Source organism: Zophobas morio, unplaced genomic scaffold (genome assembly GCF_036711695.1).
Source record: "Zophobas morio isolate AGI-343-1 ecotype UQ-CSIRO unplaced genomic scaffold, CSIRO_AGI_Zmor_V1 ptg000009l, whole genome shotgun sequence".
Classification (NCBI taxonomy): Eukaryota; Metazoa; Arthropoda; class Insecta; order Coleoptera; family Tenebrionidae; genus Zophobas; species Zophobas morio.
Window position 1 is genome coordinate 7,085,623 of NW_026972114.1, and position 288,358 is coordinate 7,373,980.

Below are 288,358 nucleotides of genomic sequence, written 5' to 3' on the forward strand. Positions count from 1 at the left end.
TTTTTGATCAAAATGTATTTGCTCATTCCCCCTGAAAATCTGATGACGCCGCCCCAAAATTTTGCTAAAAAAATTCTTTCGAACATGTGCAAAATAAATATGATCAGACTATATTTGTAACCTACCATTGCATTCATATTTTTTAGATTTGCTTATACAGGGTGACAAAAAAATTAATGAATAAACAATCAATTTATTAAAGAACGTGAAACCAGAAGCGAGGGAAGTTCTGTCGAAATAACTTTCGACCAATTTTTCTTATTTTGAATTGTTTCAAATCATTCACAAACCGTCACTTAAACTCCGAATGAATTACAGTATTTTATTTTCAAACGATTAAAATTTAAAACGATTATTTTGTCTCCTCGCTTAATTAAAAAAATGGCCTTAAGTTACCAGGGTCATTATAGTCACTTATATTCCGCTCAAATACGTGGTCACAGAAATGAAACTGAAACACCGGTAACAACGTCCTATAAGTGTCAGTTATACGACATTTGAAAATAAATAATATTTTATTAATAAAAAACTAACCTGTAGTACAAATTCTTACAGAGTATAGGCATTTTTGGTACTAAATTGTCGTCTCCAAAAAATTTCGGGCAAGATAAGTAAATCAATAAACTTTCATGTTAATGTCATTTGCCCGAAATTTTTTGGAAACGACGGTATAACGCCAAAAAATATAACAGAAATAACAATTTCATATAAACTAAATTCAAATTCAACAAAAACCTGTCAAAACCATACAAATATTACAAGATTTGATAAGCTTTAATATTACATTTTTCTTTTTTATTAGCAACAGAAAGTAATGGAAGAAATTCATATGTATAGTGCATACAATGTATAAAAGGGCTTGGTAGCACTTATCTTCAATAAGATTAGTGAATTATAAGATGTCCAAAAACTTCTCAGTCTTGTCAAATTTAATTATTTTAACGCTGTCGATTGACGTGGCTTTTTAGATTTGAGTTATATTTACTTTTGCATGGATACATTTTGCATTCATACCATCTGATATAATATCCAGTTCTTTCAGACTATGCAGATTTATATGTTTTTTTAAAGTAAAACCACTTTTAGTTTTGTATAAATATTTTTTATGTTCATGGCACGCATCTTCATCTAAATGGTGTGTATTGCAGTGAACTTTTAAATATGATCTATATTTAGTTTTATATGGACACTTTTTACATTGATGCCACTTAACATTCTGTTTATTCAAATGTTGTAAATTCTCCTTCAAATGCACAATTATGTGTCTTTTTAAATCAGCATTTTGCTTGCTTTTATGTGGGCAATTTTCACATTTATACCATTTAATATCCTGTTCTTCTAAATGCTGGAGCCTTGTGTGTCTTTTTAAAAGAAAACCATTTTTACTTTTGTGTGGACATTTTTCACATTCATGCCACTTAATGTCGTCTCCATCTAAACGGTGTGTATTCCAGTGAACTTTTAAATGCGATTTATATTTAGTTTTATAAGGACACTTTTCACATTCATGCCATTTAACATTCTGTTTGTTCAAATGTTGTGAATATATATGAAATTTTAAAGAAGATGGATATTTAGTTTTGAATGCACATACTGTGCATTCATGCCACTTGATTTCTTGTTCCTTCAAATGCACAATTATGTGTTTTTTTAAATCAGCATTTTGCTTGCTTTTATGTGGACAATTTTCGCATTTATACCATTTAATATCCTGTTCTTCTAAATGCTGGCGACTTGTGTGTCTTTTTAAAAGAAAACCACTTTTACTTTTGTATGAACACTTTTGACATTCATGCCACTTAATGTCGTCTTCATTTAAATGGTGTGTACTCCAGTGAACTTTTAAATGTGACTTATATTTTGTTTTATATGGACACTTATTACACTCATGCCATTTAACATTCTGTTTATCCAAATGTTGTGAATTTATATGAACTTTTAAAGAAGATGGATGTTTCGATCTGAATGGACATACTTTGCATTCATGCCACTTGATTTCCTGTTCCTTCAAATGCAGAATTATGTGTCTCTTTAAATCAGCATTTTGCTTGCTTTTATGTGGACAATTTTCGCATTTATACCATTTAATATCCTGTTCTTCTAAATGCTGGCGATTTGTGTGTCTTTTTAAAAGATAACCACTTTTACATTTGAATGAACACTTTTGACATTCATGCCATTTAATGTCATTTTCATCTAAATGGTGTGTATTCCAGTGAACTTTTAAATGTGACTTGTATTTCGTTTTATATGGGCACATTTTACATTCATGCCAGTTAACATTCTGTTCATCCAAATGTTGCGAATTTATATGAATTTTTAAAGAAGATGGATATTTAGTTTTAAATGAACACATTATGCACTGGTGCCATTTAAAATCTTGTCCATTCTTATGGTGGATAATTATGTGCTTTTTAAAATATGCTGATTTTGTAACTTTGTAGGGACACTTGCTGCATTGGTACAGCTGTATTTTATCAAAGTGTTTCGAAATTTTATGTCGGTTTAACGACCTTTTGTATTTATACATGCAGTCACACTCATGACATTTGTAAATTTGAAGATTTTTTTTCTTTCCTATACATTGTGAAGAATGTTGTCGATACTTCATCAAAAAATTTGTTTCAAAGCTACACTTTTCACAAATATATGTTTGGATAGCATGTTTCCCAATTAACAAATCTCTGTGGTTCGTTTTATCGCTATGATACTCTACTAGGTGCTGTTTAAAAAGGAGTATCAGTTCCGTTTGGAAATTGCAATAATTACAATAATAGTTTTCAATATAAGCGCTCCCACAGTCAAAAGGGAAGCTCAATGAAGGGTATCGTTTAAAATGATTCACAATACGTAGCAATAATTGATTCTTCGAGGGAACTATCGCATGTGAAAACGCTTCAGAATCTTCCAAGATCGACATTTCCGTTTACCTACAATGACTTTATTACCGTTTTACTGTAACACTTTACAATTAGATGAAGCTTTTTTACCTACTATTCTATTTAAAAACTATTAAACACAAAAATCACAAAATGTCCAATAAAATTTTTCTTTTGAGGTTAGTTTACCCAGAGAGGTTTTATGTATAGAGGGACTACAATGCTCATTGTTTTGTATCACACATGTACAAACCCTCTTCTCTGTTCGTATCGGATTCGTATACATTCGTGAATGAAGGAATAAGTGGTTGAGCGAGTCAGTGGCGTAACTAGATTTCACTAGCTTAAAGACGAGCTTAAAACAATAAGAGAAGAATTAAAGCAACCAAGAGATCAACTACAGGAGCAAAATCAAGAAATTAGGGATAAGTATGAAGAATGGAAGCCAGCTAAAGAAGAAATGGGAAAGAGAGTAGGTGAAGCAGAAAATCAACTAAATCGAATAGAGAGAGAAAAGAGAAGAAACAAAGTAGTGATGATGGGATTGGAAATAGGAACAGGAGAGCAGAAGCAGATAATTGAAAAGGTGATAAGATTTTTAGAAGAGAAAGCCAAAGTAGAGAGTAAAGTTAAAAGCGCGTACAAAATTGCAGAGAAAATTTGTGTAGTGGAATTCAAAAATAGAGAAGAAAAAATAAATCTAATGAAAAGCAAGAACTTAAAAGGGTCGTCAATCTACATAAATAATGATCTGACGAAAACGGAAAGAAAAATTTAAATCAAAATAAAAGAAGAGGCAATAAAAGAGAGAAATAAAGGAAATATGGTTAGAATGGGATATAAAAAGTTAACTTAGATGGCAGAAATTTTGAATGGAATGAAGAAGAGGGCAGACTCAAGAAAGTAGAAAATTTTTAGTAAAGAGCCAAAAGAAAAGGAAGAAAAGGAGGAAACATGGAAGGAAACAAGGAAAAGGAATGAAGGATGCAGATAGGGAAATCGGAAAAAGGGAAGCTGGTACAAAATTAGGAGAAAAAGGGGTGAAAGTACTGCTTTGGAATGTCCAAGGGTTGTGAAAAAAGGAAAAGGAGTTCTGGGACTACGTGGGAAAATTTAATGTGGTGGGAATAGTAGGGACATAGGTACAAAGAGAAAACTGGGAGAAATTTGAAGAGACACTACCATAAGAATATGAGTGTCTAGGGGCGACAAAGGAAAAGAAAAAGTGGAGAGCAAGCGGGGGAATAGTAATGGGAATTCGAAAAGAAATGCTAAAATTGCAACAGGGAAGTAATAGTAAAAACGGACTAATGAAGAAAGTAATACAGCTGGATAACAATCGATGGGAAATAATAACCGTTTATAGCAAGAAAATGGAGGAAACCAAGATAAACATAGAAAAGGAAACAAAAGAAAAAGAAGATAAAAAATACTGATAGGAGGGGATTTTAACGCAAGATTGGGCGACAAGTGGACAAGAATAATAGTTAAAGAAAAGGGAGAGAAAAGAAGATCAAAAGACAAAGCAAATAACAAAGAAGGGAAAATATTGTGGAACGTAATAGAAGAAATGGGGTGGGAAATTTTGAATGGAAACAAGGAAGGAGATGAAGAAGGAGAATGGACGTACGTAGGGGCTAGGGGAGAATCAATTATAGACTATGGGATTGTCAACGAAGAGGCGTGGGAAAAATAGAGAGTTTCAAAATGAGGGAAAGGGTAGAATCAGACCACATACCACTCGAACTAAAAATCAAAGAAAAAAAGCAAAAGTACGAAAAACAAGAGAGAAGAAACGAAAGAAAAGAAACAGAAAAAAGAATATGGGATGAAGAGGGAATTCAAAGATACAGAAGTATACTAGAAAAAAAGAAATTCAAAGTAAAAGAAGATATAGAAGCTATGATAGCAGAACTCATCAACTTAATTGTAGAAGCTACGGAAAAAAGAAAGATATACATATGGCAAAGGAGGAATAACGGATGGAACGGAGAATGTAGTGACTTGAAGAGAAAAGCAAGGGAAAAATTAAGAAAATGGAAGAATAACAGGGGAAGGAAAGAAGATTACTTAAAAGCAAGAGAGAATGATAGGAGAAAATGTGAAGAAAGAAAAAGAGAAAAACGAGAAGAAGAAGAAGAGAAGAAAATAAAGTTCCTGAAAACAGAAGAAGAAGTATGGAGATATATAAACACGGAACGGAGAAGGAAGACTAAAGTCAGTAGAAAAATCAAAATACAGGAATGGAAAAGACACTTTATGGAGTTATTGGGAGGTTGTGAGGAAATATTGCTGCAAAATAAATAAAGGAATCACAACGACGGAAGACATGTGGAGAAGTTCGGAAATAACAGAAGACGAAATAGGAAGACAGATTGAAAGACTGAAAAGAGGAAAGGCACCAGGAGGGGATGGAATCCAAAACGAAGCGTGGATATTCGGGACAGAAGGAGTGAAAGAAAGGATATAGGAAGTGGGAGATGGAGTTTGGAAGGGAAAAGGGTTTCCTCGGCACGGGAGAGAAGGTATAATAATCCCATTATTTAAAAAGGGGCAAAAAAGTGATGTGAAGAACTACAGAGGGATCGCCTTGCTCAATACGGCGTACAAGATATACGCAATAATACTAGATGAGAGGTTATGAAAGGAGATGGAAGTAAAGGGTATGTTATCAGACAGCCAGGCAGGGTTTAGGAAAGAGAAATAAGGAAAGAGGGTGGACGAATGTACGCATTGTTCATAGATTTCAAAGCAACGTTTGATAGCGTGAATAGAGAGAAAATGTGGGAGTATTTGAGAAGAAAGAGAGAAGATGCGTACCTGGTAACGAAAATGCAAGAATTATGTATATGAAGAAACAGTAAGTAAGGTGAGAGTGAATGGAATAGAGACCGAGAGTTTTTATACAAATAGAGGAGTGAGACAGGGATGCTCACTCAGTCATGAATTACATTGGGTACACGTTGGAATCAGTATAAGGAAGTTTTTTTTTCTCTTTTTTCTTCTAAAATAAATATTAATTACTTACTCCTGTCAAAAATAATGAATAAAATAAGTTCTCTTCACTGGATTCTATTCTTTCTTAATTTTTAAATTCAACACAAAAATTAAATTAATGTAAACTGTATTAGAGAAGCTGATTACGGCAATTATATAATAAATGGGCCTAATAAATTAATATTTGATGTGACAAGTTTAATAAAACAAATATACAGTTCTGAAAATCATGACAACGATAATATAATATCACTTACCTACAATGTTCCCTATAATCTAATGTGGTGCCCGAATTTGAATTAAAAATTTCGCGCTGAAAAAAAATTCAAGAAAATCGTTAAACATAGGCAACCATGTGCACGTTTAGTTCTTTCTGGTAGCTGGTAGTTCTGCTAGGGAATTTTAGTGAGAGGGTTGGTAGAAGTTGGCTGGTCTGGTAGATGAGTCATTCTGTTCGGTGGCGTAACTTTTCGATTTGTTTGTTGTAAGTGTAACCGCGTGGTGAGTTAGCTAGGTTAAGTTTAGTTGGTTTGGTAGTTAATAAAACGGAGAAAGCCTTTGTTTAGTGATAATTAATCGTAACGACGACGCCACAGTTTCCCCAACACGCGTACCTAATTCTTGTGGTTTTTCTAAGCGGAAAAATGCGGATTTTCGACGCTACCATGTGGTGTGAATTTGTTTTATTGTTTGTAAATTCATGTTAGGATTTTAATCGTTAACTGGTTCTAATACAATTTGACACTCATGAGTTTGTTCAGATAAAAGTACTTGATAGGAGATTCCATGAAATTCACTACTGAAGTTCATTTTCTGTTAATTATATTTGCATGTTAAACTTCACTACAATTTATTGTTATACCAAATTATTCTAAATCTCTTTTGTAAATAATCATTTGCAAATTAAATATGCATATACTTGAAGTGTTCCCTTTGTCCAGTCACTAGAATGTGTTACCATCATCACGAACCAACCTACGAACAAATAAATAATATTTTCACTACGTCAAGCAAAAGGTCCACAACAAGAGTTCTATAGTTTTATATCTAATAAATTAACAAAAGTTAATTTTGAAAATCTCCGTTACAACCTACTTGATGTCAACAAATATTTCTTTTACCAACTTAGCCGACTGTCTCTTTAAAGCTCTTTGTTGTCGTGGTTTGTCTTTGATATTCAAGGATTTTCCTTCCGGAAGGAATAATGAGGGAACTGCTCCTGGTTTTGATTTTAGTCCTTGTTTGGGAAAGATAAGTAGTTTAAAAGTTTCGTAGGTAATCTTCCGCGGTGAAATGTTAGCATACTCTCGCATTTAACTCGTTAAAAGAATCCGACCGGTAGCAAGATACATATCACCTATAATTGTCTGGTCACATTGTCTTTGGGTAAATTAAAAAATCTAATGTCTTTCTGAAAATCCTTCACTTGATTGTCATTATTACATACAAAAATAGGACAACCCATTGTAAAATGACAAGAAATTGCTGACAAATTAGTAGAAACCGTAGATCATATATTAAATAGATACCAACTGACATATTAAACTAGAATTTAGCGCGCATATTGTCTGTCAAAAAGTATTTGAGGTTTGACAATAGTACGATAACCGCGCGGGAAATCGCTGCGAACAGTGAAGTGTCATAAGATTTAAAAGAGTGCCAGTTCATCTCAATAGTTCAGTGCAGTGTATTGCTTGACTTTTAGTGTAGTGTGTATTGTTACGTTAAGCGGACGAATAAAATTGGCGTGGGTAAAACTCAACAATTTATTTCTTAATAACTCGATTTACACGACAAAACTATTACAGCGATTATGTACAAATTAACTTCGTGGTGCAACTTAAATGAATTCGTTCACTCGCTGGACACGACTTCTTCTCCATCTGGTTCCCGACGGTGGTCTTTATTTAAATCCCTGCATTTCTCTAGATGAATCACGAACGCCGCATCTAGGTTTTTTTTTCTAGACCCCGCAATCGAGACTTCCGGTAGCCTATTGGCGTCGTAAGGATGTATTTCGTAACAGTATTATTTTTGATTCGTTACTCTGTTTTAATGTCCACTTAAATTACACGGCAAAAGAGCAAGAAAGTCACCTGTCAAAACTAACATCAATTCGGAGAATGGATTATTCCATTAGCTAATCTTCCTAGAACAAGGAATTACACTACCCACCTGGTTTGCAAAAAACTTGGCATCCGATGAAATTTTTCAACAAAATTTTAATAAGAAAATTGATTTGAATTGATTTATCATTTTGAAACCAACAAATCGATTTAATCTTTCCATTTTCAAAACAGGACATTCAATGGGCGAATCATAAAATATAAGATTCCACTTAATATGCAACGATGCAAGATTAGTAAAAACAACTGATTTTACAAACATAGTGGTTCAACCGTGCAGGAAACAACACAATTATTTCAAATTTCCACATTATAATAGCATTTTTGCTTCACACAGAAATAGATTGAGATGCTTGGAAGAGAACGAAGATTGCAACGTCCTTGATTCACCCATATTTTCTATTTAGATATGTAGGCCACACAATACGCAAAAAATCGAATTTGTAGAACCAACTTTTATAATTTATCCAAAAACTGGGGTTGCTTGATTGTGTTTCAAAGGATAGGAAAGTTTGTATATTTATTGTTTATTAACAGAAACATAGTAGAACAAGTAACAGATTAATAATAAAACACCAAATAGATGCATTAATAAAGGCGCTTTATCACGTATTAATAGTGGCTATTTATTCAAATTCCACGGCATCTGTTTGGCGATTTTGCTATATCTCTGTAAGGTTCCTCAGTCTTATCACATTAAAAGTTTTAACGCTATTTTATGTGGCACCATCACCATGCTGCAAAAGTATGTGCAGTTTTAAAGAATCTGGACGTCTAGTTTCGAATGGACACTTTTCACATCTAATATTCTTTGTATATAAATGCTGTGAAATTACGTGATTTTTTAAAGAATTCTTGCTTTTAAAAGTTAGGAATGGGCACTTTTCGCATTGATGCAAATTACTGACTTCTTGATTGTCGTTTTGACTTAAATGGGCTCGATTTGTGTGAATGGTTAAACATGGTTCGTATTTAGTTTTGAAAGGACACTTTTCACATTTATACCATTCAATATTTTCTTCCGCAACATGCTGCAAATTTATGTGCAACTTTAAAGAAGTCGGGTATTTAGCTTTTTTTCTAAATGCTGTTTGAAAAAGAGTATCAGTTCTGTTTGGAAACTGCAATAATTACAGCAATAATTTTCAATATGGGGTGTCCCACAATCAAAAGGGTAGCTCAATGAACTACGTCGTTCAAAATGGTTAATAATACGTAAAAATAATCGATTTTTTAAGGGAAATGTCACACGTGGAAACGCTGTGGTGCCTTCTATAGCTGACATTTCAGTTCCCCTACAATTATTTTATTATTATTTTACTAGAACACTAAAATTATGTGAAGTTCTTCTCACTTACTATTTTATTCAAAACCGTTAAAGCACAAAAATGTCATTATACCTAGCAACAAGTTATTTTTCAAGGAAAACATCTCATGTGATAACGCTTCGGATTCCTGGATCAACAATTCAATTTACCTAAAATTACTTTATTATTAGTTTTTTACTAAAATTATTTACAGTTTTCTCTTACCTAATATTCCAGTTAAAAACACCAAAATGTTGAACAAAATTTCATGTTTGTGTTAACCTACAAAATGCTCACATGGATAAGTAAGAATTCCCATAATGCCATTTAACCGTGTAAACAACGGCAACAAGTTGACAACCTGATATAGATGTGTTCTTTTTGCACTTAGATGAGAATAATATTACATGTTTAAATTTAATTATTAAACAATTTATCATAGATCGTAACTGTCAAGATAATAAACCCATTTCAATTACCTTGAGTTTTGTAGGCCAGATGGCGCCCTCACCACGACGGGTCAAGAACTAAAAAAGCATTACAACCATTTACAACTTACAAGACAATCATATGACATTGAAAAGCCGTTATGGGCTCACCATTACCACACGGAGAATTTTCTCATTAATATTGTGATAACCCAAACTTCCCGCCTTTAAATTGACCGTGAAAAAGTTTGAAAGGCCCGCGAAAAATTCAAAAATTCATAATTTGGCCTTGGCTGTGATCGTCTAACAACCTACGTTGTTTTTTTTTTTGAAAATTGGCGGGAAGACGTTCTTTCATACAAGTGCATACACTGCGTGTGAGCCGAGAGCGCCAGAAATAATAGACAAAAATTAGGGAGGGGCCGAAATGGCACTTTAACTGTCGTAAATGAACTATTAGTAATCTTATGTGAAGAATTTAGAAGTGTTATAATGTAACACTTACGTATATGCATCCAGGAACCTATTCGTAATTAAACAACAAAGGTGTTTTCCTGACTAAGTGAATTTCATGAAATCTTCTAGCAAGTGGTTTATTTAGATAATCCTGATTGTTAAATTGTGTTTGGACTAGCTGACTATTTAGAAAAACTAACTTGATTGGTGAATTTACAAACAATGAAACAAATTTACAGCACGTGTTTCGCGTTGAAAGATCACATGTTTTTTTTTTATTAAAATCCGCAAGAATTAGCCGCGCGGGCTGGGGACACCTGAGTGACGTTGGCTACGATTGATCGTCGTTAAACAAAGGCTTCCTCCCATTTTATTAACTACCAAACCAACTAATTTAAACCTAGCTCTTACCACGTGGTTACACTCACACAAGCACATTCAGACTGACGCTACGCCATGCCGCCCTTTGTCTAACCACTAACCCTCCAACTAAAAACCCCTAGCGCTAAATCGTCCGACTACCAAGCAAGCGTTTCCGTGCACCAGGTTGCCTATGTTTTAACGATTTTTTTTGATGATTTTTTTTTCAAATTCAAATTATTCAAATGTGATTTCGCGCCGGTGTTAACTAATTTCAGCGCGAAAACTTTGATTTGAATTCGGTCACCGCAACAGTGATTCTGGAACAATTTGTTATTGCGTTTTCTAAGAAGAACACTTTCATCCCGTATACCAACTATGCGGCTCTGCTACAGATAATAGTTATTTATATATCAAGGGAGCGAAGTGAAACATTTCCTCCCGTGGATTCAGCTACGCGTCGGGTCTTAAAAATCCGAGGGAGGAAATGACACGTTGCTCAAGTGATATATATGTCGAAGTTTGTATAAATGAATAAAGACCAGCGAACAGTAAGATAAATGTATATTGATAGTGACAAGTGTTAGATAAATAAGAATGATGAGAATAGAATAGTATATGACCGTGCGGTCGAGATAGTTGACTGTTAGTTACGAATTGAGAATTGAGAATTGAATGTGTATGAATGAGTTAAGAATTAAGAATGAATGCTACCCTGTGTTCCAAGGTGGGGGTGGCTCTGGCTCCCACCCTTACGGGTGGGGAGGGGTGAAACAGGTCCCCGCCAGAGGCTCTAACATACCCCCCGCCTTGAAACAATTACATTGTTTTAAGACCAAATAAACTATATGGAATATTAGAATGATAATATGATGTAGTAATGATAAATAATACAGATGAAAATACATGAATTGGATGGACATTGTTACAGAAGCAATGAACATGAAGAAACGCATTAACTAAAAAAGATATCTAAAACAAATTGCATGTGTACAATATCAGTGAATACACAATATTTACAATAGACCTAAAAGTAAATTTACAATAATTATAATGTACCAAATCAATGAATAATACGATGAGTGAATAATATGGCGAATGAATATAACAATGGTACAAATATGAATACATAGAACATAGTAAAATAAATCAACAATGAGATGTATATAACAAATTGACAATGAGATGTATATAACAAATTGACAAGATGTATGCAATATGGTATAGAATGATAATGCATGCGATTGTGAAATTATCTTTTGCACTTCACCGACACTACACACACCACCACTTCCTTTCCAAAATGATGTTGGAGGGCCGCGTCCTAATCGCCACTGTAGACGCCGAAATTTCTCCTCCTTCACGAGGACCCATCTTGCCATTCCTGGAACGTTGGAAGATGGCCTTTGCCACCCTAACCTGCCTTTCAGTGTGGTCAAATATTCGAGGTACCACGACTTCCAGAAGTGTTGATGGTAAGCGTGGATGAGGTGCCAAGGGATGGCCTGTTGATGGGAACGACGGCGTGGTTTTTTCCTGAGGGACCAGTTGATGGCTGGCCGAAAGAGGCATTGGCCAGGTATAAATGCGACCAAATTATTGCGATCGCTGGACAGAGGCTTCGAAAGGCGCGAATTCAGGACGGCTTTAACTCTGACAATGGGCGCATACACGCCCTCGCCCTCAAGATGGTTTTTATCAGTAATTTCGTTATACTTCCGGCTATTCATATTTAAACTCTTTGAACTATGATTTAAACGGCCAACAACTACGCAGAGTTTAGTGGCAGAAATGTGAAGATTTAAAACACAATTGTGTTGCAGGTAAATGAAATTATTTAACGAATTTTCGTTAAGTACCTTCAGGTGCACAAGGTCTAGGTACTTCCTTTGAGAGACAATAAAACCCTCGTTACGTTTATGATCACGTCCCTCTGCTAACAATAACAGTTGGAGAGCCAGTTCTCGGGAATTTCCTAATTTAGGTAAATTTTCGAAATAAGGGACTGTGGAACGCCGCAACTTCCTCTCGACTGATAATAGCCAGTTTGGGTGCATTTGTGCAAAATTCTCTAACCGCGGCTGATTTTCCGAAAAGGGGTGTTTGACCAGGAAATAGCCATCGGGTGAACGGCCTGTGGTAGTATACTGAAAAGGTGTTGCACAAAGATCGCTTTTAAACCCTTTGCTTAATGACTTGCTTCCGGTTTTGACGGTTTCAGCTTCCAAGAACCGAGAAATAATTTGGGCTGAACTAATTTTGTGATGATGGGAAGTATTATTTTTTAAATATGCAAAACTGCCGCTAAGAATCAACCCCAGCGCGGTATTTTGAAGCACCGGTGGGTTTTTACTAAAATGACTTATTATTTTTGGTATGGCATTTTCGGAATGTTTTTTCTTGTCGAGTATTGCTACGTTTGACGTATTGTCTTTAATATTCGAGTCTACGGATTTACATAAATATTGCGATCTACATTTAAATTGGTTACAGACTAACAATGAGTCACAGTTTTTCGAATTAACTGGAGGACTTTTTACTTTGTCTAGTGCAGTAGATGACTCTGCATTAGATGTTCTATCTAAAGTAATCTGAGATACGCCTTCGGAGTTGTAACAGTCATTAACAGGATTATTTTTCTTTTCATTGGGTGTTGAATTTGGAAATTTGGGACAATTCGATATTATAATAGGAGTTTTTGAATCAATGGAATCCGGAGGGGATTTTTTACTAATAGTGAACCGCAATTTACCTAGAGCACTGAAATGGGTTTTGTGAATTTTGATGGGTTCTCCATTTCGTAATTTGTGTACCTTTAGAGGCTTTAAGTTTTGACAAGCTTTTTCCAGATCCGTGGTTGGCACGTTAGTGTTTATCTTACATGAATTCGAGAAAGTACACAATGGATTAGTTTTCTCAATGAGAGCTTTATATAATTCGGATATTTTTTGAATATAATTTAGCACGTCTCTGATATTATAAATTATAGGTTTGATCGTTTCCGTGTTACTCGTGTCATTCGGGACTACCATTGTTTCGGATTTTTGCTGAACTACAAGCATTTGTAATTCTGAATAAATTCGCTGTACGTCTTCATATCGACGCTTTAAGTGGCCTCTTTTTTGATGATTTGCAACATTTGATATAAAATTAGAATGTGAATCTATTTCGCTGAGAAGAATTGAAAATTTAACAAAAGTATTGTCTTGGATTACCACCATCTTGAGTACGAGAATAAATGTATTACACCAACCAAACAGAATTAAAGCTTACCTGGAATCCTGGATTTCTGGATAGAATTATCTTGGCTGACGCTGAATGATACTTGAGGATTTTGCACAGCACTCGCGGTCGTCACCGATAGTTGAACACTGCGCGGATGATTTCTGGGTGATGTTTTGATAACTACTTTGCTGAATTCCAGCCGATGAATGATATGTTGAGAATTACACTTATCACTACCACTGTTATTCTGTCGCTAATCCGGCTCGAAGGACCATGTCGAAGTTTGTATAAATGAATAAAGACCAGCGAACAGTAAGATAAATATATTGCTAGTGACAAGTGATAAATAAGAATGATAAGAATAGAATAGTATATGACCGTGCGGTCGAGATAGTTGACTGTTAGTTACGAATTGAGAATTGAGAATTGAATGTGTATGAATGAGTTAAGAATTAAGAATGAATGCTACCCTGTGTTCCAAGGTGGGGGTGGCTCTGGCTCCCACCCTTACGGGTGGGGAGGGGTGAAACAGGTCCCCGCCAGAGGCTCTAACAATATATATATATATATATAATTTTTTTTTTCGAACGAACGTTTAGAATCAATTTTATAAAAGTTTAAATGAAAAAACTATTACCTACCGCAATAAACTCAAGTCATCTAGAGAGTTTCTATGACAATTTTCAAACAAATAAAAAATTAATCGCATTTGAACAAAGCGTCTCGTGAATTGCAGTTTTGTGTTCCTTAAAACGCATTAATTTTGGAAAAAATGGAGAATTTGGATGAAAGTAGTGCTTCAGACAATAATTGTACCCGTCCAGACGTTTTAGAAGTGGCAAGTTTATAAATTTACAAACGTCATTTTTGACAAAAATGGACTTTAGCTTCCGGCGGGAGCCAAAATAGTTTACCTCCCGCCGGGAAGTAAAGTGACACTTTGTGCCCTTAAATGAGGGAAGAAAATCACATTTTCTATATAGTGAGTGGCAAAAATATATTTACAGCACATTATCAAGGCGGGAAGTTTGGGTTATTACAGTGTAGTGTTTAAAATGTTGATCTTTATACAACAAATAATAATTCTTATGTGAGATTAAAATTGGACATCACGATGGAAACACTCATCAACAAAATATTTACATAACAAAAAACTAGCAAAGATTTATATAAACAAAAGATCCGGTGTGAAATAAACTTGTGCAAATAAAATATTACGTGAGGTTAAAACTGCATGGAAATTTACGTTCGATTTAAATTATACAACAAAGAAAATTACTGTGGTTAAAATCGCGAGATAGAGAAATATTGTATGAGCTGAAAAAAGCTTACAAATTTACATGAGATTAAATATTTGCCACACTTTATCAACGATTCAAACAAAGAATTTACATTATATTAAATTATGTCTTGATCCAAGTGATTCGTTACTTAAAACAATTAGCTTTGAGGGTTTATAATATCGTGAACCCCAAACAAAACACATAGGAGTAATAAATAAACACAAAAATAACCAGTTAGCATTGCAAGGAATAAGCTTCTCGGTGATGTAATTTTTAGCGTTGCGAGGAAATGCCTCGGTGATGTAATCAATCTTCAACGTTGCGAGGAAAAATGTTAATTTAACTGCCATTAAAGAACTATATTCTGTGAGAAATTAAGAAGTGTTATAATGTAACACTTGCATATGCATCCAGAAACCTTATACATAAGTAGACAAACAAAATCAAACGAGTCCTGACTCAGTGAATTTCATGAAATCTCCTAGCAAATGTCTGTCTAAACAAATCTAATGTCTGTTAAATTGTGTTAGAACCAGTTAACGATTAAAATCCTAACCTGATCGGTGAATTTACAATTTTTGTTAAACAAAGTCTTCCTCCCTTTTATTAACTACCAAACCAACTAATTTAACCTAGCTAACTTTCAGCGTCCATGCTCCCACACACAGAACCAAAACAATAATGACGCCATAATGACGCTTTCAATATGCTTTGCTCACCCCTCTAACTAAAATCTCAAGCATACTATACACTATTCAAATTCAATATATCCAAATGTGATTTCGCCCCGCTGTTAATTAACTTCAGCACGAAAATTTGATTCAAATTCGGTCACAACTCTAAAAAAAATTAACTTTTATAAAAATGAGACATTTCATAATAGAGCCACACGTCAAAATCGGAAAAAAAAGAGTGGGAATGAATTTTTTACGGTATTTCATTTTAAGGGATCTGCTTAAGTTATCATCTATAGGGAGTTTTAGAGTAGCTTTCAACACGAAAGGGTACAGGTGGTGGGAGTGCGCAGAACATTGTTTTGGTTTGGCCTTACAAATATCGTGCAAGCAGTGGCAGCGGCGATGAATATTTCGATTTTGAAATATTAAAATATTATTGCGGTTAATAAAAATATCACTTTTCTATTTTATTAGCGTTGACATTATTGAAAAAGAATTTAAACAATTGTTAGTGCTGTATTTGATGTATGAGTTGAATAAAAAAGTAAGTAAAAGAAGTAAAAAGGTAATTTTAAGTGAGCAATAATAACTGTTAAATTACAGTACAGTCGAAGCTCTAGTTATAAACGACTATTATGCTAGAATATGAACTGTGATTATTACATACTTCGACGTTAAAGACAGAAAACGTTAAACCTTATTATAATCCGACTTTACGGTATCGATAAATTGTGCCAGAAATTTAAAAACCATATAATTATAGTCATAGGTTGCTTATTCTCAGAGTTTTAACCCCGCTTTTATCTAAAGAATTAAGTGTTGATTTAAGACTAGTCGACTATAAAATAATATATGATACTGGTTTATAATGAGGGGTTCGTGAAATTTTTTACTCATGCTATAATCCCTCACACTATAAACTCGTTTAATAATTAAAAATACCATATTTTGTGTGATAGATTATCATAATTTATTGTTACGTAAGTCTATTTTTTTAACAAACAAATTAATTTATTTTTATTAAATGGTTGTATTCTTTTGTAGAAATTGCTCTTTTTTTAATTGTTTTTGAAAGAAGTATAACTCAGCCGAGCCTCCCTTCTCAATGCATCGATGTTACGCCACTGATGGCCCGGCTACAAGTCGCGCAACTTAAGCCCCGCCCCTGTACCCTTTCGTGGTGAAATTACTTCTACCTTACATAGCCCCACAACATGAAAAATCAAATTTGCGGAACCAACTTTTATAATTTATCTAAAAACTTGGCTTGCTTGATTTTGTTTCAGAGGATAGGAAAGTTCTGTTCAAACAGCTTTGGGCAATTTTTTCCTTTTATTAACAAAAAAAATATATAGTACAGGTAATAGATTAATAACAATAAAATACAAAATCCATCTATAAATAGGAAGTTACACCAAATGGGTGCTTTAACAAAGGAGCGTTATCAACAAACAGCTAATCTAATTTAAACGAAATCACAGCATCTGTTCGGCGATTTTCGTATATCATATTTATAAGATTCGTCATTTTAATAATATTAAAAGTTTTAACGGTAGTAAATTAAAAAAATTACAATAAAATGTGGAATATCAAAATCAAATTTTGTGTATCAGATGTCAAATTACTGTTTATAAAATAACACTTCTAAATTCCCCTGTTATCCTAATCCAGTCTGCTGACGAAGTCTTTGAAACTAAAATTACTTTGACTTTCGTGTGGAGATATTTTGCATTAGCTCAAATTCGTTGCCTTTATTTGAATTATTTGCATTCACACCTTTTAATATCCTGTCCTTCCCAATAAAGTGTATTCTTTTAATGAGTTTTGACGAATGAGTTTGAATTCGTATGTATATTTATGACATTAACGACGCTTAATGTCTCGTTTATCTAAATGGGGTTCATTTCTGTGACGGATGAAACATTCATATCATTCATCACTATGCTGCAAAATTATGTGCAACTGTAAAGAATTTGGACGTCTAGTTTCGAATGGGCACTTTTCACATCTAATAATGTTTTTATGTATATGACCTCTTAAAGAGTTATTGCTAAAAGTTGTTTGAATATTTTGAATTTTGTTATTTAAATGGGCTCGCTTTGTGTGAATGGTTAAGCATGGTTTGTAGTGAGTTTTGAAAGGGCACTTTTCACATTTATACCGTTCAACATTTGTTTCGTCAACATGCTGCAAATTCATGTGCAATTTTAAAGAAATCGGGTATTTAGCTTTGAATGGACACTTTTCACATTCATTCCATTTAACATCTTGTTCTTCTACATAATGTCTTTCCATGTGAATTTTTAAAGATGATTTGTATTTAGCTTGATATGGACATTCTTTACATTTATACCATGTAACATCTTGTTCATCTAAATCTAAATGATGCCTTTTCGTGTGAACTTTTACGTTATATTTTATTTTAGTTTTATATGAACATGTTTTACATCCATACCATTTAATATCCTGCTCATTTAAATGATGCATTTTCAAGTGAAAATTTAAATATGATTTGAATTTAGCTTTATATGGACACTCTTCACATTTATGCCACTTAATATTCTTTTCATCCAAATGCTGTGAAACGATGTGATTTTTTAAAGAATTCTGATATTTACTCTTGAATGGGCACTTTTCGCAGTTATACCATTTACATTCTAATTTTTTTTTATTCAAATGGCAGCTGATGTGTTGTTTTAAATTTGATGCATGTTTAGTTTTGTATGTACATATCTTGCATTCATTCCATTTGATATCTCTTTCGTTTTGATGGAGCGACTTTATGTGTTTTTTAAATAGCTTTTTGTATTTAGCTTTGTATGAGCAGTTGGCGCAGTAGTACCATTGTACTTCGTCATCATTAAGGTGTTTTATAATTTTATGATTTTCTAAGGAACTTTTGGATTTGTACATGCAGTCACACTCATCACATTTGTAAATTCGAGTTTTTTTTGTCTTTCCTATACATTGTGTAGTATGTTGACGCCATTTCATCAAAAAATTTGATTCAAACTTACACTTTTTGCAAATGTATGTTTTGATGGCATGTTGTCCAATTACCACATCAATGTGGTTCCTTTTATCGCTATGATACTCTTCTAAATGCTGTTTGAAAAGAAGTATCAGTCCTGTTTCAAAATTGCAGTAATTACAGTAATAATTTTCAATATGAGATGTCTCACAGTCAAAGGGGTAGCTCAATGTACAACGTCGTTCAAAATGGTTAATAATACGTAGAAATAATCGATTTTTTAAGGGAAACGCTGTGGTGTCTTCTACAGCTGACATTTCAGTTCACCTACAATTATTTTATTATTATTTTACTAGAACACTAAAATTATCTGAAGTTCTTCTCACTTACTATTTTATTCAAAACTGTTAAGCACAAAAATGTCACTATACGTAGCAACAAGTTATTTTTCAAGGAAAACGTCTCATGTGATAACACTTCAAAGTCCTGGATCAACAATTCAGTTTATCTAAAATTACTTTATTATTATTTTTTTACTGAAATTATTTACAGTTTTCTCTTACCTAATATTCCAGTTAAAAACACCAAAATGTTGAACAAAATTTCATGTTTGTGTTAACCTTCAAAATGCTCACATGGATAAGTAAGAATTCCCATAATGCCATTTAACCGTGTAAACAACGGCAACAAGTTGACAACCTGACCACAGTACAGCAGTAACGAAACTTCGGCAATATTTGCGGAACGGGTGTGACCATGGAGGAAGGAATATAATGGAGGGAGTGAGAGTTCAAATAAGTGATCCCGCGCCAAAATGCGTGAAAGCAATAAAAGGTGCTTCAATATGGCTGCCGCTTCAGTGGCGTATCTTAATAGTATTCATAAGGGGTCCCACTACTCAAAATTATATTCAATGCAAATATTTTTTTTAGAATATCTAAAATTTGAATTTTACTCATAGAAATTTATTTTGTATAATTATAATCAACAAAAAACCCAAATTCACATCAAAGTTTTAATTTTTGCTGCATAATTGTTGCGAGATCTTTGGAATAACATTTAAGGAGATAATATTATAAAGAAAAAACATTAGTCAAGAATAATAAAATCATTATATAAAATTATAAATGACTGGTAGTTACGCTAAGGTTTTGGGGATAGGGTGAGGTTAAAGAATAACAGACGAATTTGTATATGTTGTAATTCTAGAAGCTCGATTTTTTTTTATTAATCCAATCAATGCATATCATTACTTGGTCTTAGTACCAGTAATCATAGAAATGTTGCCTCAATGCCAGTCATTTTCGGGTTAGCGGTGGGTCTTAAAATAATTTTATTAAAAGGCAGTAAGAGAACTGTACTTTATAATTTGTATAATAATTAATATTAATTTACAAATATGTACTAGATAATAATAACATAAATAACATATATGTTTTTATAGGGTATTAAAAGAATACAATATTACAAAATAAAGATAAATTCACTTAAAGGAAATACATACAATTTAAATAAAAAGAATACAGGATTACTACAAAGATGAGTTCGTTTCAACTAAAGGTTTGATACTTTTCTGAAAAATAGTATAAGAATAAAAAATATATATATAAGAAGAAACAAAGTAAAACGTCAACTGTTTTAGTAAACCTAATTTTTGCTCACTATTTAAAGAATGGCTTAAAAAATAACCCACGGGGATTTTCCAAGAGCCATTTATAGCAACCAGCATGAAAACTAAAGCTTCTTTGGCCTCTTCATTTTCATTTACTTCGATTATACTACCCATATCAGCATATCCATAATATTGTTGCCCATCATATTCAATGCAACGTTTAATAACAACTTCATCGAACACTAAAGAACACACAATTTTACGTTCTTCAGCCTTTGCTTTTAACACATCGAATGCCTCACTTGTGAAACCTGGTGCACCATTCACTGAAGAATACCATACAGACAAAGTTTTTGGGTGTGGAAGACAGTCCATGAATTGTTTTCTTATAAAAGAAAAAGCCTTTGGGGAGTAGAAATGTGTTGTAACGGCAAATTTTCTTATTTCTGGCCCATATTGATTTGGCAATGGTTTGTTGTTAATTTTAGCCCACATTCTGCTCAACAGTTCTGTATTTTCCTGAAATTTATTAACATCCAAACTGTTGTTTTCATAATAGTTGATTTTCTTCCTTAAACTTGAAACAACATCTTTCAGATTACAAATTTTGCGTTGCTGTTTTGAGGTTCTGCGTTTTAACGTTTTAATAGTGCATTGTTGTTGTGACACTAATGTCTTCAGGTTGTTAATTTGTTGTTTCAGTAAAACGTTTGCACATGTTTTTGTTGTTAAATTTTCAAGTTTCTTTGTAATTTCAAAAACTTTATTAGACAATTCATCTTCTATATTCTGTTGAGGCTCTACCGTAGGTGCGTCACAAACTTCTGTGTGATGCGTTTCATTGCCTCTAAAGGTCACTACATTGGTAATCTAAAATAAATATATGTATTAATTGTTATATCATGCAGCATGTGAGTTTATTTAATACCCTTTCTTCATAAGGAGGACCCGGGTGGGTTAGGTAGCTTCGTGTTTGCCTGCTACACCTTGGGTCGTGGGTTCGATTCCCGCCTGGCTCTGGGTGTTGTGTATGTCCCCCGTTCCCCTGTAATTGGGCCACCGGCCTGTAGGGGAACGTTAAAAAAAAAATTAAAAAAAAAAAAAAAGTATAAGAAATAGTTGGTACTGAATGTGGTCTTAAAACTACTTTCTGGGCTGATGTTCTATCAAAACACTTTTCTTCAAAATGAAATGAACACAGGAAAAAGTTGTTCACAGACACAGAATTTCCTAGGTGAAGATAAAGGAAGTCTGTCCACAGTTTCTTTAATTCAGGTTTCTGGGGACACCTAAAAGCAATTCAAAAATATTCATTAGTCCCTCTTAAGCAAATATTAAACGAAAAAATACGACACACCTGTGAAACGTTATTTTTTCTCTACCAATTGTTGACCTGGAGCCACTCGTAACTTTACACAATTTGCAACTAACCATTTTAAGTTTTTAAATAAACATGAAACGCTTATCGCAAATTCAAAACAAAACGTTCACACTAAACACGAGGTTAAAAGCGAAAATGACAAAAACAGAATCGTACGACACTGGTCAGTGCTGGCTGATGAAATTATTAAAGTAAGCATGCGCGGTGAAGGGCGCGCTAATTGAAAAGAGTAATAAAAGGTGCTTGCACTGGTGCCAAGAATTTACATTGCCGAGATACGGCGCACTCCCTCCATTATATTCCTTCCTCCATGGGTGTGACTTTGGGAGCCCATTCCCGGGAAACACGAAGATTCAAATATTTTGTAGCATTCGTAGAATACTAATAATTGTACACAAAAATATAAATGGCTGGTATGTACTAGTGACATTGGCGATTTTTTTCTTTTTTGTAAATTATTAATATATTCAAGCAAAACGTTTTTATTCAATTTTGACGTTTTAAACTGCGTTTATTAAATCCTTAACAAGTCTGACAAATAAGTTGTTATCCACAAGTGAATTGCAAAATTTTTAATTCACTCTTAATATTTTTAAATCACACGAAAAAATAAAAAACAACTTCAGGAACATAAACATTTTGCTTATTATTTTTAACAGTTTTCAGTTTTCACAGAATACAATTTGTTTACAATTTTCACTAAAAGGTTGCTGCAACTAAATCAGTATTGTTTGACATATTTGCTGGGCTCTGTGAGGCGTCAATTTGGAAACTGTATAAATCCCACACCAATACAATTCCAAAGAGCGTTTCGGAAACTATTTACTACAGATTATTTCGATACAAGTGCAAGAACCAACTGTCAAACACTATCTATACTTATATAATAAAGCTGAAGCTTTTGTTTATTTGAACACGCATATCTCAGAAACTACTGGTTCAAATTCAAAAAATCTTTTTGTGTTAGATAGTCCATGTATCATATCTACATATAGGCTATATAACATCACGCTACGATCATTAGGAGCGAAGTAGCAATGAAAAATTCGGAAAAACGGGAAAATTATTCCTCCTTTGACAGCTTCCGTTGCTTACGCTGCTTAAACGGTTAAAGTTACATAAAAATCATGTATGACGAAATTGTTCCCCTCTAAAAGTTCTAAAGAAAAGTCCCCGACAGCATATGTCTATCTTTTAAGGTCGAGTCAGTATAACCTTTTTTATGGTAATGAAATTTGTTCTAAAATAATAATGCATTATGTATACAATTCTAGCGTCACAGTGTTTGTAACCGAACTTCTCCGAAATGGGTTGACCAATTTGTATGAAATTTTTTATGTATATTTGGCAGGTCTGACAATAAGTTGTAAACTATTTTATAAACCCCTAAGTGATAAGGGTGGCCCACCCTAGAAAATGTTTGTCTATTTTTTGGACAAAATTTTTTATTTTTATTTTTTTAAGATTTGGCATCAAAAAATATTCTTAACAATTTACCATGCTTACAATAACTTTAAAACGTCTGCAAGATCTCAAAGTATTCATTTTTGCAACTCTTGAGTTATTCACTAAAATAAATTGACTGATCCATATATTTTTTTTAGTCACTGTAAAAGCAAATCTAAAAAATATGAATGCAATGATAAATTACGAAAATATACTGATGATGTTTTCCACATTTTAGATAGGATTTATTCGGCAAAATCTTGAGATGACGTCTTCAAGTTTTTGGGCTTGATAAACAGATATATTTTGATTGAAAACCTACCATGTCAAACAGTAACTTCAAAACGTCTGCAATATTTCAAAATTCAGTTTTGCAATTCTTGATTCAATCAATAAAATAAATTGACTCAGTGATTAATTTTTTTGAGACACCCCCTATAAGCAAAAACTAAAAAATATGAATGGAATGATAAATAACAAGTATAGTCTCATCCTATTTTGAACATTTTAGATAGGATTCATTTGGCAAAATTTTGGGCTGACGTCATCAATTTTTTGGAGGGGATAAGTAAATATATTTTGAATAAAAATTTATTATGCTTATCATATGTTTAAAACATCTGCAAGATTTCAAAGCATTCGATTTTGCAGATTCAAAATTAAATTGTAGGTGAAACGAAGTTCACGGGGTCAGCTAGTTTTATAATAAAATTTGCTAAGGTGTTCTTTTAAACAAATTTCCACAACACATCTTCCCTGTATTCTGGCCTTTTCAACAATCATTAAGTGATGTGAGTTACCGGAAACTCACCTTGAAAGAACACAACTGTTTATGGTATGTTTGTGGATACTCATTAATATGAAACTTCTTACACCACCACTTCTGCGAAGTTTGTGTGAACTTTGCACATTCTTACGAAGTAGTACATCCTGTTTTAATTGTGTGACATTTTAAAGTCTTCAATGAAGATGCGATTTTTGGCGATTTAATGATGCCACCTGAACATTTTGCAGTTTATACTCCGGTAATGGGTAATACATTTTGTGAGTTTTTCCCAATTTATGCACTGTAGTCATTAACTGGTTTGCGGCTAAAAAACGAACCATAAAAAATACCACTCCACCACCCCTGCAAAGACTCTTGATTACCTCGTTTCACTTTTTTTTAGAGTTAGAATTTTTTACACACTAAAATTTAAAAATAAATCTTGGACCGCTCAAACACGCACGCATCGAAAATTAAACTATTTCGTTTAACCTGCAATTTGTTGACCCCTAGCCTGCAATTTTCTAGTAGTTTTTACATGTATCGTAAGTATCTATTACTTTGTTAAAATAAATTTTACGTTTGTTTTTAACCTCATAACCCAACATTAATTAATTAAATTAAAAGCTGCTACAACGTCTGGCCCTGACTTAATACCCGCCTTTACCATAAGGGACTGTGCGCACATATTTGTAATTCCATTAACAATCTTATTTAATCTAATTTTAAAAACATCTACGTTTCCTCAAAAATGGAAACTCTCACGTATATGTCCAGTCTTTAAAAAAGGTGATAAATCAGATTTAGAAAACTATAGACCGATCTCTATAATTAATAACTTTTCCAAAATTTTTGAACATCTTTTATATGCAAATATTTACGATAATGTCGCTACTGTTCTATCGTCAACCCAACATGGATTTGTAAGAAAACGTTCAACCGAAACGAATCTCGTAACTTTGACACAGTTTATATCCGAGGCCTTAGATAACCAACAACAAGTCGACGTCATTTACACAGACTTTTCTAAAGCGTTCGACAAGATCAGTCATCGTCTTTTACTGTGGAAATTAAATAACAACTTTGGTTTTTCGAATGGTCTGATAAAATTAGTGGAATCATACTTAAATGACAGGTTACTTTATATCAATGTAAAAGGATTTAAATCGAAAGCATTTAAACAAGTCAGTGGCGTACCCCAAGGCTCTGTTCTTGGGCCATTGTTTTTCAATATCTTCATCAATGACATAGTAGATGTTATTGATGTACCCTCCCTAATGTTTGCTGATGATCAAAAACTATATTCTGTTATAAAATCATATGATGACTGTGAACGTCTACAGCAAAACTTAAATAAAATATACCAATGGTGCCTAAATAACTATCTTATTTTAAATACCGGAAAATGTCTAGTAATGTCATTCACACATAAACTAACGCCGTTCACTTATGTTTATGAAATTAACGGCATTCAGCTTGCGAGACCCAATGTTATGCGTGATCTTGGAGTTATCTATGATCCAAAACTCAGTTTTAAATATCATATCGATTCGATTGTTAGCTCTGCTTTTAAATCTTTAGGGTTCATACTACGAAATGGTCGCCTTTTTAATGATGTCGATACTTTGAAATTATTGTATACTGCATATGTCAGATCACATCTTAAGTATGCATCGCTGGTGTGGTCACCTTTGTATAACATTTACATATCAGAATTAGAGAGGGTCCAGCGCAGGTTTCTTAAAACAGCTTCGTATTTATCGGAAGGGGTTTACCCCCCACAAGGCTATCCGCAAGAATTGCTACTGAGAAAATTTAGTTTGAATTCTCTAGTTACAAGAAGAATTGAACACTCCATCCTATTTCTTTTTAATCTCATACACGGGCGACATGAATGTGTTTGTATACTAAATCAGTTGGATTTCAAGATTCCTGTACGCGACACTAGAAGTAACGACACTTTCTACATCAAGACTTCTAGGACCAACATTATGTCCAATTCACCTCTCATTTTCATGCTCGCCAACCACACCTGTATCCAAGATAATATCGACATTTTTAATTCAACCTCAAATGATATAAAAAAACAATTTCGACCTGAACATCCGTAAGTCACCTATCTGCACATGTTATTATTACTGTATTTTTGTTTTGTAATTGTGTAATAAGTATTGTATTTTTATGTATGTATGATTACCTTGTCCTGTTATTGGGCCTTAAGCCCGTTGGGCACTGTATTGAAATAAATAAATAAATAAATAAATAAATAAACATCCCATATGATTAAAATGACATTTCTTGTTGACAAAACCAGACAAAACGATCACCGAAAATCTTAAAATGAAAAAGAAACTATGTTCTTCAAGGTCGGAGCACCTTTAGAGACGCTAGTGACCTCTTTATGTCGTTCCGTAAGCTCCCCATGTATTTCTTATGAGAACAGCTGAAGCTTTCATAGCCCTGACCTCACATAGGTGTGTTCTACTTGCACTGAGATGAGAATAATATTATCTATTTAAATTTAATTATTAAATAATTTATCTTAGATCGTAACTGCTGTTGTAATAACCCAAACTTCCCGCCTTTAAATTGACCTTGAAAAAGTTTGAAAGGCCCGCGAAAAATTAAAAAATTCAAAGTTTGGCCTTGGCTGTGATCGTCTAACAGATAGGAACCTACTTTGTAATTTTTTATTTTTTTGAAAATTGGCGGGAAGACGTTCTTTCATACAAATGCATAAACTGCGTGTGAGTTGAGAGCGCAAGAAATTATAGACAAAATTAGGGAGCTCGAAATCCTTCCTTAGGAGGAAAAAGAAACGAAGAACGACAGTGACTCAGCGTGCCCTTCTGGCGACTCCGCAGGGCCAAGGCGTCATCGGTCTTGATTCCCCAAAACCCCCTGGGGTTTTTATTCAACGAAATATTACATTTCAAACACCTTAAGATAATGAAAGAAAAACACTCGGGAATTGACAGACATACACATATGAAAGCCTACACATATGTAAATTGAATGACAGCACCCGAATTATTATTAGAATGTGGCGATCAAACAAACAGAACAAAATATATCAATTATATTTACGAGCACAGCAAAATACCCAGAGGGGGCGTCGTAGCGTGAGCGAAGTTTGGGGCTCCCGGTTTGGGCTGGTTTCCCCCGCGACGATGATTCTATCTATCACCAAGCCTGCCGCACAGCACACCTCTATGACGAACATGTTGTCCTAGCAGGCCGTTTCGGCCGAAAAACTAGAGGTGAAGTCCGGTCTACAACTACCTCGTCGTCCAGACCGTTCCCACTGAAATCTTATTAAAAGCCTGCACACCTTGTGCAGATAGCGCGATACATTGCGCTACCTCGACTAGGAACCGCGCCCATCGCCGACACTACGTGTTATTGTGTTATTTACCTTCAATTTTATTTAAATGTTCAAACTCTATGACTCTAATATTAAATGACAACCGAACAAGTGTTAAAGTTTCAACAAAGAGCAATACACAACATTTAAATTCGCCATCACTCTTACGGAAATTCAACAACAAATAATTCTTAATTGAAATTAAATTTGGACATCAGATAATTTATATGACAGCAACATTCATCAACAAAATATTTATATGATCAAAACTTAGCAAAGATTTATAAAACAAAGATCTGGTGTGAAATAAACTTGTGCAAATAAAATATTACGTGAGGTTAGAACTGCAGATCATGGAAATTTACGTTCAATTAAAATTATACAACAAGGAAAATTACTGAGGCTAAAATTGTGAGACAAAGAAAAGATTAATAATAATAATTCGTGTCCAGTCAAGTTATTAATTAAAACTTAACTTGTATTCCTTAACTCAGTTCACAGCTACATTATGCCAACCACGGACAGTAATAATCTTGCGGTTCGGGTCCACAAAACTTACAATAGCCAGTTTGACTTATAAGGCTGCTTTGGCTTAAGCCGCTTAAGTCATAAAAGTTTTAACAGGTGTATGTCAAATGAGGTTTGTGTACAAGCACATGACATCGGAAAGCCATTATGGGCCCGCCATTACCACACGGAGAATTTTCTCATTGATATCTTTCTTTTTTACATGAAATGGGTCTATTTAACAAACTAATCTTGGTCTGTATTATTAAGTAGTAATTTTAATTTTTGACTCGATTCTGATAAGAAAGAATCGACTAAAACTGTTAAAAAAAAAATGATTATTTAGAAATAATTATTCCTACCACAGCACAAATCGATACAAAATCGACATCCCTGTTCATCATTTCGCATTGATTCACTGTCAACAAAATTTTGTAACAAGAAAGGTGCTTACTACTTTTGAAATAGTTATCCACCCACATTATAAAACCATATTGATTGAATATCACTAAAATTAAATGTTGTCGTTGTGACTTACTACCCCTTCTTTGATTTAGGCTGTTTTGTTTTACAATACAGTGATTGTGTTTTATATTTTCCGAGTTAAGTGATTCGTGAATAATGTTAAGAAAGGAAAAGATAATCCTGACCAGTTTTGTTACATTTTTGGTGAACTTATTTTTAACTCAAGGGAGAAGTTTTACACAATTAGTAAAAATATAGAAGAATATTGTGATAACCCAAACTTCCCGCCTTTAAATTGACCTTGAAAAAGTTTGTAAGGCCCGCGAAAAATTCAAAAATTCAAAATTTGGCCTTGGCTGTGATCGTCTAACAATTGGGAACCTACGTTGTGTGGTTTTTTTTTTTTTTTGAAAAGTGGCGGGAAGACGTTCTTTCATACAAGTGAGCGTGCACTGCGTGTGAGTCGAGAGCGCAAGAAATAATAGACACATTTTTTTGGAGGAGCTAAAATCAACCCCCCCTAGCAGTTGTGGTTGCCCCCCCCTGGAAGACTTACACATTATAAATTTCAAATTAGTAATAAAATTTTAATATAAAGCCGATTGCCGAAGCATATTTACTAGCCCCACCCGCCCACCCTTTATTTTCTTACAGGGTATGTTATTTGGCAATATCATCCTAACGTTGATGTTGACCGCATAAAAAAATGAACCGTCATGTCACATTTTATTCCATAGCCTACTACTAAACATTCAAAAAAATAAACTCAAACAAATTGGTTGTTGGCCACTGTACGAATTTTTGGATGCAGTACAGCTGTTTGTGAATCTACATTCTCTGTTTTAACGCCTTCAATGACGCGTCAAAGATTGGCAAACTTGGTTTTTCTGGCTTTTTAAAAGCACCGTATCAAATCTTTGGACTTCGACAGGTTTTTACGAAAATTTAATAGTGTAAAAGATCGATGTTTACAATTATTTTAATGCTCTTTCAAATGTAAAAACTGAGAAAAAATAAGGTAGTTATCTGAGTGTATTATTAAAATATATATTCATATTTACATGAAGCCCCCTCCGTCGACAAATTTGCCCCCTGAATAAGTTTTCTAGCTACGGGGCTGGCTAAAATGGCACCCCTCTCAGGAGGAAAGAAGCTACGAAGATTCACTCCTCAGCCCCAAAAACCCCCTATCGTATATTCACAGACATATTACATTTCAAATGAAACACCTTAAAAATATGAAAGGAAGAACACTCGCGAATTGACAGACATACACATATGACAAACGAACAAACGCAAAATCCTATATTCTGTTTGGAATCAATGCAAATATTTGAATATCATAAATTTAATAAAAACAAAGCAAAATCTGAATTAAGTACTTGGATGCAAATACACAAGTTATTCCGGGCGTGTGGCGTCAGATTTTAAAGTTACGGCAGTTAACAGGAGCACAACAAAAGTACCCCTGGGACGTTCTAGCACAAGCGGAGCTTGGGGCTACCGGTCGGAGCTGTTCTCCCCCCTCGACGGTGATTCTATCTATCGCAAAGTCTACACAAACAGCACATTACACGTCTCTAGGACGAACATGCCGTTCGAAACTATGCCGTTACGGTACCCGTAGGTGGATCTAGGCTAGCACGAAGCCGAGAACGTTACAACATCGGCGGCCGCCCCTGAATGCAAAGTTAACAAAATTTACATGAGATTAATATTTGCCACACTTTATCAACGATTCAAACAAAGAATTTACATTATGTCAAATTATATCATGATCTAAGTGACTGGTTAGTTAAAAAAATAATAATAATAATTTACTTTGAGAGTTTAGCATACCGCGAACTAGTTACCCCAACAAAACACATAATAAACAGACACAAAAATATCCAATCATCGTTGCGAGGAAAAAGCGTATCGGTGATGTAATTTGATTGTTGCGAGGGAACATCTCGATGATGTATATTTTTTTAGCGTTGCGAGGTATAAGCCTCGTTGATGTTATCAATCTCTAGCGTTGCGAGGACATGCCTCGTTGATGTTATCAATTTCTAGCGTTGCGAGGACATGCCTCGATGAAGTAATCAATCTGTAGCGTTGTGAGGACAAGCCTCGATGATGTAATCAATCTTTAGCGTTGCGAGAACAAGTCTCGACGATGTCATCAATCTTTAACGTGGTGCCCCAGTGATGTGATCATGATAATGATGATAACCGCCTAAGGGAAGAAATTATTTTAACCCCCCGCCAGTTCGCGGTATAATGAATTTTGTTTAACTTCCGTAAATGAACTATTAGCGATCTTGTGTGAAGAATTAAGAAGTGTTATAATGTAACACTTACGTATATGCATCCAGGAACCTATTCGTAATTAAACAACAAAGGTGTTTTCCTGACTAAGTGAATTTCATGAAATCTTATAAAAAGTGGTTTATTTAAATAATCCTGATTGTTAAATTGTGTTTGCAATAGCTGACGATTAAGAAAAACTAACTTGCTTGGTGAATTTACAAACAATAGAAATTACGATTGATTGTCGTTAAAAGGCTTCCTCCCTTTTACAAACCAATTCATTTAAACTAGCTCTTACCACGTGTTTACATTCACAAAAACACATTCAGACTGACGCGCCGCCATGCCCTCCTCTGTCTCAATCAACCACCCTCTAAATAAAACATACGGAACTAATCCCTACGTGCATTAACCCCAACGTGCATATTATTCAAATGTGAATTCGCGCCGCTGTTAATTAATTTCAGCGCGAAAATTTTGATTTAAATTCGGTCACCACAACATTATCAACGGGAATAATAATGGTATCTGAGCAATATGTGCAGTGTTTAAAATGTTGATGTTTATACATCGGAAGAATGTCACGTAAACATTTGTTTGATTTGAATGAGTTTATCGCCTCACAACAGATAACTAAAATTATTAATAAACCTCAATTGAACAAAATATTCTGAATGTTATTATTGTAATTCTTACCTTATCATTATTTTATAGTTATAAAGATGAGCGTATTCTCAAATTTTCGAGAAAATGGGTGACAAGTTCTTAATTTGATCAATAATAAATTGACTGATTCATTAATTTTTTTGAGTCACCCTGAATAAGCAAATCTAAAAAATATGAATGATAAATTACAAGTATAGTGTGATCATATTTTGTACATTTTCGAAAGGATTTATTCGGCAAAATCTTGAGTTACCATGCTTACAATAACTTCAAAACGTCTGCAAAATTTCGAAGTACATATTCAGTTTTGCAATTCTAGATTTACTCAATAAATAATGACAAAACATTACCTTATATTTCATCGCGTTTCAAAATGGTTCTGTTCTAGCCAAAAACGCCGGAAAAGAAAAAAATGGATTGCCCAAAGAAAAAATTCCTTCTGCGTCGAGCGACCTCTTCCGACTGGCAGATGTATCAATGGAAAAAAAGAAGAAGAAAAGGAGATAAAAGAAAACTAAAAACTAGAACGAAAGAGGTTGCACGAAGAAAAGCAACAACAAAAAAGACAAATACTTCCAACAAACGACCCTACCAAGTGAATGATTTTGTCATTATCAAATATGAAGAGATGTATCTACTACCCGGTACAAATTTTAAACATAGTTGACCAAACAGTCAATGTTATACGTAAAAGTGGTGCCAACACGGGGGCCAAAAAATTTAAATGGCCGGATCCCGTAGATGTACAACAAAGAAGACCATCAAAGCTAAATAATCGAGTATTTAATTTTTTGTCTATATATTTTTTAATTTTATTAAAAGTATATTTTTGTTTAATCAAGTTGATATGTTTTAACCGCAATATTGTTAAAAAAGTTTAGGTAGTTCATAGGTTTCGGTCATCATCTACTAGTACAATTCATCATTTTAACTTTGATTTAACGTTTCTCATTCAAATGATCATATACTCTAAAAAAAATTGGTCTAAAGAGTTTAGACAGTACTTCTCTCGCTGTCGGAAACTTGACGACTGCATGCCTATTGTGTTTTTTTTCTCATTACATTTTTGTAGTGGGAATTTAAAAAAAATTGCGATGACGTCATCAACATTTTTGCAAGGACACGTATATCAGTTGGGATAGATGTAGTGTAATACTAAGAATAAAATTATTATATTCTCAAATTTTCGGGAAAATGAATTGGGTCGTTTTGAATATTGATTTGTAATAATCAATAAAATAACGAAACAATTTACTCACGTATACCTACGTATCAGAGGCAACTGAAAATCGTGTATGTATAAACATTCTTAATTTAAGATGACAGGCGTAACAGCATACGTGAGAGTCAAACAGGGAAACTGTAAACAAAACGACCATCGGTTTTATTGCTTCGACTTCCGCTTATTATATAAAACATTGGGTTTTATTTTAATTCTTGACGGTGAAATTCACAATTGGTTGATTATAAACATGTCTATTTCACATTCGCGGAACCAAGTGCAGGTCTGTAATGTTAAAGTCGATGTAAATAAGCGTGCTATCCTTATGTTTCAACCGAGTTTTTCCTTTAACAAATTTTGTGTCTACCAAATTGGGTTGGTTGGGGTGTAATACTAATAATAAGTGTTGCCTTTAATTTAATCAATAAAATAAATTGACTTCATTAATTTTTTTGAACCACCTCTTAAGAAAATCTAAAAAATATGAATGGAATGATAAATCACAAGTACAAACTCATCATATTTTTTGCATTTTAGATAGGATTTATTCAGCAAAATTTAAGGGTGACGTCATCAATTTTTTTAGGAGGGATGAACAAATACATTTTGAACAAAAGTTTACCATGTTTATAATAACTTTAAAATATTCCCAAGATTTCAAAGCATTCGGTTTTGTAATTCCTGATTAAATCGATAAAATAAATTCACGCTTTCATTAATTTTTTTGAGTCACCCTGCATATGCAAATCCAAAAATATGAATGGAATGATAAATCACAAGTACAGACTCATCATATTTTGTACATTTTAGATACGATTTATTCGGCAAACTTTTGAGCTGACGTCATCAGTTTTTTGTAGAAGATAACCAAATATATTTTGACTAAAAATTTATTATGCTCTTTATAACCTCAAAACATCTGCAAGATTTCAAAGCATTCGGTTTTGTAGTTCCTGATTAAATCAATAAAATAAATTTACGCATTCATTAATTTTTTTGAGTCACCCTGTATATGCAAATCCAAAAAATATGAATGGAGTGATAGATCACAAGTACAGACTCATCATATTTTGTACATTTTAGATATGATTTATTCCACAAACTTTTGAGCTGACGTCATCAAGTTTGTGGAGGGGATAAGCAAATATTTTTTGACTAAAGATTTATGATGCTCTTTATAGCCTTAAAACATCTGCAACATTTCAAAGCATTCTGGTTAGCAGATTAAAAATTAAATTTCAAAATGTTGTTTTATAATTTTGATTTTTTTTCCAAAAATCTGCACGTTTCGGGTGAAAAGTCGATTCAGAGTTGTAAACTACATGTGTAGGACTATGTTATTTTATACAATTGAAAACCCATTTACAATGTACAATTTTGAAGTGACGTCATCGCATTAGTGGTGGGGATGATTAGACAAATTTTGGTTAGCGTTTTACCATCTACATGATATTCTTAATATAAGTACAAAATTTCACAACAATTGGTCGAGTACTTTCGGAGATTATCTGTCTAATAAAATCCGGGACAACAGACGGACAGACGGACGGACAGACAGACGGAAATGGGAGACCTATTTCTTCGTCTTCTAGGGGTCATGAAAGATCGAGAAAACGTAAAAGTAGAGAGTCGGCCGACGGACTCGATTACAAGTGGAAAAATTGGGCGCAAGGATTTGAGGCAACTACTTGAGAAGGAATTAAAATAAATGTTTATTTAAAAAAAAAAAAAAAAAAAAAAATACTTCCTTTGCTTACGCTCGGGAAGTAAAAAACAACTTTTATAAAAATGAGACATTAAATTTTTATAATTTATCTGAAAACTTAGCTTGCTTGATTTTGTTTTAGGGGATAGGAAAGTTCTGTTCAAACAGCTTTGGACAATTTTTTCGTTTTATTAACAAAAAAAAAATAGTACAGGTAATAGATTAATAACAATAAAATACAAAATCTATCTATAAATAGGAAGTTACACCAAATGGGTGCTTTAACAAAGGAGCGTTATCAACAAACAGCAAACATATGTATCTAATTTCTCCGAGATCACAGGATCTGTTCGGCGATTTTCGTACATCATATTTATAAGATTCCTCATTTTAAACATATTAAAAGTTTTAACGATAGTAAATTAAAAAATTTACAATAAAATGTAGATCATCAAAACCAAATTTTGTGTGTCAGATGACAAATTACTGTTTATAAAAATAGTAACACTTCTAAATTCCACTCTTAACCTAATCCAGTCTGCTGACGAAGTCTTTTAAACTAAAGTTACTTTGACTTTCGTGCGGAGACATTTTGCATTAGCCCAAATTCGTTGCTTGTATTTGAATTATTTGCATTCACACCTTTTAATATCCTGTCCTTCCCAATAAAGTGTAGTCTTTTAATGAGTTTTGATGAATGAGTTTGAATTTGTATGTATATTCATGACATTAACGCCGCTTAGTGTCTGGTTTATCTAAATGGGGTTCATTTGTGTGACGTATGAAACATTCGTATCATTCATCATAAGTCATCACTATGCTGCAAAATTATGTGCAACTGTAAAGAATTTGGACGTCTAGTTTCGAATGGGCACTTTTCACATCTAATAATCTTTTTATGCATATGTTGCGAATTGATATGACTTTTTAAAGAGCTTCTGTTGTTAAAAGTTAACAATGGACACTTTTCACATCTATGCAAATTTCTGACTTTTTGAATATTTTGAGTTTTGTTATTTAAATGGGCTCGCTTTGTGTGAATGGTTAAGCATGGTTTGTAGTGAGTTTTAAAAGGGCACTTATCACATTGATACCGTTCAACATTTTCCTCGTCAACATGCTGCAAATTCATGTGCAATTTTAAAGAAGTTGGGAATTTGGCTTTAAATGGACACTTTTCACATTCATACCATTTAACATTCTGTTCATTTACGTCATGCTTTTTCATGTGATCTGATAAATACTTTTTGCGTTTAGATTTATATGAACATTCTTTACATTCATACCATGTAATATCCTGCTTATCGGAATTATGCATTGCTATGTGAATATTTAAATTTTGTAAACTTTCAACTTTGTATGCACATTTCTTGCATTCATACCATTTAATAACTCTCTGATGGCGTAACTTTATGTGTTCTCTTAATAAGTTTTTGGATTTACCTTGGTATGAGCAGCTGTTACAGTGGTACCATTGTATTTCATCATCATTATGGTGATTTGTAATTTTATGATGCTTTAAAGACTCAGACTCATCACATTTGTACATTTGACGATTTTTTTCCTTTTCTTCACACTGTGTAGTATGTTGACACCACTTTATCACAAAATTTGTTTCAAAGCTACATTTTTCACAAATATATGTTTGAATAGAATGTTTTCCAATTAATAAATCACTGCTATTTATTTTATCAATATGACACTCTTCTACATGCTGCTTGAAAAGTAGTTTCAATTCTGTTTGGAAATTGCAATAAATACAGTAATAATTTTCAATATGGGCTGTCTCACAGTCAAAAGGGTAGCTCAATGAAATACGTCGTTCAAAATGGTTAACAATACGTAGAAATAATCGATTTCTCAACGAAAAAGTCACAATTGGAAACGCTTTTGGATCTTTCATAGTAATCATTCTAATTTACCTACAATCATTTTATCTCCAATTCATTAGAACTCTAAAATTAGGTGAAGTTTTACTCACTTATTAATATTCTATTAAAAACGGTTAAAGCACAAAAATGCCATACGTAAAAATAATCTATGTTCCAAGGAAAATTTTTCATGTGAAAACGTTTCGGAGTCCTTGAGCAACAGTTCAGTTTGCCTAAAATCACTTTATTACTATTTTTTACTGGAACACTAACATTGTGTGAAATTTTCTCTTACCTACTAATATTCTAATTAATAACTATTTAACATAAAAACACCAAAATGTTTAAGAGAAGTTCATTTTTTGATAATTTTTTGTGCTAACCTACAAATACCGAAATACCCTCGTGCTATGCCATATTAAATCCACAGGAACATGGATAGGCAACTACAAATACAGGTTAAGGGTAAAAGACTTGTGAAGACAATAAAGTATCAGGTGCTTTATCAAACTATAAAATAAAAAATATCTTCTATATAGTTACATAAATTCTATATGTCTATATCTTCCCTCCTCTCATTCTATCACCATGCATTAATTTTTAGGCTTTTTAAAACATTCACATTTCTAAATGCGGAGCGTTATATTTATTTTCGAAATTAAGAAGTTAATAGTTTTCCACCGTTTTAAAACATGATACATTTTATTAAACAGGGTGATTCACGAAAAGCGTTCCATTTAATAATTGTGATTATGCAACCCTAAGTACATTCTCTTTTCATTTGAATGATTTTGATAATTACTGTGGAATTACGGGTAATTTCGTTTGTGTTCGACGTCAATAGTGACTTTTTGTTTTCTGTTTTGTTATATCTTGTATTCACGATGTCGTATATTCATCTATCTCAATCCTACTGCTGTGAAAAAGCGGATTTGTTTGGTGCCTGATCAACGATCATACATCAACAGATAGAGACTACTTTAACGATTTTTTTGTTTGATTTTTTTTCTCAAATTCAAATTACTCAAATGTGATTTCGCGCCGCTGTTAATTAATTTTAGCGCGAAAATTTGATTCAAACTGGGTCACCACAACGGTATTTTGTGAATTATGAATGCAGCTGAATGTCGCGATTTGATGGATATTTTTAACATAAATTAAAAGAAAAATCGGGCATTTTTGGAAAAATGTCCTTCGTGTTCACAGGACCGACGCAAAACATTTTCAGTTATATTTATTAACAATAAATTAAAAATTTGCTAGAACGCGTTACTTTTACGCCAAAACGACACGCCGATGTTGTCGCTATCAAATCGAAATCAAAACTTAACCCAAAGGGCCAACACGATGAGATTGCAAAAATTATTTTTGATATTTTAGCCGGAAAATTGCACATTTTCGGAGTTAATTTAATCATGTTTAAACAAATTGAATTGTTTTTAATAACTTCATGGTTCTAGGAAAACGGCTTTCGGTTTAATTATGACATATTGATACTTATTAGATTTAAACAGTAAATAATGTTAATTATGTTTAAATATTGTTTACTGTATCATGATAATTTATATTTTTTTTATTTGTCAAATATACGAATCACGGAACTCCGTTTTCGCGCAATTTTGGAAAAATATCCACTTTCTATCGTGTTAACCGCACTAATGCAAAAGATTTTTAATAAGTCAACCACAGTAAATACTTAACTTTCACAGCACTAACGAAAGAAGTATCATTTACTCTACAGCAACAATGTCCAATGTAATCATGCCAATTTTGTTAAATCAAAAGCTGTTGCTTGTTTCAAGGTATACTTTTTAATATCACCTCATTATCAAATAATATAAGCTTTTAATGTGAGGCAATGCCTCAGCAATGAATTTGCGCCCTATTATTATTTTTATTATTTCTGACCGATACATTTCTGGCTAACAAAAAGTTTTTTTTCTAATATTTTAACAATAAACGTGAAAAATTATTATTCTTATCTTGGTAGATGGATATTAACTGTTTTGAAGAATTCAGAAGAATCTAGAAAAAACAAGAAGAATCTGAAAAAGCCTACAGGGATTTGAAATGATCTGGAAAATTTTGAAAGACTCTGAAACAATAATATGAAAGGTGGAAAATTCTGAGAGTATCGAAAAAATCTGAAGAATCTGAGAGAATTTAAGATTTTTTCAAATTCTTTGGATCCTTTCTGATTCTCTTTTTCAAATTTTTCGGATTTTTTCGAATTGTTTCAGATTCCTTCGAACTGCTCAGATTCTTTTAAATACATCATCAGAAATCCTCAAGATTCTTTAAAATTTTTCAGTTCTGTTCAGATTGTTTTAGATCCTTACAAATCCTTTCAGATTCTTGCAGACTCTTCCAGATTTTTCTAGATTCTTTTAGATTTTGCTAGATTCTTCGAGATTCATTCCTTGCTAGGAATCCAAAGGAATCTCTAAAAATCTAGAAGAATCTAAAAAAAACTCGAAGAATCTGGAAGAATTTGGAAAAATCTGCAGGGATCGGAAATGCCCTCAAACGATCTGTATACAACTGAAAAATTGGTCTAAAGAGTTTAGACAGTACTTCCCTCGCTGTCGGAAACCTGACGACTGCATGTCTATTATGTTTTTTTCGCAGTAGGTTTCATTATTTTTTTTGAGTCACCCGGTATATGCAAATTCAAAAAATATGAATGGAATGATAAATTACAAGTACAGACTCATCATATTTTGTATATTCTAGATAGGATTTATTCGGCAAACTTTTGAGCTGACGTCATCAGTTTTTTGTAGAAGATAACCAAATATATTTTGACTAAAAATTTATTATGCTCTTTATAACCTTAAAACATTTGCAAGATTTCAAAACATTCGGTTCTGGAGTTCCTGATTAAACCAATAAAATACATTTACAAATTCATTAATTTTTTTGGGTCACCCTGTATATGCAAATCCAAAAACTATGAATAGAATGATTAATCACAAGAAAAGACTCATCATATTTTGTACATTTTAGATAGGATTTATTTAGCAAAATTTTGTGGTGACGTCATAAATTTTTTAGGGGGGATGAGCAAATACATTTTGATCAAAAACTTACCATGCTTATGATAACTTTAAAACACCTTCAAGATTTCAAAGCATTCAGTTTTGTAGTTCCTGAGTAAATCAATAAAATAAATTTACGTATTCATTAATTTTTTTGAGTCACCTGTATACGCAAATCCAAAAAATATGAATATAGTGATAAATTACAAGTACAGACTCATCATATTTTGCACAGTTTAGATAGGATTTATTCGGCAAACTTTCGACCTGACGTCATCAATTTTTTGGAGGGGATAAGCAAATATATTTTGACTAAACATTTATTATGCTCTTTATAGCCTTAAAACATCTGCAAGATTTCAAAACATTCGGATTAGCAGATTCAAAAATGAATTGCAAAATGTTGTTTTATAATTTTAATTTTTTTCCAAAAATCTGGACGTTTCGGGTAAAAACTCAATCCGGAGTCGTAAACTACATGCAGAGATAACACTACATGTTTAGGACTATATTATTTTATACAATTTAAAACCCATTGACTATGTACAATTTTGAAGTGACGTCATCACATTAGTGGTGGAGATGATTAGACAAATTTTACATGATATTCCTAATACTTATAACTACAAAATTTCACAACAATCGGTCCAGTAGACATTATCTGTCTAATAAAAATCCGGGACGGCAGACAGACGGACAGACGGATGGACAGACGGACAGACGGACAGACAGACGAAAATGGGAGAGCTATTTCTTCGTCTTTTAGGGGTCATGAAAGATCGAGAAAACGTAAAAGTAGAGAGTCGGCCGACGGACTCGATTACAATACTTCCTTTGCTTACGCTCGGGAAGTAAAAATTTGAAAGAATCTTGAGGATTCCTGACGGTGACTTTGAAAGAATCTGAAAAAATTCGAAGAGAGATTCAGAAAGAAAAGGAAAGAATCTGGAGAAATTTGAAGAAATCTGAGAGAAATTGGGAGATTCTAAAAGAATTTGTGAGAACCTGAGAGGATCTCGAAGAATCTAGAAAAATCTAGAAGAACTTAAAAGAGTCTGCAGGGATCTGAAAGTATTTGTAAGGTTCTAAAACGATCTGAATAGAACTGGAAAAAATTCGAAAGAATGTGTAACAATCCGACAGCATCCGGAATAATTCGAAAGATCCAAAAGAATCCGAAAGGAAGACTCTATAAAAAAAGGAAAGAATCTGAAAACAGCACAAGAATCTGAAGGAATCCAAAAAAATCTGAGGGAATATGAAACTAAGAATCGCAAAGAGTTAGAAAGAATCAGAAGGGAACGGAAAGAATCTCAAGGAATCTAGACGAATCTAGGTAAACTTGAAAGAATCAGGAACAGTCTGCAGGGATCTGAAAGGATCCAAAGCGATCTTGAAAAATTTGAGAGGACATGAAACGATTTGTAAAGATCTGAAAAATTCGGAAGAAAACTGAGAGAATTGAGAAAATTTGAAAGAATAGAAAAAAATCTCCAAGAAAGTGTATTTTTTTTTTTAAATGTCCGCATTAATTTGTCAACGTATTCTCAGAGCCAGGAATTTGCTGCAAACTACTTTAGGTAAATCACACACAGTGGCCATTTTTAACAAAATTTATGGAAAACTTGGTATCGATTATTTTACAGAAATTAAGACACATTTTTTTCCGAAATTCTTGAAAATAAAATTAATCAAATACGAAATAGATTTTCTGGGATAGAAAAATTACACATTTTTGGCGTGCTTAATTAATGTTTCTAAAATTTCATTTTTTTCGAAAAAATTTCCATTTACAAATTACAATATTATACGACCCTTCTCATTATACAATTATGTATCATATTTATAGATTTTTATAGTTTGAATACAACTCCCAGGGGTTGAAAGTAATTCAATTTCTTTTCAAGTAATGAGTAATTGTAATGCATTACTTTTCAAAAAATGTAATGAGAAAAGAGATTTTGCAATTACTTTTAACCCAAATACTTAAAAATATTGTTTTTTTTCTCTACGAATCGTTTAACTGACCTGGGGGGATTATTACAAAGGAGTTAAAATCTAAAACGGGTTTAGCACAGAATTTGTTAAGAAACCAGGTAACCATAATATTTATACACAAGCTCTTCATCATTTTAAGGGTGAGCTAAAGTATATTCCAGCATAGGAAAATACATATAAAATTTGCCCAAGTTTTTGCCAAAGTATACGTCCGATTGTAATAAACTTCACACCATTGAAATGAACGTAAAAAATCCTATCTAGACTGCGTTTGTTTTTTTAATTTTGTTGTCAAAAAAAACTACAACGGGTTAAAATTGTGATGAGTATGAGGATTATCTGGTTTTCGTTATTTATGGATCAATTTTAAATATAAATGACACGTTAGATCTATTAGGGCCATTGAAATAATTAATGGTCAAAATTCTCAGGAACTTGAAGTCATTATTTTATACTTTGTAAAGGCAACCAAACAAACTAGGGTTGCATATTTTATAAAATTTAATCACCACAATGTTCCTTATATTGCCACCTGTTATATACCTACTATTGCCAGTGGTAATATTTGGAAGAATCATGATAATAGTAGGAATAATGAAAAAAAAGACAACATAAAACAACAAGAGACAAATAAAAATTTCTTTATTATTATTATTATTATTTTATCATTCAATAAAAAGTAAAAATTGCTTACAACTAAATAAAAATACAGAATTTTATTTTATACAGCAAATTAGCATACGACAATATTTGGAGCACCATGTTCCAAATAATGTCATCTACATAAATTTATAAAAATGTTCAAAAATCATCACTGTTGATATTTTTTCCAATTTAGTTTTTTTTTTTTTATAGAAAGAACACTTACTAGTTAATCTATTAACGAAAGTTTAGCTTTTAGATTCTAAAACATAATTCTGCCAGAACTCCATTTGTCTTATAAAAAAACTATTTGTATTCAAACCATTAATTTATTGTCTTTCCAAATATAGTGTATTTTTTACTTTTAATAAAAACGAAGTTTAAATTTATACTAACTAATATTAATGGGGTTTATTTATGTAACGTATGTTGCGTATCATTTAACAGTCTCTTCATCACCATGCTGCAAAATTATGTGATTTTTGAAAGAATAGTGGGTTTTAAAAGTAATGAGCGGGCACTTTTTGCAGTGATACAATTACTGACTTATTTATTTAAATGGGCTTTATTTGTGTGAGTTGTTAAACATGCTTTGTATTTAGTTTTGTAAGGACACTTTTCACATTTATAAGATTCAAGTTTCTCTTCGCCACCATGTTCCGAATTTATGTGCAATCTTAAAGAAGTCGGATTTTTAGCTTTGAATGGACACTTTTCACATTCATACTGTTTACCCTCCCGTTGATCTAAATGCTGCCTTTTTATATGAGTTGCTAAATATGATTTGCATTTACCTTTATATGAACATTGATGACATTCATACTTTTTAACATTCTGTTCATCTGAATCATGCACTTTCACGTGAAGTTTTAAATTTGATTTGGATTTAGTTGTATATGAACATTCATCACATTCAAACAGTTTTACTAATTGTTCATTTGAACGATGGGTTTTCATATGAATTTCTAAATGTGATTCGCTTTTAGCTTTGTATGAACATTCCTTGCATTCATACCATTTAACATTCTGTTCATCTAAATTATGCCATTTCATGTGAATTATTAAAGATGATTTGAATTCAGCTTTATATGAACATTGTGTACATTCATACGAACTAACATTCTGCTCATCTAAATTATGCATTTTCATGTGAAGTTTTAAATATGATTCGCACTTAGCTTTATATGAACAATCTTTACATTCATACCACTTAACATTCCGTTCACTTAAATGACATCTTTTCATGTGAGATTTTAAATATGGTTTGCATTTAGCTTGATATAAACATTCTTTACATTCATACAATTTAACATTCTGTTCATCTGAATGACACCTTTCCATGTGATTTTTTAAATATGCTTTGAATTTACCTTTATATGAACATTTTTCACATTCATACCATGTAACATCCTGTTCAGCTGAATGACGTACTCTCATGTGAGCTCTTAAATATGCTTTCAATTTAGCTTTATATGAACATTCTTCACATTCATACCATTTGACATCCTGCTGTTTTGAATGATGCATTTTCATGTGAAACCTTAAATATGAGTGGCATTTAGCTTTATATGAACATTCTTTACATTCATACCATTTAATATCCTGTTCACCTAAATGACATCTATTTGTATGAGATTTTAAATATGATTTGAATTTAGCTTTATATGGACATTCTTTACATTCATACCATGTAACATCCTGTTCACCTAAATGGTGCTTCTTCACATGAACTTTTAAATGTGATTCCAATCTAGTTTTATATGAACATTCTTTACACTCATACCATTTAATATTCTGTTTATCTAAATGATGAATTATCATGTGAACGTTTAAATTTGTTATATATTTAGTTTTATATAGACATTTTTCACATTTATACCACTTAATATTCTTTTCATCTGAATGCTGTAAAAGTATGTGAGTTTTTAATGACTGTTTATGTTTACTTTTGAACTGGCACTTTTTGCATTCATACCATTTAACATCTTGTTCATTCAAATGGGTGGCATTTATGTGTCGTTTCAAATCTGATAACTTCTTAAATTTGTACGTACATTCCTTGCATTCATACCATTTAATATCACTTTCCTTCTGATGGCGTGTCTTCATGTGTCTTTTTAGTGGGTTTTTGTGTTTAGCTTTGAATGGGCAGTTGGCGCAGTGGTACCATTGTGTTTCATCATCATTAAGGTGTTTCAAAATTTTATGTTCCTTTAAAAAGTGTTTCTGTTTATACATGTTTCCACACTCATCACATCTGTACATTTGAATACTTTTTTCCTCTCCTACGCATTGTCTAGTATGTTGACGCCACTTTATCAAAAAATTTGTTTCAAAGCTACATTTTTCACAAACATATGTTCGAATATGGTGTTTTCCAATTATCACATCTTTGTGGCTCCTTTTAACGCTATGATACTCTTCTAGGTGCTGTTTGAAAACAAGTACCAGTTCTGTTTCAAAATTGCAATAATTGCAGTAATAATTTTCAATATTAGCCGTCTCACAGTCAAAAGGGAAGCTCAGTGAACGAAGTCGTTCAAAATGATTAACAACATGTAGAAATAATCGATTTTTCAAGGAAAATGTCACACGTGGAAACGCGTTGGATTTTTCTACAGTTGACATTTTTATTCACCTACAATTATTTTATCATCAATTTACTTGAACACCAAATTTAAGTTTTTCTTACTTACTTTTTTGTTAAAAACCATCAAAATGCCACTATACGTAAGAACAATGCATTTTCCAAGGAAAGCGTCTCACGTAAAAACGCTTCAGAGTCCTCCTGGGTTAACAACTCAATTTGCCTAAAATTACTTCATTACTATTTTTTTTACTAGAAAACAAATTCTTACCTTATATTCTAATTAAACACTATTCAACACATAACACCAAATTGTTGAACAAAATTTAATTTTTTGGGTTAACCTAAACTTGTCGCTTGTCACTGCTTTCTTAACTTATTTGGAAACAGCTGCACACCACCTGGACACACAAACTTGCGCAGATGTCAAAACTGTGTAGGAGATAGTCCACTTTTAAATTCAAGGGATGTACGTTACTCATCGGCGTACGTCAGACATTTGTTATTTATGCTCAGCATTGAATAATTTCCAAAGTTTTGAGTGAATTTATCTTCATCGGGGTCAACTGACCCCCGCGGGTCTACTTAAGGGTTGAATGTTTACTAAACTTCATTACTTAAGCTTGGTTTTGTAATTAATATTTCAATTCTGATGGTAGCCCTATTTGAGGCATCTGCGGTACGCCATTGGAGAAATGTAACTTGTCAGGACCGGATGAGCAACTGTGCTCTGGAAGAATCGAAATTTATGAGACAACTTTTCAAGATATTTATGTGCAGACTGCAGATGAACAAGTAAAAATAAATTTGAACTAAAAAACTAAATGTACTAAACAGAGTTGAGAATTGGAATTTTACGCAACTTATTATACATTTTACTATCTTTCACAGTATACCTAAGTAAATGCAGAATCGTTAGGACAAATGAACAAGTGTACAATATAAAATTAGTACCTGCTAAAATATTAAATAAATCGTCTGACATCTGAAAGACTTGTTGATTTGAAGCTATAATATAAAAATAATAAAAAAAGAGGATATTTTGTTCGAAAGTTACACACCATAGTCTATGGTATCGAAAAAAAAGAATGTCACATTCTTTATTTTTATTTAAGTTACTAACGTTTTTCACAAATTGAAACAATTTCTTCAACAATTATCGGCAAAAAATGTTAATAACTAGCCCTGAGCATAAATAGTGTCTATGATAAAAACACCTTACTTAACATCAGTGTCGACCTAAAATTCAAAACCTAAATTTTAAATATACACAATGTCGATTTGATCTCATGTGATCGTTCGGTTATTTGACTGTGCTTTTTGTGTCGAAAAGTTTTATTTTTACTTGTCGAGCGTAGGTAAGCTAAGGAAGTATAGCAATCGAATCCATCGGTGTCATGACCTATAGAGTACGAAAACAGTCTCCCGTTCCCGTCTGTCCATCTGTCTGTAATCTCCGAAACTACTTGACCGATTGTTGTGCTATTTTGTACGTATACCAGGAATATCATGTAGGTGGTTAAATGCTAACTAAAATTTGGCTAATCATCCCCACTATCAATATGATGACGTCAAATTCAAAATTTATAATATATTTTTTTTTATTTTATAAAATAAGATACACCTGCACTTGTAGAGTGTGAATCTGTGTCGCATTTTCACCCTAGACACCCAGAATTTTTGGAAAAAAATCAAAACTGAATAGCAATATTTTGCAATATAATTTTGAAACTGCAACATTTTTCTTCGCTTACTTACAATTTGATGAAGACACTGCGGTGACCCAATTTGAATTAAAATTTCGCGCTGAAATAATTTGAATTGGAAACAATAATTCAGTCAAAAAAATCATTAAACATAGCCTGCAATTTGATTAATTGTTTGTAAATTCACAGTTCATGTTAGGGTTTTAATCGTTAACTGGTGCTAACACAATTTAACGGACATTAGATTTATTTAGATAAATACTTGCTAAGAGATTTCATGAAATTAACTGTGTCAGGACTCGTTTGATTTTGTTTGTCTAATTGCGAACAACGTTTCTGGATGCTAATACTTAAGTGTTACATTATAACACTTCTTAATTGTTCACACAAGATTGCTAATAGTTCATTTACGGCAGTTAAGTTAACCTAACGTTGGAAAAAGACCGCAGAAAAGTACACTAAAATTCATAATGTCGTGGACTGAGGGACGATGGGATTAAAGATTTCTTTTTTTCCTCGCAACGCCTGATGCATTTTGTGTTTATTTATTATGTGTTTTGTTTGGAATAAGCAGTTCACGATATAAACCCTTCAAACAAATTGTTTAAGTAACCAATCACTTGGATCATGGCATAATGTAACCTCATATATACTGATTTCCATAAAAATTCAAACACCTCGAAGGAGTTAAGACATTTTGTTTATAGACATTATCGGATCCGATATGGGGACAGTCATGGAAGAAATGATTAAAATTTCAACAAAAACTATTGTAATGGGTTGGTATGGGATTGATAACTAGACGTTACACTAACTGTAGTTTATTTATCACTTTTGGTCGTTTATAATAACACGGTGAGAATGACTATGTCATTACAATGTACTTATTCTTATTGTTATTTTTACATTTTTGTAGTTCCTTTTTACACTTTTTGAAAATGCGTTTTTAATGGTAAAAGTATATACGTCACTGAACAGAAGGTGACAGAAGGTTATATTAATTGACTTTCACACTAAGTGGATCTTAATAGCTACTTACAAAATAATGAACAAAAATAATAAAACATAGATAATGAGGAGATAGGTACATTACACTATTAACGTTATCTTACCCTTTTTACCTTTTGAAAACAACGTTTCGTCTAGCAGAATTTTGCTTTGCTAGTTGATTTACATTAGTTGTCTAGAAAATTTTAGGGCTATTGCGTAGAAAAGAAAGTGAAAAATGTCCAAACGTCGTGAGCCGGTTCATTTTCATCAATAATTGAGTGAGTTTGAAAAAGGCCGCATTGTCGGTATGACAGAAGTTGGTTTTTCAATACGGCAAATTGAGTAATATTTTATCTTCACAAGTTTTATTTCACACCAGGTCTTTTGTTTCTATAAATCTTTGCTAGTTTTTGTTTTGTAAATATTTTGTGGATGAATGTTTCCATCATATAAATTATCTGATGTCCAATTTCAATCTCAAATAAGAACTATTCGTAGTTTTAAATTTCACAAGATTGTAGGTACGCCGAATTTAAATGTTGTTTATTACCCTTTTTGAGACTTTGACATTTGTACAGTTGTTCAGTTGTAGTTTAATATCAGAATTATAAGAATTGAACATTTAAATAGAATTGAGATTAAATAACACAGAAACACGTGGTGGAAGCGGAGTGCGCAGTTCCTAGTCGAGCTGGCAGGATTTATTGCGCCATCTGCACAAAAATGCTGTCGACTTGACCCAATAGTCGAGACTCAACTGCCAGTTTTCTGTCCCCGTTTACTTAATTATTTATTAAGGTATTTTATTTCGTAAAGCGCAATGGATTTTTTAATACAATTTCTACTAATGTACCTTTTTGAAAATTTAAAATTGATCCATAAATAACGAAACCAGATAATCTCATATTCATCACAATTTTAACGCGTTGTAGTTTTTTTTTTGACAACAAAATTTAAAAAAACGGAAAATCAGTCTGGTTAGGGTTTTTTACACTCATTTCAACGTTTTGAAGTTTATTACAGTCGGACGTATACTTTTGCCAAAAACTTGTGCACAAGTTAATATGTAGTTCGCTATGCTGGAATATGCTTTAGTTCACCCTTCAAATGATGAAGACCTCAGGTAAATTATGGTTACCTGGTTTCTTGACAAATTCTGTGCTAAACTCGTTTTAGATTTTAACTCCCGACTGGGTTAATTTTCTTTTTGTGGGGACGAACCAGATATAATAATCCCAGTTGGACAGATAAAGGATTCGTAGAGAAAAACAAAACAATATTTTTGAGTGTTTGGTGTGATAACCCAAACATCCCGCCTTAAATTGACATGTGAAAAAAAATTGAAAAGTTAGCGAAAAATTCAAAATTTCAAAAATTTTTAGTCTTGGCTGTGATTGTATGACAAAATGGAACCTAGGTTGTGTGCGTGTGTGTTTTTTCTGTGACGGTATGCGTTCATTAATAACACAAATACAATCAGTGGGTCCACTTATTCCCGGTTTCCCCGGTACGTAGGTAAAATGCGTTGCCTCTACAAGCGTTTATTGTAAAATTGATTGAATCGTGAATGGTAAGATGGTATTTAAAATACCATCTTACCATTGCTTAGTATTAACGGACCTCAGATTTATTACTCTTCAGGATTAGGTATCTTTAAATATGGATAATACTGAAGGCTACAACATAAAAATGATTGTATTTAAAATATCAAAGTTTCGGTAAACATATGATTAAAAGGCTTACTATTAGTCACATAATACTATTAATAGACTTCTTACCTGTATTCTTGCGTATGGAACCACCATCACCAACATGAAATGCCAAAATTACTCTTACAATAACTAAACTACCAACTACTAAAAAACGTAAAATAAAAAAGATGTATCTGTATCTGCGACATTCATTTTTTATCTAGATGCAAATATTTTGTGGTTAAAATTGATTTTATCTATATACAGATAATAGATAACCAATTATCTAGATAATACCCAACACTAGTCTCGGCTATTGGGACACATCATCTCGATCGTCCCTGATTTCTATTCTAGGCCTGCATGCTTTCTGCAGATGGCGCGCTCGACAAGGAACCGCACACTCCGCTTCCGCCAAGTGTTGTATTATTTACCTCAATTCCATTTAAATGTTCAATTTCCATAACTCTGATATCAACTGCAATCGAACTAGTACTAAAGTTTCAAAAATAGCAATAAACAACATTTAAATTCGCCATACAGTCTCGCGAACTTTTAAACAGCAAAGAATTTTTATCTGAGATCACACAATTTATATGATGGAAGCATTAATCAACAAAATATTTACGTGGTCAAAAAAAACTACCAAAAATTTATAAAACAAAAAAGATATGGTGTGAAATAAAACTTGTGCAGACGAAAAATTACGTGAGGTTAGGAACTGCAGAGCATAAAAATTTATGTTCAATTTAAATTATCCTCAAAGACAATTACTACGGCTAAGATTGAGAGAAAAATTGCATCAGGTGAAAAATTGCAAAGTTTATAAACTTACATGAGTTTAATCTTTGCCACACTTTATCAATGATTCAACAAAGAATTTACCTAATGTTAAATTATGCCACATTTTATCAACGATTCAACAAAGAATTTACATGATGCTAAATTATGCCATTATCCAAGTGATTGGGTACTTAAAACAATTAGCTTTGAGAGTTTATATCGTGGACTGAGATTTAGTTTACAGAAGAATAATTTGCAATAAATTGTAGTGTAGTTTAAACAAGAAAATATAATTAACAGAATTGAACTTCAGTATTTAATCATTACGATAAATTCAAGAAAACGTTGTAACAGTGAAACCAAATCTTTGAAAGTATAAAAAAAGCATTAAAAGATATAAAACAAAAATATAACACAACTCAAAAACGTAATAAGTATAACTCAAAAATTGGTAAGGAACATTACAGTAGGTGCGTGGTCAACGTCCATCAAACAACATAAGTGTTTAACCAATAATTTCAATGCAAATTAATCTTTAAAAATATAAAACTCAAAACGTTATCCATTCGAGAATACAAAGGGCGACTTATCATCAAAATTAAACTGAACTTAAAAATATTAACAAAATACAAAAATTTAAACATTTTATGAAATCATGCACATTTTTGAAGATATCAACACTTACCCCTTGTGTAAGAACACAAACACACACTATCTGGCAACTGGTTAGAGGGCTTTGGCCTTTTATAAGTGATAAAGGAGTTGTTTACTAGTTACCTGTCTATTTGGGGTGTCGTAAAAGTATTTGTTTCCACTAAATTAGGCTTGATTAACTTTAATATGAAGATTTTAGTTGACTAAATGTGCTTTTTGATAATGTTAACAAATTTAAACCATGAAACTATAAAACTGGACAAAGACATTGTCCAGTAAAACGGTGCCAATATTTAACGGTGAAATTATAAACTTCTGATTCATATTGACATCTCCAAAAATAAGTAATTTATCGCCCGTTACACAGTTAACGATTAAACTCCTAACATGAACTGTGAATTTACAAACAATAAAACAAATTTACACCACTTGTTAGCGCCGGTAGAAAATTCGCATATTTCCGCTTGGAAAAACGGCAAGAATTAGCTACGCGTGTTGGGGAAACTGTATCGGTACGATTAATTTTCGTTAAACAGAGGCTCTCCCTTTTTTATTAACTACCAAACCAACTGGACTTAACCTAGCTTAACCACATAGTTTCACTCACACAAAATAAACCAAAAAAGACGTGTAACGACCCTCTAGCCACCAAATCAACTTTTACCAACCCTCTCAATAGAAAGTCCCTAGGAGAGTTACCAATTACCAGAAAAGTACGTGCACACGCTTGCCTATGTTTAACGATTTTCTCGATTGATTTTTTTTCAAATTCAGATTATTTAAATGCGATTTCGCACCACTGTTTTTTTTTTCAGCGCGAAATTTTAATCCAAATTCGGTCACCACAATATAAACTTCTGCTAAAATATGTTGCATTTGTATTTTTTGACAAAATGATGATTGGGTTAATTAAACTAAATATCCATGTATTGTCAATTGTTTTTTATTATAAAATATACGTTTTTATTAAGACCCACCACTGACCCGGAAATGACCGGCATTCAGGCAAGACTTCTATCATTACGGGTACTAAGACCAAGTAATGATATGCATTGATTTATTTATTTATCATATAGAAATATCACAATTAATTATTATAATATTGTATAAAAAAAAATTAAAGTACAATGTGTAATTTACTAACTAAAGTAAAAAGCAAACTATGTTGTAAAAAGGAGGTTAAGACATAATATGCTTTCTATGATTACATTCACACCAGTTTATCTATTTTCTCTCTCTTTCTATAGCGAGGTGTCACATGGTGTCGGTACGGAAAAACGTTAGCTCGTAGCTCGCACTCAACATCCTATTCCGGCGCGCATCGTATACGTGTTCTATAATACGAAAAGAAAAGAGTTAAAACTCCAATAATATTTAAGAAATTGGTAAAATGATTAAATTAATGTTTATTAAAATGTTTATGTTATACCTGTAAAAGTTGGTGATCTTCCAATTTTTTCTGCGCCCTTACTTTTCTCATATGCAACGCCGCTGCAGAATGTTCTTTATGTTGAAATGTTACTTTGTTCACTTTTCTCTTACGTAATGCATCTGCAGATGGTTCAATCGGAAATGGTAGCAGCTCGGTGGTGTTATAAATGTCGAGTAAATGAGACCGCATTTTTGGATGATCGTAGTTTTCTTTTGATGGGTCCCGGTTATGGAGTAACGATGTAGCAAACGCAATAGCGTAAACTGCGCAGTCTGTATTATTGGGTTGCTGTCTAACTTTATGAAATTTGTGTTGTGGTTTGTGCGGAAACAACTGATTCAAAAAAATTTCCATTTCTGGATACAAACTCTCCATATTTAAACTATCATATATATTGATAACATTTCCATCATAGTAAGTGCAAATCCAGTGGGTTATTTGACACAGTTGTCTAGAAACACCACTTATTATTTGGATATGCTTATGTAAATGACATATTGGTCGAATAAATTGTGGCAAGGCATTTAGACGAACATCGAGTGGTCTGAAATTTAAGAATCGATTTGCAATTATATCTTGAAAGTTATTAATATGTTCTCCACACAATTCACTACCGCTAATAATATCTTCCTTAAAATTTGCGGTGTTTTCTTGGCGTAATTTAATGTGTCTAATTGACGCTGCAGACGGCTGTACCGGTACAAAAGATGACTCATTTAGTTGAATAAGCATGGATTCCGGTTGGCTCACTGACAGCATTTGAGAATTATTATTCGTCGCCGATAACAATTTCTGCATTCGTTGTGTTTTTTTCTGTTCTCTGTATCTTCTACTTTTCTCAGCATTTTGCTCTTTCTTCAATGTAATTTCTGATGGCTCTTCTTGTTCATTATTCAATGCCGAAAACTGTAGTGCCTCTGCTTTCTTCCGTTCTCTATATTTTTTACATCTTTCAGCATTTTTCTTTTTCTTCAATGTAATTTCTGACGGCTTTTCTTGTTCATTATTCAATGCCGAAAACTGAAGTGCCTTTGTTTTATTCCGTTCTCTATATCTTTTACAATTTTCAGCATTTTTACTTTTTTTCAGTGTTATTTCAGGCAGCTCTTGTTCATTATCGAGTTCCCCTGCATCATACTTCTTTCTGTTTTTATTAACAAAAAAAGAAAAGCATAATTACAAATTTATGTAAAAATGTAAGTTTTTTTTTACAAACATATGCATATACATATATAATGTTGTAGGTAAGCGAAGAAAAATGTTGCTTCTCCGGTGGGAATCGAAGTCCACGTTTACCGCTTGCCGGGCGGGTGCCCTTACCACTAGACTACGGAGGAGCTTATCTTTCCTCGCTTACTACTACGTATTATTGTGCCGCCACAATGTAATGGAAAAGAGTTATTTCTTAAAATGGGTTTGTCAAGCTTTATGGTAGTAGGATACTATTATTTTTATTAATATTCATGCTTACTTGTTACGATTTCATAAAAATATTTTAATTTTGGAATGTTGACGAGCAACTTGATGCTCGATGATGAAATTAATGACTACTTTTCTACTATAAATTGTATAGTTTGTTTTCAACTAAGAACGGCTATTGAAATCTTTATCCCTAAATCTGTTGTTGCTAATAATAAATTTCCAAATTGGTTCTCCAAAGGCACTAAATTACTTATAAAGAAAAAAAAAATAGACTAAGCCATGATATAGGATACTTTAATAAATTCAAGGAAATCAGAAATTCTGTTAAAAGTTTAATTCATGAAGACTACAAGAAATTTATATCTTACACCAAAAACAATATCAATACCAACCCTAAATATTTTTGGACCTATGTCAATTCATTACGAAAAAACTTTGGAATGCCAAACTGGATGGTACACAATCAAGAAAATTCGAACAACCCTCAAATTATTTGTAATATGTTTGCTGATTTTTTTCAGAGTATATATACAAACCATCAAAACTAAAATATAGACGTCCCTAATTTAGATGTATTCCACAGTAATAATACTCTTGGCTCAATTAAAATTTCAAACGACATTGTATTTCACAAATTATCCAATTTGAAAAATAACTTAAATCCCGGTCCAGATGGTATTCCTGCCTTCTTTATAAAATATTGCAGTCCAACTCTTACTTGGCCAATTACCCTTCTTTTTCAACTTTCTCTCGATTCTGGCACATGCTCTGAACAGTGGAAATCCTCATTTATTATCCCATTGCATAAATCTGGCTCCAAAAATGAAGTTAAAAATTACAGACCTATTGCTTCTTTGTGCTCTTTATCTAAAGTTCTGGATTCTATTGTTTCTGACCACTTAATCTCAACATTTAAAAATAATATTTCCATCCACCAACATGGCTTTTTACCTAATCGTAGTACAGTAACTAACCTATTTGAGTATACTAATTATATCAACAACTCAATGGAACGAGGATATCAAGTCGATGCCATTTATACTGACTTCTCCAAGGCTTTTGACCGTGTTGATTTACAACTTATTTTCAATAAATTAAAATACTATGGCGTGATTGGAAGTATTTTATCTTGGATCAGATCTTATTTAACGCACAGAACGCAGGTAGTCAATTAAAGTTATTAATGTAACCTCAAGAGTACCGCAAGGCAGTCATCTCGGTCCAGTGCTTTTCCTTTTGTTTGTTAACGACATCACAAAGTGCTTTTCTCATTGCAAATACCTTCTTTTCGCTGATGATTTAAAATTATTTATGAAAGTTACTGATGTTAACGATACTCTAAAAATTCAGCACGATATAGATTCTTTTTGGGAATGGTGTAAAAATTCCATGAGCCCTAATATAGATAAGTGTAAAACCATTTCATTTACAAAAAGCAGTGTACCAATTGATACTTCATATCATATCAATAATAACGTATTGTCGAAAACCGACACAGTTTTAGACCTTGGTGTTACACTAGATTCTAAATTAAATTTCAGCGTCCACATTGACAATATTTTAAGTAAGAGTTTTCGCTTATGTGGTTTTGTTAAGAGGCACTGCAAAAATTTTAACAATATAATAGTAATTATTAAATTATTTTCTACGTTGGTGAGGCCAGTTCTCGAGTATTGTAGCATAATTTGGAATCCCTTCTATAAAATACATATTGATAGGATCGAAAAAGTTCAGAAGAAAATAGTAAACTTTATTTTATTTAAATTGAAGATTAGCAAAAATAATTATACGTACTGCGAGAGACTGAAGTTAATTGGTCTTCAATCACTCGAAACACGTCGTCAGTATCAAGTTATAACTTTTGGACACAAAGCTTTACATAGCAAAATTGACTGCCCCAAAATTGTAAATATGTTTACCTTGAGAGTTCCTTCCTACAATACTCGAATACATGAAATTGTAGCCATCGGTGTTCATCGTACACACTACGGTTATAATTCTCCATTTGTCCGTATTGCTAGGTATATCAACGCTATATCCGAAGATTTAGACCTGTTTCACTGTAGTTCCAAAACCCTTAGACGGTATTTGCTTTCATTGTAGAATGATGTATCCTAAATTATTTTTGCGAAATTTTGTTACGGTATTTTTTTTTCTTTTTGTTATATCTGTCTTTCTAAATTAGTTCTGTCTTTTCTAAATTAATTTTTATTTTTGTTCGCATGTATATTAGAAATTGCCTGTTATATACTATGTATTTTGGCAATAAAGGTTATATTATTATTATTATTATTAACTTTCCAACATGGAAATTAACAAATAAATGTAAATATTAATAAAATTGATATATTTCTACTACAAAGAATTTATACGAACACATTTTATTAAATAGTTTATTTTTAGGTACTCCTATAAAGGATATTATTTGTTAATTTCTATATTAGAAAAACTTTATTATCAAATTCTCTAAGGCTCGGTTTTACAATGTATAGTTAACTATCAAGTTCGAGTTAACTTCAAGTTAAATTTTTGACTGAGTTTTACAAAGCTTGGTTATGAAGTTAACTACTAGTTCCCTTGACCACCACTTCGACCGTGCCGGGCATTTAATTCTTTTTGTTTGTAAAATCGAATTGTTAGTTATTTAAGTTGTTTAGCCGTAAGTTTTATTATCTTAGACCGTGTAGCTGGTGGCAGGGAATAAACCCTATTTTTGTTATAAAATATCCTTACCGTTTTATTAATTACTCTCGAGTTTTCGCGGCAGCTCACCACCTGAATTCCGTGTCTCCGGTTTTAGAGCACCCCGGCGCTCCCTTCCCCGGAGAGGGAGCTGGCGCCCGAGCGACCGCCGCTCCTGACCGAAGGCGCCACTCCCGGCGGCGTGAAGGTAGCCGCATAAGCTTGGTCGACCAGACGTGTTTCTGACATCAGCGATACTAGTCGATCCAAAGCTTGGCACCCAAGTACGCCGCCACCCCATACGTTATCGGCGAGATTCCGGACCGTCACCGGACCTCCGGAATTTCGTCGCAACAGTCATAACCTTTTAAACTGTTCTGTGCTTTTAAATTCTGTGTGCAATTTGTCTTGGAGTATCTTCTTTACTTTTATACTTGTAATGGATTACCTTATGGATTTTGACATTAATGCATATAGTAGTGACGAAGAACAATTTCCCAGACGGCCAAAAATAATACGGAATCAACCAAATCATTTTGAAGAATGCGATGAAACAGACTTCATTGCAAGATTCCGATTATAGAAAAGAACGACGGAAAATTTGATAGAGGAAATAGAGGAATTAATTACACATCCTACTGAAAGGTAATTTTGTAAACATTAATTTTTAACAAGTCAAAATATTAATATCCTTTTTGTTTAATAGGAATGACTGTTTATCAGCCGAAAACCAGGTACTTCTGACCCTAAGGTTTTTAGCAACCGTTTTTAAGTGTAGCTGGTGGCTTTTGTGGTGTACACAAGTCGACAGCAAGTAGGACCGTAATAGTATTTAACAGTCGAGCCAGTCACCTTCTGGAGCCAGTAAAAACCCGTTACCTTGCGTGTATTGTTCAATATTTTATTTGTTTCTCGCTTGTGAATAACTATTATAAATTATTAAAACCTCTAGAAGGTCCAATATTTGAAGAAACATCGTATGAGCTTTAGACGTATTGCCTTGGAAGCGCACGACAGCATGGTACTTGTCATAGCATTTACTGTGTTGTCTAGTCCTGTCGTTTAGATTTTTCGATTTATCGTTTTCGATGTATTGAAATGAGTGTGGCGCAAGCTATATTACTGAGGAAGCAGCAATTGTAAGTGAAAATTTACCTGAATCAATTTTGGCTTTCATTTCAACTTATAATAGTTTAAAATGTTTAAAATACATGGCGGTATGAACACAACCAGGGCTGTAATAGTATATTATTAACTAAGGTTGTGAAGACAGACATTCTAGACCGAGCGCAAATTAGAACCTGAGACGCGCAGCGTCGAGGGCTCTAAAGCGCGAGGTCTAGAATTGGCTTCACAAACGTGGTTAATATACTATTTTTTCCACTAGTAGCCCATTTGAGGTTTGCGAATTTTCAAAATGTTTTTTCTGAAGTGCATCAATAAAAACGTGTACTCACGTCATTTTAGTAAGCTTTGGAATTTTATTATTTTTTGACAATCCAGAAATGGTCCAGAACTTTTGTTTTAATTTCCTCCATATTTCCCGTTTTTAATAAATTTTTGTGTGAAAAATGTTGTAAAGTGAACCATCATGTACCCCTCCTCATTCCGTCGTACTTACGCGACCGCGACAAATTTGGCTGAAAAAGGTATGGACCTTTTATCGTTAAAGCGACACGGGGAATGGAAATCCTCCAGCATAGCAGAAGGATACAACGACGGCTCGATCTTCAATAAAAAAAAATCGCCGAAATCGTCCAAAGCTCATCTACGGCAAATCAAGTCAAACCAAATCGGAATCATGATTCAGTTTCAGTCCCGTAAACTTCATTTTCATTCCCATCAACTTCATCAACTTAGTTTCACCAATTTATCCTCAATTTATAATCAATTCAGGGTTTGGAAATCATTCCAGGGCATAATTTAAAAGCAAATTTTCCAAAATGATCGTTTTCAGGTTATGTCTCAGTTTTTCTGACAGTTGTGGACAGTTGTCACATTAGGTGGCCAACTTCACGTTTACATTATTGACCAAGGTTCACAATTTTCCAAATTACAGACCTCTAGACAAGTCGACAATTAGCCATTGTAATGCTACTAGTGGAAAAATATTTTTGTACGACCATCGCTTTTTAGATCATTTACCGTATAGGTTTCCATAGCAGTAAGTTCAGTTTACGGGTTGCTACGACTAACAACTAAGAAGCGAACGGTAAGTAATCATACATTCAAGATTTTTTTTATTTTAAATTCTATGCGTGTTCGACTTCGACATTTTCGCTTTCAGAATCATTCATGATTGATATTTTAATCAAATAAATCACTCACCAATAGTCGCGGAAAGAAAATTAACTCGAAATCAACCCAGATCAAATCTAAATCGACAGCTGTCAAAATGGAAACTGATTTTTAAAATTGTTGTTTATATTAATCGAAACCATAGTAACAAATTTTAAATTAGTTAAAAAACGACCTTGTTGATGTTTGATATAAATTCTTTGAATTTATGAATTTGATAAAAAGACGCAAATCTTTTGATGGTCGTACAAAAAATAGTATAAGCATCACGAACGTTAAGGGGGTTTACTGGTCTCAGACAAATTGGAGACGTCGCTTCGCTCCGTCTCCAAACTTTTGCCTTCGACCAGTAAACACCCCTTACCGTTCTTAATACTTAATATACTATATGGGTAGCTCTTACTCAGATAAAATTGATTTTGGCAGACGCTGTACCCTCTGAGGAACTAGAGGGCGGGTGGGCGGGGCTAGTACTTGCAAAGATAAGACTGATTTTGGCAGACGCCATACCCTTTGAGAAAATAGAGGGCGGATGCGCGGGGCTAAGTTAAAACGTACTTTGTCAAATGACAAATATGAAATATATTTTGCCCTTTTTCTTAATATAGGTAGTCGTCTATTCTTGTTTAATCCTTGTTTTTTTTTTAGTATAGTTTTATTTCAATAACAGTATGATAGTTAATATGTTTTCAGTTTCTTGTTGGAAAAAAACTTTGTATATTAAGAAAAAATGGACAAAATATAAGCCCCACCCACCCACCCTTTCTCAATTCTGATGAATTTTTTATTCATCGTGGGCTCATTTTTAGAAATTACGATATGAAATATATTTTAAAAAAGTAGAATTTTCTAGAAAAATTTTGATTTTACAATTAAACTTCGCCCCTCGGTCTCATTAGGAATGAAAAAATCATCAGAAGTGACAAAGGGTGGGTGGGCGGGCCTTATATTTTATAATAACAGGATGATAGTTGACATGATTTCAGTTTCTTGTTGGGAAAAAAAACTTCGTATATTTAGAAAAAATGGGCAAAATATAAGCCCCACCCACCCACCCCTTCTCGATTGTGATGAATTTCCTATTCATCGTGGGCTCATTTCTGGAAATTACGATATGAAATATGTTGTTAAAAAGGTAGAATTTTCTAGAAAAATTTTGATGTTGCAATTAAACTTCGCCCCTCGGTCTGATTAGGAATGAAAAAATCATCAGAATAGAGATAGAGTGGGTGGGCGGGCCTTATATTTTGCCCTTTTTCGTAATATTGATAGTCGTCTTTTCTTGTTTAATCTTTGTTTCTTTTAATATAGAATTTTATGCATTTCAATAACAGTAGTTAACATATTTTCAGTTTCATGTTGGGAAAAAAAAACTTCGGATATTAAGAAAAAATGGGCAAAATATAAGCACCACCCACCCACCCCTTCTCAATTGTGATGAATTTCTTATTCATCGTGGGCTCATTTCTAGAAATTACGATATGAAATATGTTTTTAAAAGAGTAGAATTTTCTAGTAAACAATGTTGATGAAGAATTATTAGCTGCACAGGCGGTTGGTTTAAATTACAATTTAAACAACCAATCTCGTTTGAATTTAATAAATAACTATTTTGCACGTTCATAAAATGTTAATATGTAGTATTAATTTACATTTGCACTGTATATAACTTTTTAATTGTTTTTATTTTAATGTTTCACATGATTTGCTTAACGTTTTTTTAATTGTTTAGTGTTGTACTTGATGTTCATAATAAAACTACTCTAGTGATTGAATTTTTGTTTTATTGCTTAAAATTACGCAATTGTCTTTGCTTCAATCTCAACTCCATTTTCAATATCGCCATTTTTAACTGATGTTCGTCCAACAACTTTTGTTTTTGCAGCTTGATGAACTCAAGTTTCGCCTCAATGACAGAAATAGAATAACCTTTTTTTCCTTGGTCAACTCCAACTGAAAAATTAACAGAACTCATTTTGTGGACTTTAAAAACAATGCAACTTACATCTACTTTTCCCTCTTAATTTTTTGGAAGTTTGTTGAGAGAGTTTTTTTGGACAATATGCAGTCCAGTCCGTCTCTATTTCCTCCACGCCTTCTTGTCGATTACTTCCCGAAGGTCCTGGGACAATCTGTTCATATTCTGCCATCACATATTCCTCAATACTAGGGGGGTTATGAACTAAAAAGTGAAGATAAAAAATATTATTTCACGACTAATTATATATATTTATATATATATATACCTATTTTATTATCACAGTCATAACTACTGGGAAGCCCTTCAACTTGAACACCCATTAACTTTTTAACTTTTGCTTCTACTGGATTCAGCTCTTTTTCTTCGCTATCTCCTCCACCAGTTTTTCTAAAGCTCAAAATAATTTTTGAATGTTTTTCTTTAGTTTTTTTCTTTAAATTGTTATATTTGTTCCTCAATGTTTTTGTAGATCTAGCTCCACTAGTACTATTGGCATTGTACAAATCGGTCACTTTTTCCCATGCCTTTTCTTTATCTTTCCAGTGCTGAGCCCCAGATTGCTTATTCTCTATGACGTCTTTATTTTCTGCTATTATATCGATAAGTAAACTTTCGTCTTCTTTCGAAAAATTTGCGCTTCGCTTACTTCTGTCTTTTTTATCCATTCTACAATTATTATATAGGTAATCAAATACTTTGTACATTATAAAATATTGTTAAAACAATTAATATAGTGCTATTTGATTGTTACATACCTTTGTAGACAGTATACTCAATAACTTTATGAAAAGAAAATGTTATTGCAATTTTCAATCACAATATAAAAAAAACCAAGGAACTAATATAATGCGTGTATTCAAAACGTCAACAAAATGTGACAACACAGATTGACAATGCGAGCGAACAGCTGACTGGCCGCGCATGCTTACAAGTACAGTGTTTAGTACCAACGAAAGGAAATTTAATATTAACTTCTAGTTCCCCAACCAACAGTTGGAACGGGATTGAGGGCCGGTTTATCAATGCTCAGTTAAAAGTGTCTGTTAAGTAACTGTCATGTAAGGGTAACTAGCAGTTAACGGAGGTAAAATGTTTATCAATGCACGATGTTTCTTCCAGTTCCGTAGCTCGAAGTTTAGCTGTTACTCTCTTAAGTTGGTAACGCTCACCCCACTGGAAATGAGTTGTGATTGGTCAGTTCAAAACTACCCCGACCTTGAAAGTTCCATCAGATTCGATCCGCATTCGGTATTCAACGATTGTATATCGCGTTTCACGTGATCAACAATGAAAAAGCAAAATTTAGCATTAGAAAAAAAGTATTGGATATTAAAAATTAAACAAGTAGGTACACCTATAAATAAATACAGAGATCGAAAAAGAAATGGGATAAATTTTAGACAAAATTGGAAAACGGTGATTTTAATTCATTCTTATGTGTTTTAAAAGTAGGCGTCATAATTCTAATTTTAAACTGTACAATTTGACATTTAATAAAAAAAATAAATTACCCTACCACCGTGATTACGATAAACGGCTTGTCGTGCATGGCCTACTTCGATTAATTTCTTTTTCGATCTCGCGGTATTATTAGATAGGTTTTTAATTTTTGGTACCTACATTAGACCTGGAAAATAATCAGCTAATAACGAGTGTTTTTCTCATCTTTTCTCTGTCAATTTGTTCCACAACATAATCCTCATCAAAATATTGTTAAATTCGTAACAGATTTATTTGGATTTGTTAGGTTATGTTGCCACTAACTGGTGGATAACGCCTTAACTGACAGTTTGAACCACGGCCATATATAACAGGTCTGCGAACTCCGAGTTTAAAATGGTCTTTTTTCGAAGAGATCCCAGAAGGCCACGGGAGCTTAAAGTTCCTAGCGCCGTCTACTGGATACTATGATGAAACTGTCCACAATAATGAATGAAATTTGCGTAAAAATGTCCTTCAATGCAAGTTGTCACAAATGTCAGCTTTATAGGTTAGGTTTTGTGACATCTTTTTGAAAAATGAGGGGAAATATACGTCAAATGTCATGTCAAACGTCAGTCGATAGTGTAAATAGTACAATTAACTACCACATGGTGGCGGTCATCTTAAGCTCCCACAACCTACTACGATACCAGTTTTTAAGCGCCCGTTTTATGAAAATTTATGAATGGAGTTGAAACACCTTACTTATACCACCGTGGTTTGAACTGTCAGTTAATTTATCAGGCACTTTGACCACCAGTTTTGAGCTAGCGGGTAATGATAAACAGGTTAACTCACACACAAGCTTTAACTGCCAGTTACTTTAACTTAACTGCGCATTGATAAACCGGCCCTGAAAGACGCATTACTGATTTAACTATTAGTTAACTGTAACTACTAGTTGGCTGACCAGCACTTTTGACCAGCGATTGTACAACCAGGCCTAATCAAAGTTGCAAATATCTACAAAAAATCAACATTACTTACTCAAGTTTGTTGTGACTTTTCTCAGTTTCTGGTGGCTCACTTTCACTACTATCCATTGTCACAATAATGGGTTTAGCTTTGTATGGGCAGTTGGCGCAGTTGTACCATTGTATTTCATCATCATTAAGGTGTTTCAAAATTGTATGTTCCTTTAAAGACGGTTTCTGTTTATACATGCTTCCACACTCATCACATCTGTACATTTGAAGACTTTTTTCCTTTTCTATACATTGTTTAGTATGTTGACGCCACTTCATCAAAAAGTTTGTTTCAAAGCTACATTTTTCACAAACATATGTTCGGATACGGTGTTTTCCAATTAACACATCTCTGTGGCTCTTTTTAACGCTATGATGCTCCTCTAGGTGCTGTTTGAAAACAAGTACCAGTTCGGTTTCAAAATTGCAATAATTGCAGTAATAATTTTCAATATTAGCCGTCTCACAGTCAAAAGGGTAGCTCAGTGAACGACGTCGTTCAAAATGATTAATAATATGTAGAAGTAATCGATTTTTCAAGGAAAATGTCACACGTGGAAACGCGTTGGAGTCCCCTACAGTAGACATTTTTGTTAACCTACAATTATTTTATTATCAGTTTACTTGAACACTAAATTTACGTTTTTCTGACTTACTGTCTTATTAAAAACCATAAAAATCCCACTATACGTAAGAACAATGTGAACACAGTTTGGAGTCCTTCTGAGTTGACAATTCAATTTGCCTAAAATTACGTCGTTACTATTTTTTACTACAAAACAAATACAAATGATTACCTTACATTAGAATTCTAACCTAAACTTGTCTCTTGTCACAACTTTCTTAAACAACAAACATGCGCAGCACTCAATATGCGCAGATGACAAAATTGCGAAGATGCGAAGGAGACAGTCCACTTTTAAATTCAAGGGATGTACGTTATTCATTGGCGTACGTTAGAGTCAGACATCTGTTATTAATTTGTAATTAATATTGTAACTCCGATAGTAGCAGTTTTCAACATATTCATGTGCAAGTGAACAACTAAAAAATAAATTTGAACTAAAGAACTAAACATACTGCACTGTTTTAAAAACTAGGAATGTTATGCAATACATTATACACCATACTATCATTCACAGTACAGTAAATGCTGAATAGTTAGGAAAAATGAACAATCATACAAGCATTAAGTACCTGCTATTTTGACCTGACTGTTCAACCTGAAATATTTTAAAGAGGTAGCAATAAAAATGCAAACATTTCGTTTAAAAATACAAAGAAGAACAACAGAAGAATCATTTATGTTTTGAATTCATCTTCCTCGATTACCTATTATTACCAATGTTTCAAATGTTCAAAATACAACTATTAACTTAAATGTTACGTTTTAATGTTAAAAATAAACAAATCAAAAATTGAAATTTTGACAGCTTTTCTTTACATGACTAGTCCGGAAAGTTCAATTTTCCACCTCCAAAATGTTTGAGTAATTGATCAAAATCAGACGATTTCAGAAAAGATAAATTAATCTATTCACGTTCAGTATAAAAAATGTTAATGAAATGATAAATCACAAGTATAAACTCATCGTATTGGCAAAATTTAAGAAATTGAGATGACGTCATCTATTTTTTGGGGGGATAAAGAGATATATTTTAATTAAAACTTTACCATGCCGGCAATAACGTCAAAACATAGATTAATATAGTTGCGACATACAGGCTGATTTTGAAAAACCACCCTTATTGACATTAGAGTCCTCAACCGCCAAATTTAAATAGTCGATGCCAATAAAAAAACTTGTTTCACTACAACTCGTCGCCTGAGAACTTGTTTGATCTACAGACCAGAGCTCGCTCAGGTCAATGTCGACTCTAAGCGTTCAGAAGCGATTTGGTTGGTTTGGACTATAATTTCTGCGGGAAATGGTTTGGTCGGTTTTATAACGACTAAGTGAATATTTTTGGTACATATTTACATGATTTTACATATTTTGTTTAACTAAGAATTAATTCTTTAATTATTTGTGTTTTATACTAGCAAAACGTCATAAACTAAGAATATTGTTGAAATCGTAATAACCCAATGGATTTTTTTCGGGAAAATGTTTTGGAAACACAATGTTCTATTTTGTATGAATTTTTACACTGTATGATATTAACAGTCAGAAAAAAAATGAAAAATTAAAATAATTGAAAACTCGAGAAATCTGATAATCGAAAAATCGAAACCTTAAAAAATCGTAAAACTGAAACATTGAAAAATCGAAATATCGAAGAACTGAAAATCGAAAAAATGTAAAATTCAAAAATCTAAAATTTAAAAACCGAATAACGAAAAATCGAGAAATCGAAAGATCAAGAAATCGTGGAGTCGAAAAGTCGAAATAGGTCAAAATCGAAAAACCGAAAAGTTAAAAATTGAACAATTTATAAATTGAGAAATTGACAATCAAAATATCTAAAAATCCAAATCCCGATAAATCGAGAAATCAAAAAACTTAAAAATTCGAAAAATTGAAAGATTGAAAGCTCAAAAGGACGGGAAATCGAAAAGTGATGAAGTCGAAAAATCGAAAAATAGAGAAATCGACAAACAAAAAGTTAAAAGTTGAAAAATTGTAAAAGCGGAGAAATCAAAAAACGAAAAAATGGAAAACTGAAAAAACTGAGAAACCGAAATAGGCCAAAATAAAAAATTAATAAACTGATAAATCGAAAATTTGAACAATCAAATCTCGAAAAATCGGGTATGAAAAATTAACAAATCGAAAAACAGAACATCTAAAACTAGGAAGTCGAAAAATCGAAAGATTAAGAAATATGGAAAAATTAAAATATCAAAAGATTGAAAAATCTAAAATTTAAAAATCCAAAAATTGAAAAATCGAAAAAGTAAAAAGGTAGAAATATTGATAAATCCTAAAACTGAAATATCGAAAAACTGAAAAATCGAAAAATCAAAAAAGTGAAGTCGAAAAATAGAAACCTTAAAAAATCAAACACCTGAAAAATCAAAAAATTAAAGAATTAAAGAACAGGAAAATCGAAACACTCGAAGGTTAAGAAATGGGAAAATCAAAACATCGATTAATTGAAAAATCGAAAAATTGAGACTTTATGAAAGTCAAATTTGAAAAATTAAAAAATAGAAAAATTGACAAAATGACAATTGAAAAACAGAAAATGTAAAACCGGTTGAAAAATCAAAAGCTTAAGAAATCGGAACATTTGAAAATTTCGAAAACTTGAAAAATTCAAATATCGAAGAACTGAACTGAAAAATTGAGAAATCTAAAAATCTAAAATTTTAAAAATTTGAAAATATAAAATTTAAAAATCGAAAAATTGAAAAATCGAAAAAGTAAAATAATCGACACACCGAAAAATCCAGGAGTCAAAAATCGAAAAGTCGAAGAATCGAAATATTGAAAAATCGAAAAATCCAAAAAGTGAAGTCGAAAAATCCAAACCTTAAAAAAACTAAAAAATGAAAAATCGAAAAATTAAAGAATTGAAGAACAGGAAACCCTCGAAAAGTCAAAAATTGGGAAAATCAAAACATCGATTAATTGTAAAATCGAAAAATTGACAGTTTATAAATGGCTAATTTGAAAAATTGAAAAATCGAAAATTTGAAAAAACGACAGTTTTATTGAAAAACAGAAAATCTAAAACTGGGAAGTCGAAAAATCGATAGATTAAGAAATCAAAATATTTGAAAAATTCGAAAACATGAAAAACGGAAATATCGAAGAACTGAAATGAAAAATCGAGAAATCTAAAATTTTAAATATTAAAAAATTAAAATATCAAAAAAACTGAAAAATCTAAATTTTAAAAATCGAAAAACAGAAAATCCAAAACCGGGAAGTCAAAAAATCGAAACATTTGAAAAATTGAAACATGGAAGAGCTGAAATGAAAAATCGAAAAATCTTAAATTTTAAATATTGAAAAATTAAAATACCCAAAAATTGTGAAATCTAAAATTTAAAAATCGAAAACGTAAAAAGTCAACACATTGAAAAATCCAGAAGTCAAAAATGGAAAAGTCGAAGAACAGAAATATTGAAAAATCTTAAAACTGAAAAATGAAAGAAAAACTAAAAAAATCCCAAAACTGAAATATTCAAAAACTGAGAAATTAAAAAATTGAGTGCTGCTTACGCTCGTGAAGCAAAAAGGAAAAAAGTCAAGAAATTTGACGAAAATCCTGACATATTTTTATGAAAAGGTAAGGTATTTGATATTAGTAGGTAATCATGTTTTTTAGGGGACGACGACATTTTTTTATCTTTTATTAGTAACAAAAAGTAGTACAGATAATATATCAATAATAATAGTAGTAATAATGAAACAAAATGTCATATATAAAATAATTTGGTACTTATCTAAAATCAGAATAAACTATATTCAAAAAAATGTTCAGTCTTATCATATTAATTTTTTTAATGATAATTTAATGTGTACCATCAACACATAGATGCATTAGATGGAGAGTTAAAGGTTTGGAAACAACACGTTTAAAATTCCGTCTCCACTCTAATGCCGGCCAGTGACGTGCCTCTTTAGACACGATTTCCATTTACTTTTGAATGAACACATTTTACACACATACCATTTGATCTCTTGTTCACTCAAATGTTGCGCAATTATATGATCTTTTAAATCAGAATTTAGTTTGCCTTTATATGGGCATTTTTTACATTCATACCATTTAATATCCTGTCCATCCAAGTGGTGTGTTTGTACGTGCCTACTTAAAGATCTATAATGCTTAGTTTCGAATGCGCACAATTTACATTTGTACCATTTTATATCATGTTCTTCCAAATGATGAAGATTTATGTGTTCTTTTAAACGAGTGCTTCTTTTAGCTTTGTATGAACATTTTTCACATTCATACCATTTAATGTCTTGTTCATTCAAATGGTGCTGAATTATGTGACGTTTTACACATGATTTGTGTTTAGCTTTATATGGGCACTTTTCACATTTATACCATTTGATATTCTCATCATCTAAATGCTGCGAGTTTATATGAACTTTTAAAGAATATTGGTGTTTAGTTTTGAATGGACACTTTTTACATTGGAGCCACTTAATGTCATGTTCATCTAAATTACGTTTATTCAAATGTGAATTGTAATTATTTTTATTCGGCCACTTTTTACATTCCCACCATTTATTATTCTCTTGATCCAAATGGTGTGAATTTATATGAAATGTTAATGAAGATTGATGTTTAGTTTTATATGGACACTTTACACAATGATGCCATTCAATATCTTGTTTATTTGAATGGTGGACAATTGTGTGCTGCTTTAATTGGGTTGATTGTTTAGCTTTGTATGCACATTTTTTGCATTCGTACCATTTAATATCTCTTTCATTCAAATGGCGTGCGTTTATGTGTTTTTTTAAATGTCGTTTGTGTTTAGCTTTGTATGGGCACTGGTTGCACTGGTACCACAGTATTTCATCATCATTAAGATGTTTGGAAATTTTATGTTCTTTCAGAGACCATTTTTTTTTATATATGCACTCACATTTATCACATTTGTAAATCTGAGGAATTTCTTTCATTGCTAAACATTGTGTACCATGCTGACGCCACTTCATAAAAAAATGTGTTTTGAAGTTACACTTTTCACAAGTGTATGTTTTGATGCCATATTCTCCAATTAATAAATCTCTGTGATTAGTTTTATCGCTGTGACATTCATCTAGGTGCTGTTTGAAAAGAATTGTCAGTTCCGTGTGGAAGTTGCAATATTTACAGTAGTAATTTTCAATAGTGGCCATTTCACAGTTAAAAGTCGTACGTGAGAACCCTTTGGAGTCTTCCACAGGTGACATTTCAGTTCGCCTACAATTAATTATTTCGTCACCATCTTACTATTAAAAATTATCTGAATTTTTTCTTACTTACTGCTCTATTAAAAACTGTTAACACAAATATGCCAAAATATGGATAGAGGTTACGGTTTTTTAGGTTAACTACAGTGAAAGTGACAGTTGATGCCAACTTATACAACACATCATACAATGAATCAAGGTTATTTTTTATAGTGACGATTTAGTCATAACACTTATAAAAAAATATATCAAAACAAGCTAGTGTACACGAAGTGATTCAGAAAAAATAACACTATTTGAGCACTAGTATACACACCTACTATGCCGGAAATTAATGAATTACTATTACCTAACTAAATGTACAGAAACCCCCATGGATAACCAAAAAATGTCCACGGTAGCGGAAATCTGGAATTACGGATAAACCTTCACGCATAGTCGACCCCACATCCCGTGTGCGCCCCACGCATTTATTTTGGTTAAATTTAAAATTTCCAGAATTTGGCGTTATCAAATGGAAACACATAATTTATGTCACTCTGTCAACAATTCAAACAAAGAATTTACATGATATTAAATTATGCCACACTTTATCAACGATTCAAACAAAGAATCTAGATGATGTTAAATTATGCCTTGATCAAAGTGACTGCTTACTTAAAACAATTAGCTTTGAGAGTTTCTACCATGGACTGTCCCCAGCGCATCCCAAACAAACACATGATAAATAAACACAAAATGCATCCCGCGTTGCGAGAATTTGCGTCTCGATGGTGTAATTTCCCGCGTCGCAAGAATACAGATGATTGCTGCTTAAGGGGAGAAAAATATTAGTGCCCCCGTCCCTCAGTTCACGATATCATGAATTCTACCGCACTTTCAGGGTTTTTTTCCAGAGTGGGACAACGTTAGGTTAATTTAACTGTCGTAAATGAACTATTAGCATTCTTGTGTGAGGAATTAAGAAGTGTTATAATGTAACAATTATTTATAACTTGATAAACAAAAGATGAGTCCTAGCTAAATGAATCTCATAAAATCTCCTAGCAAGTGCTTTATCTGAACAATCTCATCAGTGTTAAATTGTGTTAGAACCAGTAACGATTAAAATCCGAACATGAACTGTGAATTTACAAACAATAATAAATCAAATTTACACCACGTGTTGGCGTCGGTCGAAAATTCCATATTTCAGCTTGGAAAAACCGCAAGAATTAGCCACCCGTGTTGAGGAAGCTGTAGCGGCGTCGTCGTCGTTACGATTAATTGTCGTTAAACAAAGGCTCCCCCCTTTTTATTTATTTTATTTATTTATTAATCATGTTACGGATTACTCCAATTTACACAGTATCTAGCAAACTCACCACGTGGTTTCACGCATAACAAACAAACCAAAAGTGACGCCTCTCTCCCCTCTAGCCACTAAATCCACTTCTACCAATACTCTCAACAAAAAAATCTCTAGAAGAGCTACCAGCTACCAGAAAGAACTAAACGTGCACATGGTTGCCTATGTTTAACGATTGCCTTGATTGAATTTTTTTTTAATTCAAATTATTCAAATGCGATTTCGCGCCGTTGTTTTTTCTCCAGCGCGAAATTTTAATTCAAATCTGGTCACTACAATTTGTTATTTTAATCTTAATATACTTAAACAATGACGATGCATTAAATACAAATGTAAAATATTGGATTTACACATGCTATATTTGGACGGTGCCAACTCTGGGCACGGTCTCATCTAAAGTAAGTACCAATTTCAACATACCATAAGACATTGAACAAAATGTAAAAAGCAAAAACAATAAATCAGTTTATTATCATTTGATTTAGTACTAGTTTAGTAGTATAACTGATAAGTTGTTGAACTTTTTTGGGAATATTCCGTAATAAAGTAATATTATTATTATTACTATTAATTAAGCAACCTACTTTTTCGTAGTCTAGTGTCAAAAAATTACTGCAACAATTTCCTACCATACTTACAATGGAGATTTTAAAAATCAAAGACATAATGTATTCAACAATTTAACAACATTAAAATACAAACTTATGCTTTGGGCTGACCGAATTTGAATCAAATTTTCGCTGAAATTATTTAACAGAGGCGCGAAATCACATTTGAATAATTTGAATTTGAGAAAAAAAATTCAATTAAAAAAATCGTTAAACATAGGCAACCATGGCACGCTGGCGCCTTTGAATAGTATGTAGACTGCTTGAGATTTTAGGGTGGTTATGAAAGGACGGTAGTAGTAAACAAGAGAGCGGCATGGTGAAAAAGACGCTGTAAGGTAGCTAGGTTAAATTAGTTGGTAGTTATTAGTTAATAAAAGGGAGAAAGCCTTTGTGTAACGAAAATTAATCGTAACGATGACGTCACAGTTTTCCCCAAGACGCGCAACTAATTTTTGCGGCTTTTTTAATCGGAAAAATTGCTAATTTTCGTCCGACGCTACACGTGCTGTAACTTTGTTTTATTGTTTGTTAATTCACCGATCAGGATAGGATATTAATCGTTAACTGGTTCAAACACAAGGTAACAGACATTTACTAGGAGATTTCATAAAATTCACTTAGTCAGAATAACACCCTTTGTTTACAAGTTACGAATGAAGTTTCTGTATGCTAATACGTAAGTGTTCTTAATTCTTCACACAAGATTGGTAATCACCGAGGTATTTCCTCGCAACGTTAAAGATTGATTACATCATCGAGGCATTTCCTCGCAACGCTAAAATTTACATCCCCCAGGCATTTCCTTGCAAAGCTAAAATTTACATCACCGAGACGCTTTTTCCTCGCAACGATGACTGGATATTTTTGTGTTTATTTATTATGTGTTTTGTTGGGGTAACCACTTCACGATAACATCTCAAAGTTAATTATTTTAAGTAACCAATCACTTGGATCAAGACATAATTTAACATAATATATAAACTCTTTATTTGAAATCGTTGATAAAGTGTGACAAATATTAATCTCATGTAAATTTTGTTAGCTTTGCAATTTTTCACCTCATACAATATTTGTCTAGCTCGCAATTTTAACCTTAGTCATTTCCTTTGTTGTATAATTTTAATTTAACGTAAATTTTCATGCTCTGCAGTTTTAACCTCACGTAATATTTTTAATTGCCCGAGTTTATTTCACACCAGATCTTTTGTTTTCATAAATATTTGCTAAGTTTTGTTTTGTAATATTTTGTTGATGAATGTTTCCATCTTAAAAATTATTTTATGTCCAATTTTAATCTCACATAATAATTATTTGCTGTTCAGAATTTCACAAGATTGCATGGCGAATTTAAATGTTGTTTATTTCTGTTTTTGAAATTTTAACACTTGTCCAGTTGTCGTTAATATCAGAGTCATAGAAATTGAATATTTAAAATGGAATTGAGGTTAAATAACACCGAAACACGTAGCAGAAGCGGAGGGCGCGGATCCTAGTCGAGCCAGCAAGGATGCAGGCTTTGTATTGAGTCAGGGGAACGGTCTGAGGGCAAGTCGCGAGTCACCCTCGCACGCAATTTTTTTTGTCAGTGGAGAAATAAAGAATTTTGTGTCCTCCATAAATGTTGTGTTTTATTTAGCGGTACTTTTCCCAACTTGGGGTCCACCACTTGCATCTGAACGCATTCCGCTATTTTTCAAATTTGTTAGACGATCACAGCCAAGCCCAAATTTTGAATTTTTAAATTTTTTGCGGGCTCTCATTTTTTTTTCACACGTCAATTTAAGGCGGGATGTTTGGGTTATCACAGCTTTAACAACTAAACAAATGTTTCTTCTTTTTTTTATTAGCAACAAAAGCAATGTAGGTAATAGATCAATAATGATGATAGTAATAATGTAACAAAATGTACCTTAAATATATAGGAATAGGAATATAATGGTGGTGAGGATAAACATAGATACTAGTTGTTAGAATTTAGCGGCTAAGCAATTTATATAAACAAAAGTGAGCGCTAGTTTACCAGAACTTCTTACATTACTTTCTTCTTGCTTGCTGGTGGTGCAGTGGTCAGAAAGCGGTTGTGTTGTTGGAGAAATAGAGTAGTGTTGGAATAGAAGAATTTACCGATTTGTCCGCTCTTATACTGGGATACCCCTACATAATTTTTGTATACTAACTCCAAAAGTTTCGCACTTTCATATTATTTTTCTTTTGCACAAGTAATACACAGCTTTGTATATTAAATGTGGAGTTGCTAGTTTTGAAACAACACATTTAAAATTCCATCGTCGTCCGAATGCCGGCTATTGATGTGCTTCCTTAGGTAAGTTTTCTGTTTACATTTGTATGGACACATTTTGCATTCGTACCATTTAATATCCTGTTCACTCAAATGTTTTGAAATTATATGTCGTTTTAAATCATTCTTTTGTTTGAATTTGTATGGGCATTCTTTGCAGTCGTACCATTTAATTTCCTTTTCCTTTTCATCTAAATTGTGTATTTTCATGTGTCTACGTAAATGCTGACGGTGCTTAGTTTTAAATGTACACGTTTCACAATCGTACCATTTAATATCCTGTTCATCTATATGATGTTGTTTTATGTGTCTACGTAAATATTGACGGCTCTTAGTTTCATATGTACACATTTTGCATTCGTACCATTTAATATCCTGTTCTTCCGAATGACGAACATTTATGTGTTCTTTTAAACGAGAACTGGTTTTAGATTTGTATGGACATTTTTGACATTCATACCATTTAATGTCTTGTTCATTTAAATGTTTATTAATTGTGTGACGTTGTATACTTGATTTGTATTTAGCTTTATAAGGACACTTTTCACATTTATACCATTTAATATTCTCCTCATCTAAGTGCTGTGTACTTATATGAATATTTAAAGAATATTGATGTTTAGTTGTGAATGAACATTTTTTGCATTGATGCCATTTAATGTTACGTGCATCTGCTTTATGTGTACTTGAGTGACTTTTTAAATATGAACTGTATTTTGTTTTATATGGACACTTTCCACATTGATGCCATTCAATATCTTGTTTAACCAAGTGTTGGGTAATTGTGTGTTGTTCTAAACAATCTGATCGTTTAGACCTGTATCTACATTTTTTGCATTGATACCATTTAATAGCCCTTCTTTTGTTCTCATGGCGTGTATCTATGTGGTATTTTAAAAGTATTTTGTGTTTAGCTTTATATGGGCACTGGGCGCAGAGGTACCAATGTATTTCATCATCGCTAAGATGTTTTGAAATTTTATGTGTTCTTAAAGCCCCCCTGCTTTTGTATGTGTACTCACATTCATTGCATTTGTAAATCCGACTATTTGTTTCCATTTCTTTCTTTCCTACACATTGTGTACGATGTTCACCCCACCTCATGAAAAAATTTGTTTCGAAGTTACACTTTTCACAAGTGTATGTTTTGAAGCCATGTTCTGCAATTAACAGTAAATCTCTGTGGCTCCTTTTATCGCTGTGAGACTCTTCTAAGTGCTGTTTGATAAGAATTATCATTGCCGTATGGAAGTTGCAATATTTGCAGTAGTAATTTTCAATAGTGGCCCTTTCACAATTAAAAGTCGCGCGTGAAAACGCTCTGGAGTCGTTCACAGTAGACATTTTAGTTTGCCTACAATTAAATAGTCGTTACAATTTTATTCGTCCACTAAATTTATGTGAAATTTTTCTCACTTACTGTTGTATTAGAAGTTATTCTAAAAACTATTAATACAAAAATGTCAAGTTCACTTTTTAGGTTAACCAAAATGAAAAAAGTGCCAACATGTCAAACTTATACAACACATCATACAACGACTCAAAATGGAGTAATGTTTCGGAAAAATTTAAACGATCAGTGTTTTTCATTTAGTTATTTAAACCACAGTTTTAAACAGAACTTCCATCGCTTCTGAAATACAATCAAGCAAATTCAGCTTTCTTAATTATGGCACAGAAAACATTTTAAGTGCCTATTTACTGTGCTTGTTCATTTTATCTGTTCACGCCTGACAATTTTTGCATACGCAACCCATTATACATCCCAGAGACGACGTCCTCCAATTTAATTACACTAGTTTACAAATTTAAACTTTTTTTCATATCCAAAAATAAAAAAAAATATTTTTTGCTTCCAAATTACTTACTGACAACAAATCCAAAAAAGGATAATCTGTATCACGTCAGGTTTTTTCATAAATCCAAAATAATGAACTTTGCTTTTACCTTCACGTTAGTGTTAGACTGATTTATGTTAATGCACCATTGTCGCATAAAAAATGTTTTCGAGATCGTGCAAAGTAAGTGCAAATCAGTTTTGTTACGTTTGTAGTAAAATTATAGTACCTAAAGCCGGAAGACCTGTTCAAATATGCTTAAAAAGAAGGTATCAAGGTTTTTGGGACGAAAATGTGTTACTGTTGGTCTATTATAACGGAAATTGACAGTACTGTGAATAAAACAAACGCTAGTGTTAATCATTTGTAATTTTCAGTCATAATGTTTATAATATATACTGGGTGTTACTTTTATTTGATACAACCCCTGTAACTTCTTTATTCTTAAAGATAAACCTGTATTTCTTTGAGCAAATTTGTATCATTGTAAAAGATCTTTGTGAAGCCAACCTCACATTTTTATTATCACATCCCGTAGAAAAATCAAAAGCAACCAATTATTCTAAAAACAGTACTTGAAAAATTTTAAATAAAATATTGATGACAATCTAGTAGCTTGAAAAATTGACACTCATGTTACTTATTTACGTAAATGATCTTTTAAAATGATACAAATTTGCTCCAAGAACTATATGTTCATATATATTTAAAAATAAAAAAGTTACAAGAGTTGTATAAAAGAAAAGAAATACGGGGTATGTTTATATAAATATCTCAAAAACCTGACGTGATGGATTTTTTCTGCTTTCAGATTTGAATTTCTCGAACCCAAATCCTTTAGATTCAACTATTTTTCTCTTTGGATATAAAACCTTGTAAACTAGTGTTATTTTTTAATAAGCAATCATAGCAATCACAGAAAAAAATGACACACTGTCAATGCCAAATAATCACAAAATTGAAAAAATTAATCCTCAATTTATTAATGGATCAGATTACAACAAAAACGAATTTATAACAAATGTTCAAAATGCCTGCCTCCACTAACTTCACAAAGTCCTATCTTACGTTCAAAATTTCTACGAACCCTATCTAACAGATCGGCATGACACTATTATCCTTTCACGTAAGTGGTTTTCATTTTCGATTGTGTGATAACCCAAACTTCCCGCCTTTAATTGAACCTGAAAAAGTTTGAAAGGCCTGCGAAAAATTAAAAATTCAAAATTTGGCCTTGGCTGTGATCGTTTAACAAATGGGAACCTAGGTTGTATGTGTTTGTTTTTTTTTTAAGTGATGGGAAGACGTTCTTTCATACAAGTGCATACACTGCGTGTGAGTCGAGAGCGCAAGGAATAATAGACAAAAAGAGGAAAAGAAGCGAAAAGCGAGAGTGACTCGGCCGTGCCCTTCTGGCCGTTCAGCAGGGACCAATCGCCATCGTTCTTCATCTCCAAAACCCCCTAGGGCTATATTCACAGATATATTACATTTCAAACACCTTAAGATATATGAAAAAGAAAAACACTCGCGAATTGACAGACATATACATATGAAAACGAACAAACACAAAATCCTATACATCTGTTTGGAATCATTGCAAATATTTGAATATCACAAATTTAATAAAAACAAAACAAAATCTGAATTAAGTAACTGGATGCAAATACACAAGTTATTACGGGCGTGTGGCGGCAGATTTTAAAGTTACGGCAGTTAACAGGAGCACAAGAAAAGTACCCCTGGGGCGTTCTAGCATAAGCGGAGTTTGGGGCTACCGGTCTGGGGCTGTTCTCCCCCCACGACGGTGATTCTATCTATCGCAAAGCCTACCCGCACGCACCTCCATTACGATCATGCTGTGCGAAACTAGGGCATTACGGTCGCCAGACCCGTAGGTGGATCTAGGCTAGCACGAAGCCTAGAACGTTACAACATCAACATTATCACATTCCATTTCACAGCATCAACATGGGTTCATCCAAGGTCGGTCTACGACTACAAATCTTTTTGATATCACAGGTTTTATTGCAAATTCCATTGACAACGAGTTACAAACTGATGTTATATATCTTGATTTCAGTCGGGCTTTTGATAGGCTGGACCATGGTGTTTTGATTAAAAAGTTATATTCGCGTGGTTTTACACCTAATTTGATTCACTTGTTTGCCTCGTATCTGTAAAATAGGAAACAATATGTTCATTGTTTTGGACATAATTCTGGCTGTATAAATGTTACATCAGGTGTGCCGCAGGGTTCTGTTCTGGGCCCTCTTCTTTTCTTACTGTTTATTGATGACGTAACTGCTGGCTTGAATGTAAGCTATTCTCTTTATGCAGACGATGTTAAAATATTTAACAAAATTGCTACAGTAGAAGACTGCATTAAACTCCAGTTAAATCTGAATAAAATTACAACATGGTGTGATTTGAATAAGCTAGTTTTAAATAAAGACAAGTGTCGTGCGATGTCATATTCTTTGAAAAAGAAGATAATTTTTTTTAACTATGCGTTAGATGCAATTATATTGAGCAGACCGGAAACAATTTCTGACCTTGGTGTTATTTTTGATCCCAAATTGTCATTTGCAAGCCACATTAATAAACTTATCTCTGATTGCATGAAAACGATGGGTTTTATAATAAGAAATGCTAGAGATTTTCAAAATGCTCACACCATCATACGACTTTTTAAATCCTTTTTGGAAAGCAAATTATATTATGCATGTTTAATCTGGTGCCCCCATCATAACATTTATGTCACTAATTTGGAACGTATCATCCGCAAATTTTTGAAGTATTTGTCTTATCGGGAAGACGGAGTGTATCCTCCAATTGGTATACCTCAGCAGGATTTATTAAATAGATATAATTTTACCAGCTTTTTGAATACGTGTAAAAGATTTTACATGGTTTTTCTATTTAAACTTCTTCATAATGGTGTAGATTGTCCCATTATCACAAATTACATTTAATGTGAGTTCGCGCAGTGTCCTGTCCCGTTATTATGATCTGTTTTATTTGCCAGTCCCAAGAACGGATATTGCTAAGTTTTCACCGATGTTTACCATGTGCAGAATCGGTAATGTGTTCCATCGTGAAGTAGATCTCTTTTCATCATCGCTTAGAGAAGTACGTGGTTTTGATTACAGTAAACTTTAGGATACTTTGGTTAGACTATAAAATATTCTATAATTGGGGTCTCACCCTGTAGAATATTCACTTAATAATAATATTAATAATAATAATAATAATAATAATAACATCGGCGGCCGCCTCTGAATCTATCCAAACCTATGGACTTGCACAGGTGACACGATAAATCTCGCCAGCTCGACTAAGAACCGAACCTCGCTTCTGCCACGTTTTCTGTGTTATTTGACCTGAGTTCCATTTTAAATGTTCAATTTCTTATAAAATCAATGATTATGGGAAGAAGGCAGTTTGTCGAGTATGGTGGATTTAAGTCTTTTGAGTTTATTGTAAATAGTGGGATTGTTCAAGGCTCTAACTTGGGTCCTTTGCTGTTTGTAATTTTCTTCAATGATGTTGTAAAACATCTTAACTGCAAATGTTTCATATACGCAGAAGACTTAAAGATGGTTAACATCATAAGATCTAATAATGGTTGCTTAAAGCTGCAGGGCAATTTAGATAATTTTATTACTTTGAGTTGTATAAACTAGAAATTAATAAAGACAAATGCAAAATCATGAGTTGTACGAGAAACATAGATAAAATTAACTTTTATTATAATATCAATGGTGTACTGTTACAAAAGTGTAATGCATACAGAGATTTAGGAGTCATAATTGATTCTATTTTGTCTTTCGTCCCACATATCAAACAAATGGTTAAGAGCTCTCTAAGAACGGTAGGGTTTATTATAAGAAATGGAACATTGTGTGACAATCAATCGTAGCCAACGTCACTCAGGTGTCCCTAGCCCCCGGGCTTAATCCTTGCATCCTTTTAATCGAAAATTTGCGGACTTCCGTTCAACGCGAAACACGTGCTGTAAATTTGTTTCTTTGTTTGTAAATTCACCGAATTGAATATTTAAAAATGGAATTGAGCTTAAATAACACAGAAAACGTGGCAGAAGCGAAGTGCGGTTCCTAGTCGGGCTGGCGAGATTTATCATGTCACCTGTACAAGTCCACAGGTTTGTATAGAGTCAGGGGGCGATCGCCGGTGTTGTAACGCTGTCGGCTTCGTGCTAGCCAAGACCCAACTACGGATCTGCGATCGTAGAGGCCTAGTTTCGCAGGGCACGTTCGTAATGGAGATATGCGTTCGGGTAGGCGTTGTGATAGATAGAATCACCGTCGTGGGGGGAGAACAGCCCTAGACCGGTAGCCCCAAACTCCGCTTATGCTAGAATGCCCAGGGGTACTCTTGTTGTGCTCCTGTTAACTGCCGTATCTTTAAATATCTGCCGCCACACGCCCGTAATAACTTGTGTATTTGCATCCGGTTACTTAAGTCGGATTTTGCTTTGTTTTTATTAAATTTTTGATATTCAAATATTTCCATTGATTCCAAACAGATGTATAGGATGTTGCGTTTGTTCGTTTTTCATATGTGTATGTCTGTCAATTCGCGAGTGTCCTTTTTTCATATATCTTAAGATGTTTGAAATGTAATATGTCCGTGAATAATAACAAGAGGGTTTTTGCGCTGAGGAGTAAATCTTCGTAGCTTCTTTCCTCCTGCGAGGGGGTGCCGTGCTCCCCCTCCAATACAATTTTGTTTATTATTTCTTGCGCTCTCGAATCACATGCAGTGTATGCATTTGTATGAAAGAACGTCTTCCCGCCACTTTAAAAAAAAAAACACAACGTAGGTTCCCAAGTGTTAGACGATCACAGCCAACGACAAATTTTGAATTTTGAATTTTTCGCGGACCTTTCAAACTTTTTCAAGGTCAATTAAAGGCGGGAAGTTTGGGTTATCACAAAATAAAATATTATGTGAGGTTAAAACTGCAGAGTATGAAATTTACGTTCAATTAAAATTATACAACAAAGAAAATAACTGAAGTTAAAATTGTGAGATTAGAGAAATATTGTATGAGGTGAAAAATTGCAAAGTTAACAAAATTTACAGGAGATTGATATTTGCCACACTTTATCAACGATTCAAACAAAGAGTTTACATTATGTCAAATTATATCATGATCGAAGTGATTGGTTACTTCAAAAACAATTTACTTTGAGAGTTTAAAATACCGCGAACTGGTTACCCCAACAAAACATATAATAAACAAACACAAAAATATCGAATTATCGCTCCGAGGCAAAAAGCGTCTCGGTGATGTAAATTTTAAATCGTTGCGAGGAAAAAGCGTCTCGGTGATGTAATCATGATAACGATGACAGCCGCCTAAGGGAAGAGATTACTTAACCCCCCCCCCGCGTCAGTTTGCTGTATAATGAACTTGTTTTACTGCCGTAAATGAACTATTAGCAATCTTGTGTTAAGAATTAAGAAGTGTTATGATGTAACACTTACGTATATGCATCCAGAAACCTATTCGTAATTAAACAACAAGGTGTTTTCCTGACTAAGTGAATTTCATGAATTCTTCTAGCACGTGGTTTATTTAAATAATTCTGATTGTTAAACTGTGTTTGCACTAGCTGACGATTAAGAAAAACTATCTTGATTGATGAATTTTCAAACAATAAAACAAATTTACAGCACGTGTTTCGCGGTGAAGTCCGCCTTTTTTCCGCTTAAAAGGCCGCAACTGTGTCATTATGAAAGTTACGATTGATTGTCGTTAAACAAAGCCTTCCTCCCATTTTATTAACTACCAAACCAACTAATTTAAACTAGCTCTTGCCACGTGGTTACACTCACACAAGCACATTCAGACTGACGCTACGCCATGCTGCCCTTTTATCTAACCACCAACCCTCCAACTAAAAACCCCTAGCGCTAAATCGTCCGACTATCAAGCAAGCGTTTCCGTGCACCAGGTTGCCTATGTTTAACGATTTCCTTTTTGGTGATTGATTTTTTTTTCTCTTTCAAATTCAAATTATTCAAATGTGATTGCGCGCCGCTGTTAATTAATTCCAGCGCGAAAACTTTGATTTAAATTCGGTCACCACAAACAATATAATTATTTTTAATCAGATTTATTCCATCACGTTTTTCAATAAATTACAAATTAATACAGCACTAAGATAACCTTCTCCAGCAAAAAGTAGTCATCAGGTGCTTCCAGAAGAAATCTGATGACTTGCTCATTTATTAGGATTGTTGCCTTTTTTGGTTTATAAAATTCAGATTTGCGTTTCAGGAACATAAAAAGTTTTCCATATCTGTAACAAACGTAACTTTTGAGTAATCAAACGTAACTAAAAATGACAAATACTAGCCCAGAAATGTCGATACTTTCATGTAATTTCAAGTAAGTCTTTAACATGAAAATTTTTATCCATAAGTTGTTTGGAGAAAAATTTTTGCTCAATTGCGTCGCGTAGCAGAGCAAAATATCGTCGCTAATCCCCTCAACGTCTGTCTTTTTACGCCATATTGTGAATTCCTGTTATTCCTTTTCATACCTGACACTTGTCTTCAGAGGCAATAAATCTTAACTTGCAGCAGCAGTTACTATGGATAAAAAGTTAAGACTACCTGATTAGTTTTTTGAATTAGTATTTTTTATGAGTATTTTTTTAACTAACTAGTTTTAGGTATGACGAAAAACAGTCTCGGATAATATTTATACGCCTCGCCTTAATATCGGCCTATAATAACGTTAAACACTATAAAATGAATTTTGTCTTAACGTTTTTTCTAAACATTTAAAGATTTGGTCGGATGGATGTCGCCTATCGGGATATCTTCTGCAACAGCATTTTTTCCGCATTCTCTAAAAATCAAGATTATGGCAACCTTTTCATCATTCGTGTATTTAACCCTCATCTTATCGCGAAGACTAAAAACTCATCGGAGCTCAAAATTGACAAATAGAATTATTGTGAAAGTCAAAATTGACTACTAGGCTGGACTACTAAGTAACTATGTTTGTACATTTTAGAAAAATAAAACATAAAAAGAGTTACATATTAGATATGTTTATATCTTATGTGTTGCATTGAAATTTGGTCACGGGTCCCGTTATTATAATACTGACCCTATATTTACACTCACAACAAAACAAGAAGTGACCAAGAGAGCCTTCTTAAAACCGTCTATTTTTGATCTACATTTCAGCCCGGTCACAGATTACGGATACCAGATGGTTCACTTGTGGGCGTAACTGTCCGCAAATTTTCCGTGCGCATGACACTAAAATTGGTTCAGCACTTTTAAATCTCTTTGAAACTGGTTCGACAGATGAACACGCAAAATAATATTTACAATGTAGCAGATATAAGAATAAAAGTTTAGCTAATAATTCAGGGAATAAATAACATTACAAGGATTAATTTCTACGTTTTTTGGTTACGAAGGAATTTTTTAAAAGTTTTAAAATAATCAGAAAATTAGTTAAATAAATACCTACCTGCATTAAACTGTATTATAGTATCGTTTAGTAAATATACCTTGTCTATAATGCCTGATTTTGTAAATGAATAAGAGAATAAAACATTTTCCCTTCTTTTCCTTTAAACTCGTTTCAGTCTTAAATAACCACCAAAAATCGAAGATCACTATAAAGACGAGTAGATTAGAAAACTGTAACAACAAAGTTTAGAAAGGCAAGCGCAGCAAATTTCATTAACTATTCCCTCCAATTCTTCTAACTTTCGGTAACCCTTTAAGCCGTATAGTTAAAGAGGTTACGTTTATTCACCATGCAAAAATTTTAACACCACTTTCTTGTTAGCACTATATTCGAGAGTACGTGTTTTTTATGCTCTAAAATTTTTTAATGCCGATGCATGTGTCCGCAATTCTTTTCAGAGGAAATTGTGAAATGTTAAGCATTTGTAATAAACATAAATCATTTTGTGTAAGGCAAATAAGTATTTTGTTCGTTTTTTCTTCACTTAGAACCTCATCCCTTGCATCATCGCTGTAATTTTTCTCTGACCGCCGCGTTTTTAAATTCAAAGCTTGCGAACCAATTTTGGTAGAGCGTGCGTAGTAGCGTGAATACCGCTTGAAATCTCGGGACACCGACTTCAAAGTGCCGACAGCTGAGTGAACTATCTGGTATCCGTAATCTGTGGCCCGGTAGTTCACCGACATTATACTTCCCTACACGCTCCAGAACATAGGTGATTGCCTGTTACTAACTTATATTTTCCAAATTCAAATTATTTCACGATATTTTTTTTCTCAGCACAAAATTTTAATTCAAACTGGATGTACCGAGACACTACGAACCTATGCCTTAAAGCCTTAACATTAAACACATTTCCGGGGACATTTTTTATTCCTTTATTAGCAATAATAAGAAGTAATACAGGTAATACATCAATAATAATGATGGTAACCAAATGTCAAGTGTAAAAGGATTGGTACCGTGAGAGACATGGAATTCTGGGCAGTCTGTTCTTGTCATTTCAAAAAATGTCAATGTAAATGCACCTTTAGTGTCAATGTGATTGATATTTTTGAAAAAACTGTCAAATTAACTTTGAAATATATCAATTGGTTCTACATGCCAGCTGTATCAATTTTTAACAAATCTCGAGCAGTAGCTGCATGTTAATATAATTGAAACAAATTTAATAAAACTTCGACTTTGTCAGTGTCAAAATGAGAAATACGCCAAACATTAAAAGCGTGGTTATGAACAGCAAAGGCCTGGTTTAGAAATTTTGACAATTGTGTGACACCTCTGCCCAGTTTTCCGTGTTCCCGATGGTACTTATCTTCATCTTCAATAACAATACTGAAGTCTTGTATACTAAATCTGAAAGGTTTTGTAGTGTTATCATACGCGTTTAAAATTCCATCTCTATTCTAATGCCGGTTATTGATGTGGTTCCTTAGGCAGTGGTTCCATTTACTTTTGTATTGACACAATGGGCATGCATACCATTTTATCTCCTCTTCAGTCAAATGATGGACAAGTGTATGTCGTTTTATATCCGACTTTCGTTTGCCTTTGTAAGGACATTCTTTACACTCATGCCATTTAATATCCTGTGCATCTGAATGTTGTGTACTTTTATGCTTACGTAAATTTCCAGGATACTTAGTTTTAAATGTACACATTTTGCATTCATACCATTTAATTTCCTGTTGTTCCAAATGCTGCACCTTTATGTGTTCTTTTAAACGAGTACTTGTTATTCCTTTGTATGAACATTTTTGACATTTATACCATTTAATCTCTTGCTCACTTAAATGGTGATTAATGGTGTGAAGTTTTACACATGATTTGCCTTTAGCTTTATATGGGCACTTCTCACACTTATACCACTGATCACTCTTATCTAAATGTTGTCTCTTCGACTGACCTTTTAAATGTGTATTGAGACGGTGTCCATTCATGTGTCTTTTTAAGAGTAGTTTTTGTTTAGCTCGAAATGGACACAGGGAGCAGGGATACCCATGTGTTTCATCAGAGTTAAGATGTTTGGAAATTTTATGTGCTTTTAAAGACTCTTGGTACCTAAAAACTATTCCACACTCTTTGCATTTGTTTTTTCCTACACATTTTGTAGCATGTTCAGACCATTTCATTAAAAACTTTGTTTTGAAGTTACACTTTTCACAAGTGTATCTTTTGCCATGTTCCCCATTTAACAATAAGTCTCTATATATCCTTTTATCACAATGGAACTGTAGTTGGTGCTGTTTGAAAGGAATTGTCAGTCCTGTTTGGAAGTTGCAATGTTTACAGAAGTAATTTTCAACAATAGCCCTTTCACAGTTAAAAGTCGGATATTTAATCGCTTTGGAGCCTTGCCCCGGTGACATTTTAGTTCGCCTAAAATTAATTACTTCGTTACCATTTTATTATTCCACTAAAATGATGAGAATATTTTCTCACTTACCTACGAACTATTAATTAACATAAAAATGCCAAAATTACCAAAATGTGGATCACGTAAGTAATTCACTTTTTAGGTTAACCAAAGTGCATATTAGATTGTAAACATGATTAGGCAACACACAATACCCATTCGGAGCAAAAATATAACGCTGAGCCTCAGTAGCACTCCATCTATTTTGTAAATATCTTAGGACACAAAATATATAACTAAAAAGCGTAAATAAATGTATTTAACTGTATCATCATTAAGATTTAATTACTATTGTCTGGAATTTGTTAGTTTTCCTGCTGATGCAAGTTTGAAGCAAAAGTGGATAATAGAATCAAACGAGAAAAATTCTACCCCTCCAAATATTTCGTTTTATGCAACAGTGATTTTATCATTCTTGAAGACAAAAGGAGACTAAAAATAGATGCCGTGCTTTCCAGTATATTTTGTGAATTAAACGATCCTATCTTGAATCAGGATCCATTAAATAATCACCATATTCAACTATATTAGGTACCTTATTTTAAAAATTTATTTCACAATTTCGATTCATTATCGAAATAAGCAACGAAATGAATTTGATAACAGGATTAGACATAAGTATTCCAAGTTGATATTGTTTAAAAATCAGTAACGAGCTTAGATCATATAATTAAAATGCTATATGATCTTAAGTTCACGAGTAATAAAGAGCCTGAATAAATTTGAAACGCAACCCAAAATACATTTTCACCACTATCTTGTACGCCCCTATACAGCGTGTGTATGTGTGCTAAAAGTAAAAAAAAGTTCACGTAAAAGTGTTCTCCTTTTAGAGATAAAAATTATTAAAATTTATGTCCAAATTCGTTGTACGCCTCAGACAAAAAGATCATCTTTCGTTTCTATAGCAATATTTAGTCTTGACAAAAGTTTTATTGTTACAGTTGCTAGGATTTACTAAAATAAATTAATTTTAGAGTAGCTTTCAACACGAAAGGGTACAGGTGGTGGGAGTGCGCAGAACATTGTTTTGGTTTGGCCTTACAAATATCGTGCAAGCAGTGGCAGCGGCGATGAATATTTCGATTTTGAAATATTAAAATATTATTGCGGTTAATACAAATATCACTTTTCTATTTTATTAGCGTTGACATTATAGAAAAAGAATTTAAACAATTGTTAGTGCTGTATTTGATGTATGAGCAATAATAACTGTTAAATTACGGTACAGTCGAAGCTCTAGTTATAAACGACAATTATGCTAGAATATGAACTGTGATTATTACTTCGACGTTAAAGACAGAAAACGTTAAGCCTTATAATAATCAGACTTTACGGTATCGGTAAATTGTGCCAGAAAATTAAAAACCATATAATTATAGTCATAGGTTGCTTATTCTCAGAATTTTAACCCTGTTTTTATCTAAAGATTTAACTGTTGATTTAAGACTAGTCGACTATAAAATAGTATGTGATACTGGTTTATAATGAGGGGTTCGTGAAATTTTTTACTCATGCTATAATCCCTCACATTATAAACTCGTTTAATAATTAAAAATACCAAATTTTGTGTGAAAGATTATCATAATTTATTGTTACGTAAGTCTATTTTTTTTTAACAAACAAATTAATATATTTTTATGAAATGGTTGTCTGTATTCTTTTGTAGAAATTGCTCTTTTTTTAATTGTTTTTGAAAGAAGTATAACTCAGCCGAGCCTCCCTTCTCAATGCATCGATGTTACGCCACTGATGGCCCGGCTACAAGTCGCGCAACTTAAGCCCCGCCCCTGTACCCTTTCATAGTGAAATTACTTCTACTTATTTATCCTTCAGTAACGTCTAAAAAGGTTGGATAAGGGTTAATTTTCCTTTTATAATTTTGATAACACAAAATAAGTTTTTCAGACTTCTTAGATTTCGCGAATAACTATCAGTTTTGTTGTACGTACCTTTCAAGAACACCTGTATTATTATAATTACAATTGGAGCATTAAACATAGTAATCTTAATACTTGTCAAAAGTTTTGACAAAAACTTCAGATTGAAAGATAAAAACACGTTTTATTTTTTCCTAATACAATAAATGTTCAAAGTGTTGACCCATGTTTCTTTCACATGTGTATTCCAGAAGGATGTCTTAACACGCATTAATGTCTCGGGCGTAATGGATCTTATTGCTCCTGTAATTTTTTCTTCTAAATGGTCGACAGTATTTATTGGAATATTGTAGACCATTACTTCCACTGTGCACCACAAAAAGAAATCTAGGGGTGTCATATCACAGCTTAGGAGGGGCCAAGGATTAATCGAACCTCTCCCAATCCATTTATGGGGAGGGGCGTCGCGCCGTCCGCTAAGGACCGAGTGCAGGCGTATATTTTAAATTTTAAGAATGATATTGTGATAACCTAAACATCCCGCCTTAAATTGACATGTGAAAAAAAATTGAAAGTCTGCGAAAAATTCAAAAATTTGGCCTTGGTTGTGACCGTTTAACATAATGGAACCCACGTTATGCGTTTTTTTTTGTGGCGGAATGCGTTCAGATACAACTGGTAGACTCCAAGGTTGGCTTGACTAAGTTGTACCGGTTGAAGACACTTCTTAATGCTCAGCTACAAAAAAAAGTTGCCTAACTTTAAATGAAATCAAATTAAACGTTCTGAATCAATGCACATATTTGAATATCACAAATTGAATAAAAACAAAGAAAAATCTGAATTAAAGTAACTGGCAATCGAACTATGTATATCAATTTCATTCTAGGACACAGCAGAATTACCCACAGGGGGGCGTTGAAGCACGAGCGGAGTTTGGGGCTCCTGGTTGTGGTTGTTTTCCCACCACGACGGTGATTCTCCTATTCAAGGCCTGCATTTTTCGCGACTGCCAGATTAACGAGGAACGGCGCACTCCGCTTCCGCCACGTGTTTCCGTGTTAATTACCTCAATTCCATTTAAATGTTCAATTTCTATAACTCTGACATTAAACAACAAACCGAACAAGTGTTAAAGTTTCTTAAGAGCAATAAACAACTTTTAAATTCGCCATACACTCTCGTAAAATTTTAAACAGCAAAGAATTCTCATCTGAGAATAAGATTGGACATCAGACAATTTATATGGTGGAAACATTAATCAACAAGATATTTATGTGGTAGATATAACTAGCAAAGATTTATAAAAACATAAAGATCTGGTGTGAACTAAAACTTGTACAAATAAAAAATTACGTGAAATTAGGAAATGCAGAGCATGAAAATTTACATTCAATTTAAATTATACAACAAAGAAAATTACTGAGGCTAAAATTGTGAGATGGAGAAAAATTGCATGCGGTGAAAAAATTACAAAGGTAACAAAATTGCATTAATATTTGCCATACTTTATCAACGATTTAAACAAAGAATTTACATGGATGTTAAATTACGCCGGACTTTATCCAAGAGACTGGTTACTTAAAATAATTAGCTTTGAGAGTTTATATCGTGGGCTGTCCCCAGCTTATCCCAAACAAACACGTGATAAATAAACACAAAATGCATCCAGCGTTGAGAGAAATACGTCTCGATGATGTAATGATGATAACGATGATAACTGCCTAAGAGGAAAAATTTTAATCCCCTCAGTGCATGCTATTATGAAGTCTACCGCACTTTCACGGTCCTTTTCCCAGACTGGGACGTTAGGTTAATTTAACTGCCGTAAATGAACTATTAATAATCTTGTGTGAAGAATTAAGAAGTGTTATAATATAACACTTAAGTATAAGCATCCAGAAACCTTATTCATAACTCGATAAACAACGGACGAGTCCTGACTAAGTGAATCTCATAAAATCTTCTAGCAAGTGCTTTAGCTAAACAATCTTATGAGGGTTAAATTGTGTTTGAACCAGTTAACGATTAAAATCCTAACATGAACTGTGATTTCACAAACAATGAAACAAATTTACGCAACGTGTTGACGTCGGTTGAAAATTCGCATATTTCCGCTTAGAAAACACCAATCATTAGTTACGCTGGTTGGGGAAACTGTGGCGTCGCAATCGTTACGATTAATTTTCGCTAAACAAAGACTCTTTTCTCTAACTACCAAACCAACTAAAGGCGATGTGACGTCACGTGGCTGGTGTGCAAAGCAGACGTAAATTCATCCACTGGCTTAGTATACCATGTCTTCTTGTAGCATGAATAAAAATTTTAAATAGTTCGTTTATGGCATTTAAATCAGTCTTAATCTTAAACGTTGATCTAATTTAGAGAAAAAACCCTGAAAATTAGCATCACTTAAATTAATATCATCGTGGGGTCGAAATGGAGTGGTACTTTATGCTTATATTTTGTTTTATATTTATATGTAATTTTCAGATAGCCTAACCACTTTCCTACAGCCTAATTGTTTTTTTATAGTCTAAATTTGAACATTTGTTATTTTTATTTATTTTAATTTTGACCAATGTGCCTGTTGTGTTTATTTAGTATGTACATGTTTTGTTTTATGGATGTAATTTTGATGAACTCATTGTGGTGTCCGGAATTTCAAAAAATTTTGCAAAAAAACTTTTGAAAAATTAAAAAAACAAAAAATACTACAGGCCACATTCTTATTTATTTTTCAAATTCAAATTATTCCAATTCCAATGCGGCTTCGCAGCGTTGTTTTTTTTTTCTCTTCGCGCGAAATTTTAATTCAAACCAGGAGAACCCGGACACTACAAATTTAAGCCTTAAATACTAAATACATTTTTAGTCATTTTTTCTTCATTTATTAGCACCAAGAAATGATAATACAGATAATAGACCATTAATAATAATATTAATATTGTAACGAAATGTGATATCTAAAAAGACTGGTACTTATCTACCATAAGAATAGTAAATTCTTGTATAGTAAAAGTGAAAGCTTTTGTAGTCTTAACATATTAATACATAGCTTTGAAAATTAAAAGGTGAGTTACTGGTTTGAAACAACTCATTTAAAATTCCATCTCCGTTCTAATGCTGGGTCTTGACGTGCTTCCTTAAGGCGCATTCCCATTTACTTTTGAACGGACATAATTTGCATTCATACCATTTGATCTCCCGCTGTTCACTCGAATGATGCAACTTTGTATGCCGTTTTAAATCCCAATTTCGTTTACCTTTGTAAGGACATTCTTTACATTCATACCATTTAATATCTTGTCTATCTACATGACGTATACTCATGTGCTTACGTAAACTTCGAGGATGCTTAGTTTCAAATGTACACATTTTGCATTCATACCATTTAATATCCTTTTCTTCCAAATGTCGAATATTTATGTGTTCTTTTAAACGAAACTTTGTTTTAGCTTTGTATGAACATTTTTGACATTTATGCCATTTAATGTCTTGTTCATTTAAATGGTGATTAATTATGTGACGGTTTAAATATGATTTGTTTTTAGCTTTATATGAGCACTTGTCACATTCATACCACTTAATACTCTCCTCATCTGTATGCTTCGCATTTGTATGAAGTTTTAAAGAATATTTGTGTTTAGTTTTGAATGGACATTTTTTACATTGGAACCGTTTAATGTTATGTTCATCTAAATGGTGTTTACTTGAGTGACTTTTTAAATGTGTTTTGTTTTGAGCTTCATTTGGACACTTTTGACTTTCACACCGTTCACTGCTCTGTTGATCTGTATGTTCCAAATTTATATGAAGTTTTAACGAAGACTCATGTTCAGTTTTATATGGACACTTTATGCATTGATGCCATTGAATATCTTGTTCATTCAAATGTTGGGTAATTGTGTGTTGTTCTAAACGTTCCTGGCGTTTAGATTTGAATGTACATTTTGTGCATTCATACCATTTAATATCTGCTGCACTGAGATGGATTGCAGCCATGTGTCTTTTCAAAAGTACTTTATTTTTAGTTTGATATGGACACAGGGAGCAGGGGAGCCAATCTAATTCATCAGTGCTATGATGTTTGGAAATTCTATGTGCTTTTAAAGACCGTTCCTCCCTAAAAACTACTCCACATTCATCACATTTGTTTTTTCCTACACATTGTGCAGCATGTTCACACCATATCATAAAAAACTTTGTTTTGAAGTTACACTTTTCACAAGTGTATTTTTTGCCATGTTCTCCATTTAACAATAAATCTCTGTAGATCTTTTTATCACAATGAAACTGTACTTGGTGCTGTTTGAAAGGAATTGTCAGTTCTGTTTGGAAGTTGCAATATTTACAGCTGTAATTTTCAATAGTGGCCCTTTCACAGTTAAAAGTCGGATATGAAATAGCTTTGGAGCCTTGCCCAGATGACATTTTAGTTCGCCTAAAATTAATTACCCCGTTACCGTTTTTATTCCACCAAAATGATGAGAAAATTTTCTCACGTACCTAGTAACCAGCACTATTAACACAAAAATGCAAAAATCACCAAAATGTGGATGACGCAAGAAATTCACTTTTTAGGTTAACCAAAGTGACCCCAAAAGACCCCAGGGACGCATTGAACCAGTTTCTGTGCCCGCACTGCCCGCTATCTGCCGGTCTAAAGTGTTGTGATTCATAATGAACATGTTTAGACAACACACAATACCCATTCGGAGCAAAAATATCACTGGTGTAAATATCTTAGGACACAAAATGTACAACGAGAAAGCTTAAATAAATGTATTTAAGTGTATCATGGTTTAATTTAAGATTTAATTAATATTGTCTGGAATTTGTTAGTTTTCCTGCTGATGCAAGTTTGAAACAAAAGTGGATAATAGAACGAAACGAGAAAAATTCTACCCGTCCAAATATTCCGTTTTATGCAGCAATGATTTTATCATTCTTGAGGACAAAAGGAGATTAAAAATAGATGCCGTGCTTTCCAGTATGCATATTTTGTGAATTAAACGATCATATTGTTACGATGAACGGGTGATTAAAATCGGCGTGGGTTAAGCTCTACAATTTATTTCTTAATAACTCGAATTTACACGACTACCGCAGCGGTTATGTATAAAATAATTCCGGCGCAACTTCACTGGACTCTCTTGACTCAACTGGCTGAATAATGATCCTCGTTCCCGAAGGTGGCATTTATTAAACCCATACTTCTGCGATCGAGGTCTTTTGCGAATATCCATCCAGACTTCCATTGGCGTCGTACCGGGTATGGGTGTATTTCGTAACAATATCTTGAATTAGGGTCCATTACATAATCACCATATTCAATTTTATTTTAAAAATTTATTTCTCAATTTGGATTCATCATCGAAATAAGCAACGAAATGAATCTGATAACAGGATTAGACACAGATATTCAAAGTATTGTTTAAAAATCGGTAAGGATATTGTGATAACCCAAATTTCCCGCCTTAAATTGACACTTGAAAAGTTTGAAAGGCCCGTGAAAAAATTCAAAAATTTAAAATTTGGCCTTGGCTGTGATCGTCTAAGAAAATGGAACCTACGTTGTGTGTGTGTGTGTGTTTTTTTTTGAAAAAAGGCGGGAAGGCGTTCTTTCATACAAGTGAGCATACACTGCGTGTGAGTCGAGAGCGCAAGAAACAATAGACCAAATTTTTGGGAGGGGGCTAAAAATCGCACCCCTCTCTAGGAGGAAAATAAGCTACGACCGAGGGTGACTCGTGACTTGCCATCAGGCTGCCCGAAGGGGGCCGAATCGCATTCACTTCTCAGCTCCAAAAATCCACTATGGTTTATATATTACATCCCAAATGAATCACATTAAAATATGAAAGAAAGAGGCAACCGCGAGTTGACAGACATACACATATGGGAAAGCGAACAAGTGCAAAAACCCTACGTATATGTTTTTGAATCAATGCAAATATCTGAGTATCACAAATTTAATAGAAACAAAGGAAAATCTGAATTAAAGTAACTGGAGGCAAATACACAAGTTATTACAGGCGTGTGACGGCAAATTTAAAATTATGACAGTCAACAAGAACACAATGAAAATACCCATAAGGGTGCTGTGGCATGAGCGGAGTTTGGGACTCCGGTCGTGGCTGTTCTCCCCGGCGACGATGATTCTATCTATCACAAGTCTACCACACACCACCTCTCCATGACGAACATGCCGTGCTATCCAGGCCACTACGGTCGAAAACTCGTGGTTGGACGTCACGGCTATAAATAGCTGACAGCGTCACGTGGTCCAGACTGTTCCCCTGACTCTATATAAAGCCTGCATCCATTGTGCAGATGGCGCGATAAATCCCGGTTGCTCGACAAGGAACCGCGCCCTCCGCTTCTGCTACATGTTTCGGTGTTATTTAACCTCAATTCCATTTTAAATGTTCAATTTCAATGACTCTGATATTAACGACAATTGAACAAGTGTTAAGAGTTTTAAAAAAAGCAATAAACAACATGTAAATTCGCCATACAATCCTGTGGAATGTTAAACAACAAATAATTCTTATCTCAGATTAAAATTGGACATCAGATAATTTATACGATGGAAACATTCATCAAGAAGATATTTACAGAACAGAACTAGCAAAGATTTATAAAAGCAAAATATCTGGTGTGAAATAAACTTGGTCAAATAAAAATATTATGTGAGGTTAAAACTGCAGAGCATGAAATTTAGGTTCAATTAAAATTATACAACAAAAAAAATTACTAAGGTTGAGATTGTGAGATAGAGAAATATTGTATGAGGTGAAAAATTGCACAGTTAACAAAATTTACGAGATTAATACTTGCCACACTTTACCAACGATTCAAACAAAGAATTTACGTTATTTTAAATTATGTCCTTGATCCAAATGATCGGTTACTTGAAACAATTAGCTATAGCCCCTAGAAAACACGTAGTATCGTCACCGTGGAGCAAACCTGGCGGAAACTTAACAAAAACAAAAATTATAAACACCATTTGACAGACCGTGAAATTTAAAATGGTTTTATGTTGGATTTAAAGTTGTAGTTTATATACAAAATATGGAGTTTTAATTTGAATAAAATATAAAATTTAATCAATAAAATCTTATTTAATAATTATTAGTTATATTAATTGACAATTAAATGACTTTAAACAAAAAGAGCACGCCAAGACCACGTGACAACAACGGTTTACGCACTGTCAACTCTCTGCTGACACAATTTGGTTCCAAACCAGTGATGTAAATTTTAGCGTTGCGAGGAAATGCCTCGGTGATGTAATCAATCTCTAACGTTGCGAGGACATGCCCCACTGATGTATTCAATCTTTACGTTGCGAGGACATGCCTCAGTGACGTAATCAATCTTTAGCGTTGCGGGGACATGCCTCGGTGGTGTAATGATGATAACGATGATAACTGCCTAAGGCAAGAAATTATTTTAACCCCCTGCCAGTTCACGGTATGAATTAGTTAATTTAACAGCCGTAAATGAACTATTAGCAAGCTTGTGTGAAGAATTAAGAAGTGTTATTGGGAATTCAAATTAATTTTAGCGCGCTTCGAACAGCTGGTCTGTGACGTCACATCCAGGGAACTGAGTACACGGTAACATTGGGCCAACGTCGTTTTACCGGTTTTGTGTTGCAAATTCGTGTTTTATTTTGAGTGAATAGTATTGTTCTTCGTGTATTTAACTTTTTATGCAATAGTGCAATATATACTTATTTGAACAGATAAGTGACTATTCCATAATAACGAGAACAAATTGTTTTCAACCAACATGTTTTTAGGTTAGCAAATCTAAAAATTGAGGTTCTTAATTTTATCAATAACAAGTTGATCGAAAGCTATGAGTATAATTTCACACATCCAGGTCTTTAAAGAAATTACAAAATTGAATTTTACCATTTTTGTTTTGCGATAACCGATAACTGTAAAGTAAAAACCAGAGCCATAAATAACACCCCTTGTCCTTCAGCAGTAGGTAATAGTAACGTTATTATACCTTGCAGATGTTTTTGCAAAAATTTGAACGTTTGGCGAAAAAACTGAAAGCGGATTCGTACGCTACAAGTATAGGAGTATATTTTTGTATAATATTCAAAACATTTTAAAATATAGTGCATTAAAATGACGTCATCAAATTGTTGGTGGGGATGATTAACATAATTTTGCGTAGCATTTAACCATCTACAATAGTCTATAAGATATTTGTAATATACATACAAAATTTGACAACAATTGGTCCAGCAGTTTTGGTGATTATGTGGACAGACAAACAGAGGATATGAAACGTCCAGAATATTATTAAAATGGCCATTCATGACTCGATTACTATACTTCCTTAGTTTAAGCAATAGTTTAAACAAAAATAGTTCGACGCCACTGTCCCTCTTCAATGAGCATAAATGTATGACCAGTTTATTTGCGATTTTCTGATATGAAATGTGCAATTTTTGCGATGTCGTCAACGCGCATAATTTTTATTTCGCTGTTGTAAATTTACAGTTCACGTTCTTAACTCTTCGTGCTTTTAGCGCAACGTTATGACAATAATTAACGATACTATAGTTCTGGATGATTTTACCGGAGTTATGATATTATTATTAGATTTAAAATAGTTCGTTTATGGCATTTAAACTAATCTTAATCTTAAACGTTGATCCACTTTAGAGAAAACCTTGAGAATTAGCATCAAGTAAATTAATATCATCATGGGATCGAAATGGAGAAGTACTTTATGCTTATATTTTGTTTTATATTTATGTGTTATTTTCGGACAGCCTAACCACTTTCCTACAGCCTAACTACAGTCTAAAATTTTAACAATTGTTATTTTTATTTTATTAGTTTGATTTTGACCATGTGTCCCTGTTGTGTTTACTTAGTATGTACATATTTTGTTTTAACGATGTAATTTTGACGAACTCATTGTGGTGTCCTGAATTTGAAATTTAAATTTCGCGCTGAAAAAAAAACTACAAGACTATTCGCACTCGTAGCACAATTTTTGTAATGCACAGCAGGTACATTTTTAGAAAGTCACTCACTTCCTGTTTTTAGAAACGTCACTTCTTGTTTAATTCAAACCAGGCGAACCTGGACACTACAAATTTATCCCCTAAATACTAAATACATTTTTAGTCATTTTTTTCTTCATTTATTAGCAACAAGAAGTAATAATACAGATAATCATATATCTAATACTACTATATTGCTAACTCATCAGAAGTAACATAGAAACGGTGTTCACGGATAGAGAGAGACAGAAGATGTTGTTTTCTATCTATCAGAGTACCCAGGGTCTGTGCGCATGTACACAAAATAGAAGCGAAAGTACGAAACGTCAAAACGCATCCAATCACGCTATCGACTACAAATCAAGCAAGTACGAGTGTATGCGCAGTACTGTTTAGTACCACAGAGAGACAGAGAGGTCCGATATATTGCTCTGCCGTTATGTTTTCGGACTCTTGAGGCCAGTTAGCAATATAGTACTATTAGATATATGCAGATAATAGACAAATAATAATAATAATAGTAATATTGTAACGAATAGTGAATTCTTGTATATTAAAAATGAAAGCTTTTGTAGTCTTATCATATTAATACATAACTTTGTAAATGAAAAGGGGAATTACTGGTTTTGAAACAACTCATTTAAAATGCCATCCCCGTTCTGATGTTGTGTGTTGACGTGCTTCCTTAAGGCGGAGTCCCATTTACTTTTGAATGGACATAATTTGCATTCATACCATTTGATCTCCCGCTGTTCACCTGAATGATACGACATTGTATGTCGTTTTAAATCCGCATTTCGTTTGCCTCTGTAAGGACATTCTTTACATTCAAGCCATTTAATGTCCTGTCTATCTACATGGCGTATACTCATGTGGTCACGTAAACTTCGAGGATACTTAGTTTCAAATGTACACATTTTGCATTCGTACCACTTAATATCCTTTTCTTCCAAATGTCGAACATTTATGTGTTCTTTTAAACGAAAACTTGTTTTAGCTTTGTATGAACATTTTTGACATTTATACCATTTCATGTCTTGTTCATTTAAATGTTGACTAACTATGTGACGTTTTAAATGTGATTTTTCTTTACCTTTATATGGGCATTTTTCACATTCATACCACTTAATATTCTTCTCATCTGTATGCTTTGCATTTGTATGAAGTTTTAAAGAATATGTGTGTTTAGTTTTGAATGGGCATTTTTTACATTGGTGCCATTTAATGTCATGTTCTTCTAAATGGTGTTTACTTGAGTGACTTTTTAATTGTGTATTGTTTTGAGCTTCATTTGGACACTTTTGACTTTCACACCATTCATTACTCTGTTGATCTGTATGTTTCAAATTTATATGAAGTTCTAAGGAAGACTCAAGTTCAGTTTTATATGGGCATTTTATGCATTGATGCCATTCAGTATCTTGTTGATTCAAATGTTGGGTAATTGTGTGTTGTTCTAAACGTTCTGGTCGTTTAGTTTTGAATGTACATTTTGTGCATTCATACCATTTAATATCTGTTGTATTGTGATGGACTGAACCCATGTGTCTTTTCAAAAGTATTTTATGTTTAGTTTGATATGGACACACAGAGCACAAGTACCAATGTATTTCATCAGCGCTAAGATGTTTGGAAATTCTATGTGTTTTTAAAGACTCTAGATACCTAAAAACTACTCCACACTCATCACATTTGTAACACCGACGATTTCCTTTCTTTCCTACACATTGGGTACGATGTTCACCCCACCTCATGAAAAGCGTTGTTTTGATATTACAATTGTCACAAGTATATGTTTTGAAGCCATGTTCTGCAATTAACACTACATCTCTGTGGCTCATTTTATCGCTGTGGGACTCTTCTAAGTGCTGTTTGATAAGAATTGTCATTGCCGTATGGAAGTTGCAATATTTGCAGTAGTAATTTTCAATAGTGGCCCTTTCACAGTTAAAAGTCGTGCGTGAAAACGTTTTGGAATCTTCCACAGTCGACATTTTAGTTCGCCTACAATTAATTACTTTGTTATCATTTTAACAGACCACTAAAAATATGTGTATTTTTTTCGCTTACCGTTTTATTAAAAACTATTGCAAATTCACTTTTTGGTTAACCAAGAAGTGTCAATGATAAAGATCAATGTCAAATACTCCTAGCTTATACAACACATCATACAATAATGATTCCAAATACAGTACATCTGTATTAGTGGTATGTTTCAGAAAAATTAAAATTATATGAACCATGGAGGTGTAATGAGAGGAGGGAAGATAGAATGAAAAAATTTGCTGCTTGTTTTTAGCAGAACTTCCCTCGCTCCTGAAGTACAATGAAACATATCCAGCATTTTCGAAAAATTATAAAATTTGATTTTGCGCATTTTATATTTTTTATGAGAATCCCTATAAGTTGAAATAAACATATGTAAATATGTAATCCTAAAGTAAATATAAAGAAGCATGCTATGCGTATGTTTCAAATAAGTTTTTAATTTACAAAATTTTATGGTGACGTCAATCATCACTTTTGCAAGAGCACGTATTTCAACTTAGGGTAGTGCAGTAATATTAATAATAAAGTATTATATCCCCCCTCCCAAAATTTTGGGAAAAATGCAAGAGTTCATTCGATTTTGCAGTTCTTGATTGTGGTAACCAATTTAAATCAAAACTTTTCGCGCTGAAATTAATTAACAGCGGCGCGAAATTACACTTGAATAATTTGAATTTGAAAAAAAAAAAAATTCAATCACAAAAAGAAATTGTTAAACATAGGCAACCAAATGTGCACGTTGGGTTTAATGTTTAATGCACGTTGGGGTTGATGCATGTAGTGCCCCAGGCACCAGGGTAGTTTCATTAGGTAGCACGTTTTAGTTAGAGGGCGGCTTGGTGGGGATAGAGGGCGGCTTGGTAGACAGAAGCAGCATGTCGACGCGTCAGTCGGAATGTGTTTTTGTGCGTGTGAACGTGTGGTAAGAGCTAGTTTAAATTGGTTGGTTTGGTAGTTAATAAAATGGGAGGAAGCCTTTGTTTAACGACAATCAATCGTAACCAACGTCACTCAGTTGTCCCCAACCTGCGCGGCTAATCCTTGCGGCCTTTTTAATCGGAAACTTGCGGACTTCCGTTCAACGCGAAATACTTGCTGTAAATTTGTTTTATTGTTTGTAAATTCACCAATCAAGTTAGTTTTTCTTAATCGTCAACTAGTGCAAACACAATTTAATAATCAGGATTATTTAAATAAACTACGTGCTAGAAGATTTCATGAAATTCACTTAGTTCGGAAAACACCTTGTTGTTTAATTACGAATAGGTTTTTGGATGCATATACGTAAGTGTTACATTATAACACTTTTTAATTCTTCACACAAGATTGCTAATAGTTCATTTACGGCAGTTAAACAAGTTCATTATACTGCGAACTGGCGGGGGTTATAATAATGTCTTCCCTTAGGCGGTTATCATCGTTATTATCGTCGTTATCTTGATTACTTCATCAATGCATGCCCCCACGACGCTACAGATTAATTACAACATCGAGGCTTGCCATCACAACGCTACAGATTGATTACTTCATGGCAGTGGCGGCTCCTCGGGGTGGGCAGGGTGGGCAATGCCCACCCTATTTGATTGTTTACGATACGAAGTAAAATATTGATTTTTTCTTTTTTAAATTATTTTATATGTATACACAAATAATTATCGTCTAAAACATCATTTAAGCCAACGGATTTTCTTCATTACATCTCGCAGTTTCCGCAACTGAGAAATTGCAGTTGCAAAAGAGTGTGTCAGATCTCGGCGTTCATGTGTGGATGGGCTAGTCCACCCTGGTCCATCCTCTTGATTATAAGCAACGACATACATTCGGTTTTCTATGTACGTGATTGAGAGTAAAGAATTCGAAACGCACGTCTTTGCATATCCGTGTTTTCTTGCTTCAACGTATATCCCAAACGCTGCAGAATCGGATCTCTGATATTCGATTCAAGGATTCAATAAATTAATTTCGATTTTTTTACTTCTTTTGTATTGTAAAAGTATAGAGATAATTATTTTTATTACTCCATTGAAATATGGGTAAGGTGGTAAGGAAAATAATGTTATGCGAAAATTCTTTAATAATATTGTTATAAAAAAGAGCAACACCATAACAATTAATAAATAAATACTTTTTCATATCCAATGAAAATTTGTAATAACCATATTCTTGTATTATGACACCGTGTAAACTTTATAATAAATTATAAATTTGAAAATCCGAATAACCAATGATGAGAATAAGTAATACATTTATTATTGCAGTACGTATGAGACATGTGTATTTTTTTATTATTACATATGCATTTTTGTTTCATAAATATAACTGTAGCAGAGTCAACAAAAGTTAAATATACGCTTAATTTATTATTTAATTCAGACTGTCCGCACAGGTTTGTTACGCGTTCGCTCTAGGATGGGTGGGCAAATCCACCCTGAAAATCGGAAGCACTCGGCATGGTTCGTCCTCGTCGGAGACACGACTCAATTGAATTCAGTCAGATCAGAAACTGCATTCTGGATAGTGCATTTAATTATAAAATGTAGCTTATTCAAATTACCAAACGGTTAGGCGGGTACCAAAGTAGATAATTTTTACCATTTTTTTTTAATGGCAAGTCCGACTGTAAGCTGTGCAAATAATATTAGAGAGGTGGTAAAGAACGTATTAAAGACACTGAGTTTTTGTTTTTAATAAATAAATTCAGTAGCATGGAACTTCATGTTTATGAATTATTTGTTTATAAAATAAGATCATGTCCCGAAATGAAACAATTAGTCATCACAAACTCTCGTGGCAGTAATAAAGGTTTTAATCAAAATTCGAACAATAAATATTGCCTATTGGCTGATCGGTAGTGAAACAACAAACAAAACTGTTCAAATTGTCTGTTATTTAACATAAAATTAAATTACGAACACTTTAGAATTCCACAAGAAGAGCGATATAAAATATATCGCTACTGCTTTACAAAAACATGACCAATCTGAATAAACGAAAATTACTTGCAAAACGAAGTGAAACTATAGAAAATTCTCTTAAATTCGACGTTTATTCGATATGATAATTTTCTTGGTTACACAAAAACATACATTTCAGGGACAAGATGAGTCGCAAATTTCTCTTAAAGTAAATTCGATGATAAATTTAAAAATGTTTTGGAGGAGTCTTTGGTAGTTAGTGGTCTTTCTAAAACCGGTCAGAACGATTATTTTAGAATTATTTTTATTTTATTTATTATTGTTAACTTTGTTAGTATTTTGAGAATTTATTTTTTTGTTTCATTTGGCATTTTTAATTTTGCTTTTACAATAATTTTCCAAATTGTTGCTTTTTCCAAGTGTAGCTTATTTTAAAGGTTTAAAAGTTAACGTTTTCTCGTCATGTTATTTCAAAATCTTTACATGTTGGAATAATTATTTGAGTTTATAGTTCTAGAAACTCCTGACAAATCCATTTATGTGCTGAACTTTTTTTTGCTCCTCTTTCCTCTTCTAGCAAGAATCTTCGACGTTCTCGTTGGTTCTTGCTGAACTACATTGCAAGTAATATTTATAAAATAATATATATATGTAATATACTTACATAAAATATTTGTTATATTATATTGATTGACAAGCAGCACCAAAACAAAAACACGTTCTCACAAAGATGATTAATTATATATATATATTTTTTTTTTTCATACATGTTATAACCTACCTATAATGCTTTGTCCACCCATCAAAAATTACCACGAGCCGCCACTGCTTCATGGAGGTTTGTCCTCGCAACGTTAGAGATTAATAACATCAACGAGGCTTATGCCTCCCACCGTTAAAATATACATCATCGAGGCAATTCCTCGCAACTAAAAAAAAGTTATATCACCGAGACGCTTTTTCCCTCGAAGTGATGATTGGATATTTTTATGTTTGTTTATTATGTGTTTTGTGGGGGTAACCAGTTCGCAGTATTTTAAACTCTCAAAGTAAATTGTTTTTTTTTAGTAACTAATCACTTAGATCATGACATAATTTACCATAATGTAAACTCTATGTTTCAATCGTTGAAAAAGTGTGGCAAATATGAATCTCATGTAAATTTTGTTAACTCTGCAAATTTTCACCTCATACAATATTTCTCAATCTCACAGTTTTAACTTCAGTAATTTTCTTTGTTGTGTAATTTTCATTGAACGTAAATTTCATGCTCTGCAGTTTTAACCTCACATAATATTGTTATTTGCACAAGTTTATTTCACACCAGATCTTTTGTTTTATAAATCTCTGCTAGTTTTGTTTTGTAAATATTTTGTTGATGAATGTTTCCACCGTATAAATTATCTGAGGTCCAATTTTAGTCTCACATAAGAATTATTTGTTGTTTAAAATTTCACAAGATTGTATGGCGAATTTAAATGTTGTTTATTGCTCTTTTGAAACTTTAGCACTTGTTCAGTTGTTGTTAATATCAGAGTTATAAGAGATTGAACATTTAAAATGGAACTGAGGTTAAATAACACAGAAAATGTGGCAGAAGCGAAGTGTGGTTCCTAGTCGAGCTGGCGTGATCTTATCGCGTCGCCTGCACAAAAGGTACAGGTTTGGATAGATTCAGGGGCGGTTGCGATGTTGTAGTGCTGTCGACTTCTGTCCTTAGTCGAGACCTAACTGCGGATCTGCGATCGTAATGGCCTAGTTTCGGACGGCATGTTCGTCATGGAGATGTGCTGTGTGGGTAGGCTTGCGATAGATAGAATCACCGTCGAGGGGGGAGAACAGCCCCGATCGGTAGCCCCAAACTCCGCTTGTGCTAGAACGCCCCAGGGGTACTTTTATTGTGCTCCTGTTAACTGCCGTAACTTTAAATTTGACGCCACACACCCTTAATAACTTGTGTATTTGCATCCAGTTACTTGAATACAGCTTTTGCTTTGTTTTTATTAAATTTGTGATATTCAAATATTTGCATTTATTTAAAACATTAGCGTACGGTTTTTGTACTTGTTCGGTTTTCATATGTGTCTGTCTGTCAATTCGCGAGTGTCTTTTCTTTCATATTTTTAAGGGGTTTCATTTGAAATGTAATATGTCCGTAAATATACGATAGGGGGTTTTTGGGGCTGAGGAGTGAATGTTCGCAGCTTCTTTCCTCCTGAGAGGGGTGCCATTTTAGCCCCTCCAAAAAAATGTTGGCTATTATTTCTTGCGCTCTCGAATCACACGTAGTGTATGCTCACTTGTATGAAAGAACGTCTTCCCGCCATGTTGAAAAAAAAACACACAACGTAGTTTCCCATTTGTTAGACGATCACAGCCAAGGCCAAATTTTGAATTTTTGAATTTTTTCGCGGGCCTTTCGAACTTTTTCAAGGTCAATTTAAAGGCGAGAAGATTGGATTAACACAACTTGTTATTTTTATTTATTTTGATTTTGCCCATGTATCCCTGTTGTGTTTACTTAGTATGTACATATTTTGTTTTAACGATGTAATTTTGACGAACTCATTGTGGTGTCCTGAATTTGAAATTTAAATTTCGCGCTGAAAAAAAATTGCAAAACTACACTTGAAATATTAAAAAATAAGAAAATTAGTCAATAACGTAGGCCACTCGCTACGTATTCGTGGCACAATTTTTGTAATGCACAGCAGGCACATTTTTAGAAAGTCACTCACTTCCTGTTTTTAGAAACGTCACTTCTTGTTTAGTGAGTGCAGTAATTAAATACATAATTAATTTTAACAGTGTAAACACGTGTTAAAATTAAGGGTACGTCTCATTTAGTTTGTAATTTCATAAAAAGGGCAGTTTTTTAAATTAAAATAAATCAAATTCAACGCCACAATCCTCCGCAACGAGTGTAATATCAGTTTTTTTAATCTGAAATGTGTAGAACTTTGACTATTCCGTAAACACGTCTCATTTTTATTTTATTGTCTTAAATTCATAGTTCATCTTAAAATTTTTAATTGTTCATATAAAACACCTGGCAATAAATTCATTTGTTCAAACTTAATTTTTTTTTTATGTAACAATACCTAAAAGTTCTGGATGCTGAATTACTCAAGTTATTACATTTTATCCACATTTCATATAACTTTTCACTTGAGATTTTTTACAATAAATGGTTCCTTTATGGTATTTAACTACCTAATCTAAAGCGTTGATCCATTTTAAAAGAAATTACCTTGAAATTTTCATTAATCAAATTATTGTGGACTGGAGGATAAAGGTTAATTTGTGCCTATTTTTTTGATGCCGTTTTTTGTGTATCGCCGTTCGAAGCTGAATTTGGAGATTTTATTATTGAGATTCTCGCACTCAACCTGCCTTATTTCGATTTTTACTGCATTTAACATTTGTGTGCTGTGTTTATTTTGTGTTGTTTGAAGATACAGCTTATGCTACTGCTCACATTCTTAATTATTTTTCAAATTCAAATTTCTCCAAAATGCGGCTTCGCAGCGTTGTTTTTTTTTTCTCTCAGCGCGAAAGTTTAATTCAAACCAGGCGAACCTGGACACTATAAATTTATGCTTTAAATACTAAATACATTTTTAGTCATTTTTTTCTTCATTTATTAGCAGCAAGAAGTAATAATACAGATAATAATATAATAGATAATAGACCAATAATAAATAAATTAATTAATAAATACCATCAATAAGACACACAACTGGAAATCACCAGGACCAGACAAAATCCATAATTTTTGGATAAAAAAATTAAATTGTGTACATATTCATTTACTACATCATTTAAATCAGTTCCTTCTTGACCCATCCTCTTTTCCAACATTCTTATGTCATGGTGTAACATACTTAAAACCTAAAGATAACGACACAAAAAATCCATCAAAATACAGACCTATCACATGTTTACCGACAATCTATAAAATATTAACCTCATGCATTACACAAAAAATATATCAACACTGTTTTAACTCTGACATCATTAATGAAGAACAGAAAGGATGTATTAAAGGATCCTTTGGCTGCAAAGAGCAATTAATCATAGATTCCATCATCTGTGAACAAGCTAGAAAAGAAAACCGAAACATATATACTGCCTTTATTGATTATAAGAAAGCTTACGATTCTGTCCCTCATTCCTGGCTATGCAAAATTCTGGAATTATACAAGATTGATACTAAAATCTGCACATTTCTCAAATGTTCCATGGAATTTTGGAAGACCACCCTCCAAATAACCTTAAATGAACAAACAATTCAGTCAGACCCAATAATGATCCGAAGAGGAATTTTTCAAGGCGATTCTCTTAGCCCGTTATGGTTCTGCTTAGCAATAAATCCCCTCTCCGATATCCTGAACAGCTGCAATTATGGGTTCAATATAAGAATTAACAAACAAAGAGAAAACAGAATAAGTCACTTGCTGTATATGGATGACATAAAAATATATGCAAGTACACAAAATCAGTTAACAAACCTATTAAATCTGACTGAACAATTTTCCGGTGATATCGGTATGTCCTTTGGTATTGAGAAATGTAAGACCCAAGCAATCAGAAAAGGCGTGTTTCACCAAGTACCACATATAACACAGAATAAGGAAATAATTGAAGCCCAAGAACGAAACGATACATACAAATATCTGGGTTTCTGTCAATCCTCCCACATCAATCATACCAAAACGAAAACACAGTTGAAAGATCAATACGTAGCGAGATTAAAATTAATATTGAAGACACAGTTAAATGGAAAAAATTTAATGAAAGCAGTAAACACATTCTGCGTTCCACTGCTAACATATTCTTTTGGAGTCATTAAATGGTCCAAAACTGATCTTGAAAATTTAAACATCGCAACAAGGAAAATCTTCACACAGTATAGAAGGCATCACCCAAAATCGTCGATTGAAAGATTCTCATTACCAAGACAGAATGGAGGAAGGGGTTTCCAGAACTTAGAAAACTTATATCAGAGACAAATCTCAGATTTGAAGAAGTATTTCTTGAAACGAGCGGAAAGAAATGAAATGTTTCGCACCATCACAAGAGCAGATTTGAACCACACACCCTTAAATCTGTCGAACACCGAAGAAATCCACACCCCCCAAACAATAGATAAAATAATAAGTGGGCTAAAACAAAAACAACTGCATGGAAAATTCTACAAAGACTTAGAAGAAAATCATGTCAATAAGAAGATGTCATTGATTTGGTTAAAAAAATCAAGTTTGTATGCCGAAACAGAAGGATTTGTGTTTGCTATTCAAGACCAAGTAATCAATACCAAGAATTATAGAAAATACATCATCAAAGATCCGAACATAAAAAACGACTGCTGTCGCCTATGCAAAGCAAAACCTGAAACGATCCAGCACATAATCTCTTCTTGCAGCATCCTAGCACAAACTGATTACAAAGCTAGACACGACAACGCAGCCAAAATCATTCACAAAGAATTAGCAACACTTATGAACTTAATCGAAGATACGACACCATATTACACTTACATTCCGTCTCCATTCCTTGAAAATAACAAATACAAATTATACTGGGATCGCACAATACTTACAGACTTAAACATTACAGCTAACAGACCAGACATCATACTTATCAAAAAACACACGAACGAAGCCATTCTCATTGACATTGCTATTCCTAACACAAACAACATTATTCAAACATACGACACCAAGATTTCAAAATATCTACAATTATCGATAGAAATGAAATCCATGTTGAATCTTAAAAAAATTTCAATTCTACCCCTAGTTATCTCTAATGTAGGTGTAGTTCCAAATAGCTTAGTTGAGAATTTAAAGTCTTTGCATTTGAATGATTCAATAATTGTCAAAATTCAAAAAGCTGTTTTGTTAGGAACATGTCATATTGTTCGTAAGTTTCTTGAACAGTCTGATCATGTCAGTCAGATTAGATTAGCACCAGTAGGTCAGAGTAGTGTAGGTCACTTTTCATGTGATGCGCGGATAAATGGTCGGTAGTTACGCTGGACTTTTGGGGATGGGGTGAGATTAGAGAATAATAGCAGACTAATTTGTATGCTGTAATTCTAGAATCTCGAAAGTTGTTCTGTTAATCTAATCAATGCATATCATTACTTGGTCTTAGTACCCGTAATGATAGAAGTCTTGCCTGAATGCCGGTCATTTCCGGGTCAGTGGTGGGTCTTAATAATAGTAATAGTAATATTGTAACGTTTAGTGAATTCTTGTATAGTAAAAATGAAAGCTTTTGTAGTCTTATCATATTAATACATTACATAGCTTTGTAAATTAAAAAGGGGAGTTACTGGTTTTGAAACAACTCATTTAAAATTCCATCTCCGTTCTAATGCTGGGTCTTGACATGTTTCCTTAAGGCGGCGTCCCATTTACTTTTGAATGGACATAATTTGCATTCATACCATTTGATCTCCCGCTGTTCACCTGAATGATGCGAAATTGTATGTCGTTTTAAATCCACATTTTGTTTGCCTCTGTAAGGACATTCTTTACATTCATACCATTTAATATCCTGTCTATCTACATGGCGTAGACTCATGTGCTTACGTAAACTTCGAGGATGCTTAGTTTCAAATGTACACATTTTGCATTCGTACCATTTAATATCCTTTTCTTCCAAATGTCGAACATTTATGTGTTCTTTTAAACGAATCCTTGTTTTAGCTTTGTATGAACATTTTTGACATTTATACCATTTCATGTCTTGTTCATTTATATGTTGAGTAGTTATGTGACGTTTTAAATGTGATTTTTCTTTACCTTTATATGGGCATTTTTCACATTCATACCACTTAATATTCTTCTCATCTGTATGCTTTGCATTTGTATGAAGTTTTAAAGAATATGTGTGTTTAGTTTTGAATGGACATTTTTTACATTGGTGCCATTTAATGTCATGTTCATCTAAATGGTGTTTACTTGAGTGACTTTTTAATTGTGTATTGTTTTGAGCTTCATTTGGATAATTTTGACTTTCACACCATTCATTACTCTGTTGATCTGTATGTTCCAAATTTATATGAAGTTCTAAGGAAGACTCAAGTTCAGTTTTATATGGGCATTTTATGCATTGATGCCATTTAATATCTTGTTGATTCAAATGTTGGGTAATTGTGTGTTGTTCTAAACGTTCCGGTCGTTTAGATTTGAATGTACATTTTGTGCATTCATACCATTTAATATCTGTTGTATTATGATGGACTGCACTCATGTGTTTTTTCAAAAGTATTTTATGTTTAGTTTGATATGAACACACAGAGCACAAGTACCAATGTATTTCATCAGCGCTAAGATGTTTGGAAATTCTATGTGTTTTTAAAGAGTCTAGATACCTAAAAACTACTCCACACTCATCACATTTGTAACGCCGACGATTTTCTTTCTTTCCTAGACATTGGGTACGATGTTCACCCCACCTCATGAAAAGCGTTGTTTTGAAATTACAATTGTCACAAGTATATGTTTTGAAGCCATGTTCTGCAATTAATACTACATCTCTGTGGCCCATTTTATCACTGTGAGACTCTTCTAAGTGCTGTTTGATAAGAATTGTCATTGCCGTATGGAAGTTGCAATATTTGCAGTAGTAATTTTCAATAGTGGCCCTTTCACAGTTAAAAGTCGTACGTGAAAACGTTTTGGAATCTTCCACAGTCGACATTTTAGTTCGCCTACAATTAATTACTTTGTTATCATTTTAACAGACCACTAAAAATATCTGAATTTTTTTCGCTTACTGTTTTATTAAAAACTATCGCAAATTCACTTTTTGGTTAACCAAGAAATGTCAATGATAAAGATCAACGTCAAATACGCCCAGCTTATACAACACATCATACAATAATGATTCCAAATACAGTACATCTGTATCTGGTATGTTTCAGAAAAATTAAAATTATACGAACGGAGGTGTAATGAGAGGAGGGAAGATAGAATGAAAACATTTGCTGCAAATTGTTTAACAGAACTTCCCTCGCTCCTGAAGTACAATGAAATATATCCAGCATTTTCGAAAAATTATAAAATTTGATTTTGCACATTTTATATTTTTTATGAGAATCCCTATAAGTTGAAATAAACATATGTAAATATGTAATGCTAAAGTAAATATAAAGGAGCATGCTATGCGTATGTTTCAAATAAGTTTTTAATTTACAAAATTTTATTATGACGTCAATCATCACTTTTGCAAGAACACGTATTTCAACTTAGGCTGGTGCAGTAATACTAACAATAACGTATTATATACGCCCCCCCAATTTGGGAAAAATGCAAGAGTTCAAGGCATTCAGTTTTGCAGTTCTTGATTTAATCAATAAAATAAATTGAGTAATTTTTTTTGTATCACCCTGTATAAGCAAATCGAAAAAATATGCGTGCAAATGCAGTAATTTCTATATGTGCAGTATACTTTATTGAGCGGTAAAAAAAGCGAAATAAGAATGAGAAACGATAGGTATTGCAAACAAGACTCATCAGGCGGCAGCTCTTTGGGCAGGTAGCTGTCCTGATGCAAATCATATATAATTGGAAAACCCGGAAGTGGCCAATTTTGCATTTTGCACAATTTTGAGATCACATGTGGCAACAAACGGTTATAGATCACTAAAGTAATGTCTGTTATAGTAATTAGGGCAAAAATGCCTTAATTGAGAAGATCTCCTGGATTTTATTTTCTGGACAATGCCATGATCTGAATTTCGAAGGCCACTGAAGGACCAATCGAAGAACAGCACTGTTCCAAAAACGCGAGGATCTTCGCTTCATGGTCATGGTTTAAGTCGACAATTTCAATATTTTCAGCTTTTATAGAGGGTTATTCAGCTAAGATGACCCATTTATGTTTTTAAAATAGGCAACCTAAAATACTGATTCCACCTGAACCGGGATTACAAAAAATGTTTCAAAATTAAATTGTATCAAAATTTGCTAAATGTATAGAAACGTCAGTCAACGTCAGTGTCAGAAAAACGCCTATGCATGCATTCAATAACGAGAAAACCGAGATGATCCTTAGTTATGGACACATTATGGAGAATGACATAAAAAGGCTAAGCGTACAGCAAAATTGTATGCCGGAAGATACCCTGACCGTGTGGTCCCAACACCCAAAATTTTCAAGAGGCTAGAAAATTCGTTGCGTAAGAAAGTGGCTTGCTAACAAGAGGAAACGGAACCAGACTGCGACTAGCTTGGAAAATCAAGTATAACTTCTTGCACAAGAGTGTGTTTTGTTCAGTGATGAAGCCAAAGTCAGCAATTTATGACAGTTGTATGACAGTCTTAAATTTATTGAATGTGTTTCGTTCACCTACCAGGCAATAAAAAAACACAATTTGCCCACAAAAATCTCTTTTAGATGCGGCAAACATGTCGGTTTTCTCGTTATTATCGTAAGAATGCATAGTCATTTTTCTGACACTGACGTTTCTATATACTTATCTTATAAGCAAACTTTGATACAATTCAATTTTGAAACATTTTTTGTAATCCAGGCTCAAGTGGAATCGGTATTATGGGTCGCCTATTTTAAAAACAGAAATGGGTCATCTTAACTGAATAACCCTGTATATAGTTCCACACACCTAATCCTAATCCTAAATAAGTTTTCTTTCTTCCCAGGCAATGAAAGAAAAGCTTCGGGTTTCCATCGGAGTCGACTCATTTGACTGCGTTATTTGGGATCGAAACCTGGTGCTGCAACTTAGGTACGAACTCAAAGATTCAACAGAAGTTGAGTACTCTCTTCGGGTTCTGTAATTAATCGATTAGCTGATTCCTGATGTAGTCCAAGGAGGTGTTGATGCGAAAACTTGCTAGGTTATAGTCAACAGAGCCTAGGGAGAATTTTTGTGGACCTCAAACTCTCCCTGGAAGGCTAAAGGATAGCACCCAGGCAAGGATTCGGTAGATGCTGGAAGACACTCCACCCAAGGAACCTCTACTTGGAATTTCATAGCGACAGGCAATGGAACGGACAATTCTATTATAGAAATTTTTCCCAGGCCACAAGTTCCATAAAGACTCAGCTCAAGGCAATAAGGATGCTCTCTTTTTATTCTGTCGCTTGCTTTCCATTTTTAGTTTTGTTTGTATATTATAGTCCATTCATGTTGTGGCAGGATGCAATACATCTCTTAAATAAGTACTAAGAGTACTTCTAAAACATCTTGTAATTATATGTCTATAACTAAACCCTCTTCTGAAACTTTATAGTACCTGTCAACAACAGAACATAAGAAACGTAGTGAGAGTTAGTAATAGCAAGCAAACCTGAGTTACGAACTAAAGAATAAATGAAAAAAAATAGTCGAAAGTTATTTCGACAGAACTCTAGAACCCAAAAGCACAGTCGAACAAATACAACTTCGAAAAATTGTTAATTTTAACTTAAATTAATAACAATAAAATGTTTAGAATTTCTAGAATTCAGTTATTAATTTTTGAAATTTCCATAAGTTCCAGATTTTCCAAATTTTACAAAAATATCAGTCTTCGGATAAGCCAGAATTCAACATTTTCTTCGGCTTTCAAGATTTTTAGGTCTTGCAGATTTTTCACACTTTCTAGGTATTTCCAGATTTTCTAAAATTTAAGGATCTTAATAAGAAGAGTCTTTAAATCTTTGGCATCTTTAGATTCTGTAAGATTTACAAGATAATAATTAAGGTGTTACATCTAGTGCTTTTTCTAGATTTTATAAAATTAAAGAAAGCATTGTTCAGATTTTTACAATTTTTATATTTTTAGGATTTTTGTTTGTTTAGAGTCTTTGGAAACTTTAAAATCTTTGTACTTTAAGAGTTCATGCGATTTTTATAATTTGTAGAATCTTTGAAATATTTGGAAAAGAATTTTAATTTTTTTAACGATTGGGTCCTTAGTGTATTCAGAATCTTTAGCCTTTGGACTCTTTAGAATCCTCAGAGTTCTCAGAGTTGCAAAGTTTAAAATTTTAAAATTTATAGGAAGACTAGTACCTCTAAGATCTTAATTTTTTTAAAATTTTGTTGGATCCTTCTGGAACTATTTAGAAATTTTTGTGTCTTTACAATTCGCAATTTATAGTTGATGGAAACTTTAAGATCTCTAGAATGTCTGGAGTTTTTACAGTCTTTGAAACTTTTGAAAACTTTTAAATCTTTCAAACCTTCGAAAACTTAGAAATATTTAGAATATCTACAATCTTAAGATTTTGAATTTTTTTCTAATTTTTTGAATTTCCAAATTTTCCAAGATTTCTAGGTTTACCAAATTGTTACCACTTTCTAAATTTTTCCAAATTTTACAAAATTAATAGACTTCAAAAGTCTAAATCTTTGTAATTTTTTGAATCTCCGGAATCTTTACAATCTCCAATTAAGGAGTTCAAAGCTTTTAGTGCTTTCAGGTTTTATAAAAATTAAAGAAATCATTCCTCAGATCTTCACAATTTTTAGCTCTTTAGAATTTGTATTTCCTTTAGGGTCTTTGGAATCTTTAAAATTTTTGGCACTTTAAGAGTTCACGCGATTTTTACAACTTTAGAATCTTTGAAATAGAATTTAAAAAATCTTTTGAACTTTTGAGTCCTTAGAGTCTTTAAAATCTTTAGAGTCTTAAAATCCTTTTCCTTTAGAATGTTTAGTGTTTTTAGTTTTTAAAGTCTTCAGACTCTTTAGACTCTTTATAGTAGCTATTTCCAATCTTTGGAAATTTTGAACAATATAGAACTACTAGAAGTTTTATAAAGTTTAGAATTTTTACAATTTCTAGGATTGTTAGTATTTTCAAGCTCTTTAAAATTTTTAAGATTGTGCTGGATCTTTCTTATATTTAGAACATTAGAACTTTAGTTTATTTAGAATTTTTGGTGTATTTACAATTCGCAATTTCTAATGTATGGAATCTTAAGGTCTTTAGAAAGTCTCGAATGTTTAGAATCCTTTGAAGCTTTTACACTGGAAACTTAGCTTATGTTCAGGAAATAAAAAGGATAACGAGGCGAAAACCATCTGAAGCGTTTTTCTGAATAGTGTAATTTTTCCACACATAAAACTAAATTCATGTCTGGGGCCGGCCCTGGGGTACCTCGGAATCGGCGTCCATGCCGATACCAAACTTGTTAACTTTCCGGTGTATAATTACCCACTCAAGTAAGGTTAGAATCGACCACTGCGCGGTAGTTCATTATTCAAAAATTTTACTATGGGTTTCTTGTGGGAGCTTGATCTTACAGACAAAATAGGTAGAAATTTTAACTAGCGATAATGGCTCTACAATTATTTTCCTGTTACTATGGGTTTAACTTTGTAAAAAGCTTGTGTTAAAGAAATATTGCAAATTAAAAAACATAAATAAGCAACTAATTTCACTGATTTTATTCTGTTCTAGACCTTTTACTTGTTCTGGGTACATTTCTCTTATCAATTTTGGAGTTTTAACTCCTTTCTTTTCGTATTATAGAACACGTATTAGACGCGCCGGAATAGGACGTCTAGTTCGACACCAACACCGACACCGGTCTGAACTGAATCTCAACATAGGCATGTAACGCCGCGCTATATTATAATAATTAGATATTTCTATATGATAAATAAATTAAAAAAGTATATTTTATAATAAACAACAATTGACAATACATGGATATTTACTTTAATTAACCCAATCATCATCATTATTCATCATTTTTGCAAAAACACAAAGGCAACATATTTGTTTTTTTTTTATATTTTTTAAAAGAAAATTAATGACCTCGCCGCGTATACGTGTTTAATTTTTATAAATTGACAACGCAGAGTTAAAACTCCATCCGTACGTCCCTGGGCCGACGCACTCTTTTTTTCTCTAATAATAAGTCTGTTTAAAGCAGATAACCAAGGGGGAAATATTTTTTATTAATATATGCTTAAGTTCAACTTGCTAAAGCTTGTTTGCTCACTTCACCATAAAATATATATTTTTTAAAAATAGGGGAAAGATAGAATAGAGTTGTACGCGTTTTATTGATGTCATCTAAAATGCTTAACATTTAGCACCAAATGGACACTTCTCATTCGTAAATTATTTGGAATTCTCTCCAGTCAAATGACGTGCCTTCATGTGATTTCTTAAAGACGATCTGTATTTACTTTTAAATGAACATTGTCTGCACTCATACCATTTAATATCCTTTTCATCTAAATGGCGTGCATTTATATGTATACTTAAACTTGAATACTGTTTAGTTTTATATGCACACTTTTTGCATTCATACCATTTAACGTCCTTTGTTTCTACATGTCCGCTTTCGTGAGTTGTTAATTTCCATTTAAATTTGCTTTTGAATGGACATTTTTCACATTCGTACCACGTGACATCTCGTTCGTCTACATGGTGAGTAATTACGTGACTACTCAAACATCCTTTATGTTTTGACTTGTATGTACATTGCCCACATTCATACCACTTAATATCTTTTTCATCTAAATGGTATTTATTTATGTGTACACTTAAACCTCCATTGAATTTAGTTTTATATGGACACTTTTGACATTCGTACCATTTAACATCCTGTTCTCCTAAATGGCGAGCATTTATGTGGCTTTTTAAAGATCCTTTATTTTTAGCTTTATATGAACACTCTTTACATTGATACCATTTAATTTCTTTTTCATCTAAATGGCGGTTAATGATATGACTTTTGAGGTGATGTTGCTGTTTAGCTTTATATGAACACTTTGTACAGTGATAGCTAAACATTCTCTCATCACTGAGGTGGGTTAAAATTTTGTGTTGCTTTAATCTATGCTTGTACTCACATTTGAATTCACAATCATCACATTGATACATGACTATATCATTTCCAGTGTTATGAATAGAAGTTATAACTTCTGGACTTTTTTGGTTTTGAATACATTCTCTGATATGCTGATGCCACTTTCGGATGGTGTATTCTCCAATTAACGCATTTTCTTCGTTTTCTCTCTTAATGAGATGACGCTGTTGAAGGTGTTGTTTAAAACACAGTGTTAGTTCAGTTTGAAAATTGCAGTCTTTGCAATAATAGGTTTCAAGGGAGGTACTTTCACAATTGAAATGGTGTAATGGCGAACTGTGACGTCTGGCGTGATTTACCATAACAAAAAAGGATTTTGTAAAGTATGGACACTCTTTACAATTGTGGACATTCTTTAAAGTAGGTGTCAAACTTGCAAAAAACCCTTCAGAATATTCCAAAGTTGGCATTTCAATTTATCTGAAATGAATTACTTTTATTTAAAAATGGAAGGAATGTTTTATTGTTCTCACCCTACACTTCGAGACGTAATTGTTAAAAGTGACGAAATGTGTGGCAATTGGACCAAATCAATCAATTTTTGTTTCACATTAGACAACTTAACCTCAAAAACGGAGTAGTTAGTTATCTAAGTTATGCAACACATTATACTAACACTCGGATTTTTAAAGCTCGTTTCAAATCGATATATTCTCAAGACGTTAATTTTGTATTTACAAATTTTTGTGTAAATAACTCAACAGATTTTCACTTTTATTTGACATTTTTTGTATATTGAAATCAATATCAATTTTAAATAAATAAAAAAATACGTGTGATCAAATGAAAATATATTTAATTTGTTACTAACACATTGGGAACTACAAAAACTGGGAAACACTTGTACAATTCTTATAACTTAAACTAATAACTCTGATCTAACATTAGCACTTGTAGACTATAACCAGCTTAAACAAAAATACAGTTCCTATTATTAAAAATCTTGCTTATCAATGAGTCTCTGTTTATCTAATGATGAACTATTTAGTTTTGAATTGACACTTTTTGCATTCACACCATACTTTTTGTGTCCATTCTCAATGGTATGAATGCAAAAAGAGTTGTTCAAAACTAAAGTTGACTGGAGAATGTGTTCAAGAGTGTGTTCCTCAGTTAGCGAATCTTCTCAATGTTCAGGTTTTCTGTTGTGAAGTTTTCATTCGCCATCTTGTAAAGTATGAGTCAATCTTCCAAGAAATGTCCATCATTGTAAAGTTTGTTCGTTCGACAAACTTTACAATGATGGTCATGCTTAAAACATCTTAAATTAGCAATGACATCCTTGTTGACTTCTGGTTCGGCTAAATTCATATTAAATAATATAAAAGCTTTATTATCTTTTCTTACCCAACCATCTAATAATGATTAACCTAGAAGTTTGATCTACATTTGTCCTCAACGTTATAACTTGATTAATTAACCGTTATTATGTAGATGAAGTACAACATACAGTTATTTCTTACCTACACTTTAATAAAAAACGCTCCACATTTTCTGATAATCATAAAAGTATGGTCCATGAATTTAATATGAACCGCCACGCTAACGTAAACCACATAACCTCAAACTTCAATAATGGCATTTGTCAATCCAAATTTTCTTTACTGCTGGACAGCAGTTGCTATTTTAAAAACAAATTGCCTGCCCTTAAAAAATGTAATAAAAATTATTGTCCAAATTATATAGAGAATACAGAAAGGAAACAAAACTTACTTTTTTAACGAATAATTTTTGTCTGTTGCCAACATTACAACAAATTTCCCTAACTTAGAAACTAAAGATAATGTATGCAATATACAATACACTATTAAAAGTATAAATCTTTACAACCAAAATAGTTACTGGTTACTAACTGATACGTTAAGATAAATTTAATTACTAACGATTTTTTTTTTACATTTTTATTTCCTTTCCTTCTACCACTTCCTTAGGAAACTGATATGATGAGTATAATGTGTCTTATCAATTAGTTCTAGTGATTTTATGCAGTATTATATTCCGTTTTTGGAGCAACCATTTTTTTTTTTTTGATAATTAATAATAAAAATAATTAATAGAAAATAGAATCTATTCACAAACAATTTATTATCAAAATAAACAAAAATAATTAACTGTTTTGTAAATATGATAATAAAACTTTTTTCTATTGCATTTTTAAAATTTAAGCGAATAATATAATATAGAGTGCATATGATATTGTTACGAAATAAACCCATATGCCGTCCCGGTACGACGTCTAAGGGTTCTAGTAGTCCGGCAATGATGACTCATTGTCGGTGACGGCGGCCGGAAAAAAGCCTGGAAGCGGAAGTAGCGAATGGGTGCTCCAGACAAGTCTAGAAGCGGTTAGGATGGCGAGCGCTGTTCTCGATCGATCGAAAGGAACGTATAGGTTTAAATAGAGGCCACCGTCGGGAACGAGGATTATTCAATCGAGTCGAGTCCAGCGAGTGTCGAGAAAATCCTGTCAAGTTGCGCTGTAATTAGTCGTGTAAATTCGAGTTACTAAGAAATAAATTGTTGATATGAGTTGAGTTTAACCTACGCCGTTTTTATTCACACGTTCAACGTAACAATATTTAGACTTAAAATTTACGCTCTGATTTCTTATTTATTTTCTTCATCAAGTATTCCATCTGTATAATTTAAATTTTGTATTTCTTCATTAAAGCTTGATCCTGTAATTGTAACTTTCTGATAGTTGCCTAAGTTTGCTGCTGGGACTTTGTCGTGCCCAAATAGTTTTTGACCGCGGTCGAGCATTTGGACACTAACAAAATTATTTATTTGGGTGTAGGCCCATTTCCTTGGAAATGGAAGAGCTAAACTGCATGTGGGAGAAGAGGTAATAATTAAACATTTCTAACATTTTAATACATATATTGAAAGAAAGAATTACAACCATATCAAAAGGATAATTGAGTAAATATGTAAATGGAGAACGGCAAAAATAAAACATGAGAATAAATTTACATAATGCAAAACTATATTTAAAGCGCTACGCAATTGTGTTTGTTCAGTCTACCTGAACAGGGGTTTGGGCGTAGCCAATTTGTCCACCCTACTCCCACCCGTTTTAGGGTAGTTTACCTAATTTTTATTATTTCATGCTCTCGGGGAGTCGTCGAGAAGTATCGTGAGGGTAAAGACGTGCCGACCCGAGAGACCGGCATTTTATATTATTTGTGCGTTATTAAATAAACCGTGTAACTACGAGTAAAAGGTGATTTTATTTCGCGCAAAACATTTTGGTCCTTCGAGCCGGATTTCTCGCGGAATTAGTGGTACTGTTCTCGCCTGTATCGTCGATAAAAGCTTCACGTCCAAGACAATCTTGAGCATCGTGGCATCCAACGACGACAGCATCCCCAGAACTTCTGCAACAGCTTCACATCCGAAGACGACGACATCCACAAAGCGTAGACGACTTCTTCAGCAGCTTCACGTCCAAGGCAATCTTGAGCATCGTGACATCTGACGACGACACATCGCCAGACTGTAGAGGACTACAACAGCATCGCCAGACCGTAGACGACTTCTTCGGCAGCTTCACGTCCAGGGCAATCTTGAGCATCGTGACATCTGACGACAACCAGTAAGTGCAGTTCATTCCTTTTTCATTAGTCCTTTATTTCGTATCAGTGTTAAGTAGATTATCGTTGAATCATTAGTGAACAATGACTAGTGAAAAACTTTCTGGTTTAAATATTAAGCGGGGAACGCTAAAACGCAAATTAACCATGGCTCAAAACGTAATAAACGAGTTAAAGTCATCTAAAGAAAGCCCAGCTTGTTTGGCAAAAGTACAAGAATGTTTGACTAGAACCGGGTCAATTTATGACGAATTTTTCGACATTCAAGGTGAAATTGAGGAATTGGAAACGGTTTTAAAACTAGCATCTACCGCAGATCAATGCAACACCTTTCACAAGGAATTTTATAGCGTTATGTGCGAATTAAAAGCATTGGAAGCCAAATATTCAGCCAAATCTGCAAAAAAATCGGATATTAGTAGAGTTCAAAATAGCGCGGTTAATGTAAAACTGCCAGAATTAACGTTACCCTCGTTTGATGGCTCATACACAGAATGGACTTCTTTCCACGACACATTTTCCGCTCTTGTTGACGAAAATAATGACCTTTCAGAGATTCATAAATTTCATTATCTAAAGTCTTGCCTAAAGGGCAAGGCAATAAAAATCATCGAATCATTAAAGGTAACTAGTGAAAATTACGAACCCGCTTGGAATCTGTTAAAAAACCGGTATAGCAATCCAAGATTAATTGTGCAAGATCACATTTTTGGCATTTTAAATAATTCTAATATTAATAAACCCTCGCATGAAGAGTTAAGAAAGTTATTGGACAGTGTTAATAGCCATTTAGAAGCGCTCACAGTTCATAATGTTGATCACGCTAAATTTCGAGACATCATGTTAGTATCAATAATTTCAGAAAAACTAGATTTTGTTTCAAAAAGAGAATGGCAGGGTAAATTAAGTTCGGAACTTCCAACTTGGGAAGACCTGAAACAATTTTTGGAGAAACGGTGTGAAACGTTAGAAACACTCCATTTAATGTCTAATAAATCGAATAATAATTGTCAAGAAACCCATTCAAAAAAGGGGAATATTAGAGTAGCAGCAATATCAACAAATAAAAACAAGAAGGCAAAATTTAATACCAATTCAAACAGATCAGTAATGTGCCCATATTGTTCCGATCCTCACTATTTATTTCATTGCGCAAAATTCATTAACCTAATGGTAACAGATAGGTTAAGGATCGTGAGGTCCAAAAAACTATGTTCTAATTGTTTTCAGAACAGTCATACGGTTGCGGAATGTAAATCGTCGTATGTCTGTAAAATTTGTAAGGGACATCACAATGCGTTGTTACATGTAGATAATCCCGAGCCAAACGAAATACCAAGTACGAGCAGTGAAAATAATCAAGTCGAATCAGATCAATCCGTTGTTCTTAAGGTAAATTCTCGACAAGTTTATTTTAGTAAGGTTGTACTTCCAACAGCCCAGGTACAAATTTATGATAAATCGGGAAATAAACATCAAGTGCGGGCACTGTTAGATAGCGGCTCCGAATTAAATTTTATTTCAGAGCGAATGTCAAAATTATTAAATCTTAAATCACAACCGATCGTTTTGTCAATCGCTGGTGTCAATCGTTGTAATACTAGTGCCTCACAATTAGCAAGTATCAAAATTCATTCTAATTACCGACATTATGATTTGAACCTTTCATGTGTTATTTTGCCACAGATCTCGGAATTTTTACCATCCACGTCATTTTCAATCGCTAATTTAGAGTTTCCGCACCACATAAAATTAGCAGATCCCGCATTTCATGTCAAAGGGACGATAGATTTATTGTTAGGTGCTCAAGCCTTCTTCGAAATTTTAGAGCCTAATCGGAGATGTTTGAATAAGGACTTTATTTTACAGGAAACTAAATTCGGTTGGGTAGTGGTTAATGCTCATGGAGATAATCCGGGGGTTGTAAAACAGGGTTCTTGTTATTATACCCAACCCGTCCTTGAACAAATGGTTGGAAAGTTCTGGGAATTAGACGAATTTAAAACTTCCGCAAAACCTCAATCGGCCGACGAAATCCTATGCGAAAAGAAATTTATGGAGGGTCATAAACGTTTAGAAATGGGAAGGTATTCGGTACCACTTCCGTTCAAGGCGGAAAACCCAAACTTAGGTACTTCTCGGGAAGGGGCCATAAAACGTTTTAAATCGTTAGAATGTAAATTCCGAAAGGACGAGAATTTTAAATTATCCTATTCGGCAGTAATTACAGACTATTTACAACAAGGTCATGCGGAACAAGTTCCTGAAGACGAAATTGATAATCCAGGTAGTTATTATTTACCACACCACGGTGTTCTTAAAGAAAGTACCACGACACAATTACGTATTGTGTTTGACGCATCATTTAGATCATCTAATCATAAAAGCCTAAACGACGAGTTATTAGTTGGTCCAAAAATCCACTCGGATTTATATCCTATATTATTGCGTTTCCGCGAACACATAGTCGCATTTACCGCAGACATTTCACAGATGTATAGGCAGATAGGAGTTCATCCGGAGTACCACGATTACCAGAGATTGGTTTGGCGATTCGATGAAAATCTTCCAATTCAGACGTACAGACTTAAAACAGTAACCTTTGGAATCACTTCGGCGCCTTTTCTCGCGATCCGAACGTTACACCAACTCGCTAACGATGAAAGGAAAACCTATCCAAATGCACATCATCATATAATTAACAACATGTATGTTGACGATTTGATAAGTGGTAGCGATACTTTAGAAAATGCTGTAAAGCTTAAGACCGAAATAACCGACTGTTTGTTACGAGGTTGCTTTCAATTACGTAAATGGGCGTCAAATAACAAGGCATTATTGCCTGAAAATATATGCAGTTCTTCCGAAATTAATCTAGATAAGGAAGGGATTTCTAAAACATTAGGTATTATATGGGATTGTAAATCGGACAATATTCGGTATCGGATAAACTTAAAAGACACATATTCAACAATATCGAAGCGCACTGTATTGTCTATCATTGCTCAATTATTTGATCCTCTGGGATTGATTGCGCCAGTAATTGTTACCGCAAAAATCATCCTCCAACAACTGTGGATAGCGAAATTGGGTTGGGACGAAGGGTTACCTGATCATCTCGAATGTCAATGGATTAATTTTATGCAAACATTATCAGATCTCAACGATATAGTCATTCCGCGTTGCGTTTTAAGTGGTCAAGTTCCGGTTCGTACAGAATTACATGGGTTCTGTGATTCCTCACAATTGGCGTATGGGGCGTGTATTTTTATTAAAACAATCCAAAAAACAGGGGATATTAAGGTTCATTTATTAACCGCCAAATCGAGGGTGGCACCAATTAAAACACAGACGTTACCTCGATTAGAATTGTGTGGAGCCGTATTATTAGCGGAGTTAACAGCGCAGGTGAGAGCCAGTCTAAGATGTAATATTAGCGGTGAATTCTATTATACTGATTCTACCATCGTTCTAAGTTGGTTAGCAGCGACACCAAGTACATGGACCACATTTGTTGCCAATCGAGTCTCTAAAATTCAATCGTTGACAAGAGTAGAGAATTGGAATCACGTATCGTCATCATCAAACCCCGCAGATATTCTTTCTCGAGGTTGCAGTCCGAAACAATTGATTGACAACCAATTATGGTTCAATGGACCAATGTTATTACGTGAAAAGGTCGCACATTCTACTGATCTTAAGGTATTAATAAATAATTTCGAAGTTGAAGAACGACGTCAGGCCGTCTGTTCAAAGGCAGTAGTACACAATAAAGATCAATCGCCATCAGATTTATTATTAAGGTACTCATCATTTTCAAAATTAATTAACGTAGTAGCCTTTTGTTTACGATTTTACAACAGAGTCAGATATAGACAAGGTGTAAATGGCGCACTAACTGTAAAAGAAATTGAAAATAGTCGCAACGTTATTATTAAAATGGTCCAACAGGAATCATTTCCTGAGGAATTCAAATGTCTCATAAAAGGTAATGCCTTACCAAAATCTAGTCCTTTAATCAAATTAAATCCCTTTCTAGACGATAATTTATTAATACGAGTGGGTGGTAGACTCGTCAATGCAAATATTTTGTTTGATAAAAAATTTCCCTTGGTTATTCCAAAATTACACCATATTACAAAATTAATTGTACTACAGACACACTTGCGTCAGTTACATGCTGGACCGCAAGCGACTTTAGCAGTTATTAGACAAACATATTGGCCTATCGGCGGACGTGACATAATTAGGAAAATTCTCCACGAATGTGTACTTTGCAGACGTTCGAAACCGATTCCCTATGAAGAAATAATGGGAAATTTACCTGAAGATAGAGTAAATCTAGTACGACCATTCCTTAATTGTGGGGTCGATTACGCCGGCCCAATTCTAATCCGAGAAGGGAGGGGTCGTGGAAAAAAGTCTATAAAGGCTTATATTTGTTTGTTTGTTTGTTTTGCCACCAAGGCAGTTCACCTTGAATTAGTCACCGACTGTACTTCGTTAGCCTTTATTGGAGCCTTCAAAAGATTTATGTCTCGAAGAGGAAAACCTTCAAATATTTATTCCGATAACGCAACAAATTTTAAGGGAGCCAATCGCGAATTACGAGTCATACATTTCGATGTTATTAAATCTGATGCCTTTCGTAAATTTATTAATGATTGCGCGGGTAATAATGTTAATTGGCGTTTTATCCCACCTCGCTCACCACACGTTGGTGGAATTTGGGAAGCAGGCATTAAGTCCATGAAATACCATCTAAAACGAGTTATAGGGCAGTCATTGTTCACATATGAGGAAATGTATACCTATTTGACATTGATCGAGGCGTGTCTTAACTCACGACCTATAACTCCATTATCCTCAAATCCCGACGATCTATCCGCACTTACCCCTGGCCACTTTCTGATCGGTACTGCACTTACGTCACCTGCCGAACCTGATGTAAGCGACATCAACATTCACCGACTGGGTCAATGGGAAAAGATCCAGCAGTTACGACAACATTTCTGGAAAAGGTGGTCCAGGGAGTATTTGGTCGAGCTTCAACAACGATCGAAGTGGGCAACTTCCGTCCGATCGGCCACTGTGGGCGACATCGTCATCGTGCACGAGGATAACGTGCCCCCGTTGTGTTGGTGTCTCGGTCGAGTTGAAATCATACATCCCGGTCGTGATGGTAAAATAAGGACTGTGTCAGTGCGAACCAGAAACGGGATAGTGCAAAGATCAGTGCGGAAATTAAGCCCGTTACCAATTTAATGCGCAATTGGGCTATAGATGCGTATATATATCTCATTTTATTATTGGACTCTTGTTAATTTCAATTTAATTCCTGTTATATGATCTTAGTTGACATGTATTCTTTTATTTAGGCATTTTTTGTTTCTTTATTATTATGTACTATTTATCACAATAAGTAGGTCATCCTTGAAGTTAGTACTTCAACGGGGGGACTATGTTCAGTCTACCTGAACAGGGGTTTGGGCGTAGCCAATTTGTCCACCCTACTCCCACCCGTTTTAGGGTAGTTTACCTAATTTTTATTATTTCATGCTCTCGGGGAGTCGTCGAGAAGTATCGTGAGGGTAAAGACGTGCCGACCCGAGAGACCGGCATTTTATATTATTTGTGCGTTATTAAATAAACCGTGTAACTACGAGTAAAAGGTGATTTTATTTCGCGCAAAACAGTGTTCCATTATTAAAAACCTTAAAATTTATGAACATAACCCACGACTAAAATTAAATTTAATCCTAAAATCATCATGCAATTAAAACTTGAAATTAATTCAGTAAATTCCTAATTATGTGCGATATCTTCTAAACAATATTAATATTACGCGCGTGATAAATAAACTTCGAAAACTACTACGAATTCGAGTATTTACTTAAGTATTTAATAAACTGCGATTGGGCATTTATCCGCTAATTAAGTACTATTAAAACAGCTAAAAACAATTAAAAAACTAATAATTCATTTGCTCACGAGAAAATCAGCGGTTACGGGACAGTTAAATAAATGCAAAAATGAATAGTCAGAGTCTTTAAGTACAGATAAACGTTTGGAAATTAGTACCATAAATGCGTTAAAATACAGTGAAATCATATTTAAACGGCAATAAATTCAAAATAAAATTATCGAGTGCAAGAAAATCAAATAAAAATGGTTTCAGTTTGGAAACTTCCCAAAAACTCATCTAAAATATCCGTGTCGCAAACGAAGGGGTTGAATCCGCAAATTAAGGAAACGTTGGAATGATTATTATAATAGAAAACGATTGGTAAATTATAGAAAAATCCTCACCCACGACTAAGGCCAAACGTGCCACCCGCAAACGAGAACATCTGGTAACGCTAAAAATTCCTTTCGCCCCCGGCGCTATCTGTTCACACCAAACGTACGAAGATCCCCCGACTAAAACGCATAAATTAAACGCTTCATACGTACGACCGAACTCGAGAACACATTATGAAAAATTGAAAGCAAGATAACTTAAGGATGACTAAAGACAGACTTACACAGACGCAGCATTGAGAATTTTCTATCTTTTTCTCGGGCTCAGCAATTTTTTCCAAGTTCGGATTTCTTCAAAATTCAGCAAAAATGGTTAAAAAACTCGATACGAAAATGGGCATAGTCTTCGACCGCAACTCGAAACTTGAATGAATATCACTTCCGGCGCTATTGCTTTTATAGGGACTTTTACCCATTAATCTTGTCTCCCGCGACGTTAGTAAGCCATATTTCTTCGTGATTTATGTGTTACTCGGAACACGTTTTTTTGATGTTTTTTATGCGTCTGCGTTTCGTTTGCAGCTGTTTTAGTTTGGATACAATTTCGGATGAAAGTAATTGCGATTGCGATTTTTATGGTGTACGATTCTGTACATGTTGTTTGCAATGTCTGACAAGCGCAATGATATTTGCAATTTCCGAATATGCGAATTTTGTTCCTACGTTCGGGGATTGGTGGTTGAGTTGGATTGTCTATTTGAATGGTACTATATGCAGATTAGGACATTCGTGTTAAGTAATTAAGATTTGCAAATTTTCGAATTTTGTTGTTACGTTTTGGGGGTTTGTTATTCGTCTTTTTGTTACGATTTTCTCGTGAACGAATTTAGTGACGGTTCGTCACAACTTATTCGATTAACCACCTACCCTTGGAACGAGAGACCATCAGAAGATCGTGCTCTTAAGAATTCAGAAAGAAATTAATCGTATCCTTTTTTAATGCAGTATTTTTCCATTGCTGCGATTGCTTGGGTAATTTGGAGGAAAAAATCCCAGAATGGATTGAAAAAAAACAACAAGTAAATTTTCCGTCCAAGAATAATCAGTTCTAAATGTGGTTAAATAAGCAGTAAATGATTATTATTGATTCGAAAAAATAACGCAGAAGTATTTAATACCTAATTACTTACTGTTACAAAACATTAGGAGTAAACGGTGACCGACAGATTAAGATTTAGATTTGTATGTTGTAGAACATTATAACTTTAGAACAGTTTTCTATTAGTACTTTTGAAAAGAACGATTGCGTTCGTTTAGGAGTGTCATACAACGTATATGCATATGTTGGGTTAAGAAATTAGAGTACCTTTATCGCTCTATTTTTATTGTTTCAAGTCTAATTTAATCCATGTACAATAATGTTTTATTAGTTATTTTCTAAAGTTTGTGTAAGCCAGTTATTATACCAATCTACTCTTGTATATCCCTTTGGATAAGCACTTTCGCAGCCGTTTTGACTTACCCAGCTAGAAATAGCCATTACTGAAGTTCCATTTCCAGAGGTAGCTCTAGATAACAGGGGTCCACCGATGTCTCCCTTTAAATTCGAATATTCCTATAATTCGAAGCATGCATATATTTAATTAGAAAAACTCACAAAACATATTCCTTCATTGTTTGTAAGGCCTACTGTACAAAGCATACCATCTACGATTTGGTCACCATAGTAAATACTACATTCTTTCGACTGGATAATAGAAACGTCAACTGTTTGAAGGTCATTAATTAAATTAGTATCAGCTAAAATAAAAAAAAAATACAAAAAGGAATTTCAAAATTGTGATTATTACCATCACTCGCTTGTCCCCATCCTGTAACTGTTAAAACGGCACCTGGATACAACATTCCCATTCTACCATAATAGTCAACAGGTTTGATATAGTCTGTATAGAAAAGATACAGTCACTAGAGAATAATGTTGCACAAAGGTTATATTCGGAGTCAATAAGGGTTTAGCGGAGAATGTTCATGCGACTTTCACATGATCATTAATAATTACAGTTCTTAAGATTCTAATTTAAGTAAAAGTACCTGTGAAATTTATCGGTTCGTTTAACTTTATAACAGCCATGTCATGGGCAAGACTGACAGTAGGATCAAACCGGTCGTTTATGAAATATTTCGACGCAGTTACAGTAAGACGATTGGGATCTGTTCCCGAGAGCTGATTAGATCCCAACTGTATAGTAAACGATGTAGCTCTAAAATTGTCAATTAATTTTTCTAGGAAAATAAAATAAAGCACGGTTTACTCGTATGCACATTGGGCTGCTGTCAGAATCCACTGGTCGTTGAGAAGAGTTCCACCACAGAAGTATCTTCCATCTGGTTTAGTAGTGTAGATGGCAGCCTGCCATGGGTACTCGCCAACTGCGGCTGGATTGCCACCTATGATTCGTCCTTGTTTTGCAATGCCTCCGTCTAAATTTCAGTGATTTGTATTCTAATTTTACAAAAGGTCTATGTATACCTGGGTTGACTTTCGGAAGCCGAATTAATGTTTGTTTTGCCAAAACAACAGAAACAAATAGTAATAAGATGGTAAGTTTCGCACTCATGTTTGACTGAGTTTAAGTACGGAACTCAATGAGTTAAATTGAAGACATATTTATAAATTAAATTTTAATCTCATAATTACGTTTTAAAGATATTATTTACTACTTTGATAAGGAAGGTATATGCTGATATTTGTTTATTGTTTAATTTTCCACGTTAATGGTTATCCATCATATTATTATGATTAAAAAACTAACAATAATGTAGAGATAAGCATCATGATTAGGAGGAAGAGGAATGGAGATATCTTTGAGACTATTATTAAGTTGTAAAAAGTTATTAAGACAGGTAAAGTCACGAAACTACCGTGCATTACAATTTAGACAACAATAAATGTTATTTTTATGGATAGACATTTATTCACTAAAAGTGGTCCCTTTTGGCATTAGCATCTTAAAAGGACGTCACATATTTCGCAGAAAATGAAAAGGCAAATTTTAAATAACTGTTTATGCTTACCATTGAATTTGAAATTTAGAAAAATAGTTCAATAACGTCAACCATGCATGTTTAAAGGAGTTTTAAAACCCTCGGCTTAGGGTAGAGGTAGAATTCAAAAACATCTCGTCTTATTTTTGCGCATCAGCGTCACTTCTTGTTTTGATCTGCTATTGTGGCCCTTGTAAATAGAACGCGTAGATTAAATTTAGTTCATAATGTCATAAAAATGAAATACATTCGACGCCACAGTCCGCCTCAATGACCACAGTTAGTGCAATATCAGTTTATTAGTAAGTTCGTAACCTGACATGTATAAAACTCTGACTATTCCATATAATTTTTGTTTTCATTGTTTGCAAATTCACAATTGTGACAACCCAAACATTCCGCTTTAAATGGATATGTGAAAAAAGTTTGAAAACCCGCGAAAATTTCAAAAATTGAAAAATTTGGCCTTGTGGCGGAATGCGTTCAGATGCAAATGGTGGTCCTCAAGGTTGGAAAAGTACCGCTAAATAAAACACAAAATATATGGAGGACACAAAACGTTTATTCTTCCACTGACAAAAAGTGCTCAGCTACAAAAAAAAACTTGCCTAACTTTGAATGAAATTAAAGTTCTGAATCAATGCAAATATTTGGATATCACAAATCTAATAAAAACAAAGAAAAATCTGAATCAAAGTAACTGGATGCAAATACACAAGTTATTACGGACGTGTGGCGGCAAATTTAACATTATGACAGTCAACACGAGAACAAAATTTTAATAAAAACTTTGCAGCAGTGGCGGCACCAGAACGCTATAAGAGTGTGGTGATTCAACTATATCAATTTCATTCTAGAACACAGCACAATTACCCATAGGGGGCGTAGTAGCACGAGCGGAGTTTGGGGCCCCTGGTTGTGGCTGTGCTCCCACCCACGGCGGTAATTATATTCTATCGGCAAGCACATACCTATCTATCACGAAAGAACGTGCCGCGGTAGGGCTGGAAATCCCGGCTATTGGGACAAGCCGAGAGCGTCACGTCATCCAGACAGCTCCCCTGACTTCTACTCAAGATCTGCGTTTTTTGTGCAGATGGTGCGATAAATTCCGACAGCTCAAGGAACCGCGCACTCCACTTCCGCCACGTGTTTCTGTTCCATTTAAATGTTCAATTTCTATAATTTTGATATTCAACTACTACTGAACAAGTGTTAAAGTTTCAAAAAAACACCAAACAACATGTAAATTCGCCATACACTCTCGTGAAATTTGAAATAGCAAATAAATCTTATCTCAAATTAAGATTGGACGTCCGACAATTTATGATGGAAGCATTAATCAACAAAATATTTACATAGAAAAAACTAGCAAAGTTTTATAAAGCAAAAAAAAAGATCTGGTGTGAAGTAAAACTTGTGCAAACAAAAAAAATACAGTAGGTTAGGAACTGCAGAGCATGAAAATTTACGCACTTTATCAACAAATCAAACAAAGAATTTATATTATGTTAAATTATGCCACACTTTATCAACGATTCAAACAAAGAATTTACATGTTGATAAATGATGCCTTGATCCAAGTGAATGGTTACTTAAAACATTTAGCTTTGAGAGTTTATATCATGGACTGTCTCCAGCTTATCCCAAACAATCACCACTGCAAACACAAAATAAATAAATACAAAACGCATCCTGCGTTGCGAGAAATATGCGTCTCGATGATATAGTTTCCCACGTGGCGAGAATTATGTTTCCATGAGGTGATGATGATGAAATGATGATAACTGCCTAAGGGGAAAAACTTAATTTCCTCGACCCTCAGTCCACGATATTCTAAATTCTACCGCACTTTCACGATCATTTTCCCAGAGTGAGACAACGTTAGATTGATTTAACTGCCGTAGACGAACTATTGACAATCTTGTGTGACGAGTTAAGAAGTGTGATAATGTAACACTCAAGTATAAGCATCCTGAAACCTTATCTTATAACTTGATAAACAAAGGATGAGTCCTGAGTAAATGAATCTCATAAAATTTCCTAGCAAGTGCTTGATCTTAATAATCTTATGACTGTTAAATTGTGTTAGAACTAGTAACGATTAAAACCCTAACATAAACTGTGAATTTACAAACAATAAATCAAATTTACACCACGTGTTGCGTCGGTCGAAAATTCGCATATTTCCGACTAGAAAAAGAGCAATAAATTAGCTACGCTTGTGGCTTCCCCTTTTTTTCTAACTACCAAACCAATTACAGTTAATCTAGCTACTTTACCGCGTGTTTCACTCACACCAAACAAAAAAACAGTGACACGTCATCTCTCTCTACCAAGCTAGCCATCTTCTACCAACCCTCTCACTAGATACTACCCAGAAATTCCCTAGGAGAGCTACCAACTATCAGAAAAGAAACGAAATCCTCAAAAGCATCCTCGGCTTCTAAATCTGCGCATGCGTTAAATATTTATGTGGTAAATTCAAACTTCATTGTATTTCACATTTAAGGGGGAACTACGTAGTACTTAGTACTACTCGGTGAGGGGGAACCTCGTCGGCGGAACCATGGACAGAGATAACTTTGATTACTTGAAGTGTACCCAGAATCGAAGGTTTCATTTCGGTACGAAAATTGAAATGTGAATATTCCAAACCTTGGTATAAATACGAGTGATTTGCAGTGCATACTGTGCATTTTTTTTTTAAGTGACAATAGGAATTCTCATGTTAAATTTTAGACCCCATGTAAACTTTTGTTAGGGTGAAAACACAGAGATGATTTTTGCGGTGAAAATAACTTTAGGGTTCTACTTTAAGTTCCACCACAACTTTTTGCAGAAAATTGTTAATTTATGCTTTAAAAAATAAAAATTATTCCGATAAAAAATTTTGGTACATCATAAAAGGTTTTGACTTGTCATTTTTGACAACACAATTTTAATTTAATCGTTAAATATGTACGGTCGTGGACAGTGAATTTCGTCCACCCAATTTCTTTGACAGAAAAAAACTCTAAATTAGCCCTTAGATCTTTCTAACCTTTTTTTGTCATTTTGACATAAAGGGGCAAACATTTTTTTATACGATAACTAACACTAGTCCGCGATAAGCCCGAAAGTGTAGCGACATCCCATCTTGGAAAAGGGATATTAGTTTACCTTCATTAAAATAACTAATCGATGGCAGGTTCGAAGCTAAATTAAATTTGACAATACTTACGTCAGTCATCATGACCACAGATTAAAGATATTATATTGGTACCACCATGTTTTAATAAAGACATTGCAAATATCTTGTCTTCACGGCTGTATCGTCGTCCTCGTGGTGCTTTGTTCTGCCTCAAAATCTGCGATCTAATAAATCTAAATGTTGCATTATTAATCCTATCACCAAAAACAGCTCCATTTTCAACTTGCTGGATAATGGTCTGCAACTTTTCTTTGTTGCTTTCCACATCTGACTGTAGTTTTTTGGCCACATGTCGGTATTCACTTGCAATTTTGTACAGCTTTGCTGCTTTTGGTGTAAGTTGCGCCCTTTTCCGTAAATTTAATTCCAGTAATAAATTCCTTCGTTTCTTTAGTATCGATTCTCTTGTGCGGACAACGCCTTGTGTGGTTGTTTCAAGCACAGGTGTTTCATCTGATGTGAATAGCAGTGCATTTTCATCAAGAACTGACTGCTGTTGTTCTTGACTCCTGTTTGTAGGTAAAATTACCACATTGACTGCCATGTTCACAGACGGAGTTATTGTTGATGCTGAAAGAAAATAAACTACATAAGTATGGTGTATTGTTGTAGATAGATTTTTTTTATTTGTTACTCCATCGATCCACAACGATTGCGTTACATCTGTTGTTCTTACCTGGTAGTTGTAGATTAGGTATACTGCCCACTTTTAAATTTGTTCGGTTATGACAGGAGACAAATTTGGAATTTTCATCAAAATGAATATCGCATACGCGATAATTCCGCCTTATCCACTGCACGCCTTTTTCAGTAAGGTCGTCTCTTCCAATGGTGCTACACCACACCTTGAAAAGCTGAAATAATATAGGAAAATATTGTTGCATATTATGATTGAATTATAATGGGGCAATATTTTCTTCAATTTACTTATTACTGGTTTGCTTTATGATTTTCTCTCATTAAGTTCGTTGCTATATCAGTAAACTTGATTTATTTTGTAATTAAATTAAACTATTTATTATACTAACCTCCTCATCTTTGGGAAATGAATGCAGTATGGTGTTATTTGGCTTCTTGCAGCTTCTAACACAGCATTGAAACGGCATTATTATTTTACAAAGTGTTCTAAAAGAATTCAAATTCAATCAAAACTTAAACTTAAAACTCTCACAAACACAAAATCGCGATCTGCGCGTAGAGGTACACACGTTGTGAGAGATGACAAGTTCGACGTAGGATTGCCAACTAGTGGAGTGCCAAACGCATTATTCTAAAGATGTAAAAGTTACTAAATTTGTCGATCACAGCGCGAAGGCGACGTTAGGTAGTACTAGATTGCCAATTTTTAGCAAATTAGTGGGAGTGCGCTCCCCCTGATCATGACAATAAAGCAAAGACTACAGTGAATTTTTGTGAATTCCCGTGAATTGTATGAACGAAATTCACTGTCCGCAACTGTACGTACCTTTATTGCTGTTTCTAGAAAAGAAACAGAATGATGGAATTCCATTATATACGAAGAAAGTAAAAGATAATTTTACAAAATTGGGTTTTTGATGTCCAGTATCGAGACATTTTTAAATCTGATTTTCAGATTTTTAAATCTCCCATAAAATTTTGAAATTGTTCTGTTTGGTGTTTCACTTTATTATGAATTTTATTAATACATTATAATAAACAAAGGATTTTAATATTGGTAAAGTGTGTAAGACAGGAAATAAATTTTTAAATAATTAAGTATAATAAAACAAATTGATTTCATGAAAAGCACAACTGTTTGTGTTTTTTAATCAATGAATCAATGAATGTATATGAAAATAATTAATACTTATATAATAGGTGCTCTTGCATTGTACTACTTCTTTTTAAAGTTTATAAAACTAAAAAAAAGCCTTAATAATTCCGATCGTCGCATTACTGGTTGCATATATTTAATAAAATGTGACGCATGCGCAGATTTAGGAGCCGAGGCTGCCAGAAAGGTAAAATATAAAAGTTATAATATTTTCTGATAAGTCTGTATTGTGATAACCCAACTTCCCGCCTTAAAAATTGACCTTGAAACAGTTTGAAAGGCCCGCGAAAAATTCAAAATTCAAAGTTTGGCCTTGGCTGTGATCGTCTAACAAATGAGAACCTACGTTGTGTTTTTTTTTTTGCTTTTGAAAAATGGCGGGAAGAAGTTCTTTCATACAAGTGCATACACTGTCGAGAGCGCAAGAAATAATTAACAGAAATTGTTTTGGAGGGGGGGAAACGGCACCACCCTCACAGGGGGAAATACGCTGCGAAGATTTACCCCTCAGCGCAAAAACCCCCTTGGTTTTATTCCCGGACGACATTTTATTACATTTCAAAACCCTTAAGATATGTGAAAGAAAAACACTCGCGAATTGACAGACCTACACATATGAAAACCGAACAAACACAAGACCTACACATATGTAAATTGGATGGCAGAAACCGAATCATTATGAGAGTGTGGCGATCGAACAAACATAGAACAAAATATAACAATTTCATTTATGAGCACAGCAAAATACCCAGAGGGGGTGTCGTAGCGTGAGCGAAGTTTGGAGCTCCCGGTCTGGGCTGGTTTCCCTCGCGACGGTGATTCTATCTACACCAAGCCTGCCAGACAGCACCCCTCCATGACGAACATGCCGTCCAAGCAGGCCGTTTCGGCCTAAAACTAGCGGTGAAGTCTGGTCAACTACTACCTCGTCGTCAAGACCGTTCCCACTGAAATCTAGTTCAAAGCCTGCACGTCTTGTGCAGACAGCGCGGTACATTCCGCTACCGCAACTAGGAACTGCGCCCATCGCCGACACTACATGTTATTGTGTTATATACCTTCAATTCTATTTAAATGTTCAATCTCTATGATTCTAATATGAAATGACAACCGAACAAGCGTTAAAGTTTCAACAAAGAGCAATACACAACATTTAAATTCGCCACACACTCTTACGAAAATTCAACAACAAATAATTCTTAATTGAGATTAAATTTGGACATCAGGTAATTTATATGAGAGAGACATTCATCAACAAAACATTTACATGATCAAAACTTAGCAAAGATTTATAAAACAAAGATCTGGTGTGAAATAAACTTGTGCAAATAAAATATTATGTTAGGTCAAAACTGTAGAGCATGGAATGTACATTCAATTCAAATTATACAACAAAGAAAATTACTGAAGCTAAAATTGTGAGACAAAGACAAATTGCATGAGGTGAAAGATTGTAAAGTTAACAGATTTACATGTGATTAATATTAATTCGTGTCCAGTCAGTTATTGGTTAAAATTCAAACGTGAAATTATTTAGCTGCATTGTGGGCCATTATTACACATACATTTCCCCAAACAAAACACATAAACAAACATGGCAGACAAGCTGCAGTTGCAAAATGGCGTTGGACGAATTCGTCATTCCAAATAATAGGCGTCGAAAATATGCGATGCAAAATACGATGAATCCTGTGGCGTTGTATAAACGATGGGCTAAATAAAAGGAATAGAAGGCACGTCCCCCCATGACCCACAATGTTTGTTAATTTGTTCAATAGATTCAGTTAAAACATGTGCTCGTTTAAAAGAAACAAAATGGACGCTTCAAAATGGCCGCTGCCTGAACAAAGAACGGTGAAAATAACAACTCGTTTGCCGCCATCCAAAATACAGATTTCACAAATATAGCTAAATAAAGCATGGCCCGAACTAAAAATCACTTCCTGTAAAGCCCTACTGCGATGGATTTTAAATGAAAGATAAAAAAAACGAGATTAGTGGAAAAACAAGCGCACGCGTCGCTGCGTCACGAGGTCAGAAGTATCGTCGGGGCTTGAAACTCGCCGCAAAACAGGTGTTCAAAACATACCTCTCCAAAGATGAGAAGATTTCGACACGGCTTACCGCCAAAAGGAACGCAAAAACCTCGTCGTAAGAACGATGAGAAATCAGGAACACCCAATGGCTCAACGGTGGCTGCTAGGTTTTCCAATGGAACGGATCAACACTGGAAACGCAAAAACAACAGCAAAAGGCACAGAATAATTCACAATTAAAAATACAACCTGTTGCTCGAAGCGCTCGAAAAGAAGTGGTCTGTTCTCTCCAAGCGATCAAAAGGAAGTGACTCATTTTTCAAGACAATACCACCTTCGCTTTGCGCACGTCTGTTTCTTTGGGGTGGTTGGTTGCCAACCTCTCCTTCTTCTCACTAACCGTTTCTTGTGCGCGCGGAATTCGTTTGAAATTTAAAAATTCGAATTGGATCCTTACAGTCGTCCCCCAGCGTTTTCGGAGCGAAGCTACGCGTAGCGACTGGAAACGCTAACCTAAAGGAAGGCCAATCGAATTTTTTTTCTTTCTTCTGGACACGTCCCCCCGATTCCAAGTGTACCAAGACACGTTTGCCTCACCAACGTGTCCTCCGGGCGTTTCCCGAAGTGTTGGGCGGAGGAAGCGAAAAGGGGTTAAAGGGTGCCTGAGCAGGCAACGCGGGGACAGGAGCATGTGACCTGGAATCGTCACGACGCCTGCGTCGTGGTGACCGGCGCTCACGCCTTCGATGGGGCGACCCTCTGTCAGAGTCCCTGTGTTCTCGACCGGACCCACGTCCAAGGAGGAACTCCTGAGCCCTGGCAAAACTCTTTTCCCTCGATGGAATGGTGCTCCACGCGCTCCAGACGTCGTCCGGGAACACCCTCATGACGCTGTCTATGGTGTCGAGCTCGCTGTCTGGTAACATCAGCGACTTCAGGAGGCCGTACTTGTTGATGAAATAGTCCACCATGAGTCCGTCTCGGTGGGGGTCAAAACGTCCTCGCCGGACCTCCTCAGCCACGGCCCTGCGTTGGTGTGCGGGCCAATACAACTCCACGAAGTCGTGGCGGAAGTCTTCGTAGGTGCTCCAGCTGTCTTGGCTGGCCGTCGCCCATGTCCTCGCGTCTCCCTTGAGGCACTTCAACACCTCTCCCAGCTTGTTGGAGGAGGGCGTGTGCGTCTCGGCGCAGTAATCCTCGAATTCCCGCAAGAACTCCAGCGTCTCCTTTCGCGTGCCTGAAAAGGAAGGGCGGGGCAAAGATGTCGTCGCCAATCGTCGCTCGAGGTCCAAAGCGTATCGCCTCCAGCCCCTGTCGTGGGACCTGGATCGGCTTCGCTCGTAGGACCGGTGGCGTCGTTCTTCTGGGGTCCTCTCGCGTCGCTCTTGGCGTCTGCCGCGTTCCTGGCTAGGGCTCCTCGAACGTCCTTCGGAGGAACGTTCCGGTTCCCTGCTAGGACTTCTTCGGCTACCCTTGGAGGTCGTGGCTTGCGTGTGATCTGTCCACACGTCCGTGATCCGGAAGTCGGGGTCGTCACGGTTATCGCTGCTGCGTTCCCGTCTTTCGGCCATTTCTTCAGCTGGTCACTTTGCCTGTTCTAAATCAAAACACATGAGAATTTATGCAACATTAAATGCGCTCCTCTAACACAGTATGCAACATTGTATGCTGGTCACGCGGCAACAAATTCTGTGATAACCCAACTTCCCGCCTTAAAAATTGACCTTGAAACAGTTTGAAAGGCCCGCGAAAAATTCAAAATTCAAAGTTTGGCCTTGGCTGTGATCGTCTAACAAATGAGAACCTACGTTGTGTTTTTTTTTTTTGCTTTTGAAAAATGGCGGGAAGAAGTTCTTTCATACAAGTGCATACACTGTCGAGAGCGCAAGAAATAATTAACAGAAATTGTTTTGGAGGGGGGGAAACGGCACCACCCTCACAGGGGGAAATACGCTGCGAAGATTTACCCCTCAGCGCAAAAACCCCCTTGGTTTTATTCCCGGACGACATTTTATTACATTTCAAAACCCTTAAGATATGTGAAAGAAAAACACTCGCGAATTGACAGACCTACACATATGAAAACCGAACAAACACAAGACCTACACATATGTAAATTGGATGGCAGAAACCGAATCATTATGAGAGTGTGGCGATCGAACAAACATAGAACAAAATATAACAATTTCATTTATGAGCACAGCAAAATACCCAGAGGGGGTGTCGTAGCGTGAGCGAAGTTTGGAGCTCCCGGTCTGGGCTGGTTTCCCTCGCGACGGTGATTCTATCTACACCAAGCCTGACAGACAGCACCCCTCCATGACGAACATGCCGTCCAAGCAGGCCGTTTCGGCCTAAAACTAGCGGTGAAGTCTGGTCAACTACTACCTCGTCGTCAAGACCGTTCCCACTGAAATCTAGTTCAAAGCCTGCACGTCTTGTGCAGACAGCGCGGTACATTCCGCTACCGCAACTAGGAACTGCGCCCATCGCCGACACTACATGTTATTGTGTTATATACCTTCAATTCTATTTAAATGTTCAATCTCTATGATTCTAATATGAAATGACAACCGAACAAGCGTTAAAGTTTCAACAAAGAGCAATACACAACATTTAAATTCGCCACACACTCTTACGAAAATTCAACAACAAATAATTCTTAATTGAGATTAAATTTGGACATCAGGTAATTTATATGAGAGAGACATTCATCAACAAAACATTTACATGATCAAAACTTAGCAAAGATTTATAAAACAAAGATCTGGTGTGAAATAAACTTGTGCAAATAAAATATTATGTTAGGTCAAAACTGTAGAGCATGGAATGTACATTCAATTCAAATTATACAACAAAGAAAATTACTGAAGCTAAAATTGTGAGACAAAGACAAATTGCATGAGGTGAAAGATTGTAAAGTTAACAGATTTACATGTGATTAATATTAATTCGTGTCCAGTCAGTTATTGGTTAAAATTCAAACGTGAAATTATTTAGCTGCATTGTGGGCCATTATTACACATACATTTCCCCAAACAAAACACATAAACAAACATGGCAGACAAGCTGCAGTTGCAAAATGGCGTTGGACGAATTCGTCATTCCAAATAATAGGCGTCGAAAATATGCGATGCAAAATACGATGAATCCTGTGGCGTTGTATAAACGATGGGCTAAATAAAAGGAATAGAAGGCACGTCCCCCCATGACCCACAATGTTTGTTAATTTGTTCAATAGATTCAGTTAAAACATGTGCTCGTTTAAAAGAAACAAAATGGACGCTTCAAAATGGCCGCTGCCTGAACAAAGAACGGTGAAAATAACAACTCGTTTGCCGCCATCCAAAATACAGATTTCACAAATATAGCTAAATAAAGCATGGCCCGAACTAAAAATCACTTCCTGTAAAGCCCTACTGCGATGGATTTTAAATGAAAGATAAAAAAAACGAGATTAGTGGAAAAACAAGCGCACGCGTCGCTGCGTCACGAGGTCAGAAGTATCGTCGGGGCTTGAAACTCGCCGCAAAACAGGTGTTCAAAACATACCTCTCCAAAGATGAGAAGATTTCGACACGGCTTACCGCCAAAAGGAACGCAAAAACCTCGTCGTAAGAACGATGAGAAATCAGGAACACCCAATGGCTCAACGGTGGCTGCTAGGTTTTCCAATGGAACGGATCAACACTGGAAACGCAAAAACAACAGCAAAAGGCACAGAATAATTCACAATTAAAAATACAACCTGTTGCTCGAAGCGCTCGAAAAGAAGTGGTCTGTTCTCTCCAAGCGATCAAAAGGAAGTGACTCATTTTTCAAGACAATACCACCTTCGCTTTGCGCACGTCTGTTTCTTTGGGGTGGTTGGTTGCCAACCTCTCCTTCTTCTCACTAACCGTTTCTTGTGCGCGCGGAATTCGTTTGAAATTTAAAAATTCGAATTGGATCCTTACAGTATTCTATAAATATAGTGCAATTTATTACGTGAGAAATATGCTTTAGTATTAAGTTTATACAAGGGCGTTGTATAAGGTCCTTGATTTTATATTATTATTATTATTATTATTGAAAACAAACATATCTATAACATCCTACTTTAAAATGGCAATGGGTATAGGTTTCGTAGACAAAAATATTATTGTTATTTATGCAAACTCCTAAGTTCCAGGAAGTGGTAACAGTTAATTGCTAGTGCTAGGACAATGCGGATCAATAACTTTCATCAGGCACTAGTTTGCTGTCACGTCAAAAATTTGAATGTAGCCGAAGCTTTATTGTCATTAAACAAGACAACACGACATTTAAAAAATAGTATGACAGACGCGTAGATATTTAGTAAAAATGACAGTTATAAAAAATGAGGTTATTAACTAATGACTGTGAAATGTTACTAGTGCCCGAAATTTATTGGGTGGTACTGTACAATAATATATTTTGAGACGAGCAACTTATTGGAGGAAATAAAAGAGACACATTTTGTTGAATTTCCCCATCTCATCACAATGATTTTAAGTGTATCCTGAAAATATCAAAATTATCGGTTCGGTAGTTTTTCAGATTATCTGAATGAAATCAGGCGTTATACGTCAGAATAATTATAACACATATTTTTTGATAAGTAACATTCAAACTGCTACATATTTTCTTGCCTATGGAAACAGTTTACACTAAAAACAACATAGTCGTTTGATACTTTTATTAGCCCCACTGGATGCTTATTTTGAAAAATTCAAAATAAAAACACCCAAAGGACATGTTTGTCATATAAATACAGCTTAATTTTATTATCAGTCTGATATCAACACCAAGAGATTTTTATACATATACTGAAAGTATTTCACAACATGAATCCACTTATTTTTGTTCCAAATTTTATTATGAGTTTGATCAATCTGAATGCCGGGTAATTACGTGACGTTTCAAGGTACATCTCTGTTTAGCTTTATATAGACATTTTTCACACTTATACCATCTAATATCCTCTTCATTCAAGTGTTGTGCAGTTACGTGACTATTTAAATGCGACTTTTGTTTAGCTTTGTATGGACACTTTTTGCATTCATACCATTTAATATCTCCTTCATCTAGGTGTCGCGTATTGATGTGTCTGTTCAAATTTGATTTGTCCTTAGCTTTATATGTACACTTTTTGCAATGATACCACTTAACGTTTGTTTCATCCAAATGACGCGTTTTTATATGTCTGTTAAACGTTGATTTATCTTTAGCTTTGTATGTACAGTTTTCACATTTGTACCACTTGATATTTTGTTCATCCAAATGACGCGAAATAATGTGAATTTGTAAATTAGTATAAAACTTGCTTTTGTATGGACAACTCTGACACTCATACCAATGTATTTCATCGTCATTTAAGTGTTTTGAAATTTTGTGTCGCATTAAAGTAGTTCGATATTTGGCTTTAAATTCACAGTAATCACATTTAATCCATTTAATATCTTGTTCACTCAAATGTTGGGCTAATACGTGTGTTTTTAACCTTTGTTTTAGTTTAGTTTTATATGGACACTTCTCACACTGGTACCAACATACCTCATCATCTTTCAAATGTTTTAAAATTTTGTGTCTCTTTAAGTTAGATTTACACTTTGATTTAAAATTACACTGATCACAATCATACCATATGAAAACATTCTTTATGATATTCAAGTGTTTTACATTTTTGTGGTGCTTTAAGCTAGATCTGTACTTGGTTTTGAACTCACAATGATCACAGTTATACCATCTCACATTTTTTTCGGTTGTTACTTTGGGATTTTCTGTATTCCGCCAACATGCTGCAATATGCTGAAGCCATTTTATCGAGAAATGTGTTTCAAAGCTGCATTGATCACAAACATAGCTGTTGATGGTAAATTCTTTATTTAATAAGTCTTCTTGGTATTCCCTACTATGTTTCAGAACATGTTGTTTCAAAAAAATTGATAATTCTGTTTGGAATCCACAGTCCTTGCAGTAATATTTTTCGATGTCACTATTTTCGCAGTTGAAATGTATGATTGATAAGCGGTGTCGTCTGACGTGGTGTACCATAAGAACACTCGATGGTGTGTGGTATGGGCACATTTTACAATGATGGTCATTTTCGGGGGTGGTTTTCACTTGAGCAAAAGTATCAGAACATTCTAAAATTGACATCTTCGTTTACCTAAATTCATTTTAGTGTTAAATTATTACAAGGGTGAGTTAGTGTTTTTCTTACCAAATACTTCGTTGTAAACAACGACGCTTCGTCAACACATTTTGTCTCCAAGTATTTTAACAGTTTTCATTCAAAATCGATGTTTTGGTTGGTTTAAATAGTTCATTTGTTATTAATAAATATGAAAATGGTCCGAAATGTAAACATGTTGGGGAAAAACAGACATAACCTAAGAAAATTCCTTGTGTCCTTGTTTTTCTTTTATTTGTGTTTATATGCAATACATAATACACTTCTGTATTCTAGCTGTGTAGCTGTGTTTAAGAGGAAGAACACAGGCGAGGAATGACAGACAGGGTCAGGTACATTAAACAAACAATCCGTAGTTGAAATGCCAGCTGCGATTTAGGTAAAAATGTCAAATCTGCTCTGGTGACTTTTATATAAAAGTCCCTATATCCATTTGTGAAGAAACTATTTTAGTTATAGCCAAAATGTTATTTTTTATACTCTAAAATTTTATTGTCTGGTTCAGTTATAAACACGGTAATAAAATTATCATTTTGAGAAAAATATTTCACATTTACCCTGTTAGGGTAAATGACATGAGGGAAAAACAGTCAATTTTAACAAGAAACCATGTGTTCTGCTTCCGCTTTAAAATTGAAATTCTATATTTCTCGAACTTAGAACGATAACAACATTTAATTATGCCACATTCTATACAGAATTTTAAACAATAAAGAATTTAAATGATGTTAAATTACGTACCTACCAATTAAGATACTGATTAAGTGATTAAATCAAAATGATTATATCGTGGACCGAATTGCTCAGCTACGTCGACACCAAATGTTCAAATTCAAACTGTAAGGGATTATTAAACTTGTAAGAAAATATTAATGATGATAACTTTCGAGTCCTATCTCTCAAAATGGATCAATCTTTAAGACTAGTTTAAATGTCATAAACAAACTATTTTAAATCTCAAGAAGTTTATGAAGTGTGAATATTATAGCCTAAGTAAAAGCGTCCAGAACTTTAGAGATCATTACTAAAACGACTAAGTGAAAGTAAGTGTTGGTGGAATAGTTAAAATTTCACAATAGTTTAGATTAAAAATCGTCAGTTAACTTATATTATACTAATTACACTTGTTACGGGAGACCGTGGCGTCGAATACAGTTTCATTTTGTTTAAATAATTCCCTTTTAGTGAAATTACAAACCGTATTAACACATGTTTACACTCTCAACACCAACATAAGAAGTAAATTCAAGAGATCTTTTTCAAAACTACCAGCCCATTGGAGCAAAATTATAATTTTTTTAAATTGGGACACCACAGGATTAGTCATCGTATTAGTAATAGTTAACAGTCATCACAAAGGGTTTGCGATTCTTAAATTCAATAAATATCGAAGACTCTAAGGGCCGGTTGCATAAACGCAAATCAAATTTAATCTCTGATTAACTCCATAGTAACGATTGTTATTATCATAGTTACAATTGTTCTTAATCAGAGATTGAATTTGATTTGCGTTTATGCAACCGGCCCTAAGTTATTTGACTGACTTCTAGTACACTTAGAGTCGTTTAGGGTTTTAATTTGTTTGTGATATTTTTATGTTTAATTTATCATATCGATACGTACGATATAAATTTTAAGTAAGATTTATTGAACAATATTTTAAGATTTAACAGTGTGGTGACCGAATTTGAATCAAATTTTCGCGCTGAATTTAATTAACAGTGGGGCGAAATCACATTGGAATAATTTGAATTTGAAAGAAAAAATTCAATCAAAAAAATCGTTAAACATAGGCAACCAGGTGCACGGTAACGCTTGTTGGATAGTTGGACAGTTAGTAGCGCCAGGGGATTTTAGTTAGAGGGTTGGTTGGTAGACAGAGGGCAGCATGTTGAAAGCGTGAGTCATTATGTTTCGGTTTGGTGTAGTGGATGCATGGTGAAAGGAAGCTGTAAGTAGCTAGGTTTAAATTAGTTGATTTCGTAGTTAATAAAAAAAGCTTTTGTTTAACCACAATCAATCGTAACCGACGGCGCCCAGTTTAGCCAATCCGCGCGGCTAATTCTTGCGGCTTTTTAATCGGAAAAGTGTTAATTTTCGGGAACAACGCGGGTCACGTGGCGTAAATTAGTTTTATTATTGTAAATTCACAGCTCAGGCTAGGAGTTAACCGTCAGAGTGCTAACAAAATTTAACAATCAGGATTATTTAAATAAACTACCTACTTACAAGGAGATTTCATGAAATTCATTTAGTCAGGATAATAATTCTTTGTTTAACAAATTATAAATAAGTTTCTGGATGCATATGCGTAAGTCTTACATGATAACACTTCTTAATTCTTCACACAAGATGGCTAATAGTTCATTTACGGCAGTTAAATTTACAAAATTTATTATACCGCGAACTGACGAGGGGTTAAAATAATTTCTTCCCTTAGGCGATTATTATCGTTATTATCATCGTTATCATGATTACATCACCGGAGCATGTCCTCGCAACGTTAAAGATTGATTACATCACTGAGGCATGTCCTCGCGTTAAAGATTGATGATTGATTACACCACCGAGGCTTATTCCTCGCAACGATAAAATTTACATCACCGAGACGCTTTTTCCTCGCAACGATGACTGGATATGTTTGTGTTTATTTATTATGTGATTTGTTGGGGTAACCAATTCGCGGTATGCTAAACTCTCAAAGTAATTTTTTGTTAAGTAACCAATCACTTATATCATGATATAATTTGACATAATGTAAACTCTTTGTTTTAATCGTTGATAAAGTGTAACAAATATTAATCTCATGTAAATTTTGTTAATTTTGCAATTTTTCACCTCATACAATATTTCTCTAATCTCACAGTTTTAACTTCAGTAATTTTCCTTTGTTGTATAATTTTCATTGGACGTAAATTTCATGCTCTGCGTGTTTTAACCTCACATAATTTTTATTTACACAAGTTTATTTCACACCAGATCTTCTGTTTTTCATAAATCTTTACTAGTTTTGTTTTGTAAATATTTTGTTGATGAATGTGTACATCGTATAAATTATTTGATGTCCAATTTTAATCCCACATAAGAATTATTTGTTGTTTAAAATTTCATAAGATTGTATGGCGAATTTAAATGTTGTTTATTACTCGTTTGAAACTTTATCACTTGTTCAGTTGTTATTAATATTAGAGTCATAAGAAATTGAACATTTAAAATGGAATTGAGGTTAAATAACACAGAAAATGTGGTAGAAGCGAAGTGCGGTTCCTAGTCGAGCTGGCGAGATTCATCGCGTCACCTGCACAAAGGGTACAGGTTTGGATAAATTCAGGGGCGGTTGCCGATGTTGTAACGCTCTCGGCTTCTGTCCTTAGCCGAGATCACGGTGTATAATAAGTTAGGTGTTACGACGAAGCGTATTCACCGTGCATCGACTTGACGCCGGTTTAGTCACGATGAGCGGTCGAGAGAGACAGACAGCGGCGGCCTGTAACCTCTCACTTAGATCTGTTTAGCAGCGTTTGGCGGGCTTTTTCCCTCTCTAGGTGTGACAGATTTTGCTAGGTTTTCTCTGCGATTTCTTACTTGTTTTTTGATTTATCAATAAAAATGGGTAGAAAATGTGTTGTGCCTAATTGTTCTAGCGGATACAATGGTAATCCCGAAAAAGTGTCGGTGTTTCGGGTACCTAAAGACAGATTACTGGAATGACACTTTTATTGCAGTAGTGAACTGCTGCTTTTGAACAACACTTTGCACTAAAAAATACTGGTCGTCGCTATAATAATAGTAGGCATTTTATGTTGAATTTTATTTTTACTTGAAACAATTACTCCCTTTTTATCGGTTATGTGTTATGTTTTAACATTCAAGAAACAGAATTTATGTTTATTTTCAGAGGGTTTTTGAAGGCGATATGTATTTTTTTTTATTCCACATAAACTATACTTTTTGCAGAGATTTTTCGGCACAATTCGACAAGCAGGTTGTGCCAATGGACATCCCTTATCTATAACTCTTTGCAGCTATACCGAATGTTATCGGTTTATAAATTATTAAAACCTCCGAAATTTGGTAATTGCACACAGAGGCAGGAAAATAGTAATGCAAATCATTCGTTATCATTTAATGACTCCAAAAATATTTTTGAAACAAATACCAGAATGCGGGAAAAATCATCTTGAGAAAATAAAAAGGAAAATTGAATATATTTTAGATACAGATTCACCGATTAACGAAATAGACGAACAACTATTTGAAGATGCACTACAACTAAAATTGTTGACAACATCATTTATTACTTGGCTGGATTTGTCGCAAAAAAAAATTGAACAATACTTCAAAATGTAATATTTGCCGTGAACAGTTATATAACAAAGAAGATCCATGTTCTAGTAGGTACATCTGAATTTACTAGTACAAAATCCAGGGGGTGGTTAAACCATCCAGATTTGTTAATGTTTAATATGTTCCGATGGGTGGAAGGGATACTTATGAAATATATCGATTTATCGATGTATTCGATGCAACAATTGAAGAGCTATTCGCAACAAAAATTTTTATGACTATTTACTTTCCTTTTTCTTGTGAAGAGCATAGAATGGAAATATTTTCAAAGGCAATATAACACAATTATGCAAATTAAACAATTTTATAAACAGCAACAAGAGAAAACAACCAAGGCATGTGCAGAAAAAAGGAAAGACTCTCGATTACAGACTACGTAATAATGGTAAATTTTTATTTCTGAAACAGTAAAGCAGATCATGGTTAATGGATATTTTTTAGTTGTCTTGTGAAACGAACAGAAGTGAGTGAAACTAATATAATATGTGAAGGCGAAAAGAACTATCTTTAACAACGAGTTTACATTCATCTTTTTAAATAAATTATTATTTTAAAAATGTTTAAAGTTTTGATTTTAATACAACGGATAATTAATTTTGATCATTTTTGAACCTAAACGGCTTTAATTCCGACAAATACTTCTCCCGTCTCTTTCCCGTCAGTGCGATTAAATGATGGCCGCCCTCTTCTGTTTCTCTCACTCCAAATCTGTGACTAGTTGGGGACACGTTTCACGCGCTCGTCGGAACACCTAACTTATTATACACCGTGGCCGAGATCCAACTGCGGATCTGCGATCGTAACGGGCTAGTTTCGGACGGCATGTTCGTCATGGAGATGTGTGATGTGCTGTGTGGGTAGGCTTTGCGATAGATAGAATCACCGTCGAGGGGGGAGAACAGCCCCGACCGGTAGCCCCAAACTCCGCTTGTGCTAGAACGCCTCAGGGATACTTTGATTGTGTTCCTGTTAACTGCTGTAACTTTAAAATTTGACGCCACACGCCTACAATAACTTGTGTATTTGCATCCAGTTACTTTAATTCAAATTTTGCTTTGTTTTTATTAAATTTGTGATATTCAAATATTTGCATTAATTCGAAACAGATGTATAGAATTTTGTGTTTGTTCGTTTTTTACATGTGTACGCCTGTCACTTCGCGAGTGTGTTTTCTTTTATATTTGGTGTTTCATTTGAAATGTAATATGTCGGTGAATATACGATAGGGGGTTTTAGGGGCTGAGGAGTGAATGCTCGCAGCTCTTTTCCTCCTAGAGAGGAGGTGCGAATTTTAGCCCCCTCCCAAAAATGTTGTCCATTATTTCTTGGGGTCTCGAATCACACGCAGTGTATGCGGACTTGTATGAAAGAACGTCTTCCCGCCACTTTTCAAAAAAAAAAAACACAACGTAGGTTTCCTTTTGTTAAACGATCACGGCTAAGGCCAAATTTTGATTTTTTGAATTTTTCGCGGGCCTTTCAAACTTTTTCAAGGCAATTTAAGGCGGGAAGTTTGGGTTATCACAGTGTTTGTTTATTCATCGGAAGAATGTCACGTAGAAATTAATTTGATTTGAATGAGTTTATTGCCTCAAACCAGAGAATTAAAATTATTAAGTAAGCTGCAATCGAGTTGATCAGAAACCCATCACCAAAGCCAAATTTGAAAATCTATTAATTCTGTTGAAATGGGTGCCCGAAGAGTATCGAGACTATTTTCGATACTTACCCCACTCAGACCAGACAAATGATTTGTTAGATTAAGAAGTTTAGCTTTTTTTTTTGTTTTGACATTTTTGTTAAGTTGTAACAGAAATGTACCTAATTATAAATATGTTTTAATTTTGTATTACGATAATAATAAAAATAATATTGGACTTACGTTGTTTTAATTTTAAAACATATCAGCTATGTATATAAAACTTTTAATGTATAACAGTATCAAGTCCAATATAAATTATCTAAAACCATTTATTAATTTGTCATAATGCAAATTAAAAAAAGAAATGTATAAATGATTAAATAAAAACAAAAACAAAAGAATATTAAAAATTTAAAATCATTTTATCTCACTTTATTTGTAAAAAAATCTCTTTAATAGTTTGTTTCTGGGAAGCTATGATTTTGGACTTACTGACTTTTTGCTCTCAGGTACAGAATTAAACGATGCAGATTCCATCAAAAATAATACCCGTTAATCACCCTATAATGCCCTAGGACATTATCAGGTTGTTAATAGCAACTATTTTCAAGGGCATTATAAGTCTATAATTGATAGGTGAAAAATAAACAAAATAATATCCACATTGTTGAGGTCACAACTATAGCACTTTCAAATAAAAACGATCCAGCGTTATTTGTCAAATTACTATCTTCATGACCGTGGTATATGTTATTACATTAGGCAAAAAATGTCAAGAGTCAAATTCTCCATCAATGTCAAAATAACATCTTCTTGGTAAATAATAATTTCTATTATTATCTCTAAACAACTCACTTTCGGGATGTACGTAAGTACGTTCTTCTTCTTCTTTAATTAATACTACTGTGATCTGCTTGCATTCGTTCGAAGATTTTTTTTTACCAGATTCATATACTCAGATTTGCATTACTTTTATGTGATTATTGTCATCAAAAATATAAAATATAGTAAACCTCATTCGCACATTTATTTAATTATTTTTATTTTTTTGTGTTAATAAATCTTCAACACAATTTTCACAATGTTCAACTTATTATAGTGTATTAATAGTTGTTATAACTCTTTGGACTTTCTCTTAGTTGAGCATTTACAGTACATAGGCAAATTTATGGCCAAACAATATCCTCAATCCACTTTAAGTAATATGATATTCTCGTGTACACCCCCGGACTGCCAAAACAACCTTTACCGAATGATATTACACCGATAATGTCGTACATACATTTAATGTCGTCATGGATGTGATATATTTGCAAGGGTCCTCCGGAATCTCCCTGTAACATAATATACAATCAACCACAGTCGTACAAACTGTGTCATATTATTAAGTTTTGCGTTCATTGTGCACTAATTAAATTCGAAAATTTAGTTTAATCATCAAATTCTGAGTATAACCTACACATTAAGATGATATTTGTAATTAGTGTACTTTCATCACCACTTGCAACAAATAATTGTAATACCTGGCAGGTGTCATTTCCTAGTTGGGACCCAGCACAGAACTGGCTCTTGGATAAAATCCCTTTTCTTAATTTTCTCCCAGTACGTCTATAAATATGAGTGCAGGTGTTATGATCAGTGAGTTCTAAAGTTACTTTAAGCAGATCATTATTGGGTGTTCTACTAAACTCCGTTTGACCCCAACCGGTTGCTATAGCTTTTTCGGCTGTAATCTCTTCTTTTGAGTATAGGCATGCTGGTCGTGAGAAGGAATTTAATTCAGCTAACTTTTTCAATTTTAGTAATCCAATGTCATAGTAATGAGACGCTGACTTATACTTAGGATGTGGTATTAATTCGGCTACTTCTATATGTTGTCTTTTTCTATGAGTGCTGTTTAATCTGGTAACGCCAAGTTTTACCCATTTAGCGTCTCCCCTGTAAAATTCAAAATCATTTTATTTACTTTCATTGTCCGTAAATAGTAATAAAAAATCAAATTTCAGTCGTAAACAATAGATACAACATCGAAAATTAGATTAAAAACTACTACCATACTACTAGAAGATAGTATAGAAAGTGAGTAAAGTATGAAACTAAAAATTTCCATGTCATTACTTAAAATAAGTAGTTAACTTACCATTGTCTATGACTTAAGCAATGCGCAGCTGTCAATATGTACTCGTCGCTCAATATTGTTCCACCACAATACCATCCCGCATCTTTAAAGCTAGATCCATAGCCAATAGCAGCCTACAAGTATTTTACAGAAACTGATTTGCGTTAAATTGTAAACTTCCATTAAAACAAAACCAAAAAATGAAAGATTAGAATTTTTAATAACAAATTATACAAAAATAAGTTAATTGCTAAAAATTAACTATGAAAACCATGTGGCGGCACAATACCACGTCGGTAAGCGGAGAAAAGATAAGTCGTCTCGTGGTCTAGTGGTCTGGATGCTTGCCCAGAATGCAAGAGGCGTGGGTTCAATTCCCACCGAGGTAACAACCCTAGATACCTAGGTCTTGGCATAGCAACAGAAACGTGCGTGTGAGAGGCGCTCCGCTTGGAAAAGCAGAATTGCACGTTTGTTGACAACAAGAATATTGTCGGTTTGGTGTATGAACAATAGTTGAGCCGAGGTGTGATAATAGTGTGGCACACTCGGGCAGTTGCAGAGTTTGAAGCAAAAACGAGGTAAGAAGTGCACGAAAAGAAACAAGAGACGTTGTGTTGTCGCCGGAGAAGGTCATCCTCTCCGACAAGTCGATTGGGAGGACGACCTTATCGCCGGCACTGAAGATAAGATACACTGTTACGACAGGGACGGCTTAAGGAAATTCAGATAGGCACAAGTAAATGTCCATATACAGTAAATTATTATCAAATGACAGAGGAAGGAAAGTACAGGAAAGAAAGTAGAAGCCGTAAAAGGAGCCAACCAGACCACGATACGTCACTGGAAGATAAAGCTTTCCAAAAAAGTAAGGTAACAAGCAGGTCACCAACAAAAATCACCCCACTCAAAAAGCAAGAAATGGAAGACATAAAAAAGTTGTTAGCGGAAATGAAGAGAGACCTAAAAAAGGAGATGGAAGAAAATAAGAAAGAAATAAGGGATGGTATTTATGATTTAAAGAAAGACTTAACAGATCTAAGAACAGAAACCCGAGAAAACAAGGAAGAAATACAAAACCTGAGACAAGAAATAGAGAAGAAGGAAGAAAGTTGGATAAAGGAGAAAAACGAATTAAGGGACAAACTAGCTGAAATGGAAGAAAGACTGGAAACCTTAGAAAGAGACAAAAGAAGGAATAATCTAGTAATAACTGGAATAAAAATAAATACAGATAATGAAGAAATATTAAAAGAAGCAATACAAAATATGATTGAAAAGGAAATCGGACTACAAATAGAGGTGACAAAGGCATATAAAGTAGGCGAAAAGATATGCATTATTGAAACAAAAAACTGGAATGACAAAATGGAAATTCTAAAAAAGAAAAGTGTGTTAAAGAACAGACCCAAAGGACAGGAAATATATATTAACCCAGATTACACTGTGAAAGAAAGGATAATTCAAAAGAAAATACGAGAGTTTGCAAAGAAGGAGAGAGAACACGGAATCTCTGTGAAAGTTAAATTTCAAAAAGTTGAAGTAGAAGGGAAATTATGGAAGTGGAGCAAAAAAGACGATAAACTTATAGAAGATAAGATAAGAGAAGACTCAAAAAACTAGCAGAAATTGAAAAGGAAGGAACGATGATGACATTTGCTACGGAAAAGGAATATGAACAAGAAAAAGAAAAGGGAAGAAAAAAGAAAATCGAACAAAGAAAGAAATCAGGAGAAACTGAAAATACAAAAGAAACCTTGGACGAAGAAAAGGATAGAATAAGTATTATTTTTTGGAACATATGTGGGTTGAAGAAAAAAGATAAAGACTTTTGGGGTTATATAAGGAAATTCGAGGTGGTGGGCTTGGTTGAGACTTGGGTAGAAGAAAAAAACTGGGAAAATACTAGAAATAAATTGCCAAAAGAATATAGATGGAAATCCGAACATACGAAAAGAAGCAAGAAGAGGGGAAGAGCAAAGGGTGGAATAATAACAGGCATTAAGGAAGATGTAGAAGAAATAGAGGAAGAGAGAATTAAATCAGTTGAAGGAATACAAGAGAGAAGAATTAAAATAGGGGACAATAGTTGGAGGATAATGACAGTATACAGTCAGAACGTAAAAAAGACCAGTAGAGATTTAGATGAAATAAATTATGAAATAGATGAAAAATATTGCTTGGTGGTAGGCGGGGATTTCAATGCTAGAATTGGAAACAAGGGAGCTGAATGGGAGTGGGACAAGGAAAAGGATGAGGGAAAAAGGAAATCAAAAGACCGAACAGAGAACAAAGAAGGAAAGAAACTGTTGGAGTTGGTAGAGGAAAAGGGATGGAAAATACTGAATGGGAATACAGAAGGTGACAAAGAGGGTGAATACACATATATAGGGGGGCAAGGGAGATCAGTTATAGATTATGTTATCTGTAATGAAATAGCGGACCATGGCATCAGAGATATGGAGGTTGGAATAAGGAGCGACTCAGATCACCTACCAACAATTACACAGGTGGAAAAAACTAAGAAGGAAGAGTTAGAGAACAGAAGAGAAAAAGAGATATACGAATGGAATGAGAAGTCGATTGAAGAATATAGAAGAAAACTGAGAGAGTACAATACAGGAGGAGGAACAGTGGAAGAGATGGCCAGAAAACTAAAAGTAGAGATGGGGAAGGCATCTCGTAAGAAGGTTATCAAAATGGGAGGAATAGAAAAGAGGGGAATTTCATGGTGGGACGAAGAATGCTGGCAGAAGAAAATAGAAGTAAGAAGGAAATTGAGACGATGGCTAAAGAACAGAGGTAATGAAAAGGAATATAGAAAAGAAATTAAGGACTATAAGAAATTAATAAAAGAGAAGAAAGCAAAGAAACAGGATGAAGAAGACCAGAAATTAAAGGATATAAGAACGGAAGCGGAAGCATGGAAATATATAAACCAAGAAAGGAAGATAAAAACGGGACCAAGTAAGAACATCAAGATAGAAGAATGGCGGGAATATTTTATAAGAATTTTAGAAGGCGCAGAAACTAACGAAGAACAGAAGACAGAAGTAAATAGACAGGAAACAGGCACAATAGAAGAAAGGGAAGAAATAGGGAAGGAAGAGGTGATAAGAGTAATAGGGAAAATGAAGAAAGGAAAAGCTGCAGGAATAGACGGCATTCAGAACGAACACTGGATTTACGCAACAGAGAATATAGTTGAGGGACTCACGAAAATGTTAGATAAGATCTGGAAAGGAGAAGGGTTACCAGAAGAATGGAGAGTGGGGTTAATCAGTCCCCTGCACAAGAAAGGAAACAGAGAAAAAGTAGAAAACTATAGAGGAATTACGTTGTTGAATACAACTTACAAGATCTACAGTTCCATTTTACAACATAAGTTGGAAAGGGATATAGAGGAAAAACAACTGCTACCAGAGGTGCAAATGGGATTTAGAAAGGGAAGAGGAACAATCGAATGCATAGCGACCCTGGATCACATAGTAAGGAGGGAATTAAACGAAAAAGGAGGAAAGGTATACGCGCTCTTTGTAGATTTGAAAGCGGCTTTTGATATGGTTAATAGGGAAAGACTATGGCAGATAATGAAAGACATGGGCATCAGTAAAACACTAATAGAGAGAATTAGAGAAATCTACAGAGAGACAGAAAATAGAATCAGAGTTAATGGAGAAACGTCGATGAATTTCTGGACGAAGAAAGGAGTTAGGCAAGGATGTCCATTAAGTCCAACGCTCTTTTCCTTGTATATAGCAAAATTAGAAGAAAATCTTAGGAAGGCACAGATGGGAGGGGTCACTTTAGGGAAAACAAAAATCTGGTCACTACAGTATGCAGACGATATCGTCCTACTGGCAAAAACGGGTAAAGAAATAAGAGAGATGATGAAAACCCTACAAACATTTTTAAGAAGGAGAGAACTGCAAATGAATGTAGAAAAAACGAAAATGATGGTTTTCAGAAAGGCGGTAGGGAGAAGTAAGAAAGAGGTTTGGCAATGGGAAGAAAAGACGATAGAAGAAGTAGCGACGTTTAAATATTTAGGGTATACATTTCAAAGAAATGGAAGAAGAACCCAACATTTGGAAAATACAGTAAAGAAGGCAAATAGATTGTTGAAGGCGGTATGGGGACTGGCAGAGAGAAGGTTGAAGAACGATTTCGTTAGAAGAATATGGCTCTTCGACAGCTTAATAAAAAGTGTTATTATGTACGGTGCTGAAATCTGGGGATGGAAGGAAAGGGAGAGTCTAGAACGAGTACAGGCAAAGTATTTGAAATGGACGTTAGGGTTGGAAAAAGAGACACCAGAGTACATTGTATTAGAGGAAACGAAGAGAGAAAAACTAAGAATAGAAGCAGTACGAAGGGCAATGAAATTTGAAGAGAAGATCAGGCAGAACGTTGAATGCAAAATAATGAAAGAAATGTGGGAAGAGATAAGGGTAAATTATAAGAAGACAGCGGAAGAAAGAAGAGAATTTTACGAAGTAAGAGGTCTAACGGCAGAAGAAGTAGAGAGAAAAAGGATAGAGGGAGCAGAGCCCAGGAAGGAAATTTTAAATCTAGATGAAGAGTTACAAAGAAAAGAGCAAAGGAAAAAAATAGCAGAGTCCAGATATAATCCAAAATATGGAGAAATAATAGGAGGTCTAAAATTACCGGAGTATCTAATAAGAGGGAGAAAGAATGAAGACAGAAAGACAATAGCCAGATTTAGGGTGGGAAATGAAGAAGGAGAAAACTGTTACTGGAAAGAGGAAGAGGATAGCAGATGCGGATTATGCAGGGAATTTCCGGAGACGATTGAACACTGGCTAAAGGATTGTGAAGAGTTACGGGAAGTCGAGAAAGATAGGAATGAGCTATTGAACGAAACAGGTGATGGTCTGGAATGGATGAAAATGATATTAGAAAAGAAACGAAAATAAGGAAGCATTTCGAGAAAGAATATTAGTTTAAGTTAAAATATGTTTAATTGATATATATTTGTACATATATAGATATATTAAGGGAAAAATGTAAACCGGACTTCTTTCAAGTCCCGAATGGGAAAGAAATAAACAGTTACTTACTTACTTACTTACCTAGGTCTTGGAACCTCAATAAACTTTCTTGCTAAATTTAGAAATTGACACAAATACAACTTTCACTGTTTACTTTACATAAGTTTCAATTATTGTCAAAAATCTGCTGACAGCGGGTCGCTTTATAACTTAACCTAACTACATAGTATACTAACCAATAAGTTATTTTCGAAAGATGAATCGTCATTTTAGATAATTTAGCTTTAAATGTTTTTTCATAACTTGTTACTGGCTCAGCATCTATTAATCCGATTGGAGGTATATAAGTTTCATTTACATATGCAGAATATTCTTCACATTCTAAAATAAAAATTGTAGCTCTTACAGAACACTTTTCTATACAAATAGTACAAATTAAATGTGAAAAATCTAATAAAAATAGTCAACTCATTTGAAGTTCATTGTTAGAGTGGAAATCCTTTGAAACGAACACAGCAATAAAACGTCGAAGTAGACATAAAAGCATCCGGACGGTCGATTTGCGAATTTAAGGGGAAGAAACTGTACAGTACAGGTTGGACCAGCAGTGCATTCGTTATTTGGTTTTGTGAGTTTCATGGTTTAACTTAACAGTATTTCGCTACGTTCTTTCGTGACTCACAGACTTTGATAACTCTCGTGTTCTTCTCATAGTATTTCAATGGTAATTTTAAGTCCTCAAAAATTGACTTGGAATATATAATGTAAGAAACTCTTTTGTCAGCACAGCAAACATAATTCAAAACCCAGTAAATAGTTTTCAATGTTCATTTATAACAGTGACAATTTAATATTAACCCACTAATGCAGTAAAGTAGTTCATTACCTAAACCATTGGCAAAATAAATAAGAATTAAATGTTATACATGAGTTTATACCAATTATAGTGGAACTTTTTTAGTTAGATACATATATTGTGCAAATTCAAATCAAATTAAGGTACCTAATCCTACCGTTTGTGGTTTAGCGCTATTTTATGGAATAATTACTGTGTTCGTAAGTAACCACTGACACAGAAGATCACATCTAAATATTTCTCTGTCCAATTTATCGCATAATATCTATTCCTACATACTTTTTTTACTGATTTCGCCTGGTTTTCGCGTCGCTACACTTGGACAGCAAATTATCGGGTCGAATCTGTGAAAACCGCAAATCTGAGGTAGATGATGCTGCTGGAGCTTTTTCTGTGCACTTGGACAGTCTTTAATTAATTTACAAACGCCTTGTAAACCAGTCGATTGTACAATGCACACATCATCTACAAAAAAAAAAAATGTAATATTTTGTTCAAGTATAAAAAAAATCATCAATGGCACTGTCTTAAATGATTATTTAAAAATATAATAAATGCCAAAACGGCAACATACCTAAATTTCTTTGTGAGTAAACAAATCCAACTAAGATACAAAGCAAACTTACTGCATTCTGGTTAAAGCTAATCATAGTAAGCAATGTAAAGTACAGCTTTATCGAACTGAGCCCTGTGGTAAAATAATTCGGACATGAAATGAAAGAAGGGAATATGCTGAGATAAACAAATTATAAATTAAGTAATTTGGTAAACCCACTAGCAAAATAAATAGAACATTCAAATCCAGAATGATAACCTTTCGCAGAAAAATAAGTTACGAAGGCAGAAGGTTATCTCTAGTTGTAAGAAAAAGGACTAAAATAAATGATTTTTCGATTAATGCTATTTCTTCTGTCTATGATATTCTCATTATAACCGAATCTTGGCTTTGCGAAGCAATTTCTAATACTGAATTAAGTTTAAGTAATTATAGTATCTTTAGGGCCGATCGCAATATTAACACTAGCTCTAAAGTGCGTGCTGGTGGGGTATTAGTAGCGGTAAGAAAGTAATTACATTCTTATGTTGTTCTTTGTGGGCATTCTGTGGAAAGCATTTACGGAGAGGTTAAATTTTGTGATTGGAACATAATTGTAGCCGCAGTGTATATTCCACCTGGAAGTGGTTTAAATGCTTACGAAAACTTTTGTTATGACCTGGAGTCGATCTATGATCGTGCCTCGGGCTCATATTACATTATTGCTGGTGACTATAATTTACCAAATATTGTCGCAGGCGAAAAATGATAGCGTTTATAGAGAAAATAAGTAATTGTTATGAATGAGAAAAATAAAATAAAGTGCTAAATTCTCAAAAATTTCATTATTTCTAAAAAAGTGTCAAAATAAATACATACGAGTTCCATAAAAACAGCAACTATTAGGCTCATTTCCGAATAAACCAAAGTGCAAAAAAGTGAAAATATTGTAAAATAATTTTTTTAATGTTGACACATATTTCGTCGGTATTATTATTATTGATAAACCCTTCCACAGGCTATAGCCCATTTACGGAAGACATACTAACAAAAAAAGAACAAATAGAAGAAGACAAGCATATAGACTGTTTATAGTAAAGCATAATGATTTTTTATATCTCTGAGTGTGCAGCAGAATATGTCAAGATGATTTTCAACGTTAGCGTAGCTGTGTAGCACCTGAAATAGTGGTGAAGATTTCATTATATTAGTCTTAGGAAAGGGTGCCTTTATTAAAGAGTTAAATCTTAGGCTATTTGTCGGTGCTCTAAAATATAAAAGGTTTAATATATCTTCACAGTTTACTATTGAATGCAAAATGTTTCTTAGCATAATAATAAAGGCAACAGTCCTACGACAAGAAAGACTCTGCAAGTTGAAGCGTCTGAGGAGTATATCATTTGGAATTCCTCTAAGTGGGTAAGTACCATCCTCAAGAAAACCTAAAAATTTCAGAAACCTACGTTGGATTTTCTCTAAAGAAGAAATGTGAACTTGATATATGGGACTAAATATAATGGAAGAATACTCAAGTCGAGATCGAACATACGCAAAATAAAGTGATTTTAAGATATCTTTACTCTGAAAGGCACCTGAGTTTCGGATGACAAGACCAAGTGACTTGTAAGCAGATGACGCGATTTTTTCAATATGTTTATCAAATTTTAGCTTTGCATCATAAGTAGAGAGCGGAAAATATGCAGCAAAATTTTGGGAAATATGATCATATGATATGCATCAAATTTATGCAAATATGCAGTAACTTTCTTAATGTATGCAGAGATATGCAGTTGCATATGCTTCAAAAATTAAAAGAAAATCGTAATAACGGAATTAAATTTACTTACAAATTATAAAAACAGGTTTCCCGAGCATACGTTTTATTACAAAAAATACATAAATCACATTGCAAAGTGTAAAAATATAAATATAAACAGAACAAATTGAAAAATAGTAGTAATCGACTATTTAATTACTATTTTGGTAACAGTTTATTTTTAAATATTTTTCGAAATATTCTAACAAAAAGTTTTTCTGGTGATTCTAAAATATGATTTTGTAAGTAGAAAAAGTGCGTATACTACGTCCACAGATGTATAAAATTCCTTACCGGTTTAGAGCAGACGCGACAAAACAGAGTTATTTCTTGAAGGATAAGTTCAGAAAAAGGTTTAATCCATAAATTAATTAGAGTTGTCGTCGACATATTGACACACCTGTATCGCTTTAAATGATTTCAATGCAAACTAACTATGAAAAATAAGTAGGGTAACGTCCTTTCGACCACCATAAAACATACCATTAATACGCTTAAGTAACGAACAAAAATATTGGGAATGAACGGTATTTCCAAAAATAATTAGAGCTCGAATTTACCTGGAAGAATGGCTTAACACCCGGTGGTTTCTCCAAGCTACCATAAAACCCAAACATTTACTAGTTATTTGAAGCTCAGGACAATATTTGCAATATGATTCATGAAATTTCGTTTTTCTAGATAGGTAAATGCCGATAGAATAACATTTTTTTTTCAAATTAGCACAAAAATTGATAAAAATGCAAAATATGCACCCGTTACGTGAAATATGCAGCAGAAGGCAAATATATGCAAATATGCAATTTTTTTATAGCTGTATTCCTTTTTAATTAGCATGATTCGTTCACATATTAAATATCAACACTTATATGCAAAAAATAACGGATATGCAAATTTCATAAAATCCGCTCTCTAATCATAAGTGACACCCAGATCATAAATATAGTCAAGCCTTTCTAGTATTGAATTATCAATTGCATAGTCATAAATTATTGGATCAAGTTTTCTATAGAAAGATTTTACAAAGCATTTGTCCTTGTTTAGCAAAAGCTGATTGTTAATTGACCAATTCCACAATTTACTGAGATTTTCCTGAAGATGTAAGCAGTCCTGAACTGTTTTAATTTCGCAGAAAATTTTTAAATCATCGGCATACAGTAAATGCCTTACATCAAGTTCGTCAACGACATTATTTATATATATATTGAAGAGCAGAAGACCCTGCACAGAACACTGTGGTACGCCTGACGATTGCAAAAATTTGTTGGAACGGTATCCACGATAGCAAACATATTGATGTCTTTGATGCAAATAGGATGTAAGAAGGTTAAGTAAGTTGTTTGAAAAACCGAATATTTGTAACTTATGCAACAAGATTTTGTGATCAATTCGATCAAACGCCTTAGAAAAATCAGTGTATATACAGTCAACTTGACTTCGAGCATCTAGACGTTCTGAAATATACTGAGTTTTTAAGAATAAATTAGTGACTGTGGATTTTTCCTTAACAAACCCATGTTGAGATGGAGATAGGTAAGTGGAGACGTAATTAGAGATACGAGAATGAAGTACGATTTCGAATATCTTTGCAAAATTATTTATAATTGTAATCGGACGGTAATTAGCAATGTTGCTTCTACTATTTTTCTTGTGGACTGGTGCGACCCGAGATACTTTCCATTTCATTGGGAAATAAGATTTTTTTATTATTAAATCGAAAATAATGTTTAATGGCCTACAAAAAATGGAGGCACAATCTCTAATAAGAAATGATTGTATACAATCTGGACCAGCTGTCAACGTAGGTTTGAGTTGTCTCTGTCAAATAGATAATATTTTTATATAAGCTGTCTAAACTGTTCTCACGCATTGAAGTACTGGAAACCGACAAGTTGTTAAATGATTTACCAAAGAAATCTGCAAAAGCATCTACTATATTTTGTGGTGATGTTAGCTCCGTATCATCATATTGCATTATGTTTGGTATACCAAACTTTTTTGTTTTATGTTTAACAAATGTCCAGAACTGTTTAGGGTTTACTTTGATCTCATCAGTAATACATTTTAAATATCTCTCATTAGCATCTCTAATTAGTTTTTTTATTTCTCTTCGGTACAATTTGAATGTTTCTAGAGATAGAAGCGACTTATCTTTTTTGTATTTCAGCCATGCTGTATGCTTTTGTTTGAGACTTTTAATAATGTCCTTGTCAAACCATTCAGGGTAGGTACCGAGAGGCTGCCTTTTCGTTGTCACAAAAGAATTAAAAATATTTAAGAGTTTGTCGTAAAATAACTCAATAGCCCCATCGACATCTTTTGCAGAATCTAAAAACGAAAAATCAACTTCGGATAAGTGATAATATAGGGATGGAAAGTCTGCTTTTTTAAAATTAAATTCACCATGAGTTTTGATTGGAATACAAGTTGTTTTCTCCTTCAAGAGACATACACTGACTTCCAAGGCAGGATGATGCGCATCCTCTAGGGTTAACACTTCCTCTGCATGAATTACGTGACACTCTGTATTGCTAAACACAAGATCTAAAAGACGTTCATTAGAATTGAGAACAAAATTTTTTTGGGAAAGACCAAGAAACTTGCTGAAATTGTCACAGTCATAGTAGATGTTGGATGATATAACACTGGACGAATAACAGCTAATATACTCAGGGATATTGAAATCACCTAACACGATTATATTTGACTTATAAAGAACATTTACAGACATTAAGGACTCAAAAAGAATTGAATAATCATCAACTCCACAAGAAGGTGGGACGTATAGAACAATAATATGTAGACATTGATAAAGATCTTCTGCTTTAATTTTAACCCACATTATGTCAATGTGTTTAAATTCAGCAAATCTATAGTAAAACTTTTCAAGCTCTAACATTATGACTTTTATCTCCTTCCTAGCTGCAATTAAAACACCACCACCTCTACGCATTGCTGTTGTAGAAAAATCGCGATCTTTTCTCAATACATTAAAGAGTTTTACATCAAAATATTCACCATCAAAAGAGCTTGAATTTAACCAGGTTTCAGTTAATATTATTAAGTCATACTGGGACATCAAAGTAGAGTTAAGAAGAATTTCAGAGGTTTTGGTGTTAACACCTCTTACATTTTGGTAATAAATATTTAAATATTTACTGCTATTCACTATACGCTTAGGACATTTAGAAACTGGAGATGAGGTCCTTAATTGCTATTTAATTGAAAGAATGCTAGTTTTAAATTCCGCTTTCGCTTTATGGTAAGCGTGACACCTGTTAAAGTCCCAAACTGCATGATCTATCGATAGACTGCTACTTTGTTTAGTGTTCAGTAATGTGCAATTAACGCATTGTAAGGTTTCGGATTTGCAATTTTTAACATCATGGGAGCCAGAACATCTAGGACATCTAGGTAGCTTTTGACAGCATTGCTTCTGATAATGGTGATAACCACAACACTGGTAGCATATTTTAATATCTATTGCATCGTATACAAGACAGTCATCATAATCAACGATTAGGTAACCTTTTTTAATCATGTTATCATAAGTAGCCGGATTTATTTCTACGATAGCTTGAAACCTTTTTTTGTCTTGTCGTAACGGTACTATTTTATCAATTACTTTACAGTACGGTTCATCAACAAAGAGATATCGGTTTTACTGGATTACATAATCAGAGAGATTTTCTGTAGTAATTTCTTCATCAGTTATACCAACGATTCTAATACGAGGATTGATAACAGGTAGCTGTTTAATGGTGTATTTTTCACCCAAATTATTATCATTGGCAAGTTTGGACATTTTTTCTGTATCTTCAGATTTATCGCATCGAACAATTAAACTTCCATTGTGTCCATTTTTTGTATTTCTTATTGAAACACCCGATTTTACTGGATCAACGTTACGTAAGATATCTGATTTGGTTGCCGATACACTTTGAGATTGATCCTTTGGTTGAAAAATAATTGCTGATGTTTGTTTAAGGGCTTTAGCATAAGTGATTTCATCATCAGTTTTCTCAGGTTTCGAGATTGAAACCTTTAATTCATTAATTTGTGCTTGAAAAGCAAATGTTAATTCATTTTTCAAGTTTTCAAAACCTTCTATCATTTCTGTAACTTGTTTCCCATTGTTTTTATTAAGCTCAGCAATCTGAACATTGATGAAACTTACATTTTTTTCTATGTTACTTAAATAGGATTTTTCAGTCATTTGACAATTAATTTTGCAAACATCACAGATGAAGAACAAGTTTTTGCATTTTTCTAATAATTTGAATTTAGTTTCAGAAAAATTTACACATGAATGATGAAACCATTTATTACACGATTCTTCGCAACCAATCAAACCCTCTTTTTTTGAGGACTTACATTTACCACAATTTGACATTATTTAATAACCAAATGTCTACATGTAACATTTAACATTTAAAATTTAAGGTGGGTGAGTGCACGCACCGATCGCCGATAATTACTTTTGCTAATAATAATAGATAGATAAGAGCGGTTTTTATGTCCACTTCTTAAAAAGTACAATAAATCGCACTATGTGGCCTTATTAATTACTAAATACGAGAATTATATTAGCCTCCATTCAGAAAACCACCTTAATGTGTAGAGTAACAAAATATGATGAATAATATTAAGTTTTACCACGTTTAAACAACAAAGGAACGGAGCCTGACAAATCAACCACTCTGCACTCTGCACTCATTCAGCGGTATGCTACTGTAAGGTTCATTTGGACTATTCGTCTTATTAATTAGACACTCAAGTAAGTGATTCATGCTTTTTTTTCTCACAAGTTTAAAGTTTGTCAATTAAACGAGTGAAAAACAGCTTTCAAAACGTGTTGCACGTAATTTTTTTAAATAAAAATGGCTTTAAAATTATTACAACTGTTAAATTAAAAATTTATAGATTTATCATAAAATTATTAAAAACTCTACAAGGTCCAATATTTGAAGAAACATCGTATGAGCTTTAGACGTAAGCAGCAATTGTGACTGAAAATTTACCTGAATCAATTTTGGTTGTCATTTCAACTTATAATAGTTTAAAATGTTTAAAATACATGGCGGTATGAGCACGAGCAGGGCTGTAAAATTTTTACAGGCTATATCCAGTTAAGTGACATTTTCATGTTGAATACAGTGACTTGGTAAATAGATGTTTACAAGTGAGGAACAAGTAAAAAATTTATAGATTTATCATAATCGATAAAATCGTAAAAAAACTCTCGTTACAGTTTTAAGTGAAAAAGTATTATTTTCATTACGTTTGATACTTTAAAAAATTAAATATATATATTTTTTTAATAAATTTGATTCAAAGAAATTTGAATTTATATATTAACAATTAATTTTGGAGTTTACTGCATTCTTTGCAGAAAATTTTTTGGTCACTACAAATTAGTTCTGGATTATCTTTAATCCATGATAAAACCAAAGATGTTTTTTAATTCAGAACTTTTTTGAACGCTCACACTGTTAATGAGGCGCTTGTAGATACGAAAGAATGAATAATTTATCTCATTCCCTTTGCTAAGTATCTACAGACCAATCTTCGCTTTTACGCCATTTGTGTAAACAAGATCATAAAAAGATTAGTTTTGACCGCAAAGAATATACAGATACTGGAGGAGGTGCCAGACTTAATGATGGTTTCGAGCCAAACCGGTAAAGTGTCATAAACAGTACCCTTCCTTACCCAGATAAGACTGAGGATGACAGTGGCGTACAGTTTTTTTTTGGAGCGGCTCATGGAATAAAAATTGTTGAATAAAACAACGCACATAACAGATTTATATTATCTCTTAATTAATATTATTTAAAATATGTATTTAAATCAATCAGTACATCACGAGTAACAAGTAATACAAACAGTGAATACCGTTAAAAAGTAGAAACAACCAGGCTGACGACGCCACTGAGTAGTGGTTATTCGCAATAGTGTGACTAATTTTTAGCTTGGGAAGGAAAAGTTTATTGAGGGCCATTTCACTCGGAAGGCCGACTATTCACCCAGAATTATTTGCCCAATCTGCTGGATGTAGGTGGGCAGATGTAAACTGCGGCTTTAATCTTCCCCAGCCAATGTTGTAAATTTTCTAGGATGCAAAGTGCGGAGAATAATAAAATCAAGTAGCAGCCCGTAGCAGGGTCATTTATGGAAAACTGGAAACCAATTATTTCTTCCTTTTTTTAAGATTTAAGGGCTGTTCTACAAGTCATAGAAATATCTATCGTAAAAGGAATTTTTAGAAATAATTTTCTCGTGATTAATCGGTTGCAAAAGATCAAGAGGTACTCGAAGCAAGCGCTGACAAACTTATTAGCGGCGTCGTCGGAGATTTCCAACTGGTACAACCACTATGGACACTCGCGTAACCTCCTTTTCCAGAATTGTCAAAATGACATTGCCAAACTTAAAGCAATTATGGATTAAGCATTTCATTTTAAATTCAGTTAGTATCAAGTGGTAAACGGTATTCGTATTTCGCGTCGTATTTTACGTCATAATAATAACACAGGGGAACAAAATTAATCAAATTTTATGCGGTATTAGCTTTGATTGTACTTTCAGTTACTGCTATTGTTGTAGTAATCTGTTGTGTGATCAGAACATTTGAATTGACTCTAGTTTGCAAGATATAGCTCTTCACGAAAATTCATCCAAAAATGTTATTTTCAAACATTTTCCATCAAATCTTTCTGTTTCTTTATTACAGCTTTATCCTAGCGGTCAAAAATTTGTAGGAGAATCATAAAACAATAGAGTATCGCCATTACGTTGCCAATATCCTAGACAAATATTTGAAAAATTAGGAATTAACATGAGCATTAAAAATTCATTTGTTGCTTAGCCATTTGGACCCATTTCCTAACATTCTTAACGATTCCAGCTAATAGCAGTGAAAATGTTTTCACCAATACATAAGGGTAGTGGAAGAAAGGTACTAAGGCCAATGGAACCGCAAATGATGACAGATTACTGTTGAACTTCAAAAACAAATTGTCTTAATTCGAAATATTGAAGAAAATCCTACAAAAAACATGTTCTTTCTCTTTTATTTTTATTTTTGATTAATAATAATGTATACCTAACATATATTAGCAGTTTAGTTTGAAAGCAACAGTCTTAAAATAAATTTCATATATTTATTACATATCTGAGGTCGTATAATGAAGATCCATTTATCTCAAAAACTAGAGTCAATTCGCCAAATCTAATATTTTTTTCGTATTCAGCAGACTTTATATACCCAAAATCGACTCTCAAAGTGGTTACCGCAGATCCATTGTTCCCCGGTGTAATTAAACAGTAAGTTTTTACTTGAGTAAGTACCTAGATTTCTTAGATTTCCCGGTAACACAAAATTATTCTTCACGCTCTAACAAAAGTTTTTGCAATAGATATTTACAATACACGTAAACCTTTCTCAAACCCTGCAAAAGATCCGTTGCATTTTACAAGGGATTAATAGTTATTTACGTGGCAAGCTTAGTAAATTAGCCTTTACGGGCGAGTCGGAATGTTTGCAGTAATCCGGTGAGCCCCAGTAAAGGCTAGTTGCAAGCGAGTCGCGTACAACGTTTTACTTCCTCTTGCTGAAAATCCTGAAAATGAACAACTTTGGCATCTCTAGAAATTTTACTTGAAATTACAGTCATAGAAATTATAGTCATTTTTCATAGTTTGCTCCGGTAACTATGGAAAATTGAATTGTTTGAAAATAACGGGACTGTCAATTTGTAAATTCGATTAATAATTTAAATAGTTTAATTTTGTTTCTGAGCTCTGTTAATTGTGGAATTCGATGAAGATGAAGAGTTTGAAGGTGATTTCAACGTTAGTATTAGCACAGTATTAGTGAGATTAAGAAAAAGGCCGACGCAGCGAATGTGTGTTTGATTCCGGTGCTGTCATGATAAAGTTTTACAGGCACGGTGCCTGTAAAGCTGCCACGGTAACGCTTTACAGGCAGGGTGCGTGTAAAGGCTAATTTACCGAGTTAGTTCAGACGACAGTAAACGAGCTTTAACAAGACAAGAGGAAGTAAAATAAGTATTATATCCGTCCAGTGGAATTTACATTCGCTGCATATGGATATTCTAGATGTACTATTAGTTCATAAATTTTATTGTTTGGTGATATGTATAAAGGCAATTCTGTTTCAAAATGTGTTAAAATTTAAAGGTTGTTAAAAATATGATTTTTTAAATAATTGTATAATAAATCTAGTTAAGAAAATAAACATTGTTTTTATGTTGAGTACTTATTATAATGAAGCTAGTTCCTATAATATAATAGGTAAAATAAGCAACGACATAAATAGTAACAACCTCTTAAAAAAATAACCAAAATGACAATTTATTAATGAAAAATCGTATGTAACAAGGTGTTTACGCTCGTATTTTTTAATTTTTAAAGTGTAACTACAAACTTCGTCACTTATCTAAGTATATTAAAATTGTTTTTAATTCGATATTTACACCTTACCTGATTGCTAAATTTATTGCAACTTAAAATTCAGAATACAAAATATTTAGTTTTAATATAAGATAATACTTCCGGATGAATTTTACCTTGCGATCAATTGACGCTGCGATAAATTTATGTGCGATCAATTGTCGCTGCGATCAATTGTCGCGTGCGACCAATTGTGCTGCGACGAGTTGTTTGCGATCAATTGTCGCGCGATCAGTTGTTTGCCACCAGTTGTCGTAGAATCATTGGAATCTGATTATCGTGTGTTTGATTTTATTAATGGAAATTACGAACTTTTAAATGGATCGGATTTCTAAGTTAAATTCATCTTGTAAACCTGGTCCCGATGGTGTTCCAAGCATTCTTATTAAAAACTGTAAATTTTCACTCTGCGCGCCTGTATTTACTTTGTTTCAGTCATCCCTGAAGGAAGGTGTCTTTCCTACCAAATGGAAGAATAGTTACATTATCCCTATTTTTAAGTCAGGGCAACGTAACAAAATTGACAATTATAGAGGAGTTTGTAACCAGTCGGTAATCCTAAAATTACTTGATTCAATTGTCTCTGATCAACTCCAATGATTCTCTAAATCGATTATTCCTCCGGAGCAGCACGGCTTTTTTGCTAATAGGCCTACGTTATCGAATCTTTTAGAGTTTCGATCTTTCATAACTCAAGCATTTACTGATCATCTGCAAGTTGATTCGGTGTATACCGATTTTGCCAAGGCATTTGACCGTGTTAACCACAGGTTTTTACTTGCTAAACTGGATAAGCTGGGATTTAAAAATACTAATTACAGTTAAATATTGGCTGTTATCTTTTTTGTACGATAGCAGTCAACAAGTTCGTATTGATAATTTCATTTCTACTCCAATCGATGTTACATCAGGGGTTCCGCAAGGTACTCATTGTGGACCTATATTATTCTTAATATTTATCAATGACATAATCGACTGCTTCCAGTTCTCGAATTATTTAGTTTTGCTGATGATTTGAAAATCTTTAGGATCATTAGAACCATTCCGGATGTTGAACACTTGCAAATGGACCTTGACAGATTATTTGCTTGGTGTATCAAAAATCAACTTTTCCTGAACCTAGATAAATGTTATACTATCTTGTTTTTAAACATAAAGTCGAACATTAATTTTGATTACCAAATAAACATACAACTTCTGAAACGAGAGTTTGAAATTAAGGATTTGGGGATAGTCTTCGATGCGGCACTTTCGTTTAAGAGTCATTTCATTACTCCTACATTGCTAAAAAAGCCTTAAAAATGTGGGGGTTCATATGGCGAATATGTGAAGACCTATCACCGTTGTCACTAAAAACACTATATTGCTCATTAGTTCGATCGAAGTTAGAATATTGCCCTCTGGTGTGGACACCAATATATAAAGTTGATTTGGACATACTGGAAAAAATACAACAAAGATTTTTGGGTACTCTAGAATTTAAAGTTGGTCATGGGCATATTATTGGGGACTACAGCTGGGTTATGCACACTTTCAATATACCACCGCTGAGTGTTAGAAGACGTGTATACGATGCTTGCGTTTTACATGGATTAATTAATTAATTAATAATCCTCATCTGCTGTCCGAGTTGTTCTTTATAGTGCCAGTTTCTAACAGTCGTTTCATTATAATTAAGTTTTATACCACGAATACTTTTTGTGTTGAATTATGTAATTTTATGTATATTAATTTCATTTTTTTCTTTTTTTGTATCAAGTTGATTTTTGTAAAATGGAATTTCGTAAAATAAATAAACCTAAACCTCAACCTAAAACATTCACGAAAAGTAATTTACTGTCAAAATATTAATTAAAAAAAAATGGTCGAAGGGTAGTCGGATAAATCTCGCTTCTTTAAAGTAAACGAAAAAAATGTAATTATCTCAATTTCTAACTACATGCTTAATTCGACTATAAAACTTTCAAATATAAGTGTTATCGGTTAAAAGAAAATGAAGTTTTATTGATTTTGTCTCTTTAATCCAGAAGACAGACTTAATTAATTCACTATACATAATTTTTACTTCCCCGGCGTAAGCTAAAGAAGTATTGAGTCCATCGGACGACTGACTACTTTCACATTTTCTCGATGTGTCATGAGTACAAAAACATAAGTCTCCCATTTCCGGCCGTCTGTCTGTTCACCATCCATATATGTGTAAATAAATAACATGTAAATAGTAAAACGCTAGCTTACCCTCAGGAAACAAAAATTATAATAAAGTTAAATGTTCATTAAAAAATTCTAATTTAACCTAGCTAACTTACAGCGTCGTTTCACCATGCTCCCACACCCACCACCCAATCAACAATAATGACGTCTGCAAGATTTCAAAGCATTTGATTTTACATTTCTTGATTTAATGAATAAAATAAATTGACTAATTGATTAATTTTTTTTTCACCTTGCATAAGCAAATCTAAAACATTTTAGATAGGATTTATTGGGCAAAATTTTTAGCTGACGTCATCAATTTTTTGGAGGGGATAAGCAAATATACATATTTTGATAATTTCGGAGATTATTATCTATCGAACAAAAATCGACTAGACGCCGGACAAACAAACAGACAAACAGATAGACAGGCAGACAGACGGGAATGGTGTACTCTAGGGGTCATGACCATCGAGAAAATATGTCGCCCGATTGACTCGATTACAATATTTCTCTAGCTTACGTTCGGGAAGTAAAAATATACTATAGTTATAGTGAACCAAGACCTATAAGGTTATATGGCCATCATAAAAGTAGTTGACCGCAAATAAATACCCCCTTTGTGTGGTTCGCACTAAGCTTACCGGTTGGCAATAAATCATCTTCTAAAGACTTCTTACTCATATTTAACAGGGCCGGCTTTCAAAGCGAGTGGTTATTTCGGAACCCTCAGCGGCTGCAGGTAGTAAAGAAATAGTGGAGTGGTGGATTTTCATATTTAGTGAAAGCCGCCCCTGAACGAAACCACAAGAGCCGGTCGAGCTGCAGTGGACACGTTATTTACGACCCTAAAACCTTTTCTATTGTAAACAACTTAACTTCGACACAATGGGATGATTTTATGATGGCCATATAACCTTATAACTCTTGGTTCACTATACTGTAATGGATTTTAAATAGTATTTTTCTACTAAAAGTGTATAAATAAACTGTAATAATTTATTTAAAAAAGTCCATCTAATGTCACTGGTCAAAAGTTAATGGTACTACAAACAATCAAATACCGCTAGGATGAACACAACTAAATATCACTTTATTTGTTATGAGAATCTGTGTGCGTAGGGTTAAACATATCGATACGTACAATATAAATTTCAAGTAAGATTTATTGAACAATATTTTAAGATTTAACAGTTAAATTTTTGTTTAGCTTTTACCATTAACAAAATATACTTATAAAATTTTACAACAATAAATCCAGTTGTGTCGTAGATTGTCTGTCTAATAAAATTACCAGCAGATGACAGATAATAATAGATAATAATCGAAAAAGGGGAGATCGATTTTTCCTACTCTTAGTTGTGAAACGTCGAGAAAAAGTAATCATTCGTTAAAATAACCCTGTTAGAATCAGCTTATGCTGTGGACGTAAAAGTATAATAAGAGCAAAGCTGGCGTTTTATTTTAGTTCTGCAAGTATTAAATATTACAACAATGGTAAATAAAATTAAACTTCTTAAGATACCAGTATTTATAATTTAATTGATCAAAATGCCCCTCCAACTTCTTGCAACCACTATGCTTGTAGACAAACTGTCAAGTTCTCCTCTACAGTCTGTGATTTTCCTTAGTAGCAAACCCAAAGAAACCAAGCTAGAGAACAGTGAGAGTTTCTCATTTTTTTGATAAATGATGGTTTGATGAATGTAGGATGTATATAAGAGGATTTTTGGTTGGTCTTGTGTTGTCGTAGAATATGGGGTTTGTATTATCTAAAACAGAAACGTGAGTTGCTATAGACATTGCATACATCAGTAGCGTTTTTTACATTACCAAAACTTTTCTGACAATGTTAAGAAAAAGCGAAAAATACAGGGTGATAAAGGAATGACGGATAAGCTCGATGATACGTTGTTAAGAAGGCTCTGAAAAACTCGAAAAATGGTTAAAAATATCCCTGTACTAAACTTTTCAAAATAGGAAAGTTCAAAGTTGAACAAATAATAATTTAATAATAATTTTCTAGAATACGATCCACAGCGTCATTTTTGACAATCTTTATCGGAATTTTAGATTGTCGATTAAATTCACATTAAAACATCAGAATTGCGGAGTTAATTTTTCACTTTTGAAGTTTAATATTTTCAAAAATTTGTCCAGGGATTTTTTTAATACATTTTTTCGAGTTCTTCAGAGTCTTCTTAACAATATAACATCGAACTTATCCGTCATTTTTTCATCACTGTGTATCTGTAACATCTCCTGTGTAATATCTTCTTTTTCACTGTCTAATAAATGACACTACCAGCTGATTTCGTTCTTCGGTTTCGTAATTTTGTTCCGCGAGGTAATATTTAATCTGTTGCGTAAAAAGAGGAGAATATCCTTGGCAAATAGCGTTACGTTTACTTACCAAAGATATTCTCCTCTTTCTGCGTCAACAGTACCTTCTATGCGGGATCTTTGCTCCATTACCATTTATCAAATACTGAAAAAAAAGCACTAAGATATAATAAATGTAAGAGTGGAAGAACATTTTAGGTAAAAGTATTGAAATAACACAATTAATTGAAACTTTAATTTAAAAATCATAAAATTTAATGACTGAAGCAAATTTTTGTGTTGGCAATTCTGAATTATTGACAAGAATGTTAACATGTCCGTTCACAATTGTCAACTATGACACTGCGTTACAAACGTGATGAGACGGCGACTTGCTATCGTAAATTTAATTTTGACAATCAGGAATGCCATCATAAAATTTTAAACATGTTGCCAATCTGACAAAAAATTAAAATCATTAATAGTCACCGGCTATATTAGCTAATTAAAAACTGCTTACGTGACACACTTTAGGTAAATTATGAATTTCTAGTGGAACATAAACAAGACTGTTCTCCTTCGTAAGTTTGTCTTGTGATGAAGTATTCTGGTTGTAAAATATCCTCCTAAAATTTTTTTGACATTAAATTATTCAAGGTAACGTAAATGTAAGAGATTTTTTTACAACATGTATACGTTTTCCTTGAGAAGAACTGATTATTTTAGAGACGTAAATGACCACAGATCTAATAATTTAAACGAAATTGTTGAAAAATCTGAAATGTTGAAACCCGAGTGAATATACGGATCGGAAGATCACCGGGGACTCGGGTGTCTAATACGGGTCTTTAAAACGATACATAATAATTAAATTGATATTAAACAAATGAATATTACAAGGTTAGTTGCTAATAGATAAAAATGGTGTCATAATTTATAACTGAATTTTTTTTTAAGTATAAAAATGTTTACTTTATCATATCTTTCATAAAAAAACATAGGTTATTTAATTCGTGTCGTGCTGAAAAAAAAGTAATAGAATTTGTTGTTTTAGTAAAGAAAATATTAGGTTACTTTACCTACAATACGCAAAGTACCTACACTGCTTCACACTGCATTTCTTCTTAAAATGTGCGCTGCACAGACTACGATTGGTTGTTCCAGCCAAACAGAGTAGATCTTTTGTAAGAAATCTCAATGTAAAATGATAACCTACCAAAAAGGTCGCGCTATTAATAGTTGAAAGTCATCTTTAATCAATAAATTTACTCAACAGAACTTTTCTCATCTCTAAAACCCAAAAATACCACAAGCGGGTTAGAAACAATTTTTTGAAGAGATTTATTTAATGCCTTTCGAGATAGCGTTTCATCAATTTTGATATGTACTGAGGTCCCCAAATTTATAAGCATATTTTTACAGAATTTTATTTCGTTAACTTTTACTTGGACAGCGGACAGACAGACAGACACACGGACGGCCGGAAATAGGAGATCTATGTTTTTGTACTCATGCCACATCGAGAAAATGTAAAAGTCGCCAGTCGCCCGATGGACTCAATTACATATTTCTTTATCTTACGCTAGGGAAGTAAAAATTATGTGTAGTTAATGGATTAATTAAGTCACTCTTCTGGATTGAGGAGACAAAATGAAACAAATTTCATTTTCTTTTAACCGCTGATACTTGTAATTTGAAAGTTTTATAGTCGAATTCTTTCGAAGTATGAAAACAAACAGTCGAAGTTAGGCATGTATTGAGAAACTGAGAATATTTACAGTTTTTTCGGTCACTTTATAGAAGTTGCCACAAAACGAAAATCTTAAAATCGAATTTTATAATTTTTTAAAGAAGCGAGATTTATCGGACCAACCTTCGACCAATTTTTTTAAATTATTATTTTGACAATGAATTATTTTTCGTGAATGTTTTCTTACAACCAGAGATAACCTTCTGCCATCGTAACTTATTTTTCTGCGAAAGGTTATCATTCTGGGTTTAAATGTTCTATTTATTTTGCTAGTAGGTATTTCAAATGACTTAATTTATAATTTGTTTATGTAAGCATACCCCATTCCTTTATTTCATTTTAGCACAGGGCTCGGTTCAATAAAGCTGTACTTTACATTGCTTACTATGATTAGCTTTAACCAGAATGCAGTAAGTCTGCTTTGTATCTTAGTTGGATTTGTTTACTCACAAAGAAATTTAGGTATGTTGCCGTTTTGGAATTTATTTTATTTTTAAATAATCATTTAAGACAGTGCCGTTGATGATTTTTTTTTATACTTGAACAAAATATTACATTTTTTTTTGTAGATGATGTGTGCACTTTAAAATCGACTGGTTTACAAGGCGTTTGTAAATTTATTAAAGACTGTCCAAGTGCACAGGAAGAGCTCCAGCAACATCATGTACCTCAGATTTGCAGTTTTCACAGATTCGACCCGATAATTTGCTGTCCACCTGTAAGAAAACCAGGCGAAATAAGTAAAAAAAGTATGTATGAATAGATATTATGCGATAAATTGGACAGAGAAATATTTAGATGTGACCTTCTGTGTTAGTGGTTACATACGGACACACTAATTATTCTATAAAATAGCTCTAAACCACTATTCTATAAAATAGCTCTAAACCACAAACGTTAGGATTACCTTAATTTGATTTGAATTTGCACAATATATGTATCTAACTAAAAGAGTTACACTATAATTGGTATAAACAACACTTAATTTTTATTTATCTCGCCAATGGTTTAGGTAATGAGCTATTTTACTGCATGAGTGGGTTAATATTACATTGTCACTGTTATAAATGAACATTGAAAACTATTTACTGGGTTTTGAATTATGTTTGCTGTGCTGACAAGAGTTTCTTATATTTATATATTCCAAGTCAATTTTTGACGACTTAAAATTTCCATTGAAATATTATGAGAAGAACACGAGAGTTATCAAAGTCTGTGAGTCACGAAAGAACGTAGCGAAATACTGTTAAGTTAAACCATGAAACTCACAAAACCAAATAATGAATGCACTGCTGGTCCAACCTGTACTGTACAGTTTCTTTCCCTTAAATTCGCAAATCGATCGTCCGGATGCTTTTATGTCTACTTCGACGTTTTATTGCTGTGTTCGTTTCAAAGGATTTCCACTCTAACAATGAACTTCAAATGAGTTGACTATTTTTATTAGATTTTTCACATTTAATTTGTACTATTTGTATAGAAAAGTGTTCTGTAAGAGCTACAATTTTTATTTTAGAATGTGAAGAATATTCTGCATATGTAAATGAAACATATATACCTCCAATCGGATTAATAGATGCTGAGCCAGTAACAAGTTATGAATGTGGTCATACAGTGGAAACACTTATTGTAGGTGGAACAGAAGCTCAGCAAAAGGAATTTCCGCATATGGTAACTCAAAAAAGTGATAACTGTGGATTAAAAAGCGTGTATAAGGTCTTTACGACTAGAAAAATGCAGCTACACTATGTAGCTTTCAAATGAAGAGTATTACTATAAAAATTTCTGTGTCATACATACTTGTAATTTAAGAAACATCTTCGCGTTTTCATATTTTCTTCTTAGCAATTAACGTACTTTTGTATAATTTGTTGTTAAAAATTCTAACCTTTAATTTTTTGCTTTTGTTTCAATGGAAGTTTACGATTTAACGCAAATACCAGTTTTTCTGTAAAATACTTGTAGGCTGCTATTGGCTATGGATCTAGCATTGAAGATGCAGGATGGTTTTGTGGTGGAACATTGTTGAGCGACGAGTACGTATTGACAGCTGCGCATTGCTTAAGTAATCAAAATTGGTAAGTTAATTACTTATTTTAAGTAGTGACATGGAAATTTTTAGTTTTATACTTTACTTGACCTAGGTGTTGAGCCAGACAACTCACTTTGTCCGTCTTTCTGAATTAAATTTGAATTTTTTTATTACTATTTACGGACAATAAAATTAAATAAAATGATTTTGAATTTTACAGGGGAGACGCTAAATGGGTAAAACTTGGCGTTACCAGGTTAACCAGCACCCATAGAAAAAGACAACATATAGAAGTAGCCGAATTAATACCGCATCCTAAGTACAAGGCAGCGTCTCATTACTATGACATTGGATTACTCAAATTGAAAAAGTTAGCTAAATTAAATTCATTCTCACGACCAGCATGCCTATACTCAAAAGAAGAGATTACAGCCGAAAAAGCTATAGCAACCGGTTGGGGTCAAACGGAGTTTGGTGGAACATCCAGTAATGATCTGCTCAAAGTAACTTTAGAACTCACTGATCCTAATGCCTGTACTCGACTTTATAGACCTTGGAGAAGATTACAAAATGGGATTTTATCTGAGAGCCAGATATGTGCTGGGTCCCAACTAGGAAATGACACCTGCCAGGTATTAAAATTATTTGTTGCAAGTAGACTAATTACAAATGTCATCTTAATGTGTAGGTTGTACTTGCAATTTGATGATAAAATTAAATTTTCGAATTTAATGCAATGAACACAATAATATGACACAGTTTGTACGATTGTGGTTGATTGTATATTATGTTACAGGGAGATTCAGGAGGACCCTTGCAAATATATCATATCCATGACGACATTAAATGTATGTACGACATTATCGGTGTAGTATCATTCGGTAAAAGTTGTTATGGCAGTCCGGGGGTCTACACGAGAGTATCATATTACATAAAGTGGATAGAGGATATAGTTTGGCCATAAATTTGCCTATGTAGTCAAAATACTCAACTAAGAGAAAGTACAAATAATAACTATTAATATAGTGTAATAAGCTGAACATTCTGAAAATTTTGTTGAAGTTTTATTAACACAAAAAATATAAAAATTAATAAAATAAATGTGTGAATGAGGTTTACTAGATTTTATATTTTTGATGACAATAATCACATTAAAGGTAAGCGAAAAACCCCACGCCTCCCGCTTGCCGGGCAGGTAACCTGACCACTAGACCAAAGGCCACTTATCTTTCCCCGCTTACCGACGTGTTATTGTGCCGCCACAACATAAAAGTAATGCAAATCTGAGTACATGGTAAAAAAATCTTCGAACGACTGTAAGTGGATCACAGTAGTATAATTAAAGAAGAAAAAGAAGAACGTATTTACGTACATCCCGAAAGTGAGCTGTTTTAATTATAATAACGACATAGAAATTATTATTTAGCAAGAAGATCCTATGATAATGTTTTCTTGACATTGATGGAGAATTTGACTCTTGACATTTTTTTGCCCAATGTAATAACATACCACGTTTATGGAGATAGTAATTTGACAAATAACGCTGAATCGTTTTTATTTGAAAGCGCTATAGTTGTGACCTCAACACTGTGGATATTATTTTGTTTATTTTTCACTTGTCAATTATAGACTTATAATGCCATTGAAAATGGTTGCTATTAACAAGTTTATAATATCCTAGGACATTATAGGCAGATTAACGGGTGTTATGGTTGTATAATGCCCGTTCAAATAATTCTTTTGCTTTTGTAGCTTTTTCAACAATTTTTGATGGAATCTCCATCGTTTAATTTAAACCTCACAAATGACACTTAAAATAAATGTACATGTATTATCACCTTTCTAAGAAATCTCCCTTTGCTTTGACAATCCAATAGTTGAGCAGTTTTATATACGTTAGTTATAGCCTTTTCTATTTTCTTTTGCATTCGATTGAAAATCTTATTTCGTTATTTGTAAAATCAGGGATCCTTCTTTAAGGTCTCTATGTAAAATGAGTTAATTCCATGAACGTGCTTGAAACGGGTACACGTGAAAACGTACGTATAGATAAGTATGTTTTAATACCAGACGGTATAAAACGTCAAAATTCGTTTAATACGTCTTTACATTACCGCCGGTGATTCATCGCCAGCGGCGGCGTTCGCAGAAAAAGAAGAGACGAGCCTAGAGATTCTTCGCAAGTCTCTGTGTCGTGCTCCAGGACGATCTCTAAGCAGTGATCGCGAACTCTCCGGAAGGAACACGTTGGCTGTTTAAATAAGGACCACGGTCGGGAGTGGGCAGTCTTGTGTAATCCACCTGTATAGTTGGCTCTGTATTATATATAACCCCATCATTCCTAGGAGGAACATAGGGCTTCCACAAGTGTTCTCCATCGGGTTCTGTCCTTCGGAATAGGTTTTATTTCATTCCAGATCTTGTTAAGGGCATTTGTTTCTTGTGTGATTGTTCTTCTCCATGTGCTTTTTGGACGTCCTCTAGTTCGCTGTCCTTGGGGGTTCCAATCAAGTGCTTGTCTGGCTACGTGATTTGACGGTTTCCGAAGAGTATGGCCTATCCAGCCCCATTTTCTACGTCTGATTTCTATTTCTATTTTTTCCTGTCCGGTTCTTGACCATAGCTCCTCGTTTGTTATGCGGTTTGGCCAGAAGATACGTAGTATTTTAAGTAAGCAATTATTTATAAAAGTTTGCAGTTGACTTGCTATGTTCTTTGTAATCTTCCAGGATTCCGAGCCGTATAAGAGAACTGACTTAACGTTCGTATTGAAGATGCGCAGCTTAACCTCACGGGAGTAGCTACCTGACTTCCAGATATTGTTGAGCATGCCAAACGCCCTTCTGGCTTTGTTAATTCTTGCTCTTACGTCTGCTTCTGTAGCTCCAGTCTCGTCGATAATACTACCTAAATAAGTGAACTCCTGTACTTGTTCGATTACCGTGTTCTTCAAACGTAGTTCTCTGTCGTCTTGAATTCGCATGCGCATCTCTTTTGTTTTCTGGATGTTGATCTTCAATCCTATCTTCTCTGCTTCATCGCTTAATCTGGTTAGTTTATGTGCCATCGCTCGTACGGACTGTGAGATGAGACAGATGTCATCTGCATATTCTAGATCGCCGAGTCTGCTTACCATGCCCCACCGAATACCGCTTGCTGTGTCATTTATTTTCTTCATGACATGGTCTAAGCATATGTTAAATAGCAGTGGTGACAGAACACATCCTTGTTTTACCCCATTTCTTACTGCTATTTCTTTACTGATATTGCCCTTGTGCATCACTCTGCAGTTTGCGCCGCGGTACATCTCTTTTATCAGGTTGACGATCTTTGCAGGGACTCCTCTATTTTGCAGGATTTTCCACACTGCCTCCTGATGAAGCGTGTCGAATGCTCTTTCGAAGTCGACGAAACATAGTGCTAACGATGTTTGGAATTCTTGGGATTGTTCTACTATAAGGCGTAAGGTATTGATGTGGTCTATAGTTGATCTGTGTGGCCTGAAACCTGCTTGTTCCCTTCGTAGGGTTGGTTCTAGTGTATCCGCGAGTCTGGTATGCAGAATGGTCCCGACGAGTTTGTTTATTACATTGAGCAGTGTAATGCCGCGCCAGTTCTTGCATAAGGTTAGGTCACCTTTCTTAGGTAGTTTTACTATGAGCCCCTCTTTCCAGTCATCAGGGAGTTTTTCCTGTTGCCAAACATTTATTATAAGTGGGTAAATAACGGTCTCGACGATGTCCGGGCAATGTACCAGTAATTCTGGAGGAATATTGTCTGGGCCTGCTGCCTTGTTACATTTTAAAAGTTTTATAGCTTTCTTGACCTCTTCGTAGCTTGGTTCAGTTGTGGGAATTCTTGCATCGTTTGAGGGATTTGGAGATTCACTTATATCTTCGTTTCCATCGGGGAGGGTACTTAAGCTAGTGTTGAAGTGTTCATACCATCTGTTTATTTGGTCAGTCGTGGAGGTGAGATTTTCGCCATTTTTGTCTTTCACAATTGAGCAGTTATTGGCGAAATTCTTATTCGCTAGTTGCCTGGTGATTTTGTACAGTTGTCGCGAGTTGCCTTGGACAGCTGCTGTTTCGGCTTCTTGCGCTAAGTTTGTTACCCATTGTCTTTTGTCTCGTCTGGCTAGTTTCTTCACTGCTTTGTTTACTGCTCTATATTCTTCCCTCAGTTTGTTTTTTTGTTCCGTTGCACTTGTGTTGTTCATGCTGTTGTGTATTACCTTACGAAGTCCGATTTTGTCCCATGTTTCATCGGTAATCCAGTCTTTTCTGTCGCCTTGTTTCCTTCCCAAAATTTGCTCGGCGGATGCGAGCATTGCTTTTCGGGCCGTCTCCCAACTTTTCCCACTTTCTTCGTCTATGCCTATATTATTAGTTTTTTCTAGGACCGCTTGTTGGAATTTTTCTGCCATCGCTTCTTCCTTGAGAAGGTCAACGTTGAATTTTGGTCTACTTAATTTATGTACATGGAGTTTTCTCATCGTGTTTAGTTTGATTCTGCTAATGAGCAGGTAGTGGTCGCTTGCTATGTCCGCGCCCCTGTAGCTTCTTACATCTAATAACGTTTGTCTCCATCTGCTACTAACTGCGATGTGGTCTATTTGATTCGCGGTGCGGTGGTCGGGGGATCTCCATGTCGCTTTGTGGATATCCTTATGCGGAAATAATGTACCACCTATAACCATTTCGTGACTGCTACATAAATCAATGAGTCTATCCCCGTTATCATTTTTCATTCCCAATCCATGTTTTCCTATGACGTGCTCTAAATTTGTGTTGTGGCAACCTACTTTCGAATTAAAGTCACCTAGTAAAAAGATTATGTCTCCTCTTTTAATCTTGTCTAGCGTGGCTCTCAACACGTCGTAGAAAGTGTCTTTGTCTTCCACAGCGGCTACCTCTGTAGGAGCATAACACTGGATTATACTGACTTTCTTATGTTGTGTCTGGATTCGTACGGTGATGATTCTGTCATTTATCGGTTTCCAGTCTATTATGGAGTTACGTATCTGCTTGCTTACTAGAATGCCAACGCCGCTTTCATGTTTCTCACTCTGATTTTTCCCAGAGTACAAAAAGATGTCGCCATTTCCTGTCACATGTTCTCCAGTCCCTTTCCAACGTGTTTCGCTGAGCCCGAGGATGTGTATTTTATACCTGCCCATTTCTCTTGAGACTTGTGCCAACCGGGATGGTTCTGTCATGGTGTTCACGTTCCAGCAGCCAATTCGTATAGCCTGATTCTTGCGGTTTGTCGTCGTCGTAGGGTCAGTCCGGTTATTTCTTGTGGAAGTTTCTGGAATCAGTTAATTTAGGGCGTACAGATGATTGGTCTGTAGCGCCCGATTCTGGTGTCGGGATTGCCGACTGTGGCTTCCAGACAAGCCCTAAATGCATATATATATATATTTTTTTTTTTTTAATTATTATTTCCTTTTTTTCTTCTTTTTTTTTTAATTTTTTTTTTTTATTCAATTTTATATAAGTATATCATTTTTTTTTTAATTTTATTTTGTTTTTTTTTTTTTTAAACATTTAAACTAAGCTAACTCGGTTTGTATATCTTTTTTGTTTGTGATTTTGTTTTAAATCCCTCTTCTGGTGAACGTTCGGCTGCTGTGCGCTTTTTAAATCTTATTTCTTCCTGGTCTACTTGGTTGAAGTGTTTAATTCCGTATTTAGCCCCTTCGATTATTAGTTGGTCGTATTTTAGGAATGCTTTTTTTCCGTTTTGCCGCGCTACTTTTAAGTGGGGAATTAATCTTCTTCTTATATCTTGAACAGCCTTAGTGATATCGTCGTCTATCCAAATGTTGCTGTCTTTCAACTTTTTAGCGTTTTTGTATATTTCAATTTTTTTGTCGAATGACTGCAGTTTAACTAAGATCGGTCTTATTTTACCTTCTCTAAACTTACCTAATCTAAATGTTTCGTTTATATCTAAACTGTCGTTTAGTGAAACACCGATTCTAGCTACAAGCTCTTCTATTTTCATTTGTAAGTCGCCAGTGCTCTCAACTGCTGTGTCTTCCAGGCCTTTTATTACTATGTTTCTTTTCCTGGTCTCTTTTTCAAGATTTTCCAGCCTCTCTCCCTGCTCAGCGATGGTTATTTTCAGTTCTTCATTTTCTTTTTTGATCGTTTTCAGTTCTGTTTTGCAGTCTTCAAATTTCTCCTCAATGGACGTTAATTTTTCATTTATCATCTTGAACATATCGCGGATCTCCGCTAGCTCTGCCGCGCTCATCTTGTTTTGACTTGGTTGTGATTTTCGTCAGATGGTCAGAACAGACAGGTGGGGTTGACACCGATTCCCAGCTAGGCGCGTCCTCTATTGCTTGAGCACCGGACGTTGCGAGAGTGGTTTTGCCAATTTCCTACTCGGTTCAGATTTTGGCCCACCCTCACACTGGTCAGGTGTCTAGCTCACCGATGTCGCCACTTGCCCGTTTCTGTTGACCAAGGGTTCCACCGTTTTCATGAACAGGTTATGTTTGTTGGAACTCACCCCTGCTGTTCTTATTGTTTCTTTGGTTACCACTAGGTTCCCCTTGCTTACTTTAGTAGTTCTCGTTACTTTTCGCAAAATAGTTCACAGGTCTACTCAGTTATTTTCCCGATTAAAAGCCGACACAACAACCTTGTCACACTCTCTCCCCATACTCTGGCTCTGTATTACTGAGAAATAAATCGTAACAATATAACAACAATATATAATGATTATTCATGATGCTATCGACCGTGTGTGTAAAAAAAGTGGAAAATTTGCTAGGTCGAAGATGTTTTTCTGATTTTAGGGAAAAATGCATGAAAATTGGATTGAAGGTAAAACGTCAAATTCTTTTAAAAGGGTATTCCACTGCCACTTTGTATCGCTAGAGGCGCCACGTCTGTAAGGGCAAAATCACCAAAAAGTGTCAAATATAGTGACTTTCATGTGATAAAGTTGTCCCTCTATTTTTTCAAATCAAATAAAATGTACAAATTCTCAACTGATTAACCGAGGCAGCTGACAAATACACAAAACACAAATGTCAATTTGGCTGTTGCCAATCTTTGGTTACAAATTCGTGGGTTTTAAAAATTTTGTATTTTGTTTTAACAAAACGCACTAACTCAAGTTACTCGCTTGATAAGTAAATAATATTCAATAGAACATTAAATCTTGTCGCTGTCAACAAAATACCCATGGCAGGGTAAGCAACCTCACTTTTCATGAAGTGGACAGATAGAAATGGCCTACACATGAAGACTTAGTTCATATTTTTTATTTTACCTTTGAGTGCACGGAGTACAAAGATTATTTTCAAGTTTTGATGTACTTCTTGAAAATACCTGTTATGTACTTTATTTTTAATAAATAATATTGCTGAAATTTTTTTCGTTTTTTTTAGAAATTAGTTGGTCTGCATTATAACTTTTTTTAAATATTTCCTAAGGCTACTTAAAATAGGATTAAATGGCGTTAAAAGACGAACATATTAACTGTATTTTCTAAACGTTTTAGATTTTGTTTTTTCCCCAAAATAATGATTTTAAGGGGGCAAAGTGGGCTGTGGTGACCCAATTTGAATCAAATTTTCGCGCTGAAATTAATTAACAGCGGCGCGAAATCATATTTGAATAATTTTAATTAGAAAGAAAAAACAATTCAATCGACAAATCGTTAAACGTATTCCTTGTGCACGTTTAGTTCTTTTCACGATAGTTGGTAGTTCTGCTTGTTAATTAGAGGGTTGGTTATGAGAGGACGGCTTGGTAGGGGAGAGCGGCATGTTGAAAGCGTGGGCCATTTTTTTTTTTGGTTAGGTGACGTGCGGGTGCATGGTGGAAAGACGCTGTAAGTAGCTAGGTTAAATTTGTTGGTTTGGTAGTTAATGAAAGGGAGGAAGCCTTTGTTTAACGACAATCAATCGTAATTCTGATGACGTTATTCTGTGTTGGGGGAAAAACACGCTAATTCTTGCGGCTTTTAGTCGAAAAAACATGCGATCTTTCGACGCGGACCATGTGTTGTAAATTTGTTTTATTGTTTGTAAATTCACCAATCAAGTTAGTTTTTCTTATTCGTCAGCTAGTGCTAACACAATTTAACAATCAGGATTATTTAAATAAAACACTTGCTAGAAGATTTCATGAAATTCACTTAGTCAGGATAACAATTCTTTGTTTAATAAGTTACGAATAAGTTTCTGGATGCATATACGTAAATGTTACATTATAACACTTCATAATTCTTCACACAACATTGCTAATAATTCATTTACGGCAGTTAAATTAACAAAATTCATTATACTGTGAACTGGCGGGGGGTTAAAATAATTTTTGCCTTAGGCCGTTATCGTCGTTATTATCATCGTTATCATGATTACATCTCTGAGGCATGTCCTCGCAACGCTAAAGATTGATTACATCACTGAGGCAAGTCCTCGCGACGCTAAAGATTGAGTACATCACTGAGGCATCTTCTCGCAGCGCTACAGGTTGATTACTTCATCGAGGCTTGTCTTCACAACGATAGAGATTGAAAACATCAACGAGGCTTATTCCTCCCACCGCTAAAATATACATCATCTAGGCAATTCCTCGCAACTATAAAATTTATATCACCGAGATGCTTTTTCCTAGCAACGATGATCGGATATTTTTGTGTTTATTTATTATGTGTCTTGTTGGGGTAACCAGTTCACGGTATACTAAACTCTCAAAGTAAATTGTTTTTTTAAAGTAACCCATCACTTGGATCATGATATAATTTAACATAATGTAAACTCTTTTTTTGAATCGTTGATAAAGTGTGGCAAGTATTAATCTCATGTAAATTTTGTTAACTTTGCAATTTTTCACCTCATACAATATTTCTCTATCTCACAGTTTTAACCTCAGTAATTTTCCTTTGTTGTATAATTTTCATTGAACGTAAATATTATGTGCTGCAGTTTTAACCTCACATAATATTTTTATTTGCACAAGTTTATTTCACACCAGATCTTTTGTTTTTATAAATCTTTGCTAGTTTTGTTTTGTAAATATTTTGTTGATGAATGTTTCCATCTCTGATGTCCAATTTTAAGCTCAGATAAGAAGTATTTGTTGTTTAAAATTCCACAAGATTGTATGGCGAATTTAAATGTTGTTTTTTTGGTGAAACTTTAACACTTGTTTAGTTGTCGATAATATTAGAGTCATAAGAAATTGAAAATTTAAATGGAACTGAGGTTAAAGAACATCAAAACACGTGTCATAAGCGGAGGGCGCGCCATCTGCACAAGGGTGCAGGCTTTGTATAGAGTCAGTGGGAACGGTCTGGACGATGTGAGGCTGTCAGCTTATTTATAGCCTTGACATTCCAATCAACAGTTTTTGACCGTAACGGCCTGGTTAGTAAGGCATGTTCGTCATGGAGATGTGGTTTTCGGGGGAGAACAGCCCCAACCGGTAGCCCCAAACTTCGCTTGTTCTAGAACGCCCTATGTGTATTTTTTTGTCCTCTTGTGACTGCCGTAATTTTAAATTTGCCGCCACACGCCTGTAATAATTTGTGTATTTGCATCTAGTTACTTTATTCAGGTTTTGCTTAGTTTTTATTAAGTTTGTGGTATTTAAATATTTGCATTGATTCAAAACATAAACGTAGGGTTTTTATACTTGATCGGTTTCCCATATGTGTACGTCCGTCAATTCGCGGTTTGTCTCTTTTGGGTGAATAAACCAGAGGGTGTTTTTGGGGCTGTGGAGTGAATGCTAGATGGCAAGCCCGTGTCGCCCTCGCTCGCAGCTCCTTTTCCTCCTAGAGAGGGAAGCGATTTTGCCTTCTCCCCAAAATTTTGTCTATTATTTCTTGCGCTCTCAATTCACACGCAGTATATGCTCACTTGTATGAAACACTTTTCAAAACAAAAAAAACGTAATGTAGGTTTCCATTCGCTGGACGATCACAGCCAAGGCCAATTTTTTAATTTTTGAATTTTTCGGGGGCCTTTCAAACTTTTTCAAGGTCAATTTAAGGCGGGAAGTTTGGGTTATCACAGGGCTATTTTTGAAAATTTGCATATTTGCATATTTGAAAATTTTTTTTCTGCTATAACATATATTTCTCTTATATTTATCGTTACATTTTCTATTGTATGAGTACTAAATGCTTGGAAAAACCATTCTCTCAGATCAATAGTTGTGGCACAGAATCCAGGCAAAAGTCACAAAAATCAGCAAATTATAAAGAAGTTTCAGTCCTTCACCGTTAATTGCTGAATTGTATACAGCGTGTTATTGAAAGGTACGTACATAATAAAATCGACAATTGGTCTCGAGGTATGGGTGCCAAAAGTTAAAAAAAGTTCAGTTAAAAGTGTTCTCCTTTTAGAGATAAAAATTATTACAATTTATGTCCAAATTTGTTGTACGCCTCTGATAAAAAGATCATCTCTCGTTTCTATGGCAATATTTAGTCTTGACAAAAGTTTTATTGTTACAGTTGCTAGGATTTACTAAAATAAATTAATTTTACCTATTTATCCTTCAGTAGCGTCTAAAAAGGTTGGATAAGGGTTAATTTTCCCCTTATAATTTTGATAACACAAAATAAGATTTTCAGACTTCTTAGGCTTCGCGAAGAACTGTCAATTTTGTTGTACGTACCTTTCAATAACATCCTGTAGATAAGATACTTATAATTATTGTTGAAAACATTGGCTAGGCAGTCAAATAACACTATAATTGTTTTAATATCTTTTAGAAAAAAAAACGTGCCCATAACAGGAGAGTATGAAAATAGTATAATTTTAGACTTTTAATAATGGGTGCCAATCGGAAGTAAATCATTCCAAAAAAATAAATAATGACCGTTTTTCATATCTGTTATCCAAAAGATAATCCTCACTTTTTTTATCAAAATCAAAAATTGGTGTTTATTATACACCTGGAACGATGCTATATGCTGAAATGTCAATAGCTATGTAGATTTGAAATAGTGATTATATTTTTTCTATAATGAAGAAATGAAGTCAGAGTATATACATCAATTGATATCTACAACACGTATACTGTGATGAAGTATATGTATAGGCAACCAACTGTACAACTATTTACAATTTTAGAAACTTAGCCAGATTAAAAAATTATCCGTACGAATTTAAGCCAAATTTTTTTGTTTTAATATATCATACCTATTTTCACCTTGGTCGCTGCGTATATTGTGCATATATTTTTTTGCAGGTGACCTGTGCTGGTATTTACTCAATTGGCAATCCTGTAAAAACCACTAACCTGTGCCACTAACTGTCCAAATATAACCTCACTTAAATGATGTAGTTCTGAGTGCAGTTTTCTCAAGTTAGTTTTTCGCAATAAATAAATGTATGCATTAGAATTCAGGAAAATTTGTTTCTACGTTTTCCACACATTTTTGTAACATGGAAAATTATCACAAAGGAAAAAATGTGGAAGAGCCTCTGGAACGCGATAAGATCCCAATACCAAATCTTCCACCCAATTTTTTATGGATGCAGGTATTTTATTAGTGTTTCAAAATAATAGAGTACATGTTGTCCAGAAATGTTGTCTCTTTTTTGGTGTAGCGTTATATAACCGTATTGAATTTGTTTAATGTAAAATAGGAAATGAACTGATCTTATTGCAGGTACGAGGAGGCAGTAAAATTAGGAATCTACTAACTCATGCATTGAACGAATTTCCTAATGCCAAATCTGTGGTTTGGACAGGATTTGGCCAGTCTGTTGGGAAAGCAGTCACTTGTGCAGAATTAATGAAACGTGAATATGAAAATAAATTGTATCAGATAACAAAGCTGTGTTACAGACTGTAAGAATCACACATTTATTAAGAGATGATGTAGTAAAGTTTTCTAGTGTTGAGGAATATTGGGACCCAGTTATTCCAGAGTTAGACCAGTTGGTGGTTAAAAGGAATTTACCTATGATTCATATTTATTTATCATTGGAGCCTTTAAACAATGAAGAGTTGGGGTATGGGCTTATCATTTTGTGTTATCATTTTTTAACCATATTTTTATAGATATCAAGCCCCCGGATCTACAATTCCTTTTGAGAAAAACGAAAATCGCAAAGACAACAACAGAAAATTTCAAAAACCTTCAGGACATAGGAAAAACGAGAATAAAGAAAGAGGCGGAAGGTAGTGTTTGCAGTTCATTTGTAATATTTAAATATTTATACCCTTTAAAGCATTAAAATTGTGATATCTGGAATTCATGAAGTTGTTTGTCTTCCTTTGTAGTTACAAAAACTCTTCTTTCGTGCTAATGATTTTATAATAAAAACATTCCAATAAACTTTCACTTTATTAATAAACATCTGAACACACATCTTAATCTACCAGTTATTTTCCGTAAAATTGCTCGGAGGCGGTGGCGGGGGCCCTCTTGGCGGGAACGGCGGTCTCCCCGGCCCCCCAAAATTAACCGGCGGACGCCAATTCGGAGGCCTGCCCCCTGGAGGAGGCGGCGGCGGGAACGGCGTAAAAGGTGGAGCTGTAGAACTCGGAGGAGCGGAACTCGGTGGCCCCGGTGGTGGCGGCGGCAAATTTCCTGCTCCTCCTTGCCACGGGGGCGGTATCATCCGCGGCGCTCCCGTCGGTGCTTGCGAAGATGCTGGAGGTAGAGGAGGCCTTGGAGCGCCCCCGGCAGATGTTGCTGGGGGTGGTGGTGGCGCGCCTGGGGGCAGAGGGGGCTGGGAGGGAGGTAAAGGTGGAGGCGGTATACCAGAGGGGAACGAGTTTGGTGGTGGGACAGGAGGTGGCGGCGGCGGCTGCATTGCCGCTGGAGTGGGTGGCGGAGGTGGCATCATGCCTGCGAGGATGACAGGTGGTGGGGGTGGGGCTAGGGTCATGCCTGGGGGCATCATGCCCATTGGCGGCGCGTCGGCGAAGAGCTGATGCGGGCGGTCAGCTTGGGACAGTGGGTTCTGGGCAGCTAGGAGACGTTCGGCGGCGGAACCGTGGCGTTCGCCTTTGGAGTCTTTCTTGAAGGCATATGAGACTGAAATGGGACGGTTGCACAAGTATTGTCCATTCATGGCTTCGATGGAAGCGTCAGAGGCTTCAAAGCTGGCGAAGTTGATGAAGGCGAAGCCTTTGGAGTTGCCTGTGTCTGGGTCTCTCATTATCTACAACAATAGAATGTTTACAAACAATCGAAGTTTCTTTGTTGGTACTTACCTTGGGTGTTTGAAGTATTACACCAAACGCTGAGAATGTGTCATAGAGTAGCTTTTCATCTACTTCGGGGTCTAAATTACCTATAAAAATATTTGCACCAACATCAAGGTTTTTCTGGTGAGCTGATGCTTTGTTTACTCGTATTGGTTTTCCATATAGCTTTATCATATTCATTATTTTGATGGCATAATCGGCATCTTCTTCTCCCATGAATTCTACGAAACCATAACCTTGGTGCATCATTGTTACCCTGTCTTTGGGCATGTGAACGTTCACTATGAAATTTGGAAAAATAAATGAAATTGTGTGAACAATATTTTAGAAATTTTACCTAGTGGACCCGATTGTACGAACAGTTCCCACAGTAGAGACTCGGTGACTTTATCGTCCAAACCACCAACATAAATCGTGGCATCTGTAAAAATTATAAAGTCAATTCAGGTGTTTTTAGGTTAGGTGAGAATTTTACCTCTATTGCGTTCAGCAATCGGTCCATTTGCCATTTTGAGTGTTCTTTCTTTTTATTTAAAACTTTTTATCTCATTTACCACAATATTAAGTATACAATAACTGTTTTAATTAACACTCTTTCCAAAACGGAAGCGTCGTTTTTACAAACCGGTGCTTTGTTTGACATTTGATTTGACAGATGACAGATGTTTGACAGCTCCGAGCTTCAGGAGTTGCATTTACCGACAGGTTACCACTTTGTCCAGACATGCGTTTGCCCTGGCGTTAATTTAAATACCACTAAACCAAGGTTGTAAATTATAAATTAACTATAACATTTGCATTTACGGTAGACGAAATATCTACAAACGTAAATATTTAATTTTCAGTCATGCACATTAGACATTACTTTAACCAGCTTAAAATATCCAAAATGGTTCAATTAAGTAATAAGTCCTTTTTTCCCCATGTCAAACTTCAAATCTAATGCTCCGGTGTTGTCGGCACTATTTTGAAGCTGGAATGCAGAGTTGGTGGTTCTTTCACTTTGGCAAATAGCTAAGTACTATAGTCGTAAATTTGGCAATGTTAATCGATTTTTTTAGACAATTTTCTAACTAATTTGAAAACTGTTACCAATTGCTAAATTTTAAGCAAAATCAACATGTGGTGTTTCATTAGAAATGGCAAGGACAATACACATCTAAGTTTTATTCTAAATTTATATTCTAACTAACTATTAAACTTGGTGGCTAAATACAGTTTTCATTTTAATTTATTCCTGCGCAAATTAAACTGTTATTGTGATTTGTTATTCTGTAATATTTTGTGTATTATGTTACACCTTGTCAATTCTGTAACTTTAGTTACAACATGTCAATTATGAAAAAGGTCGGAAGTTAAAACTTACACACCGCAATAATTTTAAATCTACAAGAAATTATTTACATTCAATGTTTTTCAATACGTTGTCCGTCGGTTTTCAATTGGATCCAGCAACTTCGTCGTATTTTGCAGGATGTGGGGCAGTTGATCAAAAGTTTGTTAAATGAGAAACGTAAATTCATAAGTTTTTACTTTTCAAGCGTAAACCAAGGGCGTATTGTCAAACGAATGGCTACTTTGATGTTTAATGACCCCTAGAGTATGAAAAAGTAGGTTTTCCGTTTTCGGCTGTTTGTCGTCTTTTCGGCAGACCGATGTTTGCTAAATTTTATATGCACGTTCTATGTTGGGAATATCATGTAGACGGTAAAACACTAACCAACATTTGTCTAATCATCCTCACTAGTAGTTTTTGGACCTGCAGGACGTGGTGTGTCTTCAACGACTATATTTCTAGTTTACATCAATTATTGTGTCTTGTATTAAACAAAAACTACAGCGGAAACTAACATTAATAAAAACCTAAAAAATTTATTGTCATATATTAACCATAAGAAGAACAACACAGTATACCTGGCAACATGATGTACCATATAGAGCTGACTGCTTCTCAGGATATCGTCAACTCATTTCAGCTCCATTTTTATTGGTGATACATTCTGTAATAGTTCCCTTGACTGTGATAAAATCTGTGATATAGGAATCAACATTTTACACAATTTCGTGATCAATACTTGTGATAATCTTTCGTGCTGCCAAAAATATTAAATCTAACTATACCATGGATCTAGATAATGTGCCAGCTTTTTTTGTTAAGGGTGGTATCTTTTGTTTGTGTAATCTATTGTGTCATCTTATCAATTTAATCATACGACATAGTCATCCCCGTCTTCAAATCTGGTAATCGAAACGACATAGAAAACTATAGGCCTATACCAATAATTTCAAACTGTTGTAAAATATTTGAAAGTATTTTAGTAAAAATTGTATATAGCCATGTGTCCAATCAGACAAATCCAAGTCAACAAGGTTTCACGAAAAAATGTAAATATACATCGACAAATCTTGCGGAATCGTTCAATTTATTTCTAATTCTCTTGAACGTAAAAGACAAGTAGACGTTACATACACGGATTTGTCTGAAGTCTTTGACGCTGTTAATCACTACACTTTACTTAAGGTAAGCAGCTTTGGTTTACGTAACAATCTATTAAACTTGTTTAGGTTAGTATTAATTAATTGTAGTCAGTATGTTGAATAACGTGATTTTCGCTCATCAGTTTACGTAACTTTTAGTGCTGTTACGAAAGGATCAAATTTAAGGTCTATCTTATTTATAATATATTTTAATGATGCATTGTTGCAATTAAATTGTCCTACTTTTGCATATACAAATGCTCAATCCATTAGTTCCATTAACGACTGCGATCTTTTGTAGACGGATTTAGAATATTTTAGTACCAAGTGTCCGCAAAATAAATAAAAAATTAACGAAAAGAAGTGTAAAGAAATAAGATTTTCTAGATCAACCTTTATAATTGATTATAAATATTTTTTTGTTTTTTTTTGCAATTTTTCCTGATGTTGTTTCTTCAGTTTTGCGATATGCCAAATATGTTTCAAGTTTTCATTTTTAAATTTTTCAGTTTTTCAATTTTCCAACTTTTGGAAATTTCAATTTTTGGAGTTTGCAATTTTTTGATTTTTCAGTTTTTCAAATCTTCAATTTTTCATTTTTTCTTCAGGTTTTCAATTTGGAATTGTTCGAGTTTTCAGGTTTAAATTTTTCGTTTTTCAATTTTTGGAAATTTTTAATTTTGGAATTTTTTAATTTTTTATTTTTCGATTTGAGTTTCTCGAAATTTCGATTTCCAATTTTTCGTTCATCCTTTTAGGCGTTTTTGTCTGTTGGACAATTTAAGCCGATAAGACATCTAAAGCTTTCTTATATGTAATTTTGTCAACTTTCAAAATCACTTGAAATAAATCTGATTTATTTTTTAAAGGACTGTATTTCACAATTTTGCAATGACTGTCGCTAGAGAAAATAGGTCTATTTTGTTTGGTTAGATAACAAACAAGAATATCTTTGCTGATATCATTAGAAAATTCAGTAATACGAAGACGCGTTAAAAGGGTACTTTGCGAAGTTTTCTGTAGTTTATTTAAAGCCATTGTTTTAAAATTCAGAAGAATTATGACAGTCAAGTACCAATCCACCATTCTTAGAACTTTAGAAATCTCAAAACCAGAATTATCAGGATTAATTTTAGGTGAGAAATGGAACTTTGTTTTAGAAACGTTTTGCTTAGCGTCTTTCGGTATAACAATGATTTTAGTTGTAGAATTTGGTGCTTTAGCATAATATATATTGGTGAAGAACTCAATGTAACGTTTTTTCCTGAAAATATTTCTTTTAAACTGGAAATTTCACTCTGGAGTACACCATTCGTTTTTTTTAGATCAGTTAACTGAGCACTGAACGCATTGAATTGCAAAGAAATTGCCTGTGTGAAATCTGAAAAAATACTATGCAATGATTCTGGGAGTTTACTAGTGGATTCCCTAAGTAGTTCAACAATCTTAGATAAATTATTCTACTCTAAAGAAGAAGGGGCACTCCAAAAACCGCAACTCCAATCTTTTAGTTTGCTTGAGTGTTTTATCGCCAAGTACCTTTCCTACTACTTTCACTAACTTGATAATTGATAATTAAACCCACAAAGGGCAGGCCAGAATATGACGAACGCTCCCGCCCAGGGCTCTGTAGACGGTGTCGATAAGCGAAACCAGAAAACTAATATACATATATGTAATTAACAAAGATAAACGAGAGAGAAAAAAAGAGTGCGTCGACCCAGGGATGCACGGTTGCGGTCTTAACTTTGCGTTGTCAATTTATATAAATTAAACACGTATACGCGGCGAAGTCATTAATTTTCTTTTTTTAAATTATAAAACCAAAAATATGTCGCATTTGTATATATTTTTTGACAAAATGATAATTAATGATGATGGTTGGATCAATTAAAGTAAATATCCATGTATTGTCAATTGTTTAATTATTTATCATATAGACATATCATAAGTAATTATTATAATAATATTATACATAAAAAAAAATTGGTCTAAAGAGTTTAGACAGTACTTCCCTCGCTGTCTGAAACGTGACGACTGCAGGCCTATTATGTTTTTTTTTTCACAGTAGATTTTAAAGCATTCGGTTTTGACATTACGTCTTATTACGTCTCATTATTTTCATTAGTAGTTGCACACATGTTTCAGTAGCATTTCTTGGGCTTACCCCAGAAGTTCAGATTTGTAGTTCCTGAGTAAATCAATAAAATAAATTTACGCATTCATTTTTTTTTCAGTCACCCGGTATATGCAAATAAAAAAAATATGAAGGGGATGATAAATTACAAGTACAGACTCATCATATTTTGAAGATTCTAGATAGGATTTTTTGGAGGGGATAAGCAAATATATTTTGACTAAACATTTATTATTAGAGAGCGGATTTTATGAAATTTGCATATCCGTTATTTTTTGCATATGTCTTGATATTTGATATGTGAACGAATCATGCTAATTTAAAATGAATACAGCTATAAAAAAATTGCATATTTCCATATATTTGGCTTCTGCTGCATATTTCACGGAACGGGTGCATATTTTGCATTTTTATCAATTTTTGTGCTAATATGAAAAAAAAAAATTTTCATTTTATCGGCATTTATTTAGAAAGACGAAATTTTATGAATCATATTGCAAATATTGTCCTAAGCTTCAAATAACTAGAAAAGGTTTGGGTTTTATGGTAGTTTGGAGACACCACTGGGTGTTAAGCCATCCTTCCAGGTAAATTCGCGCCCTAATTCCTTTTGGAAATACCGTTCATTCCCAATATTTTTGTTCGTTAGTTAAGTGTATTAATGGTAAGTTTAGTGGTGGTCGAAGGGACGTTATACTATTATTATTTTTCATCGTGAGTTTGTATTGAAAGCATTTAAAGGGATACAGGTGTATCAATATGTCGAAGATAACTCAAATTAATTAATGGATTAAACCTTTTCCTGAACTTATTCTTCAAGAACGGACTGTGTTTTGTCGTGCCTGCCCTAAACCAGTAAGTATTTTTACATCTGTGGACGTAGTACGCACCGGAAAAACTTTTTGTTAGAATATTTTGAAAAATATCTAAAAATAAATTGTTATCAAAATAGTAATTAAATAGTGGATTACTACTATTTTTTAATTTGATCTGTTTATATTTATTTTTTAGTATAAGAATATTATCTTTAAAAACGTGATTTATGTTAGTGAGATGTAATTAAACACTTTGCAATGTGATTTATGTATTTTTTGTAATGAAACGTAAGCTCGGGAAACCAGTTTTTGAATTATAAATAAATTTAGTTCGCTTATTAAGCTTTTCTTTAATTTTTGGAGCATATGCAACTGCATATCTCTGCATATATTAAGAAAGTTACTGCATATTTGCATAAATTTGGTGCATATCATATGATCATATTTCTCAAAATTTTGCTGCATATTTTCCGCTCTCTATTTATTATGCTTTTTATAACCTTAAAACATCCTCAAGATTTTAAAGCATTCGGCTTTGTAGTTCCTGATTAACTCAATAAAATAAATTCACGCATTCATTAATTTTTTTTATTCACCCTGTATATGCAAATCGAAAAAAATTGAATGGAATGATAAATCACAAGAAGAGACTCACCATATTTTGTACATTTTAGATAGGATTTATTCAGCAAAATTTTGTGGTGACATCATAAATTTTTTAGGGGGGACGACCAAATACGTTTTGATCAAAAATTTACCATGCTTATGATAATTTTAAAATATCTTCAAGATTTTAAAGCATTCGGTTTTGTAGCTCCTGAGTAAATCAGTAAAATAAATTTACGCATTCATTATTTTTTTTAGTCACCTTGTATAGGCAAATCCAAAAAATATGAATGGAGTGATAGATCACAAGTACAGACTCATCATATTTTGTACATTTTAGATCGGATTTATTCGGCAATCTTTTGAGCTGACGTCATCAAGTTTTTGGAGGGGATAACCAAATATATTTCGACTAAAAATTTATGATGCTATTTGTAGCCTTAAAACATCTGCAACATTTCAAAGCATTTGGATTAGCAGATTCAAATTTAAATTGCAAAATGTTGTTTTATAATTTTGATTTTTTTTCCAAAAATCTGGACGTTTTAGGTAAAAACTCAATTCGGAGTCGTAAACTACATGTGCAGGACTATGTTATTTTATACAATTTAAAACCTATTTACTATGTACAATTTTGAAGTGACGTCATCGCATTAGTGGTGGGGAAGATTAGACAAATTTTGGTTAGCGTTTTACCATCCTAATATAAGTACAAAATTTCGCAACAATCGGTCCAGTACTTTCGGAGATTATCTGTCTAATAAAAATCCGGGACGGCAGACAGACGGACAGACGGACAGACAGACGGAAAGGGGATACCTATTTCCTTCGACTTCTAGGGGTCATGAAAGATCGAGAAAACGTAAAAGTAGAGAGTCGGCCGACGGACTCGATTACAATACTTCCTTTGCTTACGCTCGGGAAGTAATTAAAGTACAATGTGTAATGTACCGACTAATGTAATAAGTAAATATTTACAAATGCTAGAGCAGTATTTATAACTTATTCGATTTAAGATACAAATTACTGTTCAATCATAGCGTTATCGCCTATAATTTAATACAGTTATTAGTGGCCTATGGTAACTAAAATGAGAAATTTAGTCGTTGGAACAGTCAAACGCTACGCACACTAATCGCCTCACCGCAATACACCTGTTTGCAAGAATAATTCATCAAGTAACTTCTGCATTCAGACAGAGTTCCGAGAGTTATATGTGCATCACTTCTGCATCCTGAGGGTCGTTGTGGTTTAGATACTCTTTGAATTCTGGCCGTGGGTGTAGGTTGTGTTCTCTTAGAGCATCCTAGGGATTCCTAAGAGAAGGAATCAGCAACACTCTCTGCGACGTTTCATGTACATATTGTTTGATAGTTTATTTCTTTCTCTCTCTCGTTCTATAGTACGCTGTTACATGCTGATGTTTAGACGCAATTCAGACCGGTTTCGGTGACCTCGACACCGACACCGACACCGAGTTCGAGCTCGAACTCAACATCCTATTGCGGCGCGCGTCGTATACGTGTTCTATAATACAAAAAGAAAGGTGTTAAAACTCCAAAAAAGAAGCAAAACAAAACACAATTATAAACACTTTCGCCAGGTAATCCAGGAATCCATCTCAAAAACCACCTTGGGACACAAAGCAAACACAGAGCAATGAAAACGCGTCCTCTCCCACTCACACTTACTCTAGTATTCATCTTCATTTTAAACATTAAGCAGTGGATTGTTTTTTTGTTTAAACAATTTTGACAATTTTTATAACTTGAGAGGTCTCCCAATCTATTGCATTATAGCATAACATAATAAGCTTTAAAAATTTGAGGTAATTGGGATCCATTCCCGTTCAGGATAATCTTATAATAATCTTTTCTGAACTGAGTTTATAGACTGGATTGTTCGTTTTATAACTTTTGTAACGGAAGTTAGTTTTGAAAAAGAAGAGTGGGCTGATTAGAAAAAGGTTGACAGATAGAAAATAGTATCTGAATGTTTAATTTAGTTGATGATTTGTACATTTAAATAAATGAATCATATTATAATTGGCGCCCCCCTAGTGGCTCGAAGCACCCCATTGTACATTCGCGGTTAATTGTGTGCAAAATTCGATGATGCCGCTGAAACTTAATATTCCAGGTTATCAGAAATCATTTTCCTCGGAGTTCCAAACCGCAGGAATATTTCTGCGATGAGAATTTTTGCACAAGATTCAGAGTCAGCTTTTACTAATGGGAAAAGTTCTGCCCATTTTGAAGCAACATCCTCAATTATTAGGATCCATCGATTCCCCCTGGGAGTTGCCGGTAGAGGGCCAAATAGATTTGCAGCCACAACTTCGAATCTCTGGGAAGGGGCTGGGGTTTGAAGTAGGCCCGCAGGTTGACAATTCTCTGGTTTATATCTCTGGCATTCCATACAACCTTTTACATGGCGAGCAATGTATTTTCTCATATCCGTGAAGTAAAATTTTGAAAAGATCTTTTGAAGTGTTCTTTCGATGCCGTAGTGTCCCCCTGTAGGCGAATTATGGTATTGGGCCAAAACATCTTCAGGCAATTCTTTGGGAATCACTAACTGGGGATCTTCAGAGTCCACATATGGGTTGAAACGGAAGAATACCATAGTTCATCACGTATCCCCTCCCAGACCATCTAGACATCTCTAACGGTTCTTCACCTTCGAGAGATAATATAATAACCTTGATCTCATCATCTTCCATTTGTTTCTGTCGCATAGATTTAACATCGTATGACGGTAGGTCAACACAAACGAAGTAGCTCTGTACCTTTTCTTCTTCATCCGAGCAAAAAGGTCGAGACAACAGATCAGCTACTATGTTGATTTTACCAAAAGTATATACAACGTCCATATTCATGCCTTGAAGGCGGAACGCCCAACGAGCCAAACGACCCGAAGGCGATTTTAAAGTCAGCAACCACCGTAATGGTTCATGATCCGACGCTATAACCACTTTCGCACCTTCTAGATAATGTCGAAATTTTTCTACAGCCCATACTACGGCGAGCGCATCTCTTTCGGTAGTTGAATGATTTTTCTCGCTGTCCTTTAACAAGCGACTGCCGTATTCTATCGGATGTTGGTCGTATTTCTCCCCCTGGAGTAGAACTGCACCCAAGGCGTAACAACTTACATCTGTTCTAAGGATATACGGCATGATCTGGTCGTCTTGAGCAAGGACTGGAGCAGTAGCCAATATTTCTTTTAACGTCTCGAAGGCTCTTAATTCGGCTTCGCCAAACTGGAAAGACGCATTTTTCTTAAGAAGATTAGTTAAGGGACGTGCAATTTCGGAAAACTCTGAAACAAACTTGCGATATCAACTACATGTCTGAATGAAACTTTGCAGCTGTTTGCGATTGCTTGGAGGTCTCAACAGTTTGATAGCAGCTAGTTTGTCAGGGTTAGTTTTAATTCCATCATTGGTATATGTCCGAGAAATTTGACCGATTCACAGAACGAGAAAACACTGCTTGTAAGTCTATTATGTGCTTCTCAAAGGTTTCTGAAAGTACCAAGATGTCGTCTATATATACGAACACTGCAGTGTCATTCAAACCGGATCTAAATCTGTCCATCAATCGAACGATTGTTGCGGGCGCGTTTTTCAACCCGAAAGGCATGAGATTTAAATTAAACGTCCCAAATGGAGTCACAAAGCAAGTTTTGTCACGATCTTCTTCAGCAACAGGAACTTGCCAGTAACTGAGTTTAGCTTACGATAATCTATGCAAAGACGATAGCTGTCTCCTTTTGGAGTTAAAACCACAGGGCTGGACCATGGTGACTCGCACTCTTCTATAATTCCTTGTGTTACTAATCGATTCAATTCTTCACGCAGAAATTGCTTCTTTGGTCCGTTCAGCGGGTACGGTGGTACGGAGATTGGTACAGCATTTTGTGTGTTAATTCGATGCGTAGCAAACGTAGTTTCTCCCCCTTGTTCGAAGATGGTGCTATTCTTCTGAAGTAGGGTGTTGATTTCATCTTTTGCCGTGTCTTTAATCTTCTGAGCTTCATTTTGGCGTAGGGTTATGGGATTAATGTTTACGGAGTTTGTTTTAATTCCATATTTGAAAGTATGTTCAGGTTTATCTCTAAAAAATCAACACTCGTTTTGGAAATCTATACCAATGTTAGCCTTCTTCAAGAATTCCCGCCCTAAGAGCGTATGGTTCTGGGTTAAATATGGCATTATAACAAAACTAGTTGGAGTTATTTTGTCTTTTATCTTAACGTCTACATTTGTTACCAGTAGTTTCTTATCTCTAGGAATTCCGTCAGCTAATGTTACCACTGCATCCATTGTTTCAAACTTAACTCCCTATCTTGTAACACTTTATAAGGGGGTGATCAGCTATGTTCCATTTTGATCCTGAATCGGCGAGTCCAATTCCTTTTACACCTTTCACTTCTAAGGTTAGGATTGGAGCGTCGCAGCTTGATTCATTTTCTAAAGATAGCCGTGAGAATTCAAAGAAGTTAGTTTTGACGTCTGCTTTTTCTTTGCATTTGGGGCAGTTCCATCTGTAGCAGCCAGGAGTACCACAGCCATAACACTCAGGTTTTGATCTTGCTGATGTTGACTTTGACAGTTCTTTATCATCGTTTTCTTTTTCCAGTTGGCGACACTCATTCTTTAAGTGACCAAATTTTTTGCAATGTTCACAACGAAGTCGTAACTTCTTTATTTGCATTCCGTGCTGGTTTGTGTTTCTTTCTTGTTTGCGGAACGCGGATTCACGAAACAATTGTTCTATTTCGCCGGCACAATTAAGCAAATCTTTGAAAGAGTTTATTTCACTACGCGTAAGTCTCTTTCGAATCTTCAGAGCTAAAAGTCCATAAACCATATCCAGCTACATTTCTTCTGCGACAATATGGCAATTGAGCGATTAAAGCTCGAAATTTCGCAACGAAGATATCAGTGGCTTCGTGTTGTGTTTGCTCACGAGCAAAGAATTCTTCGAATACACTTCCCTGAGGATATTTACTGCACTCTGACAGTCTTTCGTCGACGGTTTGATTCCTTGCCACCAAGTAGCAGCGCTAGACTCGAGCAACATTGAAAGACTACGCAGTGCATTTTCGTCACTGATATTGCGTACAATTTATCAGTGATGTAATGCAGCAAATTACTTATTGTTTTGGTATCACAACTCCGTTCATTCCTTTGTATCATGCAGAGAGTAACCCTGTTGAACGGAAGAACCGCGAATTAAAGACTCAGTTAGCCATTTTGGTTCAAGATCACCACTCAGAGTGGGATCATCACCTGAGGAGCATTCGATTCGCTATAAATTCTACATGTTGCGACTCTACGGGATATCGTCCTTCGTTTTCCACATTTGGTAGGGAGATACGAGTTCCTTATGATCCTGTATATGATCTACGCAAAGTGATTGATGCAGAAAATTTAATACCAAGAAAATTGCATGAAACAAGATGTCCAGAAAACTCGCCTAGATTCCAGACGACGACCAGCTGTATTCAAGAAGGGTGACAAGGTTCTACTGAAATCTCATACTCTCAGTAGTTCCAAAAGTGGATTCTCTTCAAAGCTTGCCCCAAAAAGGAATGGTCCTTATATGATCTTGCGAATTGCTTCTCCTACAACCTACGAGCTGGAAGCTTTACAAATCCTCCAGAAAGAATTCGACGCTATCACGCCGCGAACCTCAGCCCGTTTGTTGAAGGGACTGGAAGTGATACATTAACGCCCTTAATACCAAAACGGAGGAGGGGTCGTCCTAAAAAGAATGTTTTATCCTAAACAACACCGGAGGCCCGTTTGTGTTTTTAGAGTGGGAGTATGTAACGGAACTTAGTTTTGAAAAAAGAAGAGTGGGCTGATTAGAAAAAGGTTGACAGATAGAAAATAGTATCTGAATGTTTAATTTTGTTGATGTTTTGTACATTTAAATAAATGAATCATATTATAAACTTTAATAAAAATGTTGAATATCGAAGCTTGTGTGAATAATTAATTATTCTTGGGTGAAAATCTCTGAAATTTTTCCTTACAAAAAATGGTACTTCTTTGATTATGCTTCAGAGGGGCGGGAAGATCTCCATAAATAACATAAATCATTAGACCTTGAGTACAATCAGTTACATAAGTTGAATTTGCTATATGAATCGGAAAATTTTATTTTATAAGTATACTAATTTCCATAAAAATTCGAACACCTTGAATTAGTTGACTGATAAACCTGAAAGTTTCGCCAAATATGCATTAAATAGAACCAAATAAATGACTAAAATAACATGCCTAAAACTTGTGAAATAAAAAACATATTCAATAATGTGTGGGTCCACATTATTTCTAGAGCACTCATGTACTCGGCGAGACATGGTTGAAAGAAAATGGTTTATGGTGTCCTGTGGGATCTCATCCCAAGCTACCTAGACGTATGCCTATGATATCCCACATATGTTCGATTGGTGACAAATCTGGTGAACGAGCAGGCCAGGGGAGAACTTCAACAAGTACTGTATCGATGTATCCTGTTGCATTCAAATTTCCCTGAATGAAAACTAGAGGGAACCTGCCACCCTGTTCAGACCGGTTTCGGTGACCTCGACACCGACACCGACATCGAGTTCGAGCTCGAACTCAAACTCAACATGCTATTCCGGCGCGCGTCTTATACCTGTTCTATAATACAACAAGAAAGGTGTTAAAACTCTAAAGAAGAAACAAAACAAAACACAATTATAAACACTTATCGCCAGGTAATCCAGGAATCCATCTCAAAAACCACCTTGGGACACAAAGCAAACACAGAGCAATGCAAACGCGTCCTCTCCCACTCATACTCACTCTACTATTCATTTTCATTTTAAACATTATGAAGTAGTGTGATTTTTTTGTTTAAACACTTTTGAGAATTTTTATAACTTGAGAGGAGGTCTTCCAATCTATTGCATTATAGCATAACATAATAAGCTTTAAAAATTTGAGGTAATTGGGATCGATTCTCGTTTAGGATAATCATATAATAATCTTTCCTGAACTGAGTGTATAGACTGAATTGTTCGTTTTATAACCTTTTATTTAAAAATTTGCCTTACAATATAAAGGTGTTGTATCAAAGTGACAATATATCATTAGTTGATAGACAGATTCCAGTCTCGAAGGCAAATTTTCAAGTTTTCTACGTTAGGTGTTTGTCCATAATCACTTCGTATTTCGAGACACTTGATTTACTAGAAAAATAATGGGATTAAACACAATAATCAGAAGTATCACCGGGCGAATTTATCATTTTATGTCTCGAAAATACATACTTCGACGAAATCTGTCAAATGACAAAGATAATATTACGCTACTGAGTCTAAACTTTGAGCTGAAAAAATTTCTAAAGGTCACTTTGGGGAAAACCTCTATTAGGATAGAGACTGAATTTCTTAAAATGTAAAAACTTCAGAATTTTTCTCTGTGTCTGTTCAATTTCTAAACAGTGGCAGTTGTAACTAGGAGACCATACGATGGAGGTGTACTCCAGTTCAGAACTTACAAATGGAGTTTTTGTTATTGCGAATAATTTATGGTAATTATAATAAGTAATGTTAGCCTCTGCGCTTCTATATTCGTTGAATTTTTGTAACTCGTCAGATAATAAACAATGACCTCCAAAATCCATCGCTATATGTTAATTAACCATCTTGCTCTTCACGAGAACAGTTTTACTTCCGTAATAAATTGCAAATCTTACAGCACCTAAGTGGTAAGCTATTGTGGTGCGCACCTATATTTTGATTTATTCCATGCCTCGATCGGTCGTAACTAGAAATAGGGCCCCAGAATGGACGCCTGCTAGTTGTTGAATCAGACAGAGGAGTCTAATCACGTATTCATGATGTCGGTATGCAAATTAGGCAGTGCATTAACACCGGATCCTTCCTTCAGCTGAACACAACCGCTCCTCTGCCGCCCTATAGTGCTGTGCGGTGAATGGCAATACTAATGGATGGATATACTGTTAGCATCGAAATAACATCATCTATCAACGCGTTCCCACTTGTCTTACCGACAATCGCGGCCGAAATTTTCGCGCATCATGCCACCTGTTCACGCGTTTCAAAAATAAAGCAGCTCTTGCGGGCTTCGACTACCGAAATAAATAAAACTGCCGCAAATCCTCGCCCGGAGCTCGTTTAATAACGATAAAGCATCTTCCTCGGGTTTGCGAAAGTGTTTTGATCCGATATCAAAAGAGCAAGTGATCTGTGTCAAGGTAACGAGCTTAAGAGTGCGCCAGATATTCGAAATGAAATTAAATGCTTTCGAGTATAAAAATTCGAGATATCTGTTCAACAAAGCTTTCACTTCAATTATTCAAAAAAGCGCAGGCGGAAACATCACTACATCAAGCTCGTATCTAATATTCAAGTTTCATAATTTAAATACGTCCCACACAAGTTGAAAATGCTATTAGCTCAAGTTGTAATCCTCGAAGCAGCAACCCTTAACGTTAATATATTTATTTGAATTACACATGACAGATTAAGAATGGTTTTATTATTGTTGCATGAATGAGGAGTTCGTGAATAATTTTCAGCAACTTTGTCTGAATTTTCTGCATGACGGATTATTTTGAGATAATAGAAAACTTGGAACTGTGGTGAATAATTTGTGTGTTTATAATATGTTGCGGTGAACGCTGTTTGTTGATAAGAAACAAGAAACTTGTATTGTTAAAACAACACACACTTTTGTTTTGTTTTTCTTAAAAGCAGAGTGCTTTTTTGAAAACGTAATCACATTATCACTCTCTATCTATTTTTTTTTTTCAGTAATTATTGATGATTCAACTAATGCTTTGTAAAAAAACAAGAACTCACTTTTTTTACAACTCATTGCTTTGGTACTGTTTTATTTTGTGGAAATGCTGTAGCTGAAATATTTTAGATTTATTTCCGAGTTCTCGAAAAGAAGGTAACATTTTTCTCGGCATCCTGTCGTTTTAAATCTCTGACAGTTGTGAATGCACAACTTATTTTCGTTCATCTTCGCCGAATCCTTATATTTTTATTTACTTATCTTTATCTTTATATTTCTCCAGTTTTTCGTAACAGGTTATGTTTATTGCAAACGCGATTATGTTTTATCTTTATTTAGACGTTGTAGGTAATGTTTTAAGGATCAGTGACGCCCAACGAATCTCTTGTTCACTTTTCTTTTTCATTCACTGCTTTGTATATTCAATATGTATCAATCAGAATGTATCTAGTCATAACCATTAACAATATTACAAGGTCAACTAAAATTTTGCAGAGTAAATTTTATTTAAATTTTATAAAATAATATGCTTCTACGTTTGTGGTTTATGAATTCATCTCTATTTTACCTTAGACATTTAAATTTCTAAAATTTTATACTATCGGTGTGGACGAACGTCGTACTTTATAAATTCGAAATTGTACTTTTAACGCAAGAATATTTGTTTAGTTATTTTTTAATAAAGTGGAAGTCGTTATTTGATTCGGTAGAGAATCCGGAGTTAGAAAGAGAGAATTCGGAACTGTAAAAAATTTGGAGAAAGAAGAAAAAGTTAAAGAGAGAGAACTCGTAGAATGAGAGAACCTTGAGAGAGAAGAACAAATACGAAAGAGAGAAATCAGAAAATAAGGTTTACTCATACTTAGTGGGAAAAAACTACTACTTAGATGAAACGATGGGAGGACCTAAACAGGGAGAACCCGGAAAAAAAAGAATCTCCGGAGATAAGGAACTTAGAGATAGAAAACCTGCAGAATGGAAAATCGAAGAAAACGAGTAATTCCAACGAGAGGGAAGGAAAACCGAAAAAATGGAAGATCAGAGAAAATGCTGCCAGAGAGAGACAGAAAGAGAAAAAGAGACAGAGAAAGAGATAATTCAAAGAATGACAGGATTTGGACAGCGAAATTGAGAGATACAGCAAGGAAATCTAGAGAGAGAAAGACTGTGAGGAGGGCGAGAGAACTCGGAAAGAAAAAAAAAACAGATAGAAATCGGAAAGAGTGTATTCAGGGAGAGAAAAACTAAGTCGAAGAATACAGAATGCAGAAATTGAAAGAGAGAACCAGAGTGAGAGAAAACCTAGAGAGAGGGAGAGAGAAAACTTGGAAAGAGAAAATCTGGTGAGAAAAGCGAACTCTGAGAAAGAAGGAAAACCAGGAAAGCGAGAAGTTGAAGAGTGGGCTTGGAGAAAGAGAGAAAGAACGACACAACATCCTAGGGGTTTTCACCTTAGGCAGATCTTTCACGCACATACAAACATAAAGGGAGAAATATCTGTGTTAAAATCGCTGAACTCATGAACAACAAATCTAGAATTTCTATTGATTAGACGACACGTATCTTGAAGCTTTAGTCGGTTCATGCCACTTTCATGTGATCATTGTATGTATTCGGTGATTCTAGTGTATGTACATGCCAATTCTCACAAAACTTTGTATAATACAGAATTATTCCAACTTACTATTAAAATTACTACATGACTTGCATAGTAGCTAATTTTCGCTTACGCTCAGGAAGTATTGTAGTCGCGTCTATCGGACGAATGACCACTTTTATGTTTTCTTGACGTTTTATGACCCCTACAGTACTCCCGTTTCCGTCTGTCTGTATTGTGTCTCTATCTATTTTTATTAGACACGTAATCTCCGAAACTGCTGTACCGATTGTTGTCAAATTTTGTATGTATATTTGAAATATCATGTAGAAGGTTATATACTAACTAAAATTTGGCTAATCATCCCTACCAACAATTTGATGACGAAATTTCAGTGAATCGTATTTTAAAATGAATTGAATGTGACAAAAATATATTTATGTACCTGAAGTGTATGAATTCGCTTTCAGTTTTTTCCCTAAATGATCAAATTTTCGCAAAAACATTTGCAAGGTATAATAACGTTTTATTGCCAACACGTTTTGTACGTCTCCGTGGCGCAGTGGGTGTATCGAAGAGACGGCGATCCTGCTATAATGCGATTGTGGGTTCCATGCCGAACTTGATCGTTTTCTTTTTTTTTGTATTGGTATAACGCTGTGACTACTTTTTTGTGCTCTGACTATAATTATCCATGTTGATGACGTCATCATAAATTTTTTATTGGTGAAATTAAGAACGAGTCACCCCATTTTCTCGAAAATGTGAAGAATACGCACGTTTTTATATAATAATGATAAAATGAGAATTTCAATATTCAGAACATTTTCGATTTTGGTTTAATTAATAATTTTAATCCTGTTTTGAGAAGACAAACTCATTCAAATGAAACTAATTTCTACGTGATAAACATAAATACACATTGAGCTTTAGATTGCTAATACCTAGTGCTGAAGGACAAGGGGTGTTATTTATGCCTCTAGTTTTTACTTTACAAATTTTATATATTTTTTAGAGAGTTGGATTTGGCGGGTTATACTTATAGCCTTCGACCAATTTGTTATTGATCAAATTAAGAACCTCATTTTTAGATTTGCTTATACAGGGTCACTCAAAAAATTAATGAATCAGTAAATTTATTTTATTGAATAAATCATGAATTGTAAAACTAAATACTTTGAAATCTCGCAGACGTTTTAAAGTTATTGTAAGTGTGGTAAACTGTTAATCAAAAAATTGATGACGTCATCTCAAAGGGAAGTTCTGTCGAAACAAAGAGAGAATCTCGCTAGAGAAAGAGAACCTGGAGAAAGAAGAAAAAGGTAGAGAGAGAGAACTCGGACAAAGAGAGAAACCTGAGAGAGAAGAAAAAAAAGAGAAGAGAGAAATCAGAGAAAAAGTGTTTCCACACACAGCGGGAAAATTACTAAGTGGATGAATGTAAGTGGACGTAAACCGGAAGAATCCGGAAAAACAGAATCCCGAGAGATAAGGAACTCAGTGACTGAGAGAAAGTAAACCTAGAGAGAAAGAATGTGCAGAAAAAGAACTCGGAGAAAAGGGGTATTTGTAGAAAGAGAGAACCCTGAAAGAGGAAGAAAACAGGGAAAATAAAAGATCAAAGAAAGTAGTGCCGGAAAGAGACACAGAGAGAAAACAGAAAGAAAGGCAATGAAAGAGAAATAGAGACACAAAGAGGAATCATTCAGTTAAAGAGAAGAGAGGAAGAGAGAGAACCTGAAGACAGAGAGAGGGAAGGAGAAAGGGAGATAGGGAGGGATGGAGAGACAGAGAACCCGCAGAAAGGGACACAGCGAAGAAATCTAGAGAGAGAAAGAATGTGGAGGAAAGTGGAAAAGAGTGTATTCAGAGAGAGAAAGAACCACGTCGAAGAAATATAGAATCCAGAGACAGAAAAAGAGGACCAGAGTGCGAGAAACCTAGAGAGAGGGAGAGAGAGAATCTTGTGAGAGAAAACTGAACTCTGAGGAAGAACGAAAACCAAGAAAGCGAGAAATCGAAGAAATAATGGAGTCGGAGAAAGAGAGAAAGCACTTCAGAGATAAATAATATGTATTTCAGAGAAAGACGGAATCCGACACAACGAGACAATGAGACCCGGAGAGAAAGAGGGGAACTTTTTGGAAGAAGCTGTTGGGCTGTACTTCAAGGGCGAGGAAAATTCTCTCTAATACCTGGGATCGATTTTTTTAAGAACATTAATGAGTATGGTAGTTGTCTCCAGCGCAGCTTGTACTGTTGTTGGAAAATTTGTTTTCGGTTTTCAATATTTCAGTGCCTTAAATGCATTTTCCACATGAGTCTCATGCAAGAATTGTTTCTTACAAATTTATTTTGAACATCAAAAAATTCGTTACATAATAGACATCGATTCTGAGTTTTTGATTTTGAATCAATTTATTGCAAGTTTCTATTTTTTTTTTGTAACAGTAACTGTTGGTTCATAAGCTAGTTTTTATTTTCCTTAAGCAAAAATTCTCTGATGTTATTAAAATTGTATTGTACTTTTTCTGATGTGTGTTTCTAATTAATTTTATACAAAACGCTCGAGTTTTTAGTCATTTTTGCTCGTTTCATTTGATTTGGATTCTTTGCATTAAACAATTGACTTTGATTAGATTGAATGGATGTGAAGATTTCAACAGATTTTACATGAGGGCGATCATTCTAGGGTTTTAGGCACACTTCTCACGTACATACACAAATGAAGAAATGTGTGTATTAGAAACGCTAAACGCATGAACAACAAACATAGAGTTGCTATTGGATAGACAACACGTATTTTGAAACCTGTTCATGCCACTTTCATGTGATCACTGTATGTATTGTCACGTACTTAGATCCCGTTGAGATGACAATCTGAATTTGTATCCATGCGATTCTTCTTGATATTGTGTTGATTTTGACACAGCATAAAGTCAGGTTTTACAAGATTTATGTGAGCAGGACTGTACACGCCAATTCATCCAAACTTATACAAAAACCAACCCACGATCCTCAAAAATCTTTGTAAAACACAGAATTATTCCAAGTCATTATTAAAAATTAGCACAGGATTTGCATAGTCGGTAATTTTTTTTCTTGATATTCAAAATAGTAAATTATTACTTGTAGGGTTTGTCCATTTGAGAATGTATTTATTATTGACTGCTAGTGTCAGTTTTGAGGTTATCATAGATCGATATAGCGCTTCCATTCCCACCACGATTTTGATGACGTCACCTTGAAAATTAATATGGATCTGTGCGTGTGGTTTATTAAGTCACCCACATTGTTTATAAAAATTTCTCGTTAACGACAGCTGCATAAAAAAAATGAGGCATGCATCAGGTCACGCTTCTGAGAGCAAGCGAAGTATTTTTTAAACGTTTAATACGAGTGTTTGTCAACAAAGCGTGGCTACAGAGACAGTTTAGTATTATTTAATGACAAAAGATAATTAATTTAGGTTAAGTTTCTGAACCTGTTAGAATGTTTGTAAACATTTAGATGTAAAATTCTTCTCCTACGCAGAGAATAACTCTAATCTGACACAAACGTTTCGTATGTCCCAAGTTGCGTTGTTATTACAGGTTTACATTCTACTTTAAATACTTAATCTATTTAATTGCGCGCATTTTAAGAGTCTCTTTACTTACACTCTTTATCTCCGTTTTTATTTTCCTCACATGTAATAAAAACTCAACGTTACGCATCGTTCTCCGTCCCTAAAAGAAAAACCCTCCCGCGGTTGCGGTAATAACGTGCATAATCACGTTGAAAATTCCAATGTATAAAGGTTTAGGTCACGCCTTACGAGTGAGTCGCGTGTTCCTTTGCCGACTTATTAAATCTAATTTCCACCTAAAAAAACTTGGCCAAAGTTCGTTATTTTTTACATTTTAACACCGGCAAAGTTGTGCTGCGAAGTCGAATTTCGTTACGCAATGGAGATTACAAATATCTTCCGCGACGCGTACAATCGGATTAAAAGTTTTGCGTCGGGAATTGACTTAGAGGATTTGGTCGAGTCAATGACGAGCCCTCGGACGATCTCGAAGCGACTTTTGCTAGAGAATAGAGTGTTCAAAGTATGCCATCGAAAGGGATATATTGGCTCTGAGGGTTCTTTGTTATCGAGATTTATTGTTAAATTACGTGCTTGCTTCGTATAAATTATGTATTGTTTTTTCAAAAGCTCATTGATTAATTGTATCAGCATGTTGTTTGTCTGTACTTTATGAAAGACAAGTTTGCTGTAGTTGGCGCTATTTTTGGGGAAAACACATTGTGAACAATAAAAAATTGCTGTTTAGGAATAAAGTCGCTCACCAGTTTTTTAGATCTATTTATAGTTACGGAAAATTATGTTATTGAAATTTTGTTTAATAGTAGTATATTATACAGCGACGCTATAATGAAAGTTATTACCCGGGATGAAGATTGTAACTTGAGCGAGTGAACCGTGCAGGTGTAATATCCGAGATATTAGAGATTATATCGAAAAAATGATTACATTTTATATTATTTATTATTTTATTAAAATTACAACAATCGATAAAACGAATTGACTAATTCATTTTCTGTGTTACAGTCGTTTGAAATAATATTGACTGTACCTGTGTAATGTTCGGGATTTGCCAAAATTTGTTTTTCTAGTAGTACAAATTAATTTTTTTGAAAAATGAATGAACAAATCATGGCAATCCCAATAAATTAAAATAAAAATATGTATGTAGTATTAAGGTAAAGGTAAAGACCCACATTATGCGTACGTTTCAAGTGAGTTTTTCCGTGACAAATTAATCAAAATAAATCTGTTGATGACGTTATCTCAAAATTTTGATGAATAAATTCTACCCAAGATGTGCAAAATATGATGAGTTTTTACTTGTGATTCATATTTTTTATTAATCAAATTAAGAACAAGTCACCCTATTTTCCCGAAAATGTAAAAATACAAACGCCTTTATTTTATAAGAACTGTAATAATGATATGCAGAACATTTTGTCGATTGTAGTTTACTACTTAATAGTTTTGATCCTGTTTTGAGGGGACGAACTTATTCAAATCAAATAATTTCTACGTGCCATTCTTTCGATGTATAAACATAAACACTTTCAAATTGTTTTTCTTATAGAGGATACGCTAAGGATGTACAGTAATGGAGTCCATCGGGAATTTCGTACTTTCATATTTTCTCGATATTTCATAACCCCTAGACAAGGCCGTAGCTAGAGGGAGGCTATGGGAAGCTAAACCTCCCTTAGATCTACAAATCAGTTACTAGAGCCCCGCCCACCCACCCTCTCTTTTCTTAAAGGGTATCTCATTTGCCGAAATAAGTTTTATCGTAGCAGGCACTAGCCCCACCCACCCACCCACCCTCTCTTTTCTTAGAAAGTATGTCATTTGCCAAAATCACTCTTGTCTTAGCAGATACTAGCCCCGCCCACCCACCCTCTCTTTTGTTAGAGGGTACATCATTTGCCAAAATCACTCTTATCTGAGCATAAGTATCCTCTATTTTCTTAGAGGATATGTCATTTGCCAAAATCAGCCTTATCATAGCAGGTACTAGCCCCGCCCACCCACTCTCTCTTTTCGTAGATGGTATCTCATTTGCCAAAATTACTCTTATATTAGCAGATATTAGCCCCACCCACCCACCCTTTCTTTCTTAGAAGATATCTCATTTGCCAAAATCACTCTTGTCGTGGCAGCCCTGCCCACCCCAGCCTCTCTTTTCTTAGAGGGTATCTCATTTGCCAAAATCGGTCTAGCGAAGAGTGGGGTTAGTACCTGCTGAGATAAGGCTGATTTGGCAAATGACATACCCTGTACGAAAAGAGAGGGTGGGTGGGCGGGGCTAGTACCTGTTAAGATAAAACTGATTTTGGTAGATGAGTTAGCCTCTAAGAAAAGAGAGGGTGGGTGGGTGGGGCTAGTGCCTGATCAGATAAAACTAATTTGGGCAAATGAGTTATTCTTTAAGAAAAGAGAGGGCGGGTGGGCGGGACTAGTTTCTGCTACGACAAGAGTGATTTTAGCAAATGACGTATCCTCTAAGAAATTTAATTAAATTATTATAAGAAAAGACACTAGAAGCTCCCCAAAGCACGTTCAAATTCTTTCCAAACAGGAATACCTACAACCTCAAGTTTTTCAAAAAAAAAGGAGTCCCAAAATTAACTCAAAAACAGGTAAAGTCAGAATTTTCCAAAAATAGAACACCAGAGTCCACCAAAACTGTTTTAAATAATTTACAAAAAAATCAGTTTTATGTTAACAGGTACTAGCCCCACCCACCCACCCTCTCTTTTCTTAAAAGATATCTCATTTGCCAAAATCACTCTTGTCGTGGCAGGTATTAGCCCCGCCCACCAACCCTTTCTTTCCGTAGAGTGTATCTCATTTTCCAAAATTACTCTTATCTTAGCAGGTATTAGACAAGTTATAATTATCCAAATACAACATCAAAAATCAAAATAAAATATACTGTTTTATTCAATAAACGGAAGTCAGATCAATAAAAAAGTCTGGATCGTCGGCATTGTGATCCGGTTATTGCAATTCGTAGAAAACATCTTTTAGTTTAGTTTCTGTTCACTCTCACGTTTACAAGTTGATAAGTGTTATCGCTATTTGTCTTAAGTTACCATAAATGATTTTCAGTTCATTCTTCCGTCGCACTTCTGTTATTACATACAGCAGACGTTTTAATTTTCTGTTGCAAAATTGTCGTAGATGTTTTGTTGTTCTTCTTTTTCACTTCTTCTTTCTGAAATTGTACAGTCAATCCGGTTTCATTTTTTAGTTAATCTGAGCCTACAGCTTTATTTTCGTTCAAATTGTTCACACTTTTCCCTTAGTTTGTTTTCTATTATTTTTTTAATACTTGTAATCTTTGCTTGTGTAATGAGTTTGTCTGTCACCTGTTTCGATTTTTATTAGTCCCACAATTTCCGAAACCAGTATTGAAATTTTATAAAATAACATACTTCTGCACTTTTGGTTTATGAATCCGTGTTGATAAATATTCATACTTTCAATTGCAAAATCGAATGCTCTGCAATCTTGCAAACGTTTCAAGAATATCGGGAGGATGGTGAATCGTTAATAAAATTTATCCGTTTGTGGCTCCTCCAAAAATTGATGAACTCATCTTACAAGTGTGCCGAATAAAATCAGGTTGGAAGCAACGATGACAGGAATCCGTCACTCCATTCCGAGAACGAGGGAAGTACGGTCTAAACTCTGGGGACAAGTTTTTAATTATTTAAATTTTAGACACAATTGTTAAATCAATGGATTTTAAAAATCCCGCTTGGCAGAAATTATGCCTCATTATGACAGTTCTCATTTCTCATTAATGTCATTTGTAACCTGTCATTTAAAGTTATCCTTTTCATTCTTGTAACGTTTTTCAAATGTGGATTACTGTGATGTCTAACCGCAATAAATTTGTTTCCTTTTTTGTAATGAATTAGTTTGATTTTTTAATAACATATGAAAAATTTAGACAACCAGTTATACATATGCGCGTGGTTTTTGTCATGCGTCTTTGGGCATTTGGTAAAGTTCAAATCTGAGAGGCGGCACGTTCTTATGACCTACTTCGACCGCATAATTATTTATAGAAATCCTGTATTTATCTATCAACAACTGTTTTCGATTTATACCTTGATGTGTCTACGTCATTTATATTAATATTAATGCTGGCTAATGGCAGAGAGGCGCAAGATTTTGAACAAGAATAAAAGAAAAGAAAGCAACTGAATCTGTGTATACTACGTATATGTATTGATTTTGAGTGAGAAGAGGTAAATTTTAGCCTAGTCACCAGAGTAGGATAATGATACATTAGTTCACGTGTAATATTTTCGTAGATGCATGATTTGAACTAGTTATTCAAAGTTCAAATAAACACTAGCGTTTCAACTGCAGTTTAGTTTTGGAATTTAAACATTTATTGTACTTTGATTTTCTAACACTTGGATTGTTTTGAAGGAAGTGTTTCCATTTTCGAAATGAATTACTTAAATGTAAATGTTAGCGTTAGACTCAATCTCTTCTCCAGGAGCAGTTTGCAACCCTTCGAAAATCCGCGAATTGAATTGTTGGATATTTGTTTCGAATGCATCATTTTATAGAACGCTTTTGTACAAATGATAAACGTTTTATTTTAAAAAAACTTAAATATTATGAGACACGAAATAAGACCGAAATGTTTTTGCATCGCAAATTTGCAAATTTTGCCTAATCTAAATTTTGACGGTTATCAATGATCAAGTAATCTACTGCAAAAAAATCTCCTTGTTTTTTTTTATCAAGACACTGAACTAAAATTTAAACTTTCACATTTATCCGGTGATGTTATCACGGGACTTTTCATTAAAATACAAATAAAAACATAATTGATGTGAATAAACAAAAAAACTAAATGACTGGTTTGCATGTTAAGCAATAAAACAAAAGTCAACATTCATAATTGTATAAAGTGTAAATGGATATTCTAGAAACTAAAATCCTATTTGTTTTATTTTGTAATTTGTTTTTTTATAAATGAGAATAATGAGATATAAAAATATAACCATTGATGCAATGAAAGAGCAAAATTTTCTGTTTAGTAAAATAATATGTAAAAAAAATCACTAGAATGATGTACATAATTAATTCAAATGTGCTATTCAAATATAATAAGTAGATAACCATATAAATATTAATTTATCTCCTATACTTAACAGTGTTCCGAAATACCAGCTAATAACACTATTAATACATTATTTGTAGCACGATAAAACATTACAAATCGCTTCGTTAGGCAAAGAAACTATTAAAAGATATTTATTATCATCTACCACAAAGGCGCTTAGCGTTCCCGTTAAACAAACTAATTAAAGTTTGCTGAACACCCGACATTTTTAATTAGCCTGTCATCCAAACTGATTTTCTTCTTAAAGAATTTAAAAGTAACACTTTAAACACAAAACTAGAATTTCGGAAGCTCATAAATATTGCTTTTTTTATTAATACTTAATTTAATTTTTACACATAAAGTGTTTTCATATTTTTATAGTTTTGTTGTGTAACTTTATCAACACTATTAATGTCTAATAAATTATTCGTGAAAGAGTGTGATGTATATTTCCATTATTTGCATTTTTCTTGCGTGATAAAGCTAAACACGGCCAAATAGGAATGTGCATGCTGTGGAGTGTGCTGACTTTTATCAAATAGCATTGAGAAGTAGGTCCTGATTGAGATCACTGAATTTTCATGAAATGTTTAATTTTGTGAAAATTTAAAGGTCTACAGAGGGACCGATAATGCGTATTTAACGTAATTCTGACCCCCCGGCACCTCCAGCAATATGGTAAATTAAATGGTTCATACTTCAATTTAAAAAAATATTAAATGGATACACTTACTTTTTGACAAATATCAACATATTAACTAAACATTTCAACAGCTACGCTGTCATCTTTTTGAATTTATATATAAAAAATTGGTCGAAAACACCCTCAGAGGTGTTCGTCATAGTTACTTGTTTAGTTTGCGATTTAAAAAAATAAATTTAAAAACCATCCCCTTCTGAAGTGTGCATGTTACGCTACTGATTGACAGTCCGTGTCAGATTCTGATGACTCACCATGCTGAACTCAAATAATCCATCTCTAACAACCCTTGTCTTTCAACACTAGGTAATAGATACATCGAAAGAATGTCACGTAGAAATTAGTTTGATTTGAATGAGTTTATCTTCTCAAAACACAGGACTAAAATTATTAATTAAACCACAATCCAACAAAATGTTCCGAATATTATAATACTTATTTTACCATTATTATATAAAGACGTGCGTATTCTTCACATTTTCGAGAAAATGGGGCGAGTCGTTCTTAATTTGACCAATAAAAAATTTGTCATGACGTAATCAACATTGATAAAGATAATTCTAGTCACAGCACAAAAGAAAAATAGTCACGGCGTTATATCAAAGCAAGAAAAAAAAGTGTCGGGAATAAAACGTTATTATACCTTGCAAATGTTTTTACGCTCGGGAAGTAAAAATCGATTTTTGGGTTATTACAGCATGGTCATAGAGTGTTTTGACAACGTAAATCAGAGAGTGATTAATAGTTTCCGAAGCTCTGCGGAACTCGGCAAACACAACAAATTCTTTACATTTTTTGAGTCCAAGGCTAACAAAGAATCAGCTAACCTCGGGGAACAAAATCTGGGACACTCAGTACTCAGTTCAGTTATGACAGACCCCACAAAAGTCTATTATTTCTCTACTTCCTTGCGTAAACCTTATCATCGAGCAATCTTAAAATAAAGAAATAGAAATCTCGAAGAATAGTAGCGATAATAAATGTTCAGCGACCACTTACGGCCGTTTAAGGAACATCACGTTGCGGAAGTTCAAAATACCCTTCCTGCAGTCCTACTCCGCCCCTAAAAATGCATTTCGCTGACAGAACAGTTCGCAACTTTAATAAATTCCATGCTATACAACCGTGCCATGTTTTGCAGCAATAACTTAAGTTTTCCGCTACTAATTCCACGTCACCGTCGAGTCGGTTTGATGTAATTTGTTGAGCGCTTGTGTTTTTTCGTTATACTCTAACATATACCCTCGAAATAAAGTGTTCTGGCGAAAGCAAAAAGTAAAAGAGGGTGGTATGGTTAAACGCAGAGATAAAACGAAACAATACGGCAGAATGTACTCATCGACGCAAGTTTTATGTTAAGGCCACGGGCGGCGAGTGTGTGGGATTTCAGGGCTCACGAATTCATTAGCGTGCGGTATTGTACATAAATAACCGCACTTAATGACCACGGAACGGAAGTGGGTAAGACTCCGATTGCTGCTACGGTTGCGCTAATTCTGAAAGATGTGTTTGCAACAAATACGCCGTCAGCTTCGATTGGCCTAAATTCGGTTTAAACTTAGACAAGTTTGGATCAATTACTTCAGTTTACTGAAACGTACAACTTGAGTGGAGACATTAATGGGAGTTTTAACAATTGCTTGAAGAGATTCAGTGTTGGATACATTTATTCAGAATTTCATAGATATTTTATTTGTGTCTAATACGTATGTGCTTTTCGGTTGGTACAATGATCCACGCCTTCTAACGATATTATGTTACAATAAATTAAATGAAATGAGTTTGTTTAATTAATCAACCTGTGAAAGTGAGCATTTTTGAAAATAATTTAGCAGAAATTTTTCAAGTTGTAAATGTAAGTTTTTAAATTAAAATGAATAAAAAAGTATGTAATATAAATGCTTTTTACTATAAACAAAAAATTTAAACTATAATTAGTTTTGTTAACATTACATGCTTGTTATACATTTGTGATGTAGCCGGAATTGCGGTTTAATTTTCTGAATATTGATTTTAATGTATTATGGCTAGGTCTATTCATAAACATTCATATCTGCGAGGTCCAGCTCTTAATTATAAAAAGCTGTTGTGCAAAAATTATTATGAACATAATGAAGTGAACGTTTTGTTTTGCAAAATTTAAACTAGAAAAAAACTGAGCTTTATACTAAATTCTAAGTTGTTTTCATAAAGAAATACTAACAATGTAAAACCGTGGTAATATTTAATAACCCTGTTGCAAACTGAGTTGATTGAAATATAATTATATTTTTTAAATTAATTCGAACAACTTGAATTTTTTATATAAAAATTGTGGACGAGTAACCAATTTTTCTTAAAATTTGGAAATACAATACCTATCCAAACTAATATGAAAGTCTTTGCAAAAATGTTGATGACGTCATCACAAAAGTTTGTAAAGGAAAAACTCATTTGAAATACACCTGTGGCACGCTTCTTTAGATTAATTTTAATATTGCGTACATATCTTTATTTTAACTTCTAGGGGTTATCATAAAAATAATAAAATTCGCAAAATTAAGTTTTTGAAATATTTCGAAAAAGCTGGATATATACCGCTACGCTCTTAACAATCAACTGGTGCGTCTGGAAAATATAGTAAAAAAAATCCTTTTCACATTTTGGTAGAATTATAATAATTCTAAAATTGGTTCTTTTACTAACAAAAATATGGTTGTGTTGTTTTTGTAATAATTTGATAAAATTCCATTTGACAACAATGTTTGCCTGTTATAAAGCAAAAATCGAGTAAGCAGTTAAAAATGCTTGACGTATCAAAAAAATTAAAACTGGTTTGTTGCTGGATGACTTGGAAAAAATCTTTTGAGCTTATAGTGTTTTATTTTTTACGAATTTGAAAAAGTCTTGAGTGCCGCAGTGTTTTTTTTTAATTCGGGCGACTTATGGTGTATTATTTCAAGAGCTCATTGAGATTTTGTTTGTAAATTATTTAAAACAATTTTGGGGGAGTTTGATGTTCTATTTTTGGAAAATTCTGACCTGACCTGTTTTTGAGTTAATTGTGGAACCCCGTTTTTTTTTCAGAAAAAATTATAACAATTTTGAAGTTCTAGATATTCCTGTTTGGAAAGAATTTGAAAGTGATTTGGTTTAAATTTCTTAGAGGATACGTTACTTGCTAAAATTAGTCTTATCTTAGCAGGTACTAGCCCCGCCCACCCACCCTCTCTTTTCTCAACTATATATTAAGATAAGACTAATTTTGGCACATCATGTATTCTCTAAGAAAATATAGCGCGGGTGGGTGGGGCTACAACTTGCTTTAATAAGACTGAACAATATTAAGCGTAATCATTGAAATGAAGAGGGGGTAGGTGGGCGGGGCAGCGGGGCTACTGCTTGCTTATATGATAAGACTCGTCAGAGAAAAGCTAAATTCAGCCCACCCACCACTTTTCTCTATTTCACAGACTTATTTTGACAAGTTGTAGAATCCACCCACCCCTATTCCGTTTTTATCATTCATTCTTATTGGCTCTGAAGAATGGACTTTATGTTGATAAATAATAGAATCTAAGATTATATTTTTTAATACAATTCAATTTTGTCCGTCTGTCCATCTGTCCGTCTGTCCGTCTGTCCGTCTGTCCGTCTGTCCGTCTGTCCGTCTGTCCGTCTGTCCGTCTGTCCGTCTGTCCGTCTGTCTATCTGTCTGCCGTCCCGGATTTTTATTAGACAGATAATCTCCGAAAGTACTGGACCGATTGTTGTCAAATTTTGTATTTATATTAGGTATATCATGTTTATGGTAAAAGGCTAACCAAAATTTGTCTAATCATCCCCACCACTAATGTGATGATGTCAATTCAAAATTGTACATAGTAATTGGGTTTTAAATTGTATCAAATAACATAGTCTTACACATGTAGTTTATGACTCCGAATTGAGATTTTACCCTAAACGTCCAGATTTTTGGAAAAAAAAATGAAAATTAGGAAACAACATTTTGACATTTAATTTGGAATCTACAAAACCGAATGCTTTGAAATCTTGCACATGGTTTACAGTTATGATAAGCATGATAAAATTTTAATCACAATATATTTAGTTATCCCCTCCAAAAAATTGATGACGTCACCCCAAAATTTTGCTGAATAATTCCTATCTAAAATGTACAAATTATGAGAGTCTCTTATTGAGATTTATTTCATTCATATTTTTTTTCCAATATGCATATACAGGATGACCCAAAAAATTAATGAATTCGTGAATTTATTTTATTGATTTAATCGGGAACTACGGAACAGAATGCTTTGAGATTTTGCAAATGTTTTAAGCTTATAAAGAGCATAATAAATTTTTAGTCAAAATATATTTGCTTATCCCCTCCAAAAAATTGATGACGTCAGCTCAAAAGTTTGCTGAATAATCCTATCTAAAATGTACAAAATATGATAAGTCTCTTCTTGTAATTTATCATTCCATTCATATTTTTTGGATTCGCATATACAGGGTGACTCAAAAGATTTAATGAATGCGCATATATATTTTATTGATTTAATCAGGAACTACAAAACCGAATGCTTTAACATGTTGGAAATGTTTTAAATTTATCATAAGCATGATAAATTTTTGATCAAAATATATTTGCTCATCCCCCCCTAAAAAATGGATGACGCCACCCCAAAATTTTGCTAAATAAATCCTATCTAAAATGTACAAAATATGATGAGTCTCTTCTTGTGCTTTATCATTCCATTCATATTTTTTGGATTTGCATATACAGGGTGACCCAAAACATTAATGAATGGGGAAAATTTATTTTGTTGATTTAATCAGGAACTACAGAACCGAATGCTTTGAAATCTATTGCGAAAAAAAAACATAATAGGCATGGAGTTGTCACGTTTCCGACAGCGAGTGAAGTATTGTCTAAACTCTTTAGACCAATTTTTTTCAAGAATGTGGAAGAATCCTAGGAACTCTCGATGTTTTATTTTTTTAAAAATTTGTAGAAGAACCTTGGCGATATGAATGTGTGTTTTAGAAGATATTAGGATCTTATTTTAAAAACTGAAAAAATATGAAAAAAATCTCGGAGACCTCTCTTTCTTTTATGCAATTTCAAAGAACCCTGAGAAAGCGTGGTGCCTTTTTTATGAATTTTGAACACACATCTTAGAGAGGTTTCCATTTTATTTTAATATAGAGTGTCAAGGTGGAGGGCATTTTTTTTTCAAGAAAATGAAAGAATCTTTAAAGCACTTAAGGTTTCATTTTAAAGAATGTAAAACAATCTTGGAATTAAATTTTTGAAATAATTTAAAACAAATTTTGGAAACCGCTTCTATATTTTTTTCAATATACTGGTAGAAAGATCTCCCTTAGCACCTTTTTTAATGAATGAAAAAATCTTCGGGAATCTATCCTCTGGTGTTTTATTTTCACTAGGATTTAAAAGATTCTTGTGTCTTTTTTTAAGTATGTAGAAGAATCTTAAAAATCCCTGGTGCCATTTAATTTATTTACTAAAAACAGAACAACATTAGAACGATTACTTTAAACAAATCTTCCGTTCAAATCTTGCATATTTCTGTTGTTAAAAAGCATAGTATGATTCATGTCATCTTTGATATTAACCAAACCAAAATACTGAAAGTAAAAGAAGTTCAAGTTTGCTTTTTAAATATTGCAGGTGGTACTCGCAAAATTGATTTTATTTTAACAGATACCAGCCCCGCCCAAGAGCCCCTATTTTCTTAGCGGGTTTGTCATTTGCTAAAATCGATCTTATTTTAGCAGGTACTAGTTCCGCCCACCCGCCCTCTCTTTTCTTAGAGGGTATGTCATTTGCCAAAATCGGTTTTATCGATGACTAACTTTTATAAAAAAATTATCAAATCAAAAACTGGAAACATTACGAGCTTACTTATGCACAATGTTTTTTATAATTTATAAATGTCTTATTAAATGTTTTTTTTTAGTTTATTTATTGATAAAAAATAACAGCTTGTTTTATTAATAATATTGTACAACTATTAATGACTACTGGTTGTTATGTTTATTGTCCTAAAAAAATAAAAGGTGGATTTCAGTCACCATCATTACTAAGAAATCAGAAGGTAATCCGGAGGTATTCACGTATTAGTTGTGTGCAGTGTTGCCAATTTTGGTTACATCATAAATAATTTCTTTATATTTTTTTTGGGACTCCCGAAATCCCCGTACATAACGTAAGTACTGAAGAGTTAATCCGCCATTTTCCAGACACCCGGTATATAGTAATGTATGCCTAATCCGGACCTCCAATAATTCGAAAACCTCTGTAATCCGAAACACTTCATTGTGTAAAGTGAATGTCATAATTCGAATATTTGATTTCTGTAATCCGAACTTTATATGTACTAACTTTTTTTCAGGGTGGCCGGTTTTTTTTGTCGGTCAGTGTATATGGTAGTATTGAGGTAGTCAAATTAAGTATAACTGGTTGTTTTGTGAAACCTAGATAGACCTGTCTTCTCACAAATTTAGTGAATCTTAATTTTCTGCTTAACAATGCAATTTTTTCTGATACCAACACAAATAGTATAAATATGTACAAATTCGTGATTCTGACACAATTTTTGACAACAATGGTCCAATTTCAAATGAATTTTAACAAGATTAAATTGTTGTGTAAAAATGGTGGAGGCGCCGGGATAGCAGAAACGATTTGTTCAACGATTTTTAAAAACTTATAAGAATGTACATGGAATTATGTATTTATGTAAATACCGCCACATCTAGACACAATAAGAAAAAGCACAGATTTGAACGAAGACAAATAACATCCTTTCCGGGCGAAATTCTTCGAACAAATTATGCATTTCTTTAAACGTTGTGATGGGCGAACAAAATAAAAACAAAGCACAGATCTTAGTTTTTTAAAACATCTAGTAGAAATATGCCCTCAAATAATATTTTAGAAGAAATTATGACTGTCCTGAACAAAAGGACAAAGTACCCTTATGGACCAATTTGACGAACTTTAATTTTTTGCAAGAAACGCGTTTTATTCCTTTATTTTAAGACAGTGAAAATAAGCACAAATTCGCGATGCTGACAGAGAACTGTTTTATTCATTTGGCGTGATGAAGTACACCCTAAAGTTTGGAATATCAGATTGCAGTCACCCTGCATAAATTATTATTTGAATTAATTTTCGCTTGCCTAAAAGTGTACTTTGTTGATATTTGATAGGGTTTTCGCATTTATGTTTACAGGGTTAAAAGTTTAATGTTATATTAACAATAAATAAGTAATAAATGAATATTTAGTTGCCTAAATTTGTCCATATCATGCAAGGCAGGATAACAGACTTATTAAAATATACATATAGCTGAATGCAGAAAATAAATAAATAAAGATAGCACACAGTGACCTACATCGCTGATATTTTCAAAATATTTGTAATATTTAAAACTATAATCAGTAGTAGCAACTTTAATCCGGTATAAATTGTAGTTAAGCTAGAAGGGTTTTAAGGAAAGCTTTAAATTGACAATCAGAAAGAATTGCATGTCGTAGTCTTAAAACTACACCTTTGCCTCTGACTTATTTGATAATGCTTTGTTAATCTTAAAAATATAACTTAACAATATGTACGATTAGTGTTACATTTTACATAATGAAATAAAATGTTGTTATCGCTATTTTAAAATTATTAAATAAAATTTTAAAAATTTTGCCTTGAGTTGTGTACACTATTTATTATATATAAGGACAGGTGAAATTTCTATATAAAGCTTCACCGATTGAAATTATTGAAACAAAATTGATTAAAGTGATTATTTTAAAATGATGTTATAATTATGCTGGCTACTACATTAGTTGTATTAAATGTCGTTTGTATATTCGTAATTTATTATAATATAAATGGAATAATGTTTTTAAGAAGTAATGTATAACAAAACTCAAATTAAAAGAAAATGATATTTCGAAAAACAGACATCTGTAAATAAAATATTTATCGGTGAGTCCACTAAATTTGTTTATTTCATATATAACGTGATATTAGCGTGTTCTGATTACTTGTTAATTAATTATACATGTGTTACATTAGTACACTTTAATATTCATAGAGAGGTACATCTATTTATACAGAGGTATAAATAGATAATTATAATCGATGTTTTTTGCAGTGAAAATATTCCAAACTTTCTACAATAGGGTAAATGTGTACAAGAGTACGCACTTAGTGTAAAACTGTCAACAACTTTTTAATTTTTTTGGATAGACAAATTTTATGATATGGGTTCGTTATATACATGTTTAGAGATCAGATATATTTAATTGTACGCCCCAACACCACTATAATTTAAGAGTAATTTCAATTTTTGTCAAGATGTGTAAATGCGCACTGTTAGACAGTTCATTGCACAAGAATGCGCATTTGAACGCTTATGAGTACGCATTACATTTTATGAAAAAATATTTGTTTCTAAGGTGAAAATAAATGGGAATAAGTGACTACAGACTACACATAAAACGGGAGACCTATTTCTTCGTACTCTAGGGGTCTTGAAAAGACGAGAAAACGTAAAAATAGAAAGTCGGTCGACGGACTCGATTACAACACGCTCAGGAAGTAAAAATAAAAAAAAAATCACCATAACCACCACCCCACAACTCGAGAAGCAGTACAAAGTAGTAGAGTTAAATAATTCATTACCGTATGATATGTATCTCCAAGACTATTAGACTACATATTGCAAGCAATGCGCACGCTTATACAATACCTCGCTGCGCACTCTTGTACATTTATACATAACCTAATGTTTTCAAAGTTAAAAGCTTTTGATGGACAGAAAGTGTAAAACTGTTAGTGTATAACGACACCTTAAAAGTTACAACTAATGAAAATTATTACTGTAAAATAAAAGAACTGGTACGTACCTTACAAAAAACTAAAACTATGAGCGGTAAAAATTACATCCACACAACGTGTGAACATAAAATCGTCAGTACGACCAAACTATAAACTATATTCAGGTCACTTTTGCACCTTTATCTCAGGTTTAACATTAAATTCTGAATGGTATAACTTCATCTTACCCAGATGGCACTAATAAGCAGAAATCATCAGTGCGTACTCTTATACATATGCGCACTCTTGTACACATTTACCCTATCAGTTATTAGAACAAACTTTAATAGTAGAAATTGTACAAAAAAAACTCTAATCATTTATGTATTGCGGATCAATACGTTAATGATCAAGTATGACTCTAGTCTTACTTTTTTTTAAAGTTTTGCAGTTTCCAAGTTTTTTTCAATACAGTCATCTTAATTTTAGGAAAGCTCACGGTTTCTTAATTTTTGCACAGGGGAAGTTGTGAAGGTGTACCTATTAAATCTTCGAAAATTTATTTATTGGAATTTATGTATATGATACCAGATATTGCACAAGTCGTAGTATATACACTGATCGGCAAAAAAACCGTTTATTAATAGTCGAACTTATAAAAAAATGATAAGAGACACTGTCTGCAGTAACAACCAACTGTATAGTTATTAATTAAGAAAATATCGGATTTGCACTATTTCTGCTATTTTTTAAAATTAAATCTCATTCTGTATTTATTTAATTCTTTTTTTTTAGCTAATATTTACATCCTGTGTCAACACTGAATGATTCTTCGTTAAAATAACTATCAACTGACACTTTCTTTGGTCCTCTAGGAGTATCAATCGTGAAAGTCTTATTCATAAGTGGGTTGCAGAGGCTTCCCAATGGCGTTATGTCGTAGAAAGACGTGTTTAGCACGCACTGGAGGACCAGTCGTGGAGATTGTATGGTAAAAGGTAGACTTCTTAACACTGAAGTTGGGTTTTTCATTTAGCATGTTTGGAAATTCCCGCAATAGAGCTGTATATTTCGTGTTTGGAACGACGATCTGCAGAGTTGGATCACTCGTACTACATATATTTTCCAAGGGAGGATAGATGGGTAGTGGCATCGAACAACCGTTTACTTTTTACATCTATCTAATATTTGGGTTTTTGACCTTTTGAGATAATAAAGGACCAGAAGAACGGTCGACGCAACTCTAGGTCTAAATCGAGTAAGATAGTATAAAAACAGTTTGATCGTGCAAGTGTTCTAGCTTGTGCTCCTGTAATTTAAGTTCATTTCTCTAGTTTTTTCTGGTGATAATTTTTTGAATTTTGGCTTGGTGTTGTCGTATTAAGTAAGCTAAGCTACTGATAAATTTCATTAATATCGCCTTATGATTGGGACTGCTGTTGCAATCAGTCTTTATTAATTCGCCGGTAATTAGCAAGGCTACCTTATTCACGATAGTGTTTTTGTTCGATAACTATAAAACATTAATTCCCAACTTCTCTATTTCAATTAGTTTTGTCCATTCTACATTTTGGACGGTAGTTTCATTCCTTTGTATCTACCTAGTGTTTAACCTTACTGTGGTCTACCTTGTATGTTTGCTTGTCAGTCACCACGAAAGACCCCGTCGGTGTGAAGCATTGTATCCCAGTAATAAGTATGACGAATTTCTGCCTTGTATGTGATAATGCAATCACTCCTACCACTCCTTCAGTTAAATGTGGCGGTTTATGCAAAAAATATTGCCATACAAAATGTTTAAACCTAACCGAAGGTGAAATTTCTGCAATTATTGGCAATAAGTCTCCTTGGATGTGTAACAACTGTACACGCACTAGTAATGACCCTCCCGTGACAGCTGCAATTATAGAGGGAATAGTTGCTAAACAGCTAGAGTTGTTAAAAAATCAGTTACAACAATCATTGGATGATCACTTCAAACGCTTAAATGATCGCATTTCAACTGTAGAGAATAACGTTAAGGTTATTCAAGAAGAATGGGACGATTTCAAAAAGTCCTCTGCTAGCTTTGATCTTAAGCTTAATGATGTCGTATCTGAAATCGAAGAACAGAAACAACGATCATGTAATGTAATGCTATTCAACATACCCGAATCATCTGCCACTGATATAGCTCATAAAGTTGCTGAAGATCTCAGTCAAGTTCTGAACATTCTATCTCCTTTAGCAACTTATCCTCAGCAACAAAATTATTAGACTCGGTGTAAAAAAACCTGATGCAAACAGACCCCTTAAAATTATATATGACTTCGAAATCACGGCCAACAATATACTAAAATCCAATAAATTAAATAATAACCGTGATCATCATCTTAAGCCGGATTTAACGTTAATGCAGCGCGACTATAATAACCGTATTAGAAAAGAATTTAATAACAGAGTTGCAAATGGAGAAACCGATATAACTTTGAAGTACAAAAATAACACTCCATGTATTGAAAAGAAAAAAGTTAGGGGAAATACTTCAAAAAAGTAATCAATTTTTATTTTCAAAATATGGGTGGCATACGGACTAGACTTCAAGATTTCTCTTTAAAGGTTAATTCTTGTGTTTATGATATTATTATTATCACGGAAACTTGGTTATGTGACAAAATACGTAATGAAGAATTATTGCTAAGTAATTACAATATTTACCGTGCTGATCGCACTATTAACACTACTGGTAGCGGTCAATAAACTTTTTAATTCATAGTTTGTTTTTTCTGGTTATAACGTTGAGAGTATATTTATTAAGATACAGGTTAACAATTTAAATTTAATTGTTGGAGGAGTTTACATTCTCCCTACATATATTAACATTTATCGGAACCACGTGGTCGATTTAGAATCTATATTTAATCAATTTCCTGATTTTGCAAATGTTATAGCCGGTGATTTCAATCTTCCACAACTTATCTGGAGTAATAACAGTTGTACCAATACTGAATTAATGGGTTCTTCGAGGGATTATTTTGATGTAATTAATAACGCTTTATTCATTTTTAAACGTAAATCAAGTAAACAATATTCCAAATAATCGAAACGTGTTTTTAGATCTCGTTTTTACGAACATTCTTGATTTGCAAGTTTCATCCGCAGTCGATCCTATTTTTGCTGAAAGTTATCATCATATTCCTTATTCGTGGTCCATTTTTTATATTCCGTCTTCAAAAAAATTATCTTCACAAGCCAATGTATTTGATTTTGCCAACGGTGATTTTCAACAGTTAAATTACTTTTTTCACTAGCAGCCTGGACGCATGCAAATGTTGACTCATTTAGTGGTAGCAAATTCAACTTTTGCTACCACGGGTTCAAAAAGAAAAATTGAGGTTATGTACGCAATGTTTGATGTGATTATTTCTTAAAAAATGAACAAATGTGTGCTACAAACATTACTTGAGTATACGCATGGTAGTTGGTAGACGGTAGAAGATAAAATGATTAACTCAGCGACAAGTATAAACGGTTTTCTTTGTGTTGAAGATTTAGATCAAGTTTGATTAGAAATCAAAACAAAATCACGTTGCGTCAAAAAATTGAACGTTTATTTTTCAGTTTATTGTCTTATGGTTTCTACTAGTGAAAAAAATAGTATATTAACCACGGTTGCAAAGCCACTTCTAGACCTCGCACTTAGAGCCCTCGACGCTGCGCGTCTCGGGTTTTAATTTGCGCTCGGTCTAGAATGCTTGGCTCTGCAACCTTGGCTAATAATATACTATTTTAGCCTCTATTAATTGGGTCAATCTTTTTTCTGGTCTTGAATTAGATGATATGGTTACTGCTTTTTATAATGTTGTTTTTTTTGGAATGGACACATACCTTATATTCCTAAGAAAAGGGTACATTATTTTTCATCAACTTATCCCCGATGGTTTAATAAAGAGTTAAAAGATTTGTGTCGCCTTAAGAAAATTGCCCATTCAGTCTATAAGAAATCTGGCAGATATGATGACTATAAATATTTTAAAATCTTAAGGACCCAATGTAAAGACCTTAACGAAAATCTATATAATTCATACCTTTCTAAAGTCAGCGATAGCATTACAAATAATCCACAGTTCTTCTGGAAATTCATTAATGATAGGAAAAAAAGTAGTGGTATTCCTTGTGAAATGCAATATTTCCAGAAGTTTGCCAAAACTGGCACTGAAATTTCCAATTTGTTTGCGGAGTTTTTTTCCTCCGTTTACGTAGAAGACGCCAACAATGATTTTGATCAAGAATTTGATGGTATAAATGAAGTAGCTGATTCTGGACTGAAAGTTTTTGAAAATATCGCTCGTCTTAAACATTCTTTCCATCCTGGAGCTGATGGCATTCCAAACGTTCTGCTGAAGAACTGCATTTACACAATTACAATGCCCTTGTGCGAACTTTTCAAAGTGTCTTTGTCTCAGGGTAAATTTCCTAAGGCCTGGAAAAATAGTTACGTTACACCTATTTTTAAATCTGGGGATCGTAATAAGATCGACAATTACAGAGGTGTTTGCAATCAGTCTACCGTTCCTAAAATATTTGATTCCATTGTAGCCAAACAATTGGAATGGATTTCTTCTTCTATTATCTCCATCAAACAACATGGTTTCCGCAAACAAAGATCTACTTGTTCTAATTTAATGGAATATTATTGTTATTTAAATGAAGCTTTTGATAAAAAACTACAAGTGGATTCCGTGTATACTGATTTTTCAAAAGCCTTTGATAAGGTAAATCATAGGTTATTATTCTGTAAATTGCGTCACTTAGGGTTTAACAATAATACCGTTAAATGGTTAACATCATTCCTGTCGGAAAGATCACAGCAAGTTAGGATTGGTAGTTACATGTCGTCTCCTTATTTGGTTCCATCAGGCGTACCTCAAGGGTCGCACTGTGGACCAATTTTGTTTTTACTGTTCATTAACGATTTAATGCGTGGCTTTCGTTACTCCAATTTTCTGTTGTATGCGGACGATTTGAAGGTCTTTAAAACTGTTAGTTCCATGAAAGATGCACTTGAATTACAATCAGATCTTCATATCTTATACGATTGGACAGAAAACAACTTATTGCCTTTGAATGTTAACAAGTGTCTTATTATATCATTTCTTAATATCAAACTGAGGGTGAACTTTGACTATTATTTGGGTAATTGTATCTTGTCTCGTGTTGAGGAAGTCAAAGATTTAGGTGTGGTTTTCGATTCTAGATTAACATTTAAGAATCATTATTATTTTATTTTTAATAAATCCATGCGGACTCTTGGGCTCATTTGGAGGCATTGTCAACATTTTTCGATTTCGACCCTTAAAATATTATACTTTTCTCTTGTTCGATCTCACCTAGTTTATTGTTCTTCCATATGGTATCCTAATTATAAAACATATTGTGATTTATTGGAACGAGTACAGAAAAAATTCCTTCGCTTATTAGAGTTTAAACTTGGTCGAACTCATATACAGGGTAATTACACTTGGGTAATGTATAATTTTCATATTAGTTCACTTGAAACTCATCGCATAATTTCCGATATTTCATTTCTTCGAGGACTTATTAATGGTGAGATAGATAATGCCTGCTTACTAGAAAAATTATCTTTCATTGTGTTGCCTGCTGATAGCAGATTGACTCGCAGTCAACTGATTTTCAGAATTCCTTTGTCGATAACAAAAAGATCGCAAAACCATCCAATTAGACGAATGATGAACACAGCCAACACACTCGCAGAGGACCAGAGGTTCAACAGATTTAATATTAATAAAACTGCGTTTAAGAATTTAATCAGGAATCTAAGCTATTTTGTAAATTCTTAATTAATAATTTTTAATTTTATTTTGCACGTATTTATTTATTTATGATTTAATATTTATTATGCATATTTAGTTTTGTAAGTTTGTTTCTTGCATTATTAATAATTTAAATAATATTGTAATAGGGGTATCCCGTTAATAAATATTCTATTCTATTCTATTTCTCCAAAAGTTTCAATTAGTGAATCGTTCGCTGCATACAGCTGCCGTTTTTGCTTTTGACCCCCAGTATGCTCTAAGAAAACAACCAACACCCACTGCCAGAATTCAGAGATATCTAATCTAGACCACAATGATTCTCAGGATGTATAAGTGTTGCACAGCTAACTCTCGGAACTCTGTTTGAGTGCAGAAGTTCCTCTTCCTTGACGATTTTTTTGTGGAGGGGAAATGTCTACGCAGACCAAGGTAATGGTTCTTGGCCTTCTGTGGCCTACGGTGGTACTGGGGGAATGGTTACGGCCCTAAAACCCCTCCTTCTTCTCCTCGGGTACCAGGACATTGTCCTTTTCACCCATAACGCGCTTTTTGGTAGACACAGCGGGGGCTCCGCTACCGAGTTCGGTTGAGCTATTGATTGCCTAGGAGTTGGCCCCCATCGTCGGCTTTTCCTCGCGATTCCTGTGGCCGGTAGAGATCTGAAACAGAAAAGAAAGTGCGCTATGCGCCGTTAGTTGTGCATTACTTTGGAGCTAATGTGGTCGGGGTGTGGGGGAGGCTGGGGAAGGCCCGTCGGTGGAGACGGCAGGTGGTGTTACTTGACGATTTGGTCTTTAAGCAGCGCCTTACGGGGTCGCTTGCGACCGGGGGGGGGGGGCTTCTTCGTCGAACTCATACCAGGGGGTTGGGGTGTTCTTCAGGTTTCCTGAAGGATCGGAGGGCGATCAGCGGTGGAAGATTGGCCTCCCGGAGCAGTTGGGCGTTTCTGACGAACCAGCGGGCTTGAAAAGCCTGTCGGAGGGTTTTTGTCTGGATGACTTCCAGACGGTGGAACTGGGATTTGGACGGTTGGTACGTCCAGGCCACTGAAGCATAGCACATGGTGGGGCGAATGATTGTGCGATACAGCAACAACCTGTTCTTGATCGACATCTTACTGCGCCTGCCGATTAACGCAGACAACGAACCCTTTATCCCGTTCATTTTGGCTACGACGTCGTCAATGTCCGGGATAAAAGTTAGGCTTTTGTCAATGATGACATCTAGGTATTTCGCTTAGCTCCGCCAAGGAATGACCCGGTTGAACATGGTGACATTTCCTGGTGGCCCAATACGTCTTTTCGAGATAAGAAGCGCCGTGCTCTTTTCTGGATTGACTGTAATGAGCCAACGTTTGCACCACTCCTCCAGCGCTTCGACGGCCCCCTGTAAGTAGAAGGTTACGAGATGCGGCGAGTTAATCGGAGGTGGAGTGTTGGGGGCGAAAGCCGAACTGTTCGTCGGGAATGTCGGCTAGTCGTTTCCGAATAACTCGCTCAGCGATTTTCCCCACGGACGAGAGGCGGCTGATGGGGCCGTGGTTTTCTGGAAAATTGTGATTTTTACCGGGTTTCGGGATGAAGATGACGTGGGCTTCTTCCCACCTAGCTGGAAAGAATCGGATTTTGAACATTGCATTAGTGATACCTGCTAGTGCGACGATGGCTTCGTCGGAGAGGTTCGTCAACGCTCTGTTCGGGATGGGATGCCCTTCCTCGACGAATTATTCTTGGTAGAAGCTATATTGTGGTCAGGCCGTTAGTGTGAGTAGGCGTTGACGGGCAGCGCCTCCTGTTCGCAGCGGTAGTAACTAGCGACTCAAGCGACAAGCGCGAGAGTACTAAAAGTGACATAACGAACGAAAAACGCAAACTCTCAGAATTAAGATAACCTCAATTAAATATGATGCGATGGTTTCAAATTATAAAAGAACAGTCATGTTAATTGCATATGTATTACAGTTACGAACATTTTAACAAACAATATATTATTATTATTATTATATTATAATATAGAGTAGAGTTCCTTTGGAACTATATAACTCAATAGAATATCAATGTGTTTTGTATTACCATTGAAAGAACTTATCAATGCAATTCTTAAACAAATTAACATTTTCCACATCTATTATTTCCGTAGGTAACCTATTCCAACTTTTTGTTATATGAACCGGAAAAAAGTTTTTCATAATGTCGGTTTTAAATTTTGGTACGGACAGTGACAAACTATGTCCTCTTAATCTTTGGGATTCTCTAATCTGAAAAATTTGGTGACCTTCTGTTCCAAGTTTCAAAATTTTAAATGTATGCATCAAGTCCCCTCTTACTTAGTCTACGATCATACGTTTTAGGCGTGTGTTATAATTGGGTATTCTAGCGCCAAAGCACCATCTAGTAAACTTACGTTTTACTTTTTCATAAGTTTCTAGATCCTGAATTCTATTTGGGTACCAAACAACATTCGCAAATTCTAAGATTGGGCGAACATATAAGTATTTTAAATATCTTTGCCATTAAAGAAATATTCTTTTTTGAAAACGTTTTATATAAAGTGTACATTTTTAAATTAGCTTTTTTCACTTGTTTTATTATGTGATTTGTCCATGTTAGATTTCTGTGAACTTGAACTCCTAAATAATAATAATAATAATAATAATATAATTTATTGTCCAACAGAACAAATATTCCACTTACTGGACAATTTCCAATAAAACAAAATAAAAATAAAAGAAAACAAAAATAGTAATATATACCAAAAAATAAAAATAAAAATCACGTTTAGCATACCAAATAAAAAGAAAAGTAAAGTAAATTACATTCAATAAATAAACTATCAATTATAGAGATAGTACAATAGAAAAACAAACAAAATATGTATCCCACCATTTATACCTTCTAATAGAAAATAAAAAATAAAACAATAGAGAAATTATAGAGCATATCTCACTATCTACATCATTATGTTCTGTGACTCTCCATAGACATTCACCTTGTATTTGATAATTTGCGTTCGATTTATCCTTACCAATGCGAAGGACTTTACATTTAAATTTATTGGGTGGAATACCCCATTGTTGTCCCCATTCAAAGATAACGTTAATATCATTTTGTAAAACAGATGCATTAGAAATATGATTGTACACTTTGATATCATCGGCATACATTGCACAGGAGGAAGTTATTGACTTAGGTATATCGGCTGTGTAGAGAAGAAATAACTTGGGCCCTAAGACAGACCCTTGTGGTACTCCACTTAATACATCGAATATATCACTGAAACCATTTCCAACTCTAACAAAAAATTTTCTGTTAGTAAGGAAGTATTCTATCCATCTTAATAATTTTCCACTAACACCATAAGAATTTAGTTTCATTAGTAGTAACTTTAAAAGCACTTTATCGAATGCCTTTGAAAAATCTAAGTAGAGAACATCAACAGTTTCAGAGTTATCTAAAGCTTTTGACCAATCGTTAATGCAAGTTAACAAGTTTTGCTCAACAGATCTACCTTTAATAAACCCAAATTGTTGCCTAGGAAGTAATTCATATTTTTGCAGATAAAGGTCTAGCTGATCAACTATTATGCTTTCCATAATTTTAACTACTGGAGATGTGAGGCTAATCGGTCTATAGTTTTTAACATCAAACCTATTACCACTTTTATAAATGGGCCGTATAAGAGCGATTTTCCAGTCGTTTGGTAGTATTGACAATTTATATGACTGATCCATTATAATGTGTAAAGGTATTGCAAGTAATTGACTGCAGTGTTTAAATACAGCTGGGGATATCATTTCTGGTCCAGGACAAGATGTTGGTTTAATCAACTCTAACTTTTTAGAGATCATATTAATCTCAAATGTGATATCAGAAAGGGTTCCATCTGTATGACTTTTAATAGGTGACGGTGGTTTATGACTTATTATTATATGATTCTGAGAAAAATTCTGCCAATAAATTTGCAGTTTCATTATCACTCGTGGTCTTAGAGTTGTCTGGACGATTTAACTTTTATTGTTGGTAGTAGGAATAGTTCTATAAAAATAACACTGATAATACAATCATTTTTCGAATAAACGTAATGATTGTTATATTTTAATCTTGTCTTCTTCCATTTATGAAGAACCACTTGGTATTTCACTCAAATTTAAATAGCGCGCCCAAAAGTGACTGTTTGGGGCGTAGTACATAAGGAATATTGTCGCTTAATTTGGCAGCTATCGTATCTCTATTATCTCTGAGTTTGACTGTTCCAACGACTAAGTTAGGTACAGAGGGTCTTCAATTATTACAGTTTTTCAAAGACACGCTGATGTTGGACATGGTTAATAGTTTGACTGTTCCAACGACTAAATTTTAGTCACCATAGGCCACTAATAACTGTATTCAATGATAGGGATGAAGATACCGAAGCCGGTAACGCTATTATTTAAGAGTAATTTGTATTTTTTTTTGTATTTTAAATCGAATAAGTTATAAACACTATTCTAGCATTTGTAAATATTTACTTGTTACTTTAGTTGGTAAATTACACATTGTACTTTAATTTTTTTTTACACAATATTATTATAATAGACAACACATGGATATTTACTTTAATTAACGTAATCATCATTTTGTCAAAAAATACAAATGCAACAAATTTTTGGTTTTTATTATTTTTTAAGACAAAATTAATGACTTCGTATACGTGTTTAATTCATATAAATTGACAAGGCAGAGTTAAAACTCCATCCGTGCGTCCCTGGGTCGACCCACTCTTTTTTCATTCTCTAGGTGTCATGATGCGTCGAGAAAACATCAGAGTACCTGTTCGACGGATAGACTCTGTTACCACACTTAGATACGTTCGGGAAGTAAAAGAAGTAAAACTTTTTCTGAGTTTAAAATAATGTATTATGTTTCGGTATACAGTACCACCTTGGGACACTAGTGTAATAAAAGATTAGCGTAAGTATTTGCGATATAAATCAAGCATATCCTCACTGCCCCTAGTTACAGGTAAATCCAAGAGTTTTTAGAGTTTTATTATTTGTGGTGAGGATATTGTTGATTAACAATGTTCTAACGTGTTCCCTATCATCAGCTTTTCATGTTAACTAGTTCATCTGTCCGGCAAGCGCTAGCTATTCTGAAAATCACTGCAATCTGCAAAGTGTTGTAATAACTTACAATTCATTATAAATTTTACATAACATTTTATCATAACCATAAAATATTTGTTACCATGTCTTGCGACAGAAACTTTTTAATCTGTTTCCTTGTCAAAACTTTTGAATTTTTGGCTTCATAGCCGTCAGGGTTTCTTTTCAAAAATGCTGTCAACTTTGTATATTCGCGATTTATCACTGATTTGAAGACATGACTGCACCATATATATTGGGGCCAAATAGGGAAAGATTTTATCGCTATTGATTTTTTGTTGAAATAGGTGAGCATGGCATTCTTACTATATACCTACTTGTTTCGGGAATACCATTTTCCCATTTTCTAAAACAATTGTTGACGGAGATGGCAATAACTTCAGAACCGCAGCATCAGCAGTTACACGAATTTCTCTAGGTTCTTTCATTTCAGGCCACTTTAATCTGTTGTCATGGAGTTCAAAGACTACCGAATGCAGAGATTTCTTAATTTCTCAAATTGCGTGGAAGTTTTAGTGTTTCTTTTAATGATGTCGGATAAAATAGTATAAACGCCTCAGGGAGAATGCCATTCTTTAAGCATTTTTCTCCTTCGTTCTACAATATACTACTATGTTCAACTCAAGTGTTTTCCTTAGTATTGGAAAAAGTGTTGTTTTATTAATTTTTTAATCTACTTTGTTTTCATAGTCGTAGCTACAAAGATAGTCCTATCAGTCACGAATCACAACTAATCATCTAATAAGTAGATAACTGTCATTATGTCATTCCATTACACCCGACTAGAATGGACAAAATCGTGAGTGTGCTCAACCAAATTATTCGTATCACGTAATGAAAGCCACACTCTATCAACATGTCAAGTAATCTGTACCAACGAGTATTATCGATCGCTCGATAGTAATCAAGAAATGGATAGCTATCATTCGAACTGTGCCTTATTACCTGATGTCATGAGCGAAATTTCATAGAAATGATAGAAAATAATAAACTCCGGCGGCGAAGCGCCACAATGGGGTAGCAAGTGTCGTTTTCCCCGCTCCATGTAAAATGAATCCAATTTTCCATAATACGGAAAAAAGTTCAACCTGGATGGCGTCCTTTTAAAAGCCCTATCTCATTTGAGAGGGCCCTCTTGCGACTATCTATTACGCGGAGGTCCCGAGACGGGCCGACCATCGGCGCCCCCTCACCCATAAATTATTAAACTCGGGCACAGATTAACCGCACTCGCAGCACGCATTATTCCAATATTCAACAAGTTAAAATGTGCTATTGCACTACGGAGGATTGCGCAAAGTCGCACTTCGGTCCTCCAATCAGAAAATGTATATTAGCAAGATGCGGCTTTAATACACACGAAATTATTTTAATGGGAATGAATTTGTTTGGAAAGCGTTTTCCTAATTCCGACGCTATATGAATATTTATAGGCGAGATTACACACAGTTTCTCGTGTAAATAACTTGCCACCGTGTTATGGCGCCAAAACATTGCACGAAAGTTCAAGTCAAGCGCTGATTGGACGCCGAGTGTTATAATAAGTTGGGTGTGTTGCCCCTGAGGTCTTCATTTTACTGCTGGAATTGTTGTTCTTGCTTTGCTTGTCTAGGGAACACACAACGTATTTCTTTGGGAGATGGCCATTTGCAGACGAGAAACTCGGTGATAATGCAAACATTTTTTGAACTACCTTTAAATTTATTATTATTATCTGTTTATGAAAAATTTAGTAATCGTCCGAACACTTTCTTTTTCCGATATGTTTATGTATTTTCGATAAAATTCAATACAAAAACTAAATTTTCTTCTTAGCGAGGTTACCGGTTTTAAATTTTAATCATATCAGATATGCTTGTTTGGCTTGATTTGTAAACATCATTACGTGAAACTCAACACATAAATGTAATATACGTAAAGAAGCACAATTATCCAAAACAATATAATGTGTAAACCCAACAGTAAATTAAAAAGAAATGCCCCTACAAATTAACTACGATGAAATGTACAAATTAGGTATTACAACTTAAATTACTTTCCCTAATTTTTTACCAGTGGTACAAGCTTTTTACATTTTTTCCTCGACGTCATTAAAAGAAAAAAACTAAACATTCCACGTAGGCAATTTAATAAATTAAGAAGTTACCGTTTTTAGTTCTTTTTAAACTCCGTGATAACAGACACGTTTAAAAAACCAAATGGGAATTTGCATATTCTATTTGGTTTCACATTGTTAAGATTATTTTATAAAATAAAATAAAATTTAAAATAACTGCCCGTCATCGGAGAATACCTCGTTCAAATCATTATATTTTCAGGGAGGAGTTCTTTTACAAGTTCTTTTCTGTAAGGGTTATAAGGTCAAAACAAATTGTTTCGCACCCTAATACTACTCGAGAAATTTAGTCTCCGCGCTGAGAAACTATAATAAATGTCACGTTAACACGAAAATGTCATTGATTTAGCTGAAGAAATCCAATTTGTATGTAGAAACGGAAGGAACAAATCAATAATTGTCAAAATTCAAAGAACAGTGTAGTAAAAATTATGTTATGTTGCTCTATTAGTCTGAGATTAACACCAAGTGAATTAGATCAGAGTAGGTCACTTGTCAGGTGACGCGTGGACCGATGATATAACAAATCAATCAGTGTGTTGCAATTCTAACATTTTGAATGTCGTTTCATTTTGTTATCAGTTCCACCAAAGCACGTTACCTAGTTTTGGTATCTGCAATGATAGAAAGCTTCATTTCCGGATTTGCGGTGGACTTTATAATACCGTAAATAGGACCGACCCGAAGTTAGTGGAAGCTCGACACCGTAGGAAACCTTCTAGATGATGAATTTCCCAAAGTTTTCATTTTAATATTTTATGGTATTATAGATGCCAATACTTTAACTAGTTGAGGGGTGCCTTATGCACACACCATAATTAACTTTGTCTTTATTTATTAAATGTAGGATGCAATATAATGCGTTGGACGTGTTTTGAAGTTAGTTACCTCCGCATGGCTCTCTTCAGGGACAGAGCTAAGTGTGCAAGAGATTAAGCTTCTTCGATCTGGAGAATCATATAAGTACATAATACAGGCAGTGGCTATTTAAAAAAAAATGGTCGCTCTTGAAATACAGCCTGCAACTTTACATTCTTCGAAAAATTATAATAAATATAACAAAATTTTGTGATAGCGTCAATATTTTAACAAGGACACATATATCAAGTATAATACTAATAATAACAGTACTGTATATTAATTTTTTAGGGAGAGGATCAACGGACAAATTTTTATTATCGATTTACCATGGTTACGATAATTTTACATTTGCAAGATTTCAAGGCATTTGGCTTTGTAGTTTCAAAGTTGAAGCAAAAATGTTATACAATTTTTTCCAAAAAATCCGGATGTCTAAGACTCAACATGAATTCATAAACGACAAATGCAGGAGTATTTTATTTTACAAAAGTTAAACAACACTTGCTACATATATACAATTTTGAGATGATGTCACCACATTGTTGATGGGCGTGATCAGATAAATTTTGATTATCGTTTTTTGATCTACACGATATTTCTAACGTACTTATTTATTTGTACGATGAAAATTGATACAGATAGACAGCATGCAATAGACAGACGCAAATGCGAGTCCTAATTTTTCACAATCTCGCGATTGTTTCTGCTCCGCTTTCTTTTGAATTTCGATGGTGTTATAAGACGATGGGTTTTTGTATAAACACATCATAGTGTTTCGTAAGTTTTGCTTTTTGTTGTGATGTGACTCATTGTTAGACAGGCAGGGCTGAGGTGTTTAAGCTGGTGCAACTTGTGACAACTTGTGCTATTTTACGCTATCTTTTAAGTGGCCTGAACACTTTTTACAAGTAGTTAGAATCTTTTTTGTGTCTGCGTACTTTATTAATTTTTATTCAACTCAATATTAAATATTGTCGGATTCTTGTAATTCCTATAAGGCAGAGGTGTAATTTTAGCACCTTATTTGCATATCCACTCACTATATATTTTTTTCTTTCTTTCTCATTACTAAAATGACTCTTCTATGTAAAATCTGTAATGGAGCAGTAACTCCTACTGTACCTGCAATGAAATGTAGCTCGTGTGCTATTTACTTCCATATTAAATGTATAGATATTTATAAAGCCCATTTTGATATAATTAAATCTTTAAATGGAGTCTCCTGGAAATGTGATAACTGTCGCTCATTGAATAATACCACCGAGGCAGGACAGTGCAATTGTTGTAAATTACTTCCAAATTTAGTTGAAACTATTAACAAACTTAGTGAAACAGTTAATACATTGCAGCAGCAACTCCTTCATTTTCATTCTGATAGATCGAACGAAGAAACCATCATTCAGGAGGTTAATGAAAGGCATAAACGGGCTAAAAACATAATTATTTTTGGCAGTGCCGAAAAGACTGATGTGTCGATTGACGAGCAAATTGAACAAGATCGCTTATTCATTCATCAGATCATTGAACAACTAAATTTACCAGTTCAACCTAATGAATTGAATGTCCATAGAATCGGTAGACGCAATCTTGTAAATCTACGTCCAAGGCCTATCAGAATCACTCTTAAATCCGAATCCGACGCTCATATGATAGTCAGAAAATTTCAAAATCTACGCAATATAGATCTTTACAAAAATATTTCAATGAATTATGACAAAACGCCTAAGCAGATTGCGTATTATAAATCTGTGAAGCAAGAATTGACAGATAGAATTAGTCGTGGTGAAGCAAATTTAAAAATTAAATATATTAATGGCACACCAAAAATAGTGACTTTAAACTAGCTTGCTCACTCAGTTATGATGGTAAATTCTTACAGTGCTATTATCAGAATGTTAGAGGTTTATGTTCTAAATCTGTTGAATTTTTTAATTCTGTATCATCCAATTATTTTGATTTTATAGCTGTTTCTGAAACTTGGTTAAAGTCAGATATTTTTGACAATGAACTTTTCCCACATAATTTTGTTGTACATCGTAATGATCGTAATTTAGCTGAACTTGGTTTGTCCAAAGGTGGTGGTGTACTTGTAGCAGTCAGTAATCAATATAACTCTACGAAGTTAGATCTATCGTCCATTACAAGCTTGGTTCCTATTGTAGATATTGTAGGTGTTAAAGTCACCGGTAAAGTTAGTCAAAAATTACTAATCTTTGTTTTATATATACCACCATCAATTACTCTAGCAGAATTTGAGTTATTTTTTTAAACATTCATAAATCTAGATTTTATACAGAATGAAAAATTAATAATTCTGAGCGACTTTAATACGCCTGATTTTAGCCTTAATCTTAAAACTAATTCAAACTTAGTGTTAAATAATTTTAAGGTATTCTATAATATTTCACAGTACAATAATGTAAGTAATAGTATGGGTCGGCTTCTAGACTTGGTTTTTTCTAACTTGTAGTGTAGTGGCACAAAATCTGAAGATCCGGTTGTAAAAGAAGATCCTCTTCACCCAGCGCTTATTGTTGAATTCTCCTTAACTGATAAAATGTTTAAAGAATTTTGTATGAACTCACAGTCTAAATCTTTCAACTTCAAAAAAGCGAACTATCGATTAATGTAGGATCTCCTCTCGAAAATTGATTGGTCTTTTCTTGATGATATATCTGATGTCAATACTGTTTGCGAATTAATTTATAAAACGATTTATGAAATTTTTGAGTGTACTATCCCCAAATATCATTTCAAAAGTTATCATCATAAATATTATCCTCCTTGGTTTAACACTGAAATCCTAAATTGTATTCGTAATAAACCTTTATCTCATCGCAAGTATATAAAGCATAAATCTACACATTATTACAATATTTTTAAATACCATCGATCTCAACTAAAAAGAATGATTAAGAATGCATACAAAAATTATATGTCAAATATCGAAGATAAACTGCAAATAGATCCAAAAAAGTTTTGTGAGTATATTAACAATAAAAAAGGCCATTCGAGAATCCCCGGCTTAATGAAATATAATAATGAAGAACTCGACACTCCGAATACAATTGTTGAAGGTTTCGCAAATTATTTTAATGGAGTCTACAAAAATTCTAATTCCAACACAACTGACAACAACTATGAAATCAATCCATCGCTACTACTGAATATCAATAATATTTCACAAAAAGAAATGTTATCTGCTTTAAAAAGTTGTAAAAATTCGCTTACAATGGGACCTAATGGCATTCCAAGTTTTCTGTTACGAGACTGTGCGCATATTTTTGTAGATCCTTGCTTCCGGTTATTTCATAAAATATTAAATTCTTCCACGTTCCGAAATATCTGGAAAAGAGCAACTATTTGTCCAGTATACAAAAAAGGAGATGTAGCAGAAATAAAGAATTATAGACCTATCTCTCTTCTTTGCAATTTTTCCAAAGTTTTTGAATCTATAATTTATAAACATATCTATTCCTCAATTAAAATGTTTTTGTCTCCTCACCAACATGGATTTATGGAGAAACGTTCCACAATTTCAAACTTAGCCTGCTTTACACAATTTACGTCCAAAGCAATTGATAATCGTCAGCAAGTAGATACTATTTATTTTGACTTTCAGAAAGCATTTGATCAAATTGATCACTTTATACTACTCGACAAATTAAAAAGATTTGGTTTCTCAGAAGGTCTTTTAAAACTTTTTGAATAATACTTATTTAATCGTGAACAATATGTTAAATATCGCAATTACAAATCGAATATTATTAAGCCCGCCTCTGGTGTTTCACAAGGTTCTAACCTCGGCCCCTTGCTTTTCCTACTTTTTATAGATGATCTTGGAGACGTTATTTCATGTCAGAAATTATTTTTTGCAGACGACCTTAAATTGTTTTTAAAAATTACCTCAACATTGGACTGCCAACATTTACAACAAAATATATGCTCAGTATGCGACTGGGCTTCCAAAAATAGATTGTCGTTAAACAAAGATAAATGCTTTGCTATGACCTACTCTAGAAAAAAGGAGAACATCATTTTTCCCTATCGAATTGAAAACAGTTTAATAAATAGAACTGAAAGGATTAAAGATCTAGATATACTCTTTGATACTAAACTTCAGTTTATAGAGCACATTCATGAGATGTTATCCAAAAGTTTTAGAACGTACGGATTTATCTACAGAAATTGCCGAGATTTTACTTATACATGAACCTTGTGTTCTCTATTCTTTTCTCTGGTGCGATCACAACTTGAATACGGAGCTTTAATTTGGTTCCCAATATATCAGATTCACATTCAACATATTGAACACGTCCAACGTGTTTTTTTTAAATTTCTATGTTTTCTACTTGATGCTACTTACCCAGCAAGAGGCTATGACCATTCTGCTTTACTCTCAAGATTTGACTTTTTACCTCTCCACTTAAGGAGAATTATAATAATAATAAAATTTTTAATACATCTTATAAATAATAAAATAGACTGTCCGTTACTTTTAGAACAACTCAATTTTTTAATTCCAAGGATTAATACTAGACAAATTAACATATTCTATTGTGAATCAAGCAGGACCAACGTATTAGTAATATCGCCTATTGCATTAAAGTGCGAATTATTCAATGATATTGCCGCCTATTGTGACATTTATAGTGACTGTATTAAGTTCATTACTAATTGTATTGAAAACCATTTCTGTTAAATAGGTTTATTTTTAGTTTTTTATTTCTTTTTCTCTTTTTTAGGGTTTTTTGGTTTGTAATCAATATTATAATTATTTTGTTATCTTTATGTATTCACTCTCACTCTATTAATCAATAATTTGTCAATATTTCCTGTAACTGGGTGTAAATAACGTAGGAAATAAAGATTTATTATTATTATTATTATTATTATAATCTGGACGTCATGAGAAAACATGAAAGTAACCTTTCGTCGGATGGACCCTATTACAATATTTTGTTACCTTACGCTTCGAAAGTAAAAATGATTAAGTAATATATTTCAATAGGTCAAACGATTTTATGACATTCGACCTTAATTCTACTAGTCTTCTCATCTGAACATTTCTTTGTCTAACTAGGTGGTGCTACTTACACGCACACATTTTTAAACTGATCACGTCCTCTGAATAACCGCAATCTCGCCTCCTATTCTAGATTCTAGTTGGCGCTGCGCTTCATTAAGTTTAGTCAGCGTGCAACAATATTTGAAAGGACTGTTCTTGCACGTTAGGGTGGGTGGGGCCGAATGTTCAGATGAGAAGACTAGTACAATTAAGATCGAACATCATAAAATCGTTTGACTTGTTTACTTGTACAAACGTCTTCTCATCTGAACATTTCTTTATCTAACTAGGTAAACGTTTAAAGAGATATTCTTGCGCATGATAGCCTATATTTTACTGCCGGACAAATTGACACCAAGGTACCTATAAATCATGCAAATTGTCGAATTTTTTTTTTGTGTTAAGAAAAAGGAGATTAAGCTGAATGCTCGATTGTTTTTTTCATCTGGTAATGTAATCTGCATGTTTACACTGTCAAAAACATAACCTAAAAATTTGCACCGTTTGTTTTGGCTGTAAGTAACTTTTTTCATAATTGACGAGAAAAGCCAAGTTTTCTAGAAGGGAGACAGTTAATTTGACATTTTTCCTACACTCCTGCTTAGAGTTTTCAAGAATAAGGAAATCATCAAGATATACTAAACAAAGTACACCTCTTTTTCTGAGAACAGCGATGACGGTTAGTTTTATAAAAATAAATGGGGCTGTAGACAACTCAAATGGCATGCAAATAAACTCATAGTAGATGTTTTTAAATGGAAACGTAAAAGTTTTCTACACTTTTGCCTGACAGGCCATAAAAAATATGCGTTCTTCAGATCAATTGATGCCATGTGACAATTTTTAAACATTAATCGCATTACACTTGAAACTTAGTTAACAGTTAGTTTTCACCTCAGGGGCTAGATCGGGCTGCAAAAAATGAGACCATCGGTTTTCCAGTTGTGGCGGTATGGTGATCTGGCATTGTGAGGGAGTGGTGGAATTCCTTAGGTAATACTAATAGTGATAATGCTGGTCAAGATCGCGGTTATTCGGAGGACGTGATTAGTTTAAAAATTTGCAGTACTACCTAGTTAGAAAAAGAAATGTTCAGATGAGAAGACGTTTGCACAATTAGCTTAAGCAGTTTCCGTCGGAAGGAATTTAAATTTTTAAGAAACAAACATCCAATCACCTGGAAGGATTTGGCAATAAAATGTACTAAAATGTATGATTCGATAATATCTTTAAAGTTCTGTGTCAGTTGACTTCTGTAGAACGGTTCTCCCAGATACAGTTTTTTTCCGAGAAAGATATCCAGCTCTAAACGAGAGCTTCTTCTTTTTCCGAAACATTCATACCTGCAACCCACAGTTTTTAACAAAATACGACGACCAAGCAGAAAAAGACCACAATAGAAGAAAATATTAAGGAAACAGGCAGTAGGGTATAAAAAAACCTATAACCGACCACTTTCTTATTTATGGCTAGGGATTTACTTTATTGTCTCCATCATCAACTTCGGCACAAAGGACCTACTCGTATCATAAAAACCACTTTAAACTGGGAAGACAATACCTTGATTATCTTTTTAGGCATCTTTTGCGTTTTTCTTAGAGCTTTTGCATATCCTTTTTTTTCTTTGTATTTCCTCTTGTTGTTTGTTTGCGTATGCTAGTTCTGGGTGCCTCTACTAATTCAAATTCAAGAGCGTGAAGAGAATTAAAATTAATATTGTATAGTTTTCTACGTAAACTTGTCGTGTAACTATTACCTCTATTACATTTTTGTTTTTTTTTTTTAATTATTATTGCTGTCAACTAACTCCCAAAACTGATAATTTAAGTATGTATTAAGAAAACTGTTCATATTTTATAAATAAACTGAAAGTGCTAATAAAGAAGTTAAATAATATCATCTGAATATATAAGTTTCTTATGTCAGCGAGTTCTTTTGTCATAGGTCCTTTTGTCACATTTTCTTATAAAATTGATATATTGTGATGCTTGGTCAGGTATAAGGACGCACAAAAGGGATTTTCGCAAGCTACTTTGGTGCTTTAATATGGTGTAGATAAGGACCATTAATAGATGATTTATAAAGGAAACAGTAGTTTGATTTAAACTTTCCTAGTGGGTGATTCTATATGTTATAAGAATCTATTTATCTGTTGAACTGTTAACATAAATACAACTTACAAAACGCCAAATTTATTAAATAAATCCACAATTATTTCAATGTAAGGCAAGTCAAATTTTTCTGGCAATGATTATTATTGACTTTATTGAAATGGCATATTTTTTAAGTATTGCTTAATTAGTTGAATTATGAATTAAAGAAAAAAATCAAATAGTACTACTCTTGGGTCTTTGAATTGTAGTTTTTCAACTTTTGTAAGACGTATAAAAGGTACAATTTCTCTTAAATAAGGTCGTAGAACAAGGGGTGTAAGATTTGGTGTAAGATTTGGTGTAAGATTTGGTGATTTAGTCCATCGAACATTCTAACTACATTTCCATTCCATCGCTTGGGATAAGACAGATTTAAGTGGTTTGCTTTCGGTATTCTGGAAAATCTTTGGATTTTACACCACTTAACTTCTATTTGCAACCTTAGTTAAACGAGAGGGCGCATTTTATTTATACCTTTCAAAAAGGTGGAAAATTTGAAAATTTAAATTAAATGACAATATCAATATTCAGATGAAAATATTATTTTAACAACCAGTGTTCAAGGAAATATTTAACATTCAATTCAAACACCCCGGTGACTGTTCGGCACTAAATATTCATCATTTTTTGAAAAGTTATCAATTATTTTGATTTTAGATAGTGCTTTGTCCAAAAAACCAAAACAAAAATAATCAAATATGAAAAATGTTTAGAAAAATAGTTCTCGCTTTGTAACATTTTATATTATTATTTGGCTATGAGCTAAATTTACTTGAGTTGTCGCTATACAAATACGTTCCAGCGTGAAACCTAATATCTAAAATTGATGTAAATTTTTTCTCCTTTTTAATAAACTCATTTTCGCTAATGCTATAAATCTAAAAATACAACATAGTTGCAAGCTTTTACGTCATTCAATAACATTGCCCCATTTATTACAGAAATAATTTAAATAATGCGTTTCTTTCGGCTGTAGCGAAATATCACGCAAAGGTTCTGCAAAATGAATTTGACAACTTCATTAAAGATAGGATATTAGATAAGTTGATAATTGTTAGGTATGCATTACATAATAATCGGCTATCAAGTTTGAGGTGGTCGATTTACATAATTTATTACATATTTAATTTGCATATTAAAAAATGTCACCTAAGTGAGCTGGTTTGGGATTATACGATTACACGAAATCCACAGAACAAACTAAAAACTGGCAAGTCTTTATTAAAAAGGTGTTACCGTCCACCTGATTAATTTACTTTTTCAGGTTACCAAACTTTGTTTCTAAATAGAACCCGCTCCACAGTTAATGCCTCCCTCTTTGCCAGAAACAATTGCGTATCCTTGCGGCGAATAATAATTCGGTTTTTTATTTTTTCTTGATTCTGATGAAAAATTGGATGCAATAAAAAAGTTTGAACGTCGCTCATCTCATCTGGATAGGCAATAAAAGTTCAGATGAGGTGAACAAAGCAACGGTTATTTAAAATTTATTTATTCAGTTTCACCCCTATTCATTCCGACCCATGCCTTAATTAAATAAATTAAAGAAAACTTTAATAGGGGATGAATGCAATAAGTTACCGAAATTTGAAACGTTATTTACCCTCTTATAAATATTGATTTATTTAGAGCCTGACGGCGAAGCTCAACTCCAAGTTCCTCATCATGACGAATCTCGGAAACCCATTTAAAGTTGATTTATCTGCTTAATGAATACATTGCTGGACTGGAATATCCAGTTCGACGAAAAGTTAAGTGATTGTTATTTTATTATTCAGCAGAGGATCATGACTTAAAGAGTTAATGAGTTCGCAGAGACGCGGGTAACTTCAAATGCGGGTCTTGTAAGCAAGACATTGTAGAGTGAAATGTAGTGATAAGAATGTTATTTTAAATGGTATTATGCAAATGCTCATGCCAAACGGCAGGAGATTTTCGAAGAGAATCCCATAAAAAAATATTTTGTTAGTGTTGTGGTATGTATTCGAAAATTCTGTGGGGTTTTAGTTTGGTTTACTTCCCGAGAGATAGCTGCTAAAGCAGGCGTGTAATGGGATAATTCTGACGAAATTTTAATTCTGTGTTTTCTTACAGTTTTGCAGTTTACAGAATACGAAGATTCAAGTTTTCCGTTATGCTTTAAAATGCAGCATATTGTTATAAAATATTTTCGTTGGACTATTAGTTCAAAGAGACTGAAAATTCCATGAAACTAATAGCGGTATATTTTATTAATTGATATTGTTTTAAATGCAATAAACTGTAATGAATTTTTTCATAAAAGAATTTGTTGAATCTGACAGTAATTTGTTTTGTGAATTTATATACGCTCACACATTGTTTGCGGATACAGAGGAGCGACGTCCAGAAATAGGATTTGAGTTGCAAACTTGTAATGCGTTAACGTTTACCGCCCGGTATAGACGAACGAAATAGGTTTAAAATCTTATTTAAACGTGATCATCAATTACAAGTGTAAAAGTCTACTCCAGGCTTTAAAATTTTTATTTAAATTTTTTTCTGAATTACTGATTTTTTACTTCCCGAGCGTAAGCAAAGGAAGTATTGTAATCGAGTCCGTCGGCCGACTCTCTGCTTTTACGTTTTCTCGATCTTTCATGACCCCTAGAAGACGAAGAAATAGGTCTCCCATTTCCGTCTGTCTGTCCGTCCGTCTGTCCGTCCGTCTGTCCGTCCGTCTGTCCGTCTGTCCGTCCGTCTGTCCATCCGTCTGTCCGTCTGTCCGTCCGTCTGTCCGTCCGTCTGTCCGTCTGCCGTCCCGGATTTTTATTAGACAGATAATCTCCGAAAGTACTGGACCGATTGTTGTGAAATTTTGTACTTATATTAGGAATATCATGTAGATGGTAAAACGCTAACCAAAATTTGTCTAATCATCCCCACCACTAATGCGATGACGTCACTTCAAAATTGTACATAGTAAATAGGTCTTAAATTGTATAAAATAACATAGTCCTACACATGTAGTTTACGACTCCGAATTCAGTTTTTACCCGAAACGTCCAGATTTTTGGAAAAAAAATCAAAATTATAAAACAACATTTTGCAATTTAATTTTGAATCTGCTGACCCGAATGTTTTGAAATGTTGCAGATGTTTTAAGGCTCTAAAGAGCATCATAAATCTTTAGTCAAAATATATTTGGTTATCCCCTCCAAAAACTTGATGACGTCAGCTCAAAAGTTTGCCAAATAAATCGTATCTAAAATGTACAAAATATGATGCGTCTGTGCTTGTGATATATCACTCCATTCATATTTTTTGGATTTGCATATACAGGGTGACTCAAAAAAATTAATGAATGCGCAAAATTTATTTTACTGATTTACTTATTAACTACAAAACCGAATGCTTCGAAATCTTGAAGATGTTTTAAAGTTATCATAAGCATGGTAAATTTTTTATCAAAATGTATTTGGTCGTCCCTCCTAAAAAATTTATGACGTCATCACAAAATTTTGCCGAATAAATGCTATCTAAAATGTACAAAATATGGTGAGTCTCTTCTTGTGATTTATCATTCCATTCAAATTTTTTCGATTTGCATATACAGGGTGACTGAAAAAAATTATTGAATGCGTCAATTGATTTTATTGATTTAATCAGGATTTACAGAACCGAATGCTTTGAAATCTTGGAGATGTTTTAAAGTTATTATAAGCATGGTAAATTTTTTATCAAAATGTATTTGCTCATCCCCCCTAAAAAATTGATGACGTCACCCCAAAAGTTTGCTGAATAAATCCTATCTAAAATGTACAAAATATGATGAGTCTGTACTTGTGGTTTATCATTCCATTCATATTTTTGGATTTGCATATACAGGCTGACTCAAAAAAATTAATGAATGCGTGAATTTATTTGATCGATTTAATCAGGAATTACAAAACCGAATGCTTTGAAATCTTGCAGATATTTTAAAGTTATTATAAGCATGGTAAACTTTTGTTCAAAATGTATTTGTTCATCCCTTCTAAAAAAATTGGTGACGTCACCCTTAAATTTTGCTAAATAAATCCTATCTAAAATGCAGAAAATATGATGAGTTTGTACTTGTGATTTATCATTCCATTCATATTTTTTAGATTCTCTTAAAGGGTGGCTCAAAAAAATTAATGAAGTCAATTTATTACTTCCCGAGCGTAAGCAAAGGAAGTATTGTAATCGAGTCCGTCGGCCGACTCTCTACTTTTACGTTTTCTCGATCTTTCATGACCCCTAGAAGACGAAGAAATAGGTCTCCCATTTCCGTCTGTCTGTCCGTCTGTCCGTCCGTCTGTCCGTCCGTCTGTCCGTCTGTCCGTCTGTTGTCCCGGATTTTTATTAGACAGATAATCTCCGAAAGTACTCGACCGATTGCTGTGAAATTTTGTACTTATATTAAGAATATCATGTAGATGGTAAAACGCTAACCAAAATTTGTCTAATCATCCCCACCACTAATGCGATGACGTCACTTCAAAATTGTACATAGTAAATGGGTTTTCAATTGTATAAAATAACATAGTCCTACACATGTAGTTTACAACTCTGAATCGACTTTTCACCCGAAACGTCCAGATTTTTGGAAAAAAAATCAAAATTATAAAACAACATTTTGAAATTTAATTTTTAATCTGCTAACCAGAATGCTTTGAAATGTTGCAGATGTTTTAAGGCTATAAAGAGCATCATAAATCTTTAGTCAAAAAATATTTGCTTATCCCCTCCAAAAACTTGATGACGTCAGCTCGAAAGTTTGCCGAATAAATCATATCTAAAATGTACAAAATATATTGAGCCTGTACTTGTCATTTATCACTCCATTCCTATTTTTTGGATTTGCTTATACAGAGTGACTCAAAAAAATTAATGAATGCGTAAATATATTTTATTGATTTAATCAGGAACTAAAAAACGGAATGCTCTGACATCTTGCAGATGTTTTAAGGTTATAAAGAGCATAATAAATGTTTAGTCAAAATATATTTGCTTATCCCCTCCAAAAACTTGATGACGTCAGCTCGAAAATTTGCCGAATAAATCATATCTAAAATGTACAAAATATGATCAGTCTGTACTTGTGATCTATCACTCCGTTCATATTTTTTGGATTTGCATATACAGGGTGATTCAAGAAAATAAATGAAAGCGTAAATTTATTTTACTGATTTACTCAGGAACTACAAAACCGAATGCTTCGAAATCTTGAAGATATTTTAAAATTATCATAAGCATGGTAATTTTTTGATCAAAACGTATTTGGTCGTCCCCCCTAAAAAATTTATGATGTCACCACAAAATTTTGCTGAAAAAATGCTATCTAAAATGTACAAAATATGGTGAGTCTCTTCTTGTGATTTATCATTCCATTCAAATTTTTTCGATTTGCATATACAGTGTGACTCAAAAAAATTAATGAATGCGTAAATTTATTTTATTGATTTAATCAGGAACTACAAAACCGAATGCTTTGAAATCTTGCAGATGTTTTAAGGTTATAAATAATAAATTTTTAGTCAAAATATATTTGGTTATCTTCTACAAAAAACTGATGACGTCAGCTCAAAAGTTTGCCGAATAAATCGTATCTAAAATATACAAAATATGATGAGTCTGTACTTGTGATTTATCATTCCAATCATATTTTTGGATTTGCATATGCAGGGTGACTCAAAAAAATTAATGAAGGCGTGAATTTATTTTATCGATTTAATCAGGAATTAGAAAACCGAATGCTTTGAAATCTTGGGAATATTTTAAAGTTATTATAAGCATGGTAAACTTTTGTTCAAAGTGTATTTGTTCATCCCTCCTAAAAAAATTGATGACGTCACCCTTAAATTTTGCTGAATAAATCCTATCTAAAATGCAAAAAATATGATGGGTTTGTACTTGTGATTTATCATTCCATTCATATTTTTTAGATTTTCTTAAGAGGTGGTTCAAAAAAATTAATGAAGTCAATTTATTTTATTGATTAAATTAAAGGCAACACTTATTATTAGTATTACACCCCAACCAACCCAATTTGGTAGACACAAAATTTGTTAAAGGAAAAACTCGGTTGAAACATAAGGGTAGCACGCTTATTTACATCGACTTTAACATTACAGACCTGCATTTGTTTTATGCGCTCACTTGGTTCCGCGAATGTGAAATAGACATGTTTATAATCAACCAATTGTGAATTTCACCGTCAAGAATTAAAATAAAACCCAATGTTTTATATAATAAGCGGAAGTTGAAGCAATAAAACCGATGGTCGTTTTGTTTACAGTTTCTCTGTTTGACTCTCACGTATGGTGTTACGCCTGTCATCTTAAATTAAGAATGTTTATACATACACGATTTTCAGTTGCCTCTGATACGTATACGTGAGTAAATTGTTTCGTTATTTTATTGATTATTATAAATCAATATTCAAAACGACCCAATTCATTTTCCCGAAAATTTGAGAATATAATAATTTTATTCTTAGTATTACACTACATCTATCCCAACTGATATACGTGTCCTTGCAAAAATGTTGATGACGTCATCGCAATTTTTTTTTAAATTCCCACTACAAAAATGTAATGAGAAAAAAAACACAATAGGCATGCAGTCGTCAAGTTTCCGACAGCGAGGGAAGTACTGTCTAAACTCTTTAGACCAATTTTTTTAATTTGCAAAATAACTGGAAAATCACACTTCAGTCAGTTAGTAAATCAAGCATTAACAGGATTAAATTTAATAAATTCTTGACAAAGAAATTTTATTTTATCCTGTAGAGAGATGAGTTTTGTAAATATTAGAAAGCAAAATAACACGCCTTTTCACTTTAACACGTGCTTTGTGGCGTAACTTTCCATTTGTGAAAATGAAATCATTGCGTAAACTGTGTTTTTTAGGGGTAAATTGCGGTATCGACGGATCTTTAATATGTAAACACGACTTAAAGAGAAAAGGTTGAAAGACCGGAGAAGGACGCAAACCCGTGAAAATTTAATACACACTAATTCTAATTTCTAAAAAGCTGGTAGTGGTTTTAATAAAAAAATTAAATGGTTTTGTCCCTTAGGAGGAACACAGTTGCGTTTACTTTATGTAGATGAACTTTGTTAACTTTTAAAAGTATGAATAAACTAAATTCACAGGTGGGTTGTATAACTTTCCTAGGTTTCAGCTTTAGTAGTTTAACATTTTTTGCATCGTTAATATTTTATATGAAGAATAGTGCGAGTTATGTTTACATACATTTTTAACAAAGGCGTTTGGGTTTATAATTAAAAAAAAAATAATTATTAAAAAAGCTGTTTTGTATTTTATTTGTGACCGAATATTTTAGTGCGAATTATATACATATTGTAATTTCAATTCATTTATGTCATTATTTGTGCAGTTTATTTCGGTTGGCTTAATCGAAATACAGTTGAAATAAATGTGTGTACATTAAATTTGTAGTAGTAAAACTCTGTTTATAAAAAAGTTATTAATTTAATCGCTCTAGTAATATACCATTTACCAAATTCCACCAATGAAATTGAAATTCTCAAAATCAAGTGCGCAGCTACTATTACTTACTAAATAAGGGGTCTTGAAAGATGGCCATTATAGAATTAAATTAAAATAAAATGACTAAATCATTTCCTTAAAGATATTGAACACGAACGTGGAAGACATTCCATTTCATTAAAGCTATTCCTTTGAGCATAAGTTCCATTACAAATAGTATTCTGAGATTTTTGGTCTAGAGGGAAATTATCTAAAAATCCTATTACCTCGCTATTATTTACTTCATAAAATAAAGCAACGCAATATTTTAAAAGTAAGTAGAATGAATGCAGCGACCCATCACACCAACGCGTTACAACGGTGCAATTGCGTTATTAAAATAACGCACAAAATGGGATTTTAATTTCATAGCAGTTGCAATTTTCCTAACAACTCAGTTTTTCTGCAAACTTTTTTCACAACATCGTCATTCTCTCTTGCAATTTCCTGCCTACGCTTGGCTCCTTTGTGCTACAAAGGTTTTTTTTATTTTTCCTTTATTTGATTGCGAACAAATTCTCTCCCGCAAGCCCAACTTTATGACGTACTAATTAATTTATAAATAATAAAACACTTTGTTCATTAATAATAACGCACCCCGATGATAAACTCCTAACAAGTTCCTTGGGTGATAATCTTTTATTTCGTTTTTACGAGGATAATAATTTCGAAAGAACGAAAACCGACGATGTAACGAGTCGAGTTTTGGAGAGGCACATTTAAGTTTTTAATTTAAGTGTAGGCCTTATAAATTCAGCTCGTTGGGCGGAGTAATTTCATTTGGGTGACTGGGTTTAGGGTGGCAGGGGCTGCAACGGATAGAAATTTGCTATGCATGAACTTTTAATGACTCCCAGTCGAACACGAACTATCAATTTGCAAATTTTTAACTTTTCGTGCAATAAGTGAAATGGGAACGGCTAATACACTTTGCGACAGACTGAATTTCTAAATGCTAATTACCCCCAGGTCGTTGCTGGGAGCCAAATGAATATTTGAGTATTTGAGTTTAGAAAGACGCTTTAGCAGTTCCAGCGAAAGCATAGGATCATAGGGGATGTGTGAAGGTTTTATAGACACAAATGTTTATCATAATAATGAAATTTGGTGGAAATTTTAACGCTGACAGAGCTGCAATATTTTGTTTAGAGTATTAGCAAGCTTTGTTAATTTCGAAATTATCTAGTGTGTTACGTACGTGACAATTATATTGAATGATTATACAGTGTGTTCCAGTTTTCATAAAAACGTTTAAGTATAATTTTTATTTCATGTACGATTGTTCAGAAATTTCTACGATCTTGCAAAGCAATATTTTAAAACATAATTAGAAAATACTTAGTTCGGAGATACTGAATTTTGCTTTATTACGTTAATAATGTGATAAAAACTTCTCCCCTTGTAAATGACTAAATTGGCATGATCCAATTTTTCGTAATTATTCAAATTTCACAAAAAACAGACGATAAACTTTTTTAGAAAACTATATCATCTCTTGAATATTGAAATACCCTGTTGTCAAATGACACACGCTGTAGATAGTTTCTGTTTATAATAATTGTTTTAATCCCGTAATGTACTTTCAATGTTCATTTCACAGTGGAAAATTATTTTGTGCAATTTCAAATAATTATAAGCCTGTTTTAACATATGAATTTGCTCATGCTTTTAATACTTGAACGTGTTCATTCTGAAATGGTGTTTAAGATTTATGAAGCTTCAATTCCATTACAAATGAAATTTATATTCAGGATATCCAAACGATCTAATGCCGAAGCTTTTCTGCAGCTTAGTGAAGATTACTGTATTATAGTTCACTCAAACAATTTATTACTGTTTTTAAATTGTGTTTTCCTTATAATTTAAGATTTATGTGGTAAAATTTGTTTTCTTCTTAAAACGACATAAAAATTAATAATAATAACAATAATAATAGCCATAATTAACCCAAAAAATAATTTTCCGACTTTAGTAAATATATCCTAAGACCAGAAAAAGAGCAGTTAACACCAGCAGGTTTGAATCAGTTTTCTTGAATTTGTTGTAATCATCATTGTTAGAAAATATAAATAATAATAAGATGACGGAAAGCAGTTGCATAGTAATTTAGTTAAAGATTTATTAAAAGAAGATCAAGACTAGATCAGAGTAGTGTCGAGCTCAAGGCTCATGTTAACACGTAATTGTTATTGATTTGGTTCTAGAAATCTATTTGTATGTAGAACTAGAAGGATAGAAAATCAAGGTCAATCAGAAAACGTCAGCGAAGATCCAAAAATTAATTTTAAATTTAAATTTAAAGGAATCAGTTGTAAATATCAAATTTCAAACTTGTTGTCGTCCAGATTTCGGCATTGCGGAAGTGATGACCATTGCCGTCCGATCGCCAGCGCTATTGCAGTCGTGGTTTACAACTTCAGGAATTCTTAATAATAATTACCACTTTTTCTCGGTTTTCCTCAGTTATGTGAGTTTTTCTAGACGTTAAAATGCTTTAAAATTAAAAATGACTGTTCAACATCACAATTTTCGTGATGATCTTGATTAGATAAACCCTGATTTGCATCAAATTCCACTGAGGTTGAGACGTGGTTGAGACTGCACAGTCGGCCAGCCAAATTTATCGTCTGACGTCGCGCTGTCTTTTTTAATATTTGTCTGGTTGATTACCAATCACTCTGGTTATGATAGTCATGGTTGACAAGTTGTTCGATCGATTAGGTTATGGTAATCAACATAGGTTAGAATCGAGTAAAGTGGATCAGCTTAGTGTAGGTCACGTGTTAAGTGATATAAGTGATACGTGGATCAATAACCGGTGGTGTTAGAGAATAATATCGGATAAATCAATGCTTGATATGCATAAAATTAAGTACATATTTCCTAAAAAAAAAAGTAAAAACTTTAAGTAAAAGCAAATGTTTAGTTTAGTTAAAAGTATTTACTGAAATTCAGATGCATAATCTTATACTTTTACTACCAAGTAAATATTTCAGGTTTTTCCGGTAAATACTAAATTTTGATATAACTAAGTTGCCATAAAATTAATTATTTTGTCATCGTTTGAGGTTCTTGATTCTTTGGAAAAAAAATAAGCAGAAACGGAATGCTTATATAGGGTGACTCAAAAAAATTAAAATGAATGAGACAACTTATTTTATTGAATAAATCAAGAATTGCAAAACCGAATACTTTGAAATCGTTTTAAAGTTATTGTAAGCATGGTGAATTGTCAATCAAAATATATGTTTATCCCCCCAAAAAATTAATTATATCATCTCAAAATTTTGCCGAATAAATCCTGTCCAAAATGTAGAAAATATGATGAGTTTTTACTTGTGCTTTATCATTGCCCATTGCATTCATATATTTTAGATTTGATTATACAGGTCGCTCAAAAAATTAATGGATGAGTCAATTTATTTTATTGGTTACATCAGGAACGACTCAGACTATTTTCCCAGAAAATTTTGAGAATACAATACTATTTTTCATTTTTCATTTTGGGCGGGACTAAATTTAGCTTCTTTTAGTTTTATGAACAGGCAGTAGCCCCGTCCACCCACCCCTTCTTCGTCCTAGTCACTACTCTTAATATTGTTCAGTCTATCTTAGCAAGTTTTAGCCCCGCCCACCCACCTTTTTTTTCTTATAGGATATGTCGTTTACCAATATCAATTTTATCTTAACAAGTACTAGATCCACCGACCGGTTCTCTAATCGTAATTTTTACTTCCCGAGCGTAAGCAAAGGAGGTATTGTAATCGAGTCCGTCGGCCAACTATATACTTTTACATTTTCTCGATCTTTCATGACCCCTAGAAGACGAAGAAATAGGTCTCCCGTTTCCATCTGTCTGTCTGTCTGTCCGTCTGTCCGTCTGTCTGCCGTCCCGGATTTTTATTAGACAGATAATCTCCGAAAGTACTGGACCGATTGTTGTGAAATTTTGTACTTATATTAGGAATATCATGTAGATGGTAAAACGTTAACCAAAATTTACCTAATCATCCCCACCAATAATGTGATGACGTCACTTCAAAATTGTACATAGTAAATGGGTCTTAAATTGTCTAAAATAACATAGTCCTACACATGTAGTTTATGACTCCGAATAAAGTTTTTACCCGAAACGTCCAAATTTTTTGAAAAAAAATCAAAATTATGAAACAACATTTTGCAGTTGAATTTGGAATCTGCAAAACCGAATGCTTTGAAATCTTGCAGATGATTTACAGTCATGATAAGCATGATAATTGTTTATTCAAAATATACTTACTTGTCCCCCTTAAAAAATGGATGACGTCATCTCAAAAGTTTGCCGAATAAATCCTATCTAAAATGTACAAAATATGATGAGTCTGTATTTGTGATTCATTCCGTTCATATTTTTTGGATTTGCATATAGAGGGTGACTCAAAAAAATTAATGAATGGGTGAATTTATTTAATTGATTTAATCAGGAACCGAATGATTTGAAATCTTGGAGATGTTTTACAGTTATCATAGGCATGATAAATTTTTAGTCAAAATATATTTCCTCATCCCCCCCTAGAAAATTGATGACGTAACCTCAAAATTTTGCTGAATAAATGTTATATCAAATGTACAAAACATGATGAGTCTCTTCTTGCGATTTATCACTCCGTTCATTTTTTTGGATTTGCATATATATACAGGGTGACTAAAAAAATGTAATGAATGCGCAAATTTATTTTATTGATTTAGGAACTACAAAACCGAATGCTTTGAAATCTAATGCGGTCGTCACGTTTCCGACAGCGAGGGAAGTACTGTCTAAACTCTTTAGACCAATTTTTTTGTTTTACTACTTATTTGCTATAACATTTATTTTTTATTTCTGAAGAAAAAAATGAGAGAACGGGTGGGTGGGCGGGGCTAAATTTAACTTTTTCCTACAGAATTTTTTATAAGCAAGCAATAGCCCCGCCCACCCACCCCCTCTTCAATCCAGTGATTAGTCTTAATATTGTTCAGGCATTTACCAAAATTAGTCTTATTTTAACAAATAGTAGGTCCGCCCACCCGCCCTGTGTTTTCGTAGGAGGTATGTAATTTGTCATAGACAGTCTTATCTTAGTAAGTATTACACTGCACCAATCCAAGTTGATACAACGTGTCCTTGCAAAAATGTTGATGACGTCATCACAAAATTGTGTAAAGTAAAAACGTCAACGAAGTTTTCATACGACTTACAGACGAGTTTTGTAAGTTGGAAACAGTGATGAAAACCACGTTCCGAAATTTCCATAAAGAATTGTATTGTACAGAGAAAGTTGTTGATAGGATGTATTTACATATTTTTTTTAATTTCATAACAATATATCTGTTACTAATGCAGATGAAAAATTCATGAGCCAAAGACAACGACTCTTTTTAATATTCAATTTGAATCCAAAATATTTCATTGAACATATTTTTCGTGTAATGTTTTTTAAACGAAATAGCTTGGAACTTCAACTGTGTTACTAAATTTATGTGAAAGCCGCGTTTCTATGTAACAAAAAAAGAAACTTGTTAATCTTGTATAAACGGCAGATATATTGAGGATTCTAGATCCGTACACGATATTTTCTGCATCTACCCAGAAAAATCACAGTCTGTGAAAGACAAATCATTCCACTATGCCCATTTTTGATGTTTTGGTTTAAAAATCCTGACTCGTTGGTACTGTGCAAGATTTCCGGTAATGATCCCGTTGTTCCTAAGACAGGAAAAGCCAACTAGCAAAGCTGGTTAGTAAGGCAGAGGAATCATTCATTATTACAGCTGGACGAGCATACCCATCTTCCTCTAATTCCTTCAGGGAATGGCTCCCTTTATTGGGTTACAATACAAGCCCTAAGTTTCTCGAAACATGTGTCCCAGGAACTGTCGCAACACGAGACATGTGTTGAGAGCGCAGGCACTGCAATTCTCTCGGGTCTTATTAATCCCTTATTAAGTTAAGAATATCGCACGCCGCAACAGTGCCAGCTCACACAATATTTATCCAAAGGGCAAAACGTGTAAGTATAATCGATCCGATGCACCACCAACAACAACAACCAGAATTCTAACTACCCGTTGTAATATTTATGGAATTACCGAAGTGTTTGCCTGCTCCAACGGATTTGTTTGAGTTTGCTTTTAGGTATTTAGTTCGGGAACAATATTGGCGCGGATTAACGATAAATTTATTACACATCCTGCTCGCTGCAGGTTTAATCGCGCGGATTTTTCACCCAAGTGCTGCATCTCTCGACTCGGATCTATCAAAAACAAGCTAGCAGCGCGAAAAAAGACCAAAACCGAATCCCAAACTTGATACGATTATGTTGCAGGTATCCGACTCTCCGAATGTTATTTCGTTTAAACTTACACTTGAAAGCGTTCAATTTTACAATGGATTATGAACAGCTGACGAGATGACTTCAAAAGCTTATCTTCTGGCCTACGATGAGAAGTTCGCAGCCGTTCCGCCCTCTGGCGATGGCTTCAAGAGTTACGCGCCCTTTGTACAAGTCGCGCCAATTATCAGAACGGACCTCTAATAGAGCTCCGGTTACGACGATTTTCGACGCTAAACAACCCTCTCGGCCTTTGATGCCGCTAAAGAGGCGCACAGCGAGCTCTCAAAACTACCGAAATCATCGTTTCATTATAAGAGAGAGCCAAAGGCGATTCGGCTGATGCTGAACGAAATCGGAGCGTTTCACCAAAAACGGTTAAGAGTAGCGTTTAGAAGCACTTTTTACGTTCAATTACAGCGATGCGATAAAAGTTTGGATTTTCGCTTTGTGTTCAAGGCTGCTCACAAATAAAGGCCGCCCAAAGCACCTGCACACTCTCTGTATTATTCGGGCATCACGACAGTTACGGATTTTGTTAATGTTATCATTTTATTTACTAGATTAACTAAACTTTAACTGACATATAGATGTTTTAACAATAATCATTACATATAAGATGTCGGTAGTGACTCGATCGTTTAGATTTTTGTCACAAACATTACCCATTTAACCACTGCACTAACAGGAAATAGCTACTTCCCTACCGGACGCTGGCATCACTGGCATCACCCTTGTTCATCACATAATCTCGAAACTGGACTAATTATTGTGAAATGTTACGTGTACTTTAGGATTAGGAATGTCGTCTAAATACAAAATAAAATATTAACTAAAATTTATTTGTTCATCCCCACTGAAGATTTTTAAAGGTATTTAATAACTTTATTGGTTCTTTTACTTTTTTTTGTCAATACAACATTACATTAATTAATTCATTAGAATATATACATTTTACTTATTACCTTAATTTACCTTTATTCGTTTTTTGGTAAGTTACAGCTTTGCATTAAACAAAGAATTGTAGCTACTTTCCTATTGTATATTACCTAATACGAATTATTCAATTAAAAAGTATATGTACAAAGCTTATCTTCTAGAAATTCATTAACACTGTAACAGCATTTGTTAAGTAAAATAACGAAAAGATTGTTTCTAAAATGAAAATGTTTTAAATCTAAACCCTGTATAGCTGCATTAAAATTATTGCGTGATATTATTCCTATGTAATGAGAACTATTTTCGTAGAAAGACATAGAAATATTGTTCCTAGTTGAATACCCATGATTTAAATTTATTTTCCGAAACTGTGAGACATTTGTTTTAACATATCGATATGGTTATGCTTTATGGTGTGGCTGATAGAAACGCCAGGTTGGTCCCCGAATTATGGATCGAGGGCTTTCCAAATTGAACGATTTCGTGTACGCGAACATTTACATCAGTGGTACAGCATCTCCGAGATCATGGTACCTTTAAGCGTCAAACTCACGATCGTAGTATACTGCAAGCTGAAGAACAAATTTTGGAACGCGTCGAAGAAGAGCCCGACATCAGCACTCGCCGACTTACAGCTGAAGTTGGAGTTTCACAATTTACAGTGAATCGTACATTAAAAAACACGGCCTAGATTCTCACCACGTTCAAAAAGTGCAAGCTTTAGAGCCCGCTGATTTTCCATGTCTCTCGTCAAGAAGTGCGAATTTAACGACGGGTTTCCATAAATGTGTGGGCCGGTATCGTAAATGCCTGCTTAGTTGGTTGGACCTTATGTTTTACCAAAAAGACTAAACGCGGCACACTACCTCGAGTTTTTAAACAATGTGTTGGAAGAGCAGCTAAATGTGAAGTGCCTCTAGGTGAACAAGTTCGCGTGTGGAACTTGCATGATGGAACACCACCACATTTTGCTAGGCCAGTAACTGAATGGTTAATACCATTTTCCTAATTAGTAGGTCAGTAGAAACGGTCCGGTAGCTTGGTCTCCGCGTTCACCCGATTTCGATCCGTGTGATTTTTGTCGTTGGGGTTGATACAGTTAGTTTATGCCAATCAACAGTGTCCAGAAACTATCGAAGAGCTTCAGCAAAGAGTGGAAGTGGCAGTTCGTGGAACTCCCGGAGTGTTTTTAAATATGCTAGTCAAGGACATTTTCAATATTTATTGTAAAATGTAGTAGCATGCTAAGTTGCTCTTATTTCTGTTTTAATAAACAATGTGGAATCGTTGTGGCAAGGGTTATACTCCGTCAGAATACTAAGTCGATCACCATGAAACATTACCAAAAATCGGCCTTTCTCGAGACCAGCATTTATTTTTACAACTAATAATCTTTCGCATTGACCTTTAACGATGAATGAATGCATGAATGAACGAATGATAACTAGCAAAAAATCGGTTTTACTTTTGATTGAATCTGAAAGTGTTTACATCGTTTTTATTGGAACGTTTCTTCAACTACTGTTTAAACGGTGTATTAGTGGCACCGCATCGAGGGTGGTGCATGGGGGTTTTGCCCTATTCGACTTTTAATTTGTTTTTTCTATATGTCCACAATACTACGGTACGTGATGCCGTAGTTACAATTATTGCATATACACTCACCGGCACGAAAAATGGGCCACCCTTATTTTTTTTTTAAGATCCGAAAATGTGCAAAATAAAGTATGATTTCGGTTGCAATACGTTGATGTTGTTATGTAACACATATTGTAATATTTGTATCCAAAAATAACAAAAAATTATATTATTTTAATAGAAAATGATAAAAATTCAATAAGCAAACAAAGCTGAAAAAAAAGATTAAAGTTTCCAAAAAAAGCAAAATCAATGAGCATTAACACACTGTTTAAGGACATCAATAACGGGTATTTTCCCCACGTAAGATTGCTGCCATTCTCCAGGGCATCCCATGAAATAAATTGTTTATTTCTTCTTGTTGGATATTCTCTTATTCCTTTAAAAGCATATTCTGAAGTTCCTCTAAAGTGTGGGGTGTAGGTACACTAAATTAATATGCTGGTCAATAAAAAACATCAAAAAGAACGTAGTAAACACGTCGAAGTACTGTACTCAGAAAAATAGTAGCTGGCCCGTTTTTCATGCCGTTGAGTGTATTTCGAAGTCAGTTTGTATAGAATAAAGTCGTGTTTAATATATATAAATTGACAACGCAGAATTAAAACTCTATCCGTGCGTCCCTGGGTCGACGGACTCTTTTTTTTTGTTTTAATGAAAGTCATTGAGTTCAAAGTATTTTATTATTTTTCCTAGTACTGTATTTGTCTCCTGCGTTATTAGTTTTACTGTAACTTACAATTACTGAAGTATAGTCAGCGTACATGATGTTTCCGATTTCCAAATTATTGATGTAAATAAGATATGACAGCGGACCCAGAATAAATCCTTGGGGTAGAATGCTTTACTTGGATTTAGAAATAATCCTATACATAATTTATGGTCATCTATCATACATTTGTAAAGTTTATTTAAAAATGTTATCATCTCGAAAACTTTTTCTACCTTACTTTTTCCTCAGTTTTTGTGCACTGGAATGTTTTTTAAAATTTTTAGTAGTGTAGGAAATTTACCTAGTGGGAAGGAATTGTTAATAACATTATTAATTTTAAATTGTTTTATGTCGCAAATGTAATGTCAACCGACATTTTCTTTTTGTTTTTATCTGTGAACTCCGGTGCTGTTTTCGTTTTATTAAGGAGTATTCTTTTTTTAAACGGATACAAAAAAAATATTGAATCGTCAATTTTTATTAAAAAAATTGTTGAACTGAATGTTATATATATTTACTAAACCTATCGAATACATTTCCATAACAAAAAATATACTTTCACTAAGAACGACAACATTTTCGAACTTTACTTTTAATGCTTTCCATATGTCTTCGCACATCATTTTTGGGTAGCAGTCATTCAGATTTTTCTAAATTCTTCCAGTGTTTTAGCTTCTCTACCATCTTTCTTCAGATGTTTTTTTAATATTGCCCAGTAAGGTTCCACAGGGCGGAGTTCGGGGCAGTTGATTGGATTATCTTCTTTCGACACAAATTTGATATTTTTTGTTGCCAGAAATTCCAAAGCAGCATTAGCATAATGAGCGGAAACTAGATCAGGTCAAAACAATGGAGGAATGTCATGCTTACTATAAAGAGGAAGTAAATGCTTCTTTCCTATAATCTTCTCCTTCAATTGTACCAAAAGTGAAAAGTGAGGAACTTTGAACACACAGCTTGCCATGCAAGTAGCAACATCTTCCAGTGGTGGATAAAAAAACAACTATAAGTTGTTGGTTTCTTTCTTAAGAATTTAACTTCAAATTCATGGAAGCCGGTCTCTTTCTGTATTTTACCGACATAATAATAAACTGAACATTTGGTAGCAAACTAGCAAAACAAAATCTTTCACATTCAACTGATCACTGTCCAATAGCTCATCAACATCACTCCCTAACATTCATTCGTTTTCAGATGCACTTGATGATGTTTTACCCAAGCTTAGTTTTCGTTGGTCTTTTGTTTGAACATGTCTTACTTGATTGAGACAATAGTTTGTAACGATATTGAAATCTAAGCGCTCGCAGTGAGCAAATTCGCACAGAAGTGGGGTCGGTTTTTGCGGGCGGTGAGGAAACAAGGAGGTGAAGAGGTTTCTTGAGCAAGTTGAATTGGTGATTCGAGAGATCGAGAGATTTTTACAAAAGTAAGGAACACAGAACACCTAGGTCCTATGTGCGGGTTGTCGTCGATATCTAACGCTATGAGCACCAATATACGTGCTTCACCGAGAGAGAGCTAGAGTTTATGTAGATCTGTTGGACATTTGTTGGACTGGGTTAAGTAGCATGTAAGATCGCTGAAGTGGTACCATTTCGCGTAGGTAGTGTTTATTTCATTGTTAATAGAGAGTTTCCGAAACTTAGTTTGTTATCCGTTCGTCTTAGTCAATTTCCCTTCCTCGTTGGGTTAGTTTAGTTTAGTTTACTTTATTAACGGGAAAACCCCACTTACAAAAAAAAAATAATTACACTCTTAAACATAATTAACTAAATATATATATACATGTATACTAATAACCACCTCATATCATTATAAACTGAAGTACTTTAAAATTTCCTTCCTGAACTTAGACACTGAAGAATTGAAGATCTCAACTTTATCATCATTTGTATATCGGTTAGCATCGTCATTCTTAGTAAAGGATGATTTTTTCCTAAATTTGATGTTGCCAATTGAATTCTAAATATATTTCTGTTACGAGTAGTGCAGCTTCCTGAGGCCGGTACCAAAAATGTCAATCTCCTTAGTAATTTTGAATTATCAATACGGCCATTCATAATGTTGTGAAGTGTATGCGCGTCATTAATACATAATGAATTGTTTCAACATTCAGGAACTGGGCATACGGACCAGTTCCTGAATGTTGAAACACTTCATTATCCAACTACATTCCCCTCTGACATGTCTATGTCCCATCTTAAACTCAATTGTTCTAAGAAATTTCTTCTGAACCTTTTCCAGTAATGAAGAGTCTACATTATAAATTGGACACCAAACAGACGAACAATACTCCAGATGTGACCGTACTAACGAAGAATACAGAATTCTCAATGCTGACGCTGACAAATCTTTGCAATTACGGAACCCCACATATTTAAGGATTTATTAAAAACATAACCACAATGATTCTTAAATGTGAGACCCGAGTAAAATATCATACCCAAATCCTTTATCTCAAAAATACGAGTTACAGCATGACAGTTAATTTGATAGTTAAACTCAATGTGAGATTTTAAATTAAGAAATGATATAACATAACATTTTTTAATATTCAAAGGGAACCAATTGTTATCACACCACTCGCCAAGTGAATCTAAGTCTACCTGAAGTTGCACTGCATCTTGAACCGATCGTATATTTTTAAAAAGCTTTAGGTCATCAGCATATAGTAAGTAATTCGAATAATTAAAGCATTGAGTCACATCATTCACAAATAATAAAAAAAGAATAGGACCACAATGGGTGCCTTGCGGTACACATGACGGGAACATTAAAAAAGGAAGAAAAGCAATTCCCAGTGCGAACTTGTTGCATTCTACCCAACAGAAAAGACGATAACCATTTAATCGATAGATCCTTAAAACCTAGTCTTTGCAATTTCATAATAAGCAGTCTATGATTCACTCTGTCGAAAGCTTTGGCATAATCAGTGTATACCGAATCAACTTGACATCTATCCGTGAAGGCCTCATTTAAGAACGATTGATATTCTAACAAATTTGAAAGCGTAGATCTATTAACACAGAATCCATATTGTTTAAACGAAATAACCGAAGAGGAATTCCACTGTAACTGTTTGGATACTATACCGTCGAGTAATTTAGAAATTGGAGATGGATTACATACACCCCTATAATTGTCAATTTTATTACGCTGACCGGATTTAAAAATTGGAATTACGAAACTTCTTTTCCATATTTCCGGGAAAATTCCTTCTCTCAATGAGAGTTTAAATAAATTTAGCAAAGGTAGCGAAAGAGTAAATTTGCAATTTTTTATAACTATGCTAGGTACACCATCAGGACCTGGATAGCAAGACGATATCAAATCAGATAACATCGGTTAGTGTGGTATTTAAACCTACATCACGAACATGAGATGACACCTTAAAATCAGACACAAATTTTCTAGAGTCATCCTTAACATACACCGAAGCAAAATAATCCGCAAAGAGATTAGCTATATCTTCACCTTTTTTTGCCGATTTCTGTCCAAGTATCATTCATCAGGTATACCACCATTCGCTTTCTTGTCCCGAACGAACTTCCAGAAAAATTTGGGATCACTTGAGATACTTAAATTTACCTTAAAAATGTAATCAGCATACAGCTGTTGATTAAGCTCTTTACATTGAGATCGCAAAGATTTGAAATAGAGATAGTCACCTAATTTGCCTGATTTTTTATATTTGTAATGTGCTTCACTCTTCGTTCGACATAGATCTTTCAGTTCCAAAGTAAACCACTTTGGGTAATTAGAAGGACTATATTTTACAACTTTATATGGAATATATCTCTCAAAATCATAAAATAGAATATTATAAAAAGTTGAAATATTCTCATCCAAATCATGACTAATTAATAAGGAATCCCAATGAACTGAAGCAAAAAATTTATTTAACATATTATAATCACCATTAGTAAAGTCAAAAATACGAGATTCATAATATAGGATAGGAAGATCAACAGGAGATACAAACCACGATAACTGAGAATGATGAAAACTTTCAGAAAATATAGGGTCTATTGCATGGCAAATATCTATATTAACTATATTAGAAAAAATAAGATCAAGATAAATACCTCTGGAATTTGGAATACTATTAACTTGTTGCATGTTCATAAATGCAGCAGTTAAACAAATTACCTCACAATATTCCCGAAAATTACCAAATGAGTTAAACTGCATATCATTCCTATTCCAGTTTGAAAGAGGGAGATTGAAATCACCAGCTATAATATAAGAGGAGTTAGGAAACTTTTCAAAAATACACTCCAAATCAGAACAATAATTCTCATAAACATTCAAATGCGATGCAGGCGGAATGTAAACTCCACCAACTAAGTATAAGATCTAAATTATTGTGTTTAAAATTAATATAAATACTTTCCACAAACCGACCAGATAAAATCACAGATGCCCTAAAATCCTTTTTTACTGCAATCAACACACCACCTCCATAAACGTTTTCACTGGTATTAGAGTTGCGATCAGCCCGAAAAATATTGTAATTGTTTAAATTAAGCTCCTCATTAGCTAGGGTTAACTACCTAGCTGGCGCCCAAGGGACCCCCTAATATAAACGTTAAGAACATCACAAGTTCACAGTAATAAGTATATTCGTTTTCCTGCTCTAATAATTTCTTCATAAGCTGTTAGTACTTGTTATACGATCCTTCATTGAAAATATTTCCAGCCTGAACTATTTTATGTGACATTTTGGTTGTGTTGGACGAGATTTTTACCCCATTAGTAATCCACTTTTTGTCTATATTTTTCCTGTGTTTTGAGCTAACCTGGATAAGAGGAAATTGAACACAGCACTACACTTTACGACCACCTCATACCATCGTTGCTGTTAAAAAAAAAAAAATGACGAGGTAATTCAAAATTCTGGTAAATAAATAAATAGGAATATGCTCTAACATGCTTTAGAGCAAAAGTAACACAATAATAACTGGAGTTTAATTTTTTGGTAAACTTTTTTTAATCAACGATTTGGGTCTATGTACATACATACTTTTTGGGAGATCCAGTTAGTAGAGTGTCAATCAGAGCCACTTTAAACATGATTGTTTTTACAAGATGTTCCAGGTATCAGAAAATGTTACATATTTGTACAATGATAGACCGTGTGTTTGATCCGATTAATTTATTTCGATTCCGTGTGTTTGGCTCAAACCTCGGTTTTTCTAATTCGAGAACTTGTGAAACTCTTTGCTAGAAAGTCTAGGTTTTAGTGGCGTTTATTGCATTTAGATTACCTACAATTCAGTCGGGTTTCAGGAATACATTTTTTTATTTATTGTCATGTTTAAATTACAATGAAACTATTTTAAAAATTTTGCAATAAATCAAATAAATCCCAGCGACAGTTTCAATGAATTTATAAACTGAAAGCCATTTTAGTAGCATTTTGGTTGTTTGTAATCATATTAATAAAATTTGTGCGGTAGTTGAGTGGTTAATTCCCTTTGTCAAATAGTGTTTGATCGATGAATACAGTTTTTCACAACTCTAACCGAAGGAAAAAGCTGAAGCACTGAATCCATGTTTGCAGATACAGTCCATATTTTTTATTCGTTCTGGCGCTTTTGTTTCGGACTAAATTCAGCATGTCTGTAATTTTCGTTCATTTTTACAACGAATCGAGTTTCGCTCGGTAATCAAATAGCTAGACATCCAGTGACAGTCCTATTATCCACGTGTCATCATTTACATATAGAGTAGGTCCATCAGCCTGTTTTGAGTTTCAGCGAATTTGTCCTCGATGCTGGTGAATGCTAAATAAGATTAATAATTGAAACTAGTCCTTCAATTTTATGGAGGAATAAATGCTTTCAGCTTTTTGTCGATTTTAATCAAAATGAAAAGTTGGATGGGATTCAGCTCAAGAGTATGCAGCCCAAGTTTCCATGGCTCTGTTGTGTTGAGAGACTTCTTTATTAACTGAATTAGGTTGCTTTTGGTTTGTTTTCGGGATGGGTTTTGCTTTGTATTGTGACGTGTCAATGGTGCATGCTAGAATTTTAATTAAAAATGTGATGGATTGCTTGTCCAATATTTATTATTTGTTCAATACGTATTAACCGGATGCAATTTCACGATCACTTTCAGGTGTACAAAAACAAACACTACATATTAAAATTAACAAAGGTTTTGTTCGAAAAAATACGTTCTAATTCTAAAGATATGGCTTCCGATAAGAGCGAAATATTATTGCTCTAGAATTACTCGTCACTCACATTACATAAAGGGAATAATACGGAATATAGACAAAGAGACTTCATAATTACCCACACTCATTCTAATATGAGTATAAACTGGCACAACCAGTTAGATAATATATTTGGAGGTAGATTCAACCATTACAATGAGAGCTCGTATTATTTAGACAATTGGCGCAACTTTAATGGGAAGAAGAAGTAATAAAACTACGAAGACGAGCACTAAATTCAAAAGTAGCCGCTGGTCTTGCTATGTCCTGGTGTATGAATAGCTTTCAACAAATGAATTTCAAACCACAAGCATGAGAACATCAAATTGCTAGTGGAATTTCAACGAACCTGTGGGATTTTAAGGGGTTTCCACAACTGAGAATTGGTTATTATCGGGCAGTGAAAGCACTTAGTAAGACAATATTTGAGTTTTGTCCTCACTTTAACGATTTTGTTTTCTAGTGTTAGGTTTGATATACTCCGTGAGAAACCCTTGTAAGAGTAAATATGTTTACTGTTGATGAAACCAAAGTTGGCCCGAGGGGAAAGGGAGAGGTATTGCCTTACAAGGCCTACTCACTGGCGTAACACTCTTCGTCTTTATACATTTTTAACGCATGTCGAGTTTTAGCTGGAGGACGTATTTTAGAATTTTATTTTATCTTCTTTCCACACACGTCCTTTACATCCGTTCCTTTACGACAAGCCTTAGTTGTTGTAACCTACTTTTCTCGTTTATAATTGTAAGATCCCTAAAATCTTGAAATTATTAGACTTTTTAGAGTGTTTATAACACGAATGGAAATGTTGCTTTCAAATTTGCTTCGTGCAGCAACCACATATTGTTTATGGAATAGTTGCTATGGAATAACTATTATTTCTGTATTCAACTTTAGTGATTTTCAAGGTTCAGAATGCACCAGGTCATAAGGAAACAATATTGAAAAAAACACTCAATTGTGTATAAAAAAAAACTGAAGATAAAAGGAATGAACTTATTGGTGACAAATAGGAAATCCATGAAATGCCGTCTATAATCCACTCGTAATAAAATCAATAAGATTTTGATTATGAACCCTTGCTATACTAGAGCCCGAAGCGTGATTTACAAACACAGTTGTATCTGAATTCTGTTTTTTTTTCTGAATTAGATTTGTTCGAATCCCTCTGAGTCGACTGAAAAAACATCAATCGTCTGTTGACTGAAGCTAAAAAATAAAATGCGAAAACGTTTTTAAACGGAGACAGGAAATCGGAGCTGCATTAATTATTAACAATGATTTAACGAAATAATACGTTTCCTGAGTATGGCCTTCTTTGATTTTTATAAAGTAAACCAGTTTTTGCAATATTAAATATTAAAAAGAAAAATATGCATCCCCCTAAGACATCAACAAGTAACGTTGAAAATATAGTAGAGGTAGCTTTAAATATTTTAACGATTGCGCGTTTCGGCAAAAGCTATTACCAGTATATTACATATTAGAAACAAAACGAATGCATCAGCTCATAGTTGCTCGTGAAACGAAAACTCTCCCGGCGACGACAAACGAGTTAGTTCGTTTTCCGATAATAAAAGATCTTAAATAAGTTCACGTTCAAATGTTTTCATTTCTCAGACATCTTAAAAGATATCACTTCGGCTATTAGTAGTTGGAAAGAAAAATCTTCGGAGTGAGAACTTTAATTTAGTTTATGATCCTTACTCCACTGTAACTCCTTTCACTAATATTTATTGAACTTCGTGTTCAATTTCTAGAATGTGTTTAGTAGATTAAGTTTTCCGACGGTCGAAGAGTGCCATTTGTTGCTAAAAACGTTGAAGCAAATAATAATTTTCCTAGAGTAATATTTAAATAACACATACTGATGTACGTGAACTTTTGAGAGACATAATATGAATTTATACATGGAAATACTGCTTGACGTCCGGAAGAGGTCATCCATATGCAAACATTTAAATATATGGCCCACTCTCGAGAAAGTTCTCCAGTAATTGACTAAAGTTGTAAATTTGTCTCCAAGTGACGTTGATTTACGATTTGAGATGAAGGACTATAATATGGCGTACTTTTAATATAAAGAGGAGAGGCTTGGAAAGTTCGTAGTTGGTTAAATAATTGCAGAATAATATATTCTTTTTTAAAAAGTATAAAACTCTATTGTGATATTATGCAGTATCTTAACTCCTAAAATTCAAAAAAGCAGAGTTTTTTCAAGTTAATGGTCTGTTCTGTTTCTCTGTATCATAGCTTTGAAAGGTGCTACAAGCACCTTAATGGAAAAAAAAATGGCTAGTTGGTCAGTTTAGAATAGACTAGTTGTAAATAGATTATTTAATAACTACATCTGATTAAATTTACACTGGTTATTATATTGTTACGTGCTTTATTAATGTTTGTGTTAATGTTAGTCAGAGTTTAATTCTTAAGACGTCATCTAGCCAGAGTTAAAGAACATTTTAAATTCAAAAAAGTGCAATAAGAGTCATTAACAACAGTAAACCATATGATAGTTGCAAACCCATTTTAAAAAAATTTGGTATTCTTTCTCTACCAAGCGTCTATACGTACAAAATATTACTCCATGTGAAAGAAAACGCAGATTCTTTTTTAAAAAACTCAGATAAACATGGCTATACAACGCGTCACTTTAATGACTTCTATCTAACATTTCATCGCATATATCGAACCTAAAAGTTACCTAATTAGTAATTAGCTGAATTTTAGCTCCTCAAGTACAGTTCAGCAACAGTTCCAGTTTTTTCTAAAATTATAAATTTGATGTTGCAAAATTGTATTTATTTTACGATAACCTCTATATGTAAGAATAATAAGTGGTCCATAAGGAACTCGAACTGTTGAACTTCAGCGCTTCGAGTTATTATGCACCATTTCATCGGAATTTTTTTGATGGAAATTTGAATGGGTAGAATAAAAACTCTAACTTTTAGTTCATTTTATAAAAAAAATATCAATATTAGAAATTAATTTTTCCCCGCAGAAGACTACAGATATATTTTTACTTTTCGAGCGTAAGCAAAGGAAGTATTTTAATACTCCTATTATATCACTGTTTGAAAACTGCGAAATAATTCAGAAACTTAAAAGCAAATGAACTTTTGCTATAAAAAATAGGTTTACAGTTATTTAAAAGAGCTTCTCTTGTCCTTGAAGCACAATCAGACAAAGCTATTTTTCCATTTTCTTAGACAAATTATATATATTTTTTTCTAAACAACCCTAATAAATTAATATTAAAAACACATACAGTTGCTTACTTTATTGAATCCTAAATAAAACTATATATTCCACATAAATTTTAAGCGAGATTAACTCTACAAAACTTTGAGTTGACATCATCTAGCTCTCGGAAGCTAGCAGTTTACCACGTGGACGATAACATTAAAGAAGGTGCAGAAGTTCAAAGCAAATCGGTTTTGTAATTTTGGGATATAGGTTTCGATGTGCTGATTCCAAAGGTATAGCCGAGCAAGATTTTAGAAGTATACGGTTTGGAATCCAAAAAACTATTATATTTTAACGAGCGATTCTGGAAAAGTGGTAAGGGTTATCGAAGAAATGAGGCCGAAAGTACCTTCTGGTGCTTGAAATTATAATAAACCGTCTTTAATTAAATTTCGAAGGTGGTCGAAAATTTCCGATATTTTCATATTGAAAAATTTTGGTTATTAAAAAGTTGTCTAAAAATCGTCAAACAATTCTGGGATATAGATTTAGACGTGTTGATTCCATGAATACAGCGTTTTTAAAGTATAGGGACACGATTTTAGAAATATTAGGTTTGAAAATAGAATTTTTAAGAAATCCAAAACAATTGTCATATTTCAACACCTGGAAAAATGGTAGCAGTGATTTAAGAAATGAGGCCGAGATGTACAAAAAAATGTCGTTAGTTAGGGTTCGAACATGGTAAAAAAGAGGGTGGAGAGAGATTTTGAAAAATTTTGGTTTTGAAAAGGTTGTCTAAAAATCCTCAAAAAATTCTGGGGTATGGATTACGAAGTGCTGATTTCAAAAATATAGTATTTTTTTGGTCCCGGGGCAAGATTTTAGAAATAATCGGTATAAATCCATTTTTTTTTAATCCAAAAAACTTTTATATTTCAATTTTGGTTTTGAAAAAGTTGTCTAAAAATTCTCAAAAAATTCTAGGATATAGATTTCGACGTGTTTATTCCATAAAAATAGCGTTTTTATGGTCCAGGGGCACGATATTAGAAATATTCGGTTTGAAAACAAATTTTTTCAAAAACCCAAAAAATTGTCATATTTTAATTTTGGTTTTAAAAAGTTGTCTTAAAGCTCTCAAAAAATTTTGGGATATATGTAGATTTCGAGGTGCTGATTCAAAAAATATAGCGATTTTATGGTATCGGAGCATGATTTTAGAAATATTAAATTTGTAAATCAATTTTTAAGAAATTCAAAACAATTGTCATATTCCAACACACGATTATGGAAAAATGATAGGAGTTTTCTAAGAAATAAGGCCGAGATGTACAAGAACATGTTTTAGTTGGGCTTCAAACATGGTCAAAAGGAGAGAGGAAAGGGGGAAAATTTTGGTTTTGCAAATGTTTTTAAAAATCCTTAAAAAATTCTGGGAAATGGATTACGAAGTGCTGATTACAAAAATATAGTATTTTTCTGGTATCGGGGCAAGATTTTAGAAATAATCGGCTTGAAATATATTTTTTTTTTGTCTAAAAAACTGTCATATTACAATTTTGATTTTGAAAAAGTTGTCTAAAAATCCTCAAAAGATTCTTGTATGTAGATGTGGACGTACTGATTCCAAAAATATAGCCTTTTTTATGATGTCGAGGCAAGATTTTAGAAACATTTGGTTTGAAATGCAATATTTTAAATGAAAAAAATTCTCTACAAATCCTCAGCAAATTCTAGAATATAGATTTTGACGTGCTCATTTCAAAGATATAGTGTTTTTATGGTCTTTGGGCAAAATTTTTGAAATATTCTCTTTGAAATGCAATTTTTTTAAATGTTTAAAAAAACTGACTGAATATTTCGATGGGTGATTGTGGAAAAATGGTAGGGGTTATCGAAGAAATGAGGTCGAGATGTACAAGAAAATGTTTTTAGTTGGGGTTCCAACATGGTCAAAATTTGGGAGGGGAGAGGAAACATTGCAAAAATTTTGGCTTTGGAAAGGTTGTCTAAAAATCCTCAAAAAATCCCTGGATATCCATTAGGACGTGCTAATTTCAAAAATATAATTTTTTTCTAGTCTCTCGGAGCAACATTTTAGAAATCCTTGGTTTGAAATGCATTTTTCTTTTAAAAAATTCAAAAAACTGTCATTTTTCAATTTGTTTGTGCTGATGCCAAAAATATAGTGTTTTTATGGTACCGAGGTAAGATTTTTTAAATATTCGGTGTGAAATCCAAATTTTCAAAAATTCAAAAACTATCATATTTCAATTTTGGTTTTGAAAAAGTTGTCTAAAGTCTTTAAAAATTTCCGAGATAAACATTTCGACGTGCTGATTCCAAAAATTTAGTTTTTTTTGGTCCTGAGGCAAGATTTCAGAAATATGTATTCGGTTTGAAATGCAATCTTAATGTTTAATTGAGATGATCAGACAAATTTTGGTTGGCGTTTTGCTACATGATATTCTTAAAATATATCTAAAATTTCACAATAATCGGTAGAAGTTTGGAAAAGGAAGACCTGATTTTTCGTATTCTAACAGGAAGGAAACTTCTTGAACGACGAAATACCTAGATTATAATAATATGTCATTAAAAATATTGTCTGACACTGACATATAAGTTCAGTTCAATTTTTCGAATCTGTCAATAAATTTTTGAAATATCACTTTCAATATTTAAATTTAAAGTAAAGCTCATGTAATTCTCTGTGACATTCACGTGAGAAAACTTTACAGAATGCGGCACCAATGACGCATACATCAAAATATGTTCAAAGTGCCATAAAAAATAACATTCTTGATAAAATTACCCCCACTAAAAGTAAAATTGGGAGATTGGAAAATTATTCAGGGACAGCGAATTAGTAGAACTATACCCGTGGCTTCTCCCACTTAAAACACAATGGAGGCAACTATTTTGAACGTTAGACGTATTTAAGAATTTCTCGTCTTTTCACACCCTTAAGGAAAAATCTAAAAATATTTTGAAGGCATTTCGATGTTTTGCTTTCATAAGTATGTATAAACGAAGATTATACATTATCCAGATTTTTAAAAAAATTTAACACTGTTTTCACTGCCACAAGAAGAAGAAGCAGTTCTGTGGTTGAAAAATTAATAAGGGCACCGAGTATTATTATTTGAAGTAATACAGTAATATAGAAGTAGTATTTTTACTAGCTGTAAGCACTCCTGGCTACCACCTTGTGGACCAGATCAAAGCGTTCCCGCTACTCACTATAAAACACACCTTACTTCAACTGGGAAATTGGAGCCGTGAGATATGTTTCCGCGCACTGCTAATTACATAGGTATTAAACTTTTTAATATTCTGCCATCCTCAATTAAAGTACTGTCATTTAAATGCTATAAAATACAATCAAAAATATTTTCCTGCGGAAATATTTTTATAGAACTGACGAATATTTTGCTTCTGTTAACATATCATAAGTGCCTTATTAATTTTATTATATACATATATGTATGTGTGCTTTGTTTATTGTGTAATGTATTTTTTTATGTATTGGAGTTTTAATTTCTTTCTTTTCGTATTATAGAACACGTATACGATGCGCACCGTAATAGGTGTCGGTGTCGAGGACACCGACACCCGTTTGAGCTGAGTCTGAACATAGGCATGTTTCGCTGCGCTTTAGAAAGAGAAAAAAAAACTATTTAATAAACTATTTAGTAATGTGTTCGATTGACTGTTCCAACGACTAAATTATATACAATAATTGATGCCGTTTTCATACGCTTTATTACTCATTTAAGAACTGATATTTATATCACTCATTTTAGTCACATGGGCCACTAATAACTCTATTAAATGATAGGGATAAAGATACCACAGACGATAATGCTATGATTGAACAGTAGTTTGTATTTTAAATCGAATAAGTGGTAAATATTAATTATGATATTTCTATATGATAAATAGTTAAAAAAAAGTACATTTAATAATAAACAACAATTAACAATATGTGAATATTTACTTTATTTATCCCAATCATCATCATTAATCATCATTTTGTCAAAAAATACTAATGCAACATATTTTTGGTTTTATTATTTTTTAAGAGAAAGTTAGTGACTTCGCGGCGTATACGTGTTTAATTTATATAAATTGACAACGCGGAGTTAAAACTCCAACCGTGCGTCCCTGGGTCGACGCACTCTTTTTTTTTCTTTTCATGTATTCTTTTGTTTATTGTAAGAAATCGATAGGCACCCGACTTGTGTATGCACTCTTTGTGTGAAACATCAATAAACGTATTATTATTAATATACGTGTCCTTGCAAAAATGTTGCAGACGTCATCACAAAATTTTGTAAGAGAAAACTCACTTGAAATAAACGCATAGCACGCTTTTTTACCTTTACTTGAACAATACTACATCTCTTTATTTTAATATATGTATAAGGGCTATCATAAAAAAATAAAATTCCCAAAATCAAATTTTATAATTTTTCGAGAGATAGATTTGATGTGTTATACTTTCTGTAGACATAATCTTCGATCGAGTGTATCAATAAAATTTAAATAAAAAACTTGCAAATTTAATCACCTTATATAAATGAGTTTAAACACTCCACAATCTTTACATGCTGCTTAAAGCCAGGTTATTAGAAAGTTGTATGAAAAATTCCACGTCTCCATCTTTAAATATGGTGCAATTGAGAATTTTTAAACGTAACAATCTTTACTGAAAGATGTAAACTGATAATCATTAAACCTTTGTGTTTGATCATGTTTTTCTCGTTTTTTAATAAACGGTTTGGTGCGTAAAAAAATAACTATGCTTATCTAACTTTCCAATTAAGTAGCTTGTGTTAGTGAGATGCAAGTGTGGCAACCTATGTGTTCCCCTACTGTGCTGAAACATCGTACTTTCGCGCTCTTTAGGGAACCAATCAGCGGAGGGAAACAGCTGTTACCTCTAAATGCGTTGGAATATGCTGAACTGATGAGATCCAACAAGATCGAAACTGCAGTCTACAGCTTTCCAACAGGTTGTCTAGCCTTCGGTGTGATAAACACTTTGTAAGTAGCTTGTATATTTGCAAATTTGTAAATGAGTTCTATAAGAAGGAGAATATGTTTTCCGTAGCCAGACCATTGAAACACCCTGTATATGTACATTATCCCAGAAAAATAAAATTTAGAGATTTACTTTTAAAGGTTTACTCAGTTTAGTTGCATATTTAATAATTTTCAGCTCCTTGGCGTACCTTTGTACATAATGATCAAAAAGAATATCCTTGAATAATATCTAAGTCCTTCTTTGATTTTTAGATTATCATTTGTGATTTAGATTGTCACCGAATAATCAGATGGTTAAAATTAATCATAATTTTTACCTGTAACGGATTAATTTGATTTTATATCAAAAAAATTTTAACCACGAAAATTAAGCAAAAAAGTACAGCAACTGTTAATGTTATAAATATCATGGACACGTACCAATTAGGCAATAATCACTTAAATTATGCAGATTCGGTCATATTCAGCGAGAGCTTCGGTTCCGGTGTTTTAAAATTTCATTTAATTTCACCGTGTGTTAATTGAATAAAATAACCATTATTATTTTGTGAAGTGCAGTGTTGCATATATAATAATTTTAATTTTGTTTATGCATTTGTATTCGACACTGTAGTTTAGAGGCTGCCGTTGCTGAATTTTTCAAATCGCATTACCCACATTCCAAGTGATGGCTGAATTTCTGAGGACGCATAAGTTTATGAAAGAGCATTCAGGTATGAGGCACATACGTCGAAATAACTCCCTGCCACTGTTTCATGAATTTTATTTAAAGCCCGCCTGGGCCTTATGTAAATAATATGAGGAAAAGAATATTTGTCCGTGTTTCCATTAGGTAAATCTGCCGGTGTAGGTAGTATCATACACGATGCCGACAGAATCGCACTGCTGCTGCAGAATCACATGGATGGAAGGAAACGTGTGCGCCTCGAGAGTCCCAAATTGAAAACGTGAGGATCCTGCAGGAATGAAACCTGGAATATTGGTCACATACACCCTTACCGTATGCTCGCTGAGTATAATGACTCAATTTGGGAACAATTTCTTATTGCCAGCTGTGTTTTTGACGTACTTCGTTCGTTTTGTTTAAAGAAACTGCTTCGCATTCATGGAAACGATTTATTCTGGAAAATTGCTATTTGCGGAACAGATGATTCTGTTAATAAAGTCTTGCCTCATCAACCGGAAGGAAGTACGTGTATTTGAATCAGATATGTTTTTTTTTTACTTACGTTATTGAACATCTAACTGTGATAATAACATTTCGTGAATGTTTGGATACATGGAAATGTTTAGTGCCAATTTCTACATATTACAAAGATGGCGCTGGATTGTACTAATATTATCAAGCTGCTGGCCATAAACTGTTTATTTGAATAAGCAGTTGCTTCAGCAGCGTATTTATGTTTGCATACAGTTAATTTAACTAAAGATGAGACATAAACTTTAAAAACTGTAGAATCTGTCTCCAACATAAAACTGCGCTTAATTTAAATATCGATTGCCGACTAAATATGCAAATTTCAATTGACCATCTGTGCTGGAGCTGAATACATGTCTAATAAAAGCCATAATTCTGCGAATGTTCGGCAGATTTTAATTACACGACTGGACAAATTTAATTGATTGTTGTAGGCATGTGTCCTGTGGTTTCACAACAAAAATTGCATGAATTCACTTATTTAGGGCGGCAGAAACATGAAAACCTATTTTAAAAACTACATTTACAATGTGCAGGAGCAGTCTCACTTTAAACCAACATTAAATCTTTATTCAGGAGTTGAATTAGTTTACTACCCATGTTAGGAACTCCGCCGAGGTAACGACTAAAAGCATTCCATTAGATTTATTAGAGGTAGCTAAGTTTTTTTTTGTATTTAACTAGCAGCACATTTTTTTCTTTAAACGTATAATTCAAAACATGCCGATTTTTGATTTTCTGCACATTAGATAGTGAATGGTTCCGAAAATATTCTCTTTTTTTTTATTTACGTTGTCTTGGTTGGTACCAGAAAATTGTGAATCGCATTTTTTGCATTTATCTCGCATGCGCAAAATATACTCCCTTTTAAAAAGGCTACGTAGGTTTAAGAACACGATCTACAAAAGGAGTTTGGAATGTGCTGGAAGGGAATCGCTTTGAAGGGTGCTACTGGAGAAACGTGGAGAAGTTAGTAGCGACGCTTCCAGCTTTAATGTCTTGAAATATCGATTATTTTCTCCTTGTTTCACCATGTTTTCAGTATCAGTTAGTTGGTAAACACGAATATAATATCGTTTTTTTTTCTGTGATTTTCATTGTAATATAGTATATATGAATATGAATATGTAGCAATTAATATGCGTTTACGTAACATTAACATAACTTTTTTGTTTCTGTTAATTTTTTTTTGTAAATACATAAAGCTTCTTTACGTCTTGAAATTAAATTTTATAAGCAGCTTAATTTGTAGTGAATAGAGGCTATAAGGAAACTGTACACAGTAAATGAATAGAAAATGAATGATGTAACAGTCATACTTCTTACTTCGTTTGCTTAATAGCAAAAGCAGACGAATTTGAATGTGAATCTCAGACACATAAGTTGACGCTCGATTGGAAACTCAGCGAATGCTTTTAATTAAAAACATTAAAAATTAAAGAATTTAGTATAATTATAAGCGTACAAATTTAGGAAAATTATTCAGCCTATTTTATTAACCTTTGAATAAATTATCAGAAAATTCGGTTCGAAAATTTTCTCTATTTTGTTTGCTATGATTAATAGTAAATAATTAATATCAATAATTATTTTATTTCCTGAATTTTGCGAAGTTATATAAATAGATAAACTGGATAAAGGCTACAGTGTCCTAAATTAACCCAATTAAACATTACAGTAATGGGAAAAAAGAAATGTTAGGCTCCAAAAATATGTGCAAAGTAACAATTCCTTCTGAAAATATATCGTATCTTTGTTTTAAAATCGCAAATATAATTATTGCGTTCATATTGGAAATTTTGCAAGATACCAAGATTCATAGGCTTCAGTGTATAGAAACAGTTTAATTTACAATCAAGAAGGAAGTTATATAAAAGGTACAAAACAAGAATACTATGTTGAAGATTTGTATATCTTAATAGCATGCCTGTTTTTTCAGAATTCGAAAACATTTTAAAGCAAACGAAAATTGAAAATATTTGGGTGACAGAAATAATTTGTCATAATTTTGGTTTTGATCATTGCTATCTATGCGTTTATTATTACTTAAAAATAACAATTAATCAAAGCTGAACAGATAAAATAAACACCCTGTATAAATATATACTTAATATCACAATTTTGGTGAAAAGCCTGGATACAGACCTAAATATAATACTGTTACGAAATAAACCCATACGCCGCTCTGGTACGACGCCTATGGGTTCTAGTATATACGGCGACGATGACTCATTGTTCGTGACGGCGGCCGGAGAAGAGCTTGGAAGCGGATGTCGCAACGGATGTTTGAGAATAAGCCTAGAAGCGGTGACGGAGACCTTCCAGAAGGACCGCGCGGCTGTTTAAATGGGAGCCACCGTCGAAAGTATAGTCCAGACAACAAGAGCTAAATTCGGTTAACAAGTCAAGTCCAGTGAAACCAGCCAAGTTGCACCGGAATTAAATAGTTTGTACATAATCGCTCTGTAATTAGTTGTGCAAATCCCAGCTACTAAGAAATAAAATTGTTGGGTTTTACCCACGCCGATATTATTCACCGATCCATGTAACAACACATTATATAAACGATCATGCCCTTTCACAAAAGTATTGAATCGACAATAAAAATAACTAACTTAATCAATTTATTAAAAAAGAACAAAAATATAATACATTTTTTAGTGACAAAATATTATCACGATTGTAACAAATTAACAAGCACTATAGCTTTCATTGACTTGATTGAGTTTATACATTCGTTTCTTCATTGAATCGACTGATTTTTGTTAAAAAGCATGGGTGGTTTAAGGTGCACTTGTGGGATTTCTTTATAATCAATGGAGTCCATTTTGTTTAAAATACATGCCAAAGTACAGGTTTCTAAGCTACTAAACGCCCCCTAAACTAATGGGCTTCTGCGGGGTTTCGGGGGCTTTGGTATGTCCTTTTCGGGAGGTGTTGTCTCGGGGCTGGCGCAGTAATTGTGTTCTTGAGGGAGTGTTTTTCACCGGACTTGAGTCTTTTTCGCAGTTTTTTTCAGAATTTAGGTCTACATCGTCTCCGATGATGGTGATGTTCTAGGAGATTCCTTCTTCTTTGAGAGTTGTGGTAGTTCCAAAGGCATTGTCTGCTAGTAGTTTTAGGGCGGCTTCGGTGTTTTGACACTGTTTCTTGAATTTGTAGACTGCGAAAAGAGCATTAAGGCAGACTTCACACATATTTTTGGTGAAAAAATCGTCGTTGGCGACTTCAATCGTCACAGTGGACTTCAGTAAATCAATGACTTTTAAATCACCTATGAAGGTATCCATTATGGGGGTTATTTTTTCGTCCCCCATACAGGTTCGGCGTATTCGGTCGAAATCTTTTAAAGTTATAGCCTTCGAAGCACACACAAAGTTCATTTTCGGTAGTTTGTTGAGACCTTAAGGCTACCAACTTTTCAAGTATCGATTTTCCAGGTCGCAATAATTTTTTATTTTTAAAAAACTTGACTTTAATATTTGTAGAAAGATAAACAAACTCATAAGTAAATTAATAAACTGTAGAACAAATTTCAAACAACAAATACACACACCTAACCTAATATTTAGGTCACCGGTTTTAGGGATTTTTGTTTGTTTGGTTGATGGTTACCAAGTTCAGTGGCGTTACATTACGATTCGTTGGGAATATAGTTCGAGAATACAGTGGGATTTATAAACTTGCTGTTAAGGTTGAAGTTGCCGTTGAGAATAACTTTGACGTTCAACTTTTGCCGTATTTAAAGGGATTGTAGAACAAAAGTGGAAGTTTTAAGTTGATTACTACAAAAATGTACCATTTGACATGTTTTAAGTTCCTTGTTGACGAAATAAGTCTACACATATCAAGAAAAAAAGACAAAACATAAGCCCCGCCCGCCCACCCTTTCTCAATTGTGATGATTTTGTTTATTCGTCGTGAGCCAAGGGGGCGGAGCTTAACTACAAAATCTTTATTTCTCTGCATCTCTGCGAGAAATTAAAAACATGTTTTTGAGTACCGTGTTGTTCAAAGAATACTATGTGTATTATGAAAAAAAAGAAAGCCAAAGATTAGGCCCCACACATACCCGACCACCCCAAGCTTAATTCTCAATTGCGATACATTTTTCATTCCTTGTCAGTTCGAGGGGCGGGGTTTAATTGCAAGATCCATATTTGTCTACACGAATTTGCCATTTTAAACATCTGCTAAGTTTCTTGTTCTGAAAAGACGATTACGTGTATTAAGAAAAAATACTTGCCAAATAACCTACCCTCTAAGAAAATAAAAGGCGGGTGCCAAAATAAGACTCACTTTGGCGAATGACCTACTCTTCTAAGAAAATAAAGAATAGGTCATCTGACAAAATCAGTCTTATCTTGGCAAGTATGAGACTGATTTTTGCAGATGACATTTCCTCTAAAAAAAATACGGGTGGGTGGGCGGGGCTAGTACTTGTTGAAATAAGACTAATTTTGGCAGATGACCCACTCTTCTGAGAAAATAAAGGTAGGGTGGGCGGGGCTAGTACAAGTAGGTCATTTGCCAAAATGAGTCTTATTTTAGCAAATACTAGCCTGGCTCACCCGCCTTTTATTTTCTTAGAGAGTAGGTTATTTGGCAAGTACTAGCAAATTTCGACCCATTTTCGACGATTTTCAAAATATAACTAAACACATTTTCTTGTAGATTCGGGGCGCAGAAGTCACTTCCGGCCTCATTTCTTCGGTAACTTCAACCTTTTTTCCAGAATAAATGTTTTCAAGTTCAGTTCGGATTGCAGAGTCTTTGTTCGGATTAAAGAGATATCGACTTCAACTAGCCTCTCTTCAGATTACTGGATGTTCGGATAATCGGATAATGTTCGGTTTATAGAGGTTATACTGCACTTCATAAATATATACATGATAGTTGGAAATTTTATAGTAGTAGGTAAAGCTTTAATATTTTAAAAACTGTTTCTTCGACCATCAAAAATTGAATCTGAAAATTCTGAAGCTCCGTTTTAATTTCAGCAAAAACTGTAAATTCAAGATCTTCGTCGTATAAGTGGTTTTATCGTAGTTTTAAAGTCAAAATTTGGATACGATAATATCGAAGTTTTGAGATTTTCGAAGTTCAACTCCAAAATTCGAAATATTCCTACTAGTCTAGAAATTCAAAAACCGATACTTGAAATACTTGCGATCTCGAGAGTTAAAACTATCGGACTAATTTCCAAACTTTAGGATTTAAAAAGTCAAAGTTTTGTAATTCATTTTAAAGCTTCTACTTTTGTTTGAAAAAGAGTTCCAATTTTTGGCAAAATTGTTTCGTTTTAATGTAAACAACGGTAAAATTTTAAAATGAGGACTTCACGATTTATGTCATATTTTTATTATTTCAAAATTTAGAGCTTACGCTTTGACAATTATATCTTAAACGTCTAAAAATCGATCTTCGAAATTTCAGTAGTCAAAACTTTAATTAAAACAATACCGCAAGCCTTACGATTTAAAAAGTCAAAGCCTTGAACCTAATTTTGACCTTTTGACTAGTTGTCACACGAAAAAAGCGTCAATTTTGTTTTTAATTTCATTTCGTTTTACTGAAAATATAAGAAGTACATCACACTTGAAAATTTTAATACAGTAAAGTTTTGATATTAAAAAAAAATGTAGTTTCGAAATCCAAAAATTGAATTTGAAAATTCTGAAGCTCCGATTTTATTTGTCAAAAACTGTCAGTTCTAGATATTCGTGGTATAAGGTATAATTATGTTTTATCACCAAGAATCTGATACGATAATATCGAAGTTTTGAGATTTAAAGCTTCAACTCCGAAAACAACATTTGAGATCTCGAAAGTTGAAACAATATCTTAGTAATTTCCAGACTTTACTACTTAAAAAGTAGAAGGGCCATCAAGATTAAAATTTTTTCATCATCCCTTGTTTGTATTTCTTTGCCTAATCAATATTTTTGGTTGTTGTTTAATTAACAACTGTCTCACATGTCCTTGGTTATTTTTAAAATTATAAGATTTATAAGCAAAGAATTTTTTTCCCTTATTTTTAAGGGCTAAATTATTTATAGAGAATCCTAAGTTGAAAAAAAACTATTTCCTATGTGACTGATATTTAGTGAATTGGTAACGACTTTATGCTTTTTGTTTTAATAGCTTTAAAGGTCTTAAGTTCGGTGTGAACAATGGTCGATATTGATTTCTAGATTTTTTATAAATAGGCAGGTCAAACGATATAATGATGTTCGACTTTAATTGTACTAGTCTTCTCATCTGAACATTTCTTTAGCTAACTAGGTAGTACCGTAATACTTCCATGTACAATTTTTTTAACTGAGCACGTCCTCTAAATAACTCGCCTTCTATTTTAGACTCTAGTTGGCGCTGGGCTTCATTAAGTTTAAAGTGAGCATGCAACATTATCTGGAAGAGCTGTTCTTGCACGTTAGGGTTTAACCTGTTTAATTGTACAAACGTCTTCTCATCTGAACAACTTAGTTAACAGCCTCAGGGGCCAGACCGTGCTGCAAAATATGAGACCATCGGTTTTCCAGTTGTGGCGGTATGGTGATCTAGCATTGTAAAGGAGTGGTGCGATCCTGGCCCAAAACCCCGAGGAATTCCTTAGGTAATTTTTCGGGTACTGATAGTGATAATGTCGGCGAAACACTACCCTGAAGAGTGTTGACTTCGGCGTGCTGGGGTGCCGGACTCCAATGCGGCGATAATGGCGGTCGGTGATCAGCTGTTCTAACATTTTTACGCGTCGTAACAGCTCACGGTTTGTAAGTCCAGAGTCTCGCGACCGTGACGAATGTGAGTGTTTGTTGCGTTTTTAGCGTTTTTGTTTTCCTATGGTGCTAAGGAAAAGGTATTAGAACCCTAAAGGGAATAATTAACAGTACATGAAAAATGTCTGCAAGCAAAAACGTGGTACGTGGAAGCGCAGAAATGCAATAATGAAACGCAGCGTCAACTAGAGTTTAAAATAGATCGCGGTTATTCAGAGGACGTGATCAGTTTAAAAATTGGTGCGTGTAGGCAGTACCGGTGCAGTACTACCTAGTTAGATAAAAAATTGTTCAGATGAGAAGACGTTTGTACAATTATTTTACTTATTAAGGACTTATTTAAGAAATGAACTTTAGCAACAATATCGACCATCGTGTACGTACGTTTAAGATTAACATCAGCATGAAAAGAGTGAAATATATTGCACTTTCATATTTTTCAAAATATGTAAAAATTTCACAAGGAAGTCTACTCCCATCATACCAATAAGCTCCTCAACCTCTATGTTGGATTTCCGGAAGCGGCCACTGACCCTTTTGGGTATCTTTACCTGTTTTTGTAAATAGCTCTGTAATTTTAGTACTTCTGTAACCGTCCTACATTAAACATCAAAACCGAACGCTGTCCATTATTTCAATTATAACAAACAAAGGTCCTTCGAGCAATATCAAGGTACAATTCGGAAGACCATACATGGTCGTATCAGCCGGATTACAAAAAACGTTGGTACTACGATTCGGATTGTACGAAACATTGGCATTCAAGCCAGAACATTGGTCCATATCGAGCCGGGTTGGATCAAATCGCGCAGAAATACATTTCGCTAATCGACATCATTATCATCAACTGGAAGCGACGGCAGCAGTGGGCAGCATTCCTACAAAAGGATCACCACCACGTTGCACCGAGTTGGAATCAACTTCAAATTTGGACAGCATCTTCGGCGGAGAGTCACCACCGCAATCAATCCCGCAGGACGGCAGGAGGAACACCATCTCCAGAACCAGAGACAAGGTTAGTGGACTCCATCATTTCACTTCCTATCCAATCCATAATTCGAGACTTCGATAAGTGTCGATTTCGATTTCGCGATCAATAATACTGCATTTCGTTATTCGCTAATATGCCTCCCAAAATGATAGAAAAGTTACAGCACAGTAAGAATCAACAAAAAATAATCATTAATCAGCTCAATAGGTACGATAACTTCTTAGATAATGTTAATTCTGAACATGATGTTGTAGAACTTAAATACAGACTAACACGCATTAAGCCTTTATTAGACGAGTTAGATAAATTGCAGATAATTATCGAGTCATTAGAAAATTCCTCTACTGGCCAAACTGATGAAGAGAGCACTTCGTCAGAACCTCTTAGTGATCCCCGTGAACAATACGAATCTTTATATTATAGAGTAATCACACGCTCACAACATCTTATTTCCAAATTTCAACCCGATTCACAAAGATCGGTATCACCAAATCCTAATTTACAACCTACTAATAATATTCAAGTTAAATTACCAACATTAGAAATTCCAAATTTTGATGGTGAAATAACACAGTGGCCTAATTTTTATAATACGTTTGAATCACTTATTCACGAAAACAAAACATTAAGTGATGTCCAAAAATTACAATATTTAAAATCATGCCTTAAAAAAGAAGCTGGTAATATAATTTCCGATTTGTGTATCAACAATGAAAATTATAAAGTTGCTTTAGAATTATTAAAAGAACGCTATGAAAACAAAAATCTTTCAGTCAAAAATCACATGCGTGAATTGTTCAATTTACCTAATATTACAAAAGATTCTGCTAACACACTCCGCATGTTTACAGATAAATTAAATTCAAATTTGAAAGCTCTTGAAGCACTGAAATTAGAAGTTCAAAGTTGGGACCCAATCTTAATTTATCTAGTAACAACTAAATTCGATTTTATTACAACTAGAGAATGGGAAAATTCATTAGTAGGAACTGAATTGCCAACAATGGCTCAAATGAAAGCATTTTTAACGAAAAGGTATCAATTATTGGAGTCATTAGAATCCAATAAGTTATTTAAAACACAACAATTTAATCCAAAACCAAGGCCCGTCAACCACAAATCTGTTCATATCGCAAACAAGTATCAATTAAGTTGTCCTCACTGTAAGGGTAATCATTTTATTTATCATTGTGAAGAATTTTTAAAATTAGCTGCCAAGCAACGCCAGTCACAGATCAACAAATTTACACATTCTTTAAATTCTTGCCGATCTTCTTATACTTGCAAAATATGCAAAGAAAAACATAATTCGCTTCTGCATTTTGACAATCCAATTGCGCCTACAGTAGATCCTCAAACTAGCACCACTTTAACAAATTTCGGTTCGCAAGTAAAGGATGTTAAGGTATTGTTATCAACTGTACTTGTATACATAAAAGACAAGTATGATAATTATCATTTCTGTCGTGCCTTATTAGATGGAGGATCGGAGTCACATTTTATTACAAAATCTTTAGCTGATAGACTTGAATTGGATAACTCACCGACTAAGGTGCAAATTTCTGGAATTAACCCTCAGAACTCATCTCCTACAATTATTAACAATAGTGTAAATGTTACAATCAAGTCCAGAGTTAGTTCCTTTACTACACAGCTGAATTGCTTAATTTTAGAGCAGATCACAAGAAACACCCCGCCATTCAATTTTTCGCATAAAATATTCAAAATTCCAAATAATATCCAGTTGGCTGATCCTGAACTTCATAAATCTAGACCTGTCGATTTGCTAATTAGCAACGAAGTTTTTTGGGAACTAATTTTAGCCGGTTCATTAAGTTTTGGTACAGATTTACCGTCCCTCCGAGAAACAAAACTGGGTTGGGTTTTCGGTGGTAAACTTAAAATTCCGGAAAGGATTAAACAGGTATCGTGCAATGTGGCAGTTAATTCATTAGAAACTCAGGTAGCTAAATTGTGGCAAATTGAGGAAATACCCATGAGTAAGCCTCTCTCCGAGGAAGAACAATTATGCGAAAATCATTTTTCGGCAAACTTCAAACGAGATGTTTCCGGTAGGTTTATAGTAAAACTACCCTTTAAAGACTGCCACCTGGAGCCAGGTAATTCTTTAAACGGAACTCTTTCAAAATTTTACTCATTAGAAAGGCGGTTGGTGAAAGCTCCTAAGCTTCATAATAATTACAGTAAATTTATGACCGAATACATTGAACTGGGACACATGGAGGTAGTAAATACCCCAGACCCTCTGGATGAAAATCGCTTTTATCTTAGTCACCATCCAGTAATAAAGGAAACAAGTACTAGCACCAAGGTGCGAGTGGTTTTCAACGGTTCTGCAAGTTCATCCAATGGGGTTAAGTTAAATCAATTACTAATGACCGGCCCAACAATCCAATTAGATTTATTTTCCATATTAATCCAATCACCACTCTGGTGGGAAGGTCCACATCTTTTAAAATTACATAATTCATATTGGCCCACAACTCCTCAATATAATTTATCCGATGTTCCAGAAAGGAAAACTACACTGATTGCCGCACAAACGCACAGTGTAACTGACTATTCAATTTTATATAGGTTTTCCTCACTTAAGAAATTAATAACTATTGTAGCATGGATTTTGAGGTTCAAACACAATGCTCTGAGAAAACAGACCCAGCTTAATCAACCTAAACACAAAGCAAGTTTATCTTTGCAAAAACCGAAACCACTTACATTTGAGGAGATTGAAAATGCTAGGCGATGTATACTTAAACTGCTTCAGACACAAGTATTTTCTAGCGAAATTGCACAATTAACCAGTACCGGGCAGGTTAATAAACCAAGTAAGTTACTTTCATTAAACCCATTTTTAGATAACCATGGTCTAATCCGAGTAGGCGGCAGACTAGTTAATTCTGACTTACAAGAAGCACAAAAACATCCTTATGTAATCCCAAAAAACCATCATATTACCAAAATAATAATAACAGACATACATAGGCAACTAAAACATGCAGGAAGTCAATGCACACTAGCCACTGTACGACAACAATTTTGGATTTTGAGCGGGCGTAACGCCGTAAGGAGTGTTTTAAGGCAATGTGTCCCGTGTTTTAAGGCAAAACCTACTTCCCTTAATCAATTGATGGGTAATTTACCTAGAGCTCGAATACAACAAACAATTAGACCATTTTTCAATTGCGCAGTCGACTATGCTGTCGAACTTCAAAATCAATCAAATCATATATTGCTCTTTTTATCTGTTTGGCCACAAAGGCAATTCACATTGAATTAGTTTGCGATTATTCAAGTCAAACATTTCTGAGTGCACTTAATCGCATGGTAGCCCGTCGTGGCAAGGTTCTTAACATGTATTCGGACAATGCAACTAATTTTGTAGGGAGTAATAACGAATTAAGTAAATTATTTCAATCGCAAGCTTTCGGTGAACTAACCAATAAATTAGAAATGAAAAATCTTCACTGGCATTTTATACCAAGTAGATCCCCTCATATGGGCGGTTTATGGGAAGCGGGTATTAAGTCAGCAAAATACCACATTAGTCGAGTGACGAAAAACGCATTGCTGAATTACGATCAGTTTTATACCCTATTAGTTGAAATCGAAGCATGTTTGAATTCTCGTCCTTTGACACCCCTTTCAAATGACCCCAACGACCTATCACCTCTAACTCCTGGCCATTTCTTAATCGGGAGTCCACTAATTGCGTTGCCTCAAGAAAACTTGGTCGATGTTCCATCTAATCGACTGAATCATTGGCAGCGCATTCAACAAATTAAACAGCATTTCTGGCGACGCTGGTCCCTAGAATATCTGAACGAGTTGCAACAACGCACGAAGTGGAAGGCGGCGTCGAAGGAAGAACTCCAACCAGGAGCACTCGTTGTGCTCAAGGAGGACAACCTGCCCCCGCTTGCGTGGAAGATGGGCCGAATTCAAGAGCTCCATCCGGGCAGTGACGGGCATGTGCGGGTAGTTTCCGTGAAAACAATTAGCGGTATAGTGAAGCGTGCAATAAACAAAGTGTGCGTTTTACCAATTGAATAGTGTTCACTTCTATTGTATATTTCATCTTTTTCATTTGTCATGGTTTGTTTTTAATTTGTACAGAATAATATTGAAGAACCCTTCAAGGCCGGCGGGATGTTGCATTTCCGGAAGCGGCCACTGACCCTTTTGGGTATCTTTACCTGTTTTTGTAAATAGCACTGTAATTTTAGTACTTCTGTAACCGTCCTACATTAAACATCGAAACCGAACGCTGTCCATTATTTCAATTATAGCAAACAAAGGTCCTTCGAGCAACATCAAGGTACAATTCGGAAGACCATACATGGTCGTATCAGCCGGATTACAAAAAACGTTGGTACTACGATTCGGATTGTACGAAACATTGGCATTCGAGCCGAAACATTGGTCTTCGAGCCGAACACTCTACGAGTTGGGAGATCCTTTTGTATTAAAGTATATCCCGCAGTACTTAAGATTTCGTCAGATACGTCTGGTTCAAACCAAGTTTTACTTACGCCAGTTACTGTAAAACTGTTATTTAAAACAAAGTCTTTAAGATCGACGAATTTGTTACATACGAATCTAGCATTAATACGACAGATTGAAAAGATTGAACGGTGTCTCCTCGAAAATTTCAGCTATTCAGTTTTTCGTGCTTGTTCCTGTTTTTCCAAATTATAGCACCTTAGGCACGGTCTAAACGAAAATTTTGATCTCACTTTCTTAGGAAATTGGAGAATCAATTCCTATTCTTCGTGAATCATAATCATGCTGATATTTTAATCTTCAAAGCACTTAAATTCTAGATATTCCTTTATTCTAACCTCTTTGACACCACTTTTTGACATATATAGGTATCTTAACTTTCTTGATCTACATTAATTTTTGCTGAAACTGTTTTATTAGTTTGTTAACGTTTTTGCGTTGTAGGATCTAATGCTGCTTTAAAATCCACAAAACAGGTGCAAATTTTTCTTTGTCGAATGTGGTTAAGTAAAATGTAGTTTTCTAATTCTTCTTCCTATAGTTGTCAGAATTTTGTACATCACCCTTTTCGTTAAACACGACTAAATTTCTCTCCAAGAAACAGATTAAGTAGCAATATTTGAAAGTTACGAAATGATTAAGTTCATTCAAAATTTTAGTAAATTAATTTCTTTTTAACCAAAATTCTTTGCCAATTAAACTGGTCAAATCATATTTAATTTGATCATCGCATACTTCATTGCATTTTAATAGCCTCTTTACATAATTAGTAATTACTCGTAACTGTGAATAATTCATTTATGATCACAGGAACAGTAAATTACTAATTACCCTATCAAAAAAAATCATCAAGGATAATTGCAACCGCCGTATTACATTGTTTAAGGATTTTAAAAAATGCAAATCATTTCAGTTAAATATGTTAATTAAAGGTGTATGAGAAACCGTATCTTACATCGATCTAGCGATTCTTTATCAACGCATAAAGTTCTTTGGCAGCTAAGTTAATTAACAGCT

The 288,358-nt window shown here is 33.9% G+C and overlaps 19 protein-coding genes, 6 long non-coding RNA genes and 1 other non-coding gene across 45 annotated transcripts; 4 read left to right on the top strand and 22 right to left on the bottom strand.

Moving 5' to 3' along the window:
• Positions 1 to 7,628: 7,628 nt before the first annotated feature.
• Positions 7,629 to 9,779, bottom strand: LOC135125798 (uncharacterized). The gene is made up of 3 exons (XR_010279961.1): positions 9,535 to 9,779; positions 9,361 to 9,479; positions 7,629 to 9,297 (listed from the first exon to the last, which is right to left on the bottom strand). It is a non-coding gene; the product is annotated as an uncharacterized LOC135125798 (long non-coding RNA).
• Positions 9,780 to 17,051: 7,272 nt separating this feature from the next.
• On the bottom strand, positions 17,052 to 26,445 carry LOC135125799 (zinc finger protein 699-like). 4 transcript variants are annotated; one of them, XM_064051487.1, is made up of 4 exons: positions 26,380 to 26,445; positions 19,273 to 19,408; positions 19,100 to 19,217; positions 17,052 to 19,036 (listed from the first exon to the last, which is right to left on the bottom strand). In XM_064051487.1, exon 4 carries the CDS (start codon positions 19,024 to 19,026, stop codon positions 17,668 to 17,670), a length of 1,359 nt encoding a protein of 452 aa, XP_063907557.1. In that variant the 5' UTR covers positions 19,027 to 19,036; positions 19,100 to 19,217; positions 19,273 to 19,408; positions 26,380 to 26,445; the 3' UTR covers positions 17,052 to 17,667. The 4 variants fall into 4 exon arrangements, with proteins under 4 accessions (XP_063907557.1, XP_063907559.1, XP_063907560.1 ...); XM_064051489.1 differs by having other exon boundaries at positions 19,096 to 19,217; XM_064051490.1 differs by having other exon boundaries at positions 19,100 to 19,226.
• LOC135125700 (uncharacterized) lies at positions 20,241 to 22,009 on the bottom strand. The gene is made up of 4 exons (XM_064051355.1): positions 21,679 to 22,009; positions 21,250 to 21,610; positions 20,403 to 21,191; positions 20,241 to 20,282 (listed from the first exon to the last, which is right to left on the bottom strand). The coding sequence occupies exons 1-4, from the start codon at positions 21,753 to 21,755 to the stop codon at positions 20,241 to 20,243; spliced, it is 1,269 nt and encodes a 422-aa protein (XP_063907425.1). The 5' UTR covers positions 21,756 to 22,009.
• A 7,859-nt stretch (positions 26,446 to 34,304) lies between the features above and the next one.
• Positions 34,305 to 36,653, bottom strand: LOC135125622 (uncharacterized). The gene is made up of 3 exons (XR_010279921.1): positions 36,302 to 36,653; positions 36,117 to 36,239; positions 34,305 to 36,057 (listed from the first exon to the last, which is right to left on the bottom strand). It is a non-coding gene; the product is annotated as an uncharacterized LOC135125622 (long non-coding RNA).
• Positions 36,654 to 41,819: 5,166 nt separating this feature from the next.
• On the bottom strand, positions 41,820 to 44,672 carry LOC135125801 (zinc finger protein 658B-like). Its single transcript, XM_064051491.1, has 3 exons — positions 44,543 to 44,672; positions 44,381 to 44,494; positions 41,820 to 44,322 (listed from the first exon to the last, which is right to left on the bottom strand). Exon 3 carries the CDS (start codon positions 44,310 to 44,312, stop codon positions 42,231 to 42,233), a length of 2,082 nt encoding a protein of 693 aa, XP_063907561.1. The 5' UTR covers positions 44,313 to 44,322; positions 44,381 to 44,494; positions 44,543 to 44,672; the 3' UTR covers positions 41,820 to 42,230.
• A 6,350-nt stretch (positions 44,673 to 51,022) lies between these two features.
• LOC135125802 (uncharacterized) lies at positions 51,023 to 63,250 on the bottom strand. 3 transcript variants are annotated; one of them, XM_064051495.1, is made up of 6 exons: positions 63,155 to 63,214; positions 63,014 to 63,102; positions 62,380 to 62,955; positions 60,176 to 60,576; positions 59,935 to 60,111; positions 59,697 to 59,882 (listed from the first exon to the last, which is right to left on the bottom strand). In XM_064051495.1, the coding sequence occupies exons 3-6, from the start codon at positions 62,943 to 62,945 to the stop codon at positions 59,713 to 59,715; spliced, it is 1,314 nt and encodes a 437-aa protein (XP_063907565.1). In that variant the 5' UTR covers positions 62,946 to 62,955; positions 63,014 to 63,102; positions 63,155 to 63,214; the 3' UTR covers positions 59,697 to 59,712. The 3 variants fall into 3 exon arrangements, with proteins under 3 accessions (XP_063907564.1, XP_063907562.1, XP_063907565.1); XM_064051494.1 differs by lacking the exons at positions 59,697 to 59,882; positions 59,935 to 60,111; positions 60,176 to 60,576 and adding exons at positions 51,023 to 51,429; positions 51,525 to 52,671 and having other exon boundaries at positions 63,160 to 63,250; XM_064051492.1 differs by lacking the exons at positions 59,697 to 59,882; positions 59,935 to 60,111; positions 60,176 to 60,576 and adding exons at positions 51,023 to 51,429; positions 51,525 to 52,671.
• Positions 63,251 to 66,714: 3,464 nt separating this feature from the next.
• On the bottom strand, positions 66,715 to 68,382 carry LOC135125623 (zinc finger protein 91-like). Of its 2 annotated transcripts, none has more exons than XM_064051265.1 (2): positions 68,294 to 68,382; positions 66,715 to 68,230 (listed from the first exon to the last, which is right to left on the bottom strand). In XM_064051265.1, exon 2 carries the CDS (start codon positions 68,218 to 68,220, stop codon positions 66,904 to 66,906), a length of 1,317 nt encoding a protein of 438 aa, XP_063907335.1. In that variant the 5' UTR covers positions 68,221 to 68,230; positions 68,294 to 68,382; the 3' UTR covers positions 66,715 to 66,903. The 2 variants fall into 2 exon arrangements, with proteins under 2 accessions (XP_063907335.1, XP_063907337.1); XM_064051267.1 differs by having other exon boundaries at positions 68,290 to 68,377.
• A 12,098-nt stretch (positions 68,383 to 80,480) lies between these two features.
• Positions 80,481 to 81,654, bottom strand: LOC135125624 (uncharacterized). 2 transcript variants are annotated; one of them, XR_010279922.1, is made up of 3 exons: positions 81,484 to 81,654; positions 80,706 to 80,940; positions 80,481 to 80,648 (listed from the first exon to the last, which is right to left on the bottom strand). It is a non-coding gene; the product is annotated as an uncharacterized LOC135125624 (long non-coding RNA). The 2 variants fall into 2 exon arrangements; XR_010279923.1 differs by having other exon boundaries at positions 81,467 to 81,654.
• Positions 81,655 to 82,705: 1,051 nt separating this feature from the next.
• On the bottom strand, positions 82,706 to 84,625 carry LOC135125625 (zinc finger Y-chromosomal protein-like). Of its 2 annotated transcripts, none has more exons than XM_064051268.1 (3): positions 84,547 to 84,625; positions 84,288 to 84,493; positions 82,706 to 84,220 (listed from the first exon to the last, which is right to left on the bottom strand). In XM_064051268.1, exon 3 carries the CDS (start codon positions 84,208 to 84,210, stop codon positions 83,248 to 83,250), a length of 963 nt encoding a protein of 320 aa, XP_063907338.1. In that variant the 5' UTR covers positions 84,211 to 84,220; positions 84,288 to 84,493; positions 84,547 to 84,625; the 3' UTR covers positions 82,706 to 83,247. The 2 variants fall into 2 exon arrangements, with proteins under 2 accessions (XP_063907338.1, XP_063907339.1); XM_064051269.1 differs by having other exon boundaries at positions 82,706 to 84,233.
• Positions 84,626 to 89,041: 4,416 nt separating this feature from the next.
• On the bottom strand, positions 89,042 to 90,773 carry LOC135125626 (zinc finger Y-chromosomal protein 1-like). Its single transcript, XM_064051270.1, has 2 exons — positions 90,647 to 90,773; positions 89,042 to 90,581 (listed from the first exon to the last, which is right to left on the bottom strand). Exon 2 carries the CDS (start codon positions 90,569 to 90,571, stop codon positions 89,258 to 89,260), a length of 1,314 nt encoding a protein of 437 aa, XP_063907340.1. The 5' UTR covers positions 90,572 to 90,581; positions 90,647 to 90,773; the 3' UTR covers positions 89,042 to 89,257.
• A 4,524-nt stretch (positions 90,774 to 95,297) lies between these two features.
• Positions 95,298 to 97,322, bottom strand: LOC135125627 (zinc finger Y-chromosomal protein-like). 2 transcript variants are annotated; one of them, XM_064051271.1, is made up of 2 exons: positions 97,251 to 97,322; positions 95,298 to 97,184 (listed from the first exon to the last, which is right to left on the bottom strand). In XM_064051271.1, exon 2 carries the CDS (start codon positions 97,172 to 97,174, stop codon positions 95,798 to 95,800), a length of 1,377 nt encoding a protein of 458 aa, XP_063907341.1. In that variant the 5' UTR covers positions 97,175 to 97,184; positions 97,251 to 97,322; the 3' UTR covers positions 95,298 to 95,797. The 2 variants fall into 2 exon arrangements, with proteins under 2 accessions (XP_063907341.1, XP_063907342.1); XM_064051272.1 differs by having other exon boundaries at positions 95,298 to 97,197; positions 97,251 to 97,296.
• A 6,439-nt stretch (positions 97,323 to 103,761) lies between these two features.
• Positions 103,762 to 104,934, bottom strand: LOC135125628 (uncharacterized). Its single transcript, XR_010279924.1, has 2 exons — positions 104,302 to 104,934; positions 103,762 to 104,245 (listed from the first exon to the last, which is right to left on the bottom strand). It is a non-coding gene; the product is annotated as an uncharacterized LOC135125628 (long non-coding RNA).
• Positions 104,935 to 106,393: 1,459 nt separating this feature from the next.
• Positions 106,394 to 107,997, bottom strand: LOC135125629 (zinc finger X-chromosomal protein-like). Of its 2 annotated transcripts, none has more exons than XM_064051274.1 (2): positions 107,934 to 107,997; positions 106,394 to 107,867 (listed from the first exon to the last, which is right to left on the bottom strand). In XM_064051274.1, the coding sequence occupies exon 2, from the start codon at positions 107,855 to 107,857 to the stop codon at positions 106,523 to 106,525; it is 1,335 nt and encodes a 444-aa protein (XP_063907344.1). In that variant the 5' UTR covers positions 107,858 to 107,867; positions 107,934 to 107,997; the 3' UTR covers positions 106,394 to 106,522. The 2 variants fall into 2 exon arrangements, with proteins under 2 accessions (XP_063907344.1, XP_063907345.1); XM_064051275.1 differs by having other exon boundaries at positions 106,394 to 107,880; positions 107,934 to 107,993.
• Positions 107,998 to 113,161: 5,164 nt separating this feature from the next.
• LOC135125630 (zinc finger protein 142-like) lies at positions 113,162 to 114,580 on the bottom strand. 3 transcript variants are annotated; one of them, XM_064051277.1, is made up of 2 exons: positions 114,471 to 114,580; positions 113,162 to 114,412 (listed from the first exon to the last, which is right to left on the bottom strand). In XM_064051277.1, the coding sequence occupies exon 2, from the start codon at positions 114,400 to 114,402 to the stop codon at positions 113,239 to 113,241; it is 1,164 nt and encodes a 387-aa protein (XP_063907347.1). In that variant the 5' UTR covers positions 114,403 to 114,412; positions 114,471 to 114,580; the 3' UTR covers positions 113,162 to 113,238. The 3 variants fall into 3 exon arrangements, with proteins under 3 accessions (XP_063907347.1, XP_063907348.1, XP_063907346.1); XM_064051278.1 differs by having other exon boundaries at positions 113,162 to 114,425; XM_064051276.1 differs by having other exon boundaries at positions 114,466 to 114,580.
• A 191-nt stretch (positions 114,581 to 114,771) lies between these two features.
• Positions 114,772 to 115,753, bottom strand: LOC135125631 (uncharacterized). Its single transcript, XR_010279925.1, has 2 exons — positions 115,706 to 115,753; positions 114,772 to 115,638 (listed from the first exon to the last, which is right to left on the bottom strand). It is a non-coding gene; the product is annotated as an uncharacterized LOC135125631 (long non-coding RNA).
• Positions 115,754 to 117,669: 1,916 nt separating this feature from the next.
• LOC135125701 (uncharacterized) lies at positions 117,670 to 124,082 on the top strand. The gene is made up of 2 exons (XM_064051356.1): positions 117,670 to 122,767; positions 123,883 to 124,082. Exons 1-2 carry the CDS (start codon positions 117,670 to 117,672, stop codon positions 124,080 to 124,082), a joined length of 5,298 nt encoding a protein of 1,765 aa, XP_063907426.1.
• A 1,110-nt stretch (positions 124,083 to 125,192) lies between these two features.
• LOC135125632 (brachyurin-like) lies at positions 125,193 to 126,492 on the bottom strand. The gene is made up of 6 exons (XM_064051279.1): positions 126,356 to 126,492; positions 126,138 to 126,306; positions 125,917 to 126,086; positions 125,676 to 125,768; positions 125,483 to 125,625; positions 125,193 to 125,422 (listed from the first exon to the last, which is right to left on the bottom strand). Exons 1-6 carry the CDS (start codon positions 126,441 to 126,443, stop codon positions 125,252 to 125,254), a joined length of 834 nt encoding a protein of 277 aa, XP_063907349.1. The 5' UTR covers positions 126,444 to 126,492; the 3' UTR covers positions 125,193 to 125,251.
• A 2,931-nt stretch (positions 126,493 to 129,423) lies between these two features.
• LOC135125702 (uncharacterized) lies at positions 129,424 to 132,885 on the bottom strand. The gene is made up of 4 exons (XM_064051358.1): positions 132,607 to 132,885; positions 131,235 to 131,333; positions 130,740 to 130,917; positions 129,424 to 130,633 (listed from the first exon to the last, which is right to left on the bottom strand). Exons 1-4 carry the CDS (start codon positions 132,883 to 132,885, stop codon positions 130,095 to 130,097), a joined length of 1,095 nt encoding a protein of 364 aa, XP_063907428.1. The 3' UTR covers positions 129,424 to 130,094.
• A 286-nt stretch (positions 132,886 to 133,171) lies between these two features.
• Positions 133,172 to 137,879, bottom strand: LOC135125803 (uncharacterized). Its single transcript, XM_064051496.1, has 2 exons — positions 137,447 to 137,879; positions 133,172 to 135,491 (listed from the first exon to the last, which is right to left on the bottom strand). Exon 2 carries the CDS (start codon positions 135,463 to 135,465, stop codon positions 134,488 to 134,490), a length of 978 nt encoding a protein of 325 aa, XP_063907566.1. The 5' UTR covers positions 135,466 to 135,491; positions 137,447 to 137,879; the 3' UTR covers positions 133,172 to 134,487.
• Positions 137,880 to 138,530: 651 nt separating this feature from the next.
• On the bottom strand, positions 138,531 to 140,416 carry LOC135125633 (zinc finger Y-chromosomal protein-like). 2 transcript variants are annotated; one of them, XM_064051282.1, is made up of 2 exons: positions 140,096 to 140,416; positions 138,531 to 140,043 (listed from the first exon to the last, which is right to left on the bottom strand). In XM_064051282.1, exon 2 carries the CDS (start codon positions 139,982 to 139,984, stop codon positions 138,785 to 138,787), a length of 1,200 nt encoding a protein of 399 aa, XP_063907352.1. In that variant the 5' UTR covers positions 139,985 to 140,043; positions 140,096 to 140,416; the 3' UTR covers positions 138,531 to 138,784. The 2 variants fall into 2 exon arrangements, with proteins under 2 accessions (XP_063907352.1, XP_063907350.1); XM_064051280.1 differs by having other exon boundaries at positions 138,533 to 140,066; positions 140,121 to 140,416.
• Positions 140,417 to 147,144: 6,728 nt separating this feature from the next.
• On the bottom strand, positions 147,145 to 154,789 carry LOC135125804 (serine protease snake-like). The gene is made up of 5 exons (XM_064051497.1): positions 154,641 to 154,789; positions 154,346 to 154,531; positions 153,447 to 153,591; positions 147,603 to 148,017; positions 147,145 to 147,413 (listed from the first exon to the last, which is right to left on the bottom strand). The coding sequence occupies exons 1-5, from the start codon at positions 154,714 to 154,716 to the stop codon at positions 147,246 to 147,248; spliced, it is 990 nt and encodes a 329-aa protein (XP_063907567.1). The 5' UTR covers positions 154,717 to 154,789; the 3' UTR covers positions 147,145 to 147,245.
• Positions 148,516 to 148,587, top strand: Trnas-aga (transfer RNA serine (anticodon AGA)). Its single transcript has one exon. It is a non-coding gene; the product is annotated as a tRNA-Ser (tRNA).
• Positions 154,790 to 168,528: 13,739 nt separating the features above from the next.
• Positions 168,529 to 170,580, bottom strand: LOC135125805 (uncharacterized). Of its 7 annotated transcripts, none has more exons than XR_010279963.1 (6): positions 170,490 to 170,574; positions 170,096 to 170,431; positions 169,931 to 170,036; positions 168,922 to 169,576; positions 168,614 to 168,860; positions 168,529 to 168,558 (listed from the first exon to the last, which is right to left on the bottom strand). It is a non-coding gene; the product is annotated as an uncharacterized LOC135125805 (long non-coding RNA). The 7 variants fall into 7 exon arrangements; XR_010279968.1 differs by having other exon boundaries at positions 168,917 to 169,576; XR_010279964.1 differs by having other exon boundaries at positions 168,614 to 169,576; positions 170,383 to 170,431.
• An 878-nt stretch (positions 170,581 to 171,458) lies between these two features.
• On the top strand, positions 171,459 to 174,313 carry LOC135125634 (serine protease snake-like). The gene is made up of 6 exons (XM_064051283.1): positions 171,459 to 171,622; positions 171,730 to 171,909; positions 172,677 to 172,831; positions 173,126 to 173,238; positions 173,413 to 173,824; positions 173,989 to 174,313. The coding sequence occupies exons 1-6, from the start codon at positions 171,547 to 171,549 to the stop codon at positions 174,154 to 174,156; spliced, it is 1,104 nt and encodes a 367-aa protein (XP_063907353.1). The 5' UTR covers positions 171,459 to 171,546; the 3' UTR covers positions 174,157 to 174,313.
• A 10,151-nt stretch (positions 174,314 to 184,464) lies between these two features.
• On the top strand, positions 184,465 to 185,436 carry LOC135125808 (ribonuclease P protein subunit p25-like protein). The gene is made up of 4 exons (XM_064051499.1): positions 184,465 to 184,713; positions 184,845 to 185,026; positions 185,074 to 185,190; positions 185,240 to 185,436. Exons 1-4 carry the CDS (start codon positions 184,618 to 184,620, stop codon positions 185,361 to 185,363), a joined length of 519 nt encoding a protein of 172 aa, XP_063907569.1. The 5' UTR covers positions 184,465 to 184,617; the 3' UTR covers positions 185,364 to 185,436.
• Positions 185,437 to 185,506: 70 nt separating this feature from the next.
• On the bottom strand, positions 185,507 to 187,043 carry LOC135125806 (splicing factor 3B subunit 4). Its single transcript, XM_064051498.1, has 4 exons — positions 186,870 to 187,043; positions 186,732 to 186,815; positions 186,401 to 186,675; positions 185,507 to 186,348 (listed from the first exon to the last, which is right to left on the bottom strand). The coding sequence occupies exons 1-4, from the start codon at positions 186,901 to 186,903 to the stop codon at positions 185,557 to 185,559; spliced, it is 1,185 nt and encodes a 394-aa protein (XP_063907568.1). The 5' UTR covers positions 186,904 to 187,043; the 3' UTR covers positions 185,507 to 185,556.
• Between the last annotated feature and the right edge of the window lie 101,315 nt (positions 187,044 to 288,358).

Excerpts from the sequence above, each read along its gene's own strand:
- LOC135125799 (XM_064051487.1), bottom strand. The coding sequence starts at position 19,026 with ATGTCAGCTGTAGAAGACACCACAGCGTTTCCCTTAAAAAATCGATTA.
- LOC135125700 (XM_064051355.1), bottom strand. The coding sequence starts at position 21,755 with ATGGTTAGTTGCAAATTGTGTAAAGTTACGAGTGGCTCCAGGTCAACA. Across the intron at positions 21,611-21,678 it reads GAAAAAATAACGTTTCACAG|GTGTCCCCAGAAACCTGAAT; the intron begins GTGTGTCGTATT and ends AATTGCTTTTAG. Across the intron at positions 20,283-20,402 it reads ATGGCTCTTGGAAAATCCCC|AAAAGTATCAAACCTTTAGT; the intron begins GTGGGTTATTTT and ends ACTATTTTTCAG.
- LOC135125801 (XM_064051491.1), bottom strand. The coding sequence starts at position 44,312 with ATGTCAACTGTAGAAAAATCCAACGCGTTTCCACGTGTGACATTTTCC.
- LOC135125802 (XM_064051494.1), bottom strand. The coding sequence starts at position 62,945 with ATGTCTACTGTAGGGGACTCCAACGCGTTTCCACGTGTGACATTTTCC. Across the intron at positions 52,672-62,379 it reads AAAAGTCACAACAAACTTGA|AAAGAAGTATGATGCAGGGG; the intron begins GTAAGTAATGTT and ends TAATAAAAACAG. Across the intron at positions 51,430-51,524 it reads AAGATCACCAACTTTTACAG|AACACGTATACGATGCGCGC; the intron begins GTATAACATAAA and ends TTCGTATTATAG.
- LOC135125623 (XM_064051265.1), bottom strand. The coding sequence starts at position 68,220 with ATGTCACCTGTGGAAGACTCCAAAGGGTTCTCACGTACGACTTTTAAC.
- LOC135125625 (XM_064051268.1), bottom strand. The coding sequence starts at position 84,210 with ATGTCACCGGGGCAAGGCTCCAAAGCGATTAAATATCCGACTTTTAAC.
- LOC135125626 (XM_064051270.1), bottom strand. The coding sequence starts at position 90,571 with ATGTCATCTGGGCAAGGCTCCAAAGCTATTTCATATCCGACTTTTAAC.
- LOC135125627 (XM_064051271.1), bottom strand. The coding sequence starts at position 97,174 with ATGTCGACTGTGGAAGATTCCAAAACGTTTTCACGCACGACTTTTAAC.
- LOC135125629 (XM_064051274.1), bottom strand. The coding sequence starts at position 107,857 with ATGTCGACTGTGGAAGATTCCAAAACGTTTTCACGTACGACTTTTAAC.
- LOC135125630 (XM_064051277.1), bottom strand. The coding sequence starts at position 114,402 with ATGCCAACTTTGGAATATTCTGAAGGGTTTTTTGCAAGTTTGACACCT.
- LOC135125701 (XM_064051356.1), top strand. The coding sequence starts at position 117,670 with ATGACTAGTGAAAAACTTTCTGGTTTAAATATTAAGCGGGGAACGCTA. Across the intron at positions 122,768-123,882 it reads CATACATCCCGGTCGTGATG|AAAAATCCTCACCCACGACT; the intron begins GTAAAATAAGGA and ends GGTAAATTATAG.
- LOC135125632 (XM_064051279.1), bottom strand. The coding sequence starts at position 126,443 with ATGAGTGCGAAACTTACCATCTTATTACTATTTGTTTCTGTTGTTTTG. Across the intron at positions 126,087-126,137 it reads GCAGCCCAATGTGCATACGA|AGCTACATCGTTTACTATAC; the intron begins GTAAACCGTGCT and ends TGACAATTTTAG. Across the intron at positions 125,769-125,916 it reads CGAACCGATAAATTTCACAG|ACTATATCAAACCTGTTGAC; the intron begins GTACTTTTACTT and ends TTTTCTATACAG.
- LOC135125702 (XM_064051358.1), bottom strand. The coding sequence starts at position 132,885 with ATGGGCGCAGTTCCTAGTTGCGGTAGCGGAATGTACCGCGCTGTCTGC. Across the intron at positions 131,334-132,606 it reads CGCTACGACACCCCCTCTGG|AATAATGCGTTTGGCACTCC; the intron begins GTATTTTGCTGT and ends TTACATCTTTAG. Across the intron at positions 130,918-131,234 it reads CAGATCGCGATTTTGTGTTT|CTTTTCAAGGTGTGGTGTAG; the intron begins GTGAGAGTTTTA and ends ATATTATTTCAG.
- LOC135125803 (XM_064051496.1), bottom strand. The coding sequence starts at position 135,465 with ATGGCCGAAAGACGGGAACGCAGCAGCGATAACCGTGACGACCCCGAC.
- LOC135125633 (XM_064051280.1), bottom strand. The coding sequence starts at position 140,056 with ATGTCAATTTTAGAATGTTCTGATACTTTTGCTCAAGTGAAAACCACC.
- LOC135125804 (XM_064051497.1), bottom strand. The coding sequence starts at position 154,716 with ATGATTAGCTTTAACCAGAATGCAGTAAGTTTGCTTTGTATCTTAGTT. Across the intron at positions 154,532-154,640 it reads TTACTCACAAAGAAATTTAG|ATGATGTGTGCATTGTACAA; the intron begins GTATGTTGCCGT and ends TTTTTTTTGTAG. Across the intron at positions 153,592-154,345 it reads AGGCGAAATCAGTAAAAAAA|AATGTGAAGAATATTCTGCA; the intron begins GTATGTAGGAAT and ends TTTTTATTTTAG.
- LOC135125634 (XM_064051283.1), top strand. The coding sequence starts at position 171,547 with ATGATTAGCTTTAACCAGAATGCAGTAAGTCTGCTTTGTATCTTAGTT. Across the intron at positions 171,623-171,729 it reads TTACTCACAAAGAAATTTAG|ATGATGTGTGCACTTTAAAA; the intron begins GTATGTTGCCGT and ends TTTTTTTTGTAG. Across the intron at positions 171,910-172,676 it reads AGGCGAAATAAGTAAAAAAA|AATGTGAAGAATATTCTGCA; the intron begins GTATGTATGAAT and ends TTTTTATTTTAG.
- LOC135125808 (XM_064051499.1), top strand. The coding sequence starts at position 184,618 with ATGGAAAATTATCACAAAGGAAAAAATGTGGAAGAGCCTCTGGAACGC. Across the intron at positions 184,714-184,844 it reads CCAATTTTTTATGGATGCAG|GTACGAGGAGGCAGTAAAAT; the intron begins GTATTTTATTAG and ends ATCTTATTGCAG. Across the intron at positions 185,191-185,239 it reads TTAAACAATGAAGAGTTGGG|ATATCAAGCCCCCGGATCTA; the intron begins GTATGGGCTTAT and ends ATATTTTTATAG.
- LOC135125806 (XM_064051498.1), bottom strand. The coding sequence starts at position 186,903 with ATGGCAAATGGACCGATTGCTGAACGCAATAGAG. Across the intron at positions 186,676-186,731 it reads CGTACAATCGGGTCCACTAG|TGAACGTTCACATGCCCAAA; the intron begins GTAAAATTTCTA and ends CAAATTTCATAG. Across the intron at positions 186,349-186,400 it reads TAATACTTCAAACACCCAAG|ATAATGAGAGACCCAGACAC; the intron begins GTAAGTACCAAC and ends CTATTGTTGTAG.